Source organism: Centroberyx affinis, unplaced genomic scaffold, assembly GCF_046629955.1.
Source record: "Centroberyx affinis isolate AG114_WGS23_722 - 3 ecotype Tasmania unplaced genomic scaffold, CSIRO-AGI_Caff_v1 ptg001291l_1, whole genome shotgun sequence".
NCBI classification, from domain to species: domain Eukaryota; kingdom Metazoa; phylum Chordata; class Actinopteri; order Beryciformes; family Berycidae; genus Centroberyx; species Centroberyx affinis.
The window spans coordinates 63,915-337,401 of record NW_027279797.1 but is presented as its reverse complement, the minus strand read 5'-3'; the positions used below and the strand labels follow the sequence as shown (position 1 = coordinate 337,401).

Below are 273,487 nucleotides of genomic sequence, written 5' to 3'. Positions count from 1 at the left end.
ACGGCCAAGCATGATGTGTTAACACTGAGCGATCTGACAGTGTTGCCAGGCATAAAGAAAACAAAAGCAACACAAACTCAATGATGAAGTGCTCTGCAGAAATACTGTAACGTACCAGCGGGTTCATAATGACACCACATACAAACCCGACTACTTGTTTACCAATTACAGGCAGCTATGCTTGTTTACCAATTACAGCTGGCTTTAAAACAACACATCGTAATAGAGTCACCTTGGTCGTCTCTGTGTGTCGGTGGCTGGTGTTGTTGCTCTGTCACCGAGCCAATCAAGGGGGCTAATTAGGGCTCTTGTCAGTGGGCTAATTGCCATTGGCCGGGACCCCACAGGGCTGAGGGCTGTACCCTGTGGAACACCGCCATAACACCCCCCCACCCCCCCAACCCCCACTGAAGGAGCTAATTGGTTCACGGGTATGTTACATACACACACACACACACACACACAGACACACACACACACAGAGCCCCCCTACCGTCATCCCAACTTACTATAGGCAAGCACAGCAGGTGCGCAATCCTCAAGCTACATATAACCTACTGTATGTGTATATGCTGCTTGAAAATGACTGTTTTTTTTTTTTTTTTATTCTTCATTTTCACTTTGCACAGGTCTCGGCATCGCATGCTCCTCTAGATTCCCCATCGGAAAACAATCAGCTCAACTAAGAGTGGAAGTGTTTAATGTGGCAAAAGGATGCTTTTATAAAGGTCAAGGCAAACTTTGGTCAGGAAAATTGAAATGGCCTTAGTGTGTTTAGTTTCAAACATGCAACTGTTACAAATGCATACACTCAGTCTGAATATATGCAAAAACCACCTCCACCCCCTTGCATTTTCCTTACTACTAGACACAAACACACACACACACACACACACACACGCACACATACACAAGACACAACACTGCTCAATGTAATGCCTGCTTTAAAGCACAGCAAAAACTCTCACTGTAGTGTCACTTTACTTGTTCTGATTGCCACAGTATGCTCTTGAACCTTAAGGACACAACGCAGCAAGCATTTGATGGACGGCGATGTGCAGGAGGCCAATTTCAACATCAACCCAAATGAGCACATCATTTTCACAGTATGATATTTTGGCACTGTGAAAACTCGTAGTAAAAGAGCTTTAGAATATAAACTGTAACTCAGAAATATATTTATTTCCCGATTTCATAAAAAACGATGCAGGTAGCAGCTAAGAATGACTATGGACGTCACCTCAACTTTCAGTTTGGCACTGTTTACACAGGTTTTCGATGTCGGTGTATGCTGTTGTATCTAACGTCATCAAATGTTTTCTGCATACCTGAGCCATGTTACTTGACCTCTTGGAAAAAATGCCTACATACCCATCCCCTTAGAAAAATGACACTCAATGCCTGATAATGTCACACAAAGCCTTGTGTGATCATGAAAGGCAGGCAGCGATCACAATGGACCGGTGCAGTTGGACTGGATGGTATTGACCTGGAGCAAAATGCGTGATTATAAGCTGCTGAAATGGAACTTTAACATCTGAGTAAAATCTCAGCGCCGGCTGCGACGTCGGTTCAAGAGCTACTGCCTCAGGAAATAAAAACGTGCAATAAATCAGCCTGACCACTAAAGCCAAGGATCTGCAGTATGTGACACTGTGGTGATGTGGTTACGGCCTGATGAAAAAGAACTGTAGTAATCATATAATACATTTTAGAAGGACACTAGACAAATATCAAAGAAAAACTACAATAGAAATATTATAGGAATGCTATAATGATACCATAGGAGATGGAAAAACACCATAAAGTGCAATATGGTCACTATAAACTCACTGCTGAGTACCACAGACACACCATATGCCCCTACATGAATATTACAGGAACATTCGAGTGATTGTTCATGCGGTTGTGCGGTTAAGTCTGGTAAAAATGAATACTTTCTACAATGGTATTACATATCAGTCCTGCTTTTAGCGCCCCCCCCCCACCCCCCACCCCCCCTCCTATAGTCTAGCACATCTGTGCGTTGAGCCCAGCGCTCCTCAAATAGAAGGAGTCTCTTTGGGTGGCTTTTTGGGTTACTGGTGCCAGATAGGAAGTGATGCGAGCCTCTCATCCCTCTCTTCAGACCCAGGACAATACATGACAGACGTTCCCCGCCAGTGAGCTCATCCCCCCGCTGAAACCCAGAACCTGGCAACGCCTCGGACTGGAAAAGTCAACATAATGCCGGTTAAGACCCTTTCCCGATTTTGAGTGGCAACCAATTCCGCCGCTGCCAACAGAACTTTTGCGTTACCAAAGTTAAGTGTTGGGTTTATGATGATTTTTAATAGGCCTCTAATTTGGTGTTTTAGCTGCGAATTCGCACGTTTCGCCCTGTTGTGGGTGTGTGTGTGTGTGTGTGTGTGTGCATTCAGCTCTTCGGCTGTTTGCGCTATGTGCGTTCACACTTGTTTGTGTACCATGTGCGTGTCTCTGCGAGTCATTTTGTGTACTGATTGCTTCCCCTGGTTTCTGTTCTCATTCCAACTGGTATCAGCTGAAAGGCATCTTCTCCGTTATCAGCCCTCATTTTAATTGCAAATGCAGCAAGCGTGTTAGTGATTAAATGGAAAATTGCACATTAATTGATGAGACTAAAGATAAAGCAATTCCAATTACTGCACAGTATTTTAGGCGGCCTCTCAAGTTTCGCCATCCCTCGAGGAATGAGCCACCTAACGCCAGATTTGAGCAAGCAATCGTGCATCCATAAATACACACACACACGTGCGCGCAAACACACACACACACACACACACACACGCCGTACTTTGGCTGCTGAAGCGTAAATGTACATACAAAAACACACAGGAGCATTGCAAAAACACCAACAAACCAACAGACCTTTAATTCCAGCAGTCAAATTAAACACCCAATAAAACTTGCCTCATGAAACCAAAAGTACAATCGCTGACACAAATCGCTCCCAAACACATCTTAAAACAGCAGAGACTCATTGAACAACAACCCTCTCCGAACGCACAAAAGGTGTGCGGTTACACAATAAGTGGTAAAAATTCGTTCTGAGGACAAACGACATGTTTGTTCCTCAACAAAGGCCTTTGAATTATTACAGAGTTCATAATGCATATCAATTGGAAATTGCCCGTAGTCATGATCAAAATTCAAAAGCGAGCATAAAATGGAAAATGAGAAGTAGGCATAAAATTATTCCAAAAAACATCAAAGGGTTTTGTGCATTTGGATTGGAGGCAGTCATACTCTTTCATCGGCTTCTGTGCGGCAAGAAGCGCTTCTTTTCAGCATTCAATTTCCCGGCCCGTTCTCAGGCATAGAAATTGGCCTCCGCCGCATTGATTTAAAGTTAGTCGGTGGCGTTACCGCGGTTTCACCCCGCTGTACCCACTGGCATTGAAGTGAAAATCCATATCCGGTCACGTATGATGTGATCACCGCCTCTTGCCTCTCTTCACTTCAGCCACGGCCTGAGCCTTCCTCTCGTCTGCTTTGGTTTCAGTGTGAATTCGCTCGGAACCGTACGCGGGAAACGGGAATGCGTCCCACTACGAACCGGAGTGATCAGACAAAGGGAGGATGATCCCCTTTGTAAGTTAAGCGCTAAAGACAGCAGTGCAGTTCAGATCATGACCGGGCAGGGACTTTGCGCACGTGCGTTAAGTGTGAATGGCGTCGTGTGCGAATGAGAGCAGACTTGAGGTAGACAATCCGACCTTAGAAGGATGCGCCCCTCTCTCTCTCTCTCGTTGAATTATCAGCACTCCACTGACAGCGGCGAATGGAGGTGTCAGGGCAGAACAGATTCACACGAGTTGCGCGCAGATAATGAATTCAATCTCCACATGTAAACGCTGGAAATAGCCATGTTGGTGAGTCATCCGTTTGATGCGCCTGAGACTTTGAACGGCGGGCGCGTGTTGTTCTGATGTTTAGAGCGCTCTCGAACGGCTCTCTTCCCACCAAACCAAAAACAGGTGATGACTGGAGTCGAGGGGGATGTGGTAAGATGAGTGTTTACAGGCCCGCACACACACACACACACACACACACACACACAGAGAGAGGAACACGCTTCATCCTAACACTCAAAAACTCATAAGGGAATTCTCTAGAAGCCGTGAAGGGAAACATCTGTCATATAGGGTTATTATAGCCTCATAAAAGTGTAATTTTTAAGATTTGAAGCTGTCTTTTTTTGTGGTTTTCTATTTTCTTTTTATCATGTTTTTCACTTTATTCTTTATTTCATTGAGTTATGGTTTAAATTTGGGGATTTGAAGGGTCGTGACTTGATAGTGTCTGTTTAGGGGATACACAGACAGAGAATTGCCGGTGAATGGGGCATAGGATGTATCTCAGTATTGATAGCTCATCTTATCCCTGTGGATTGTCACTCCATTTGACTCTCATTAAGGCACTGATCAAAAGACTAAAGCTGAAAATGAATGATGTTGATTTTCTTTTTTTATTGATCACTAACCAAGCCCCTCTTGCGGCATTCACAATTCTTGCTGTTGGTATTTTCAAGAAACTGGTACAAGCCTCCTTTTAGCTTTTTAGTATATCAATGTTGACACAATTTCTTGTCAGTCTATTTACTTCCATTACCCACAGTAGTAAGAATGAATAACAAAATAGTTTCAAAGGACCGATATGCAATTGTCCCCAGGAGGCAATTTCCAATTTCTCAAACACCAAAAGAACAACAGCATGACGACTATGGGAATGTTCGACTTGACTGGTGATCAATAGGATCGGCTTCTAAAACTCCCGAAGCTTTCCTGAAATAAGATCCGGTGCACAGTCATAAAAACATGGACAGCGTAGCCCAGCTTTAGTGTCGAGGATTAATACAAATTCAGCCTCCAAACGTTGACACCGCGACAGATTGCAGCACTTTAACCCATTCCGATACCTGATCTGATTTCAAATGTAGAAGAAAAACGGCCGAGTCGCCTCCCTCTAGACGCGAGGAGCCGAAAAAGCTGTCATTTCGCAAATTTCCCCCATCGCGATCTCATTTAATCTGTCCCGTTTGAGTTTGTTGGTTAAGAGGTTGACCTGGAAATCCAATGAATAACATTTGGAAGTGGGTATGTCACCTTGGTCAGATATTATGCATCCCGATGCCCTGAGTCACCGGTACGAGAGAAAGATGAATAAATAAATCAGGTGTTTTTGAATATGCGCAGGATCTAATCATCGCCTCATTGTCAGCGCCTGATTTGCAATGCAAACACCGGGAGTGGAGGCCTTGATGGCGTCGAGTAAAATGGTGGAGGGAAGGGCAGAGTGGTAATGAGATTGGGGGGAAGGGGGGGGGGGGGGGGGGGAGCTTGGGAATGGGGGGGGGGGGGGGGGGGCACTGTGTACACATTTGTGGTCGGACTCTCGCGTACGGAAAACACACAGATCAGAGCACAAACACGCCACACGCGGGAACGGGCACGCATGCAAACACAAGCATGTATATTAATGCGCGAGTGCCGACGCCACGCGTGGCGATAGCGAGGCTTCGACCAGTGTCATCCTGAGGGCAACATGCACACACACACTTTCTCCCCCCCCCCCCCTCTCTCTCTCTCTCTCTCTGGCTCAAACACACAAATGCACACACACGCACACGCACACGCGAGTGCATACACAGCCGGAGGCGAAGAAAGTGCTCACCAGTGGTCCTAGGGCAACAAACCCCCCCAGGCTAAGACGAGCTCCGCACATAGCCAGGACCCCGGTCTGCGCTCCCAGACCACCTCATTAACCTGAGCGAGCAGGCCCTCCTCCTCCCCCTCCGCCCCGGCTTCCTCCGCAACACCTCCTCCATCGCTCCTCGCCGGGGCCCGCACTTACAATTCATGCTAGTATCATTTATTCATCCGCTCTTGTTGATTGGACTCATCCTCGGCCCCGGCCAGATAGACAGCGGGGGCGGGTTTGAAGCTCGGTGAAGGACGTCTCAAACATTGTTGTGGACGTCGTTATCTCCGGGTTCGGGCCGAGATCGCGGCGGAAAGCGCCGAGACGCGGCGGATTGATGTACAGTGCGTGTGGAAGTTTCTGTCTCGAGGGTCAAGAGAGAGAACTTGGACTTTGTACACGGTTTCAAGTCTCTACAGTGTTGGGGAAGTTACTCGACTTTGGCTTATGCCTTACAAATGTTGCAGTAAGTAAGGGATAACGGAACAAGATATTCTGTTGTTCGAATAAAAAAAACACACAACTCGGAAGTGACGACTTCTGCGGTCATTGCTTGGCCAAGCATGTTCTGTTTTTTGAGAGAACATCTTGCAGGGTGTTGTCCCACTAGGAATACCTGTCAGAGAATCCAACATCAGGACTGGTCATTCATCTACTCAGAGTAAAATACTACTTGTGTTTGTGATTCGGTTTAGAAAGTCAGTTAGGGAACAACTGTATGAACTCACAAAGTTAAACCTACACTTGGGAACGTTGCACTTTGGCAGCTCCAAATGGCAGCGAGAAGTAACTGTTTGAACAATGTGAACTTTAATACCCATTGATCCTATAATGTAACGTCAGTAAAACTGCACACAGCACACTCATGTTTACCAACTGGCCTGTGATGCTTTATACCAAAGGACACCAACGGGACAAGAGAGGAAAAGATCTAATGCTGGAGAGTCCAGCTTGCTCTTGATGGAACTGCTCACTTGCTGTTTAGGAGACATTTTGGATTTCACTCTTAAGTTTCAATTTGTAACTTCCTATGGGTGGAGAAGTGACTATACCAAACACCATCTCAATTAGTGGGGATGAGATATTCTTCTCTGTTGTAACTCCACTTTGGGATTTAGGCTGATAAAATGGGTGGATTTTTATGGAAATCTTGCCCATAATGCAGCTTTAATGTAGCCAATGTATTCATTGCAAAAAGTGACAAGGCAACTACATTATGTTGGAGTGACTTCAAAGATATGTATTGATTAATTTAAAAAAGAAATTATACATACCCTTCCGGCCACTCAATATTGAGTATTTAGTATAATAATCCAATAAGATGCATCATATTATGATTGTAAAAGTAACAACTGGCCCTGTGTTTTCAGAAAGCGTGCACTGCAAAGTATCACCAATTATATATGTGGGTGCATAGTTAATACAATTTTAAAATAACTATAGTTATCAAGAATATAACATGGATTCCTTTGCTTTTTCCTGTTCTTGCTCACTCAGTGGGCTGAGTTCACTCTGACTCATCCTTGTATTTTCCAATGACATTTTATACTTGGACTTAAAACTATAACCTTTCCAGTGTATTCTTTTATACTCAACTTCTTAATGAATGTCCTTCACATATTCAAATACACCCACAACCATAATGAAGACACAAGGATTTCCCCCGGGTATGACAGTGTGCAAGATTCATCACTTTCTTCCCTACTGCTGACAATGGCGTCAGTGGTCCAATCTGACTCCAATTCTTGTTTTCTTTGTATTTATGCAAATGATTGTTTGGATATTACAGATTCCGATTTGACTGTTTTCTGTCCTGCTTTTTAAAAATTAGATTAAAGTCTCAAGTAAAATGGATGTTGGTAAAACCACAGTGTAGTGAAAATTTTTGTAATTCCCCAAGGGCAGGCGGTTTGCATGCAAATAACCTTATTAGCATAGCTAAAAGCCCTTATTCTAATTAGGGTTTTTTTATTTGAAGAGGCTACACATATAAGGCAAAGATGAAAAAGATATTCAAATCGCAGATAACTTATTTTACAATGTTTAATCAACTACATCAGGTGAGACCTGATTTTTAACCTATTTTTTTTTTTTTTTTTACTTTACTACAGCACCGAGCTTAGCAAATTCAGTTCATATTCATGATGTCTCTTCTATATAATTTCAACTTTGTGACCTCTTCAATTAAATGGCTCCATGTCTATATGTCTAATATAGTGTCGCTCACCAACAGCTTTCACATTGTGATTTTTAGTCAAACTGAAAGTGGAGGAAAAATAAATCAAATTACATAATCTGTCAAAGAACTAACCAAACAAATGTGGTGTTTAATCACAAATTTGTTATTATTTTGACTTGGCACTTTGTTTCTGTATCCGGTGATATAATACTTAAATGTCAAGGCCCACTCACATCTAGAAGGATAACTATAAAGATAACTATAAACTATAATGACACATTCATTCACTAATTCACTTATATACCTTCTTTTATGTAACATCATAACATTTCATTTTCAGTATTGTAAGGTTTGAACCATTTGTTTGACTGAAGCATGCTTGCTGGTGCCGCATGTCAGTGGTATGGTTTCTGATATTGATTTCTTTGCAAGTTGATATGTTTGCTTGCTAGCTGCCATTGTTTGCTAATAGCATTACTATGGCTGTTCATTAGTAGCATGTTTGCTGGGATATTGATTGTTATGTGTCATGTTGGTCTGTCAGCTTACAGTTGTAGCATTCTATATGACAAAGTGTTTGGTAATAGCATGGTTGCTCTGGTTTGTTAGTAGCAAGGTATTGATTCTTTAGAACACAGTAACATTTAGATGGTGGTTGGTGCCGCCTGTCTGATGGTCCTGTAGATTTATGATGGCATAGCCTGGTTTCCTCTATAGTCACCATTTGCTAGTAATGTTATGTTTTTAGCAAGTTGAGTGCACCAGTTATTAAAATATTCCTCTGCCATAGGCCAAGCTGCAATACAGTTGCCACTGCATTGGATAATTTATAGGCATTGGATTGGATAATTAATGTTCCTGGAACACAGAAAGCAGGCCAACTAAAAATGTAAGGATGGGTATTAGATATGGAACAACAAAAAAAGAAACAATGCATACTTGTTGTTTGACAAAACTGATAACACGAGCTTAACTGTGACTGAGGTGTCTGATTGAATACTATATCACCTAATTAACACAATGGCAGTGTCTCTTTTATCAGTGCAAAAATCCCACTGACTTGCGCATCTTCTCACATGCAAAGTAAAATGCCGAAGCATCCGAGGACGCGCTCGTGAATGTGAAACAAGGTTCCCATTGGCTACAGCATAAATAAGCCAGTGTGGAGGTTTGTTTCCTCCCAGTAGGCTGCAGCACACTCCTCAATCCACCTACAGAAAAACAGGATCATAACAACACGAACATGTACACGCTGCGCACATGGCAAACATCACACATGGCGAGCAAATGGCTGTCAGACCTGCTTCAGTGAACTTATTTCTGTTTTAGCTCTGTCATGGATAAATTTACACAAACTGGCACTGCATCATTTCCTAAAAAAAACATACACACACACACACACACACACACACACACACACACTCCTGGGGAGAGGGTGGGTGGGGTGGTTGGAGAGTGCCAACATTGCGCTCCCCTCCACTAACAAAAATAGCACTGCAACAGCGTCTGTATGGAGCAAAAGGCTCAGTTGCAGAGAGAAAACCGCGGATGAGACGACATTTAGTAGATGTGGCTCTGGACTCACACTCATTAAGGCTGTAGTGTAGGTGTCGGAATCATCTAGGACGACCTAGCAGGTCTCCTTCGCCATCTGATCCGGACGATATGAGTACTTGTCATCAGCATATCTAGTCCGTACAGCTTCATTAATTAAGACTTGATTAATAGTGGCGCAGGTCACTTCCACAGAAATCAAACACTATAGCCACTTCATTTTCCAAGATGAACACAGTGGAAACGGAAGAGAGGTGAGTTACAGAGGAGAGGTGAACTATGGGATGGAGCAGAGCCTTGAAGCCTGCAGTGGAACTACTTGATGGACTTTGCTTTCAGGGCCGTACCCTTATCTAGCGAAAAGAGCAATTTTAGGGATTTGCCGATGGTTCAGTGCGGGGAAGTATGTACATAATCACATACACTCCCACATGTACTGTGTGATCCATTCAGTTGTGCTCAGCCAACTCCAAGAATAGCGGCGAAGGCATTTTGATGTTGAAAGGTGGCGCGAGGCCGAATGCCTGCGTCCTGCGGTTGACATACACACAGGAGAAGCATTTCCTCCGCTAAGCTGATAGCCATCAGAACATTGAAGGTAGAAAAATTCAGCCGAAATTGGAACGGCCGCGCTCACGGAGAGGAAATGTAATCTACAAGAGTTTCCCCCACCGAATCCTTTCCTCTCCTCTTCCCGCCTCTTCTCTCCCTCCCCGCCAGTCCTCTTCTTCCTCCGCTGTCATGTTTGCCGACACATACATTGTGCAGCTTATCTGCTATTGCATCTGCAAGGTTCTTTTTTTTAAATGGATACCTCCTTATCACAGCGCAAGTGAGTGCCATCCGTGTCACGCCGGATCAACTTTAGCTACTGGTGGGGCGACGTGACTGACAACTGAATGACAAGGGACGCAGGGTGGCTTATACCGAGGGGCCCGGGCTTAGGGAAAAGAGTCTCTTTAACATTTAAAGCTCCAAAACAACCAAATAGCTGATAAGGGGATAACTCATACACACCAGTCCAGCGTGTGTACCTGCTGTACAGTGTAGTGCATCATATTGACAAATTTGAACTAAAAGTGATATTTCCATGGCACACGTTGACCACATTTATCACTTTGACCAAGTATCTTCGGCTAACCCTGGTGGTGGAATATGTATTAAAGCAGGACTCTGCAAGATTTTTATATAAAAATAGAATATTCTTTTCACTAGTTTTCAAAATTCTCTGATGTGATTTACTACACAATTTAAGAGTAGGCTACAGAGAAAGCATCGTTGTTGGCACTTCTCAAGCTAGCTGTTATAAACCTTGGTCACTTTACAGTGGGAAGAAATAGCCAGTGGTGTGGTTTGTAATTTCTAGAAATTCACATTTTGTTTCACAAGTTAGTGGATGGAATTTGGTGTATTCATAGGTAATTATACACAGGCCCATGGCTAATATAGCTACTTAGCTATGTAGCTATCACCACAGCATAGGGTTTAAACTTGTACACAGGCATCCAACAGCAAATTAAATATGTGAGTAATATGAGTTAAAGATACAACACTAATGATTTCAGTGCCTGCCACGTGTGCCATAGTTCAGAATAGGCTTGTGGTAATCTGACTTCACCACAACAATCACCGCCATGCTGAATTTAAAAGTGATTCTTAACTGACATACTGCAGGTTGTGTGCGATGGAATGTAGTTACTGTGTTTCATGAATGACCCCCATAGTCAGTTATAGTTTGAAACCGAGGTTAGCTACATGTATTGGTAGCTTGCTGTCAAAATGTTCTTGTTTGCTAATAATGCAAGCAGCTATTCCGTCATGCTATTTCTGTAGCAATGACAAAGAGGCACACAAATTGAAACACGCTGCTTAAATGTCTCATTTTTATAAGAAAAATGAGACATTTAGGTCTCATGACATTTTAAATGCTTACCAGATACATTTTCTTTCATTTTTTTCTTTCAAGTAGCTTTAAAAAAAAAAGTGTTTATACTCCTTCAAATTGTGTATATACATGCGCAAAGTATCCCAGATAGCTCATGTCCCTCTTAATGTTTTACTTGGGATAAGCTGTTTATTATGCATCTAATTATCCCAATCATTAATATCCCTGTATATCTGAATAAGCAGAATTTTACTCTGGAAAGGCCTCCATATCCCAGATAATATTAGTATATCCCATATTCAGGTTTTTATAGTCTACATAGCCTGGTCATATTGGGTTATTGTAAACAGGATATGATGGTTAGTGTTTAATTTATGTGGCAACTTCCAAATGTTAACAGGATACTAGTGTTTCTGTCTGAATTCAGTTTTGGTTGAAGACATGATGATGTCAACAGACGCTACTCAGGTGACACAGAAGGGAATTCTGGGTTTTAATGTTTTAATGAGTAGTTACTTACCTCTCACCTCCAGAGAGGCCGTCAACATGCTAAACTTAGGGGTAATAGCTTTTAAATGACATTTCACTTTGCCTGAACATTTACATTTTCAATGCACATATCTCTAGGTCGAGTTCAGTGATGTTCATCCATCAAACCCGGCTGCACTGGGGACCTATATTCAGCACCATTTTCATACTTTCATTTTGAAAACGTAGTCCAAAAACTGTACCTCCAACACATTTACAAACAAGGAAAATGAGCCCCCAGGTAATATTGTTTTTTTGTGGGTCCTGGATGTAACTTTCCAACAAGTAATTGTGCATGTCTGCAATTATCTATAGCCTATTAAGAGCTGGGGAGAAAATCCTGAACGGCGGTGTTGGCAGCAGATCCCCAAGGCTGGCTAACTTTTGAGGTTGAATGCTCCTGAACTTCTGTGAAGTTGTGCATATGATGAAAATTGGAAATGTTCTACCAAAGTGAAAGTGAAATATCACTTTAAATGGACCCAGGCATCTGTAGAGGGTCCCATTGCACATCCCCCCCCCCCCCCTCCCACCCCTCCACACACACACATACACACACAAACTCACACTCAGTCTCCTTCACAATGAGATCAGCAGAAGGGAATATTTGAGGAGAGTGGTGGGGGATTAATGAGAAGGGGGATTAGCAGGTGGGTGGCTGTCTGTATGTGTGTGTGTGTGTGTGTGTGTGTGTGTTGGTAGAGTTAGCCACTTGAGTGTCAGCAGAGCTGTGGTGAGGGGTGTGTGCGGGGGGTGAGGCAGGCGGGGGGGTCGGTTTAAAAAGAGGTGCTATGGGCCTGAGACCAAGACAGAACTAGGGGGATGATTGCCCAGGCTGGCATGTACAACAAGTCTGAGCTGAGGAGCCCAGCCAAGGTAATGGTGGGTCAGACTCTTTTATCATGTGAAGGACTCAGTGGAGACAGGTGACATGTGGGAGCATGGCTAGGTAGGTTTGGATATGTTATTTGGCTGGGTTGCTCAATTATATACACTATGTATCTAGTAGGCAGTCTATATTCATCATGTTATTACACAGAATATCTGTATGTGACTGATCATAATATTACTCGGACAGCACCAAAAGCTATCTAATGTTGTTTAGGCTGTTAAAAAAACACCAACAGCTGTCCAATATTGTTTGCATACCACCAAAAACCATCCAACCATCTGATGCTGGTTGGATAGCATCATAAAACTGTAAAATACTGTGTATGTATCATCAAAAACTCCTGTTTAGATATGTTAGATACTGCCAAAAGCTGGCTAATGTTGTTTAGATACAATCAAAATCTGATACTGTTTGGATACCATCAAAAATTGTTAAATATTGTTTGGATGCCATAAAAAAAACTGCCTAATGCTGTTTGTATACCACCAAAACTATGTGATACTGTTTGGATATTGCCAAAAGCTCTCTAATGCTATTTAGATACAACCAAAAACTGCGTGATACTGTTTGGATACCATCAAAAAAACTGTGAAGTGCTGTTGCGGATACCATCACAAACAGTTTTTACAGATGAGCTCACATCAAAGACCATATTTCTATGCATGTAGATGCAGCAGATTTCGAACGTGAAAGCTATCTAGAGCAGAAATCAGGCGGAGGGGAAGAGGCAGACAATGAAGTGGGGCTGGAGTCGTCTGAAATGAGAAGACCAAATAATGAGGCCAACGCCGGTGGTGTTTGCTGCTCTTGGCTGGACGGCCTCTGTTTGTCTTAGTGTCGGGGGCAAAGAGAGCCGGCAGCCGAATGGAATTCTTGGAAACACCAAACAAACCCATATTAAATTTCCCCTGAAATGCTATGGGGAGAGGTGCGGAGCATGTGTGGCAGACAGACAGGGGAAGACAGACAGAGAGGGGAGGGAGAAAGAGAGAAAGAGAGAGAGAGAGAGAGAGGGTAGAAGAGATAGAGACATGGGAGAGAGGCAGAGGGAGAGAGAAAGGGACACTGTGAGGCAAATGGTGGGAGGGTAGAGAGATCAAAATAAAAGAGGAAGAGGGAGAGAAAAGGGATAGGAAAATGAGGAGAGAGAAAGAGAGAGAGAGAGAGAGAGAGAGAGAGAGAGATGCTCGCATAGCGCAGGAAGGACATGGGGGAAAAAAGCCGAGATGGAAATGGAGAGCGCAAGGTCACGCTGGAGGTAAGGCAGAGGCTGCGAAGAGTAAGGAAAGTGCGAGCGGCGGAGGTATGCGGACGCGTGAGCGAAGCATGGGAAAATGGCACGATCGGAGGAGAGGAAGACAGAGAAGTAAAGAGAGAGAGAGAGGGGACAGAGACAAGGAACACACAGACAGACCCCCACACACACACACACACACATATATATATAATGTGATCGAGGCGGTTTCGAGTGGAAAAAAGCCTCCCGCAAAAACCGAGCTGCAGGTGCATCAACAACAAGAATATGTGCACAGAGAGAGTGTGACAAAACCAGAGCTGCAGTACATGAGTCAGATCTAGATCTGCTTGTACTATAGCCGAGCATTCCCCCTCTCCACCCCCCCGCCCCCCCCCCCACCCCACCCTCTCTCTGTTGGATGAAGGGACATCTGGAGCGCATTAAAGCACTAAGGACATTGGATCTCCCCAGAGCGGCCTGCTGGATGGGTGGCCCACTGTAGCCCCCTTTCAGCAGCAGGCCCGGGCCTACCTGATTGATAGAGGGAGCCCCCCCCCCCCACACACACACACACACACACTTAACACTCACACACAGAGACAAATCCAACACGGTTGACATACAACACAGACCACACAATATTTGAAACATTGGCGATACTCATAACAAGGATTATATTCACCGGACACGTGTAGCTCTATCATTCACTTGCTGTGCTTAGGCCTATCACTCATACACTGGGTACTTGATATATGTAAAGCCACAATGAAACCACAGTGCATGCTTCACACTCTTACAATGTTACAACACACATTGCAAGTGGATTCGGAGTCGACGTGCACTGTAGAACGAGTTTGGACCAAATTAATCAATAAACAAACTGTGAAGTGTGTGTACATGTGTGGCTGGCATGTAAGTATACACTCTTGACATATGGAAGTAATATGGGAACAAGCACACAATTCCGTAGTTCACGGAAAAACATGCGATTGCATTGATGCCTCCGAGCATTTTCAAAGTGTTCCCCCGCCGCCCCGGACAGACGCACGCCGACGCTAATCAAAGCACATCTCGTTTTCTCCGAATTGTAACGTTTCATGATCGCACCAAATAGAAATTTCTGACATCATACGATTTTTTTGCGGCAGATGCTCCCCCCACCCCACCCCCCACCCCCCCGCGCGCGCGATGAGAAAATATAAACTTTTCCGAAAGGAAGAAAGTTCAAAAGAATCCGCTCATTTCCAGTAAATTGCTTCGCCTGATTTGCCATTTCAAATAAATTGCAGCGTTGGCCAAAATTTGCAATTCACAGGAAGTCGTCCCCCCAGCCACACAGAAGAGGTTAATCCATATTTCACGTTTGAATATAAGATGGAAGCGGAAAAAAAAAAAAAAGGGAAAGGAAGGGAAGATAGGTAACTCCGCGCCAGGAGATGAGGAGAGGAGGAGGGGGGGGGGTGGGGGGGGTGGGGGGGGGGGGGGGCTGGATGGGGGAGTGGAGAAAAGGCGAGAGAATGGGAAGAAACAGGCGTCATTTAGAGTAAATGGCATCCAAAAACCCTCTCCAATTATCTTTGCCTGCCATGCCAGTGAGACTGACTTAATTAAAATGACTTGAGAGGGAGGGGAGAGAGGAAGGAGCTGCCAGTGATTGAGGGGGCAGGCAGGCGACGTATCTGCACCGAAACACAAAGCTGAGGCATCGCGCAGGCTGTCGACCACTCTCCCTTTTCAATTCCCGACTTCAAAAGAGAATAAAGAAATAATAATAAAAAAAGAGAGGGGGCTCTCGCCATTCGGAGCCATGTAATTGCGCTATTTAAATCCAACATTTTTATCATCGTTAGAATATTCGCGCGGTGGGTGGGGGGGGGGGGGGGAGAGGAGTGTATGAAAATGGAGAATAAAACTCCTTTTTTTTTTTTTGCTCTTGTCTGAATTCCCCCTTGTATAATCCTCCTGCCTTTTTCTGAGAAACACCTCTAACAGTGACCTTTTCGCATGAGGTCTGTTTCTATGGAAACAACGTCCAGCCCCTCTGTGTTTGGTGTTTTTCTGTCATCGGTTGGCCAAAACTGGCTGGCCGACTTGTAAGTAAGAGGAGGAATGCATCACATTTAAACATTTGTCTTTTATTTCATGTTTCCACTCTTGTGCATCTAAAGGCCTGGAGAGCACCAGAGAGCCTTTGACTGTTGTCAGCGCATGTAAAAAGTCTAAACATTTGAATGTTTTCATTGTTTTGGCTCTGTACTTGTAACTTTGGATGTGAAATTATGCAGGCTCTCCAGCCTTTTTGCATTTCAATGCATACATATAAGATTTCTGCTGTGGACTATCTTCACTAGATTGCTCTGAAGCAGCATGGGGAACATGGTGGCTATGTGGCTGCAAGTCAACAAAGGGTCTGAGAGATTAAAGAAGCCTCAAACCATCATGGAGTCACCTACAGTTCACCTAAGGCACCTAAGTATATTCCAAATCATAATATATTCATTTTGGGAAAAGTCAGAACAGGAAGTTCATGATCCAATATCTGTAAAAATATAGAGGATCCAGTTATCTTTTTGTGAGGCTAAGTGCTACTTTTTTCCTAAAGGAATGGATATTCCAGTTTGAAACAAAACTCTTCATTTTCAGTTAGATTCTTGAGGTTTGAATTATACAAGAAAAGACTGCTTTTTACACTATCTGTAACCCTATCATTGTATGTTTTACTTCAGTGTTAACAGCAAGATAAATTACCAATTCATTTTAACATGTAAGACTCATGTTACCAAGGCCGGCATTAGGTTTGAATCAGTCTCTTACAAAAAAGGACTAACAGTAGGATAACTATACAAATATCACAGCAAAACTATGAGTCCTTATGAGAATATTCTAGTGATGCCATAGGAGATAAAACAACCATTAAGTGTGATACGATTCAAGTGGTGTGAATAGATGTTTTAAATACTAGTTTCTCATAGCCATTGCATATCACATCTAAAGTTATAAGAGTAAAGTACAGAGTCAATTTAAATATAAAAACTTGCTGTTACTTTCCAAATAGTTTCGGAGCTCAATGTCCTTTTAGTGCACATGGAAGTGCATTTAAATTCAGTTTGCAACAAAGTACATGCCAATGTCAATAAAAAGCCCCTTCTTCTCCATACACACACACACACACACACACATTCACACACCCCTCTGACACCTTGATCAGCCAATAGAACTGCTCATGTGTCACAGCTAACACCTGTTACTGTGCTATTGTCTTATTGCAATGCGTTGTGCTGTATATTCTCCGACACAAACTCATGCTGTTTTGTCAAATGGGGCTGTACAGAAGGTTGGTGGGCGCTATACTCTTAAGTTTATGTGTGAGAATATATAGAGGAGCTGATTGCCAACCGCTGTATGAATATACATATGTTGGCAAGAGTCGGTAAAGGCAGCTTGGATATGAATCACGGCGAGGAAAAAAAACCTAGAATTGAAATTAAAATTAACTTTTAAATGACCTTCCTGGTGCATTTGCATAAAAGTCAAGTGCTGTATTTTAAACTAGTCATTACAAAAACTTGACATTTTAGTAAGTAGAGAGAGAATGCAATTTTGCCTCGTAAAAAGAAACATTTTATGATTATATAGCTCCTCTGAAACAACAGGTTGATTTTTGAGGGCAAGGTGCTTAATGTGTACCAAAGTGGGACGGTCGGTTTTGTGATAAGTATTGCATTTGATTAGACACTGTTTAAGAGGTTTGGGGTCTGAAGGTGAGATGTAGAGAGAGAAGGAGTGTGTGTGTGTGTGTGTTTGTGTGTGAGAGAGAGAGAGAGAGAGAGAGAGAGGGGGGAGAGAGGAAGGAGGGTTGAGTTAGCATGACAACCGCTATTTTGATGGGGCCAAAGCCAAGTATCTCCACATATCCTCTTTCCCTCTCCTATTCATCCCCTTTCCTCCCATCTTTTCCATCTACAGAGCCCTCCTCCTCCTCCTCCTCCTCCTCCTCCTCGGCCCATTCCTCGCTCCTCTCCCTCCCCTCTGCCTTCCCCTCGCTCGCTCTCACCATTGCTCTCTCTTTCTTCTCCCCCCCCCCCCCGACTCACGTTCTCCTCTTTTCACTCGTCTCTACATTCTCCCTCCTCCTCCCCCCGCCCCCCCCCCTTTCCTTTTTCCCCTTCTCTCAATGTCTCGCCCTGTTTGGGGAGCTTCGCATTCCCCTGTGCTGAGCTTAGAGCATGGGAGAGAGACAGAGAGCGAGAGAGAAAGACAGAGAATTAATCATCTCAGTGTGGTTTGAATGTGTTAACTGTTGTTTGTTGGTTTTAGAAAAAATTACATTTCGCACACTGCTTTACCAATATTGCCTCTGGGAAACAGTCAATGCCGATAAAGTCATTGAACTGACAAAGAGATACCGATAGGGCGAGAGGATCGACTCTGTACCCTTAACCCCAGCACTCTGCTTCTCACTGGCCAGATTGTTCTCCCCACACACACACACACACACACACACACACACATACAGTCTCGGCTCCAGTTGCCAGGGAGACCGCCATACCAGGGCTCTGACCCAGGAGGTTTGGGACTGTTTTTCAACCCCCCCAAAGCAGCAGAGAGATGGCAGCTGTAGGACAGCTGTTCCTACCAGGCCCAAGCTTCAAAACCGCAACCATCACCCCACCATCAGGACGGCCTGGACGGCGTTTCAGGGGGAGAAAAACACCCCACAGCCCAGATGATTAAACGCATCCCGCCTAGCTAACTATAGATTCTTAGGGAACTGTCTGAGGAAACAAATACAGATTCGGCACGGTCCCACGGTGCAATACAGACCTGATTAATTAGCAGTTTATATTTGAGTGTGATCCCTCTGACTCCCTATCTCTTCATCAGCTGCTTTAATCTCTTCTGTGTAGAATACAAGGGCGTTGGTTTGCGAGTTAGTGTTAGCAGCTGAACTGTTAGCAAACATTGCTTATAACACTGACTGACTCACTTGAATTTGACTGTTGAAGACCAAGGTGCTTAAGTGACTGCACTGTGGTAAAATGAAGCTATTAGCCACAAGAGGCTGCGGTCGTCTACAGTGATTTTAGAATAGTTAACAGGTATTGTTATGTATAACGCAAAGTGGAAAGACAGTTACACACGACTGTATTGAAAACCCCCCCCCCCAAAAAAAAACGGACTCAATATAATAGCTCTTTAGTTCCTTTTTAATGTGACATTCTGTCCTTGTACATTTTTTATTGTGTGTTTTTATCAGTATGTGTTTTTAAGTGTCTATTTCTTGCATTTTGACCAATAGAATTTCCCTGCTGAGATAATTAACTATACCTTGATTTTGACCTATGGAGAGCTGTGGTCCTCGGTTTTGATTGAGGCATGTTTAACACCTGTGACTGCATTACAGTTAATTTAAATATTAATGTGCTAACCAAGAATCCCCACTCATACCATTTGTTGCTACGGGCAACCATTTTGTTTAGCTACTGTTCAAAAAATATATGGCATGGCAGAAGATATAGGCTTACATGTAATTATTTGATTATTGTTGCTTAAAATTAAAAAATTAAAAGTAATTTATTTTATAAAAGCACTAAGCCACTCGACGCAGTGCTCTGCTTGGTGCTTTGCTTCATGCTTAACAACACCTCTTAGGTGTAAACCACAGCTTGCTTAATTACAGCTAAGTGGCATTGTTAGACACCACACCAAGGTCTGTAACACAACATTGTGGTGCAAATGCAAATGTTCAAGAAATCTTTTATTTTTTAATCAATACCAATTAAATGTTATTTTTCCAACTAGTAATATAGTTCTTGAACAGTAGCTAGACAAAGTAACGGTATGAGTGGTGATTTTTGGTTAGTGCAATCATATTTATCTATGATCACTGTGAGTTTATCAAGTATTCCACAACAGTTTCTGATGTGCCTCAGCCAATCAGAACTGAGGACCGCAACTATCCATTTAATAACAGCAGTTTTACTGCCTGCCATACTGCTTATTCACTTTGAACGGATTTTCACTGCCCACAACAGATATGGCCTGAGGATACTTGGCCTGATTTCCACTGCAGGGCCTTACAGGCCATACTGAGGTTGCCTAGCTGTTTATATCACTCAATTTCCCTTGATACCATCTGTGTGATTCTTTTTGCATATTGTCTCCAAAAGAGATAATTACTTCCCATTTGGCCCTATTATGGGAAAGCAGCCATTGCAGAGCCTAAACTTCTGTATTGACTAAGAGCTATTAAAAAAGGGATAATTCCTGTTTATTTTTCATGTGATATTCAGATGGCCCTTTGGCCTGAAGGAGCCAGGTGAAACTCCAATGCATATTTTGGTTCTGTGGTAAACACAAACATCAGCTAAATCTAGCCTCTGCTAATGGTGAATGTGAGTCATATGACATGTTTCATAGCTCTTTGTCAAGTCACTGTAAATCTGTTTTGAAGCAACCAGAATAGTTTGTTTTGAGCAAGATGAGGTTGAGAAGATGTTCTCTCCAAAAGTTTGATGTTGCGATAGACCTTATGACTGTCCTCTTTCTTAAATGACTCTTAGGTCAAATAAGCTAAGCATTGGAATATCACATGACCGAATAAAATCAGTAATTATCCTAGGGAGGGAGTTGTTGTCGATTGAAATGCCTTTGCAAAAGGTCAAGTCAAATGTTTCTGACTTGACTATGACTGACTTCTATCCTTGGTGTCCAAACAATATATAAAAGTGTAATAGATTGATTCAAACAGATGATTGAGAAGAAGCCATACCCTTTCTACCAGTCACGCTCTCCCTCGTTCCCATAAACAAGCCAGCAGACACTTAACAGCCAGAGAATGAAGTGGGGTTGAGGTAGTAGTAGTAGTAGACCCACTTTACTTTACAGTATCCATTACCCCACTGACTCCGAATGCTGCTGCTCACAGGTGAACACATTGGTTTATTCAGCGTGTAATAGAATTTGGCAGGGCCCTCATCTACAGGAGCCAAAAAGGCCATTGAGCCGAAACCCACGGCAGACAAACCGTGGCAGCTTTAAGATGGCGCGGCAAATTAAAGTATGGGGCAACTGATCTCGCAACCGCAGAGCACACAATGTAACTATATTCCAATGGGGAGCGGAGCGATTTCTCCAAGATGGATGGCCACTTTCCCATGCATTTCAAGGGCAGACAGATCACTGTAGGATCATTGCTTCTGTGCAGGGTTGGTTGAGTGGTCTGAATGGGGAACTTTGTTATGTGTTTTATGGAAGGCTCATGCGAGAATGCACAGTCATGGACATACACATATGTGCAGAGGCACGCTAAAACCCTTGTAAGACTGGATAATTCTTAGGTTTTTATTATCAGTCATGGTCATTGAGACCAAAGAAAAAATGAGCTTGTCTTTACCCGCGCTTTACTCTGATTATTGTCCTTGGATTTAAGGCACTGGAGTCGCGCACTCTTACTCTTCATGCTACAATAATTAGAGACATCAAGCCAGCCGCCCCAAAACACAGCGATAACAGCTTTATCAGCTCCAAATTGTTTTGCGTTACGTTTGACCTGGTAGCCTAGTGGTGAGGTTGTCTGGCCTGCAACCCATATGCAGATTTATGCACTCTCCCGGTCACATAAGATTGCATGCTGGTGTCTACAAACCATTTATGCGCTTCCATCCATCCATGTTTGCACCCCTCTAAGTTTCTCCCTGCCTAAAGAACGTGTGAAAAAATGTGGGAGGACTTGGACTGGACTGTCCACTCACTTCTAAATATATATATATATACATACTCCTGTTACTTTGCCAGAGATTAAGTTGTTTGCCTTGAGACAGCTTGTCCGCAAGAGAAGTTCTTAGCAGCCTGAGACACATAAAAATAGCTATATTTCATGTTCAGCTGAACAACCAGAGCAATTATGCATGGTTATCAATGTGCCTATTTTTCCAATATAAATCACAATCTTTCAGCAGTATTCTCTTTCTCTATTCTTATCTGGAGGAAGGAGGTATAGTCTTAGAGAAGAATAGTGACCAGTTCTTTTTTTCATCAGGGTGACAGGAAAAGGAGCAAGCTAAGTCAGAAGAGTGGTGATTTGGCTCTTCCCCTCCATCTGTTTTGTTTTCCTTCCATCTCCCTCTTTTTGATGAGCTGTGTCTTCAGTCCCCCCTATAAAATCCCATTAGCTCTTAATGAAGTCGGGCTCCTAGCCTCTCGGCCTCACCTCATTTAGCACGATTGTCTGGCGGCCATTAGCATGGAGGCAATTACAGCCGCACGACAAGAGTAATTGGAAATGCCGACAGGGACCCTGAGAAATGGGAATAAATAAATATAAAAAAAAAATATTCAAACTAATAAGCTTCCATTCAGATGGCGGGGAGGGAGCCGCATGTGCCTAAGTTAAATCAACATAATTACAATTAGGGTTGGTAGGGTAAAGAGCCCGGGTGAGGGAGAAATGGATATGGACGGATTGGAGGATGACGGTTAAGGATATAGAGGTAGCGGGTGCAACGGAGGGAAAAGTGGGATCGCACAGTGAAGCTAATAATGAAGGGCATAAGCGTGAACCCAAAATCGCGTGACGGAAAGGTCACCGGGAGTACGTCGGCACGCGCCAATTTGTCTCCCTATCGCTTTTGAGGAAGTGCGATTTTTTCTATCCCGTTGCCAAAACAGAGCCTAAAATCTTTTAATTACCTCGGAAAATCCCCCTAAACCCGGGCCAGATTGCAGGCCCTAGACTTTGACAAATTCTTGACGAAGATGGTGTGATATTTACTTAGGCAAAGGAGGCTAAATGAGTTCCACGACGGTTTCCGCCGGAGTCCCTTATGGAATTTGAAATGGCAGCCTACACGATTTCATATCTGCTAAGAACGTAAGAAGCGCAAGTTGACTTTGAGCTAACACTTTCCATACTCGGATACGCATGCTACACCTACAGCAGAGAGACAACACTTTTTGTATGTCAGGAACAGCTACACCAAGGACAATTACTTACGGTTTATATACACGTCCACACAGAATCTTTTTGGTCACCTGGGTACAGCATCTTGGTTTAACTAAAATCACACAAAATGAGCACATAAACTTGGCAGGACTTAAATCACAACTGAGGCAGCCTGCTACTCTGAGTCTGGAGAGGAAAGGAAAATGAATTTCTCTCCATGAGCAAGGCTAAAAGAGGCCCTAAACGGTTTACTGCCAGCATTACACTAGCATCTCATTTGCAATAACATGCTGTGTTTGTGAGTTGAATCTCTGTGATGAATTACACTGGGTTAGATTATTTTACATGAATATGAAACCAATGAATAAATTGATATATTGTAAAAGCGTGCCTGAAAAAAAAAAAGATGTAATCACATTTGGGATGCATCAATAAAAATAAAGTTTAAATCTGAAATTGAGGCTTTTTACCTTGTGCTGTAGTACATTTTTATAAAATAAACATAAGAAAAAGGATGCAAGCTATGATTTGGATAGAGTCTAAACTGAGAGGCTATGCAGTATGTTGAACTGTGCTGGATGTGTTGTCTTGTCTTCTGAACTCTTGCTTATGTCCCTTTGAATGAATGGCATGTCAAGCGGAATATATAGTATAATGTTTAGTGGGCAGATTTACAAAAATAAAACTGTATGAAAATGTACAACATTGGATTAACGCCTCATTCGATAAAATGGGAAAGTCACCACTGAGCTTTAAAATGGACCACTTGAGAAGCCCGCGAGAGTCTGAAACTATTGAAACAACAGCAGGCCGCAGGATTGGTGCCAGATTGCCATGGCATCTCTCCTGTTAACCCCCCCCACCCACTCACCCTCTCTACCCCCCCCACCCTCAACCCACAACCCCTCTTGCCCCCTTCCTCCCTCCTAAGCTGAGTGACAGGTGGCAGAAACCCGATCGGCGCAGGCCTTCATCAAGGAAGCACTCCCATCTGAAACGGGCACGCTGCCCACTCGCCCACCCGAGGGCCACAGTGCAGGGGCTTCTGAGGTCGGATATGATGTGTGTGTATGTGTGTGTGTGTGTGTGAGTGTGCATAAACGAGGCCAGGGATGGGGGAGTTGGGCTACAATGGAAGCAGGGGCATGGGAGGGAGAGAGGGAGGGAGGGAGGGAGGGAGAGAGGGAGGGAGGAGGGGGGGGTATATAATGGACTTTTTGGCCGGAGAAATGAGCGGCAGCGCTGGCACCGGGTGTCCAGGGCCCAAACGGGAAACGGGAGGCCGGCTCCCACAATAGTCAGTAGGAGAGTCCCAGAGGTTCATCCACAATAGCAGGGCAAGCGGCTGCTGTCAACAATGACCTCCAAGGCCTCGCTGCTTCAGCTGAGGTGGCCCCACCCTTCAGCACTTCCCTTTTAGCGCTGCCACACAGGGATTATTATTATTAGGGATATGTATCTGGAACAAATGTGCGTTTTGTCATTGAAGTCCTGTCATTTGGCTTGGCTATTTAGCTTTGGCTACTGTGCTGCTCCGATATAAGACTGATTAATAGCAGTGTGTCTTAACTGACAAGAAGTAGAGAAGGCAGTGCTTTTGTTCCAACGTGCAAGTAGAGGAGATTAGAATAGGATATTGTCGCTGTCAGGTGAAAACCTCGCACCTCCACAATGTCGGCTTTTCAGGAAGTGAAAAAAACAGCCTTGTTGCATTTTTGACTTGATCTCTATCTCTATATTACACCTGGCATTAACATGCATCCTGACTGATCGGACTGTGATGGGAGAGCGCAAAAACACATAACACAATCTCTTCCTTTGTTTTGAAAAATAAGTATATATAGGACGTATTAGTGGAAGTGACGTGCATGACAATTTGCGAGGGAAAGAGAAATCCGATCCCAATGTGGATGCATGAGACACATTTTAACGGCAGGTGTAAATATAATCCAGCTAAAAGATATCTGGACACAATCCAGATAAGACACATGCTAATGCCAGGTGTAAATGGGGCCATTGGTTTTGAAAGGGTTTCATCTGCCCTATGAGTACCTATAGAGGACAATGTATTCCTCTAAAGAAACATGAAAATCATTAAAATTGGAGTTACAAGGTTTGCACATGACAACTGTGAATACAAGAGCAGTTGTCTCTTCGAGGTTTAAATGGAGTCACTCTATCACACTGTGCACGCAATGTTATTGAGGTTTTTACCATCACTCCTAATACTAATAATGTGAAAGCCATTGACTTGACTCTGCAGCACCTCTTCTTTATGGGGCAGAGACAACTAGATGTAGACAACTGCTTCTTCCCCTCACACACCGAATCAGAGTTGAAAACCTATTGGCTATCACCAGTGCAGTGGAGCAGCTTGGCGCGAAATTGGAAAACCAGAGAGCAGCACAGGCCTTTCCTTGTGCAATCCACTGTCCCCGGTCTTCATAATGAAAATGTTTATTTGTCTAAAACAGGTCTACGAGCAATCGCTCCACGGGCCGGCAATGAAAGAGGAACATAGCAAGCAATGCGAGGGGGGGGAGAGGGGGTCTCCAACTAGGAGGAGATTTGATTAGTGAAATCTCATTAAGTCTAACAAAATTATGCGTAAAACAATCCTTGGTGGGGATTCTTGGTGGAAGTTTTTAGGCGGGCAGAGGGAGTGCAGGAGTGGGGAACACTTAGGGGCTGAGAGGACATGGAGACTGGCAGCTCCACTAGCCTGCCCTGTGTGAAGGGAGAGGGAAATGGCTGCAATTAAAGAGGCCGCCCTCAATGTCTACCATATCCCATCATCCTAGCTCTTATCATGTCTACCCCCCTCTCCCCATAAAAGGAGATTTTATTTATATTTTAACCTTAACTACACTAGGTAGTCCCATTCAGATTTAGAATCCCATTTTCAAGAGACCTGCTGCCAAGAAAGCAGCATCATGCAGTGACAGAAGTTGCAGACAAAAAACAATAGGTAGCCTAGAGACTAGAGGAGTGGGCGAACGACTGGTAGGTTGCAAGTTTGAATCCCCGATCTAGAATCCAGATCCTCAGCAACACTGCCTCAAAAAGCATGTTTCAAAATCATTTTACATTCACCAGGAATGACCACGGCTTTTTCAATTCTTTACAGTAAATCAATCTGCAATTAGTTGCAAGCAGAGGGAGCAGACTGCATAAAAGTCCTTTTGCCTAATTCAGTTCAGACCATAGGGAGAGACAGCAATAACAATTCCTGAGCTCATAGACAGTAATTTCCACCTAATTTCTTCTATCATTGTCTCTGGAGTGTCACAGGTAGAAATGGATATGAGCAACAACAAATAATATCATCACAAAACTAATAAATAACTCTTTAAAGTTGTTTTGTACATCAAACACTGCATAATCATCATGCTACAATCTTAAACTGTTGGTAATCACAGTAGTTATGGTAATAGTAACTGGTGGTAGTGTAATTGTTTATACACACTAAAAACAAAAGGTTCTAAACAGTGAACAAAGCTGGTTCTCTGGCTCGTAACCATAGAGGAACCATTTTTGGAGCTCCATGGCACCCATAATTGAAGGTTCTTAATAGCACCATTGTCAAATGGTTCTTAAGAGAGCACCCATAGGGTCAGTCTACACAGTTAAACACTGGCTTTATTAGCCCCAAAACCACAGCAGTAGCCTACACGCTTCAAGTTGCCATTGCTACACTTTAACCTAACAATAAATTCTCTTGAAATCTTCTTCCTGTGGCAGCTAGTTAGCTAATGTTATTCACTATGTAATGCCCACCTTCTCTGAAGCTAATGCTAACGCTAATGTTAGCTTGATAACGTCAGAGAAGTTATTTTGCTAACATAAACGTAGGTACATGGACCTATGTTTGCAACTACGTTATATAGCCAACATTATCATGAAAATATTCTCTTGTCAAGCAAGTAAAACAATATCTGTGCTAATGGGTACTTACAGTAATTAGCTTAAAAGAAGAACACTCATTGAGTACGTGTTTATCTCCCTGTTTGCCTCAATTGCACCAGTGACTCAGCAGCAAATCCCACCTCACTAACTGTTTTTGCGGGAAGAACTGAAGAACCAGTCATGAACTTCCAATAAAACATGTGGGGACATTAATGGTTCTTTGTGTAATGGTGGGACTATGTATAGCACCACTATCCACTTCAAAGAGCCACTGAAGAACCACAACTTTTTCTGTGGGTATTGTTAGAAACCAGTATACTGCCTAACCCTTAGTCTCTGCACCCCACCAGGTATCATGAGCTCTCATCTTTCATTTGAGCCTATTTACATTCTCGTCAGATAAACTTAGCTTTCAGTTCCCATTCCCTCACCCATTCTTGCCTAAACCACATAATCTCCCTCAGCTTAATGTGGGGCCTCAAGGAATGACATGTATGGTCAGTCTTTGGGGTCCCTTTACCAACCCCTTTTTAACCCCGCTTTTTAATAAATAAAAATAAAAATCTCTACATAGCAAGAGTCGTGATTGCATTGAATTACAAACCAATCAAACAAATCCTTAACTGTCACAGAGGTGAACACACATACCTGCACCTCCCATCCTAAATTCCCATTCATTTTCATCCTGGTCCAGGATCCAAATAGAGTGTTTTTTTGGAAAGCGAATCCATCAGTCGTTTAAAAAACTATGAGAAACAAAAGGGCTATGGATTGAAGTCCCAGCAATAACCGAGCGCCAAATTAAAATTCCCATTTCGGGGTGGCAGAGATGTAGAGAAGATGCTTAAATGATTGAAATGATTGTTTGGTTTCGACCGACTAGAGTTGAACTGCAGCAGGGAATGGGAAATCATTAAACATGTACTCTGGCATGCCAACGTGTTTATAGCATGAATTATATTTGATTGTGTGCTCTTAAATTGAATCACAGACTGTTGCTGGCCTCTGAAGAAGCGGATTAGCTTTGCCAGATGTGTTGTTACTGAACGTCCATCAAGGCAAAATGAATGTTCTGTTCTGCGAAACACATACTTAAATACTGCACACAGCTTTGGTAATGACACATACACAACAAACGCATGCTTACAGGACCTGGCAAGGCGAGTTACAAGGTTTGCAGAAAGGTAACGGATCACTTACAGTTCCTTTGCCCACAGCAGCACAGCAGCTTTCAGTTAGGTTGTCTGCTCCGCGGCCCAGTATCCAGCTCCCCACACAAAGCCTGTGAACAGATGAAGACACTTTAGCTATGGTAAGCAAGTGTGCAAAGTTAAGTTTATCACTGAAAAGGGCATAGGAAAAGGACAATATGCAGAAAAGTAGGTGAAATAGGATGGGGTTTTCCGAGCATCGACAAAATATCGAAGACATAGGGAATCATTTTGACTTTACACTTACTGCATAAGCAGGGATGCAATAGAGGGGAAACCCTAAACTCAGTTGACCCACCTTCTTATTTGCAGAATCGTTAGCCACCTTTATAGTCTGATATAAATTCATAGTATATATCATAGTAAGAAGTATCAAACTGGTGTAAGTTATATGAGGACAGGGTCTTTTAAGGGAAAAAAGTATAAATTAATGCTTTTATGAAAATATAAGTGATTTTTGTTTCTATTGCTGGTCGTTTGCGTTACGATGATCACTGACTGGAGGTGGGAGTTGACCCAGCTTTTTGTTTACCACTACATCACTGCACACAAGAGGCATCTGATTATAATTTCCAGCGACATAGGTGAAAACAGGGAGTTCAGTGAGCCGCTGTGACTCAAATTCCTTTGAGCAATTCACTAGCCGGCCATCTCTGAGCCACGCCGAGCGTAGCGCCGGAGAGGAGTTATGGCGCACATGTAAAAGATTTAAGTTCAATCAAGCATTCAGGGCCGGACACCTGATCTTTCGCTTAAAGCTTCTCCAGAACAGTGGGAGTGTGGTAGGGCCTCACAGTGGGCCGCCTACCTCCAACGATCTGCTAACACAGAGGCTCTGAAGGGATGGTATTTATCCAGTCCTGCACGGCTCAGTGGGGACTACTGTGTGTGTGGTAGGTAGGTACGACTGGGGGCCCGGCGTGGACGGTAGGGGCGGGGGGCGGGGGGTTGGAATGAAAGCGGTGGAGATTGGTTGTAATAGTCCAAACTGGGGTCTTTTTCTAGGTTTTCTCAGTCTCCCTAAAGGTGAGACAAGTGGAAAACTTCTGTTGCCATCCCGCTGTTAAGCAAAACTTGAGCAAACTTTGGAAAGGTCGCAGAAAATAAACTGTGAATTGCGAGTGTTTACATCAGATGGGTTGAGGCAAACATGGAGCAACATCAGAAAACACATTCTCAAGAAAAAGCGTCTTTCAAGAACTGATTGGTATTGGACAAGTTGTTGTTGCTCTTTGGTGTTAGCGAATGCAGACCATATTTCATGCTTTCATCTAAAGACAAAAATAATACACTTGTCAATATTCTAATGCGCCAATGAATGGCTATACAACCATGATGTGTAGCTTATACATGGGAGCTACAGCACATATGACATTTCTTGGAGATTTCATGGACAGATGTTTTAAAGACAGCGTTTGATTGTGAATGTCATTATTTATTCAACAGATGTGTTTCCATCACTATTTAATAGTATCCTCTAATTTGATCCATCACAGTTCACATGAAATACTTGGATGGAAGTCCAGCTGTAGTATCGTTGGACCCTGAGTTTGTTTCAACAAGGCCCATTCTCATCACTTAAAATAGTTGGAGATCAAAACTCTGAAAGAAGATATGGCATGTTGATGATCGCAAAGGCAAACGTAAGAGAAAGTCTTTTCAAAGTCTTTAGGACGTAGCTTGAGTTTCCCTCCAAAACAGCCACCCCCAGACCATGGGAGATTTGGGTGAGAGCATTTCTTAGGTTTCTTTCAGCCACAAAGAAAACATTTTAGCCTCCCAGTAATCCTTCCAGAAGCCCTCCCTAAGCTCTGAGGGCCCTTCCTCCCTCGGCCTTTCCTCGGGCCTCGTCTGGGACCCTAGAGGAGCGTCTCTCCTGCCTCCTCTAAACTGGAACCCCCCCACCCCCCCCACCCCCTCTCCCGTCCCCCCAACATCTCTCCATGACCCCTCTGGGACCCGGCCGACCTTCCTGTTGACGTCAAAGTAAATTAGAGCGGGGCCGTGCAGCAAGGGGCTCCACCCAGGGGGCTGGAGGTCTAATCACCGTGTTCCTCACAAAACCCACAGAGGAAGCATTAGCATTCCTGACTCTGCAGACCACCACTCACACTGCAGCCTCCTCATATGTATTGTGTACACAACTACACAGATGCATATATATACATATATATATCTCACATGAATATATTATATGGGCCATGCCTCCAAACACAAAAAGGCAGCAGTGACGGTTGGTTCATTTTTGATTTTTCAAAGATTGCAGCAGGATGGATTCAACTAAGACATACACATACACACACATTCTCACATGCATTTGCACACATGTACGCACACGCACACTAGGTGCATCTATCCCCAGTCAATGAATTCTTCATTAAATCAAACAGTGGGAGGACGGGGCACTTGCCTTGCTCTCGGGTTACGTTTTGACTTTATTAATGCTGAAGGAATTGGACACGGCGAGTACGGCTCCCCAGACAAGTTGTTGTGCTCCTTGCGAGTTGACTATTTTATTGTCGCGCTGTGTACAACATTTGCTCATATCAATAATGGGATATGCTTGAATGCTTCAGGCAAACCCTAGGAGAGAATCCAGCCTCATTTGCCTCATTTGATTTTACTGTTCGCATTCGCGGCAAAAACAGGTTTGGAGAAGACATGGAGATGAATGAATATTCACAACTCACTCCCCAAAATTTCTCTCTAATCATATGGAGGCTCTGCACAGCGGAAAGACTCCAGATGGACATCTTTAAGATTCCCAAATCCTCCTCTTTTGGCTAGCAGGAGTTTTGGGGTCAAGGTGTGAAGGGAGGACCAAAAGACTCATTTCCCACAATCCCTCAGCAGCTATAGCCCCCCAGCTGTTCTAGGGCTTCCATAACAACAGCTGCGCAGAGGTTTAGTGCTTCACGTTGCTATGACAACAGCAGGATCAATTGGCATGCACAGACTCTCGGTGCTAATAGCAAAAGTGACATTATGCCATAATTTCATTTCCATAAAACACAGCCAGGTTTTTTACTGCACTAAGATTCAGGGGGACATAAAAGGAGGCAAATAATTAATTTTGCATAATAATGTGAGTGGCTCATGCACCCCAAACTCGCAGAAATCGCCCACGCAAATTGACAAACAACCAAGCGAGCTCACACCTCAGCATCATCCCTTAGCGTTGGAAATTAACTCAATAAAAACTGTCAATGTTTCCGGGCCCGCACAATAGAAGCTAAATAAGTTTTCATGCCGGGCAGCTGCGTGTACCACAGATCACTGTCCGGCAGGATGTGCAACAATTAGAAATATTCCTGTTCTCCTGACAAACAGGATATCGGGTCACTTGGCCACCTTCGCAGCGAGGAATCAGACACGATTCACACTATTGTACGGGGCAGAAAGGAACAAACCCGAGCTGTACTTAGAGGGTTTCCACACTCAGGACAATTGAACTACGCATCTTGGCTGACTTTCACTGCCATTTGCGAATCGCAGCTCGACTATTACTTGTCAAAGGACATGAAAATGAGACAGAGTAATGAGAAGAACCCTCAGACATAGTGGAAGTAAACGCAAAGGGCAGAGATGCATTACTAAACTCTTAATAGTTCATCTCCGACAACTCTGCATTGACTTGCACACTCGAAGGAGGCACTCGCTATTCATGCACATGTGGTGCGGGGCTATTTGCACGCGTTTAACGGGTTCCTCTAAGCTCGGTACTTGTGGCCACTATCTGGCCGGCCTAGCCTCGACTGTTTGGGGCTAACGGCTGCAGAATTCCAGGGAATTACGAGGGCTCAGGATGACAATGGCAGGTATTCCCACGGGGGTAACCGGAGCCGGCGTGGCGTCACCGCGGGTTTAAGCCCAACGTTTAACGAGCACGCAGCTGATATAGGCAGCTGTGGCAGACAAAACACTGCGCACACACATTTACCCTACACACACACACGCACACGTACAGTACAAACGTGTGGGAGCTTACTCACGCCAACACAGACACACATACAGACTTTAGCACTTTGCCAGCCTTCTCTACACACATACACACACATACTGACAGCCATATCTAACTTTCACTTTGTGTGTCTGCGACCAATCTGTTGGCTGATGTTTGACATTGATTATTCGTCCCTGTCTCACAGAACACGATAGCCCCTTACGATCAGCGGGGGGGGGGGAAGCCAAACAGGAATCCACCGCTAAAAATACCCCGATCGTGATGAGTCAGGACGGATAGAGCGCACACACAAAAAAAAAAGAAGAGCGTTCTCTTTTCCATCCTCCAGGCCAGGCGTTCAGTAACGACTTGGAAAAGAGGTCCCAGTCCCCCGAGCCACCAACGGATTCCTCATTTTAATGAACGGAGATGTATCAAGAGGAGAAACAGAATCGGGAAAAAAAAAGAGAATGCCTAAACCGAGACAGATGATGAGAAGAGCCGAATACATAAAGTGAATGAAAGTGCCATAACAAAAGAGAGCTTTTTATTGAACAGAGATGTGCGATGTTTTGAAGTGTTTAGTGACAGTGAGTGCTCAACTGAAAGTTTCCTTGAATGTATCTGTGTCTAATATATGATAAATATGTCAATAACCCATTTGGTCGTACCAACAGCCACAGCCATTTCTCATTCTGTCAACCTTTCAACGGCGATAAAATGCAGCATGATTTTATATATTGCATATTTCTCAGCGTCCGGTGCAGTTATTATATTCCAGCCCGACTTCCCAAATGCAATAAAAGTAAAGTAGCTCGCGAGCTACCGCACATAGCTTGTATCATCTGAACCATGCTCCTCAAACCCCTGTGGGCTCTGGTGAGACCGGACTCATATGCTCTTTCACTTACATAGAAGCAAATAGGAAGACCCGGCTTGTAGCCTTTTTTAGGGCCTCAGCAAGCCCTCTGCCCAAGCTCCAGATAAACTGTTTTCTTGTTTTTAACTGTACTACTCTTCCTTTTTTAATACTTTGTGCACTTCTTAAACGTTACGTCTCCCGTTCTTGTGTCCCTTTATGATAATGGAAACTCATGGTTATCTTGTGTATGTTATTGGCTGTCTTTTTCATGACTCTGAAATGTTTTCCATCCACATTCGTAAAGCACTTGAGGTTATATTGTGATATGGAATGTGCTATATAAATAAAATTCGCTTTTATTTGATTTGAAGATGCAACAAAGTGTCGACTTTGGGACACACACCAACCTTAGAGCCTGCACTGCAAAAAATATCTAGCTTTAGTCATTTAGTCTAGACGAGTATTCAGAATGTTGTTTTTCTCAAAACAAGTGAAAAAAGAACTAGTGACTAATAGTGGCAATACCTTGAAATAAGGCAGACCACTCCTCTAGTATCAACATAATGTCACTTGATTCAAGAAAATTCGCAAAACAAGTTGATTTGCAGTGGAAACAAGTCAAAGTATCACTCGTTTTAAGAAAAAACAAGATTTTTAGGACTCAACCCTAGACCAAATGACTCGTTAAGATGGATATTTCTTGCAGTGCGGCAAAATACATTGACTGCACAGCCGGTGAAACTGAATAGAAGTAGGTTAAACTTGGTCTGGTAGCCCAAAGGACATAAAACCGGCCTTTCTCTGGCTCCAGAGTAAACAAGCCCTGTTGGTCCAGGAGTGCGGCTGGCTGTCACGCTGGTAGACCATACCTGGTGGCTTTTAGACTGGTGAGAGGAAGCTCCAGTTCTTACTACCATGACTGACATAACATTCCCGATCCGGCTGAGGCTGCTGTTGTGATGTGTGTTAGGGAGGGGGGAATGTGCAGTAACAGCTATGGAGAAGTCAGTCAAACTCGCTCCTCTGGTAGAGATACTGTCTAAATTCCTGAAACAAGTGAAGCTGCATTGGAAACAAGTGGAATTACAAGTGGATTTTAAGACAGAAAATGGGAATACTTGACTTGCTATGATGGACATTTTTTGCAGTGTAAACTCTCAGTTATCAGTCATCCCCAGCCCAAGCCACAGCCCTACATGCAAACACAAACACATGCATGACTAAACACACACGTTCATGTGCATGCATATGTATAATGCATGTGCGCACGTCCACGCAGTCTGAGGTCCACAGGAAGGAAAAGACACTGAGTAATCATGAAATTCCTCCCCTTTCGCAGAGAAATTGCTGGTTAAACCCGACGCTTTCCGCCAGCCGTCTAGACCGTCTCATCTGACACACACTAAAGAAATCTCCCTGGTGGAACCCTCCCCTGTTTCTCTTAGGAAGCCAGAGAGACAGGCAGGCCGGTTTTATGTCCTTTGGGCTACAATTGACCAAATGCAGTAAAGATACACTTCAATAAATGTCCACCTTATCTGGTCCGTCTAAAATCTGGTTGAAACAAATAGATTTGCATTGGAAACGAGTTAAATTACCTCACCCCATTGGCAGATTTGGGACTCCACAATGAAATGTTGAAAGCGGGAGGGACTATTTGTTTGCCATGTGTGATATCTCAGACATTGCTGATTGGATTTTGATGAAATTTGGGAGAATGATGCATCTCACCACTGTGTTCCAACATTTTCAATATTACACATATGTCTACTGTTGCCTTGTTTGCACTTATTCTAAGAAAAATACAATACAAAACATTAATTTTGATACATTAGTATCGTTACCATAAACAAATGAGGAGGTTCGCAGCCTCTACCAGCCTCCGGGGGGGGGGGGGGGACAGGGACAGGAAGCAGGGGTTTGTGGGAAATGTGGTTTGAATTTTGGGAAACATCAGCACCGCTGGCATGAGATAGAGGCTATCAATTGTTTCAACCATGGTCTCATTTGTTTACGATAATTAAACCTAGGTATCACAATTAATTTGACAATGATGTATTGATGTTTAAAATTCTACACGTAGCACCTTTAATACTAGGCTTGTTAAGATGTTTTTTTGCCTGTTTTTTCAGTGCAGTTACAGATACTCATTTGCTGCCTCTGTGTGAAGCAGACAGGGGAGGCAGGGAAGAGGGAAACACAATGGACTTGGCAGAGAAAGGCCGAGGCAGAATAGACACAGTGAGGAATTCCCCGTCAGTGTCTCAAGTGGAGCTAACCTTGCTTTTTTCTTTCTGACTCTTCCCTCCTGTTGAGAGTGCAAAGGAAGAAAGTTAACCCTTCCACTGCCGTGCAGGATTCCTTCTTCAATTCTACAGCGTGCAGAGTTCTTTAAATTATTTTGTGAATGCATCGCATCCCTATGGAGTGAGCCCACAGAATTAAATGACGGCCAGGTGTACTCAGTAGTCTGTGCCATGCATTTCCACACATTATGAATGCACCACTTATTTCACAACTCCTCTTCAGCCCCATATCCAGGTAGTTAAATACAAAGTACTTTCTGTCCATTTCCCAGTACAGAAAATGGTGTCTTTAAATTGAGAGGTGTTCTGCCATCTGTATTAAATGTCTATGGCGGTTTATAAATACCACCGACCGCAGGGGAAAGAGGGACAGCAGCACGCCTGGAGAGAGAGAGAGAGAGAGAGAGAAAGAAAGAGAGAGAGAGAGAGAGAGCAATTCACACACACGTGCACAAACACGCTTGCAGGCACAAAGTCAAACTGTCGGACATGGACATACTCACATATAGAAAACACTCAGACTGTACTTTCTCAATAATTTGCTCTCTCTCTCCTCTCTTTCACACTCTAACACATACAAACACACACACAAACATACACACACACACACACAAGCATTTCAAAGTGGGTGTCAAGAGGCAGGTGCAAGTCATCCCTCATCTCTTGCCATGGTGCATCTCACCTTCATAGTCCCACTGCCAGCTCTCTCCCCAAGCCACTGCTCTCAGACAAGCGTCTTAGCCCCTCCCTTGACCTTTATCCCTTAAAGGAATACACCAAGGTTTTGGGAGACTGACCTGTTGGCCACCTTACCCGTTATGAGGAAACAGACACCAAAATTATCCATATGTCCCCGGGATATTGTTGGTTCCAGTGCTTCATGCTAACACTTTAGCATACACTATGTGGAGTCAGTACACCACTAGCATTATCTAAAAAATGTGAAAATAAGAAGAGGTAAATGGTGAGTAATTTTAAATGATTGGTAAAATTTACACAAAACCTGATAAAAAACAATATACTTTTTTTTAACTAGCACGGACTACTTTCCCTTTCCAGTAATGTGACTGTGCACAACTAAAATCTGTGCAATTTGTGGTTGCTCACCTGAAATAGAACCAAAGCCTGGCTACATCAGTTACATCGAGTTAATGATATTTCATTTTTAAAATGTATGAATCTCCAGTATAAAAAAAAACCCACAACTTTTTATTAGCAAAAGGCTGAATCCAATGCTACAGTGACTATCACTCAACATGGTGTATGCTAAAGTGTTAGCATGTAGCCTACTATCACTCAGCATAGTGTAGCCTATGCTAAAGCGTTAGCATGGAGCCTAGTATCACTCAATATAGTGTATGCTAAAGTGTTAGCATGGGGCCTATCACGCAACATAGTGTATGCTAAAGTGTTAGCATGGGGCCCATCACTCAATATAGTGTATGCTAAAGTGTTAGCATGGAGCCTATCTCTCAAAATAGTGTATGTTAAAGTGTTAGCATGGGGCCTATCACGCAACATAGTGTATGCTATCTAAACCAAAGCAAACACTCTACTGGGGACACATGGATTATTTTGGTGTCTATTCTCATCACTTACGGGGTAAGTTGACCAACGGGCCAGTCCCCCAAAAACTTTGTGTATTCCTTTAAGACTAAACAAACAAATCTGACCCCCGATCAGCGCTCTTGGGTTTCAATCTACCATTTACACCACAGTGACCCCGCAGCAATGCCAAACCGCTGCCAGCGTAGGGAAACGGGCATGTAGAATACCACAGGGGTACCGAGACCTTGACCGCCAGTTAGTGGACGTGGGGGGAGCTGGCATCGGCTGCCGGTGCAGAAAGGTTTCTCTCCTCACCCGGCGAGAGCCTTGTCATTATAGCGGCAGACGTGTTTCAGTACCACCTCCAAGCTGCCGTATTTACCCCCACGCTGGCTCGGCAGCTGTTTATAATTCACTTTTAGCACAGAGCCGTCATCACCCTTTGGAGATGAACCTTTATGAAGTTACAGAGTGGGAGGTGTGTGTATGTGTGTGTCTGTGTGTGTGCGTGCGTGTGCCTGCGTCAACCGGAGGCATGGTCTGTAATCAGCTACACTATTATGCTCAGCAAATGGATAATTTTTCACTCTTTTATTCAGAAAAAAAAGTGTATTTCCAAAGTGTGATCATGTAAGTCCTCTAAACTTTTATGCTCTGTCACCTCTTTTGCTGCGAACTTTTGCATTTGGACGGATATCAATGGGATTTTGAGAATTTTTCGGATTCTGTTATTTTTCTTATTTCAAAATTGTGTGAGCCGTATGAATGACGAATGAAACTATGGAGGCTTAGTGGGAACAAAATCCCCCTTAAATTGCCATCCTGTGTCTGTTAGGCATAGAGATGTAAATGAAAGCTTCACAGTGAGGATCTTGCTTGAAATTTTCTACCTCACAGTCACCAGGAAAAATGAAAAGCTGAGGAAATCCTCCCCTAAAATTGAACAAAACATCTCTATCTTATTCTATGGTGATTACTTTACCACAATCGTAATCAGTCATAATTGAAGGAATTACACTGAATTTAAGTGAAACAACAACTGTGACAACCATCGCTTTTTAGAATAATGGTTATTATCACACACTGGAACAAGACATTTTTTTCTGAACAACTTACTGAATAAAAAAAAAAAATATCTGGGCGCTGAAAATAGCTCATTATGTTTGTGTTTTACAGCCTTTTGGCGCAGCTTACCAAGGGTGTCACTGCCAATAACTCTGGAGGGCCAAAAAACTGTAACTGAAACATTTGGCTTCAAAGACGTTGTTCTTGTTATTTAGTGGTGAAAAAAGTAAGCAACCATGATGCTGCTGACAACTTTCAACTCTCACTCCCTGGTGAATGATGATTTAAATACTGCATGTTATGCAGTATGACCAACCCTGCATTTGGAAAGCCTTTTTTTTTTTTTTTTTTTTTTTAGAAATCACTACTATAGCTACTATGTAATAGAGAGAGGTTGATTTACTGACAAAAAAAAAGTGAAAAGTACTAAGCCATTAAATTGAATTTGGCTTACAAACCAGCCAAATCAGGGTTGGGAGAACCTTGTAAGAACATACATTCTGCATGACTGGACTGATTTCTCCCCAGAGAACAACAAGAACACCAAGAAACTGCAACATTTTTAAGACCTCTATTACTGAATTTAAGACTTAAAATACTAATACTAAAAAACTAATATTTTACTGTATTCACAACCTATTAACACTTTGTTTATACATCATATAATTTAAGACATTTTAAAGAGCCGCTATTACAGGAATTAATTTACAATTTATATACATATCTGATCAAAGATACATTTTGTTTTAGTGGTTAAAGTTTTGCATTGCATATGCATTTTCAAAAATCCATCCTTTTTCCCAGGCAGTTTCAGACTAACTAATCACAAGTGGACTTGGTCCTGATTGGCTCCCTCAGTAAAGAATTATTGAAGTTCGTCCAATCAGGCCAGTTTGTAGCATTTGAACTGGAAAGCCTCCACTTCATCAGGTTTACCTCATTTGAATTAGAGGAACTGCAGTTGTCGGCCAATCAGGGTTCAGTATTGTGACTGTTCTGCCTGTGCGGCCTCAGTCATCATCAAGACCATTATTCTTATCTGGAGCCATAGTAGATTTGAAAACAAAATCACGAAAACAGAATAATATGGGACCTTTAAGACTTTTTCCAGACCTATTGAAACCCTGCAACAACAATTTGAGGTATCTTCTAGCAGCACAGAGTGCACTTATTGTATCAACACTACACCGAATCAAAGCCTGCCTCCTTATGATTGAAGTGTTGCACATCTGTGATATGAATTGGCCATGATCTATGGAGCAGGATGCTGCCAAAGTCAAGTAGCATATCGGTCTTCTCATAATAGTCTCCATTATACCTCCATGTCTTCTTATGTCTTCTACACATAAGATACAGTCTGTTCCGTAAATCGAAGGCAAAATAGATTATAAGGTACATTACCTTACATGAGATAAATCATTTACCCAAAACAGAGCGGGAAAGTAAGCGAACCTCCGAAATGAACTTAAAAGAAGAACATTTGTGGATGCAGAGACACGGCGCTGATGTCGAAACATTCCTTCAACTGTAATGAATTTCTCTCCGCATCTCTCACTTTTCAGGAATGTCTTAAACAATACAGTCATTGAAAGTGCAAGGCTCTTATCGTGGCACATATCCTAACATGCTAATTACCCCACACACAGTTTGAGTTCATTTATTATGCATGAAATAATCTAATATGATGACTGTGATAATTATGCGCACACAGATAAGATAAAAGAGTGGTAACCAATTATGGCGAGGGAGTTGGAAAAAGTAATTATTCTTTGTAGTGGAAAGAAGTCTCGTTTCGAAAAGGGGGTTCTGTCTGCTCTTTTCATTCAGTTCACAGTGCTGCAATTAACATGGAGAATCATGTCTGCGCTCCCCGATAATGTTTTAGGGATATTTTCTTGATTAGGCACAGAGTAACACAGATATGCCTTGCTGTTTTAATTTTTGGGGGAGATTTGCATGAACCTATAGGCATTTTACTGAGCAAAAACAAACCAGTAACCAGTATAGAACCTGCACAGAAATGGAAATACAGCCAAAGAGGAATTACATCCTCAATGGGCAAACACATGACTGACAATAAATCTATTATGCTGCAGTATGGCGTTCCTTACAGCTGCCGAGGTAAACCGCTTTGTGCACGGATTCATTTACAAGCGTGCGTCTGTTATGATAATTGCGCGCGCTCGCTCCCCGAGCCTCTTCACACACATACACACACACACACACACCCCGCAAATCTGACACGTTTACATTACGACTTGAAAGGCGACGCGTTCTCGAAGCCTCGGGTCTCCTCGGCGGCGGCGGCGGCAAACGAGCGAGGACACTCGAGTCGCACGCGCGGCGGCGGAGTCATTAAATATTACCACTTCTAAAATCAGAACTGGCGTGTTGGTTAGGCCCGCGACGCCGCGCAAACACACTCGACACCGACGAGCTCTGCGTTCCCGCCACAAATCACGAGAGCGCGAGATTCGACAGTAGCTTCGTTTTTCTACGCCGGGTTTTTGGGCTCGAATTTTGCTACAAATCAAAGCTGCTCTGCGATGGAATGTGACAGCGATTAAATCCTGGGATACAGAGTTTAACAGGATAAACATCGCTTGTTGAGAAGTAAAGAAATGGCCCAGGGGTTAAAGTTGCTCTTGGAAGACAGGATGAGATTCCCGAGAGGAAATCGGGTCGCTGCGGCCTCCGAATAGTAACAGGATACAGCGGAGAAAACGGAATATACATAAGAATAGAGCGAAGGGGGGGTTATATATGAACACACGCAAACCGACAATTTCAACATGCTGAGTAGAAGAGAATGAATGAAAAGCATGAGGAAAAGGACGTACTGTGAGGGTGGAGAAAATAACAGCAGCAGAACATACTGAGGCAAAATGAATGAAGAACATGTGCGATATAAACAGATATTACCATGTGGATTGTCTTACTGACCTGACAATGCAACTATAACCACATTAAACTGACTCAGGAGTGTACAGGTCAACTTCACAGTCTTCGCAGATTGCTTGCGGAGGCTAAGGCTAAGCAGCGGGCTGGGAGGCTAAACATCATATTCAGACTGAAGAGACCAATCAACAAAGTGCATTGTTGTCCAGAATACAGAACACCGAAGCACATCGCCGTGATTGCCAGATTTCCAACTTCACACAGTGCAAGGCAACAGCATAATGGAGAGCACTGTCTTGGGAGGAGATATCTTTATGTAGGTGGTGATCCTGCAGTCATTTCAAACAAAAAAAAAAAGATAAACTGAACTGAACGAGGCCCAACACTGTTGCTTTAAACTTCAGGTTGACATCAGTGGTTTTCCTATGCGTATGTTTTGCCTCACACTCCCAAAGTCATAATGTTCTGAACGTAATGAAGTGCGGAGGGGAGAGAGCAATGACAATGAATGCGGCCAAGATGGCAATCATTGTATTCCATGCGTTTCACGCAGACAGCTGATGTTCATTAGAGTCAAGTTAGGTGACTGCAAAAATTACTTTTTTGCGGAGGGGTAATGAGTCACTTTGTTTGTTTGTGTCTTGCTTGCATTCAAGAACTTCAAATCCCAGGATTCCCTTGGACCTCCTCACATCAATGTGGCAAACAAGTTGATTTCTTTTTACTTCTAAAGCCCGACCTCTGTGGAAATTGCTGTAAGGCACTTACAGCCACGATATATTATCTACAAGCACAACAATATGAAAGAAATACAAGTCTTGGGGCCATTTTGGCTTGATCTTTGCTTTGAAATTGGACAGGATAGATAGAACTGACATTGAAAATGCAGTGGATGTCACAGAATGAAAGTGAACTTTGACATAGTTAAAAGAATAGAAAAGTGTAGGTATTGCAACAAATTCAACAGTATATCTGTAGAACTTATTATGTATTTACAATTGGCTTATGAATATATCACAAGTACAGTGTATCTGTGGTACTTTACTTGTGATGCATCATAAGCAAATTGTAAGCATATAATAAGCATATATGTTCTATTTGTATATCCTAACCACATCAGAAATTCACATGCATTAAAGACATGATTCACAATACATTCTGGTGGTTACTACCTATACATTTGTCACAGAAGGTGCATTTTGGTATATTATATCATGTTCTGATATATTATATCATGTTCTGGTATAATGTGCCTTTTTAGTGCCCTATAATGCACCACTAGCATCACTTCAAGTTAAGAGTTACTGTCTTAAGAGTTGAACTCAAAGAGGGCACGAGGCCTTCTATTGCAGCTCAGGGTGTCAGAAGGGTTAAGTTCCCTCGGGCCCTTAATCGTCTAATATGAACCTCGGGAATCCAGCAGCATTAAGGCCTCCTGGATGCCAAAAGCCTTATTGCATTATATTATGGGGATAAAACAGCATAGCACTCCTTCAAGTATTTTTAAAGTGTGAGAGTCTTAAAAACATGAAATACCGTAAAAGACGTAGCCTTCCCGGGGAAAATGAAATGCACTCCTACCAGAGCCTGCGCTGTCATAAAACCACGGCACTTTTACAGTAGGGGAATGGACTACATAAAGAAAGTAATTTGCGGCTAATAAGAACGATCACTAAAATGCATTAAGGCAAATTATTCTGTCCTTGCCACTGAACAATTCTTTTTAGTTTGTTGATAAGTGTTTCATCTGGCTTTCCGTAAACAAGCATCCACGGACGCCACGGACACAAACAGTGAGGTTTACAGATTGATTTGAACGGGAAGCAGCCCTTGACAGAGACTAATGTCAAAATAAAGGAGCGGTTATAGACTGGGTGAAAATATTGTCCTTCAAATCAATGGTGTCCTGGAGCGCAATAGGCTGAGACATTCAGAGGAGATGAGAGCGGCACAAAGAGCAACACACTCGAACGATATCTTTGGAGAGGATTTTGAAAAATGGAACCGCGCTCGAGTAAATATCCTCTCGGAGGTCACCACCATAATGGCTTTGCATTTCCATTCAAAGTGCAGCGGACTGCCGGTGTGGCCCTACCAATAATCAAAGTAGGGTGATTGCTAAAAAGCCGTCCACCACCATTTTGTCAAGGAGGCGGATTTCTCCCTCTCTGTGGCACCTTTTTCCGCTTGGCACCGTGCATCCTGGGCAGCCAAACCGTTTCCTGATGAGGCTTCTCTGTATAATAACGCAGGTGGAACTGTACCCAAGACTCAAAACAACTTCGGGAGGAGGTGAGAGATGTAATGTGGCCACAAAGAAGCCAAGTGTCACTTCACGACGACAGCATAACTGGAAATTAGCTTAATGTTCATGCAAATGGTTTCTGTTGATGTGTACTTGGCTGTAACACTTAACTCTTTGTCAGCTGTTACCTGCAGCATGCAAATGCTGAAGACAAGTTTTGAAGTAAAATAAGAAATATACATTGCAGTGAGATCTTAATAAAAAACATGAGAATTATAATTTTGCCAAAGTTGTCATGCTTCCGACATTCTCTAACATTTTGTTAGAGAAAGAGCCAACCACTTTCAGTGTGGATACTTGACATATAATGCAAGCTGTACATGCCATGTAGATAAATCATACGTGGAAACAGCCTAGATACTGTATGGAATACGCTGATGCACAGTGTAAAGTGGAGGCTAAGTGTTGATCAGTGTAGCAAAATAGCATTTATTCATTCCACACAGCAATACACCAACACTGTTGGCTGCCACAGCTCTTAACTAAGTTTTGAAGAGTATCACACTAGGGGAGATCTGGAGATTTTCAAGGAATAGCAGCGACACCATTTTGGCCCATGCATTTATTCATTTTAGAGGGAAGCACAAATATGCAGCCACACAGTGCTTGGTGGGATTTTCTCTGCTTTGATCTGCTGTTGAATTCAAATCAAATATTTTGAACCTCACCCAGCTCAGCTGTTACCAGGACTCTCAAATATAATAAATTCAGGATTTACTGGCAGGCTTCATATTTCTCTGTGTGAAGCTCTACTAATTTATTAGGATTATCTACATTCCACCAGAGATAAGAACCAAAGGCACAATGAGGTTCGGCGTCTTGTTAAAGGTCTTTAAATGCAGAATTTATAATAAGCTGTTGCTAATTTGATTTTGTGCTTGATCCTTGAATAATAACCATTGATGTCTAAAAATAATATTTTTAATTGTTTCTAGTGCAAAAAATAGTGACATCAAAAGTAATTTACACACATGCTTTATGCATACCGAACAAGTCGGAAAGTAGAAAAAAAATAGCCTACTTCCTACACATCTTTGAAATACATTTGACTCCCAGCAAACACTGTACCTGGATGTGCGTCCCGCTGCTGAAGCCTAAGCCTTATTTGACTACTCCACTCAATGCCATGACTTCGACTTAGTTTATGGAATGTGTCCCTGCTGGGTTTTCATTTCCTCTTTCTCAAAAAGGAATGCAATCAGAGTGCTGATGCTAAAATCATTACCTAATGACTAAAGCCTTTGTATGACTTCTTCCATGCTGCGGCATTCACTTTTATAGACCCGCATTCAGACAGACATCGCTGATTATTGCCTGGAGAAGAGCATCTCTAAAAGTTTGTTTCAGACTGTCTGAGGAGCCAATTGATTCAAATGTGCCGAGCCTGATCAATCGACCCATCAATCACATATGAATCATATATGAAAGAATTTTTAATGCCACATTGAGCTTGGTCCACACAAGGGCTGTGTCATTTTCAACACATCCATGCTGTGATATACATACCAACTAATGTCACTTGCATAAAATTCATTCAAAATTCAAGCTGTCAAATTAGGGCTGTGGCAAATACAGCAATATCATTATAATATACAGCAGGTTTGGGTATATAACTGCCATAATCACCTATGTTTTCACAATTTTATTAAGTGTTTGTTTTTTTGCAGGCAGCAGCATGTTAGCACAAGCATGTGGTCCATAATCTGAAGTGAAGTCATGAAAACGAAAAATGATTTGTCATTGTTTCCTTATCTATCTGCCAACCGTCTGCCAGGCTCTTTTGAGGATCTTTTTCAAGGCATGAGGGGCCGAACTGTTTATTAAATCTATTCCAAATAGGGGAGAATTATTTGACAGTGTTCAGCTGGTGCGGCAATATTGTAGTAAACCAATTACGTTACTTTCCGAATATGGTTTTCAAACTTATGTACCACTGCGGCCCTACGCCGAATGTATTTTCATGACATCTCTATGTCCTTTCAGAAGAAAAGCTTCGTGATGTCGACAATATACGGAGGATCGTTAAATTTGCCTGGCGCTCCTCTTGGAGCATAAATCAAGCCAATCCATCTCTCTCCGACCCGGGTCCCCGGTGGCTTACTTAGAGCCATGCCAACGCAGCACTGGCTGTGGAATGAGCAAGGGTAAGCATGCAAGGGCTGTCCTTAAGCTGAGCCGTCTGACGGTATAAACAGGCCTCTGCCTCCTCTTGAGAGCAATAGGGATCAACCGAGCTTAGTGGGCACGGCCTATGAGGGACCAAACAGGGCCAAAACATGCAACACACAACACAATTGTCTTAAGGATTGCTGCACTATTGAGCATGAGAAAACTGCCCTACATCACATTGCTCACGGGCCCGGAACAGGACCTTGATGCACTCCGCTGAGGATACCCGGCAGACTAAGGCCTTATGAATAATTCGGAACATTCCCTCTCTTTTCCAGGGTGATTTAAGAAAGCGAGGCCCTCAAAAACAATTAGAGATCGCACTATGTGACTGCCAAAAAGAGGGAGACTATAAAGTAAGGCCGATTAGTTGTACAAGACCCCAAAGAAACCTAGATGATCTTCCGAGCAAAAATGATGCATTTGTTACTTCGGCACCATGAAGGGTGGTATTAGAGGCAAAGGCAAAGGAAATGACAAGACATTTGCTTGTGGTTTAATTTCCTCAATTGCTTTATGGCCATACATAAATGCTTAAATTGGTTTGTAACATATGCTCTCCTCGCTCTGTTTACTTCCTTCATTTAGTGTGACTGAATCACTTTATTAGTGATTATCCCCCCAAAAGCTGCAGGAATGCACAGCATCACACCTCATCATGTAATTTACCCATATAGCAGGAATGGGAATATGCAAATAGTGTCGGAGTATTTCGCAGCCTCAAATATGCCCCTGGGCTGCTTGTCCAATGACACAAATCATCAATTAAGATCTCAGCAGGGTTTGGGGATAATCTAAATTGGCATTATCGCTATCTGGCAATATTTAGAACCGTGTGGGGTACACCGCAACGAAGAACAAACATCACTAAGGGTGATTGGTGGTGATGTGTTTCGACTGATGGTGAGCATGAATGTGTTTGTTTGTGTGTGTGTGTGTGTGTGTGTGTGCACTGTCTATGTTCATTCACAACTGAATCACTTTGAAACACTGACAAAGGTACATAATCATTTGAGCAGCGTCAAAAAAAAAAGGTAACCGGCCTTCGTTTGGTCTTTCAGCAGCGACTGACAACAACAACGGTGGCATTCAAAGCATTTGCATTCACTTTCACAGGAGGTGCAAGTTTAGTTCCCCAGGAGATTTCCGCTCAGTATTCCGCACCTGCCAAATGTGCTCGACGTCGGGAGCTAAAGTTGTCCAAATCGCCATTGTGATTTCTCAGGGAAGCAGATGATTAGTAAACAAATGGTTCGGGCATATTTAATTTAGCTAATGTACTCCCAACGCTCCGAGTAGTTTTCGCTGCGAGGGGGCCTCACATGTCGTCACACGTTGATAGAAAAAGGCAAAGTGCATGTAACATTTTACCTCAAACAGACTGCGACACAGAAAATGTGGATGGTGAAGCATTTCAGATCATTGTAACCATGGTGAAAGTTCAATTCAAGTTCGTTTTCCTGAGCTTTACATAATCCCACACCCTCCAATAACTTGTGATACATGACTTCATTTTCCAAATGTGGACATCTATGCCAAATCTATGTACAACTATGTATTAACTTAGGCATGTTTATTGGAGGTTACTATGAGTTCGAGGAGCAGAAATCCAATAGGGTGAAATAGCTGGCAGTGGCTGAATAGATGTGTCGACTTGGTTGGACTCACAGAAGTACCAAAAACAGGACAAACAGGACAAACGGCCCGCTAATCTGTGCCTTTTTAATTGCGAGATCATTAAAATCGAATTGAACAGGGCCCCAGTGTTCAAATACAGGCTTCCCAAGAGACACGGCTCCATCAAATCAGACTGACGGGCTTTTATGCCAATCAAACATCTCCTGTGAGTGAAATAGTCATTCGTGCAATTGTGGAATAAACCAGTCATCCGAAATAGAAAGTGGTAAGTGGCACACAAAGAGGGCCAGTGTTCGGTGTGGGGAGTTCTCGCAGGGCAGGGTAGGCTGAGAGTAAACATTAGACCTCACTGAGATGCAAATAGTTTGGACTTATTCTGCATTAGAAATACTTCAGCAGAAGATACAGGGAATCGACCAGGGACTAAACAGAGCTTTATTGCTATGCACTTACAGCCCCTTGTCTGTCCTTTTGCAATGCAGATAAGACAAAGTGAGAGAAATAGCTTACATTTATACATTAGACAATTTACTGAAATGAAAAACAAGTCATTAGTTTTGTATAAAATGCTATACTGTTTCAGTCTACTTTGTAAAATTGCTGTTCATGTAAACACTAAGTGAGAGTGAAGACAGCTGCCAGCTCCAAACAGTTCAAATGACAAATATAAAACTATGCACGGGGATGCAGAATAGCAAAAGCTTAAACTGTTTAAATATATGCTAAATTATATATATTTTTCCTTTCAAACTGATATTAGTAGTCTGGGCCTATTTGTTTATTTTTGTCACACACACACACACATACACACACACACACACACACATACACTCCTGTCCTGTTACTCAATTTATTATGAACAAAAAAGTCAATTAACTGAAGCCAAACCTTTAGTGTCTATAGTTATTTCAAATCATTACAACACTGGAGGTAAAACCGTCTTCACATTTCTACAAACCGCATCAACTTCGCCAATCAACCACAAAAGCCTTTTTTAATTAAGTAAACTAGTGCAGCTATTCGACTAAAATATCGCCCGGTAAGTTCAATAGGGGAAATATAATGAACACTAGCAGTAAAAAGGAAACAAACGCAAGCGTTTGCGCCGCTAATTCACACCGACAAATATGAATTGTATGTATTAATTCAGATACATAACCAGAATGCGGCTGTGGCATTCGGCCGCTAATTGACAAAGCCCATAAATAAAATGCCAGTTTCCTGTATGCGCTCATTCTCTCCGATCCAGCCGTTATTATTATTATTCTCAAAATTCTAGGCTTGCACAAAAGCATCCGCCGTAAAAAAACAAAAAAACAACGAAAAACAAAAACAAAACAATACATCCTAGATAGGCTACTTGCATCACAGACATTACCAACACATTTTTTTTTAATCCAAACGCCGCATCAAGACAAAAAAAAAAAAAAAAAAAAAAATCCAATGGTCTTTCAGTCCAGCACAAAAATGCATCTCCTCTCCTTTCCCTCTCTCTTTTTTCTCCCCCTCCTCTACACCCCCTCCCTCTCTCTCTCTCTCTCCCTCCCTCTCTCTCTCTCTCTCTCTCTCCCTCTCTCTCTCTCTCTTTCACTTTCTCCCTCTCCCTCTCTCTCTCTCTCTCTCACTCTGGCCTGGCTGTGCTGTCTGACTGTATGAATAATGTCCTGCCTTTTGTAATGAAGGGGGGGAAAAGGGGAAAAAAGGACGCTGGAGTGGTAAAGCCCTGCTCCCATGCACTGACATTGAAAATGAATGACAGCTTACCTGCATGCCAATCTTCATCAGACTGACACTGGGCTGACAGCACAGCCTATACTCCTCCACACAGCCGGTGACGTCAGCCATGCCAGGCCCCTCCCACCTCCATCTCCATCTCCTCGCCTCGCTTTCCCAGCACTGGGCTGGTGATGCCTTCAAGTGCCCATCGGAAGTATCGCGATCACGAATCGAGCTGCCAAAGAACGGTACCCCCCCCCCCCACCCCCGAACAAAGTTAATATAAATACCGATTTAAGTAAAAGTGGGGATTTTCTAATGCTGCGTTCAAGTCGTATGGGAATAACTGTTGGGATGACTTGACAGTGAGCTTAATGTTTTACAGCAAACCAAACAACCACAAATGAGAAGTTTGATGAAAGTAATTTTGCTGATTTTATTTGAAATGAATACCAGTATTTCCTTCCGTATTTCCTTGCCGGTGACATTAGAATTCAGAGAGTCAGAGAAATTGGGGTCCATCTTTTTCTACTTTTTCTTTCTACGCTTTATCTACCATCATTTCCATGTGACATGAATGCAGAATAAGATACCCAGATTGCTGAGAAGGTTGGGGGGGCCACATCTTCAGAGCAAAAATGGCAGAGCGCGGAAGCCGTATCAACATTCATTCATTCATTTATTCATTCATTCATTTTCTTTCACCTGTTGATTCCTGGTCAGGGTCACAGGGGACTGGAGCCTATCGCAGTAAGGCGGGGAAACACAGATAGACGGACACTCACATTCATACCCATGGGCAATTTAGAGTCTCCGGTCCATGTTACTTGCATGTCTTTGGATTGGGAAAGAAAGCCCATGCAAACACAGGGGGAAAGGGAAACATGCAAACTCCACATAGAAAAGAGCAGGGCCAGGAATTGAACATGGGTCCTTGTTGCTGTGAGGTGAAAGTGCAAACCAAGAAGTCACTGTGTCAACAACTGATGGTAAATATGTGTTCTCTGTAACATATTATTGTTTGGCATTCTGTGTAGTATTGCTGCATGTTCCTCTTTTCACACTTTAAATTGCTACAGCCTATTTGTTTTGAATAAATTAATTAAAACATAAGTTGCATATCTGATGTGCATTTTCTCCCCTTCATTCTGCAGCACAAAGTAGCCTAGCTCTGTCGCACTTGATTTCTTAAGTAAAACAACATCTACCAAAAACACTGCTGTGGGTTACAGGGTCCATTTTCTTATCGTTTCCAAACAAAAGCAACAAGTAATATTCATGACTTCCAAAGGCCGGAAGTAGGAGCTTAAGAGGAGCACTTGAAGGCAACATGTCTCCCTCCAGCAAGCAACATGCACAAGCAACACCACGAGTAGCAGCAAGCAGTGCTAGCGCGCGTGAGCACACGCACGCACGCACACACGCGCGCGCACACACACACACACACACACACACACACACACACACACACACACACCTTTTAAATGCGGATCTGGCCAGCCCCCTGTCGGTCCACATCGTTAATTACATCCTTCAAAATGACAGGTGCCCAAAGCATAACCAAAGTATAAACCACAGGAGATATTTTGACCAAAATATGCTTCTTTTTCGTCTGGACAGTGCCAATGAAAACATAGTAGGCCTAGCCTAATTCCCTAGATATATAATAGAATAGAATAGAATAGGTCGATGGATTTTACACATATTTAACATAAATCTGTGTCATTCAGCAAAACCCTGGCCTGTTATCGGTATTATTTTTTCAATTAATCATTCAGTTGCGTTGCACGCCGATTGTGATACTGTGTGAACTTCATTTCCCAGAATTCTCCTCGGGATTTAGCAAATGCCTCAGTATATAGCTATTTGCAGTCTGTGGTGATGCATGAGAGGAGGAAGCATAGAAAATACAAAACATAAACAAACATGGACCGTCTAAAATGTAGACCGTCTATCTCTATGGTCTTATTATTGTCTGTGTGCACCATGGTGTGCACTTCTTTCCCCCGCATTCTCCAAGATTTTTAGTAAGGATCCGTTTCATTGGCTAAGCTTGAGTTGGTGTATCCAATTGAATTGAAGTTTGCTGTTACCGAGCAGCGGAGCATGTTACTAGGAAGCAGGGAGATGCGACAAAAAAGCAAAGCTGTCCCTGATACTCTTTGATTTGAAAACGTCGGCAGAGTTCGTTACCATTTAGCAAATGACCGGGTGCAGTAACAATTTAGCTTTTCACCGGAAACGCATGTCGAACAGCAAAACTCATTTAGCCTATCAATAAGCATGCAAATGTAAGCTTAATAGTAGCTTGCTAGCACTAGCAGGGGCACCTAGCGCTGGATAACTAGCAACTAACTTAGCTAACTTATTATAATGTTGCTTAATGTCACCGACGTCAGTCGTAAATAATCTTTTATCCACTGAATTAAACTGTCCTATCTGTCTATATAAGTGAACCTTTGCTAAACAAGAATGGCCAGCAGCGTGTTGGGCGTCGGAACAGGCGTTTTCCTCATTGCTCTCGTCTGGATTTTGGCTCTAGTGTTTGGGATGATGCTTTTGAGAGCATCTGGTCCGGCAAAGTGAGTGTTAGCAGCAACCATACACCTGCACCACCCTGTGAGAAAATGTTTGCATAACTGAAGTAAAGAATAACCCCGATACGTGCCTTTCTCTCTTGTATGTAACGTCATGCCAACCTCTGTTCAAAACCCTGCTAGCTTAATGTTGCTTTGTTTGTCGGGAAAAGCACACATATCGTACACATGGCTTAAGACATGTTATTGTTAAGTCAATAGTCTTCTGGTAAATTTGGCATATAAATGACTCACCAAGTAGCACTTCATTACAATAAAATCTCAAATTTTAGATGGTTCACAGTGCCCGCTGCTGCCCACCGCGGTGTATTTTAGTGGAGGAAGATTGTGGGAATAACAGTCGAACCTATTCAAAAAGTTTGAATGTTATCGAAATAAGTGCTGCTTGGTGTTTTGAATACATGCCGAACTGAGAGTGGTTCCTTATGAATCGTAGACATCTTAAGCTATATCCTATCAGGTATGTGTCGTTTGGCGATATGCAAAGCAATATTTAACTGACAGATTTTTGAATGGAGTTCGGCGTGACTTTGTCTCAATACAAAAGATAATATATCGGGGCTAAATGAAGAATTGAGATGGAAATCTGTCAGACTTCATCCACTTAAGTTTATTTTCCCCCCTTAATCCCCCTAAAAAAAACAACAGCAAAAGTAACTGCACTGTCCCAGTCACTTTAATAACTGCGACTCTGTCAATGCTGCAATACTTGAACTCTATGCAGCAGTCAATTTATCCCTGCATCCTGGACTCTAGTAATACTATACTACCTGAATGATGGGCACCAGACACTTTATACTTACATCCTGTACTCCCATGCACCTTGCAGTCTCTGCTGATTAATACCTGAATACTGTGACCCTGTTATGCTGAAATACTTGAATTACTTTGCATCAGTCATCTATAGTCTCATCTTTATTCTTATGTCAATTGCACTGTGACACCAATAATAATATTTTGTTTCACTTATAAGGTGAAGTGACAAAGTTGAAATGAATTTAAACGTGGTGTCATTTAATTGACTGGGAAGTCAACTTGTTTAAAACAGGATAAAGAATACAATTGATTTGACTGGGACTTTCTAATGACAATGACCCAGATTGCCCTGCATTTACAGTAAGTCTTACCTAGAGGACATCAAATCAGAAGTGGAAAGCAAATGGTTGAGAGAGGCATGTTCTGATATTATCCTGTTAGTTTGAACTGTGTCTGTGTGTATGTGTGTGTGTATGTGTGTGTGCTGTGTCTCCCCAGGCTAGGGGTGGTCCCAGTATTCCTCCTGGCTCTCATCATCACTCTGGCGCTGGTGTTTTTCCCTCGCAGCTCAGAGACCCCCTCCCCTTTCAAAGAGATGGAGGTGAGCTCTATACACTGATCGAAAACAGACACACACACACACACACACACCCCATTGTATCAGTTAAAAGCCATGATCAGTGCTAGTATTTATATTGTACTGGTTGATACTGTCAGGACAGTATGCTGCTATTCAAATCGGATGTCCTGCCTAGCTGCATCCTCAGTAGGACAAGGGAAGAGATGTACTGTATGTTCCCTACAGTACTATATTGATACACTGATAGGTATTTTTGCTTGAATTTAAGAGCTATACATGTTTTTGAAATTGGAAAAATATGGTTTGAAAGGCGTCAACACGATGAATAGACATTTTATTATGTAAAGAGATAATGTAAGCTTTTACTGCAGTCAAATCCAAGAAAATGAAATAACATTCATTTCAACATTAAATCACACTATTTATTGTATTGCAAAACATTAAGCTTTGTGATATTATTGTCTTTTATTGTCTCTTATCGTGGCCGAAGTGTAATGAAGACAGTATCATATAATGGAGCTGTACTTCAGTAGAGGACGCAAGCAGGCCTGGAATTTTGTCATTTTTGGTGTAAGGCCATTTGGCTTCCATTACCACCAAATGTTTAGGGCGCAGAGACCAGACAGAGCGAAACTGAGGATTCAGAGCCCATGGATAAACAACTGACTAGCTGAATGGCCATCTCATGCCTAAATTTGTACTTCCAAAAATCCAAATACATTCAGTGGGGTATGATGTCTGCTCTCTTCATGCACAGTGAGAAAACAAAGATACCAAGAAAGGTACTAAAATAAATTATTCCCTTGTTTCATATTTACATGTCAGTAGTTACAGTTGAACAAACAAGTATCTTTATTGCAATAGAAGAAATATAGTCTGTAAATCTCAGTTAGGCAATTTATACCTTGTGTGTGCATGTGTGTATCATGTCATTCGGCCAATTTACAATACAGCACACAACTTTTCTTTTTCAATGTCAATTAAGCATTTTACAGTCAACAGTGTATCCTTCTCGATTGCGTAATATCCATCCTAATGTTAATTAAATAATTAACAATAGAGGGTACGTTCTCCTGTCATGTGACATCATTGTAAATCTTGCATATAAGCAGAAGATTATGGGAGTTATGTGAAAAATTCAGCTAGGATGTGGAGATTCATAGTTCAGACTATAATGTTTACAATAATAGAACTTTTACTTTGTTTTATGGATTACATCCTTCTCAAAAAAGAAGCCTGGACATTGTATCTGGGATGTTCTGATATTAACCAGGATACTGGCCCATGTACAGTAAACACATGATCTTGTTTGCCATTGGTTTTCAGTTCTGCGTAATATTATGCATGAAGTTATCCAGTCAAAACATGGCAGTAAGCTTTGATAACTCCAGGTCTTCTCATTTCTGGGGTGAAGATAAAACTGAATTGTGTCTTTCCATCATGAAAGATGTCAATGTTATTGATTGTTTGCAGACGGCATTGCTGTAGTAATTTATTTAAGGTAGTTATAAAAAGAAATGCACAAAATGCTCGGTTTCTGCAGACCAGTCAGGACATGGTGCAAAAGCTCTGCTTAGATCATATGTAGTTACAACTAGCTTGCTTTTCTTGCTATATTATTGGCAGGAGAACAGATAGGCAGAAATTGTGTTTATTCATGGGCACAGGTTATATTCAGGATAGGGGTATTAAAGGTGCATATCCCAAATAAAACCTAAACCGGGATATGAGCCAGTCTCCAGAATACTGTGCGCATGTAAACTTAGCCCCTGTGTGTGTGCGTACATGTATGCGCCCACATGCGCGTGCTTGTCGTAAAGGCCTGTTCTGCTTTATCTTAGTCCAACAGCAACACAGAACAAACACTCCCCCATGTTGCCTCCAGGTCGTGCCAATAAGCCAGCCAGATCTGCCAAGCAAGCTGCCACCCCATAGAAATAGCAGAGCAGAGCCCCGTCCTGGCCAGCTCACATTTTATAGCCTTTGTGCAGAGGGAGAAACCAGACCCGAAACACTTGAGAGGCAGGAAAATGGGACTTCCTGGGTTTCTCTGCAAGCCTTATGGGTAAAATCAACTCGTGCCTGCCTCAACGATTGAGGCCTGTCGTTAAAGAGACTATGTGTGAAATCAATTGTGCCGATGACAGTGTCTGATGCTAGCAAAAAGTGATAATCAGTGTTGCATATAGAAGCCCTACTGGCCTGCTTTGTACAGTCTGGGAGTTCTCAGGCTTGATTCCCTGTGGAAAATCCCTTCTATTCAACTGGCAAGTTATCTGTCTAAATGGGGAGGGCAAATGATAAAATATGTCAGTTAGAGAGGAGCTCACAGGGCTATAAAATGTAGCAATTATGAGGAGTCTTTTGACAATGGGTTATATTGAAACTTTCATCATTATGCATTCTTTTTCAAGGTCTTGTTTAATGTATTTTTCACCCACCACTGATTGATATTTATGCTGAAATCAATGTAAATAAAGAGGCCTTATACAGGACTAGCAACACTGAAATCTTGCGTATTAAAAGGCCAAGCCTATGTGATCACATATTTAAACAAAGGCAAACTTGAAGTACTGATTTATTTGGAGTAGTCAAACGCATTTTCAGAAAAACTATTGGTACAGTTTGAGTCTGAACTAGTAAGCAGAGGAATATAAGGCTGGCCCATAAAGCCTACAGATATTTAGCTTGGAGTTTTGCACAGTTAGTGTATTAACCAGATAGGGATTCCTGATTAGTAACTGTTTGGCATATTGTGTGCCTATGTGTGTTTGCCTATGCCAGTGCATGTTTGAGTTTGTACGCGTGCTTGTGTGCAAGTAACTTTGTGTAAGAAATGTCTAAGCTCTTGCTGTTAAACAAAAGTAAAATATCATAGTGCCAATTAGGCCAGTCCCAGACCGGGGGTGGGGGGTTGGGGCTTTACACCAGAGCACCCCCCCCCCACCCTCCCTCACCTCCCTGCCTGCCTGCTCCCACCCTTGCGCTCAATGCTACATTAATAAAACATGGACCCTGCGTTGGGCTCCTGCTTGCTGCGTAATTGCCAAATTAAAAAGTGAGATGTGTTAAATGCATCCATAAGAGACAGCGTACACCACCCCATCTCTCGTAGACACCAGTGCACAGACACACACACACACACACCGACTCACATTCCACGATGGTCCCTGTGAAAGCTCTGTCTTTAGTCAGCAGTAGGGCTGCTGCTTTTCTGGTAATATCAGGCTTAAGGGAGTTTTCTCGGTTTGTATTCTCTTATTCATGGATGGCTCATGATCTAAATATTAACACAGGCCCAGAGCTACCAGTGAAGTGTTGAGATTAAATCTATTGGAAGCAGCTCTGTAAACCCCAAACTTGTCTTAACTAAAACATAACCATTGCCAGTGTACAGGATCTGCTGTATGTGCTGTGCCTTGTCTCCATTCAATCTGTTAAACCTGACTCGGGTGAGCCAGAGTGTGGTAGGGTTTGTATCTCCACTGATTATCCATGTAGACAAAGAACAGTAGGATTTGAAAATTCAGAATCAACATTTAGTTTCAGCACTAGTGAGAGAACAGTGAAACAAACTCGAGTCAGTTGACACTTGAATAATTTTTCCTCTCCCAATTGATTATTTTGTGAGACATATCAGTTTATTGCTGCTAACCATTCAAACGCAATGCTGCACAAGTCTATTACATGATATACAGAAAACATTCCAATAAGAATCAATAACCATTAGTCCTCTATGCCTTATAAAATAAGCCATATGGTTTGAATGTTAAAGGAAATGCTTGAGTGAGGTTATGTCATCTGGGTTATAAACTGGACACCAGTCACAGATGCTGTATTGAATTAAACCTGTGACAAATTCTGGCATTGCAGAACCACCTCCCTCAATACTCTAGGTGCTTACACAACACTACACCTACACTTAGACTAAATGAAAATATTCATTTCACTGCAATAGTTGAGTAATGTAATGTCCGGAGGCAAATTACATTAAGTGTGCTTCTTTAAAGATGACTGTGGAAAATGTATTTCTACAGCTGTTTAGAACTCAAAATGTACAGTATATCTTTAAATTGGCTTTGACTCCCTTGTCAGTTTCAGAAAAGATGAAACAGTCAAAACAGTGGGCCTGCTGAATGCACCACAGACTTAGGCAATTTATCCTTTCAGTATTATCTAAAATTGAATCTAACTGAGCATCCTTGTTGCCAAATGTCCACTCTTTTCTCTAAGCCCAGTGTTGACAGCAGTCACCAGTTTGTTGCAAGGAAAACCCTGGCTAAAACGTAACCTTGGGCAATGTTGTCCATCAGTGGCCAATCACAAGCTGATGTTGCTTGTGTCTTATGTCTCAACTGGTGCTACAGCAGCTGGCTTAAATTCTTCAATGGAGAGTGAGTGGGCCATGTGATTGCTTGCTATCTGAAAACATGGGAAGACATTGTATTATAGTCACTGAGTGTCTTTTAAGGCACCCTGTCTGCATTCACCCTCATCATGTTGGTAAAATTGTTGGCATACTATTCATTAACTAGAGTGTGCTTGTCTGGTTAAGATCAGTTTGTATATGCATAGTCAAATGTTAGGAATGTAGATAGTTTAAGTAATCTCAACATATTTTTGGAGTCAGTTTGACTTCAATTTTCAAGGCAACAAGTGATTGTGGAATTTTTTGGTAGATTGTCTTTCCAAGGCCTTCAGAACAGCACTTGGTCCCACTCCAGCCCAGTAAAGCCTCTGTGAAAGCCCTCCCATGACATCTAGTGGCTGAAAGAGGAAATACTGAATTTATGAACAATCAGCCATGCTTTTCCCACTTGAAGCACTAACTGCTATTTACTCAGTACATATGCATTAGGGTGTAATTATTATTAATAGCCCTTAACTGAATGGGTTCACTGTTTTTCTCTACAGATAGTGGACAGATTCTTCATCGGCCGGTATGTGCTGCTGTCGCTGGTGAGTGCAGTCTTTCTGGTGGCGCTCTTCATGCTGCTACCCCAGCATTTCCTGGAGCCAGTCTATGCCAAGCCCTTAAGAACACACTAGAGCTGCCAGGGTCAAAGTTGGCACTGGGTTCGCATCGCTGATGTACACAACTTGAGACGAGCAGGGCCAACAAGGGCCCTCCCGCCCCCCTTCATCTGGAAGTGGACTGCAGAATGCATCCCAAACAAAAACAGTGGGAGCGCCAATGTTTTCTTCATGGCCAACTGTTTGTTCGTTGTTGATTGGGTTATGTACAGCCAACTGAAATGAAGGATCCAACATTGGCCAGCTTGTTTTAGCATTCACCAATACACAGGACTTGATGTTGCAATCATTTGTGCCATAATCCAAGGTAAACATTCACCTTGGATTATGGATATATTGGGTATATTTCTACTTTTTTTCATTGCACACATAAAAATTGAATAAACATTTTATATCTATCTTGAGAGTATTAGAGATATTTTAATTCATTCACACAAAATGACCTGGTCAACTAACATCAAAATGCCTACCTACTAACTAAACCCTGCCACTCTTATGAATAATCAAATACTTAATCCAGACTTTCCAAATTTACTCCAGATACACCTTGTGTTGCTGTCTCTTTTGCAGCTGTTTGAAACAGATAAATTGCATATGCGGCTCCTCAACTGATGATCATTTTTGGACTGATGAACACAGTCTTTGAATATCCTAGCAGGTAACCCCTTACAATAAGGGTACACTAAGTTAAGGGTTAGTGTTAACTTAGTGTACTGTTAATTAACAGTTAACTAATGTGTAATTTACTAATGGTGTTCATGTTAACTAAGGTATTAATTTATACATTATTTAATAGTATCAGAAGATGATTATTAAATAATGTATAAATTAATACCTTAGTTAACATGAACACATTAGTAAATGATTACCAGACACATTAGTTAACTGCTAATTAAGGGTTAGTTAATGCTTATTAAGCATTAACTAACCCTTAAGTAATGTACCCTTATTGTAAAGTGTTACCTACTAGCATAAGTATATGATAGTTCCTTTTTTTATGTAATAGTCAGATGGCTTTGTTTGTCTAAGAACCAGGCAAAACTAGAGTTTGGTTGTCTGATAATTGACACAAGAGCATGAGCAAAATTTCACTCTTGCTAATGCCAAATAAGTGGGAGTCAAAAGGGCCACAGTGGTATTCTAAGTTTTTATTTTATTTAAAAAATATATCTATCTTGTTTAACCTATAATGAAATATTGTTGTTGATTGAAGTTAAATAAGACATTAAAGTATTATGCAGCATGTTGTGAATGCCCTTACAACTCCTATTCGTTTTGCAGTAAGAATAACTATGTTTTCCCTATTTTCTTTTGTGGCAGTTATCAGAGAACCAAACTGTGTGTTCCTGGTCCATAGACTAATTTGAGGTCAGAAAATAATCTGAATATCATATAGAAAAGAAGTAAAAAGCCAAGCCCTTTAATTTTGCTCCCACGTCGCTCCCTTTAGGTTGGAGACCACTAACATTAGTGTGGTTTATTACCATTCCTCTGGTGAGTTTTCCCTGTCTTCATCTTGTCAGCCTGTTTGGGTGTTTACGCTGTCGACAACCCGGCTCGCGTCATGTGGATTGGCCTCCATGCCTTTGCACTTAATGGTAATTCCATTTTTTCTTCCAAAAAAAAAGGTGAAAATGGTAAATGAATGATAATCCTGTTAAATTTCCAACAAAAGAGCTAAGGGAAAAACTCTCCCGGGGACCTCCTGGAGATGTGATCTTTATGATCAGCTGTCAAGGATAAGAGCCACCCTTGGATATCTAGGAGCATTCCACTGAAATGCCAGCACATGCTAAGTCTTGAGCACTATTAAGAGACATTTCCATTTTGAGATTTACGTGTCTGCTAACCAGGCTTCCCCATGAACATTTGTGAGATTTTACCACATGGGTGTCACGGTACTTTTTGTCCTCAGTGCAGTATTTGGGAGGCTTAGAACTTATGTAGGTTCATCAGGAAACAGGCTGCTGGTAGATTCAACTGAAGGAGAACTATTAGCTACACATGTTGCAACTGATTTCATTACGGTTTGTAGAAGCAGTCACGCAAATTAGGATTTGGCACTCTGCAGGTGCCAAAGAAGCAGGCCTGTGCACCTGCTAAGTCCCTGTGTGCTTAGTAGACGTGATCAAATAGGGCTTCAACATATGACGTCTCCGTCTCCTTCACAGAACAGATGTTACATATGTAACCAATAGTTGTGGCCTGCTCAGTGCTCAGTGAAAATAACTGATGGGCAAAGTACCCATTGCGCCATTGTGTTCTATTATACACTGTGGTTACAAATTTTGCCAAGCATAAATCATATCCTCTGCTGTGGAAGTCATCCGTTCTTTGACAAACACTGCTGCACTGACATGGTTATGATGCTGATCCACGGGGTGTAAGTAAGCAGATGATTCCATAGAGAATAATGAGGTTTTGCAGTCTAGAGGCTCAATTATAAACACTTGCCCCCCTCCCGCCTCCATTTTAAAAGTGTGAAGCCCGAGGAGACGTGGAGTGGAATTCCAACCAGGATGATGAAAGAGAATCTAATGAATCAAAACCAATCCTATTAGTTCCGGCCCACATCTCCATACAGCGGTCCTTTTTCTGCACAACAATCCACCGCATGATTTCACACAAGCTGGGGAACTGGGGGGTTTCAGCAGGGTGGGATAGGGGATCTGAAACCTTTCAACCTGGAGGGACTTGTTGCCTGTAATTGACCGCATGATTACCGCAAAACATGATCTTAGCCCCCGCAGAAAGTGGCACTGGGAAACAAGTGTCTTCAAGTACAATGAAACTTTGGGATCGGGTTCGGTTGGCAAAGTCACAGCCTCACATTTGAAATTGAACAGTAACTTTTATCGTTCTGTAACTTTGACTTATCAACAAAGTGCCCCCTATTTTAGCCTTTTGAATGACGTTCTGCAACAGTTATTTATATCTTAAGGTCACCATGCAAAAGATGTTTATGTTTAGCAATATTCAAGTGCTGTCAATGCCTTGCTGTCTTGAAGTCTCTAAATTCAAGGCCTAAGTAATCCCAGAAGTCTGGGTCTGGAGGATCTGAGCATATTACTTTGCTCTCTCTCTTTCTCACTCTATCTCTCTGTTTCTCTATCTTTCTCTCTCTCCTCCCATCTCTCTCTCTCCATCCACTTTATCCCTTCCTCATTTTAATTTTTGCTACTAAACTCCCTCTCTGGGGAGTGGGAAAATGAGCAGAACAAAGCATGTGGGGGTTTGAGGATCATTTGGAACTTGGAGGCTAAGTCTTTGTGGAGCAGCCAGCTGGACATATAAAGAGATGGGGGCGGGTGAGATAGAGAAAGAGAGAGCAATGCAAGGGCAAAGAGGTGTGAGCAAAAAGCTCAGGGTGCTTGGTTTTGAAGCTGCAGAGGGGATGGGGTGTGCTCCTCTCTAGTAGATCCTGTATTGAGATCCAGTCAAGCAGAACTCCTGCCTTGCCGTTCACATCCTCACCCGCCTCTCTCTGTTTGTGATATGGATACTCGCCCCCCGCCCCCACCTCTCTCATTCTTACAACACGGAAAACCGGACAATCCATTAAAGATTATAGCTCCACAATCTCAACCGAACAAGAATGTGGTTCAGCTAATTTTTTATAAATCAGCTGGCAGTGTTCCAGTATACCTCCTTTGTCATTTTGTCTCAGTTTAAAAATTTGGGAAAATATGTTTTGATAAGAGCTTTGTGGGGTAAAGTTAAAAAACAATGAGATCATTCTAAACCCTTATAGGCTTGAATTAGATAAGGTTTTACCAGCCAACAAGTAGATTTCTGGCAAACGTGGAGACACCAAAGTTCCTTGGCTGGGTATTTCACCATAGCTTTGAAAGTTTGTTTTTTATGTTTATGGTGGGAGAAGGTGAAAATGAGCCGGGGTCTTGTTGCCCCAGCAACAAACAGTGTATTTTTGGGGCCAAGAAGAGTGGATTTTCTCAGCGCTGCCTGGTTGTGCTCCATTATGCGCCTTTGTGAGAAGCCAGAGGGTGCTGTCAGTGCAACACACACTAGGGGGACAAAATCCTAAATCCGAGACCCTGGTGTTGCCTCGGCCTTTTACCTCTCTCTCAGGAAGGAATTACCCTAAAGCTGCACCTCTTGGGGGGAAGTTGAAGGCCCGGTTTAGAGGTCAGGGTGCTCGCCAATGGCCCTTTTGCTGCGTGGACATGACGCCCCATTGCGGGCCGAATCATGGCCCTATGGGGGTTCCATTTTGACAGTGTTGAAGAAGTGATCAAATATCGGCCAGGCTTAGAAAGGCAATGGCTACACTGATCAAAGGCGATGTTCACAACTGTGGAACATGGGTGGCCACTGGCCACAGCGGTCCAAGGAGCATGCTCAGTCAGTGTATAGGCTGTGGTTGGCCTTGGCCTGTCTTTGATAGAGGTCAGCTGTTGGATGGATCTACCTTTTAGTACGTTTTGCACAGAATGGTTGGAAGTAATAGCAACAGTGATTTGATTTAAAATTATCCAATGATTTGATACATTAAAAAATTTGATGAAAATGTTAACTTAATAAAGATAATGGTGTTACTGTAGTATAAATACTTACTCGACGTTAAAATGTCTTGTCAAATATTTTGTTGCTCCACTCTTTGGTTATCTTGAGTATAACACTTTTTGGCAGTGATGAATAAAGAAGACTTAGTGTGTTTTTTTTTATCAAATAACTTTTTCATATGGCAAAGTTTCACTCTAATATTCAATTGAATGCAATAGTTATTTCAGTTGTGTTTGTCACCTCAATTCTCTCTATGTTTTTCGCTGTTACCCCTCATACTCACAAGGGAAGAATTGGGTTGAATGATACTCTAATCTTATTATAGTAGGATGATTGCATTGTAGAAGACAACCTGTTGGCTCTGATTTCATCTGCACTTGGGTGCCATCTTTTTTTTTTTTTTTTTTTTTAAATCACTAATTAACTAACTAACTAAGGGTATAAATGACTTGAGGTAACACAATTGCATGTATGGAGTAAAGTCCCATTTATTTTTATTTACATGGAGGTAATGTGGATCAAACACAGACCGGACCAGATCTGTTATCCTACATTTTGTGAGCCCACTCTAGTCAGAAGAACTGACTGTGTTTGGAAATTAAACCAGAACCTTTTGACAAGTACTTTTGTTTGCTTCTTATGGGCGAGCCAAGATGATGTATGAGACTCATACTGTGCAGACAGACAGCTACAAATTTGCTTGGCTAGTTGGCTAGTGGGGGGTTGGGTAGCGGAGGAGGAGGGGGGTGTAGGGGTTGGGTTGTCACATTAAAGGAAGACAGTGAATGAAAAAAAGAAGCCTTTGTACCCCCCCCCCCCTTTTTTTTTGTTGTTTTTTTTGTTTTGTTTTTAGCTGTTGCTCGTCAAAAGAAACAGCATTCTTCTGGTCTGATAATTTACATGTGAGCTCAATTGAAAAGTGTAAGTTTTTCTTCGCTCAACTTTCATTCAGATTTAATTTGGTCCTATTAATTATTCTCTGTGTACCGAAGGTGAATGTTCCCCAGCACAGACTTGGCCTTTCTTGGCATTGATGCTTTAGAGATTATCGTAGGGTGTGAGGCTTGTTTGGAAACACTCACTTCAAGGTATTCACATAAAAAGGAATTACAACCTCAGTTCTGCCGCATTTGATCAGTCAGACGGTAGACATTTGATTAATGGAACTGATCTGACTTGGGGGGAAAAACAGGCCTCTCTCTGTGTGTTACCTCCCCTTCATTTCACCCTTCTCTCTCCTCCCTCCTCCCCCTAGACTGAGCCTTGTTTTCTACCCCCCCCCCCCTCAATCCTATGCAGAACGAATGGCACAGATGTTGTTGGACAAGACAGTACCCCTCGGTTCCCTTCCCCACACTCTTTGCCCAGCATGAGGTCTGAAACTTGTTTTTTGATCATTGTTCCCCCCCCCAAAGTTTCCCTCCTTGGGAGAAAAAAAATACCCAAAGAGGAGGGAGACTGGGAGACCAAGAGGAGCCAAATTAAAGAGGGAGGGAAGCGGAGCACAAAACCCTGTTAAAAGAATATAAAGAAAAAAAAACATTCTTTATAACAATCTCCACATAACAAATTGTGCGTAGAACGGTTGTCAGGCAAGAGAGAGTCGTGGAGCTGCGCACTAGGGGGGCTCAGACTTTCCCCGAGGGTATGGATGGTCTAGCGCTGCAGTAGGTGTTCGGGTGTAGATCCGTCGCATCCAGGAAGTACAAGGCAGGACTTGTGAAGATGCGGGTCGGTGCGTGGCTGCTCTGGGCGTCCTGGTTCTACACCTGGGCAGAGTACTCGCTGCTCTGCAAGTGCCAGGACATCTGTCCGTCGGAGCCGGGGTCGGACAAGAGGTCAAAGAGCCGGGTCAAGGAGCACGTCCGTCACGGTTTGGGACACCAGCACACGCCTCATAAGAACAGGCCACACCGGAGAAAAGGTAAGCCCTTCCCTCACACAGCTTGAGGCGTCTTCGAGGCGGTGCGACCTGTGGCAGATGGGTTGATGTGTTTCATGGGGCGCCAGTGCAGTTAGGCGTAAAGGTAGTTAGCAATGTTCTGCTATTAACTTCTGGAGCGGCTCATTGTACAGCCATAGTCAAGATCAATCGCTAAGTCGAGTGCAGCTGAACAAAACTTTGGATTCATTTCTTTTGCCTGTGGAGGAAATTCTTGTCAAAACTAAATGAATTGTACATGCATAAAAATGAAATTGACTTATCTTTATTTTGGTAATACATTAAATTGGTTATTTGAAAAAAGATTTTTTCATCCATCCTGTATTAAAAAAACTTGAGAATGATGTTACTGTGAAAAGTTATGTAAGTCGTACTTATTAGAATGTTAAATGTCCTTTTGGCGACATTGGGAAGCTATCTGCCCGAAGCTATTATGAGAATCATAATAATGTTCCAACTGTGGAATGAAACATAAAAGTTTTTGATCAGTTAACAGACCACAGGATTGACTTACTAACTTACAAAAGTTTAATTGCGAGATGAAGAAGATAGTGCACTTCTGAAAGACAGATATAATAATAATATACAGTAATTATTTTAATTTAAATTTTTCTCAAAAGATTGATTCACCAAATAAGATGGAATACAAAAAAAATGATATATATATGCTGATGGAATGCAATGACAATTTGAAAAAGAAAAAGATAATTTCTTGTGACTTTATAAAAAAGGTACAATTTCAAATAGCTGTAGTTTTCAGTCTTTAATACTTTCAATTGATCACAACCATTAAAGAAAACAGAGGTGCAGCATGTACGAATATAGAAGAAAAATTTTGTTTAAACTATCTGAAAGCAGTCGTTCATGCTGACAGCGATTGTTTAACTAGGCCACACAATTCCTTTTCAATACACACTTGAATTACACTTAGAATTTACTCTTAAGTCACTTTTTATCGCATTCCTCACTATAGCTGACACATTCTTCCCTTTTCTTCCTCCATCCCGCCCTCTTTGCCTCGTTCCAACACTTCTTCTGACCTTTGGTCCGCGGCGTGAAAGAGGTTCATTCCCTCGGCACATCTCGGCCCACCACCATTCCCATGGGCTGTGTTTAGCCGGGACTCATCCTTCATCCTCTCTAAACCTTTTGTTGTTGACTGAAAGCTGGCCGATGCCGGGGCCATCTAGCCCAAGTTGTTGGATCAATATAAGCATCCATCACTTAGCCCCGGCCCTTTCTGGGCTCCACAATGAACAGTTCACTCAACAATACTTTATTTATGTGTGCTATTGGACGGAATGAACTCGCGGTAGTTCACTGTTTTTCTGGGCCGAGGATCTGGGATAATTGGGTTAAAACACTATTAGAAGCTTGAGTGTTTTCTCTCTCCTCCTCAGACTTAAACTCCATCATCATCAGCTGATATATAGAAAATAGAGTGGGAGACAATATGATAAACTTGTCATCTGGTATTTCTTCTCTACAAACTTCAAGTAAATTTCTTTCTTATTAAGTGGTTCTTATTACATGGTAGATGATTATCCCATAATCCATTAATTTTGGTAAGCCATTTCAAGAAACTGGTCTTATGTATCTTTCAGCTCATGTAAAATATACATAGGACAGAGACCATAACCTTAACAATATAAACTGAGCTGTGGCATGCTTACTAACAGTTGAAAATACTTTGTAGACTGATTAGATGAGGGAAAGATATATCATTTCCTTCTATTGTTTTGAAGCATGAGACTCTGAACTTCCTGCCTCCCAGCAGTGTGGACAGAGCTGCTGCCACAAACTGTCACTGAAAAACAACCTGGAAAAAAGAAGATGGGAACAGTGATGAATGTTTTTCTTTTTACGGCTTTTGCTTGCATGATTTTCTAAAAACTATTGAATATTGATACTTATCTTTCAAGGAAAATTCCACCCTCGGATACTCTCTTAGATCTCATCAATCTGTGATGTTCACTGCATTCCAGGAGCTATTTTGTGATGAATGTTATAATTTACATTTTTGGTGTACACACCAAAAACACACCACCCCATTGAGAATGCCTTTTGACAACCCCCACAGAATGGGCTGAACTTGTTGTGGGTTGGACCTGACCGGAGTAAAGTTAGTTTGATGTTGGGTGTTGGATTTTGATCATTTTGGCAAAAAAGTGAAATACTTACCAGAACAGAGAATATTGGTGGATCTTTGTGAGACACAGTTGCTTTTTCTTTTGTTAAACAAATAGCACTTCAGAGTTGTTTGGCTCATTTGGATGGAGACACTCAAAAAGGCTCTCAGTTTGCTTTCAAATCGCCAGGTTCACGTCTTAGATCCAAACTCCCATTGACATTACATTGTACTGAAAAGGGGGCCTGCCAAATTAGCATCCAAGGTAGGCTACATAAGCTGCTCATGTGACCTGACCCAGCCGGGCCTGGCAACTGGCTCTGGAGCAGATAAAAAAAAAGACTTTGCTATTGAAAATAGGCGGCATTCCTCTTTAATTTAGGGTGATAAGATTGATGTTATTTTTTTTTACATAAAAATCTTGCATAGTGCAGCTTTAAGTAAAAATTGACGTAATCTTACTAAGTACGGCGGTGTCGCCATCCTGTGGAATAACAATGACAGGAATCTATTTTCCATTCCCAGTCTCGAACCATCAAGTCTTCCATGTTTTCAAAAATATATATATATAAATAAAATTTAATAAAATTTGTAGGACTAGTTTGTTTTTTGTAGCCTTATTGCAAATTCATAAATGTTAAATTTAAATTTTTATCGAAGGCAAAAATTGACTAGCTGAATGACTAATATATAACTATGCTCTTTACTCTGATCAGAATCTGCGTCAAGCCAGACACAGACAGCTAATAATACCGGAAGCTTTGCTGTTTTGCCTTTAAAATAAAATAATAAAATAATAATTATTATTTTTTTGTACAACAAAAGAACAAATATTAGCTTGTACAGAATGACAAAATCGGATCAATCCTTCTGTTTAATCATCAGGTTAAAATACGTGTGACGAGTGAAACTGAATCTGTAAAATAAAGATAAAAAAGGATTTTATTCTGTCACGTTATTGTGTACGTTTTGCCAATGAGGCTTTTATTTTGAAAATCGAGACGACCAGAAGCTCCATTTCATTACGGTTAGTTTGACTTCGGTCAGTCACAGGAGAATACGAATTGAGTTGGCGCTGACTGTCAGAATGTAGACACACTTTTACTTTACATTTAGACCGGAATTTTCTTTTCAAGAAAAGTTGGAACTTGAACTCGTGGTCTTTTTGTTGTAGCATAAAACCTAAACGAGAAAGAAATCGCCCTCTAAATTGGCCATTCAGTTGAATTAAAATGCGTAAAAACGCTTTACATACGCTGCAATAACCAATTATCAGCTGGTCTGGAAAATATCCACGATGACCAGAAGCGTTTTCATGACAATATTGTTACCGGTTTTTGGAGTCCTTGTTAACTTGGCAGGTAAGTGTTACTTATCTTAGTATTTTAACAATATTTCTTTATCTAATCATGTTTCTCCTGTCAACTTTATTATTTTCAATCCAGCTTTGAGACAGTAAACACGCGACAAATAACCAGTGGCACAAAAATAACTATGCTAGGCTAATTCAATCAGTTTTAGCAGGATACATCATAGCAAAGTTATGTTATAATAGGAATAATATTGTCACACCATAGGAGATAAAAACTACCATAAACTAGCCTACTACCTAACTAATCTCACTAGTGAGTACTACAGGCACACAATAAGTCCCTATAGGAATATTAAAGGAATATTTTAGTGATACCATAGGAGATTTAAAAAACACCCTAAAGTACAATGAGGTCTCTAAACTCACCATTGAGTATCACAGTCCCCACAGGAATATTATAATGATTTTTTCATTTTTCATTAAAAATCAAACTTGATAGATAGGTTTTACTCAGCTATCACAACCTTTATCAAGGCATTTGTAACCTGTCTGTCATTAAATGTGGTTCCAATGTGATTTTGAGAAAACCACCATTTTTTCTGTACCAAAGATTTCCTATGACTTGTTGATTTGACTGTTGTAATGAAATGGCTAAGAAAGATGCAGTAGCTTGGCCCATTAGGTGTGGAAGTGATGGATTTACAAAGTCCAACACTGCATGACAGAATATTACTATTTCTGGCTATACAGCCCTACCTTCAGCACCACTGCACCATCTCCACTGCTGTTAAAACTCATAGGCTTTGGCCGATGCTGCACCATTTGCAATTAGGACATTTGACTTTCTTGCTCTAGCATGCTTGATTTGGCCAAGTGGGCCTCAGATTGTGAAAATAGGTAGTGAATACTCATCTGCTTTGGGTCTTAACTCCACTGGGTTGCCGCTCTCACTCAGATTGTGTGGTTTGATAATGATCAGACACAACAGCTTTGTTTAATTTGCAGATGTGGATGGCCTAATAAGCAGTAATGATCAGAGTGATAGGGTCAAGACAGCACCCTTGCTCTAAAAGAGATCACTGTGGACTGTAGAAAGGTGACAGCCAAACACACTGTTTTCATTGATGGGTCGTCTCTTGAAATTGTTCCAGTTTTAGATTCCTCAGTCTCCCTCAGATGGACTCTGAAGATCAAGTGTGTTCTCAAATGAGCACAGCAACAGCAGTACTCTCTGATGCATTTGAAGAACTGTTGTATAGTGAAGAGGCATCCTAAAAGCTTTGCTGTCTCCCATTTCATTCATTCCTTAGTGAGCATTAGGAGAGACAGTCTCACCCATGGTAGCGTTGTAGTGAATTCAGCTTTTTACCATCCTCAAGGTTGTCCAGTTCAGATAGAGTGCACTCTGAATGGCACTTATAGGCAAGTCAAGTCTAAATTGTTCCAAAGATTCAAAGTTCTTTTTTAATGTTTCCAAGTGTATTCAACAGTTGAAATGAATTAGAAATCATATCTTTCACCTGGTCAGTGTACTTCATAGAAAGAGCAGGTGGTCCTAATATTCAGTGCACTATATACATGATGTCTGTGTGTGTGATACATAGCAATAAAGAAAATAAAACACAGGCAATAACTTATCGCTAAGGTTTCATATGTTTTAGATGGCGTGTTAGGTGACTCCTTACTAACATACAGTAAAAACTGAAATAGAGAAATTAGATTTCTGTGCAAAACTCCAGTTCAGTTGTCAAAACACTGTTCTTGTTAATTACATAGGACATCCAAGATCAAAAGTCAAAATGATTCAATAAAGCATTCACTTGTAAGGATTCTAAAAAAGTAATTTAAGTGCAGTATAACTGTACATGTCTAGAAACATTGTGTTGTTATTCCGTATATTTTTTTATGCTGCCTAATACATTTCTGGGAACAAATTCCTTAACACAAGTTCAAATGTATTCCACGAGTTCTCAGCTGTAATAGCCGTTGGGTCGTTGTTGTTGTTTGCGTGCCAGTCTTTCTAAATTTACTTTTAGGATGAGGAGAGCATGTTAATTTACATTTCCTCCTGAATAAATAGCGCTCAGGAATACACTGAGCACTCCATGAGTATTTGGACAGTGACACACCGATGTTTTGGCTGCAGTCTCTTTTTACTTTAATGTGAAACGACACAATGACAATGAGGTTAAAGTGGCTATTGTTTGCTGTAATTTGAGGGTATTTCCGGCTATAGTGAATGGAAACAGCTCATGAAGTGCAACCCTTTTGTAGGTAGTCCCTCCCCATGTCAGGCAGCCAAAAATATTTGGCCGGGTTAAGATTATGTTCAAGTTATTTAAAAAAAAAAAAAAAAAAAAATGTGTGTGATGGCATCTGAAAGATTGCAACCCATAAACATCACCAGACGTTTGATATTTTCTCTTTCCGGACATTTTGCAGCCTTTTATCTCTGGCATATCTGGCAATATGGAGTACACAGTTGGGGTAGATGAGAATAATGTGTGTGTGTGTGAGAGAGAGAGAGAGAGAGAGAGAGAGAGAGACAGGGAGAGGGAGAGGGAGGTATCTGTAAAGGGCCAGTTCCCCCAAATCCTGTTAGCCTTAATGGCCTTTTTGACATTATCCGTTTGCAACTTTCCTGAGATTTGCCGACATTTTCCTGCTGTTTTAGTAGTCTTGAGTGATAAATTCTCAAGATCAAAGCGAATGCAATTATGGCATCGTGTTCCATCACTTGAGGTGGTTGAGAGAAAATTAAATACACCCACATTTTCCAATATCTATATTAAGCATCTGGACTTCAGAGGGGAACACAGTCGCTTTTGAATATATTTACAAGAGAATAACTGTCCAGAAAATTTCTTTCAACCCACTCACACAACGCAAATTGACGATGTTGATTGCATTTTACTTTAACTTAAGAAGCACAACCCTGAATAATAAGTACGCTTAAAACGACAGAAAATAAAACATCTGAAATGTAAAAGTTATGTTGTGGTGAAATTCGTCTTTGAGAGGGTCTTTTGTTCTGTTGCGGATGTGGTGTTGTTGGGGGAGTTCCAGTCTGCTTTTGTTGGGGATGACGTTCCTGAGACCCTCCAGCTTCCTCTCCTGTGCAGGAAGCCGATCACAGTTCCCCCCCCCGTTTCCTTGAGTGTGGTCATCCAGTACCATGGGAAATTCAAACAATGGCATTCCAGTGCCGCTGGCTGCAAATAGACATTGTTTGTTGGTAGCAGGGCTTAACGTTGTTTGTTGTGGGTGTTCTGTTGCCACTGAAATGAACCCAGAGGTGATGTGTTACCCGGTGCCAGGGGCTGCTGTTTGGGTGTGGCAGTAGAATAAGCTTAAATTCTTATATCACCAAAATTACAAGCAAGCAAAGGTCAGGAATGCAAAAATCATGCTTTAGTGCTCTTACAGTATTCCTGTAACCCTAGAATACCCAAGAATGTAAGAGCAAAGTGCAAGGATAAGATATGGAATGAGACCTAAGGAGAGAGACAGATGGGGCTTTTGGGATTTTTGTCTCTAACATTTTGAAGGAACTTAAAGACCCCATGAAATGACATATTTACTTCCTTGATTTGATGTCTTTCCTGTTGAAACAGGATGTTGGGGCGGGACACAATGCAGTGAGGGATCATTCAAAAGTCTAAACCAACGGAATATGAGTCAGGGAGAGAAATGCAGTTTTATTCGATGGGAGGGGTGCAGAGGGGCGGGATTGTTCAAGAATCTGATGGTTTTATTGGTTGGAATTTATATTTACGCCTACTAGTGCAGCATGAGTTCACCATTAAAGATACTCTGTTTTCCAGGAAGCATGCAAAAGTTAATTTAATGGGGTCTTTAACTGAAATTCAAATGCTTTCTCTGCATTTCTAAATCTGATTACGCTGAACCACAACCTAAGCACCATATAGAAATATCACCGCTTCTGCTCCCACACATACACCTGGACACTTGCCGATCTCCATAACATCTCTATATCCTCTTCAGGGTCCAGAGTGCGTGGCGAGGAGACGGTGCCTCGCATCGTCCACCACCCCTCCGACGTGGTGGTGAAGGTGGGCAGCCCCGCCACGCTGTCCTGCCGGGCGGACGGCAGCCCCGAGCCCGCCATCGAGTGGCTGCGCAACGGCCAGCCGCTGGAGACGGACAGGCGAGACGGCCAATCGCAGCCCATGGTTTTGTCGGAGGGGAGCCTGTTCTTCCTGAGCGTGTCGGGAGGCAGGCGGGGCCAGTCGCACGAGGGCGTCTACGCCTGCGTGGCGAGGAACAGCGCGGGCAAGGCCACCAGCCGCAATGCGTCGTTGTATATTGCAGGTAAGACTCCAAGTGAACTGTGTACATTGAGCGTTAAGTGATGTGATAAGGTGTGTGTTTACGTGTGTTACGTCACTTCCTTTGAGTGGATGAATACGCGCAGACAGAATATCATGTATTCCAACCAAAGAAATTAGTCGGTTTAAGTGTTTACATGACTATTAGCCTCTGATATTCTTCTGTTGAAGGGTTTATCAAAGGTTTATACCATGCCTTTCATACCGACATTTAATGCGTAATCTGTAGGGATGAGACAAAATATCGTCATTCAATATATCGCGATACAAAAAAGTGACAATACGTATCGTGGGGCAGAAAAATGAATCGTGATATTAGCTACATTTTATTCTGCTGTAGTAATCACAAATGAGATGGCTTGACCATCTCAATTTCATAAGCTCTCCATCCAAACATTTGACATTTTTAAATTGTTTAGATTCTAGCAAGCCATTGTCATCACTACAAAGATTTGTGGCTCAGAAATAAACATAATTCTGCACAGTCAGACTTTGTTGTCATTGAGCTTTTATTTATGACATCGTATCGTGGTTGTATTGAATCGTGAACCACATATCGCGGATCGAATCGTATCGTGAGTTAAGCATATCATCCCTAGTAATCTGCTAGTCATTTCCGCTTTTATTCTGATTATTCCCATAATTAAAGTAATATTAGGCTCCATATATACATGATGTTGAGAAACTTGACAATGCCAGTACGGGAGATTAGGCTTGACTGAACTAAACACACACATACATACAAACACGCACAGGGGACACACACATATACACAGACCTGTGAGATATGTGAGCTAATACCAAAGGACTTGATGCTATCTACTCCAGGGAGACCGTATCTACACTTCAGATCCCCTTATCTACAGGTCAGATCCCCTGCAGCTACTTCCTCCATCCCCCACACCTATAGGAAAGTGTCACACACACACATACACACACACACACACAGAAGGATGATGGAGATGTATGTGATGACAGAGACAGAAGGGTGCAGGGGTCCAATGTCAATGTTTGTCGGAGGGGAGGGGGTCAAACAGTGGCAGTAATTGACCTCCGACTCCCCCCGCTGTTTACTTATCAGGATCCCTATGCAGAGCTCCACATGCAGCAGCTACTCTTCCTGGAGTCTAACAGGACACAGAGCCTCAAAGCTGCAATGGGTAACAACAATGTGGTGACAGCATGGGGAAAAAGCACATTAGGACAGCAGAGAATGAGTTTCTGTCTGTAATCGCACCTAAAAATCTTGTGTTGTTTTCCGACATGCATATTTAATGGGGTGGAGAGAGTGGATTGTGTGAGAATTGTTTTGGTCAAGAATTAATGTAAATCTTGTTGTTTGCTGTCATTACCTGTCAGCTTTTGTATGAAAAGCTTAGTCACTCAGTTGGAGAGTGAAAAGATGTTTTCAATTTAGTGTTGGCTAATGGGCTTTAAAGGAAGGTTTACTGTCTGCCTTTGTAGCTGGTAATGAGTAAAGTCCACTCAGTTTTTACGGCTGTATACATACTGTGTGTGGTGTGCAGTGGTGTTTGGTTTAGGGACTGTAAAACATGTCACCATTGGGTGCATGTCTAGTGCTGTCAGAACTATATGTGTATATACAGTATGTAGGTATACTGATAATAATGACACAGCAACGTTTGTCTGTAAAATATCTGTCCATTTGACCTTGCATCAAATGGGGGTCTGTGGCAGAATGTGTGTCTATTTGGGGATCCAGAACATGAAAATGTTTGAGAATCTTGGCATTTGAATATTGTCAGGTTAATTTCTTTGTTTTTGTCTTCTGAGTGCAACCTGTCCAATACTAATCATTTCTGGAAAGGTTCTTTCAATTTTTTTCTGATGTGACTGCCTGTTCATTCACTTCAACCCAGCTGATGGAAACGCACCTAATTTCAAAAGCTGGCTCAAAATTCACTCGACAATTGAATGGAAACATCACTACTGATGGCATAGGAGCTTTCAATTCAATTAACTTCAAGGAGATTAAATTCAAGGAGAATTCAATTAACACTCAGTTCCTGTATCTGAATTTCATGTGGACTGGGTTCCCACACAGCAAATAAATGAAGCACTGCTGCTCAAGTGTCCTGGTCACTTCATGCACAGCCAGTATCGCATTTACACTAGAGTGGTGTGAGATTGAGCCCTCAAACCTTTGTTCCATGTTGTCATAGTGTTGCGGGAGGAGTTCAGCGTGCAGCCCAGCGATGTGGAGGTGGGGGAGGGGGAGGTGGCTGTGTTGAACTGTGGTCCTCCAGTGGGACACCCCGAACCTAACGTCACCTGGAGGAAGGACGGCCTCCCCATCAACAGCACTGACCACCACTACACTGTAAGACCCCCGAAACATGATAAAGTTTTAATATATTGTGTTATACTGCATATATAGTGATGTCTATTTAGTGTGTTGTCTACAATAAATTCATATAATGTAGATTTATGTCAGCCTAAAAAGGTGGGTAGACTCCAAATATAAAATGTGGGTAAACTGGGTTTAGATGGGCTTACTCTCCATTACATCCCTGTTTATACTATTAAACCAGGGGCACTTTGTCTATAGATCGTACTATATTACCTACAGACAAAGTGCCACAAGTTTAGTGGTTCAGAAAAATGACAAGTAATAAAGATCAAATTGGCAGCAGAAAACAGGCATGGAAACTCACGTATATACTGATCATGTGATTCATTTCAACTCCACCACAAAGCAGTGTCCTAAAGTTTTGTCCAAACCAGTATTAAAGATTGAACTGTTTTGAAATAAGCAAAACAGATATTAGATCATATACTACTGTATGTATTTTGTACTGATAAGTGAGTAAAACCATGCAAACATTAAAGAGTAGCTAAACCCCCCCAAACCCAATTCAGTGTAAAGCCTGACATCTGATGGTAGAAAGCATGCCACTGAAATTGCCATCTGCTATTGGCTGATCTTTGGTGCCAGGTGATGTCACCTTCTATCACCTGGCACCAAAAATCAGTTACTCTTTATCTTTTAAGTTGAAATGGAGGTTTTCCGAGTGCAGTGGTGTGACAGGACAAGTGCATTGCATATTTGCTTTGAATGTTTTAGATTTATTCCTCTGTAGACTTGTGTGTTTTCTACCTGCTCATTCTAGTGTGTTTGTGCTCTAGGAGCTGAGTGGGAAGCTCATCATCGCCCCTGCAGAGAGGAACCACTCTGGTGTTTATGTGTGTGTGGCTAGCAACACTGTGGGAGTGAGAGAGAGCAGGGCGGCTCGGCTGTCTGTGCTGGGTGAGACAACATTCCCATTAGTACTTGATACTAGTGTTCTCACAATACCAGAATTTTGAGTTGAGTTTTATTTGGTCCCATGGCAAACAAGAAAAATTATCAGCAGGTTTTGATGTTGGTTTGGTGTCTTTGTTGGATCTGTAATAGGGCTGAACGATTTAGAAAAAATATCTAATTGCGATTATTTTGACTGATATTGCAATTGCGGTATGATTTGCAATATTAGAGGGAATGATAATTTTTACATCGTTATTCTCATTTTCATTGAAAAACGTATTAAAATGATTATGGTGTGTTTTTTGCGGGGATCTGTACCAAACAAAGATGTTTTCTTAAGTCTGTAGAATATGACGTGTAGGCCAGGACATCTCTGCAGCACGACAATATTTAATTTAAAATTTTGACACACATTTAGCCTTTAACAAATGCACCTCCTGCGATTTGAAAATTGCAGTAGGCCATATTGCGATTTCGATAAAATTTTGATTCATTGTTCAGCCCTAATCTGTAAGTGAAATAGTTCAATATTTCAGTGCTGGTACCAGTATTCTCAACCAGTGTAGTTGGAGTGGGATCCAGTTCAAGATGTGGTGGACTGTTTGACACTGTTGAATTTTTTCAGCTGTTTGACTCCGACTCCGACTTCTTCTTCTTCCTTTTCCAGTCTACACATATACGCTCTCTGGAGGTGACATTGAAATGGAATGGAACGTTTCTAAATTTCAGTAGTCTTTTGTAGTGGTATTGAAGTAGTATTGCAATTTCAGTTATCTTAACAATGCTACTTGTTGCTGATATGACCATAACACCTCTGCTCAATAGATAAAAGCCTAACAGGTTGTTTTCCTTGTACTAGAGTTGCATATGGATGAAAATAAATTTTTAGGGGTTGTATCAACATCAGTATTGACTTTCAAAAACATTTATTAGTTGAATCCTATTATCAATTGGGCTAAAATACCATAACTACTGCAAACAACACAACAACCAGCTACCACAAAGACCAAAATGTCCAGTGCAGCTCTGAATCCCCCTTCCCTCCCACTGCAGCCAAGCCTGTTTTGGTGCTGAAGCCAGAGAACGTGTCTGTGAGAACGGGGGAGTCGGCCCAGTTCTACTGCCAGGCTAAAGGAGACCCTCCGCCTGCTGTGGTGTGGAGCAGAGAGCAGGGGCCACTGCCCAACGGCAGGTAACCATAGGAAAATACAATAACACTAGTTCCATTCATAGAGTCCACTTTATACCTCATTAATGTTGATTTATGATATATTTGTGGGTGCGTGCAATCATGGCATTTCTACAACTAGCAATTCCATGATGTGCATTGGTAAAAACAGTGTATTGCATGTACTATGTAAATGCATTTGTGGTAAAAAAAATACTGCGCCCTAATGATTTTTTTTCCCAGTTCCTCTAAGAAATTGAAACTAAAAATAAATGTCTGACTTCAGACATCTATTTGTATCATATACAACTTAAAAATGTTGTAAACTTAGCAGGGCAGAAAGAATTGAAAAAAAAAAATAGAAATTAAAAAAATAAAGAAGGCCTGGACAAAACCATGTAAGAACAAGTACTTGGTTGCACCAGCTTTGGGAGGGATCTTTGCCTCCCAACACTTCCAGTGGCACCTTTCTTCTAACAATGAGGCCAACTTGTGGCTTTCAAGTCTGAGTATAGGTGTTCAGTGCAGTTCATAATAGATCATGACTCAATGGACTATAGAAACATCCAGTATTTCCTCCTGAGCCATTTCTGTATGCTTCTTGATTTATTGTCTGAGGTCTCTGTACTGCTTCATTGCCCACAGCCTTCTATGAAGGCCCAGTTTTTGAACATTGGGTTGATCATTTTATTCCCAATGGCCATGATAATCACCCCATTTTAATATGGAAATGGTCACATTCGAGATATTTTAATTGAACTTTTGTTAAGGGTGACAGTAATTTTGCCCAGGGCTTTTTTATTTTCAACAACAATACCCAACTTTATAGCTTAATTATTTTTCTCCCTGACATTCTGAGTTGTAAATCAAACCAATTAAAGTGCCATGGCAAACAAAATGTCAATTTCAGTTATTTTAGAAGAGATGGCAAAAAATGAGAGGGACAGTAAATTTGACCAGTAATTGCTCTGTCTGTGTGTCTAGGTATCTTGTGGACCCAGACCAGACTCTCCAGATCCACTATGTGACAGCCCAGGATGCAGGGAAATATACCTGCACTGCTGTGAATGATGTGGGCGTGGTCACTGCCAGCGCACAGCTACTGGTCGAGGGTAAGACTAATCCCTGGAGCATTAAGGCCAAAACCAAGTCTGCTCTGTGAGAGAAAATTGACACATTGACACTTTCCCCATATATTTCTGCTCTTTACTTGTACAGATATGACCTTTATAACACATTTAACATTAAACCAGAGTTCCCTAAAATCTGCTGTACAATGCTCAGTTTTAATTGAAAGTGGAATCCTGACAGCCGACAGGGAAAAGTATATAATAAGGGGCTTAAAACATCCCATTTTTAAATAGCAATGTAATGGCACTGCCGTAACAAAAGGGCATATCGGGTTTGATTGTCAGTCTATTCAACCATGCTATGGCCTGAAGCATTAATCAGCAGATGAAGAATATTTGCATTATAATGCTTTTCCTATGAGCTTTGACAGTTCAGCCTGTATGTGTGAGCATTAACAAGCCTCACAAAACTAGAAACAAGAGAGCAAAGACTAAAGATGTGAACAAGTCTTGGAGCTGCACCACTGTCAGCGAACGAGAGACCAGAGATATTGAAGTAATAATCTGTGACATTTTCATATAAATAAATGTCCATTTTGCTACTCTCTATCATCAATTGATATTCAACCTACAGCCAGCCCATGAAAGCTTTTACATTTGCTGTTCTAAACACCCAGCGTCTGGTGGCTCTTTCCTGGGAAAATCCTCTGGCCCAGAGGAAATGATGCATTGCCTGTTTCCAGTTTGTTTGTAATAAATAGAAGAAGAACTGTGTAGTTAGCATGAGCAGCGATAGCCACCATGGCTGAACAGACAAAGAAAAGAGCGCCACCTACAGAAACTCAGACTGCATCAACAGAAAATCCAAGGAAAAGACACCACAGTACTGGACACACTGTTTGACTGACAGGTGACTTGTAGCAATTCAAGAGATAAAGCTTAATGCTTTAAGTCTTCGTTGTCTGGTTTTCATCCCTTGGCAGAGGTATTTTTTCTAAATACTGTCTAAAATCTTAAAGATAATGTGATTTCACTTCAGCGTATATTATCACTGCCAAGTTATTTTTTGGTAGAAATACATTTACCTTACCTTGATGGCTGTTTTAATGCTGCTTCTTGAGGCTTGCTAGATGGTAAATAGATCTTCACCATGCTTTGTTGTCAAAATAACTGTGCAGAGTCCAAGCAGGTAGTGGACTTGAAAGACCAAAAGACTTCAGGAGAGTAGTGCACACTCTTGACGGATTAACTGATCCATCTGAGCGATGTTGACCTTGCCTGCTTGTTTTCACTCTCTCATTCACTCACTGTAATATGAGTGAAATATGATGGTGGATGTGATGGTGGAGGTGAATGTGAGTGAAGACAAAAATGAGTAATATTCACTAGTCTGATCGGTATGTTGTCTAAAAGGGCTATACACTGTGTAAACAATGTGTACTATGGATAAAGCTTTTATCTGGTCAAGAAAGCAAACAGTGATCCAGCCTGAGGTGTGTTGAAGCAGGAGCTATTTATTCCAGCAATCAAATCAAGTCTCTATGAAGTACAGTAACTTTGGCAACCTGAGCCTAACCTTTTCCTGCAACTCTCCAGTAATGCAATCAAAACTAGACCCAACTAAACTGGTGCATAACAAAAGCCAGATACAATTAGGCTAAAATCTATGGAGAAGTCTTAAAGAAATGCACCTCCATTTCCCAGCAGTGCTTATTCCAGGATTCTGACCAGATGGTGCCGCAATTAGGCCAATTAGGCTGTTAGATATGACTTAAGATGTTAATTAAACTCCCACATCACTCAAAAACTTTTTCTTGAAGAAACTCCAATGGTAAAACAATGGCCATGATGACCATTTGGTGTGTAATTAGTTTTCACAAATCTTGTTTTATATGTCCATCATAAAAAAGTTAAACTATTCTTTTGTGTTTCCAGAGGCAGCAAGCACCAAGCAGAAAGACCTCCACAGAGAGCTGTCGGCCCTGCGAGTGGCTCTGGAAAATGTCACCATCATGGCCCCTGGATCCAACATGTCCCAAGTACAGTGGAAGGTATGGGAAAGCTGGTTGGTTGCACATGATGTAGGAGGAGGATTATATCAAAATTTTAATGTGTGGTCTTTGTTACTTGCCACAGAGTGTTGGATTCATATCACATTAGAGAGAAGTGAACTAATTAATAACCAACTACCAGCTGCAGAGCATGCATGCATTATTACAGGTGTAATGAGCCAACTGGTGCTTTCTCTCTGGCCAGCTCCAGTCCCTCCCAGCCCAGCCACATTACCTGGACGGTTTTGAGGTCCTCTACCGCTCTCTGCTGCCTGCCAGCTCCGACTGGGCAGCGAAGAAGGTGACACTGCCTAACTTCCAGACCCATGTCGGCCCCTTAAAGAGAGGCTACAAGTATGAGTTCAAAGTGCGCCCCTACGGCAGCAACTTGTATGGAAGGGAGAGCAACACCAGGCACCTGAGAGTTCCTGAGAGAGGTGAGAATTTGGTTTGTTTAGTATTTGGTTTGAGAGTGCTTGGCGTAAAGGGACCCATTGCTTTGTGGGTCTATACACATACAGTACAGTGGTGCTAAGGTGATACTAGCAAACTTTGCTGTCTTCCCACAGTGCCCAGTGCGTCGCCGCTGGCTGTCTCTATAACGGTGAGCCGTGAGTACAATAACACCGTCCACCTGAGTTGGGAGCCTCCTCCTCATGAGACCCACAACGGTATCATACAGGGCTACCAGGTAATACATACATACATACATACATACTGTATATACACTCTTATATCCCCAATGTTAGATAGAGAGTTGATTTTAAGATGTTACTCATCACATTTAATGCATGGCTAGAGATGAGAGGGACTTTTGACAAAGGCAGGAATAGAGTTGTAGCAGTCTAAGCAAGCAGAGATAAAAGCATCAATGACTTTTTCCAGATCATTTAAGGATAAAAACTGTGTTTCTCTGCCCAGGTGTGGTGTGTGGACTCAGCGGAGCAGCAGTATCAGAACTGGACAGTGGACAGCAGCCGACACAGCCTGGATATCTCTACTCTCAGCCCAGGGAAACAGTACTGGATCACTGTGGCAGCTGCCAACGGAGCTGGACTAGGAAAGCAGAGTGACCCACGTGGATTTGTCATAGGTGAGCAACCTGGCACTTTGGGATAGTTTAGTAATAAGTAATTTGTAACATCAGTATCAGAGCAGTGCATAGATAAAATGCAATCTGTGTCATCAGCGTAGGATATGACCACATCGAGAGAGTAAAGTAGCCTGACTCTGTTTCTCATTTTCTCATTATTCTACCCACTTCCTCCTCTACCATTCTCTCATAATTTCTCTCTCTCTCCTTCTTTCTCAACTTCTTCCTGTTTCCCTCTCAGAGCCCCAGAAGGGTGGGTCCCCCCAGTCAGACAATGAAAGTAGGGATCTATCCCAGGTCCTGGCCGTGCTGCGGGACCCGGTGTTGATCGGCAGCATCGGCGCCCTCCTGTGGTGCATCCTGATGGCTACAGCTGTCTGCCTCTTCAGACGCCACACCAGGACAGGCCACCTGGTGCCAGGCCATGGCAAGGCTAAAGGTGTGTGTAGAGGTAGCTTCTAATCATGATGTATTATAGTACTCTAATTAGATTCAAACGAATATCTCAGCTTCCCCTGCAGGGCTTCAGGGACTGCCACAGACTTGATTCAATCATTTCAAAACAACCAAAGAGCTGTTCTTCTCTATTTTTTCTTAGGTTTGCACAAACTAGCCAGTGAAGATCTCATCATAAAGCACAGGTAAAATGGAGAGAACCGGCACAGCTTTCTGATAAAAAAAACATTATGTAAAAGTAAAATGTAAAATGAAATGTCACTTCAGTCATAAGAAAATGTCAAGCCATTTAAAAATTGAATTTCATTGACAAAAAAAATCTGCTAAAGCTAAATCTGGTTTCTACTGATACTGTATATTAAATTTACATTGATCTCATGCAAACTCTTCAAACCCTGAGATTCACAAACCTTATATAATCATTATTTACAACAATACAGAGTAGTGATATTCTTTCAATGAACAACAAAAAGCAGACTGTGGTTACATGATGTGTTAAAACTGGCCAAATACTTGGTGAGGAAAAATAAAATAATTAATAATTGAAATTGGCCAGGTGTCCGTTTTAGTTGCTTTTGGGTTGATTGTCCCTCCAGTGACATGTGCTGCCTCTTCTACAGGATGGCAGCACCAGACTCCCCATGGATCTCTGGAGCATGGAGACCGGCCCATTGTAACGAGAAGTACCAGGGCTTATGGGCCCAAAATCGGGAACATCCAGGAATCAGGAGTGCCAGTGAGTATTGACCCAAACCTTTGCACAGATGAAGAGGGTAAAAATGACTGACTTTTCACTTAATTATTGACGGCGCTATTTCCACAGTGCCATGGTCATCAAGAGCCAAATTCAGGTCAGGTCAGTCAGTGGTGAGACACTTCACTTCACTCTTCTACGCCATCAAACTTAAAAACGGTTTACAGTACTTGAGAAAAGAGTTTTCTATAAATCATGGTTGTTCTTAATTGAGCAGTATCTAATCAATATAAGGAAGAAAAAGTTCTATTATAGTCAAAATTTGGCTTTTTTAAAACTATGCATCTTCACACCTTAGGTACAACTTTTCACACAACTCCCACAGTCCTCTTCACGAGTCTGTACTTGTTCCTCTTTGTTTCACTAGGCCTCCCCATCACAGCCAAGAAGGACCCCAGCTGCCTGGACTCGGCCGTCCCCATCGTGCCCGACAGCTGCGGCGTCTACGGCACATTTTACGTGGACCTGACGGGCAATGGCCTCAAGACCTTCAACAGCCCCGGCCGTTGTCCCAAGATGCCCCACGGTCCGTCCCATCAGCACGGAGATGAGACCATCCGGATATCCACCCAGCCTGTCGCAAAGAGCCCCGGAAGCCGCGAGGCTCTGCCGTGGAAACAGGCCGTACGCTGCCAGCCCAAGATGGGTGTGCTGAGGGAGTCATGGGAGAAGAGCCACAGCAAGCAAGGTGAACAGCAGTGGATGGCCGTGAATGTCATGTAAATACCACTACTGGAGTTTCTTCTCCTTATCTCCTAATCCTCCTTCTCTGTTTGTATCTCTGGCTTCTGCTACTTTGTTTTCCAATACAACAGAACTTCAACACATAGGGAAGCCTATGGTCATGGAATATCATGGAATATCTTTTATATCTTTTCCACATTGTTTCACAAATATATTGCATTAGATGGCAGTTTTCAGCTGTTTTTCGCTCCACAGAAAGTCCATCTGTAGTGGAAACCAGACTGTTTAGACATGGAGTTTTACATCAGGGCCACAGTGACAACTCTGACATTGACTTACAGGATGGTTATTTCAAAGGATCCACTGTCAGAAAGGAGTTAGGGGATCAAATGTTGGAGAATATATAGGATAACATGTGTCCTCCAACATTAGGATAACTCTTTCCTTTCCCCACAGAGTTGCATGCAGTGAGCAGTGTCCCCCTGGTGCCGAACAGGAACCAGGCCTGTCCAGCCAACGCCTACAAACAGAGACTCAGTCACCTACCACCGGGCCGACTTGGTACGGCACAATCTCAATACTGTCAGTACTTTTCACACACCAGCTCTTGTCTCAGCAATAGAAGGAAGACGGAGAGAGACGAGAGAGAACAGTGTGTACAAGTGGTTCCCAACCTTGAGTCTAAATATTTCAGGGGTGCTCAAGGAATTTTAGGCAAATCATATTAGAGAGAGACCAGGAATTCAAGATTAAATTATTAGCCCAATGTAATCCAGTCATTTCAGATGGTATCTGTAGTAGAATGACTATACCAGATGAAATTCTGCTCTTACCAACTTGAGCTGGGTTAAATGATAAGAAGTGTATGTGAAAGTTTTGCACACACACAATGACTCTGCCTGTTTATAATGGGTGACTTAGTGGGAGCCTTGAGGGAAAAAAGTACTGGGAAGCACTGATCTGTTTTTTGCCAGTGTTGGGCTTCTCACTTAGAACAGCCATAAATTACACATTACTCAGTGCTCATTTCAAAAGTAACATTATTACTTATTACTCCCTGGGAGTAATAAGTATATAGTACTTTTCTGTTGCACCCCCAAAACTGGTGATTGCAACCTACAAAAATCAGGAAACCTTAGTTTCCTCTCCTGTAAATGATTAGGGAAACCAAACAGCATTGATTTTGAATGTTCTTGTCATACTTTTGCTTGTAAAAAGTAGTGGGAACACTTATAGAGAAAGTCAACTTAATTTCTGCCATTTCTCATCCAAGCTAGCTCAGTGGAAGAGGATAACACAACAACTACTTATAGCTAAACAAACTGGGAAGTAGAGGTGTGATTTAGTTTTTGGATAATTCAACTGAAATATGATATTGTTAGGGGGTGACAAAAGTCACACTGAATAACACGTTACCTTCCCAACTTTGTGTACGATTATGCTGATGGTGGTGTGTATGTATTGTTATTCAACCTTTCCTATGTATCTGTTTGCCCAGGCGGACATCCAGACTATGTTAAAGTTGCCGGCTCTCCCCGTGTCCTGCATTATTCTGCATCACTTCACCTGGTGGACATGCTGCCCAGCCCGCCACCAATACCCATAGACGACACCACAGACACACACAGCCTCACCTCAGATGAAGGGTGAGACACACAGGGTGCACACACAGCTCGCACTGGGTGGTGGAAGTTGGAATTTGCAGTTACAACACAAATCTCCCAGCAACCACGTCTGGTGCCATCATGGTCCGGTGGAGAACAGTGCACAAATAATGACAACCAGGATAGAAAAAGAGATACACCTGAAAAAGATTGTGTGAATGTAGGTCAGTTCAGTAACTTTAAAAGTAGAAGTGAATAGTCTGATATAAATTTGTTTCCAAATTTATGACACAGTAAACTGTCTTGTCTTTAGCCCTAGTCTCTTTGGTCGTAGTACTCCAAAGCACTATATGAATTAACTGTGAATTAACCTAAACAAACAGTTACTTTTTGGCTTTGTTAGCTAGCAGAAAATTTTAATGTTAGCATGCGACTACTAGCCACTCCTGACGCTAGCTTCTACGGCAGACTATAGTGTACACCAGTGATTCTCTTTTTCATATCAAGGACCCCGTAATTTAGTCCACATCAGGGCCACGGACCCCCATTTGATGAGATTTTGTCTCTTGGACCCAAAACTGAGAATATTTTTAATGTTAGATATGATTTTGTCCAGAATCCCATGACTATCTGTATTATAGGTAGAGAGATAACAGTGAAACTATGATCAAAATAATAATTCTTCTACATTCTCCAATTGTGTTAACTTCTTGTAAATGAAATAATGCTTCATCAATTTGACTTGGACCCCCTGGAACCCCCTCAAGGACCCCTGGTGGTCCACGGACCCCACGTTGAGAACCACTGGTGTACACAACAGTGATAGTTAGCTGACCAGACTAGGGTTAGCTAGCTAACATGCTAACATTATCTGAACACAAAATCAGTCACATCTAACAGTGGTGAAATGATCAGTTTCTAGTCAAAAACAGCACAAAAATTAACCATGTCTGTTCACTTCTTTGGAGACAGACAAGTCTTACGTTTAGAAACACTATAAGCTATTCACAGCCACTGTTGCCCAAGAGCTGAGGACCTCCAATATGGCCTCCATATGTTACATCACCTGAAAACCCTCTACACACGCATGCACACACACTCACACCTCTTCATTCCATTGTAACTGTCCAGTGCTTCAGTTGCCCTGTCTTCCCATCCCTTCAATGCAGTTGAGTTTAACACCTGAAACAGGCAATGTGAGTAGGGCCACCTGTTTCCTTTGAGAAGATGAAAACAACAGAAAAAAACAGTTAAGTCTGAATAATCAAGCCAAAGGATGACGCTTACCAAGACACTTTCCTGCATTCACATCCTCTCTTGTCCTTCTCAAAACCTTACTGGTTAGAGATGACCTAAACTTCCTTCCTTTGAGTATGCTTTGCCACTACAGAGAGGCCAGAGGAATGAAAGAAAAACTAAGAGGGGAAATAGCCAGGATGGAAAAAAATCAATAAGGCTTGCAAAAAGATGATGTGTGACTCAAGGATAAACACAGGAAGAAAGGCTATCTCTTTTTTCCAAGACAGGAATGCTATTGCTTACAAGATTTCATGTAATGACTGGAGACAGGTGAGCTGAAAGCCTGTTGCTGCTCATTACCAACTAGAGAAATGAGAAACTGCCAAGAGAAGGGTGTCAGAAAGTGGAGAATTTTAGAAATGGTTTAGTTACTCCATTCACCAGCTACAGTTTGGTGGCAATTCACTTTCAGTTCAATCAATCCAGGAAATTGATTTTACTCGTTTTCAAAAACTGGATTTCTTTAATATAAAAAGGTTCTTTTATCCAATATGAGTATTTTGAGAATGAAAGCAGTTTACAATTTACATTCTGAAACAAATGAATTGAAAGTAAAAGTGAATCAACCCTTACAACCATTATATGGGCTGTAAATTCATAAATTGTAAAAATTCAGTTTCATTAACTCAATATAGCTGCTGTAGCCAGGTTAATTTTAAGAGCAGCACATCAGCATATTATTCAAGATTACTTACCATTTAGCTTCAGAGATGCTACAAGTTCTCATTTTCTCACTTTTGAGATAGTCACCTACTATCACTCAACATAGTGTATGCTAAAGTGTTAGCATGGAGCACTGGAGCCAATGATCTACCGGGGACACATGGATGATTTTGGTGTCTATGTTCTCATAATTTAGCAGGTAAGCTGACCAACAGGCCAGTCTCCCCAAAAACGTACTGGATTCCTTCAAAATAAAACGTCTTACATCCCTATCTCTCGCATCCCCCTCAGCTCCAGCCGTTCTACCAAGCTAACAGTGGACATGGGCTCTCTCCAGTCGGTGTGTGCTGCATCGGGCCACCGTGGGCACCCAGGACCCATCAACACGAACACCAGCTGCCCCTCCTACAGCCGCCTGTCCACCGCGTCCTACTGCATGTCATTGGACGAGGAGCAGGGTGGCACCCTGACATCGCAGGATGTCACCCAGTATCTGGAGCTCAGCCCTAAACCCGAGAGACACAGGTAAAGTTACAGTGGAGACCGGTGTTGAATGAGACTGGCATTGAGACAAGCTGGTTCTAGGTGACTAGCTGAGATCCTAGCAAAGGACTGAGGACTGACCACCCAGTTTTGTTCCACATCATTCTAGACCATCTATGTCTTAGAAGATAAATCAGTCAAGAGTAAAAGATTGTCTGACCTTCCAGATGTGGCCATTAACACTATTTGTTCTTCCCTTCCCATTTTGTCTCAGGCAGAGGCAACATAAGTATAAGTAGCTAGATTATGATACTGTAAATTAACAGTAATTAAAGAAGCTTCACCATGGCTGTTTGCCTCCACTTCAGCCCCATATGTTACACTGGTGCCATATAGTGACAGATTTCATACAAATCTGAAGTTGTTTTTATCAAGAACTACTACTTGTATAAATATAGATTTTACCTCAGGATGCTAACAGTAATTTGGTTTTTGTGTAATTTGGTCAAAATCAACTTCAAATGTTTTTTAAACAGAGATATCTGCAACTGCAGGCCATATCTTGTCATTTTTCCATTAATACCAATACATTGAAAGCAGTCTCCAAGCAAACTCCTCTAAATGACTTCATAGATTTGCTCCTCATAGCTAAACTCTAGCCATTGACCATGCCAACATACCCTCTCTCACCAGTGGCCTGCCAGAGCCTCGTCCCTCCCTGCCACACCCCTTCTCCCCCACCATGGGCTACATCTGCGGGCCGCTCCCCTCCGATCAGCTGGAGGACGCCGACGCCGCCAAGCGGGAGGCTCAGCCGACCGGCTCGCGACGGGCCCGCCTCCAGAGCACGCCCTCCTCCTGCTATAGCGAATGGGAGGGCTCGTTGTGGAACAGCTGGGGCTCGGTCATGGAGGACAACACGGCCAGCGCCCGGACCAGCCTCATCAGCTCGGTGGACAGCTCCTACATGAACGACAACGCCAACTACGCCCGCGTCCTGGCCGTGACGGCGGAGTCCACGAGCGGAGCCTCTTTCTCAGGTCAGCAGGGCAAGAATCTCTCCCGATTACTGATGCCAAGTGTATAAACCCAAGGGTCCTATTCAGGTTTCCTCCTCAGTCTGGAAGATCAGGGAAATCAAATTTGAGTCAGATCTCAAAAGTCACATCAAAATGACAAGTCTGACTGTAGCCATGTAGATCAACCAAAATCTTTAAATCTAGTCAAGAACTTAAGTCCTGTACAAAGTCTGGAACTTTGAAATAAAATGGGAAGTAGGAATGCTTGCTCTAAATTGAATAACCTGTTCGGCTCAGGGGTTTTTGGCAGAACAGGGAACTTTTTTTTTTTTCAAGAGGGTGTATACAGATTATACGCAAGAGGATGAGGGCCACGTGAAAAATTCATCTCAGAATTCTGAGAATAAAGAGAAAGAGATTTTCAGAATTCTGACTTTATTCTCAGAATTCTGACTTTAAACTCCCTCATCCTCTTCCGTAAGATTATTCAAAAGAACCAAAAAGAGACATGAATAGTAAGTGACTTCATGAAGAACTCAGGACCTCAAACAGTGGAGACCCTTGTGTTTACTGCATCTCTCCACTAGATGGTGCACTCAGTTCATCAGTTATTATTACTGTGTTGAAGCCCAGGCATCACGCAGCTCTCCCAGGACACAACTGTGACACAGAAAAACTGCCAAACTTAAACATCAGACTCATAATAAAGTTTTGAGTTTCTGTGTTTTTTTGTTTTTTCTCTAGCCTTTACAATTCTATGTCAGTGTTTAAAAAAAAAAAGCCAGACTCAGTGGACTCCTCTTAATTACAATTTGTACATCTCTCTAGCGTGCGTGTGTGTGTGTGTGTGTGCACTTAAGAGTGTGTGTGCTTGCATGTCTGAGTAGGTTCTCCATCTGTGTCCGTCCACGGTTGTGCATGTGTCTGTCGGTGCAATAGACAAAGACATTCGACATAATATCTAAGGTGGCACCAGGCAATTACTTAGGACCTTTCAGCAAATTGAACCGCCAGATGAGTCATCCTTTCTGCGGTGTCACCTCATCAGTCACTGCTCTCTCCCCCTCTGCATTCAACTTTACTCCGTTTGCTATATTCACTGTTTTCTACCCCTCCGTTTGTTTTTTTAAACACACAGCAGTGCACTTGCAACCCTATAAAAGAAATCATACTCTCTACACTTCATAATGCAATCTCACAGTGGGTGACATTAAACATTAATCTTATGAATCAGGGGCATTGCATCAGATGAAACTACAGTAGATCCTTACCCATCCGTGGGGAGTCAGAGCGGCTGTAATTTTCTTCAGGGTTTGGAGAATCATACATATTGTATTCAGGAATGAGGCCATTTGTCCATGTGACCTCATATTAAGTGGGCTTTAACGTAAGTGGGACCTTAAGGGTAATAGAGACGCCTCACCAGATTCTTTTTCCCTCAAGATTTGTTCAAGAACCCTATATTCCTGTCATATAGAAGCTACCTTTTCATCAGGAGAACGTTTAAAAAAGTTATTCAGTCGGTCTTTAGGACATTCTGAAGATTTTAGAGCTATTTTTGGCCACTTAAAATGCAGTCAAGTGTGGTAAGGAAAGCATTCTCTGATCTATTAACCTAACAACTTTACATTTGCCAATGCACAGGATCTGAGTTAACCATCCATTGCACTATCAACTAGGTTGAGTGCGCTGGCTTGGATGTGGGAAAATAGAGCAGGGTGGATTAATCATATGAAAACATAGTGGAACAGTTACAGGCTTTTTCCAGACCGGGATGCAGTGCAATATGCATTTTCACATTATCTGTATGCAGTATTTGAATTGGCAAGGCTTCTATAGCTTGTACATGGGATCCTAAATCCTACAATACAACCCTATTTCTCTAACAACTACATTTTCCAAGGTCTTTGAAATATATCAGTACCATTTTTTAGTAGTGTTTATTATGGATCCAGTAAACTTGGCAGAATCCAAAAATCGAGCGATGTCAAATGGCAATGTTTGCTTTAGTGCCTCAAACATATTAAAATAGGTCTTCAGTAACAGGCAGCTGCATCAAAAAGCCTTCTAAATTCACTTTTCCCAAGAGAGTCGACTTGAAAGGTGTTCCTGAAAGGTCTCCAAATGTTTACTTATTACACCGAAGGCAAAAAAAGGTTTCTTTTTTAATATAATCCCATCCACTCTCTTTTTTACCACGCATATCAACATGTCGTCCTCTTCCCCGTCTAGACTTCTCTCCGCCGGCCTCCCCCCTCAGCGCCTTGTTCCCTCCGTTCCGCGGAGAAGGCGACTCGTTCGGGGAGCCGGAGCCCATGCCAGCGTGGGACTGGAGCATGGCCTGGGTTGAAGAAATGGAGGCCCAGTACCGAGCCCAGTATCCCGGCAGGAACACCAACCCCTTCGACGCCTAGGGACCGGGCCAGAACAATTGCAGAAACACCTACAATTGCCAGAACAATTGCAGAAACACCTACAGAAACACCTCACAGCAACTCACAGGACTGTGAGACGAAGAGAAGGGACAGAAATGACACCACAACAGATTAATTTGCTTGAGAATGGTAGAATCAATTTTGACGTCCAAATATTTTAGGGTTTGAAGTTTCTAGAGATTTCCCAGTCATGAATAGATGAGTATCTGGGTTTGAGATATAATTGGAGCCAACTCCTTGATGTTTGGGACACCTCTGCTAAGTCTGGTTTTGTTTGTCTGTAATAGTTTTCCTTTCTTTACCTCAGGGCAGTCCAGCTACTATTTTGCATCCTTCAAACGGCTTTCGTCGAGTTTCAAAAGTCTCCTTCCCTTCTCTGCACGCTTTCCTCTCATTAGAGAAGAGGATAATGAGACACTTCCCTCGGGATGTTCTCACGCAGTGCGTTTTGAAAAGGCCAGAAAGACACAAAGACAGGATGCAAGACAGTGAGAAAGCAGTCATTAGGAAGAAGAAGAAATACTGTAGCGGAGCGTTCGTCAGAGCAAATGTTTGTTTCCTCTGTGTGTCGCAGGATTTTCCGAGGGCTGAAGTCCTACCAAATAGAGCATACCATAGCTACTTTGTACAGAGCATTTTATAGATCATTCAGTCATAATGAAGTGTAAATATGCAGCATATTCAACACGTTATTTAAAGAACTTTTTGAATGCATTCCAAACCAACCTCTGCCTTGTTATTTCTTTCATTCATTTGACATTTTAGGAAGTCTTTTGTATTGTTAAGATATTTTTTGTCTTTATAGACTGTCTGTCCATTTTTGAAACTTAGACAAAGTTCGAGTTAGTAAAAACTTAGGATATGTAGCAAAGTTGGGTTTTTTTTAGATTTCATTCTGGTGTGTTCACCATTAATTTGAACTAAGTGAAGGTTTAACCTTTGAGTAACTTGAATTTTAGTAAGAATTTGACAAAAAATGATTTTTAATGGCATTGCTGTGTGCATAGCTTAGTCCTTGCATGCATGCTGAATGTTGCTTAAATTCACTAATAAGTTGTTAAGTATTTACATGAAGTCCTACATTTTGTAACGATTTGCAATTTTTCTGTGAATTACAAATTTGTATAGTTTTGAATTCAAATGTTTGTATTAATTGCAATCAAGTTTAACAGTAAAGTTTTACAATTTGCAAGGATTTTACAGTTTTTGTATGAATTCGCTCAGTAGCCTAGTGTCCTAGCTGAGCTGAGGAATAATTGTCCCTGCCATATTAAATATTGTATGCAACAATATTTGACTATCTGAAGCTGAAATGATTCAGTGTTTTCCTTCGCGGCCTTGTTAATAATAAGAAAGCATCTCTCTAGTCATCATCTCTGACTGGATTAAGGTTCTACAGCAGTTAATGTCCCAAATGGAAAATTGTTTCGGACACCAAGAGTTACTCTATTGAATAAATCAGTGAGCAAACAAACCGGACATCATTGGCATCAAATATACAGTGTGTATCAAAAGTCTATACACCCTTTTCAGTGTTCTAGTTTGTATTGCGTTGAGCTCTGAAATGAAAAACTAATTTTAACAATGCATTACAAATGGGCAACTAAAACATCTTGGAGCACGCCCTTCAATTAATACTTAGCAGAAGCACCTTTTGCTTTTGAATTTTGATATGCACTGTACACACACACTTCAGAATTCAGTGTCTAACAGAGGTCTTCCATTTTACAATTTGCCCTTATCGCAGCGCCGCACTCCAGAAACCACTTTTTTGGCGCTTAGAGCTTTCATTCAGATGAGTGAAAAGTAGTAGCTTTGCTGTTTCAGTCTCAGTGGAAGTGGTCAGGCTGCAGGAGCTGCTGCTGGAGGATGGCTCTAAAGTATCTTCAGATTGCAGGCTGCTCCTCTGTGGCCAGCGGGGCAGATTTTGATTGACCCCTCGTGTTCTTCAAGGCTATGTGGACCGGCAAGGTGATGCTTGGCCCTCATCTGGTTGGGTAAATGAACCAAGGTAAGCAGTGCTGGTGTGCCTGATAATGGCTTCTAATCACAAACCTGTAGGAGAGAGGAATTAAACCCTCATCCAACCATATGGCTTTCTTAGCTCTTCTTGATGGCTGTCCAAACGGAAAAATAAGACTCCATGTTGTTTCTCCCTGTTTACAGACTCTACAGCAGATGCTTTCTACATGGACACCCAGCATTATCCACTTCTAGATACTTCAGTCAGTTTACCTGCGTCGTGTGAGTATTATGGATGAAGTTGTGCGGTCCACTCTCGACTCTTGTATCTTGGTTGCTGTGGTCTGCAAAGGAATGTGCAAATGAGACGAGGCATGGCGAGCTGACAAGTGCTTTGCTGTCTGTTCCATTTACAAGGTGCAAGGTACCAGAAACCAGTGGGTTTGAAAGCAAGTAGAGATGTGAAGCTGTAGCTTTTTCTATTTTCTACTGTTCTTTTTTTTCTGTTTTCAAAAGAGAAGCATGCTTTGTTTCTGTGCAAAAACATTTCAATCTCAGTCTCAAATAAGTCTCTCAGATCTTGCACAGAGGTCATCAGTTGTGGAAGGCCCTTTCCCAGCTGAGGAATCTGTACTGGTTTAAATCAGCAAACAGCAAACTCTGGGAGCTCTAAACAATATTTAGAAGAATAGAAACATAATTTCATACAGTCAAACAATAAGCGACAAGGGGTTGAAAAAAGGGAAGAAACATTAAGAAGAAAACAGCCGTATGAGCTTCAGTGTCCTAGATCAAGCCTTAGACTTTATTAAATTATTATATGTGCTGCATCACCAATCCATATGCAATGCAGCAATCCTAACAGCACTGGACTGTGTGTGTGTGTGTGTGTGTGTGTGTGTGTGTGTGTGTGTGTGTGTGTGTGTGTGTGTGTGTGTGTGTGTGTGTGCGCGTGTGTGCGTGTGTGTGTGTGCGTGTGCGTACTGGACTGCCAAAGGGATTATCCTTCATCTGGCTCGTTCACTAAGGCCATATGCTTCATACACAAAGCTCCCAGCTCCACTGTGCAACACATTCACACAACACACACTCTCTGACAGGCCTAGACCACACATTATAGAGCTGCACGTAATGTTGAATCACACTGGACTGTAGGTCTTCTTTTCATATGCACCACACACACACACACACACACACACACACACACACACACACACACACACACACACACAGACAAAGAACTGCCCTACAGGGATTTGTGCATCACAGAGTTTGGTCTATGCCAAAATACCAGCTTTATATAGTATGTCAGTAAACCAATGACCCATATTAAGACATGGCCTGAAACCACATGCACACACGCACACACACTTTATGTGTGTGTCTGATTTATGACCTTCCTGTAGTTACTTTACCAAATGGATAATTACTATTCAAAGAGGAGGCTGAGCAGCAGTCTGGCAGCAGTGTGTCAGTATTATCAACTGGCCTTCTGGCCTATGATATACATAACACAATATTTCTATCTATTCTGACAAAGCTTGACAGCATGCGACTTGACCCTGCTCATAAAACCAGACCCATTTTACCACTTGTACTTACAACTTGGTGCAGCTTTTGTGTGCATCTTTTCAGTGTTAAATCATTAACCAGTTTTGTAGAATTGTCTTTAAATCCGCAAATTGTCACAACTCAAACCCCCAGCCACTCAGTTCAATCCAATTCATTTATTGGCATGACTGTTTGTAAAATACAATGAAACTCTATTGATCCCTGTGGGGAAATGAGGTTAGTTTTGCAGCAGCAAAAGTAATAGGATTCAGCAAGGGAAAAAAAGAACAAATAGAATAAAAGCACACAAATAGAATATAAAATAATAAATGAGTAGCAAAACAATAGTAGTTCAGCCCTAGGGCTTGAACCACTAATGAGTGAAAAATATCAGAAACAATATTGGAAAAGCAGTATGCAAAATATTCATTTTCAAAGCCAAGACACCAAAGTGTACAGTCAAAGCATGTTGAGATGATCAATTATTTTTATCGACTCACACTGTCACTCCAGGAAGTGGGCTGTATCCATAGTAAAATGACAGTGTATCTGTCTGTCCAGGATCATTTCTAATATCATCAAGGCGGCTGTTCAAATGCCAGCAACGTTTTCCCATTGACTGACAGCAGCGGTTAACGGTGGTGCTGCATGTTAAAGTGGCAATCATTCAATTAACTGGAAATCAATGGCACCCATATGGGTGATCTGTTTCAATATTGCCATGTCCGTCAACACAGGGCTAGTTAACCCACCTCAATACACACACCCACACACATACACACACACACACACATGCAAACACTCTCTCTTACATCTCTACACTCTCTACACTTAGCCTTAATTTCTAGTGCATTACTACAGATGAAGTGGCAAATATTGTTGGTTGACAGGCCATTATCTTAAATTGGCATATGTAAATGTTCTCATAAAGTGAAATATTGACCGTTTCATAACATCGCCTCATTGTCTACTTTCTTTGCCAACAAATCTTTTATGTTCTATCCTACATAATGGCTTCATTTCGGATCCTCTATGTATGCATCACATCAGCCAAAAAGTCACAAGCATCCATCTCCCCTGTCGCGGGGCAAATTAACATGGAAATTGGCGTGTTGCATTTTTGGAATGGGGGGAACAGGGGTCTAAATGACGCCATCCCCTCCTTTTCATCCTCCCTTTTCTCCCTCTGTCTCTCCCTCCTTTCTCTCTCAGACCATCGCCTCTCTGGCTTCTGCCCTGGTGGGCGTTCCTGCCCTGACATTGGCCTAATGAATGAGTTAGGTGATTTATGGCTCGGGGAGAGGGAGAGAAAAGAAGGGAGGGATGGAGGGAGCGAAGGATGGAGGGAGGTGTAGGGGGCATGGAAAGGGTAGGGGGGGTGTTGGGTCACGCTGTAGAAGGTCAGTAGCGTAAATCTTCCCGGCGTTTTATCTGTTCTTTGCACTTGTTTGTTTTTTAATTCCGCAGGCTCGTCGGTGTTATAAGTCAAACGGCAGCTGAGATCCTGCTAATTGTGTTAATATGCAGTGTATTCTTTATGCTTACCCACAAGGAGATATTATGTGAAAATCATGCCAAGACAGAAAATGCTTAGATGGGAAAATATTGAAATGGGTTGGAGCATAACTCATTTTTTTTTTGCCTTTGGAGGGCTTTAAAGCAGCATAACCAGGATATTCACTTAAAGTTGAAATCACTGGAATTTCCATATTTCCTCTGAAACCCTATGATCATAGCAGAGATCTCAAAGACCTCAACTACATTTTGTTTCTGACCTCATACGACCCTGTTGGATTACTGCAGCTCTAGGAAATGAAAGTCCCAGAAAGCCCATTCAGTGAGTGTGTGATAAGTAGTTCTTAGTCCTTTGAGAAGAGAAAATGGAGCTTGTCAAAAACCATCCAATTTCTATCTTTCGGCCATAATCAATTGAATTAAACCGCAAGTGAATAGATGGTAATCATTTAGGAGCACATTGTCCCATTAATGAAATGAGTTGATGAAGTGAAGATAAGGCAGGGGTTCTTGGTTGTCTTTTGGATATAGTGAGGTCACTCCAGACTACCTAAACTTACAATACAAGCAAACAGCTTATCATACATCTATTGGCTCAAGTGTTTTGGCACTTTCCAGGAGAATCGCATCAATATCTCATTTTACAGTCACACAGCTTATCTACTCCTGCAGTCGCTGACTTATTAAATATCCCTTTTATAAATTGGTGCTGTGAGAGCGCACCGACCAAATTATAATTCCCTCTCTCTCTCTCTCTCTCTTGGGGGGAAAATCTCAAGGTCAAAGAATTGGACTTTGCTTCACCCACTTTCCATCAGTTTCACGAGCAAAGATTCCATATCTTTGTTTTCCACACATGCATGAACTTCCTTCACTTTTAATACATTCTAGGATTAGACTGATATATTAGTTTGCTGATATATGGGGACAATATCAGCCAATCGGTGTCGGCCACCTCTGATATGATGGATATGATGCAGTTTGTTTGATGCAATAGTAGAATTGATCAATACTACACTGGTTGTCTATGGGAAGCCCTTAACCTGAATTGATTCTAATTAAACATTTTGATATGTTTGAATTTTTTTTTTTGTGTCTTTTTTTGAGTTGTCCCCACAGACCCACCTAAGTGGGACAGCATGTTTTGGATAAAGTGGGACAGTCTTTTAGGTTTTTGCAATGCAGATGGGAAATTTACATTATGGGACCACCTGTACTTAAACTAGGCAAGGTTCTGGTTCTTGTAGTGCTGTAATTTTAAATCAGGCCTGAACCTTTAGCCAATCAGTAGCAAGATGGCCTAATGCAACTTGATATTACCCAGGTCCTCATTATACATGGATGTCAATTGGATAGGGCAAGGTGTGGCACTTGCCATACCTTAATCTAATCCAATTGATCTGAGTGATTTTATCTTTATAATGGAGAGCAAAGATTGAGAAAAAATTGCTAGAAATCAATTTGGAAGCCCTAAGTGATATCAGGAAAGCATTCAGAACTAATCTTTCCTCTAGGCTATTTGCATTATTAACATATTAACACATTAATAGTTTACCCTTGTGTTTTAATTCATATATATATATATATATATATATATATATACATATTTGGGGTAGCCTACAATCAGGACTTGAATTACAGTATAGAATTTATCAGTCCCACTTTATCTAACCTGTTGACCCGCTTTGGCAAATGCTGAATGAAATTTGGCTTTGGGCACACTGTACACAAATGAATGTCATGCCTCCTGTAAATATGATGACAACATGGATCCCTCTTATTTGGTTAGGCAACATGTTGAGGGATTCAGAAATATATGATGTGTTGGGCTGGTGTGTTGGATAGAGGCTGATAGATGTAACAGAAGTTAGAAATGCAAACCATGTCCCACTTATGCTGAATTCACCCTATAGCATCAGCTCTCAAAACCCAAGTTGGTCCAACCTTAATACATTCATCAGGTTCTTTCTACATTCTGCACTCCTTAACAAGGTTTTCTGTTTACACCCTCCTGTCAACTCTCTCTCTCTCTCTCTCTCTTCCTCTTTCATCCTTCTCTATTCAGGGTGCAGACTACAACAAAGCTGTGCAGCAGCATCTTATCATGCTGCTCTCTCAGTTCATCACAGGGCAACGGAAAAGAAACACACCCAAGGCTACTCCTGTGTGTGTGTGTGTTTTGAGCTGGTGAGTGAGTGAGTGAGTTTGTGTATGCCATGACACGGTGTGCATCTGTAGAGCACCACAGGGTAATGCATGCCTTGTCTCAGGTGGACAGCAGGAGGGGAGTGTGTGTGTGTTGCGCTTCCAGACTCGAAGGCCTCGGCAATTTCACGCTCCTCGGCGCGTACAGCACTCACCCAGGTGGAATGCACTGTGAAGTTGGAGGTAGAATGAGGCATTAAGAGAGAAAGAAGCAAACATAACTTCAGCTAAGCCGCATTTTTTTTTTTTTTTTTTTGGGTATTTAGGTTTGCCTGGAGAAAATAGTAGGGGTTTGAAGGCTTAAAGAAGTTTAGACGCTGAAAGTATTAAAAGTTGGTATTGAAAGTTTGTCTCAGGAGTTTTACTAGCATAAGAGTGCATACGGTTTGTTTTCAACCTCCATTTCATGGTTTACCGTTATTACTTTGTTGTTTACCTTGCGTTCATTGCTTTCGCTGTTGTTTTTTTGCTCCTTGGTAATGCGCTTTTTAATTGTGCTTTGAGAGAGTGCTATAAAAATATAGATTGTGATTATAGCTGCCGTTGTCTAGGAGAGTCTAATAGAACAGTAAGTGGGATGCAATTATTCAATTAGTGCTAGTGGAAAGCTTCCTGGAAAGAAATGAGCGCAGGCTTTAAGACATAGTTCAGCAAATGTATTTTATTGTACTTTTACAAAACAACAAGAGTACAAAAAAGTTAGTCCACAGAAGTAGTTTTTTTTCTTTTTTTTTTGGAAAGAGAATATGCAAATTTTATCGCACAATTGCAGCAAACAGTCCCTCAAATGAACAAGGGGAGGGGAGAGGGAGGAAGGAAGGGGGGGGGGGGTTACAATCAAACTTTTATAAAGCCTGTCTGTCTGTCTGCTGGCACACCAACGACATTTCTCTGCAGAAAAACCAAAGAAAAGGTAGAAAAAGAACGACATTCTTAGCGGACTACATGGGTGCAGGGATCCCAGCGGGGGGGTGGTGGGTGGGGGTGGGGGTTGGGGTGGGGTGGGGGGGGAAGCGCTCAGGCCGAGGAGTCCGTCCAGGAGCGAGAACCCCGCTCGTTTTGGCTTTTCCGACCGTCCCGCTCGACCGACGAACACACTTTGTGCTTCATATTTTCTGTTGTTTTGCCATGACAACAAGAGAGTGCAACAGCAGTTAATGCTTTTTTTTCCAAAAGTATACATTTTGACCCCAAAAAAAAAACTAAACAAAAAAAGAAGTTGGCACATTCAAGAAGACATGAGCTTTTTATAATAACGGACCTTTTGTTGTTGTTGTTGTTGTTTTTTTTTTACATTTGTGTATTTTTTTTATCGTCATAAATACAATATACGTCTCTTTCCCTGTATCCAGAGCCCACAAAAGAACAGTACAGAGATAGGTATTTACAAATAAGGAAGAGGAGCGAGAACTCGATAGCTCATAAATAATCATAGTAATACCAAAAAACAAGATGAGAAGTCCTTTGTTCTTTCACAGCGATGAAACGGAGTCCGGTATCCTGAAACCTAAAACTTTTTCTCTCCTTTTTTTGTTCAGGTCATTGCGTCCATGGTGCAAAGACGACGGAGGCATCGAAGGTACGCCGAGTTTCCACTTGTACACTTGTTTCCACTTGGTACCACTGGCGTCCTTATCTCATTTCCTGAAAAGAGAGGAAACAACCAAATGTCAATAAACATCCAAACCTACGAAAATAAATTCCAAAAAAACAGAACAGCTCAAGTACAAAACGATGAAACACTGGAAGCGCTTTATTTTGATAAGTAAGGCAGTTGTCAGCTCATTTCAGCCAACCGCCCTTAATCTAAACCAAGGACAGTAGGAGTATCTACCTGTCAACCAAAGATATTTTAGCGTTTACTCATCCTCATTTTGTTGTTCTTTCAGCACCACCTTGCTCCATATTCATATATTTGCTCACACCTGGGAACTGCAGGCATTGCTCAAAAGTACATGGATAGTAATTGTTGAAGGTTAGGCAGGATTTCTCACTTTTCCTGCTCAGATTTTCTAACCCTAACCCTGCCAGAAATTCAAACCCCTGATCTTCTGATCTTAAGCCAACTTCTCTAACAGTCAGTCCAGTCGTTTAGGATTTTACCTGTATTGAGACAGTAGGAAGGCTAAGAAATAAGTGTAAGTGCAATAGGATGGGGACAGACTGCAATAATTTCAGGCTGATTCTAGCCACGATTTGGCATTGCGACTGATTTAAAAGGTTGCACTGATTTTTGGGCCAATCACAAAATATTGAGTGAGGTTTCAGGACTTTAATGAGTGTCTCAATCCAGTCGGGAACATCACTATTATGTCAAACATGTTTGATTTTTACAACTCAAACCTGTAGGAGTGTTGAATTCCTCCTATAGCGTGAGCTGGTCAACCACGGAGAAGGAAGGAAGTAGGGAAAGAGAAATGCTCCACCTCCATGTTTGTTTTGGTTGTGTATTGTAGAAGCGTGAGAGTTTGTGCTTTTGCGAGATCGGGGGGGATTGTCATGCCGTGAGAACTCGAGTAATGTGTATTCCCCAAATCTAACAGGTCGTCAAGTGTGTCTTCCCCAAATCCAATTGGCTGTAAAGTGTGTGTTCCCTGGATCCAACTGGCCATCAAGTGGGTGTTCCTCTAAGATGCAAGAAGCCAGTGTCAGTCATTAAGTGTGTGATGTCCACTCTTTTCATAGTTGGTTCAGTCGTGTAATGCGTCCCCAGCCTAAGATTAGAGGTGGCCACATATGTAACGGGCCAGAGGATGACACCCCCGCGCCCCCCACCCCCGCCCCAGGACTGACCAAGTCAGTCAAGGGGGAAAGATAGCGGTCAGCGGCACCACAGGAAGAGGGGTAACCCAATCCAGGCTTCCTGTGGAAACACCCGGAACTTTATTGCCAAGGAGGTCGCGCTTTCATGTTCCTGGCGAGGCGCGAAAAGGGCAGGAAGGGTCACTTAGGGTCAGTTATGGGGAGGGGGGGTGAGGTGTTCCTTACTGCTCCACAGGGGGGTGACCTGCAGAGCACGGGAGACAAGGGAGCTCTGTGTGTGTGTGTGTGTGTGTGTGTGTGTGTTAAGAGTAAGTGAAAAGAGCAATTGTGTGCGTGTCCCTTTTACAAGTTGCTTTGCCACATTCCCATGTTAGATGTGTGTTCGGGTCAAAGTGGAGTGACCCGTGACAGGGCCATCCTTTCTCTTTTTCTCCCCGCAGATCTTTATGGCGAAGCCTCAAGTTACATCATTAAACTCGCAGGCTACAGCGCTCGAGAACAGCACATCAAAGCCGCTGCAGTATCCAGTTTCATTTATCACACGCCGTTTAAATCTGCCGTTTTGTCATAAGCCCACGCTCACGTTGCCTGACTTAATTCCATGTAATTTCCAGTATTATATACATCTATTAGATTACTCGTATTGTGCAACTTTCCTATGGGAACCACTATTGGTTGATTAAACCACCATACACCACTTCAACACCTTGCACTGTATGTGAGGTCCTCCTCTGTCTTATTTTGATGTTCCTCTGCAGACAAATTCTTGTATCCTTATTCCACTTGACGAATTAACAGATTCTGTGCTGATTCTGACTCCGTTAAAGCCTTTCCACAACTTTCCAGCCATCCTTTCGGCTCAGGATACTGCACTGTGTTGGTAAGGCGGCGTACCTACAGTCGCGCCGAGGGACGCCATGTCAAACACAGTGTTTGTGGCTGCTGCTCCGATAGCACGCGAACCCGCAGAGCTTTCCGTTCGCTTGGCGCGGCTTGTTCCGCCATAAAAGACATCGGCAGCTCCTCGCGGGGGGAGCCTGCGGGGGGTGCACTTAAAGGAGCGCTCACACGGCGAAGTGTGCCCTCAGAAGTGCACTCCGGAGGGGGAGAGAGCAGCGGGCGTGCGCGCTTAACATTGTTCCGTACTGCAAAGCCCATCCAGAGAGTAGACGGTAATGGCAGATCTGTATGCGTGCGTGTCTGCGAGTGGGGCTGGCTGCTGTGGGAATGGGGCAGCTTTTGCGTATGCGCCTGCACACACAAAGTTATGTGTGTTTTATGGAGCGGAAGAGATGATATGTAGATATTAGTAAATCACATGAACCTCTTGATGGCAGGACCGGTCGTCTCGCCACAAGTCTGCGTTCCCATGCTCGTAAATAGCCGCAGGCATGTATTATTTAAACCGTTTGAGGTCAAAAGAGACCATTTTCCAACCGTAAAGCCTTACTGACATTACAAGATCATTAGCGTCAATTAGCGGGCGGGTGCCGTATCCCACCTCGTTGTGTTTCCTGGCCGAGTTGAGCCCCCGGGAGCCCGTGGAGCCTCTGGATGAGGAGCTTCCTGTGGTGGAGCAGTTACTGGACATCTGACTCCTGGAGAGGTAACCGGCCTTTCCGCCGTACGGCATTAACTCTTCATCTGGTGGGAAGGATAGGGGAAAGAAGATAGGGTTACAATCGATGCCCTTTGGTGGACTGGTGAAAGGCAGCACACCATTGTATTGGGATGGGGGATGGGGTTAGATTAGATGAGAATTGTGAAGCTGAATGTTAATTTGGACAGATGTACCAACTGCAGAAATTCCATTTTAAACTGTCTCCTAAACCGCAGCGATCGAGCGCTCCGACCAGAGAAAGCTGGACTCGCCAATGATGGCTGAACCTCTTCACCCCCTCAACCCCCACCAGCCATTTTCATAAGAAGAAATTTAGCCTTAAAGTACATGCTACGCTTCAGCAGCGATGCTGCAATGTTAGAGGTTTGTTCATATTTCAGCTGGCTGAAGGAACAAGGGATGAACTGGCAACCTTTGATTTGATGGAGCATGGGGTATCTTTGACGATGGCTACCACAGGATAACTATATTTTACTCTATTTCTGTGGAACATGCAAGAGCTGCCTTTTCATCCCATTTCTACGGTGGCTGAGACATTGACGCATGTGGCAAATACAGAGCGCACTGTGACAAAGGAACACTACTTTAACCAAATGACAACAAAAACCCACAAGAGAAATGACTTAAATTGCAGTCGGACCACTGGGCGATAGTTTGATTTATTTATTTATTTATTTTTTTATTCACCCACGTTTCATGCTTTCATGCTGACAGCGATATTACAGCAAGGTTCCAAATTAGTGTTTGTTTTACTGCAATACATAAAACCATAGTTTACTAAAACAAGGTTTCTATGTTTAGGTTTAGCTAACTGTTACAAGTTAAAGTTGTGTGTGTGTGTGTGTGTGTGTGTGTGTGTGTGTGTGTGTGTGTGTGTGTGTGTGTGTGTGTGTGTGTGTGTGTGTGTGTGTATTATAGCATCTTCAACCTGCCAGGATCAGATTCAGGAGAGGAGGGCATTGGGGAAGAATCGCCCTAAGAAGCCACAAAGGAAACAAACAGTCAAGGTATAGGACATCTAATGGTATAAGCATGCTAGTGAAATGGCCATCTGTCATTGGCTGATCTTTGGTCCCAGGTCATCTCACCTCTATAGAGTACAACAGATGGTGACATTACCTGGCACCAGGCTTTACACAGATTTGGGTTTGGGGTTTATTTACTCTTTAAGCATGAAGTAACATGTATAGTCATGCTTGGCCTTTGATTCTGTTTTAATGCAGTGCTGATGGACTGACAGCTGCAGAGGCAGTGTCCAGTCCTTCAGCAAACATAAAGAAGAACTCCTGCTGCAGATTCAATATCAACTGTGCCAATGTGTGGGAAGGAGCCATGCGAAAAGAAAGAATAAGCAAGATATATACCTCACTTTCAACAGTGCAGGTACTTGTCTTTGTTGTTGTGACATTGGATTTACAATTTGGCCATGTCTTACAATATTTTTATTGGACTTTTTTCTAGTGGCAGCTGATGAATATTTCCATGTGGGAGAATGATTGCCATGTCCATAGTCCATGGTGGTCCAGGGCCCCGCTGTGCTTCAAGGAACCTCTTTGACTACCTCATTGGCAAAGAACGGTCCCTTGAGACGTTGATCGAGGACCTCACAGATGAAGATGTGAAAAATTCACTCCTTGAGGTAACAACTTCTTAATCTATGATCGCAGAAGCTGCACTATGTAACTTTTTCATGCAGAAAATAGAAGTTTTAACATTTTTATTTATATACAAGATAGGGATGGGACAATATCTAAAATATATGACAACAAAGTATGACTGTGTAGAATTATTTTTATTTCAGAGCCACAAATTTTTCTAGCAATGGCACTGACCTGCTAGAATGTATACAACAAGGTAAAAATGTCATTACAAAGTGCAAATACTATAATTTTTATGGATTTGGGGATTTTACACCTCCAACTCTCACATGTCACCTGTTTTTTCTTTGGAAAAAATATCCGACTGTCCAGGAAAACAGTTTTCTTAGCAAAGTCATAAAATCTACTTTTGAATCAGTACATATTCATCTACCAAAACTGCAGCCTCCAGAGGTGTTTTTACTTTACACTCATTGACATAAGTAGCAATACAATCTGGTACTGAGGTTTTAGATTGTTCCAGTATAATGAGATCACAAAGACCCTGAAATGTGGCAACATCTCACGCGGAGCACCAACGATTAAACTGGGAAATTAAATCATACACACACTCTACATGGATCTGTTTCTCATCTTTTTTCCTATTGCGGAACCGCTGTCTATAAGCCTCCGGAACCAACTTGTATGCTTTAAGACTGCAGCTTTAACTTTTACATATTCCTTTCTCTCCTCTGCACTTAAAGCAGCATAAGCTTCCTGCGCTTTACCTGTCAACACACACTGCAACATCAAGGTGTGCTCTTTGTCTGGCCAATCTCTGGAGTCAGCTATTCGCGCAAACAAAGAGAAAAAGTGTCTGGACCTGACTGAATTGAATTTTGGCAACAGCTGCATGTTCTTAAATATGTCAAAATGAGAAGCTAACAGCTGACAACGTTCCCTCTTTAATGAGATTGAGCCTAGACTGTTGCAAATCAGGTTTTGCCAACTCATTTCTTTGCTTCAGTTTTTCTAGTTCAACTTGCTGTTCCCTTTTAATTTTCTCATGTTCTAATTGTATCATTAAAAGTTCTTTGTGCTGTTCAAAACTTCAACCAGAAGATAATGCAGCTGGACTTATATAACAGGCTGGCCTATTTCCTGCACAGTAAGAACTCCAGACTGCATCAAGTTAGCCTTCAGAATGGCCTTCACACGCTCCTTCAATCGTTTACCACCAACCTCAACATCATAATATTCAGCAATCTTTAATAATTGATCTTTGGTGCAGTGCTCAAGCAGGCTTTCTGAGGGACACTGAATAAACTTCCAACTATTTTTGCCATAGCAATCCAATTACAAACCTAAGAAAAAACAAGTCAATTGTGCGCACCAACAAAGTTGCAGGTAACCACCACAAAGAACAATTTAAAGATCCCCTCTATCTGCCTAACTAAACACTAACTCAACTCTTAGTCTTCGTGCGGCTTCGTGGCGGGTTCTTATGTACCAGATATCCGCTGGGACAGTGAGGCTACACAATCTTTTCACCTCCTTTTCACCTCCTTTACACACGGACGTACTCCCGAGCCACACTCTAACCACTAACACCGCACAAAAACAACAAACTCAACGAAACTCCGAAGAGTAACGTTGCTATGCCTACCAAGGGAGAATAGCTACAGTGGATACCCCAACCAAGTTAATGCACACTAAACTGATAAAACACACACCTAACAGACTCCACTTACAAAGACCTTAAAGGAACTTTTCAAACCCAATCAACCAATGTTCTCTCCTATCCAAACAATCCACTCTTCACTCTTCAGGGAAAGGGAAAAGGTGACCAATATCGAACAGGGACCAAACAGGAAGGGCAAAAACTAACCAACAAATGCACATACTAAACTAAGAGTGAACCAATCCTAAGTAACCTCAACTAACCTTTAGAGCAGCCCCCACTTTGTCACGAACTGGCTCAGAATTGTGACAAAAATGGCAAAGCACATATGAAATGGCAGGCTAAATAAATTTAAACAAAACTTAATCAAATAAAAATGAGTATGTTCGTCAGTAGTATCAGTAGTGTAAGCAGCGCTTGGATGTGTGAGCTGTATGGTGTAGGAGTGTTGTAAATTAGGGAACACCACACAAGTTTAAAACAACTGTATGTAACCTCTGCCACAAGTTATATGAAAGTATGGAAGCAGTCATTCAGGTAGGCAAATACATTGTAGGCACAAAGAAGTGGTACTTGGCATCATTTTTATTTACATGGAATTCATTGCATACTTTTGCTCTTCGGTGGTGCTCATTATCATCTCTAAACCCATACAAAACTTTATTTTTGCCCTAATTTTAACATTTCTCTTTGACTTTCAGAGGACAATTCAGCGCCTTCCCTCGCCGACATCCTCATGTTGGGAACTAGGCTTAATGCACTCCCACCCCAGCCCAGCATCAATGTCCCACTTCCCAATCGCAAAGACCTGTGAAAACTCATTGCACTTACCTTTGGCAGCCAGTTATGAGAAGTTCAAAGAGGCCTTGCATTTTGGCATCATGAATTCTCCTGGGTTTGGCCAATACTAAATCCGTTATGTCGGCTATTCTAATCAATAATAATAATAATAATTTTAGGGCTCATTTACAGACCAGAGATGCGTTTTATTATTATGTAATTTTCCACAGCACTAGCCCAGTTGACTTGCATGCGTAGCCCCCTCTGTCTCTGTATTTCCTCAAACCGAGCTTGAAGAGCTGCATCTCCACAGGAAGCACCAAGGGGCGGCAGGGTGACCTCGAAGTGCTGCAGGGTTTCTGGCACCGCTCTAGTGCCACACTGTCTTCCGTGAAACCTAGGAGTCAAATAATACATTTCTTGTTTGAATCTTTCAATATAGTCCAAGTTTCCTATTTCAGTTTAAAGGGGGATATCATGAGTTCACCTGGATTTGGCCAATACTAAATCTGTTTAAAGCACTGACCTGAGTCCTGTTGAAAAGGTGTAACAGATGCATACCTGTGTGGGAAGTTGTACATGGCCTCTGGGTTCCCCGGCGGCCAGCAGGACTGGCGAACCGGTCGCATGGTGTGTGTGTTCCACATCCTCCTGCATTCTTCGAGGTCTCTGGTTAAGACATCCAAAAAAACGAAGCGAACCAAACACTGATGTGCATGGCTCCCGTTGAAGTGTTTCTTTTCCTTCAGGTCACTGAAGAGATCCATCCAAAATTGGGCCCTAAAGTTAAAAAGATAAATGTTACAATCTTCGACTAAAACCTTTCAATTAAGAATGACTGACAGTAAAAATGTTTTAAATGTCAATTACAGTGCTGTGAAAGTTTATTTTTGCACAATTTGTTGGGCTACAAAATTAGATTTTTTTTTTTGTCTGAGACCTTTCCAATGTTTTCTGTTTTCTATGACACTAAAGTAATAAGAAAATTCTATATCCTTTTTTATGAAGTTAGAAAATTGAAATAAATGAAAAACATTGTGTGCAAAAGTAAGTACACCTCTTCACCTCCTCTCTTAAATCATGTCACTGACAATCAACATTTAATATCTTATGCTGCTCAGATGTCATATTCAGGTTTGAACATTATTTGTCATTCAAAATTATAGTTATTCTGCCTGTTTATCCAATAAAAAATGATAACAGATCTTCAATCAGGGATTGAATCTCAGAAAACATGAGTATAGTGTGGAATGTTGGGTCCATTGGAGTCCACTGGGGTCCAGGTCTTCATGTTTCAAAGAAAAAAATAATTATCATGCTACCCTTACTATATCCGAAAATAAATAGGTGCACTTTCACTGGTTATCTTCTCAGATATTGGACAATATAGGTCAAATTCCAGTGAAAGTCCACCCAGAATTATATAATTATATCTTAGAATTATAATTAATACATTTATATATACGTATATTTTAAGTTTATGAGAAGAGATTACAAAAAACAGAACCTACCTTGTTTTTCTCAGTAAGGACCACCAGCTCTCCATTCTCTGATTGGAAGTTGAAGAGCCATAAATGAGGTTTGAGGCTCCGGCAAAATCATCAGAATCTCCTGACCTCAGTGCAGAGTGCACGGCAGCCATGACACCGTTCTCAGTGCCACAGTCTGTCTGAATGTGCATTGGAAGGGTTCCGCATTCAGCCACGCACTCCATGTAGTTTCTTGCAATAACCCACGGTTCATTGTTGGTGACGCCACACTTCAGCCACATGATCTTTCTGGAGAAATGGTCGATGCAGCCGTGGATTGCCAGACCATAAGGTTTTAGTTTATCATAGCCGTCCACCTGCCAGATGTGATTTGGCCCAGGAGAGTGGTAAACAAACCTCCGGGTAGACCGCTGCACCACTCCTCTGTCCGTCTCTGACAGAAGTTGCGTGGCTGTATCTCTTTTCATCGTGAGACCGTACCTTTGCTGTAACGTTTGAGACATTGTTCGATATCCAAAGTGTTGGCCCGGTCCTCTCAATTCTTCACTAATGGCTGAACGCACACTGGCTATCGGAGAGAAACTGGTCCTCCGTGTCAAACCTCTTAATTTGGAAGTAAATGTCTGCAAAAACATTGTAATATTGTGGTTTTCTCTGAAGAATTCCAGCATCATTTCAAATATGGTTCCCACTTCAAAGTATCTACAGCTGAGCTCCGCTTCTGAGAGATCATCTGATACTGGTCCATGTCCTTAAGGGAGAAATTATTATTAAGCAGTAGAAGAAAACAGTTTAAATTTGATTTAAAACTGTCTGCTTAAATTCTTAAATTAATAATAGCTACTTCAACTAATGCTTAATCAAAGCTAAATAAATGACAATAATGAATATTGTATAATAAAATCTTAGAAGTTAATGTGGACTATAGACATACTGTGGGGCTATTTGTCATTACATAATTGGACACACCTGATGAGAGCAGGTTCCAATAGATTGCTTTTCATTAAACGTAGACAAAATTCTAAGGTTATTGCCGCATTAAGCGCCAAATGATCCCAGATATCCCAAACTAATCCCACAGAATATATGTATAGTATAGTAGCCTAACAGCATTAACTCTTAACTTTTATCTTACAACTTCAATACACAGACTGTAAAAACAGATGGACGCAGTGAGTGTGATGTCACCCAGAGGTTTCTGAAGGGCTGTTTTGAAGCCAAAAGACTGGGTTTATGAGCGCCGCCATGTTGACATTTTTGGAGCCAGAGCAGCCAAAGCGAGGCTGAGGGTCGTCCACAGAGCCGCAGCGCCGCCTGCTATTGGTCCATAATCGGCGACCTGTCGATCACTGGACAGGCGACCTGTCAGTCACTCGGAATACAACCCAGTTTTATAAGTTATATCTCGTTAATGACGCAACTATTTTGAAAATCGCCATTTGGACACACATTAGAAGAAGTGAAATTAGCTACTGAGACCATAACCTCTTGTTGAAAAAATGTATTGACTTTATATTTTGAGTGAGAAGTTGGGTTGTGGTCCCATTGACTTGCATGGAGTTGGACCGGGTTTGGAGTCTTTTTGGAGCCGGCCCCTAGTGGATGTTAGAGGAATTGCCGCCTGCTGCTACTTTTGTATTGGCTTCAAAATTCACCCGTGGTTTCGGCCGCTTGCTTCAATATCAACGGTTTCCACTGCTTGATTGATCATAGCAAACATTTCCACAATTTGGTCAATCCTCTTATGAGATCCGACCGCAATTTAAGTCATTTCCGTTGTGGGTTTTTGTTGCGTGCGTTTGGTTAATGTAGTGTGTTCCTTTGTTCCAGTGCGTTGTTGTATTTGTTGTGCGTTTGGTTAATGTGTTCCTTTGCTGCAGTGCACTTTGCCTGTCTAGGCCGCCGTACATTTCACATTTCAACAAGGAGTGACATCGCATTTCACAAATTTGATTCTGCAAAACCTAAATCAAATTATGACTGAATTACGACGCTCTGCGGAAAACGGAAACTTCATCTTACTGTCGGTCTGTCTCGGTCCTGAGCCCTTCCTTTGGTGGCTGTGTTCCCTCTTCTCCAGGGAGGACAGAGCTCCAGCAGCCACATGGCCGGCCTCCACGCACCCGGGGGGGCCCTGCAACCTGCCGTCCTCCGGGGGCGGCTCCGGAGGCGGGGGCAGGTCTGAACAGAAAAGAGGCGGACCAAACGGTTGATGAGAAACCGCACACGGAAGAATGGGAATGATGTCAGCTGAGAGAGAAAGGTGAGGATGCGGAAACAGAAGGTTAGATGAAGGGGGAAAAAAAACGATAAAGCAAATATATATATATGTGTATTTGCAGATAAACGGTGAAGGTTACTGCAAAAGCCCTGATCCAAAGAGTGTTTCCAATGGCTCGAGAGCTTCCTTGGCTCAACTGTGTGTGCCTGAATCCATCCAAACTTCCTCACAAGATACACTTCCAGCATCCTTTGTGTTCTGTTGACTGTTACTGCCTTTTTCATCGGACGCATTCAGGCTATTTTTAGTCTCCGGATTCTTTTAGATAAGAGGCACATAAGAACAGTGAGAGTATTTTGTTGTCTGTTTTCCCATGCATAATTGACCCAAGAGACTAGTTATAGCATCGCTTTCCTTTACAAAACAAGGACATATTTAAATTAACAATGACTTTTTGACTTGAGCGTTATTGCTTGTTAAAATGATGGGCTTTCATTGAGTGATTCACGCGCAGTCGCATTCTGTTTAATTAGATTCAAGGTTACACAGTGCAGTGCAACTTCTGATGATTATCGGTTCCAATCTGTTTCGGAGATGACAACCTGCTAAACATAATGTACTGAAAAAATGTGTGCCGTACATTCAGGCAGGGACGCTGGCCTTACATCTTGCCATCATAAGAATTGTATATATGTGTATATGAGTCACAGTGGAGTTGCAGAATATCTGTGTGTACATGGTGAAATTCTGAGTTGCCCTTAGGTGTTCATTTATTTAGTAAATTAATAATTTTAGTCGACAAAGAAAAATGAAAAGTAACAGCAAATAACTTGCAAATAACTTACATTCTCTTTTCCAGTAGTTCTGCATGTCCAAAGACATTCAGGCTACAGAATACATTTGATAACTGAACAATGTTAGGCCTTGGTCTTGCGTAATTATGCTTTTACCTCTAATGGCAAATTCTTCTCAGTGTGTTCAACAGCTTTTTAAAACCCTTCTTGTCACGTCACTGAACAAATGTCAGTGATTAAAAATAGTGCTGCTTTTGTAAAAGCAAATTGGAGTGAACAATGAGACCTCGGTGTGATGAACTCCAGGAAGACGAGCACGGCAGAGAGCATGCACACCTTTGTGTAGGACGATCCGAGGAGCTCGAACACCACGGACTGACAAACACTCACCTCCTTGCATGTCTCTTCTGTACGCCGCACTCTTGGACGTCTTTTTTTTCACTCGTGATTTTTGGCTGGGGGGAGTGTATGTGTCTGCTGGGGAGGGACGGCCGTGCACTGTGTGAGGGGGGGGGGGGGGAATAACAATGCCATCAGAAACTGCATTTCTCAGTATTAACAAGAAATGGACACAGTGTGTGTGCTGGCTTTTGTAGCAGCTGTTCCATGCAAATGCAAATCAACACAATTCTACTGTGGATGTGCGTGTGTACAGCTGCCTTTCACGGTCTTATTTGTTGCTAATGTATATGTGTGTGTGTGTGTGTGTGTGAGTGCAGGCATATATGTGTGAGTAGGGCTAGGCAATAATTCAATATTGTGATGATATGGTGATTTTGGGATATAGTGACGCACAATTCTGCTGTCTAAATTGATGATAACAGGCAAATTGTACTTAACGACTCAAACAAAATGAGGTACAGTAGGAATATTATTTGAAAATGTCAGTTTGGTTTGACATCACACCTAACATTACCATTCGGTTCAATAGGATGCACATTCATTTGATTATTTAACATGTGATTTTTTTCACAGAGACTTTGCGTGCCACTTTACCGGGTGTAGTGGGGCCGGCGCCGTCTTCATGCAGGAGGCAGCGATGGGCAGGACTTTGGCACTGGAGCGTGCCAACCTCCGATGAGCCGTGATGCTGTTGGCCGGAGAGGTTGGGGTTGGACTGGGTGAGAGGTGGGCTCGGCGCCTGGGGAACTGGCACCGGACCGCAGGGTAACCTTCTGCTATGGGAGATGACAGCAACACGTTACTGGAGAGGGAAAAAATCACCGGAATCCAGGCTGATTTGTGCCAATGACGCATGGCTGTTTATGAATATGCGAAGAGGACTGCGGAGGATGTGTGACAGTTTGCAGCTAAGGTGTGAAGATACCTAGTTAAAGTCAGAGTTAGAGTCAAAGGTAAATTCTCACAGCAACACAACGTATAGTTCTATCTATTAATTACTATACTGCTAAAAATACAGAAGAGACAATGTGTTTCAAGAATGAAATCACCAAGGCTTGCATACAGTAGATGTGAATGGTAGGTGTGAATCTCTGCAGCAGGCTATGAAAATGACATATCAAACTGCGTCCCCCCCCCCCCCCAAACAAGCTTGTTCCTTTTGAAGCATGACTTCACTGTAGTGCCTGGGGCTCCTGTCCGTGCCGTACCGTGACAGCTGCTGCCCGTCCAGCTGGTTGAGGCGGGGCAGGTCGTGGGGGGCCCTGGTCTCCTCGTGGGGCGACGGGGTGAGCGTGGCGGTGGACTGGTGGCTGTAGGAGGTGGCCGGGGACGAGGCGTTGGCCCTGTGGGGGGGAGTGGGGCCGTCCTCGCAGCCCTCCATCAGGTAGGTCCTCTCCGGGAGGGGGGGGCACCACTCCTCGTCTGAGCTGCGGCGGGGAAGGGAGAACAGGAAAGAAAGAAAGAAAGGTTTAGAACAGAGAAAATTGGATGCTGTGTAATTTCAAAGAGTATGGTGGATTTTTTGTGTTTTTACCCTTTTGCAGTTCATTCTTTTCTCCTCTTTAGCTATCGTTTGTGTTTTTTATTCAGTGCTTACATTTTTATATATCTTGTAAAGCACACACAATTTTCTGTTACCTTGCCTACATCAGCTAAAAGCCTAATATGTAAAATATGAGTCTCATCTGTATGTGTGTGTGTGTGTGTGAAAGATACTGGTGAGGGCAGCCTGCTTGCTTGCTGATGCCTTAAAATCCTGCGTGTTACACAACTAGTCATGAGGCTACTCCAATATTAAAGCTGTTCTTTTGGGCTCAACTCAAGTTGGAGGGCATTGCCGCTGGCAAAACTGTAGGAGGTGAAGCTTCCGCTTAGGCGGGGCTGCTGCTAAGAGAGCGATAGTGAATGGTAGTTTTGTTTTCCGAGGGCTGAAAGAATCCCTGGTGAAGAGGAACACAGCTAATTGTGTTTTAAGGGTTGGGAAAACAGCTAAATCAGTAAAACAATTGACCAGGGCCAAGGTAATTGAGTTGTCAAAGCCAGAGGCGCAAGAACCGCGTTGGGCTCAATAGTTAATGTGCCTGTTAGAGGTGAGGGTAAAGACGTGATCATGTTCATTTATAGAGCTGTGTGTGTGTGTGTGTGTGTGTGTGAGAGAGAGACGTGGAGGGAGAGTCTGACTCACCCTATGTCCATGTCCTCGTGCTCTGGTGGCTGGTCGTCCTGGCCACACTGTTCCAGCTCCCCAGAGGAGGGAGGGGGGGGCAGGGGCTCCGTCCAGGTCAGAGACGGCGTCTTGACAGCCTTGCCCATCGCCTTCTGCTTGGGCTTACCTGCAAAAAACACACAGAGAAACACAATGGTTTACTTGAAGGTATCCATTGTATGTATATATGTATGTATTCATTTATTCATTTATTTTGTTAATTTGTTCGTTTTTTTTCTTTTTCTTTTTACTGTATTAATTGCGAGGGGTGGGGAGTTTAGATTCAGGGTGATGATTGATGGCGCTTCATTTCATCATTCATGTTACTTTAATTATTGCAGGAACACTCAGTTCTGAGACAGCAACAATTGGTATCCTTCAATTGTCACATAACATGCAATACCTATAAGAAAAACAACTGATTAAACAAGAGGTACTTGAGCTGCCTAATGTCCTGCCATAATCACCATGATACATTAAACATAACCAGTTATGCTAATTAGGTCATTAATTAAACTAAATAATGCATTAGTTAGGAAATATTTCAATGTCAACATACTTTCCCTCACATAACACATGGGCGGTATTAATGTGAACTCTGTATCTTGACGCATTAAGGAGTTATAGTAGTTTCTATTACAGTTTGTATTATTCCATATCATGTACTATGGGGGCGGGACATAAAAGAAGTTACTGGTTGTCTCCTCCTCACCATTGCAGCGGTCCGGCTGGGCGTACTGTGCCCCGGACGGCCCCGGCTGGGTGATCCAGTGTCCGTCGTCCTGGGGCTCGGCGCCGTGGGCCGGCGCCTGCGTCTGGCTGGTGAAAGGCATGATGGAGGTGGAGGCGTAGGGCGTGGCGGTGGTGTGCTGGGCGTAGCTGAAGCTGTGCAGGTCCTCGCTGGTGGGGTCGATGGTGCTGTAGATGGGACCCTCGGTGGAGCCCCCCATGCTGTACTTCTCCGTCTGATTCAGGTAGTTGGAGATACCCGCTTCTAGGATGGAGCGAGCGGGAGGGGATATTGTGAAAATTTTTTTTTAAATTATTATTACTTAGTGTTGTTTTCGCAAGGAATCCGTTAGCTCGGTTTCATCGAAATAAATGCTGCTGCTTATCGCTGTAGGCAGACAAAAACCTGCATCTCCAAACAAGCTTTTCAGGACTGAAGATTACTTTCTCATTGACGCCCAAGCATTTTTGAACTACTACAATGTGGATTCAAGGCCCTGCGGCTCATGAAACTCACTTAACAATGAATAACCAAGTGAATTTTCAATTGAAGTAAAAAAAAAAGACAAAGCTCTGCCGCAGCAGCTATTATCCTAGCATAAGATTACAAAATCAGAAATATGAACCATTCCTGAAACTGACTGAAGAACATATGTCCATTGATTAGTGACAGTATGCAGTGTCCTACCATTGTAGTATCTATCAGCTGTGTCGTGTTTGGAGGTGCAGCAGTTGACGGCCTCTTTACCGCTGTGGACTAGGTTGGTGGTGGGCCAAGAGTCCGCCAACCACGGGTAGTTGCCCATGTTGCCTCCCAGCACGCCAGGCCTGGAGAAACATATGGGCATTACTTTCAGATTCCAATGGAGAAACATCTAAATTAACCTTCACAAGAACATTCACACTTATCAATCCAGTCAGTCTATTGATAGCCAGGGTACATAGCACATAGTATAATATCAACATAGGGCATATTTACCTTCCATTGAGTCCCGATGCCTCTCCGTGTGGGAAACCAACTGCAGAAGACAACGAGAGAAGACGATGAGGAGGGTGTGCTGCAGTAAACTGACTCATGCATGTCACACTTCTGTGGCCTACTTAGCTTTCCTTTTTGGGGAAGGCATTGAGTATTCTCGCTTACAGGCACATGCGCATGAAATAACTACGATTGCAAGGATAATTCCCTTTTTGTTCAATCTAGACTATGCTTCTGTTATCTGGAATCGGGGCTTTTGATTCCCGTAGAATACGTTTTTCATTTCTCCTCACTGGAAGGAGTCCACGAGGTTTGATGTGGCTCCAGCATGTTGCAGAAGAGCCGATGCGATAGTGGAGAAAACGCCCCCAAACTGTGGATCTATCCTCCTCTAAACCAAGACACTCACACTGGTTATTGTTCTTTTTTACCTTGAGCATCGCTTGAGTGAATAGACTCAATGCGAACAACAGTACAAACCCATGTATAGTAGCATGAAGAGACGTAGAAGTATTGGATGAATGCTTGAGACTATCAAGAACTATTTTACCTGTATGAGAAAAGATTATACTGTAACTGCTGCCACTTGAGTAAGAAATGCGTGGCCATGGAAAGCCTCGCACCACAATCTCAGCACTCCTTCCAGTGACATCCATCATGATTCCTCCTTACCTGCCGGCGTGTAAGCGAAGGAGGCAGTGTAGTGGCTCAGCTCCTTCCTCTTTTTGCGTCGGCAGTAGATCCAGACGCTGAAGCCCATGAGGATGACCCAGCAGGCGCCGCCGATGCCCGCGATGAAGGCCGGCTGTTTGACCACGTCGGTGATCTGCTCGGCCAGACTCACGCTGCTCTCCTCGCCGCCGCCGCCGCCCTCGCCGCCGCCCCCGCCGCCTGGCATGAGGGGTTGTTCAGCTGGCAGCTCTGGGGGAAGGGAGGAGATAGTATGAGAATGAAGAACTGATAGAGTAGATGGAGGGATTAAGGGGAACTACTTGTGATTTTCCACTTTTTAAGCCATTCTCTTCATTGAGCCACTGTTGTATCCAGGCTACCATTGCAAAGCTTTACTGCTATGTTTTGTGATAGGGTTTCTGTAACTGAAAGGGCATTTGCATATGTTGGAGATCAGCAGGAATGAGAAAAATAAACCACCCAATAAAAAAAAAATTACCATGGATATAATAGTGTCCATATGGTAGAAAAAATGTAAGGAGTAAAAGATTACAGGCAGTCTTGATGTGTCTAGTGGAGAAATGATAGGGGATGATAGGGGTAAACAGTAAACATGCTTACATAATTTTATCCATATCAATTCAAGAAATTTGAAAGTTTTATTGCTAAGATATCTTGAGCGATGAAGCCATGAAACAGCAGCCCGGTTAATGTTTTTTGCAGTTTCAGCCCAAAAGAAAAATGCTCTTCTTCAGTAAATCAGCATCTTGGCCCGTTCACTGGACTCGTCATTTCTCTCGTTGGTGTTTTGAAAGGTTGGACTCACTGATGAGGACGGACACCGGCTGGCTGCGAGCTCCGACCCCGGCGCTGGTCACGGCCGCCACCTCCACCTGGTAGAGGACGCCGGGCATCAGGCCTTTCAGCACCGTGGACAGCACCTCGCCGTCCACCGTCTTGTTGATGTAGTAGCGCGTCTGGTTGTCGTTGGCGCTGCCCACACACCACACCTGATTGGATACACGGAGAGTCGGATTCGGGTTAGTAACGGCTTTTCATTCACCTCATCTGTGCACTTCTGTATTTTGTACATTCAGTGTAGGTGCACATTTTGAGGGGGAGGGTTCTCTATGTGATATTTGTGCGCTTGTTTTCTCTGTGATAAGTATTTTTATAGCAGGATTGTACTATTTTTGTAGGCGTTAAGCTATTACCGCCTTTCTATAAAGCACACCGAGTTTCCTTGTGTGTGAAATGTGTTAAAGTACAGATAAAGTTTGACTCGACTCAGGTTTGTTTACCTTGTACTCCTGGATGATGCCGTTCTGCATCTCGCTGGGTGGCGGCTCCCAGGAGACGCTGATGCTGGAGCTGTTGCTTAGCTTCACTGTAACCACTGTAACAGCTCTGGGAGGGGCACTGGGGACTTTAACAGGTGGGGAGAGAGCATATTGATAGTGAAAACACAGCACACTGAATGGCATAATAATAAGAATATTCATCATCATCATAATAATCATCAACAACAAAGTTTCAAAGCAATTTACAAATGAGTAAAAAAAACAAAAAAAAACCATCCAAAAACATAAAATCGACAGAAAAAGCAATAAAAGCAAGGTAAGAAACATAAAAGTAAACCGTAAAAAGGAGCTAAAGAAAATTAAAAAGGGTCATTACTTGAAGGCAAGTCTATAAAAATGAGTTGTAACAACTGATTTAAAAGATAATAGTGTTTTGGTCTGCCTAAGCTCCTAAGGCAAGTTGAGCCAAAGCTGCCATCTTGTTTTTAATCTAGACTTTGGCACAGTCAATATAGACCAGCCTGAGGACCTTCAGCTACAAAGATAGCAAACTGTAATGACTATGAAGCTGAATTTAATGAAAACAGGGATCAATATAATTGAACCAAAATTGAATGTGATCTAATTTGGTGTTGAAAATCGACCCCAAAATGACACTACTGAAATGCATGTGTACTAATGTAGTCTAATGAGTTGGCATTTTCAAAAACTGTACTGAGATGCTCTTTCAGAATAATTCCCGCTCCCCACAAATTCACCATCACCCCCTACCTTCTTCCGCGGTTCGAACCAGCAGCGTTCGGCTGTCTTTGCCCTGGAATTCGTCGAAATAGGGCCGGATCTTGATCTCGTACTCGGTCCCCTTGAGCAGGCTGGTGAGGACGGCGCTGCGCTCCGAGGGCGAGTTGATGTCCTGGAGGAGCCAGGTCCCCCCGCTGGGTCGGTAGAGGAGCCGGTAGCCCTGCACGTACGGGGACTGACGGTCCACCTTGACGGATTCAAGGAGGCATCGGGGGGGAAAACATGAGAAAAAAGAAGGGAAAGGAGAGATGGAGCATGAAACCATTGGGGTAGAGTAGAAGGAGAAGGAGGAAGCGTAGACAGAGATAGAGAAGGGGATGAGGATATTGAAGGAGAAAGAAATGACAGGCGAGCAAGAAGAGGAAGAGGGAGTTTTGCCCAAATCAGCGGGGATAGGAGAAGACAGAATGAAGCAGAAAGGGGCATTTGTCTCCTTCAGCATGGTAATAATGAAATCTGCGGGAGTTGTTACAAGACAGGATATACAGTTTGAAATCCTGGACCGGCTGGGAAGATGGGGGTGGGGAAAGTGAGCGAACAACACTCTCCCTTCGCTCAAGAACTACCGTCAGCATGCCCTTAAGCAAGGCGCTGAACCCCCAGCAACTGTGTCAATGTGAAGTAGGGCATTGCTAGAAAAGAGCACGGTCCTCACTCAACCTTCCCTAAATAAATAAAGGTTTAAAACAAAAAAAAAGTGCATCAGGAGATACTCACAGTCCAGGACACTTGTATGGAAGCTGTGCTTAGCGTGACGGGCTCTTGAAGCTGGACGGCCACCTCTCCCAGCTCCCTCTGCACCTGCCTGTGGTCCACGCCCTGACCTGTGGGACTCACATCTGGCGGAAACACACATATTCACTTAGCGCGTGATATAGTGTATTTCAGGGAGACGTGTCCCTTTTGAGGATACTTTTAGATATGAATCGAGTTTTCATTTGGCGCAAGGAGGGTACAGACTCGGGATCGGGTACTGACCTTGAGTTCGGACGGGCTCGGAGATGGGGCTCGGGTCGCTCAGGCCGTAGGCGTTGACGGCCCGGACGATGAACAGGTAGATGGTGTTGGGGAAGAGGCCGGTGATCGTATGCGTCTCCATCTTGACCAGGTCGGCAACCGTCTGCCATGTGCTGCCCGCTGATTGGCTAGAACAGGACGAAAGGATGAAATCGCCGTTACCGCGTGTAAAGTGTTTTCATTCTTTAGGGTTTGAGTTAGGGTTAGGTAAGAGAATGAATGATACTATTATAGGAAACTGGTTTGTACTGACAGGCATCATCTCAACGTTTGCTGCTGTACTTACACAGGTTTGTGTTACACAGTGTCGGTGCAGGCCATCATATCAACATCTGTTGAATATCAAAGTGTTTGCTGTGATCTTTGCGCAGGAGATATATTGCATTTGATGTAATTATTCATGTGACGGTTGTCCTTTCTGTAGAAGCCAACAACCCAAAGGCTGTGTGTCTTTTCAAGTTTCACATTGTGATGTGCATTAAGGTGCTGTGTTCAAGCGTGCTTTGCAATGCTGATTTGATGCGCTGCTACGCAATTAACCGACGGATGAAAGATCTCTAGGCAATAGAGGCGTCTATTTTTGGCTTCCCCCAGTATTTCCTACCGCAGTGCATTGCACCAACCCTGGTAAACAATAGCAGATGTGAGCAAAGTTGGCCAGTCGAGAAAAGTTGGTGCTCACTAGAAGATCTCTTGCAAATGATACGATTTGCTTTCTTGATGAATAATGTAATGAAGCTTGTAACAACGCACAGCTGCCAGCAGGAAAGGAGGGCATGTTCTCGGCCTTGTGACACTCCCCCAGATGCATTATCCCGCCACCCCCAACCCCGTTTCCTCTTTGTCCCTTCTCTTCCTTTTTCTCTGTGAATTTATTGTCACCTTGGTTGAGTAGCAGTCACAAAAGCCTCTCCAACCATTTGTTTGACACCTTTAGATTTCCCCCCAGGGTAGCGGGGGGGGGGGGGTTGCGGAAAACTGACTTTATTGCCGACCTGCGCAATTAGACCGAAGGGGAAAACGACCCCGCCGCTCATGAATACTCATCTCTAAATTCAAGGTAACTTTGTGGAGGCGATGCTGGGCGGAGGTTCACACACGCACACATACACCAAGGCTGTTGCCCCAATGAAGGACAACATTAATGCAGTCTCAGGAGAATGGGGAGGATGGTACGTCTATGTTCTTACGTTAAAAAGGCACTAAGAATCTATTATGCATTGCATAAACATACACACGCACACACACACACACACACACAGAGAGGCCACCCCCAACCCCGTACTCCTCCAAACAAACCTCAGCACCTCAGGCAAGGAAATGTTATTGCAAACATCCCATCGGTCCCCTCCAGCGGCTTTATAAGGAATCAGTTTGCGTTACTCAGAAACGCTCCACTACTGCCAAGGGCCAAGGTGTATGTGTGTGTGTGCGTGTGTGCGTGTGCGTGTGCACGCTTTATCGAATTGGATGGACACATTTCCACTGCTTATCTTCATCTGGAGCCCCATTTCCTCCTTCCTCATCCATCCCTCCCCTCCCCTCCATCCCTCCCTCCCTCCCCTCCATCCATCCATCCATCTATCCACCCATCCCGCTGCACCGAATCAACTTTTCCGGAAAGAAATAACAGATTTCTTCCCAGTAATCAATCTGAGGCGGATTCCATCTCAGGCAAAAAAAAAAAAAAGCTTAAGGATTCCTTGCCCGTTCCTACTGAGGTGCATTCAGATTCATGAGTATTTAAATTACCCACAAAGCACAACTGCTGTGTGTGTGTGTGTGTTTGCAGCCATGTATGCATGTGTGTGTGTGTGTGAGCGTCAGCCTTTTCCACTGCCAGTGGCACATGTTGCTGGTTGTGTTGTCAACAAGTGCAGATTCTGTGTCATTAGTCTGGGTTTCAGTGGAGAGTTTTAGTGTCCTATGATGCTCTAATTTCTGTTTTTTTTGCACGGCTCACCTGAAGGCCTCGATGATGTAGGAGGTGACGGCGGCTCCTCCCTCGTGGGCGTTGGGTTGCCAGGTCAGAGTGACGCTGTTCTTGGACACGTCCGTGACTATGGGTTTGTGCGGAGGGCCTGGCAACTGGAAGGGCTCCGCGGCCTGAGAAACCAACGAGTCCGCGCTCTCTGGAAGAAGAGAGGACGGTGTCATCAATGTCATTTAACCGCAATGTCAATGCTCACTGTCTCTTAACGTCCTCTATGTCATGCCGCTAATGTTGACCGAAGTCTTTGCATCATTGTTCCTGCAGGCTCGGTTCTAACAGACTTCCGCTATTGCCGGGCCTCATTTTTTTTTTCCCTTCTCACGACAACTCCTAGATCCTGATGACCGCCAATAACCGTCGCAACGCTCCAGCGCTAATAGTCAAATAACGACCTTAGATGTGATCGCAATAGCCTCTCGAGTCTTTACTCCCTCGTTTAATGCCGCTAATGAAATCTCTACAGCTTGAAATATGTTTATACACGACACACCTAATGGGTTGCACAGAGAGAGAGAGAGAAAGGACACGGGCCCGGACATCGCAAAGCATCGTGGTTTACGAGGAGATAGTGCCGTGACTTCACTGTTCCGTGAGCTTTATTTATCCGGGGAGGGGAGTCTTCTGATCGCGCCTCTTCTTTTCCAGCAAAACACCCGGCTTCACGTTCACACGGTTACACACAGTCACACTTGGAAGCTGCCCAGTAACAACCGCTGGAGCGATGGGGGGGGTTAAGTGCCTTGATTAGCCTCAGCTGCTTGTTTACTCTACGACTCGATGAGCAGTTGCACGGACTCGGGGAACGTTGCCTTCGTACTTGAACTTGAACTTATTCTTGATTTGTGATTTTTCTTTTGTATGTAGTCACATTATAGCTGATATTATGATAGATTTTTCAGCTACAGCTGTACAGTTATTTGTGTCTGATCATATATCATGATTTTAGCGTCAACATTTCACTTTCCAGCTGTGGTTGGAAATAGTCAAACTGTTGATAAAACATGCAAAAAGTGCAATGAAATCATTGAACATTATAATACTGATTAATAATCGTGAGATCTAGCAAAAATATTCAGGATTATCGTTTTAGCTGTAATCATGCAGGCCTATTTTCAGCACCGCAATGGGTATTCTTTTTTTTCATATCACCATGTTATTACATGCTGCCGCTTCACAGATTTGTAATCTGCATGTATTTAATGCATGCAGAGAGTATTTACCTTTGACTGTCAGCACTCCACTCCAACTCGTCTCTCCACTGGAGCTGGAGGCCAGGCAGGTGTAAACCCCAGAGTCCGTTTCCTGGCAACAACAAAGTGTGTATCGTTAGCGTTGGTGTGTGCGTGCGTGTGTGTGTGTGTCGTGATACTTTGTAAGTACAACGTACCCATTACCAGTGGATGAGACTAAATGTCATATCTTTCAAAACAGCATGCTATTCAGAATACTGAGTAGAGGGAAGTTGGCACAGCTGAAAACTGGCAGAACTGAGAGCCAGAAAATTCACACAATGCCGACCAGGTGATTCTTAGATGTAGTGTGTCACAGTCACCTGAGAGCAAGATTGGTATTTTAGTATTAGTTTGTACCATCTTGTAGCTCCCACTGACTGCAATAGTTAAATACTGCATGTAAAACACTCTCAAGAGCCATCACATTATATCTGCATTGGTATTCCATCATTACAAACAATCTTTTTGTACATGTAACTCCTACAGGCTTTATGGAAGAAACGTCTCAACTGAAGAGGGGTTACTAACAATTCAGACTGACTTTGCATGCAGCACACAGGTAGAAAATATATAATATCCAATATGAGCATTGAAAATGTTAGTCTCTAGAGTGTTGAACTTTGGATGCACAAGGAGCCAAAAGGTAAGTCAATTTCAGTTCATGCAGCAGATGGACTTCAGCTGCTGGGATCGGATGTGAAGTGACCAAATGTGTTTGCTTCCTCCATAAGACATTTGATCTTATAAATAATATTTACATTTCATTGAAATTCAGCCAAGGCTACAGTATATTCAACCAGGTCTGTTTATAATTCCTAACGCTAACATAGAAAACTGCTCCTCTGAGGCATCAGTTGTTGTCAAATGCATATGAATATTTCCACTTTCATTAAGCACGCCTCATCAAAAAGCACGCTTCAATTAACTGCTTCTACTTTGGTCATTTTGTCAGACCTGGTAAATCTCTTATTTTTTCATAAACGGTACTCTCAGCGGTGCTATTTGAAAGAAAACCAAAAGTCAAGCTGTTGGGCTGTCGGCTTTTATGTTCCTCGTCTGATTCCTACATGGCAGAGAGGGAGACTTAAAGGAGGGATCAAAGGACAGAATTTTAATGACCAGCTAGAGGTCTAGAAATTTCTGAGGCACCGACTGAGTTTTATACTCAACAGCTACTTAGCATTCTGGACGGGCCATGAGCAGATGTGATTAAGAGGTGTGTGATAAATGTGTGCATGCGTGTGTGTGTGTGTGCACATGTGAACACTGGCTATTAAATTTTTGGGGAGGCGAGCCAAAAGCTAGACGGGCTGTGAAATTGCTTACAACAGTGGGAGATGTTGGGGGTCTCTACACTGGGGGTTCTTTCAACGCGACACATCTTGCAGGAGCGTTGCTACCGGGATTCATATTCACATATTTTTCTGGTCTTTCTGCTCTTCCTTTTTTTACACATTGTCACATTTCTGCATGTTTGTGGGCGGCAGAGCGCACAGGGTTATCTGCAGGTTCCAGAAAGCCACATTTAAGACTTTTTAAGACCTTTTTTTTTAATGCTGCCTTTAATTGAATTTAACACCAATTTAAAAACCAAACTAAAGAAACAAAGCGGGCCAAACCAGACGTATTTCCAATTGAACACAGCTAATGAAACTTCTGAAAATATAAATAGGCAGCTTGAAATGTTTGTTTGCAAAGAAACCTGTCATTGCACGGTGAAAAAAACACGACCTCTACTAACTGTGTTAAGATTTCAATGCTTTTATATCTACATCATTCATATTAAGACCTTTTCAGACTTTTCTACCCACAGATGGGAGCAGAAAGCCTGAATGTTTGTATCTAAATTTTAATTGCACCTGTGAGGGCTGCCGGCAGTGTAAATACTCTTGTTGTGGCTTTTGTGTGTGTGTGTGTGTCTATACAGGTGTGTGTGGGAGTTTGTAAATGGGGGATTTTAATTACTTTTTTCGTCTGTTTTGTTGCGAGATGTTTCATGAAAGAACATCGAAAGTCTCTTTCTTTCCTACAACGCAGTCCATCATTTTACATGCACACCCAGTCGCCCCGCAAACACAATCTGCCTTCCCCTTATTCACTTATTCCACAAACACAACCCATATTACTCCCATTGAACGCCTTATACATTATGCAAGGGACGCGCGCGGCGAGCCCATCGTGACTAATGCCTCACTTAGGCCCATTCTCCTCTCCTGTATCTGTGGGCCAACTCATCAGTAACGCTGACAGAGGAATTACTCAAGCCTAAGTGGCTTGTCAGGGCGTCCTGCAGGACACGGGGACAGGTGACTCTCCGTCCCATGCGGCGTCCCCTCTTCCCTCCCGCGCTCTTTCTATAGGCCCTGACCTTGAATTGACCTGTGGGCCGGGCCGACCGTGCGTCTGTCTGAGGGGGTGAAAGCGGGTCCCCAGATGGTGGCGTTTGATCGGCGGATGGGGAATCGGCGCGGAGGGTGGGAGGGGGGTGTGTGTCTGTGGGGGGTAAACAGCCCGACACCTGACTATTAATCAAGGCCGGCAGCTCCGGGCGCTGCGCTAAACAGATTGCTGAAAAATGGATGAGGTGAGGAGGAGGAAGAACAGGAGGGAGGGAGGGAGGGAGGGAGGGAGGCAGGAAGAGAGAGGCTCCAGACTTAAAGTGCTAATTTGCGAGACTATTTTTTTTTTATTTGGTGATATCTATGGTGCTCAGCGCTCGTTGCTGTGGTGTTTCTGCACTGCACTTCCCAGAGGTCACCTGTCAATCAAACAGTGTGTCCAGTGCTGTGACTTTTGTCTTTTTCCTTGGAGTTTCTGTTGATGAAGTTTGAGTTTCTCTTTTCTTTGTCTGTTCAGCCACGGTGGCTATCAGTGCTCATGCTAACTACCCAGTTCTTCTTCTATTTATTAAAAAAAAAAAAAAATTCCCAGGAGAGACCTACCAGACACAGAGTGTTTAGAACAGCAAATGTAAAAGCTTTCATGAGCTGGATATAAGTTGAATCACTATTGTTCTATCAGTCGACGGACATTTATTCATCTGAAAATGTTGTGGATTATTACTTCAACTGGGATTCAAAGTCTCTGATTCCTCCATGTGTTTAAATTCCCTTTGAATTCTTTCTCTTGTGATGTTCCTGAGTCGGGGATTTACTACAGTGGGCTTGTTTTTATCTAATCCATATCTCCTTTCCCCATTTTTTTCCTCCCTGATCCCCTTCCTTTTTCCTCCATTCTCTCTATCCAGCTGGTTATTTCCCTCGTCACACTCCTCGCTCTCTGTTTGGGTCCCTCTGTTACCCAACTGCCCTTCTCCATTTCTTTTTTTTTGAACCATGCCATACTCTCCCCCCCCCCCCCCCCCCCCCCCAATGCCCCCCCATGCACACATCAAGCATTTAGCAAAATGGGCAACACACATCTAACTCCGCCCCGCCCCGGCCCCCGTCTGTCCGGGCCGTCTTGGCGTCGGTAGGGGAAAGTGGTAGTGTGTATAGTGTGTATCTGGCAGAGATCCCAGGGTAATGGCATCTCCTCATTGCCGGGGTAGGAGGAACAAACGGACCATCTGTCCCCCACCAGGGGCCCAGATGAAATCTACTTATTTATACTGATTATTTTGGGGTTAAACGTATTTTAGCGATGCTGAATTTTTTTTCACAGTGCAAAAGGGAGATTGTGCTTTACGTTACGTTTCATGTGCTTCATATTCTCTTTTGATATAAACTTTAGAGTTGATTAATGCCAGAGCTTGAATAAAGCAAAGTTATGGGATTTTTGGAAACCTATCCGATGTATCACTGATCCAAACCCCTCTTAGGGAATCTGGAGAACCAATATTTAGATCTAACTTTTTACTGGTATGTGCTTTTATATGTTATAATACGTAGATTAAATCTCCTAGTGCAAGTCAAAAACACATAAAAGTCCTTATTCTTCCTATTGTCACAACTTATGGAAGTAAATGGAGAGAAATAGCACTAACTGTTGAATAAGTGGTTATAATGTTGCATTCATGCGATACGGAAAATAAGGTAAATATGAGCTTCCTACTTGAAAGTATTGTTCACGTCAGCTGCAAGAAAACACTAGTTGGGGACTCGTGGTTTGAACTCTGATTTCTCCGACTTCCTGAATTCTAATGTCACCAACAAGTAAGAATCTGAAGTGTGAGGAATGACACATTCAATCTCAAGTAAAATGAACAAAATACCATGACAAAACTACTTGCTGTGTTTTTCATTTGTAGTTGACACTGCATTGTTTGCTTTGCTGTAAAACACGAAATCAAATGTATCATCGCTAAGTGCGTGTGTGGTAAGTGTGAAAAGGCTGATCAAGAGCAGCCTACACAGTCTACACAACACTTCAGTCATGGCATTTGATAAGCTTCAAATGCCTTTGAAAGCGTGAACGCTTCTAAGTCGGCGCTTTGAGCTGTCAGGTCGCTCGCACGGTTATTCCCATATGGCACGAATGCAGCATAAAATGCACTTTAGGCTTCTCGCTCTCGTCTCTTCCTCTCTCCATCCTCTCCCTCTCCTTTCGCTCGTCCTCCCGCTTCTCCGTCTGCCTCTCGCTCCGCCTCGCCGCCTCTCTTGCAATGATGTATCGAGGATTTAATTACAAGTCTCGGCGATCGTTAATCATTGAGAACCCACAATCAATTAATGCGTGAGGCTCCTCGAGGCCCGCCGATGCTGCGGTGACCTCAGGTGCTGCTTCCCACCCGGGGGGAATTCTGGGTAGAATAGATTTCATTAGCATGGAGTACGGCGGCGCTAACGACCGCTAATGGCCTCGTTCGCTCATTATCATGGCGCTCACGCTCCGCCGGTGCGGTTTTCGCTACGTTCTCTGCCTCTCCGCCCCTCGCAAAAGCTCATCATTTGAGTCAACCATAAAAATGTCCCCCCGTTTAAATGCTTCATACTTTCCCCGCAATTAAAACTGTGGCATTTCATCACGTGGAATGTGTGTGTCTTGTGTGACCCGCGTGGCGTTTGATGTGCAAATAGTGATAGATTTGTGAGTACATTTTGATGAGGCCTTCGGAGGATGTGCTGTGATGGAATGAGCAGTTGGCACAAGTATACAGTGAATTAAAGCCAGTTGAAGATCATCAGAGAGAAGCGATGAGTTGAGGAGGCAATATTACACAGGTACGACTGAATATGGTTTCATTTGCTGAGGAAATTGACCTTTGAGAATGGAAGAGTGAGAGCATCGGCAAATCGGTCCATATTTTACTTGGCTAATAGAGCTAAATTTCATACACTAATAACCATATTTGCAGAGGATATGAAGTGAAGAAAAAATAGAATGGCAGTCTTTTATTCAAATACCTGGAGGTTGGTGATTTGGAAGGTGCCGTTTTCCATCAAGCTGATTCGTCCGTCGCTCCCGAGGATCCGCTGGCCGTCCTTCTCCCATTGGACGCTGGGGAGGGGGTTGCCCATGATGTGGCACTGTAATTGGGCGGTGGAACCCGGGGCTAGAGTGTGATTGGCCGGTCCCTGACGGATGATGGGAGGGACGTGGTCCGAGGGTGCTGCGGGGAGAGAGAACAAAGTCAGATGAAACAGGTTTGAGCTAAAAGGCACAAACAAACTCCTCAGCTCACCAATTAAAGGATAATTCCGGTTATTTTCAACATGGGCCATATTTCCTAGTTTTTGCCATCATGCCGATCAATTCTGATCAAAATTTTGTCAATTACTTTACTGCAGAGCTATGTACCTTGCAGAGAGTACTGCTCTCCAATATGGGACAAAGGGAAACTATCTAACTAACTAACAATCAAACCGAAAAGCACCCAAAATATTATCCTTTAATACCAATGCACACACAGGATCGGGTCCTGTATGAATAATACACAACATCTGATGTAACTCTGCCTTGTGAGCACTATGTAGAAACCTATCTTGGATGTTAGAGGAAATAGGGGTGGATGAGAGAGTGGGTATCAAGTGGGCACCTCCCATCACAGATGTTTGGTTGAATTACCCACTCAGCAGTTCAGAAACCAAACTGTCCCAACAATCACAGGCTAAAGGGGAATATTAGCCTACATCTCACTCTCTGCATCAACTCCATACAGCCTGAATTTGATTTGTTTGGCCTGTTTCAGTGTTTTTCATTGCTGGTCATTTCTCAATTTTCTCATCACTACCCTGCAAGCTAGATTTACTTCCATCCACTAAGGTCAATAGTTTGGTCTTTGGGACAGAGTTTTTCTCTGGCCTCTAAAACAGCAGCATGGCCTGCAGTGTATATATGTCACTATAAGAGAACATCCACTCCCAGCGGCTCTCATGTCCACATCTCTCCGGTCCTGCCCCAGTTCACATGCAAATCGATGACATATTTTTCAGGAGGGATATGTTGATCTAGTTCATTTCTGTCAGAGCGACAGTCCATTTGGCAAGAAATTAAACAAGAGCTCAATAAATACAGTATTTATTATTTATTATACTTCAGTGTGTTGTTTCAGCAAACACCAAACCTTTGAGTAATCTTGTACTGTTTGAATTATGCTGTTGGAAGACAGCTGGGTGTCTTTTAACAATATCGCTTTCACTCTCACCAAATACATGTTTTAAGTTTTATAGAATAATGTCTAGACATCAAAATCTGTTCTATCTACCATGTGCGGTTGTTAGTTATTAGTTATTAATAAGACACTGATCAATCAAATAGTGGAATACTGAGTATTTCAAATTCAATATAACATACTGTATCGCTGTCGAAACAAGAGGGATGGCAGAGATTTTGACTGCATCAGCCAAGATACAAGAAGATAAACAGAATGAATGTCTTAGACAAATTAATGCTGACAGATCTTTGGCGAAACGCTGAGGGTGAATTCCCACCGGAGACTAAACTTTGCTAAATACTGCATGAATGTTTAACTTGTTTCATTTTATGAGACGTTTTCAGCTCAAGAAATGTAAAAAATGAATTTGAGAAATGAATACTGCATGCTGTGTTTACATTGGCTGCACCATTGGGCAGCACAACAGAGCAATTGGGAGTGGAGCAAATAGTTAAATCTTTTCCCCTCCTATGCACATGGTTGTCTGATGTGTATCTAACTGATGTCTGTCTAACTATGGGCTTGTGCACTTAGGCACATTTGATGGCTATACACAGCAAAATCATAGTAAACAAAAGTCCTATAGGGTTAGCATGCTTTCACTTGACCCTGGTGCACCCACAGCCATTTTGGCAGTCGTGTCGTTGCCAACCATAGACAACCATGACCGAGAAACTGAACTCATGCACTTATATGGCCCTGTTCCATGTCTGTATGTCTGTGTGTTAACTGTTAAATGTAAACACTGTGACATAAGTGCTGCCCACTAGCAGAGTTATGCTTAGTTTTGACAAGTCATATAACTTCAAGCACATTCGTAAATGGCAGTGGAAGGAGCTCAAGACTGTTTAAAAGTGTTAGTACTTGGTTTTCCCTTCAGTGATGGCAACCGATGCTCACACAGTGCTTAACATGTAGTGGCTGAGCAAAAAAATAATTAAGTATTCACTCACAACACCATTCAACTTTTGCCTACAGATGTTGAGCATATCACTTGCATGCTGCAGTGTAGCAGATCAGCTAAAGCTAAGTGAAAATGTCAATGCAGGAGATACATCTGAACAAAATCCCTGTTTACTCCCTGAATGGGAGGGGGGCAGAGAGGGAAGCATATGTTGCGGCAGGGTTATTTGCATAGCGCCATCACCACTTGTCCCTTTTGATTACATCAGATAAAGACTCCTGCTGTTTGCTCATTTGGGGGAAGGATCTTTTAATTTGGGACGGATTTGAAGGGTTTCCAGATTTATTTGGGTTCACATGTGGGGAAAAAGAGGGGGGAAAGTCAGATAGAATGTGAGAAATAATATATGAAATAAATAGAGCGCAGCTGAAAATCTGAAGGTTAAAGATTAGTGAGGCAATGGTCTATGGATTGCAAGGTGTTGCATTTGGATTACAAATACAGAACAGTTTGCGTGTGATAGCGACTACTAGCAGCTGCTTATCTAACTGAAGAGGACGAGTTAAAACACACGTACTGTATTAATGAATACACATGCTGAATGAAATAATGTTGAAATTTTGAAGAATTTTGCCTTTTTGTCTCTTAACTTTCTTCTCCATTCACTTTATGGAGAAAACATTTTACAATTTGCCCTTCAGCCTCCGAGAGAACAGCTTGTTCGCCTCATTAGCATTCATTATTGAAACCAATGGGCAAAGTTACCTGCATGCTAAGGATACTCACTGGTTTGACAAATGCTAATACACGATAACAAATTATTTTCCTGTTGATAAACGTTTGATAAAGTTTCTGTTGATAAAAGATAAAAAACACTACAAAAAATATTAATCTCAATAAATCATTTAGTCCAGTATCGAGTCTTGAAATCTTAAAGCGAAATCTTCCACATGAAGGTGAGACAATTTCACTTCTTTCCAATACAAATCAACTTGTTTCAAGGATTTTCTTGTACAAAGTGTCACATTCTGCATACAAGTATTATGATCTACCTTACTCTGCCTTGTTGCAAGATACTGACTCAGAAAATTCCTGAAAACTAGTGAAACTGCATTATAAAGAAGGGGAATTATCTCATCTAAGATTTTAATACTGAATTTGAGACTAAATGACTTGCCAAGATGGATATTTTTGCAGCGCATTGCGCAAAGTGCGTGATAAAGAACAATAACAGACATTCATAATATCAAAATGTCTTTTTATGAGGAAATATGGGAAAAAGTTGAACAGTGGGAAAGGACTTTGAGTTGTTGACAGCACTGGCAAAAAGCCCAGTGACAACAGACCACAGTATTTGAAGAGTCTTTGAACAACAAACACAGAAGCAGTCATGAAATATGAATGTAGTTGCTCAGAATGTTTTCTCCCCATAATTATTGTAACTAACAACAACCATTGTGCCTTTTTTTGGAATCACTGCACCTTTAATGCGATTATTGCGACTGTTTACCTGGCTTACTGTTTATTTCATTAACTCTAACAGATTACAGTCACCGTTTATTTTGTTGTAATCAGATTACTGTAATCCCATAATCCCCGACCCTGCCTATTTGTGTGTGTGTGTGTGTGTGTGTGTGTTTACACTCACCACTCTCCACCTCTAGCAGGGCTTTAGTCAGTATGCTGCCGGCCACGCTGATGGCCTGGCAGATGTAGTAGCCCGAGTCTTCGGCGTGGACGTCGGCGATGGTCAGCTCGCCGCTCAGCGACACCGAGAAGCGGCCCGCCTGGGACGGCTCCTGGATGGGGAACAGCAGGATCTGGAGAGGAGAACCACCATGCCAATCAGGCTTTTCATTCAGCTCGTTTATCGCTCATTCATGTTTTTATTTGCATAGCGCTGCGGTTATGTTATTATCCAATTTAGGTGATTTTCATATTTTAACTTCGGACAGACTTCAAGACATGGCCAATTTCTGTGCTGTTTTTGACTGTAAACTGATCATTTCAGTTTTGATTTGATTGATTTAGTGTTACTGATTTGAACACTAGCTAACATATATATAGCATTAGTAGTGGCTAGTAGTCGCATGTTAATATTAACATTGGTTGCTTTGCAAAAGTAGCGAACTAGCAAAGCAGAACACCAACTGTTTGTTCAGGTTAATGTATTATTTAATTCATTCATCTATTAATTGATTAAATATACATTCATTGATTTAAATGTTTTTTGTTTGTTCATATTCATGTGATATACAGTAGTCAAGTATTCATTTGTTCATTGAATAATGTTAACTTGTGAGTTGACACACAGTTGACTCATTTTAGCTTAATACACATTCATTCCCTCAGTCATTAATTAATTAATTCTTGTTCACTGCAGTCAAAGGGGAATGGAGGGAAAGTAGGACAAAACACAGAATGTGGGCACACACACACAGCACTCGCTTGCAGTCAACAGGGCTGATATGGAAAGGAACAAAGTCTGGAAAGGCCTACAGCGACAAAACAAGGGAAGTTATGTCAGAGCCATACTTGTGTTGCTCCACTGGCAGCTCCATGAGACTTTCAATTTTGCAGCCGCACAGCATCTAATCAGAAATGTAGCTCTCCTGAACATTCAAGGATAGGAGCTTTTATGAGCATTTCTCGCCATGTTCATTGAGAGGGAATGACTATTATGGGTTACTTATAAAAGATATATAAAAGATATTTGTGTGGATAATACTCTATTTGATATAACGCGAATAGAGAAAGAGAGAGAGAGGAATGATCGGCCATGGAAAGATGGAGGAATTATCAACTGAATGACAGCTGCCCCTTTGTGCAAGAAGTGGACACTTGGGTTGTACCTCTTTGTGGGTGTGTGTGTGTGTGTGTGTGTGTGTGTGTGTGAATGTACACGTGCATGCGTGTAGCAGAGTGTACATATGCATGCCTGTATGTGTTTATGTCTGTGTGTATTCGATTTTGTGTGTGTGTGCGTGTGCGTGTGTTATGTGTGTGTGTGTGTGTGTTCCCATGGTGCAGCAGGGTGGGGGGAGAGGTCGCCGGATTATCCTCACACCCAAAAGCACTCTCACCAAAATAAACACAACAAGAGATGGAGAGCGACAGAGAAAAAAAGATAAAAGAGGTGAAGAAAGGGGAAGAAAAAGGACGGCAAATTGACATTTTGAACATTGCTATCACTATTATTATTAAAGTTACTTAATGCATGTAGGTGTATTGAGATTTTGACCCATTTTTGTTAGTCATCCCTTTAGCTTTTTTTTTTTCATTATCATTACGGTGATTTATAAAGATGTCTTTTCAAATGTCAAGCAATTAAAGCCCACCGAGTTGAACTGAACAGAACCGGACTGAACCGAATTGAGCGGCGGAAACCAAGATGTTATCGAGCGGGGAGAGGCGTGGAGGAGGAGCGGGGGCGGGAGAGGACAGAGGTAAAGACGGAGCGAGGGAGGAAGAGAGAGTATATTGAACAGAGAGAGAGACGAATGGCGGGAGAGGAGGAGGAGGAGGAGGACAGAAGATGAGGGGTTGCCATCGGACCGATTTAAGACAAGACAAGTGCTCACTTACTAGGAAAGCTCTGACACCGCATGACATTATTTTAGCCAGTAACTAATATTCTGTGCTGTCAGTGTGAAAGACCCGGGTACTTTCTGGGTATCTGACTCCAAGGCAGCCACCTCCTCCTCCAAGCCTTTCCTCTCTTTATCACTCTCCTCCACTCCTGTTCTCGCTCTCTCCCACTCACATTCTCCAGGCCCCCCTCCAATCTCTCTCCTCTCCCTCTAATCTGTACCTGGGAGCCATGCTACGGGCACCCACGCACTCCCATCGGGCCTTTCAGCGCATTCCAACAGGCTGCAATGCTTATCACAGGCTCGGCTTTCACACACACACACACACACACACACACACACACACAGACAGACACTTATGCATGCCTAAACCCACACACACACACGCACTTCTGAAGACGCGCAGGCCTGTGCGGACTCACGCTTGGGTGAATAATACCAGTGTGTGGATGATGGGAAAATGTATGAGGTGTGTGTGTGTGTGTGTGTGTATGTGTCTGTGACTCACCCTGGCACTAAGCTACACAGCGATAAAGCAGAGTATGACAGCAACAACTTGCTACACTAATGCTAACCGAGTCAGGAATTTGACAGCTAGAAGAGATGCAGGCTTCTTCCAAATAACATATATAGGAACTTACAGAAAGGCTGAAAGTAGCATTGAGTGATATTATAACAAATTCAATGTAAGAGTAAGGTTTCTCAACACTAATAAGGAATATCTTTGAGGGGAAAGCTGTTAAAAATACATGAGGTTTATGTTAATAATTGAAGAGAGACGGTGAACCCTTGTATCTCAGGTGCTGGCTGAGTGCAATCCAATACGAAAGTAAACACAGAGCCTGCAACACGATTAATAATGAGCTACTTTATGGATTTCAGGAGGGAAGTCCTCTTTTCTCTCGCCGCCCCCCTCCACAGGGAGGTTAGAGGTCAGGTTCAGCTACAGAGCAGTAGACCTGGAGCCGGTAGGGATTCGGTGTCTTGCTCAAAGATGCATCAGTGGGCCACATGTTTGCCAACATGGGGCCTTGAACCCGGGTCACCCAGTTGAAGGCAGCCTCCTTAACTCAGGGGCCCCACTGTGGCCCTGATGTAAAAACGCCATGACTTTTTCCACTATCAGAGCGCTTCCATGACCTGAAAGTGTTACTCCCTCCTTGGTTTGTTCATGTTTGTTTTTCAGCTGTAAAGGGAAAAACAGTCTGGTTTCCACTACAGCTGAACACGCTGTGGATAAAACTAGCTGAAAACCACCATCTATAATGTGATGAAGGTGTGAAACAAGCTGGAAAATACATTCTTTATATTCCTGTGACCCATTTGTAAAATTCCACGATCGTCCCCGACTTCCCCAGAGGATTTATCAAATTCCCTGACCTCCCTCTGTGTGGAACACAACTCAGATTTCCATGATATTGCAGAAATCCCATGACCAGTGGGAACCCAGTTAACCACCAGGCCTCCCTGCCACACAAGCACTACGCTCCAATACGCCTGCTATCTAATACAAATTGACAACGAGATCCTGACGGACGCCCACGAGGGCAGAGGCACTGTCGTTCTGTATGAAACCCAAGGCATTTCAGAGCCGTGCTGACTTTAATACATGTCACAGGAAGCGCTTCTTACCTGGCTGCCTTCTTTCTGCCAGAAGACAGCTGGCGGCGGGTTTCCCTTGGTGCCGCAGAGGAAGGTTACGGTGCGACCCGGCGCTGTGATCTGGTCCCGTGGCCGAACCACGATCTGCGGGGGCACTGCAACGCAGAAAAAAAACACACAGAGTGAAGGCGTTGAAAATGTGTAGAAAAGGTAAGAAAGGCACACTCAGAAATGATGTCCTTCTGTTTGCTGTGTGTGTGTGTGGGTGTGTGTGAGTGTTGAGTAAGCTTAATACAGTGTGAATGTGCCAGCAGTGACACTGAACGCATTAAGCAGTGACAGGGCATGAGTGAGATGATAGCAGCAAATCACTGCTGACTCACACACACACACACACACACACACACCTGCATAAGACCAATGCACATGTCTGCAGTCAACGGTTTGCCAGTTCCAAACATTTACATAATTTAGGTTTGGTTTAGCTGAGCTGCTTACTCTCTCCTACAGACCATAACGTATCAGTGTTATTTTGACTGTCTGAACACATAAAGCTTAAAGGATTAACGGCGGCTGCTGCTGCTTTACAGTAAAGGCCACAAGTGGGAGAAACCTTAAATGGAAGCATGAATTTGAATATTTGGACATAGTTAATTAAGAGAAACATAAAGCAAGAGCATTTTTTCCTCTTAACATAGTCAATTAACATTCCTCAATGAACATAGTTAATATAGTTAATTGAGGGAAATGTAAGGCAAGAGCTGAGACAGCTGATAAAGTAATAAATGTCATATAATGTAATAATTTAAGTGTAATACAATGTCCTTCTAAATGGGTTAAATATTTAATAAAATCTTAAAATGTGTTCAGTCATTCAGTATCCCAGGTGCTTTCTGGCTGCTGAGTGAAATAAATCCCTAAAGTAACACAGAGCTTTAACAGAATAGCAAGCATTACGGCAGCATTCATGAGCCAGAGACACACATTGTGGGTCATGGCTGTGTACGCTTAGTTAGAAAATATGATTCTCATGGTGGCAAATCATCATCACTGATGATTCACTTCAAAACAAATGACAGATTCCCTGGGATGAGGGCCCAGGAAATTTCTCTGGTATGCTCCAGAAACAGCCAAAGGAACCAAAAGCAGTAAAGAAATGATAGCTAACAAGCTAACGTTAAAGCAGTAAAGAAAGCTTACACCTCAAAATTAGTATAGCATCTCCCTAAACCCCCCTAAAGCAACCAGAAGGAAGACTAGAAACCAAAGGAGACTCCCCATTAGCTCTAATGCTAATGCTGACATGTTCTGTCCTTTCCTACTGCAGCTGTAACGTTTCCTGTACTCTAACAATAACTATGATATTTTTAGCTTATCTTTTGTCATATATTTTGTTAGTATTTTTGTGAATGCATGAGCATTGACCCGCACACTAAAATGCTAACTGGCTAATCTAACTAGCTAACAAGTGCTTGATTGCATGTTGTGACGTAAGCATTATATTCTCCTGTTCTGGAGAGTTTTGTGTATTTGTGATGCAGAAAGGTGCACAGCAACTCTTTGGCATTTTCAAAAGTGCTAATATTAGCTTGTTAGCTATCATTTTACCTTTTTTTGACGTCACAACTATGCAACATAATTCCTGGCCTGTTAGCATTTTGTAACCGTGAATAAAGTCTGTTTTTTATGGCTGTGCCGTTGTCTAACAACTGAAACATAACACTTCAGTGAAACTCAAGATAAGTGATGATAGACTGATGATGGATAGTGGGATTAACACTGCTGGTGAAGGTGAAAACCCCTACCTGTATCCTCGCCCCACTCTGTTTATATCTATCAGCATGGAGCTACAAAGTGGATTCTCCGTAACCTTGATTTCTTTGACTTTGATTGATGAAGCATCCTATAGATGCTTATCGGTTACGCTAGGCCAGGCTAATCCATCTCATAAATTGTGGTGTGGCCTATCAACAAGCCCAGAGCCCACAGGAGCCTAAATCCAGGTTTGTGGGTCACCTTTTTGACCCTGAGCACCGGGCTAATCCGACTCTTTGAATAGAGATGGAGGGTAGGAGGGAAGGGGGTCACAAGTAAATGGTTGGCCTCCTCAGTTTCTCTCTGTTGTTACGCAGACGCACACACACACACGCACACGCACGCACACGCACACACCTCTTTGATTGCTATTGATTCTGTAGCAAGCGACTGGGCCTTCCTCCACAGGGGGGGTGTGAATGCATAATGATGCCCTCCACCAGCCCTAATTGATTTCTCATCTTCCCACCTGATCTCCTGCCTCTCTTTCATTTTCAGTCTCAATTAGCGTTGAGAGACAGACAGAGAGACAGAGAAAGCAAGGAGGGAGGAGAACCTTTGTACTGAGTAGAAAGGTGAGAAGAAATAGAGAAACGCTAGACCTGAGTCATGAAGATAAAGTTGAGTGAGTGAGAGAGAGAAGAGATGGGTGAGAGTGATAGAGGAAGAAGGGGGGAAAAAGACAGACAGGACCATGACACGGTGTGTTAATGTGAATCACAGATGTTGCCTCTTTAACTCCGGCCTCATTTCCTTTCAATTCATCAAGCCGCCAGGCTTCAAACGCAATGCAACTTTGCTTCAATTTATCAAGCCAAAGCAATTACGCTTTGCGAAATGCTTGCTGGCGTTAGTTAGTTAGAGGAGGCCAATTTCTCTTTCTTATCAAGCTTTGTTCCGAGAGTTAGAGTTTGAGTCTGTGCTTAAATAATGGGGGAAAAAAAGATTAGAAAAAAAAATAAACAGGTTGGTGGTTAAGTCCAAAAAGAAGGGAGAGTTAAATTTCCACTAGCCTGGACAAATTATTACTAGCCTAGTATAGATAATGTTATATGCAATATTAAATGTAATATTCAATTTTAACAATGTAGATCATACTTTATTATATGTATGCATGTTTGTGTTTTTTGTATATTTAATATTTTATTACTAGCTCAGTATAAGTAATGTAGCATCCAAATTTAACAAGGCAAATCATGCATTAAAATGAAATGCATACAAGAATTTTGGAAAATATCATCCTTATTCTTTTGTATTATTACACATTTTATTCAAGTGTCTCCAGCCCCAGACTCAGGGGGCTGTGCATCACGCAGTGATGGAAGCACTGTGATCAGACCTCTTTGGATGAGATAAGCAAGTAGTGCAAATGTATGTGCACTGGCATCAGCCGTACCCATTTGTCACCAAATGCTTTGGGAGTGAAAAAAATGCCAGGTTTGTCACTAATTGCTTTTAAGAAATAAAGTCGCCAGGGAGTCTGAAAAGTTGCTAAACCTAGTGGAGAATTCGGCAGGTTGGCAACACAGAAACAGAATCCAGGCAACTGACTGAGAAGCACTGACATTTCTCTGACACCTTATCTAAAAGTTGGTATAGATTGAGAATCTGCTGCCCGATCTCACTCGCCTTTTCTGGACTCGCCCACCCCCCCAAAAAAATCACTCGCCTCGTGTGAGCGGCTGAGCTTAATTTCATGCCCTGCATTCGCATTTCATCCCCTATCTTGGGAATTACCCTGCCCTTTCCTATCCTAAAGACCGCTTCCAGCATGGGCCCCTCTGCACAGCGGGGTGGGATCCACACGTCAACAGCGGGATAAATCACAGCTAAGGGGCCCTTGGCAGGGGTCGGCGGGGTCATGTCCCGGGATCAAACAGGCAGCCACCCGCTGACCCCAAAGGTCAAACCCCAAACACACGCCCAGTGTTTTGAATTGGAACCACGGGGCCGAAGACAGGCCGAAGCGGCTCCGAGCCCCTGCTTTTATTCCCCAGCTACCTCAAGGACAAGGTTCCTGTCAAAGCTGATGCAAGGCCTGAAATATTTAGGCAATGCGGCGTAATACCCACATCTTATATAATGCAACTCCAGGCTTGTGCACATAGAGATATGATGAAGCCACACACACAAACACGCCCCATCACGACACCAGGCTAAGCAGGCCATATGAGGAAAAACTTGTCAACACCTGAACATGTTCCCCTAGCACCTGACATAATGTCATGACATTGACCCAAATCCGGTGACAGTTAGGATTATTCAGTCTATTAAAAATGCCGTTTTTGGTTCTCTGCACAGCCCCGTCTGGAGAATAACAATGTTTGATTTGAGGAGGCAAGCCGGCACATTGCCTGAGGCTGTAATAAATAATTAGCGATAATGGGTGCACTCGGCGCGACACTGAGCTTTAGATTTAGGGCACAGAGAAACATTAGCATCCTCACATGGGATGAAAACGGGGTGATGGATTGTAACAGAGCAGCTGAAATATACATAACAAAATCAGCAAACAAAGCCAGCGTGTCACGGAAGCTATTTGCACAGCACATGTCTCGTAATTTAGCTTTCTGAGCTGCGGGGCTGTTAGGTGTGACAGCTTTTGTTGTTTAAAGTTTAGCAACTGTTTAAAGTGAAACAATTTTCTCCCCGAATCAGAAAGATCGGAAACATCGGCAGCGATCAAAAGTGACGGCACGTTCATTTCCCAGTTATATGAGATATATATCGCCGGGTCTAGACAGCTGATGGCACATGAACTGATAACTGCAGGAGGCCAAGTCAAGCTGGCAAGTTTGGGAACATCTAAATAAAGAATGAAAGAAACACTTGAGTTAGGAATTCAAAGGAGCCTGGAGAGGTTTTTTTTTTTATATATATATTACAGATATTGCGAGAGCTGGAGAACACACACACAAGGCTAACATGCCAAGAGAAAGGCAAAAATAGACAAGGACTCGCAGGTTATATTTCCACAGCTTTTGCGATAAGATTTGAGAGGCGGTCTGGTCAGAGTGTGAAGTGAAGTACTCTCACTCTTTGAATGTTTCAGTGTGTGTGTGTGTGTGTATGTGTGATGATGACGACCAACTGTTCTCCTAAGGACAGAAAGGTGAGAAAAATCCTCTAAAGTGAGAACATTTTCAGTGTTTACTTCTTTAAAAGGGGTTTTTTAGGGTTAGGACTTGGGTTTAGGGTTAAGATTAGAATTAGGGTTATGATTTATTATATTTTGGTTAAGGAAAGGGTTAACATTAAGGTTATGTTTAGAATTAAGATTAGCTTTGGGGTGGGGAGAGTGGAGTTTAGTTTTAGGGGTTAAGGAATGAACATAGTCAATGGAAGGTCCTCAGACTAAGTAAAATACAGACAATCGTGTGTGTGTGTGTGTGTGTGTGTGTATGTGTGTGTGTGTGTGTGTGTGTGTGCGCGCATGCTCCATTTTGACCGGCTTGGCCTACCACATACTGTGCTCCCACTAAGACAGATCAGAGTGAGATTTGTTCCACTTGCTGTTGTACGAACACAGCATGCCGTTCAATCACATCGCAGAGGCAGACAAAGTGCTTACAACAAAAGCATCTTAACCACACACACACACACACACACACACACACACACAAGCTGACTTGCTGACTTCCATCGACATACTCAAGCTATCACACACGGGGTGATCCTCTCCTACCCCACCCACTCTCATCCACTCTCTCTCTCTCACACACACACACACACACACGCACACACACACACACACACACACGCCCTCCCAGCAGGAGCTCCTGAGGGGCCGGGACGTGACAGGCAGCTGTCACCGTCCCACGCGGATGCAGACAGCACGTTTCACATGTGTACGCTCGAGTAAACACACTCTCACGCTGCTGCTGTTGCATGAGCCTTCACCGGGGGAATCTAATCTGCTTCATCCCTAAATGTAACACCCTCCCCACACACACACACACACACACACACACACACTTTTTGTTTTTCCTGTAGCTGTTTCCATGTTGAAACGATGATTGAAGAGGTGGTTATTTCCTAGGCGTAATGCATCACCGCTAGACCATAATTCAGTGGTGCTTTTATTTAATTTGGAGTGAGACGTTTGTTTCCAAAACTACAGCCTATGCAGCCAACATCAATACATGAATTGAAGGCCTGCTATAGCTTTAAACAGACAGGCCTACAAGGAGCTGTAGATGCAGTCCTGCAGTTCTTTGCCTTTTTAATGCTGAAGCCAGACACCAAGGTCTAACAATCTTATTGATGAACTTAACTCTTCTTACTGAGGGCTTGGAAATGTCACATTTAGAGTAGTATAATCATACAGACGGAGATAGTAATAGGGTAAGTGAGGTATAAATTGTATTTAAAATGCATTCATTGTTTCATAAGAGTTTTCCAAGTGCTTTGCAGAGCAACAAAGGACAGAGGAAAGAGTTGTCAATAACATTGTGTCTGGATTCAAACTGATATTTAAGTTGGGCTTGGCCTTTACACAGGTCACCCTCCAGCTCATCTGTACATATGTGAAGCAAAATGCCAGTAAACAAGAAAATTCTAAACCTTCATTGAGAAAGTGCGTTTCTCCTTCCCTCCTTCCCTGCCATTTTCCCTCTTCTTCTTTCCCTTTCTTTCTTCGTCCTTGCTCCCCCATTCCCTTGGGGGGGTTTGTACTCCAGAAACAGGGGGTTTGGCAGATTCATTTGGGGCAGTTGAACAAATTTTTGTCGCATGCCATGAAAGATTTCCCAACAAACCCGCCCATTGATTCCGGCGATTGGCCACTTCACACCTACCGATCCCATAATTGATGGCCATTTCCCAGTGATTGCACAGCAAAAAGCATCCATCTTAACAAGTCATTTAGTCTAGCGCTGACTCTACAAACCATGCTTTTCTTAAAGAAAGTCAAATCTGACAAGATGAGATACATTTCTGTTTCCAGTGGAGCAATCTGCCATTTTTCAAATACTGGCATCTGATGGAAGAACATTCTTGGAACAGGTCAAACAGCATTGGAAGCTTTATCTCGCCTCATTAGCAGACTTGTTTTGAGGGGGAAAAAAAAGGATTTTAAGACTCAATACTAGATAGATGGACTGTTTTTTGCAGTGGGGAGCATTGAGTGGTTGGCCTACTCACACATCTTGTGAACTACTTGCAAATTCACCCGACAAAAAATAGAACCGAACCGAGCAAGCTGTGATCTTTTCCCTCTGCCTTACTCACTCTCAGCCTCTGTCTCTCCATCCTCCGCTGTACTCAACTGTCTCTAAGGGGGCTTAAAATATATAGATGCCCTTTGTTGATGTGTGTCACAGCTTATTTCATCTCTCCCTATTGTCCCCCGCCTATGCATATGCTAATTGAGCGAAGCAGGGTAGGAAATGTTATGATGATGCTCTTGTCCTCCTTCAGAAACACCAACAAGCCCCTTTTAAAGATAGAAATGTACAGTGTGCGAGTCATGACCCATAGATAAACACAAAGGAAACACTTAGGCTCTCCTCACACACACACACACACACCACATATGAACTCAAGCTTCTCTGTTCTATCCTGGTTCGTTGGCTTACCTAAATTGTTCCCCTGAAACCCATCATTTATACTCCCTCCCCTCTCTTTATTCCATTTTTTTGTTGGTGTGACATTGGGAAAAAGAAAACACTCTGACAGTCTATTCCCCAGACACCTGTACGAAATTGCTACTCCTTTCCTCAATTACATGTTTCCCTTCCAAGAATGCCAATGAAAAAGCTCATACGCTGTAATACACGGCGCTGAAGAAACAGAGCAATATTTTCACTTCCACGGTAAGCGGGCTATTTTCGTAGCTTTTGGTATTTTTCTGTTTTACGAGAGACAGAAAAAGGATCTAATGTTGTTCTTTCAATCATAGCTTTTTTTTTTTTTTTCCCGGATTTTGACACATAAGGTCAGTCAATATGTGGCGAGATGATCTAACGCCAGAGTGACCTGGTGTTGGATGATGACAGCTTCCAAAGTAAGCTGTTCTTTGTCAGCCGAGCAGGAGGAAAACAAAAAAAAAAAAAGGTAGTTTATGAGAGTGTAAGTGTTTTTTTTTCCTTGGTAGTAAATTCAATTGCCACAGCATTAGTGGTAAATCAGCAAATGATTGTGTGACTATTATGTTCTTGTAACTCGTTTTACAGCATGAGGGTTGTACTGCGTTTAATCTGTCGTTGTTCCTCAGTGCATGGCAGTCTTAATGCTTTACGTATCCAAGAGTTTGTGTATACTAAATCTAAGATTATTGCGATTTATAGGAGCTCTTCCTCGATGAGCTAAATCACGACTGGGTTGCAGTAGTGGAAAATCAAAGGCGTTTCCCGAGGTACTTAAATACTTATTGACTTTCCTCCCAATTCACGCAGATGCCAATCAGGAGAAAAGCAGTAGCGGTGGTGGGGGTTATGCGTCCAACATGGCAACCCGAAAGTCTATATCATGATTGCTTGAAATCAGATCAGATCAATTGAAAGCTATCTCTCCCTCTCTCCCTCTCCCCCTCTCTCTCTCTCACACACACACCATGCAAAGATGAGATGAAATGGATTACTTACTGGATGGACCCGCTGGGATGGAGTGATGCAGAAAAGGGGTGGAAAAGAAAAGAAAAGAAAGATGAATGAGAATGAGATGATGAGGAAGAGACTTGATTTGTCATGAATGCAATGCAACCAATGGCTCTTGATGATAATGGCGATATCAGATGAAGTGTTACAACAATACTCATACCACTGAAATTAAAACCTGTGTGAATTACCTGAAAGGGACTGGATTGAAATGGCTTGCTTCTTAAATGGAGTGGAAGGAATAGCTAGACTGAATGATGCAGTGAATGTGGAAATCAAGGGGAAGAGAAGAGTTTGGGGTTCTGATTGGGAGAGAGATGTGCTTAAATAACATAGCCCCTGGTGATCTCAGTATGTGTGTGTGTGTGTGTGTGTGTGTGTGTGTGTTATCCCTATTAATATTGCAGCTGCAAACACCAACCCACACCGAACCGTCATCTTCCCAGCAGCTGCCACTAGGAATAAGCTCCTCATTTTGCTGTGAGATCCTATTAGTCAACTGTATGTGTATGTGTGTGTGTGTGTATGTCCATATGTGTGTGCACTTTTTCACAAATACATATTCCAATGTGAGTGTTTGTATGGGAGCGAGAGTGTGACTGGCAGTGCATGCATTTGGACATTATGTGGGCATACGTGCATTGACACAACATATGCATATGGCTATTACATGTATACGGCTATTGCTCTTCAAGTCAGAAATGTCTAAGTACAGCCTGTAAGACCCGCTCGCAGAATCAATTGTTACTGAGCAAAACCCTAAATATTCCATTTTATCATCAAAAATGACAGCTTTCTTATCCAAGTGCCTCTCTTCAAGGGACTGACTTAATTCTAATGCAATTTCAATGCTTTTTGATCTTGGCTCTCTCTCAGAGGGACGGCGAGTCTGGGCTTGAAAGGAACTTCAAATCCATTTTTCAGTTTTTTTTTTCCCTCCTTTATAGTCTCAGTCAACAGTATATTACCAGTAGCACAGCATGGGGAGAGTTTTAACTAGCCAAAATATCTGCCTGTCCATGTCTTTATGGAGATGCATGTAAGTTCACATTAATGGTATCTGGTACATTTTGGGGCTGGGAAATATATTTTGGATATGTTAGAGTATTTTAAAATAATAAGAGTCACGTCTTTGGCTGGCTCTTGCAGGTCTGAGTTTCCATTTGCAGTAGACATATTGACGTCTTTGTCCTCTACTCCTGCAGCACACAGAACTAAGCAGCCTCATTAGGAAATTAACTTGATGGTAAATCTTGCCCAAGAGCAATCAAATCTTATCCAAGACGAGGAACAAAATTAAAGGAGACGGCATGTAGGCAGGTGAGACGTGAGCTTTTTTCCAAAGATGTAATGTAATGCTCTGCGCTGCAAAAATGTCCATCTGTACAAGTAATTTCCTCATATATATACAGTATGTAGTGTTAGAAAACAAGTGAAAAATTTTGCCAGTGGTGAGATAATCCCATTGTTTCCACTGCAGTTTCACTTTCAGGATATTTCTATATCCTGAAACAAGGCAGAATAAAGCGCAACAAAATGACACTTTAGAAAATTCTTGAAACGAGTTGTTCCTCATTGGAAACAAGTGAAATTATCTTAGCCCTCCGGCATATTTTCTTCACTTGTTTCACAAAAGATAAGATTAAACGAGTTGCGAGGATGGATATTTTTGGCAGTGTGCAAATCTCACATCATAGCCTACTTAGGCTACTTCAAAGATTTATTTCCTTGACTACATATTTCCTTTTCATGTTACTTGTATTCGTTATAACAATTTGTTTGCATAAATAATCAACGCGAGATTATGACACCTACAGTATGACTGTACAGCCAAGCGGCGTTGTCAATAGATCTGCCTGGAATTTTAACTGCTTGGAAAGCAAACGGAAATTAAGCCATAAATCTCTGATGCATGTGTGTGTGTTTGTGTTGTGTATATCCCATGTCTTACCATGAACCTGCAGAGTACCGGAGGCCTCGGCTTTGCCCACGCTGTTCTCCGACACGCAGGTGTAAGTGCCCTCGTCCTCGGCCCTCACCTGGGTCAGACGGAGGCTGTTGTCACTGCGGATCTCAAATCTGGAAAGATTAACAGCCGGGAATTAGCTCTAAATACTATATATCACTGTATAACTCCAACTGAAGGATTAGCTAAAATCAAGGCTGTTTTTCTTGAAAAGCTGACATTTTGGCAATATGGGGTTTTCACCTGACAGCGGCGATATATAGGTTTGATTAAATCTCATTGATTTTTGTCTACACATTGAGAGATTTGCAAGAAAAGACAGCGAGATATTTTAAATTGCAAGCCAGCTACAATGTTAAGCCTCTGATCCCTTAACTAATAAAACGGGCCTACTGTATGTGCCCATGTACACTGGTGGAGGGAGAGTGAGTTGTCGTGTAGCGCTTTAGGCAGTGGACAAGAAATCCATTGGAGTCTCCCTGCGCAGATTTGAATCCTGCTGACAACAAGGGAACATTTTACCCAATTTCCCCACAGGGATCATTAAAGTTTCATCCAATCAACTCCAGAGAGAGAGAGAGAGAGAGACGGAGAGTATGCCTCTCACAAGACCACAGTTCTGCCCTTCAATACTACACCCAGGCAGCTATCATGACTGTAATCAAGTAGCATCCTGATACCACACCAAACAATGATGACAACCCCTTGTTGGTAGCACAGGAGGTACAGAAGCAGTCTAATGGCACAAACTGGCAAGCTAAACAGCTGTTCTACAAGTGTGTTTATCATTATGTTCTTTAATATTTGGATTATCAGATGGTTTCTGCCCCATATAGGCCATACATTTTGGTTCTTGTACTACTCTGTGATCCTTTGAATCCTTGGAAGTATTGTAAGCAGCGTTGGACTCGTCACGCATAAAGTGATGTAGTACTCATTATGCATTACTCATTTACATATGTAATGATATATTATCAAGTAATATCATTACTTTACTTTCATCACTTTTCTGTTAAACCCCCAAAACTGTCAATAGCATCCTCTCCTACCTTGAGAAATCAGGATAACTCAGTTTCCTCTCCTGTGAATGATTAGGGAAACCAAACAGTATTGATATCCAATGTGTTTGTCACACTTTCACTTGCTAAAATCGAAGTAGTGGCAAATTGTTTTTACCATTTAACTAGCTTAGTTTGGGAGAATGCTGACTAATTATGAGGAAAATGAATTGGAAGCTTGGGGTGGGATGTAGTTTTTTGTATTTAGTATTTTTTTTGATTGGTAGCTGTAATATTACTGAAATTGTAATTCGATGCACTGCTTGTTACTGTTGCTGAATTACACCTTAGCACTGATCGTAAGGCTTCAGTATCGTGATACTCGGGTAGTGCTGAAGCGCCATGCAGAGTGCATAGAGTGTGGTGTCTGTCTTACCTGCCCCGGGGCAACTCTCCCTCCTCTCTCCGCCAGCGGACGGTGGGAGTCGGGTCTCCGTGGACCTCGCAGAAGAAGTCCACCGTATCGTCTGCCAGCACCACCTGGTTCACCGGCTGTTTGGTGAACACCGGCCGCTCTGTAATCAGAGAGAGAGGGAGAGAGAGAGAGAGAGAGGGAGAGACAGAGAGAGAGAGAGAGAAGATTAGAGTCCCCTGTGATGCAACCTATTTCCAAATTGCAGTTTAACTTTTCACATTTGTCAGCACTTTGTAACACCTCCGGTATCACCAGTTTGAAAGAAAACATTACCTTTCATGAGACGGAACCATGTGGCCACATCCAGAAACCCATGGCCAAATTCCAACAAAAATTCTTTGACATGAAATCTCATATCACAGAATTTTTGTTGGAATCTCATCTTTAGCTTCTCAAATACTCATAACATGACATAATAAAAAAGACATAATATTTTATGTCACTTGCTTTTTCAGCGGGAAACCCTTAGACAAATCGATGCTAAAAGACAGGAAAGTGCATTACAGAGTGTGTGTCCAGATTTGGCCAAAGGTGTCCAGATTTGGCCACTGTTACGTTACCGTTAAATTATAGAGAGACAGAGAAGAAGGGGAGTGAAAGAAAGAAGGGAACGATGGAGGGAGAGATAACAGAAGAGAAGTAGGGGTTAGGGGAGGTGAACATGGTTTGGAAATTTGTGCGGAAAAGAGGATCTCCACTGCGTTGTGCGTCGCTCTCTATTTACGCTATGAAGTGTACAAATGGGAGGATCAATATAGGCTACAGGCATGTGCCCAGGGATGCAAATATGTATTGTAAGCTCCTCCAATGATCGGAATCTGATTTATAAATGGATATCGCATACAGAAATAAGTGCAGATGTGCATTATTGGCTATCAACTTGAGAGACAGAGAGAGAGAGAAAGAGAGAGAGAGAAAATAATCTGACGATGCATTTTTCAGGAACCATAAATCAAGTAATTAAGTGTCACATTCAGCCTGAATTTGACACATTGGCTCCATTCGGTTCCTGTTGGATTCAGGTGTAAGGAGCAAGCTCTACTCATGCGCCACAATGTGTTTGGTGGGACTGAAAAGGAAATATGAATGTTCTGTCTGTTTCCTTGGATCAATACAAGCTTTGAGACCCATTATGTTGCTGCTTTGCTGAGAGCGAAGAAGAGACCCAGAGAGAGGGAAAGAGACAAAGGTCAAGAAAGAGGAAAGGGCAGCGAGGAGGGAAACATTCATCTAGCAGTGCGATAACATTAGCCGTGGAGAGAAAGTGCAGCCCAAAAGACATAAAAGCAAATGCAGACCAAAAGAGACCGTGGAGAAAGACAGAAAGCAGAATACACATGAAATTTGGGAAGGATACTTTAAAAACCATTCCAAATGACTACATACCTGGATAAATTTGTAATCAGTAACTAAATCCACAGGATTATGAAAACTCATTTACTTTGTGATTACTTTGCCTCCAACATTCATAGAATCTTTCCAATGTATTCCAATTATACAATTTATGCTGTAATTTGAATCTTTATTATCATCTACAACCTCAACATTCATTATTTCAAGATATAACTGAAATCCATTGAATATGAAAGTGAATGAACAATTTCTTCCAATTGTCAAATTACAAGTTAGCCATGCAATTATTATATTATTTACATTTTCTGTAATATTTGTGCCTATAATCTCACTATCTAAATGCATTTTCCCCCTCAAACATGTGTTTGTGTAATTCAACAATTACCATGTTTTCAAAAGGATTTGTAATTTGATGACTGTGAAATCAGATTACTGTAATTCCCTTATGTGCCGTTCCCCAAACAGTATTCAAAAGATGACCACATTATAGTGAAAAAAAAAGAAAGAAAACAACTCACCAAACACCACTAGTTCAGCCGGGTCGCTGTCTTTCTCTCCCACCATGTTGGTACCAACACACACATACATGCCAGCATCACTCTTCCTGGTGTTGGAAATCATCAGCTTTCCTCCCCGGATCTGAAGATGCGGGAGGTGGGGGAAGCAGGGAGGAGAAGAGGGGAAGGAGACAGAAAAGCAGAGGAGGGAGAAAGGGACAGAAGAAAATGGATCAAAAGGGAAGGAGGGGGAGGAAGAGATGAGGTGAGGGAGGAGAGGGAAAGAAAGGAGATAAATGGGAAGAGGTGGGAAATGCGACATTCAGGCACGTTAGTCAGGACAGAAGCCACTCCGTCTTTCTCATTCTTTCTCATGACGGATGGCTCCTCTACTATTTCATATGCTGCTTGACACTGAGTCTAGCTCCAGATCATCGCCGTGGAAACATTTTCCACTGCTCATTTTGTAATAAGCAGCTGCACTGATTTATCATTTGAGACTCTAGTGTGTGTGTGCGTGTGTGTGTGCACACATGCATGCTTCCATATAAGTGTGCATGTATGGGTAATGTCATTACTAATTCTATTATCTTGTGAAGTTTTGTGTGGCCGAGAATTTCTAGCAGGCGGGGTTTATTGAGATGAACACCCTTTAAATAATTCAATCAAATGCCAATCAATGCAATTCCATCACAACAATGCTTTTCAATTATCGACAATGATGGAATTGAATTGATTCTTAATCAGGGGCTTCTTGTCAATAATCAAAACTCAATTGCCATTCCGTCAATGGCAAAACTAATTATTGATCAGTCACAAAATGAATGGAAGGCCACCTGACAAATGAAGGAGAGAAAGTAGCCGCATGCACCATCATGCACAAACCTAATCAGTTGTAAATTACTTTAGCAATGGCTGATTGATCATTTGCCCACACACACACACACACACTTTCATCTGCCAATGGAGCACGAGGGCATCAAAATACTGCACCTCACTACAAAAAATATCCATCTTAACAAGTCATTTAATCTAGAATTGAGCATCACAATGTAACTTTCCTTGAAATAAGTGAGAGAATCAGCAGTGAGGAGGAGCTTCACTTGTTTCCAATATAAACCAACTTGTTTCAACCTTTATTAGAATCAAGTGTCATTTTATTGATACTGGTGGAGTGATCCATGTATTCCGCCTTGTTTCAAGACACTGACATTTGTCTCCAGAAACTACGTAATGAACTTACAGTGATCCTCTCATCTCGGTCATTGACCCGGATGTTGTTTCTCTTCCAAGAGATGGTGGGCTCAGGATGGCCTCTGGGGGGGATACACTCCATGACAGCCGGCTCACCTGCTGCCACCACCACGTCACTAGGCGTCTGACGGAAGTCGTCTCTCAGAACTGGATAAGAAAGGGAGGGAGGAGAAAGAGAAAGACGTAAGACAAAGCATAAACCTCTTTGCTGATGACATTGTCCTTTATCTGACTATGCATACCTTAGAATCCAAGAATCCTGATACACTCCATTATACATCTTTGTAAGAGTCAGTAGGAAGTCAGCAGGGCTACACTAATTATAAGAACACTGTACAGTTCTTATAATTAGTGTAGCCCTGCTGACTTCCTACTGGTGTTTAGCCTTCAATACGAAACATGGCATGAATGCAAAACAGGTGCAACTCAAAAATCAGGATCATCTCTCACTGTTTGACTGAATTTAATGACACAAAGCCTCACAGGGCAATTCTAATGTGTGTGTGTGTGTGTGTGTGTGTGTGTGCGTGTGTGTGTGCGTCCCTAAGGTCTACATTGACTCTGTGTCTTGTGTGTGGCATCACAGCTCATCAATAATGAAGGCTCTCCTATCTGACACACAGAAAGCAGATGAATTATTCAGTCCAGCCCACACACACTCCCCTGGCAAATGCACACGCATAAATTCACTTGGAAATGTGATCAAGAAAACAAGTCACCATTCAAACAAAACATTTCAGATAAACCAACTACCTTAATGGTGGGAAGCCTATTTTGAATTTTGGACTCCAGAAAACGACTCTCTTTCTCTTTTGCTTTCTGCCAGTCTATTCATAATGCATGAGAGATTTGTCTCCGGTCAGTCACCCCCCCGCTCTCCTTCCAAATCCATCTCTCTGTAGCCAACAGCTTGTGGTTGATACCTGAAGGCATTGTTTTTTCTCTTCCATTTCAGTCTCTCGAGCTCTGTGACCTCTCAGATTACAGGTGTGGAGTAGGCTTTTTGTAGTCTAGGATGATGTCTTGACATACACCAGTCTACCTAGAGAGGCCAAAACCATGCTGGCCTGCAGGCTAGAAGTCTGGCCTAAGCCACTCCAGGGATTTACAAAGGGGAGCTAGTTACCTAAACCAATGAGATGGATGACTGTCTAACCTCCAGGCATTCCTATCTGGCTCAAATGTCCTCCAAAGAGCCTCCCACCCTCACTGATCTGAAAAATAGACCCTCCCAAAATTCCCTTTAACATCACGATCTCTCCCGGGCATTTGCTGAGAAACTTTCCAAAGTCTGAGTAGCATCTCTTTCAAAATAGTACATGTGGGCTATCAACTTTCTACCCTCAAAGATTCCACAAAGTCCGCTTTGAAGTTATGAGTGAATGTGAGATTTGGACATCAAGGAGTTGGTGGATGATTAATTGATGGTGGAGAATAGAGTGCTTGATTTGCATACATTATGGTGGTTTCATTGACGATATCAATAAGTAATATCAATATATTGGCATTCTCCTCATGTCCTCAATCGGCTTTCCTTAGTGTGCAAAGAACTGCAGGGCTGTCGAGGCTGTCATAAGGATGAGCAGAGAGAAATCAGAGTTATTCTTCCTCAAAAAGTGCAAGTCATGTCAGAAACTGCCGTCCTAATTTACACAGACAGCACTTCACGGACTTTTGAACGTAGCTGCTAAAAAAGCTGTCAAGTATTTCGCCTCGATCGTTGTCAAAGCACAAACTTCATTAAAATGCATTGTTTAGAATATTGGCAGACAAGTATTCTTGCTTGGGAAAAAATAGATGTAAAATATGATCTAAATATTAAATAGCGTGCCTATGTCTGCAAAAAGAACCGTCAACACATGATGGAGCTGACTTCATAACTGCACCATATAGGATATACTATATGCAACACTTTACCTCCACACAACTCACCAGTAATTACTCTTCTGCTGATTCAACCAAACAACTATTTCTCTATCTCCCCTTTCAAGTGAAATGGAATAAAAAAATAACTAGGAAATAACCCCCCCAGTAACACTTCAAAAACCCTGATTTATTGTCATATATTGTATTGGTCCTTTTGAAATGTGTCTTCAGTGGCATAAACAAGTGCCTTATATATCTGCACTGAGGTTTAGGGGAATACAGGATGGTTTTCAAAGGTCTGTTGGAAATACATATATACTCACTCACTTGAAATTTGAACCCTTGAGGACTAGAGGAGCATGGGAAGGGAATGCATGTTTGTTGTGGGGGTGGAACACAGGATGTAATATGAAAGTGGTGTGACGCTTCAGGTCGGTCTTTGGGCTTCCATGTTTAACTATCTGTCATGGGCTGGATGTTACTCACTCCTGTCGAAATGACAGTGTATATTCATGTATACCAGTAACTTGTGTGTGTCAGTGCATTTTTGACATTTGTCGATAACGATGGATCGTTTAATTTATCATGTGTACACGTATGCTTGTGCGTTTGCCTGTGTGTGGTCATCCGCGATGGTACGATTGTTTGAGTGGTCGTGCACCTGTGAACGTGCATGTGTATGTGTTTGTGCGTGGGTGGGTGTGTGCGTGTGTGTGTCCATGTAAGCCAGTTCACAGTAACTGAAAAACAGCGCCAATGTCGCTGTAATGTCACAGGCCAGCAGGGGAGGGTCACTGCCTCATCTGATTAATGACACGCCTCTCCTAATGACGGCACAGACAAGCCAACAAAGCCCCGGGACATTACCATTATCATCACCATCCATCCATCCATCCATCCATCCATCCATCCATACGAGCCCACTTACACTGGGACTTATGGGGACGCTTTCTTTGTCTGGATTACCGTAGGTCTGCGTGGAAAATATCACCCTATCGCTGTATCTCTGTCAGGCTCGATGCAGAGAAGGCCCATTTCTCTAGCTGTCAAGATAGCGTTGCGTCCTCTTGGAGCGAGGGTGCGTGTGGGTGTGTACGCGAGGTGATAAATCAGCTTGTTTTGTTTATAATCAAGGTCATGCGAGACGTGGTATATCGGTGTTTAAGGAGGGAATAGAATATTTTTCATTTCCTCATTAGGGAACGGACCCTGCGCTTGCCGTGGCCCTGATAAAATACAAGGGAGCTTTATAGGTCTGCGCAAATTCATTGTTGGACGGCGAACCATTAAGCTGTTTATCTGTGTCTCTTAGAGGGAGCTGTGCATACCGGATGAAACGGCCGCTTATGGCTGCGGTCAGACCCGTATCCTAATGGCCAATTAGTTACCCACGGAGCATTTGGGGCGCTCCAAATCCCACTGGCTTTCCAACCCTGGAATGATATGCCAAACCACACCCCTGACCTTATCTAAACCTGGCAAAGACATTTTCCCCGACCGCTATGCACAGGGAAATAGAAAAGCCCCGACTAAATTACTCAGGAACCTGCCCAGTCACGCAAAGAGAGGAGGAAAGCACGGTGGTTCCCTGCACCCGGGGTCTGAATTACCATGCCACGGGGTTAAAGGATGGCTGCAACGACCTGTCACACACCAATCTGAGAGCTTGGCTCTGGGGGCACCTGATCTTTCCCGTTCTGTTCCCCGAACTGGCCAGATTTGAGCGAAAAGAGGGTCCACAGAAGTTTATTAGGCACTGGCAATTACCCACGAGGCCCCTGGGGGCCCATATTAAGTGGGTGCACTTTGACCCCCTCTTTAAACCCCTTCTACAAAGCCAGAGTAATCCCCACCGCTGGGCCTGAATGGTGTGCTTTAGTCAGAGCACACACACACACACACACACACACAGAGTAACAGATAGGAGTACACACTGCTGAGCATATGTGAGGATGCATACATAGAGGCATACACACACCTCTTCTTCAGAGGCGTGAGGCAAACCTCTTGTCATCTAATGCAATATAACATATGACATTTGGGAGCTACCTTTATGAAAAGTGCCTTACAGTGCCACAAATGTACAGTATATATTTTCAATACAAGTGGGATTGGAGCCCCTAACCCTGGCCATTTAATACACATGCTGAGATAAACACAACCGCATCTAAGCCCGGAGAAAAATCTAATTCGGCTTCTCCAATGCTTTTATCTTTATTAGTTTTACTGTCTGTGTGAGATCGCTGTCAACCTGTGTCTCTCAATTACACTGTTTCCTCATGTACCCAAAGACAAACACATTAGTCACACAAAAGAAACAAATGACGCCGGCTCACACGTAGCATTTATCAGCTTGTGATGTACTGTGATGGATGTGTGTAGTGCAAATTACACTGAACCATATAATATTCAAAAACACCCTCAAGCTACAGGACTGTAGCCCAGAGTGTGTGTTGTTTGAAAGTGCCGTTTATCCGTGACCACTAGACATCTGTGATTTACCAGGCTTGCACGGTATCAGGACCCTGCTGTATATCAGGGCATCATTTTAGCTTTTGATTTGACATAATAAAACCTCGGGGGCAAGCTCTGGTTCACTTTTAATTAAATGGCTTTATCGCTGTCATTAAATGTTCCAAGGACTGCGTGTCTGTGTGTGTGTGTGTGTGTGACAGCACCCCCTCAAAAATAAATATTCAGATGGCAAAGAGAGAATGACGGATGGTCCCTTGGCTGGCAGAGCAAAAAAAAAGAGGGGGGGGGGGGGGGGGGGGGCATAGAGAGAAGGGGCCTCAGGTTGGAGATGTGTTGTGGGGGATTGAGCTGGTCGTCCGTCAATCCGTCGGCTTACGTCTTGTCCTGACATGAGGCAATCTGTTTCAGCGTGAATCACATGTGTGAATACATACGCACATACACACCGACGCTCTCGGCCTCTCTCCCGAGTACATACATTCTTCTTATCCCTTTATCAAGCCTGATTAGACACACAACACACACACACACACACCTTCTCCCTTCTCTCTAGTGTGTGCTCCCCTAGGCAATATCTGTCCGGGCCCTTGGGCCCAACGGGGGCCCCCGTCAGAAGCCACCTTCCATCAGCCACTCTCATTATCCAGAGTGGACCCCCTCCGATCCCTATCAACCATCAACCATTACACCATGATGAAACGGCCCGCACAGGATATTGGTGTGTGTGTGTGTGTTTTCAGTGGGGTTGGGAGGGTCTGACGAGGAGGAGCGTGGGGGTGGGTGGGGGGGTGCTCACAGTTGGAGACAGATGTCCAGGCCGCCTCTAAGCACCCCTACCCTCCCCATCCCACCCAAATACAAATACAGACACTCGCACAGATACGCGGCGTGGCAGCTGTAGCAGCAAATACAGCAAAACACTGTCTGCATGCAATACGAACAGGCCGGTCCAATATGTGGTGAGACTGGAGATTGTAAGCCCCCCTGCAGCGTACCGACACACACACACACACACACACACACACACCGACAGAAGCCCTTACCACTTCTTTATCCACACTTTCTGACAGCTGACCCAATATGTCGCCCCCCCAAAAAAACATCTTAGGTTTAAAGGGTAATTCCATTTTTTTCCATGGTGCTGTCATTTGGCTCTATGGCCTGAGAGTAGTTTACAGCCTTGAGTAAATGACATAACATGGTTTGGCTCTCTGGAAATGCCCGGCATGGCCAGCAGCAAAATTGAGCCGGCGCTAAAGCTAAATGAATGGGAGTCACAGGGGCAGAGCATTTCAATTACTCCTTCCACGAGTCCAGAAGGGTCACCTTCTTAGCCCAGGCGGTACTGCTGCCCTACCCTTCAACATAAAACACACACACACACACACACACAGTCACACACATATAACCTGTTCATCAATGCCCGATGCATTTTCCCTCAGATTTACTCCCTCCATTTTCTTTTGTCCGCGAGCGTGACGCCTGGTGCAGCAACACTCATTTAGGCCACTGTCGCTGCTGCTTAGCCCCGTCATCTGAGTCCATTTAGCAGCCACAACAGCTGCCCCAATCCCACCCCCACCCAAACCCCACCCATCAACCCCCCTGGACCCCCCCCCCCTAAATGCTGCCACCAAACCTGGGCTGATGGGTGAAAAGCAGCTGGTCCCACAAGCCGCGGTGACAAGAGCATGAAAAATCATTTCCTTGCATAGCAGCAAAAAAAAATGAGCCGCTGACCCTCCGGGTTGAGGTGAATGTTGAGCCAGACGGCTGGGCAAAAAAATAAAAAACAGGGGCTCCTTCCAGATCGGCAGAAGTGCTGATTTTTCTTCACCGTTCCGCATGAAATCAGCAGAAAACCTGAAACCCTTTCCGTCCGATCAATGAACGGATCGAGCATTAAAGATGTGTAAAATGAAAACAATGCAAATAATCAGTTTGATAGAGCGTTGCGGTGTTTGCCAAATTGAACCTTTAAGTCGAGACCATAAGCTGACAGAAAATCTCTATGGTACCAATTACCATTATGTCAAAGCCTTGGTATTTATCAGAGCAAACCTCAGGAAAACCCATTATTAGCAACTGGCCCTGATAACACTGAAATAATAACCACATAGCAAGTCCATGCATTGTGCTGCATTACAAGCAGATCATAAGATCATTAATAGCATAGATAAACCTTTCTTACAATATAATCATGAGACAAACATCAGAAAATTACAATTTAACATCATGTCATTGACAGTACAGTTGCATCTTTCATATCACGCTCTGATTGCAATTGCTATCACGCACTCGCAATGTGCTTATAATGCACTTACCATGCCTTTTAATGTGATATGAGCATCACCTCAAGTGAAATGTGACCCAAAATGAAATTAAGTAATAAAACATGAGGCCCGGCGCAACACTGGAAACCACTGTCAGAGGATGGGATGGGATGGGGTGGGGGAGACGGGGGAGAAGGGTGGGGGGTGCAGTGGTGAGAAAGAGATAGATGAGGTTATCTGTCAAGGTGCGATGTTTCACGGCATTTTAAGCGCTCATAAACGCCCGGGCCTGGCCCCTCCGCGGTGTCTTGTCACACACACACACACACACACAGACAGTGTTGCAAGGAGGGTGGTGCGGTGGAGGGTGTACTTGGCAGCGGTACAGCAGCCGACATGACCACGGGGCCCCCCCACATGCCGCGGTGGGACGGTAAAGGAGGCCCTCATTATCGGCGGCGCAGACACCGGAGGGAAAAAGGGGAGGGGGGGAGCCCGTGGGGAGGCGGAGGCTCTGTCCGTGTGTCTGTGTGTCTGTGTGTCTGTGTGTCTGTGTGTCTGTGTGTCTGCGTGTCTGTGTGTCTGCGTACCGTCCGATTCCAGTGGGGGTTAGTTTCTCCCACAGCTCCACTAAAGTGCTGGGGTCTTCTTGAAGAGGGCGAGAAGCAATAAATGCCAAGGTACAACCAAGCCTTAGATGGCAATGCGTGATCTTACTTTTACCCAGAAAGTTGATGTTGATGATGACAACAAGAACACTGGACATCAGCACTAGTTGGTTCCCTTGATCATTCACGGGACACTGAACTGAATTATCCTGATTTCTGATGGAAATGGAAAAGCAGTAAAGTAATAGTGTTATTTCTGAAATGAGTAGCCGGAGTAATTTATTACTTTTTTGAGTAATAAGCCTAACACTGTGTGTGCGCGTACGTGTCTAGAGAGCTATTATGGGCCTTGGCTAACCTTCCACCACCCCCCTGCTGAATCCTCAACCCCCCCCCCCCCACCATCACACACACACACACACACACACGCACACACACACACAAACAGAGCAGAACGAGCCTGAGGCATGCCAGGCCCGTTTGATTGAAACAGCCATATTTCAAGTCAAGAGGGGGGGGCTGTATTAAAATACTACTTGGCAGGCAAAATCTTCCCACAACAGCACCCCTCCACCATCACCACCACCCCAACTCCTATACCCGCCCCCACCCCCTCCTCCCCATCACCCTGGTACTGCAGAAAGCTGCGCAGGTCCGCTCCGTTTTCCACACTGGACTCACAAACACAGATACAATCAACACATACGCGTACGTGCCTGTACATACATCCGCACAAGCACACACACACGCACACACACACACACACACACAGGGGCGAACTCCTCCTCATTTGGAGTGCAAATCCTTCCAATCTCCCGGCATGGGGAGTGTTCACCTATGTCTGGCTCAGCGGCAGGTTCCCATCCCCATCCTGAGCTGGTGGTCCTGCTCCGGCTGTGCTCACCCACCCAGCAAGCTCGAGGTTAATCCACCGCAAACCTCCCGTGGCATGGTATGTGTGTGTGTGTGTGTATGTGTCCGTATGTGTGTTTTCTGCCAATTTTTCATCTATGTGTGTCCTCTCTCCCAAACCCTCGCCGACCAGCAGACTCAAACTCAGCAGAGTATGGACTCCGTAACTCTGGAGGAATTAAAGTGGCGTGGTGGCTACCGAGCGCCTCTCTATCCTGTTCTAGTCACGCTGACTCGCTCTCCGCTCGGATCCGTCTCCAAGAAAGAGAGGCGGTCATTCAATCAGTGTCTGCAAACATCCGCCCTGCTGAAGTGTCCTCGAGCAAGACACTGAATCCCTACCAGCTCCAGGGCTGCTGTTCTGTATCTGACCCTGACCCCTGACCTCCCTGTGAAGGGGGGACAGGAGAAACGAGAATTTCCAGACAGGAATCAATAATATCACATTATTAAAAAGCTGTCCTAAAGCTATATTAGTCGCTCTCTTTAGACTCTTTATGGGAAATGATGATAAACAGTGAAGGCTTGTGACCTCCGAGGAGGAACGACATCACAGATGGAGTACGGCCAAGGTGAGCGGCCGCTCAGTGTTTGATCCATGTAATCGATCAACTTAACGACTCAAGCTGCGTATTTATTGGCTTATTTCCTCTTATTATTCTGTTTAATTGTCCTTATCGCTGCTGCCACTATATCAAAAGACCGGATAAAGATATGAAGGGTTTCACTCCAAAACTCTGTATGTTGGATAATAACATTAAAGGACTTAACAACTTCAATAATAATCCAATGTGAGTTTTACTTCCATACCAGCAATAACTGTGTAGGGATAGGTGTCACTGTCTCGATTTCAATCATTTTGGAATGAAGCTCGTCATATATTCCCGATACAGATGCAATGAATTTGCCCTTCACAAGCCTTCACTTCAATGGAGACTGACAGATATCCTGTAGGGAGCATGAGAAAATGCATCCCGGAGCCCCGCATCTCTTTGTTACAAAAGCAAATGTATTCCTCTGTCATGGAGGCTATAATGTAAATGACAGAGATAGAGACATGGCGTGTCTCTTCAAATTACCCCAGTTAGTCATTAAATATTCAAACTATTTGACAATACTTCATTCAGCGTGAGTGGCTTCCCACTTAAAGCTGAATAAATTATCAGGTGAAGCCGTTCATGCCAAGAGCGTTTTTTTTTTGTTGTTGTTTTTTTTTGACAAAGGCAGACATTTTTGGGGGGTAATTTTAAAGGACATTTTCCCTTTAGCGGGGGAAATATGCTGCGCCTCAGAAACGGAGGAAGAAAGGAGATGAAAAGGCATTTTGATGGAGTTGTTTGGCAAAAACAAGCCAGCGGAGATTCAGAGGGAAAACAGTGTGGGCTAGGGAGGGATGGAGGAGGGGGAGGGGGAGGGGGAGGAGGGGGAGGGGGAGGGGGAGGGGTATTTGCAAACACGCACACTCACACGCACACTTGATCTGATTATAATTCAAGCAATATGTCCACCAATATGTGATGGGGATATGAGGTGTGGACAGTGGTGTGTGTGTGTGTGTGTGTGTGTGTGTGTGTGTGTGTCGCACCATAAGACAGCCTCCCCTCCTCCTCCCCTAAAAAACAGCCACATGGAGAACACAGACGAAGATGGGCGGTGTGAAGAGTGAAATAAATAGAGTAGAAGGGGAAGTATGTATACATGGCATTGCTGAGGAGCGCCGATGCCCCCACCACCCCCCTCCCTCCCTCCACCCATAACACCCACCCCGGGACCCCAACCCACCCCCCCCACAAAACAACAATACCATTACAGAGGTGGTCGAAGCTCCTGTGTGTGGTCAGCTAATAAAGCCATTGTCTGGGCCTGAAAAGAGGATTACTTTAATCTAGTAATGGCCGACGTCGTGCGGCCTATAGCAGCGGGGTAAGAGGGTCACCGAGGATTGCTGAGAAGCCCATTGTAAGGCGACCGGCGTCCGCCTCTACCCCCCCCCACCCCCCACCCCACCCCACCCTCCCCCGGCCCCGTATTGCCCCAAGCTGACCCTGTGGCCCAATCGGGCTACTGTAGTCAGTTCACCCATCTGGAAAACCTGAAACACCCCTTTAACCCGACCTTAAATGGAGAATAGGGGAACAGGGGCTATAGACAATGGGCACACACACACACCCCCCCCCCTCCTTCCTCAACCATTCTTTGCTGGCATTGAGCGCTTTTAAGTGTTCTGCTCCAGCAATGAGTAATTTCAAGTGAAATTTTAACAGGGTGATTTATAGAGCAGAGTCGCGCAGTGTGATGCTGAAATTACAAGGGGGTGGGGGGGGGGGTGGGGGGGGGGGGGGTGAGAGGAGGAGCGGGAGTTGTATTCACTCATTCGTTGCGCTGCTGGTACATTCGGCGGCATCGTTTTCAATTACTTCCTTCCGACTGAAGACTCCAAATAAACTCATTCCACGCTACGAGCGATCTGAAAAGGTGTTTGGTGTTTGCTTTGGCGCATATCATCAGAATGAATGTAGAGAAGAGAACTCTCCTGGAAACTCATAGGGAATTATATATAAAGAAAAACACGTTGGTTTAAGAACTATTGAATGGATTATAAAAAGGTTCATACCATCCCTTACATACCAAATGAAATCTCATACAGGATGGGCCGGTCTATTCCACAAGGCATTTTTTGTCTGATGTGGCTATTATTCTGATGATCATACTCCATGTAAAGGATTTTAGTGTAGGCGCTTACACTTCCATTTGTAAAAAATTCCCAGATGAAATGCCAAAATGAAGATAGATGCTTAAGAGCAGAATACAGTTGTGTGTGTACCATCACATGGGTTTTCTAAGCTGTTTTAGGTCCTGCCAATTTATTCAGCTGTGCGTCTTGCTGCTTGCACACACACACACACACACACACACACACACACACACACTCACACACTCACAACCAACCCTGTCGTTTTATGCATGTGTGCGGTTTCACTTTGAGGTCAGTAACTTTGACACTATCCACTTTCCCCCGCCTCTTGCTGCGTCCATCGCCGAGGCGGCCGAGAGGTGAAGAAGGTGAGCCGTCTCCTCTGACGCCGGCGCCGTCCTCCCGGAGACGAGACGAGCCGGTCCGCCCCGCGTCGGCCGCCCCGCCTCCAGCTGTCTCCGTCCGCTAACTCCACGTATGGCCGGTGCCCGACCGGTGCGGCGGTTCTCTCTCCCCTTGTCAAAACGGCTCGCGGGTGCGCTCCGCGTAGCCCGGAGCAGATGGCAGTCAGGCGTCGTGTCCCCGCCTCGTGCACCGGCACACGTTTTACCCCGGTGCCTATTAGTGTGCCATGCTCGTGACTACCCCCCCCCCACCCGCCCCTGTACGAGAATGGCAGAAAGAGAGGGGGGGTGGGAGTGTTGGGGATGGGGGAGGGGAGAGCAACAGTGCCAATTTTCCACCCTGTCAACAAACTCCAAAAACAGATGGATCTTGGAACAGAAATCCATTTAGCTCCACTTGAGTGACTTAAGCCCCCGTTCGCTGACCTTTTCTAACTCCGCGGCGCGAGCCCGTCTTAAGGCGAAATGAATCTCATACAAATACACACGGGTAGAAATCAATAAGCGTTTTCCACAGCTGTTTGGCCTCGCATTTACCATTTGCAGACAGGTCAAATATGCCTAAATCCCCTTGAAATACCTGGCGACTCGTATTACTTCGGTCGTACCGAATGCCCGTTGGCAAATGCTTCGATAAAATCGCTAAAAAAAAAAGGTTTCTGAGGGTTAGTTTTGAGTGAAGAACCGACTCTGAAACAGCCCCTCTGCTGTGACGAGGCAGGGAGTTGGAAACGTGAGACAGCTCAAACTGAGACAGAACAAACCAGCAGTCAGCAGTGATGTACAACCTAAAAGCATATTCAACCAGGCTGACATCAAAGGAGCGAGCGGTCCCTATTGTTAAACTGGCTCTCGTTCCCCAATAAGATGCTCTCGAGATGAGAATAATAGTCATCAACGTATCAGGGAAGAACATAAGCCTCTAATTTATATGCAGGGGGAGGTAGGGAGGGCGTGTCAATCAACCAAATGCTAATTTAACAAACGTTCATTTGAGAACAAGAGTGCTTTTCAACAGCTCTGACATTCTCTGCCATTACATTTTCCACCAATGCTCCTCACAAGATGCTGCGTCACAGTTGAAAATATTAGTTACGATCTCTCTCCTGATATATAATAATATCCATTGTCAAATTCAAGAGTGCTCCTCTGATTTAGCTCGGCGCGGAGGCCAGCTGTCTATCATGCTGGCAGGATGAGTTGTCCAAAATCTGTCTGGAATGAGTCGTCCAGTGACTAGAATGGACTGCCAAAAACCAGAATGAGTCGTCCAACACTCAGGATGTGTTGTCCAATGACTAGAATACATTTTCCAGCCACTGGAATGAGTTTCCAAATAACCAGACTGGGTTGTCCCACAACTAAAATGAGTTGTTCAACAACTACAATGTCCTATAAGTAGAATGATTTGCCCATTAACTAGAAAGTGCTGTCCACAGACAGAACAAGACTCCTTCGGCTGGTCTAACATTCACTACTTTCCTGCTCACCCTAACAACCAGATATGTCTCCCTCTGTTGCTTTTATGTCCGTTTGATCCGCTCTGTATTGATGCTCTGATTGTGTTTGATTGATGTGTTTGAACTGTGTATTGATCGCGCTGGCCTCTCCAGCTTACTGTCTGTCATGAATGATGCCTGAAATTCCCCAGATGTCTCCTGCTCCTCGTATGATTTGTATTGCATTGCTGATTTTTCCATGCATGTGTGCGTTCAGCTCTGCTCATCGTGTCTGTGCTGCTGTTGCCCCACTGTTTTCTTTGCCATTTATTAGCATCATTACCGTATCTGCTGTTTGTTTTGTGTTCAGTGACTAAAATGACTAAAATGTATTCTTAAGCAACATACCTCGATGAATAAATACATGCAAATATTCAAAAATACATATTGCCTTGATGCCTAAGATGAAAACCAATTAAATCAGACTTCACATTCACTTGCATTTACATGTAGTCACCAGCAACATCAGGGTAAAAACAATAGCCTACAAATAACATACATGGTAATAAACTTAGGAAACAACCAACTAGGACAGACATTTGGGGTTAGGGGAGAGGGCCTGGTGTGTCTGGCAGTGCAGTGCCTGTGATCAGTAGCTTAGAGAGATAATGGGGCGTGATTGGACACAACGGTCGGAGCAAGGGGCCTTTATTGTTCTCCACAGCCCCCGTGGCCCCTGCGCACTGTCGTTAAAGGGGGGGAGGAGGTTAAAGCTCTTCCTCACACCACCTGTTGTCATCTCCTCCTGCTCTCCCCCCCCTCCCCATCCTCCCACTATTGTCCCACTGACCCTTTATGACACACAGAAAGCACACACACACACACACACACACACGGGCTGGTCACTGGTCTCACTCCCCTTTAGTCTAGTCTAATTAATTCATGGCGATCCTCTGGAGGAGGGTTTGGCTGGTGGGCCCGGCTCAATGACCAGCAGACGGCCTTATCAACCAGAGGGGGTTAGCCGGAGGCCCCCGGCCTCACTTTGGCCATCTGATCCCCCTCTTTAAGACCAGGATGGCCCTCGGCTCTGTCTTCCACAAGGCTGGGACCTGCAATCCCATTAGTGAAGCATGGACACACCTCAGAGCTTAGACAGACAGACAGACAGACAGACAGACAGACAGAGAGACAGACAGACAGACAGACAGACAGACAGACACTGTACATGCATACATACTAAGATAAGAGAGGTTGTTGTCATCATGCAACTGAGAACCACTCTTCTGAGGAGTTCAGTATGAGAGGTGATCATGTCATCAACTCCTATTTGCTCAATATGTTGGTTGCAAGCACACAGACTGTTTCATGGTTAACTATAGGGCTATGATGAACCACGACGAGCCACATATCCTCATACACATGATTTTCCATACAAACAACTGATGGGTAAACAGCACAGATTTGCACAAGTGGGTGGGTGATAACTGGAAAATGAGACTTGTGACGGTAGCTTCCTTGACAAATGGATGTGAATTGACAAACTGCTTCAGACAGCTAGTGGAAAACATTGTGTTGGTCCTGTAGATGCACATGAAGAGGCAGGGCTGAGTGGGAAAATCAGGCCAGCAGGGTAGGCACTCATTCCCCACTCATAGATTCCCATCCCAAATTATTTTGTATTATTTATAAGCTTATCATGGTATCGGCTATGCCAACTCTGATATATCTGTCTGGTCCTGTTGTAAACAGACTGTAAAGGGTAGAATCGATAAGTTTGTAATTAAAGGTGCACCAATACCAATTTTTCAGACAACATGTACATGGGCCAATACGAGTACCAATCCAAGTACTACTCATTCATACATCTCCATGCTGTCTAGAATTGGCCTGTTACAAAACAATTACAGGAACAAGTGCATCAATTATGCTTATGAAATTATGCACTTGTGTAACAATCAAATTAAAACGTCAATAGTAATGATAAATGACTGTAATAAAATAGGAAATAGGCTACATAACATAGGCTAGAGGATATAGCTTGTCTTTCTTTTTATATTGGTCAAACAGCTTATTGACCGACTCTGAAAAACAGGTTCCTCAGATTAGGTTAACAGATAAAAACAGCCTATTCACAATAGGTTAACAGATAAAAACAGCTTATTCACAATAGGTTAACAGATAGAATCTGCTTATTCAAAATAGGTTAACAGATAAAAACAACTTATTCAGAACAGGTTAACTGTTAAAAACAGCTTATTCAGATCAGGTTAACTGTTAAAAACAACTTATTCAGAGCAGGTTAACTGTTAAAAACAGCTTATTCAGAGCAGGTTAACAGATACAGAACAGTGATAGGCCTAGTAAAACAGAATGGCATTTCGCCTGCAGAGCCAAGTCTCCTCCTCTAAACTATAGCTGCTCTAGTAATTTCACTAATAGAAGCGTTTCAGCATTTTAATGTCAGGAGACATTTCTCCTCCTGCCGGATAAGTTTTATATTGCGGCATGTCATTAAAGCATCCGTATCCGGACAGCTTCATATGGCGATCGGAGCACGAATAAGTGGGATCTGGATCGGCACCAAGTCCAATTCTACTATCGGTGCACCTCTACTTGTAATGTTAGCAGGTATAAAGACAGACTGACAGCAGCTCACTGGCCAGTTGCCTGAGCCTGCAGGTAGTCTGACAGGCTGCATGGATGTCTAGGTCAGTACTGCCGCTCCTTGCTCTACTGTGTATGACAGCATGCACCGCAGAGCTCTAGTCACCTCCATATGGCCCCAGACCATAGGGGTTAATAACAGGGAGAGAGGGCAACTGGAGGGGAGCTTGGCCTGTGAAAGGAAGTGGGTGGGGGTGGTGGGGACTTTATCTGCTTTATCAGACCCACCCAACCTCCCCTTCCCTCCCACCCTAACCCCCCCCTTAACACCAAACCCCAAATCCTCTCACCATTTCCACATCCAGAAACCCTGAAATCCATTTTTCTGGACGAGACTCTGGGTGATCACATATGACAGGTGTGTGTGTGTGTGTGTGTGTGTGTGTGTGTGAGAGAGAGAGTAGGGGGTGACAACTGGTGACGGTGACGTTCAGCTGTTTCTCACACACTGGCATCTAGGATTACCGTGGGTGAGAAAGTTGTTTGGACTACTGCCACACGCACTTACGCACATACACACACACACACACTCGCACACACACACACACTCGCACAGAGAAGACAGAGGAGGACAGGAGTTTCGTCAGCTCCTCACCTGTTCATTCTCTGAATTCCACAAGGCAGCTGCCATCTTGAACCTCCAAGGCCTGACCTCAAACCAACCTTCAAGGTTTTTACGGTGATGGGGGGGGGGGGGGTAGAGGTGCTTAAAAACCCTTAGAGTTGGTTTATTTGAAATGCCTCTGACCCCGCCCCCACCGCCTCCTCCCGAGCGTGAATATTCATGAGCCATCACGCCTGGCAGTAGAGACGTAGCAGGCGTAATAAAACCGTCAGAGGTATAAAACACTCGACAAAAGCAGCCAGGAGCCTTGGCAAGTCGCTCTGAATGTCAAATCCCCACCCAGGGGTGTCTGGCCTGTTAGGTCTATTGTGCTTGACTGACTTTTATGCATCTGACAAGAATTGCCCTCTTCTCCTGGCGCGGAACTTCGTAGGCCGCATTTTCAGGATCAAAGCATCTCCTTTTATCCGTGAAATCGGATAGGATTGGGGTGAAAAACACAAATTTGGGAAGGAAGCGTTTGGGGGAAAGTGTCGGGGGGAATCTGTTTTTAATGCAGCGTAATGGAACGTTTTGGATGAGAAAGCGCAAAGGAAGGGTTTTATAAGGCGTATTGCTGGATGACAGCTACACTTATACATAGATAAATTAATGCGAAGGAACACGGGAACAGTGTTTTTCCTTTGGTATTAATATTTTCTTTTGATGCTACATTCATGACAGGATGTATTTCTATGTGCCAAAGTAAATGATGATGTGATGTGATGATGTGCAAGTGTGTTTTTCTTTCATATTCAGTACTATGCAAAACCACTGGTGTCATGTTTGTCTAAATAAATGCAGATCTAGTGCTACCTGTCTGTCAGCTATTTCAGTCAAATCTGAGGAACTACTGGGGCGTGAAAAAAATGTCACGATTCATGCATCAAACACGTCATTAATATTAAGGGGAGAGTGTCGCTGAGGTAACTAAGCGTGACCCCGCTTGATGAGTTATTGAATGCCCAATTGTCAGGGTATGAATGCTTGCAAATGGATAATGGCCTTGGTAACAATTACCAATCCAAACACATGCGCACACAAATATGCATTACAACTACTCTAGTTTCCATCACTAAAAAAAAAACTACTTCTTTGAATACCTACAAAAGCCAGTACTTTATGTTTTACTTTTACATTTTATTTTCATATATGAGGTTGAGTACAAAGACATCTGTCATTCACAGTAAAACACAGTGGATTTTAGCTCCTGTAACTGATGCTGGCTTTGATGAAACTATAATAAAGGAAACTGATATTGACCCATCAAATTATTTGCAAGGACCATGCCAAGTAGAGTAATTTGTTCAACTGTGGGCTGATAATTTGGGCACAAAATCATAATTTCTTCCAAAAGCAGCTAACTACCGGAGTACTTGCTCATAAACTGCTCTTTTAATTTGACTTGAGAAATTTTCAAGTACTCTTACTCTACTTGAATAAGGTCAGTTCTCCTTCCACCTCTGGCACACACTTTGACTGAGACTTTAACTAAATTATGATGTCAAACACTGCAAAATAGCAAAGTCACTCCTGAAAAAACCTCTCCAATCAGGTGCGTTTGTTAGTACTGGTGCACGGCTCGTCGCTGAGCTTCTGCCCATTCATCCATACTGCGGCTCAGTGGCCCTTCATCACCCCGCCTGCCTCTCAGCCGGCAGCAGATGGGACCGCGAGGGGTTAAACCTCCTGAACCTACCAGCCGCCCCGCCGCGTTGGCTCCCGCCCCGATACCAAATATACACACAAACACACAACGTACGCGCGCGCCGCACCGCTCCCTCTCGCTTTCTCAGAGCGCTTCCAAGTCACCGGCTGGGGAGCAAAGTGACACCGTGCCACAAAGTGCCATCTTGTGCCTTTCGCTGATGCCGCGCTGAGCCCCCCCTGGCAGCACCAGGCGGGCTTATGTGCCTGCGGTCTTATCTCCGGCCCCGTTGGCGCCGTGCAGAGGGGGCTGGCAGGAGCTGGCGTTGGCTCGGCTTTGGCAGGAGCCGCTGTTTGTTCTATATAACCTCTCTCTCTCCGGAGGCAGCGCTCCAAAAGCTAGCAGAAAAAAAAAAGCGCGTGCTTGTGTGTCTGTGTGCAAATAGATGTAAAACACACACCCTTTTTTTTCTCGAGTAGCAACACGGATTGAGGATTCTTATCTGCGAGAGCAACTGCTGGGCACCGAGTTGTGTCCGTTTGTGTGTGTGTGTCTGTGTGTGTGTGTGTGTGTGTGTGTGAGCAGACTAGCTGCAGAGAATGTCACCTCCCCTCGGGCCACAGCATCAGCTAGGGAGGATAGCCGGACAGACAGAAAAACAGACAGACCGGCTGAGAGACACCGGCATCAAAGACAAGAGCCTCGGAATAGACTCACACAAGCCGAGGATAAAAAGGCGAAACCCTTCTGGCTGCAAACATGACCCAGCACAACCTTGCAGAGGCCTGGATTGAGATCCTGTTGATGCTGGCCTACGAGGGAGCTCAGAATCCCTTCTTATCTTCGCCGGCTGCCGGCAGTGTCCCGAGGGTGCCGGCAGTAATAATGGGAAGTGTATTTGGCTTGGGCGATAAACTGCAATCCAAATGTCGCAAATTAGGAAAAGCAGAGACATATTACGGGTAACTAAAAAAAAAAGCGAGAGCTCAAAAGTACTGCAGTGCAACAGAAACATGAGGAATTACTCCTCTGCACTATTTCACACTATTCACCTATTCTACCTGTTTGGCTTCCATACGCCCTATATCATAAACACCCCGCAGCTTCTGATGTAGTTAGCAAACAGAGCAAGGTGAAAGGTTGTTCTTCATTCTGTTTGAGGAGCGCTCTTAGTTAAGCTGACGGACGCTGCCCAGCTCCCGGCCGTTCAAATCCTTTCGAGAGAGAGAGAGAGGGAGAGAGAGAGAGAGAGAGAGATAGAATGATTTATGTGCTGTTTTTTCCGTGGAGGCAGTCAGGGGAAATTCGGCCTTATTAAGTTAGGGGCTGGAGCCTTTCAGGAAAACATGATGCCCACCCCTAAGGTGTTTGATGGCAGTCTAGAGTTTCACCGACTTTCGCTGGGAGTGGAGCTCGTTCTTTTCCTCGTTCAGCTGGTTTGCGTTAGCGCAATGAGAGATTCCTGAGATGGTTTCAGTTTTAAAAGGGTGGACGATATCGGGAGAGGCCCGGAGTGAGAGGGATCGGAGGAAACGTTTAAACTTTCACGGGCGTTTCTGCAGGAGCTGCTGGCTGTGTGCTGTCAAGAGCCATTTGGTCTAAAGTAGTATATAGGCAAAGGCAACCGAGGCAGGAGCTCATTTTGTGTTTAGCATTTTTATATTTGTGTTGCGTGGCTGTCAATATTGATACACTGATCAGTCCACAGACTTTCAATCCTTTCGCCCATAACATAAATAATTCAGCAGCATCCAACTAATACTCTATATTAAAAACAGAACGTTATTTTCTTGGTGTGACTTCAAAATGCCTCGAAGCAGCACCAAACTAACCCGCTACCATTCACTTCTCTTCATATAAACAGCCATGAATTCTTCAAATTGCTGCTGTCAAAACAGAGCTTGACTGTATAATGATGCTGTAAAGCAATAGGTGATGGCCTAATCTAATAGCAAAAATTTAATTGGCCCCATCCGCACTTCATTAGAGTGCAACCGATCACAAACGGCCCCGCTGTGGAAAAAAATGAAAAAAAATGAAAAAAAAAATCAGCGAGGCGTCTGTTGGAAAACCTTCTGACAGGAGTTTGTTGTATTTTAGGGGGGGAACATCTGCTAGTGAGAAGCTGCCAACTAGCAGTGGCCTTTCCTACTCCCCCACCCACCCACCACCCCCCCCCCCCTCCCTCCCAAGAAAGTTTTTCAGCTTTCCTGTCCAATGGCGACAGCTGTTATCTTTTTCGCTAGAGCTAGCTGTCATCCATCTACATTAACAGGACCGGTCGCGGAGGCATGGTCAGGAAAAAAAAAAAAACGACACAGAGGCCAGGCTCTCTGCGGCGGGGGGGGGGGGGGGGGGGAAGATAGGACCGGGATGTCGGAGGCTGGAGAGGAGGATGGGGGGGCCCTTCGGGGTGCGAGCTGCCAGGAGATCCGACACCAAGGTCAGGGGGGGGGTCGCGTCTCGAGTTAACTGGGCCGAGTGATGCCAGTGATAAGAGAGCAGAGACTTCTTTGGCGCTGCCTTTACACTCAAGAGTCCACTCCTCTTTTGTTCGAGTGCAGCTAACAATATTACCTGTTAAATGGATCTGTCCTTCATTTCATATTACTGGAACTGTACACTACACGGACACCATGATGTTTGACACCTGATACTTGGACAAGCACTGGATGATCACTGCTATCTTTTCCTTGCCTATGCACAGACTGATGTACTGCACTGGAAACCATCTTTTTGTCTCCATGCAAAAAAAACCAAACACTTGTTCTCTTTGTATTGTGTGTGAGGTCCTCTCCGACTATATATTTCATGTAACATTTGTCAAGTGTCTAATGTGGAAAAAGCACCTATGCACCGACTCAATTTCCTTTCATGTACTTGATAAATATATGTGATTCCTATGTGGGCATCATCGTGTCTCAAGTGTTTTTTTTCTCACTAATCATCATGAAAATAGGAACTCTTGATACCTTTTTGTCTTTAGTTGTCACATCCGATCCATCCCTCCCACTCACTCTTTCTCTGCATCGGCACTCCAAACCGCATGCAATTTCAGCCATTTGGTTCGTCTACTCCCTCACACACACACACACACACACACACACACACACACACCTGAGCGCTCAAGCCGAAATGCCTGCAAAAAAAAAAAAGCCACTTACTCGCCACCTCCAGCGACGCGTTGCGACTGACCGCCTCGCCCAGGTAGTTCCGCGCCACGCACACGTACACGCCCTCGTCGGGTTTGCTCCGCCTGCCGTGGACGATGCGCAGGAAGAAGAGGGAGCCGCTGGGCAGAAGCATGCGGTGGGACCGGGGGTCCTCGCGGTCCGTCTCGACGCGCTCGCCGTCCTTGTACCACTCCACCATCGGGGTCGGCCGCCCCTCGGCCTTGCAGTTGAGGGTGGCCGGCTCGCCCTTGGACACGATCAGATCGGACGGGTGCTCCACGATCCGGGGGGGAGCGTCCTCCAGCCTCGGCCGGGATCCTGGTAGGGAAGACAACAAGAGAGGGGAGGGGGGGGGGCAGAACGGGTTAATTACACTCTATAAAAAGATGTTGTTCCTCAGAGGTTCTTTGGCTGTCAACAAAGGGGAACCATTTCTGGTGCTCCTCATAACATTTTTTTTTAGAGTCTTATGTGGCAGCAACCGGACTAAAAATTGCAGAAGAAATGTTGCTTTGTCACATCAAGAAAGGGTATGATTATAGCCAACAAATCTCTCAACCTCAAGCTGTCTGGTGCTTTCAAGCGCACACAATGAACAATCAATGCAAAGCGGAAACAGAGTTAACAGTCTCCATTGTTGAGGGGCTGTGAAAGAGTAAAGATGCGGTGGATACAGATCTCGCATGGTGAGCTCAATGTAAAGGAGAGGAGAGCGTGAAGAGAGCATGTTTTTTGTGTGCTGCTCTAATATTAGAGGGAGATTTTAAAGTGGCACTATCCATTACCTGACAGTAAATGTTGTATTAAGTAAATTCCAAGCACCGGCACCAAAAACGGGAGGGTCAACTGTGAGAAAACGCGAAGGGGAACATGTTTGGATTGCTCAAAGACTGAGGATGCAAAGTAAACAGAGCGCTGTCGTGCTAGTGTAGGAAGAGAAAAGAGCTATAATAAGCACAGAACATCAAAAACCTCTTTTTTACATTCTAGCCAAGTGCACACAGGAGGCAAGTGGGCGGCACAACTTATAAAAACACATTCGCCTGCCTTTGCTCCGAAACCTCTCGAGTCGGGTCAACAGCTGCGGAAAAACACACAATTTTATCGGCAGCAACGCGGTTCCTGCGAAAGGAGCGCGTAGCGTAATTGCTCGACAGCTACATTCAGTATACGAATCAAGAGGACGTGTGAAATTACATGCTCTAAATTCAGCGTCTATCAAAAATCCCTCGCAATAGAGGAGAAGCGTGAGATAAATGGATGTGGTAGAGCCGTGTTAATCAGGAGCCCGTGGGAAAGTAGGTTGTTTGAACCAGTGAAATCGTCAGATATCTGAAATACCCAAGCAAAATATATATGTACAGTATAATACCTTTTTTTTCCATATGCTTTTTTGTTTGTCCAACAGGTGCTCTATGCATGGAGCAGGGTTGAGATAAATGATTCATCTGGATAAACGCAACGTATGGCCAACGCTCATTCAAGAGCAAGTGGACTGTCAAGGGTTTTTGTTCAGAAAAGGCTGAGTGAAAGACGGAAATAAATGAAGACAGAGAGACGGGAAGAGACGGAGACGGAGGCGAGGTAATTCCCGCGGGGTTTTTTTTGCCAAGCTTTGAAATTGCTTTTTTTTCTCTCCTCTCTCTATCTTTCCTCTCCCTCCTCCAATTTGAATGACAGTGTGTTGGCGGGACAATTATGCATGAATAGCAACAACACAAACTCAAGCACCACACCAGGCGAGTGAGTGAAATTTCCCCCCGGAGAGCATTTCAGTGAATGACACCGGGAGGCGCATCTCGCCAGTGTTTGTCAGAATAACAGAGTTTTGTTCCCGGTGTTGATTGTTGCAGCTTTCGTGATTTTGTATTTGCATGACTATTTATTTTTCTTTACACACACACACACAGTTGGAAGACGCCGCTGCTTTTGTCTTGCCTTCCCTCTCAGGTAATAAGCTAAGCCGTTTTGATACTGAGGATGGAGGATCGCACGGTTTCCCCTCCACAGGTGCGTGTGTGAGAAGGAGTTCAAAGGTTCAAACTTTCCTGATAACAGCTGATAAGGAAATGAGTAGAAGGAGAGGGGGGGGGGGGGGGCTTCATACCCAGCAGTCGAAATGCCTTCCCTCAAAGTGACAATTCATCAGGGGTTTGTGAGGATTAACAACTCCACTGAAGTGCTTTTCGTTGATGGGGGATATAGAGTACTGTCTGATGGCCCTGCTCTCAATGCAATTACATTCACAAAGATGGAGAAATGGGAAGCTGTGAATTGGAGGAAATGGTATATTGAGGCTTTGAAGTAACTTCTAGTAGAGAATTTAATAGCAGCTGGGTTTCATTTCACTTGAGCTCGGGCTTAGTTTTGTCTGACAGACGCTTTCAAGCCTTGAGCACACCGAACTGATCAGATAACCTTTATTTAAGATTACATTTCGCTGCCTTTCATGAGAAAAAAACACAGCCTATCTGCAATTTTGGTATTTCTTGCTTTTTCTTCCTTGAATTGAGTGTTTTCATTGTCTTGTGTTTACAGGCTGAATGAGTTTCATGACCCTTGGGCCCAGTTGAATAGTTTCAAATATACATCTTTGCTCAATTCCTCAAAAAATATGTGTACTCGATTATGTCATGAACTGAATTCAAATTAAGATGTTCAATGTTGTGAGTACACTGTATGAACTATGGGTTCCACAACTACAGATTTTTTGCTAGTTACTATTCAAAGTGACTAGCTGACTAGTTGCAGGAGGTACAGTTTGAACACTACATCACCACTGATGTGCTTGAAAGATTTCGAGCCAAAGCAACATGAAAAAATAACAAAACAAAATCAAATTGGACCTAAATCAACCATCGGGTACATTCAGCGCAAGTCTCCCTTCAGCACTGCAGTTCAGTTGGTTAAGAAATATTAAATTAAAAAAATAAATAAATAAATAAATAAAAAACTAGGACACTGAACTAATTTTTCACTTTTCTCTAAACAACTACCAACATATACATATGTTGAATACTACCTCTGCACTGTCTGTTTGTGCACTGACAATTTACCTACCACTACTTACTTACCTTACCATTCTATTCTATTTTGTGCACTATACTGACTGTGTATATTGAGCATTGAGTCTAGTGTGAATATTATGTATTGTATGTTTCGATTGTGTAATACTGTAACTGACTGTATAGGCCCTATAGTGTATATTTTGTTGAATATTGTCAATTGTGTATACTGTAAATGATGTGTATAGTGTAATATTGTATATTTTGTCTGATACTGTGAGAGGAAGCATGTTAGACTTCCAGTGCACTGGTTGCAAATTAAAGAATCCTGAATCCTGAATTAAGCAGTGCTGCACTTTTCATTATTTTTTTCTACAGTTATTTAATATTCATTCTATTCAAATTAGTTACACAATCACATATGCAGCAAAATATCAGTATCCAAAGACATTGCATGTTAAGTCCAGTTAAGTCCTTGAGCAACACAAAACAATTCATGGGCTGTCATTCAGTTGCCTATGGTTTCAACTGTGGCTCTTAAAAAGAAATACAATTCTGCTGTTGGTCACATATGGCAGAAATGGATCACAGCTAACTCAAATAAGTGTATTTAACATAGTTGATGGTTCTTTGTGGATTTACATTTAACGTACGTTTGTCAGGAACTCCCCAAAGTGCAAAATCTAATCTGTTCAAAAGAGTATGCACGATTTCCCTTGGAACTACCAAACAAAACATATGATATGGTAAATTCCTAAAAAAAAAACATAAATAAAAGGCAATATTCTTGCGAGGTCACTCTCCTGTGGAATAAAAAAAAAATGAAAACAGTCATCGTTTTGTTAAGTGCCTCTCTTCCCTCAAGGTCTCTGAGCCGTAGATAGTGGGGAGCATTCATCTAATAGCTTTTGGTGGCGTATGTATCATAGGCTGGCCGTGGGATTCGCAGGGTGGGGGGGCTGCGAGAGCTCAGCGGGACGGAGCCTTTAAGAGCTGACTCATAAATTTTACAGTCCAAGCTGGTCGGAACAAGCCATGTGGAAATGTTAAGCGCAGGCTTTTAAAGGGGAAGAGACCACCGGGTGAGGCCGAGCTAAATATCGTCGAGAGGACTTTAAAGCCAGTTTAAATATGATAATCCTATGACCCAAGGAAGTTTAGGCTCGATTAACTGAACTGTCATTACTGTCTTTTATAACTGGAGAAGTCCCGCCCCCTTAATCTGTGATGTCACACAGATCTACAGCTCAGTGGATGATTTTCTAAGCATGATGGGACGTCTTCTGAATCAATACCGATAGCACTACACTAATATCAAGCTCATTTGAATGTAAAACTAAAGGTAGTCATTGTACAAGCCTAAACAGCTGGACTCAGTTTTCTCATCTAGCTCCTGACTGTACATCAGTATAACAGTACAAAGTGATGGATGTTCATGTTGATAAATGGACTGCCATAGACCAGAGGAATATTTTAATTACTAAGCTAAGTAGCATTCCCCAAGGTAACCAGCTCAAAGGGATGGTAAATGCATGTTACAAATGAGGACGAGGCTGCAAAAGATGAACTAAAATAGGGTTAAATGGACAGCCGGAGTCTGGAGACTATGATTGGTTGCCGTGAGAATGGACAAAGTGTCTTATGGGAAGGTCTGGGCCTCTGAAGACCTATTAGCTCCTGCCTATGGTGTACTATGGCAGGACAGCAACAACCTTCAAAGCTGCATGTGAGCTAATGAAACCAGAGAGAAGTTGTAGGAGTTGAGCCTCTGAGAGCCCAATTCTGTTGGCAAGCATAGTCTGTGGGGAAAAGGTGAATTACAGCCTAAATTGCAATGTCATAACAAAATCAGGTGTTTGTTTACTTGATAGATTGACATGTGATTTCACATTTAAAACTCATAGCTGTCAATCCTTAGTGATTGAGCGCGAGTGTTGCAATATCTAGTCTTTAACTGTCAAAACAACGCAATATGCAGATCTGTTGATCAAGCCATTTGAATTTGAATTTAGCATAATTACATGGCGGTTAATGCAGCAGAAGAGAACACAGCAATGTTATTAATTCCACTCAGCATGAATCTTTCATGCTTACCTGGTGAACCCAACCTGACTGACTGAATCAAAATGGCTTGTGTGGTGCATTCTGCATATGGATTATATTCGAACACCAGGACGATTGCACACACAGAGTGAATTACTCAAACAAGTTCAAAGTCTTTTTAAGTGAGGAAAAAGGAGGAGGAGAAAAAAAAAGCCTGGAAGGGTGACAGAAAAATAGTGCGCGAGGCAAAAGCGCGCAAGAACAAATGAGAGAAACCGAACAAAAAAACAGCCATAGGGAGCACAAACTCCTGCTGCAAAGTCCTTTCTATAATGGAGGATGGGAAAGTGCTGAGGCAGAACTTTTCACATCTATTACGAGAACAAGTGGCTCGGTCTGTCCTGCTGATATAAAACAAGAACAGACGACCACTGCCAAAGAGCTACAGTGGCTTCCCAGCCCCCCTGCCAACTCCCCAGCCTTATTTCACCAGAAACCCCTGAGTGGGCTTTCATCCCAAAGCAGATTTACTTTGTCTGAAAAGGCAAAAACATCAGCACGTCACCCAATAACTCCCGCAAATCACTCAAGTACTCTTTTGACTCTTTTAACGAGAATGGAGGGCAATGAGCTATTTGCATGTGGGCTGCGGCCACAGCACAGCAAAACGTAAAGGAAAGCTGCTTTCTGGATATCAATTCTTGTGACTGTGAAGATCAAATTTAAAATGTCTCACATACTCAAAACAGAGATTTTTTTCTATTGGGAAACAGAATTGTATCCCTGAGATAAAAGTTGCTTTGTCTGACAATGCAACTTTGTCCAACGTGAAACCAGTTCCACTCCAAATCTCCAGGACCGGCTCCCTGCTAAGAGGTCACAGGTCAAATGAGTAACTGTCAACTTGTTTCAGGCATGTGAGTAGGGGTGTGCCAATGATGCTATAGTTGAACGCTGTAAGGTAAAGAAGTACATTGTCTTGTGTGGATCTTCTGAATAGGAATATGGAAGGTTATGTCTGTCCAATCACTGTTAAAAGTTTCATTTTCATTCTTATGTCATTTGCTGGTTGAAGACTATGGCAAAATGACAAGTTAATTTCAACAGACGTATAGTTTTATATGACAAGCTATCCAGTAGCCATAGCAACTTTGTAAGAGATACTGAAAAATTTGAGTTGTGTAAAGCAAGAGAGGAAAGGTGTCAGGAAACAGGCTGCTAATCCATTCTCTACGCCTCGTATTTGTCTCTGTATCTTTTCCAGAAAGAGCAGTCATGGCTGAGCCAAAGAAATGAAATAAAGATTGCATGTAACAAAATCAGCCACTATTCTCCCAATACTTACGGTGTAATGCTCGGATGTTGGTCTGACTTGTGAAAATGTATCCGTAAGGTGTCGTCACTTTGTCTGACTGTTTGTCCAGGGCCCAGTCTTGAGGTTAACACAAATCCTCACACCTACTTACCAACTGCCTCGCTATGGAAACTCCAGGTCGCTACCCATCCCCAAGCCAGCCCTATTGGCTCACAGAAGGTATACGTGTCATGACACATAAGATCAAGATCGTCAGAATATTCAGTTCTCTGTGGCCCCGCGGTGAAAGGGACATAAAACACGGATGGCGCCTTGGCTCTATCAAGTCTGCCATCGAGACAGGGTGAGAAATGTCTTTCATTTCAACATGAAGGACTTGAAAATAAATCTGAATACTGCAATATATCAAACGCCTGCACTCCTTATCATTCTGCGGTGGGTTGTAGGAAAAAAAAAAGATTAAGCCATGCTCTGGCTTAGCAGCTAAAATTAAGGCTAAGCTGAGCTAACCCCCCCCACACCGTGCTCAAGATAACCCCCTTCCCCGCCCAATCCCACTTAAAAAGAACTAGCTGCTAATGGCCATGGGTGGAAGAGTCTTTTTACACTGAGATTCCAGTACAACAGCAATAAAAGTGCCGGCCACTGGTGAATTGAAAGAGGTTTATAATCTTCACAGAAGGGACAGAGGAGAGGAGAGCGGGGCGAAAGATAACGATCAAAAGAAAATTCGCCAACTTTCCTATTCCCATTCCAATCCCTCCCTCATCTGCAATTCTTTTGAGCGGGGCGGCCTCCCTCTAACAGAATTTGTTGTTTTACGGCTTTGTTGCTTCCCCCTCCTTCCCTCGATTTTCACCAAAGCCGGGGAATTGATTTGCAAATGTGCATTCAAAGTTAAATTGGCAGCAGTGAGGGTGGCTGGCTGGAGAGCTTTCTCTGCAGCCTCCTACTCTTTGACCGTGTGGGGCCAACAAAATGAGGCGCTTGCATGAGAATACGAACTGCCAGCCATAAAGCGACGACCTCCTTAATTGAGCCTCTGTTGATGCTAAGCATCTAAATGGGCAGGGTCAACTCTCCAAAAGGAAATAGGGTGTTTTTATCGTGTCCCTCTTGGGGCCATCAACAGTTTCATGGGTAGGGGCTCAAGCCGCTTCTTTCTCCTCTCTTCTTTGAGTAGCGGGGATCATGGAAATTGGGAGCAAGAGACCAAACTCCCACAGCAGCTTAAAAAAAAAAATGCCCTTTCCACTAACAACTCTGTTTGACGCTCCCTCTGAGAACGGCCCCTTCCTCTGGCAGCTGCTGAAATGAGTTTTGGCTAGATGTTTGGGCAAATTGACAAGGCAGAAGCAGCTTGCTGTAGATAGAGAGCAAACAGTACTTTCTTTTCTGGTCCAACAGGAAAATACAGTTTAGCCTCACAGGCCGCTTTTTTTTTTTTTACAAAAAGTTCCTTCTGGTAAAACATGGTGGAGAGGCTTGGGGAGTCTATTAAGCTTTGATTTAGTTCCAAGTAAAGAAATGACTCTGGGGTACAACAAAAAGTCCTTTTACATGGAGATTTCAACTGTTTGCCTTCCAAACACTCTCCATCTGAATGTCCTTCTCTTGACGTTTCTGCAGCAATTTCCAGTTTGGTAAATCAATACCGCTGGCTTCTGCAAAACATCCATCAACAGATAATGTGGAGGCTATTTCAGCCAAGCTATTCTCATATTCAAATATCCAAAGAACTCATATGCAGTAACTAGAAAAGCACTCAAACCTCACAATCCCAAGAACTTACATGCAAACAGCCCAACATCCCTCAAGTTACCACAAATCCTGCCAAGAGTTGTCAGCTCCAGTTCCAGCAGTCCGCCAGTAACAAGCATTGATTTTCCCCGCTGACTCCACAGAGGGGTTTTGGGGAAGGGCTCTGAGAGAACGGGGAGCAGCGCTTGTATGTGGCTACTGGACGCTTACTCTTGACTCGATTTTGCTGTAAGTGCTCCATGTGATGAGAGCAAGAAGAGACAAGAGGAAATAGAGGGGAAAATATTGGGGAGAGGGAAGAAAGAGTAGACATCACCGCCCTTGGCGAAAACGATGCTTAACAAGTGACCAAAACATAGAAAAATCACATCTGGGAAAACCACTTCTCCATAGTGTGTTTCACAAGGGGCAGTAGGGTAAAGGCTTTGATTGGATGATTTGGGGCTTATCACTAATAATCAGTCCATGAAGTTCACCAGTGAGGAAGCAGTGTATTTTCTCGCCCACTCATGTCAAGGGAGAAATAGCACTACTGGTTGCGGGTGGCCCACCACAACTGGGGGGAAATGCCATTGGCTTCCTGTCCCACAGCAGCATATTTTAGGATTAGTTTCTACTAGATCTGTGTTCACTCACACATGCGTGAACACACACACACACACACACAGATGCACACGAGCCAACTGCTATCAGCTCATATCTGTCTGACCGCATAGATCACACATGTCACTCCAGGAGAGGAAAGGGTCGCGACTAGAAACTTCCTGAACATTCCTATGGGGCCAGACTGTAACTCAAAAGGAAAACAAGAGGGATACCATCCAAAAATAAAAAATATGGGAGTCATTTTTCATTCTCAGTGTGATTGATAGATGTCGGAATGAGGGTTGTCAATCTATTTCTGGGCTTGCTTACACTGTAATGCTTGTAGAGTAAAAAGTGAGCTGGATTTGGAGTCTTTTGGAGTCATTTGGAGCTCATTTTCCATCTAGAAGTCAAACCCTGAAATAATCTGAATGAGGACACCCATAATTTGGGTTTTAGGGGTCAATATTGAATGATGATGGGGGTTATAAGATATCAAACTACAGGCCAACAGTTTACTGGCATGCTGATCAGGCGTTCTCGTTCAGTTGAATGATTCAACCCAGCCTGCTTGTACTAAATATAAACTTTCATTGATCTTTATCAGGATGACACACTGCTGGCACTATGAGTCCAGATGGATAGTGTATATACTCTCTACTCGTGTATGAAATATGAAACACGTTAAAAACTAGGCTACCTACAACAAGATTGCTATAATCAGGGACAGTATGTATAAATGTAGTAGTAGAAGATTACTAATTTTTGAGAAATTTATGGGAAATTGAAACAAAAAATTCTACAAAAACACAGTTTAAGCTGATTTTGACACTTATGTATAATAAGACGTATAGTGGAGAAACTGCCCTGAGGGTGAAGTTTAAGAGGTGGATGCGGGTCCAGTTGCCCATCACTCCTCTAAATACGAACACTTCTTTTGACATTTAAGAGAAAACAAGTAGAGGAGGCACTCTAATTGCCTCCTCGCCCATGTCCCGTTCCTTTGATAGGCATTTCCCTTCCAAACATTAGGCCTACCCGTCAATCGTCAACCAGAGCTGCTGAGGCATTTTTTCCCCAGGAGCTACTAGAGAGAGAAAACAATTAGCCAAAGAGACACTCCGACTGCACCCCGCGAGTCACCTCTTGTGTATCAACACTCCTCTTTCAAAATAACAGGTATCCAGCAACTGTCACTTCTTCAAAAAGAGCCGCCCCTGTCACTTTTAAACACAGCCATTAAATCGGTGACAGTGGCTGTCAAAATCCCTCCGCCGCAACATCACCTTGATATACCGCCGCTGAGAAATGATCCATTATCAGTTGATTTTTTTTTTTTTTTCCCCGCGCCGAGCTTTCAAGTGCCAGACTCGCACAAATTTATCCAACCCCCCCCCCCCCCCCCCACCACCCACACACACACACACACACACACACCTAAAAGTCACAGCTACAGTGACAGCTACAACTACACTTGTGGGTGTGTTGGGGAGGGGGGCTTTCCTTTTGACTCTTTTGACAGCAGATTCTCGATTTTTTTTTTTTTTTTTTTTGTCACGCTTCAAACTGCACAACAGCCAAGTCCGTCCACAATAATAATAATAACGGGGTAAACAGGAAGATTTGACCGACTGCGTCCCGGCGGTCTCATTTGACGAAAGCCACACTCTGTTGTGAGGCGGGTGGTCAGGCTGCTGAAGACACGAAAAGAGGGGAGAGAAGCCCACAGCTTGATGCAAAAAAAAAAACCCAGTGTGAATAGTCTACAGCCATAGCGTTTCTACTTTGTGTATGCATCTGTTTCTGCATTACATAGGATAAGTGTCTGTAAACTAATATGACAACCTTATACTCCCACAAATTTATTTTGCATTCAGCTTTATAATCTATTCATGTGACTGATACACTCTCACTCCAAATAAAATGATTACAGGACCCTAAATGGCCCAGAACAAATGACCTACAGTGACTGTACCACAATGCCATTTATAATGTCTTATAAGCTTATAATGACTTATAGATTATGTTTATACACCTGTATGAAAACCCATCAGCTAGGACTTACTGCATGGATCATTATGATTTTATGATTGCCATGCGTAGAGCTTTACGAACCACTGTTCATGTGTTTTTGTCCACTTTAAATGAAAACCTTGCTCATAATGCTTTATAAGGCTTTAAATGATGTGTATAAGACCACACACCCATATAGACTTGAGTATATGATGCAATAAGATGTAAAGGGTGTGTGTGTGTGTGTAGGTCAGTTAGGTCAGTTCCCCTGTGCGCTCACACCTACACTGTATATATTTCTCAAGTACATACTGCATCGCTCTCTCTCTCTCTCTCACTCACTCACACACCCCCACACACACACACAGTCACAGCGAAACGTACACAAAGGGCCTCTTTGAAAGCTCTCAGTTGTACATGACATTATAGATGCGTCCCATTTTTGTGGGCAAAGAGGATGCAGGGAGGGAAGATTCCTCTCCGGAGAGGGAGTTGGCAGATTTTTTTTTAAAGCTGGAGTCGAGACTGCGGGGGCGTTTGACGGGGGAAGTTGTGACAGAGGGTGTGAATTCATGCGTATCACTTTTTATATCGCTTTAATCCTGCAGCGATGACAAAATACGCCGTATCCTCCAATCAGCAGCGCTTTAATTTGAACTGAAAGCAGACTGGTGCATAGGAATCCATCTCACACCAGTCCAAAGCACACAAATAGCCTCTGAAGAAACAATGTCCCGCACTCTATGACAAAGATCTTCATTATAACCGGACAACAGTGGCCCGTGGTTAGCCTCACTCCACATCTATTTCAGTTATGGTGACCGGCCATGGAGGGGAGGGAGGGGAGGAGGGGGGGGGGTCACCCTTCCCAAAACCACTGGAACTAATGTCGGGGGGCCATCCATCTGTCCGCGGCTCAGGCGGTATTGTGTCGGGGCCCCTCAGGCGGTCGCACTCGAGACCCTCGGAGGAGAGGGGAGAGCCTGACTCGTCCTGTCAAGCGCCCCCGCCGCTAAATACACTTCCTCCGCAGTTCAGTCGCCTTTCCTTTGACGCCCGACGGGAATTCTTTGATGCCCCCCGTCTCGTGTTTATTTTGGCCCTCGGAAAGCGGGAACGTGCAGGGGCAGATATTAGGCGTTACCGTTAAGAGAGGGGAGAGCGCAAAAAACCTTGGTTTTACAAGAACGCTGTGAAAATACCCCACGGTTACATTTGGGAAGGGAAAGTGATGGGGCATTTTTTATTTTTTTCCCAAATACTGCAGCTGAATGTACAAATAACTTATATAATGCATCGTAATGCGTCATCAAACAGTTATGTAATGAATATTTTGTGTGTTCTTGTGGGTGTACATAATAAGTGACTGTGCGGTGACAAGCAGCAGGAATTCAACTGGCATTTTTTGATAGCTGAATTCTTCTGTAGCTAATTTTAGCAGGCCAAGACCGAACAACAAAGCCGGAAATAGGCAACTAAGCTTCAAACGGCAATTTGGGTGCGCGATTAACGTCCTTGCCTGTACGATGACAGGAAGAGGATGTTTACCTCCTTGCCCTCCCTTTAGAGTGTTATTTTTCAGTCAGGGTAAATTAGGATTCGCCGGTACGTCGATGATTCCTGTGGGACACAGACGAATCCAATGTATCATGCCGGAGCACGCTGAGCTATTGACAGCCCGATTGATCTGTGAAGAACAGATGGGCGGACAGGTGGGAGAGGACTGAGCACACTCTATCTGTGTGTGTGTGTGTGTGTGTATATATCTGTGTTTGTTCTCTGAAATGACTACAAAGGTTTCTCTTTCTCCCTGCAGACATCTCCATGTTGTCAATAAGGAAACAGTAAAAAAAAAAACCCAGGCTACTGTATACTGGCCTGTTGCGGTGTAGTGAGTCATCCCTGTTACACTGTGACAAGTCATTCCCGTCACCGATGCGGTAATGCCTCAAAGACTGTGACTGTTAATTGACGCTTAGTAAGTACCACACACAAGCCTACGCTTCGCTGTTAACATTTAACTAGATCCAGGTTAACCCTTTGCAGTACGGAGGAGTTTCCTCCTATGTGCAGCCTTGAGGGTGAGAGATAACATTTTAACGTCAATATTCAATATCTTTGAATTAGACCATATTCATGCTAAAAGAAAAGCCGCATTTAGATCATAGGACACTAAAACTCTCCACTGAAACCCAGGATCATAATAATTAGGATAAATGATGCGGTAATTACATGGATCTCATCAAAGCGTCTCATTACAATCAATTCAGTTTACGGTCTTCCCATAGACAACCAGTGAAGCATTAATCAAATACAATAAATATGTAGCCTAATCAAACAAATTGCACCACATCCATCATATCGTATAGGTGGACAACACTAACTGAATGACATCAGCTTTTTTTGATAAAACACCAATATCCGTAACCTTAGTGTCCCATTAGCGGATGGTCTCAGGTTCAATCCCAGCAACAACCATGACACCCGTAAAAGTGAAACCCTACCTAGATAACCGCATCACCTAAACGCCTCAAACGACAACGTACAATCGCTAGTAACCAATGCAGGACTGGGGACAATGAACCAGTTCGGCAGTTCTGCTATTCTACACCCCACCACACCTCCCTCCCTCCCTCCCTCGAGGAAGTCGTGTTTGTGAGCGCAGACTGTAATTACAGTTGGTTTTTGGCGCGGGGGGCTATTTGATCTGGTTCCTGTTTGGGGACATTCATGAGAAAACACACAGCTGTTTTCAAGCCCCGACTTCCAGTCACTTCAAAAGGGAGCGGGGGGGGGGGGGCAAACACACGGCCCGTTGTGACGGTCATTCAGGAGGGGACCCGGGTGGACTGGCGGGGATGGAGTTGACTGACAATAACAGCGTAGACTGGAGTGTCACCTTACTGACAAAACAGTCTACGCGGCCCGGGCCCCTGCAACATGACTCTGGCTCCGGATGAAGGGGCTCGTCAGATGGGGAAAAGGACAGGAGGAGGACAGCAAGGATGGTTTCTGAATGGAGTTCATCATACGTTTATCTCACACTACGATGCGCGATATGGGGGTTCGCGATTCAATACGACCACGATACGATGTAATAAATAAAAGTTCAATGACAACCAAGTCTGACTGTGCAGAATTCTGTTTATTTCTGAGCCACAAATCTTTCTAGCGATGGCATTGTCTTGCTAGAATGTAAACAACAATTTAAAAATGTCATGACAAAGTGTAAATAATAGAATTTGGATGGAGAGCTTGAGAAACTGTGATGGTCAAGCATCTCATTTGTGATTACTACAGCAGAATACAACGTAGCTAATATCACGGTTCATTTTTCTGCCCCACGATATGTATTGTCACAGTTTTGTATTGCGATATACTGAATTTCGATATATCGTTCCATCCCTATAAAATTCCCTTCTGTCTTATTCTATGTCTTTTCCTCCTTGTTGTGTGGTCACAAGAATATTGTCAGGCCCCTGTGGCTCTGATGCTGGCACTCCTTACTACTGGCTGCTTGTACTGTGAGTGATCTGAGGCTTATTCTACTGCTGAAGTCACTGTAAGTCGCTCTGGATAAGAGTGTCAGAATGTTATGTAAATGTGGGTTTGAACTGTAATTTCAATAAATATGAAAATGACAGCAAAAGCGGCACAGGCTCTTTGAAAAGTCTCTGAATGACAAAAGATTTTGCTAAAGTGAAAATAAGGAGCTTTAATGCGGCCTTTGTAGTCCCAAAGGAGCATCTGGAGCCACTGAAGGAGCATTTTCACAGATGCTGAGTTCATCTGCTCCGGGTTCATAGCCAATGTTTACAGCCTTGTAAAAGAGAGCCTCAGCAGTAGGGCCGGGCCCAAGACACCACGCTGTCACAAACTATAACGTCCCACTTGTGCGGGAAAAAAATAGCTTTTGTTCATCACAGTGGGGGACGTTTCTTTGCAGAAGAAGACGGCACAGGTATGCTGACGAGGAGCCTGCTGGAAGCGACGTAACAGTTATCAGTCTTTGATTGAAAGTCTGCGACTCCGGCATTCAGTCTCATTTAACCGCCCATGTTTCATTAGGCATCATCCCAGCGGTGACTCAGTCTGGCAGCATTCATACCTAATGGCTCATGCTCTGCCTGTAGCGCTCCTCGCTCTCTCCCTCCCCGCAGTTTACTGTCACGAGAAAGTGAGAGGAATTCAAATGCGAGGTGCCCGCACTGCCTGTCCACACGCCTCTGATTAGATTGTCATTATCACAAAGTAATGAAACGGCATCCCTCCACCTAAGGACAACAAGCTGTTTTGAACACATGTATCTAAGGATGTAATGGAGGGTAGAGCAAATGAAACTGTTTTTTTATTTTTAGTTTACCCACATTTACATTTACTACATTGCTGCATGTATCACCACACAACTGAGGAGCCACACACAACCAAATCTATGGGGAAATCTACATCCAAACAGTTGGAAACAGAATTGTCTGACAGTCAACATATGACATTTGCTAGAGGCTTTTATCCAAAGTGCCCTTACAGTACGCCTGCATACATTTTTCAGCATGGGTGCCCGCAGTGGGAATCAAACCCCCAACCCTGACAATGTTAGTGCCATGCTCCATTCACTGAACCGCAGCACCACTTTCACCGCATATGCTTATTCTAATGCAAAACACACTGAATGGATCCTGCTGTTTCCTTCTCAAAATTGCACTGTAGAAAGGGTAACTCTTCACTTAATAGGCCTAATAATGGAGATGAATGAGCAGGCTAGAATCACGACAAAAGCAAGGCAGATTTTTTTTTAGGGGGGGGGACCAGATGCTGGTGTTGGTCCCAAAAGACATAAGCTGCATGTGGGATGCTGTGTTGTCTATTAGTGTCTTTTAAATTACAGCATCCAGGAGGCCTACGAATTTATAATGCCTGCGTACTGTCATATATAAAGCAGGGATTCCCAAACTTTTCCCCCTGCAAGGATCCACAAATAGATATATTAATTAGGCCAGATGCCCACATTTGACAAGGCTGTGTTCTAAGAAACCACATCTGAGATTATTTCTGTTGTTAGTTGGGGTTTAGTGTGCTGTAGGAGGGGAGGGGGCTAGTAAAACATAAAATTCTAACATCAAGTGAGTGAAATAACAGTGAAATTAATCCATTTCTGAGGGACCCCCTTCTAGGTTCCACCTCTCAAGGACCCCTGGGAGTCCCTGGGCCCCAGTTTGGGAACCACTGATAAGCATAAGCCCCATCTGTGCAAACATCAACCCCCCCAAAAAAATCAACCACACGTCATATTAAACTTACCATATGCCAAAGTTGTGAGCGCGAATAAAACCAGTAGGTCAACCAAAACCGGGCGGTACTCCATTATCCCCTCAGATGTTTCATAGGTGGGTAAGCTAGCTCACTGTCTTCAGAAGAAGCTCAGTTTGTGAGAGAGGCTGTCCAGCAGCAGCGATATATCCCAACGGAGGTATAGATGACTTCCAGTCTATCGGGTTAAATCTCCACAAACAGCATCAAACTCCACAGGCAGCATGCCAGCCGCTGCGGAATGACATTAGAAGTTGAAACATCCCATGCAGTAACTTTTTCCTTCGGTCCAAAGTCTGGGTCTAATTCCTCGGACGGTCCGTAAACGGCAAGCCGCAGGTGATGAGAGGAGAGGCGGCTGTGAGTGGCAGGGAGCGCCCGGTCAGTTCCCTTTCTCTTCCGTTTTTACGTTAATATCACAGAAAAGAAATATTCCTAACGGCTTCCTCTGATAATACTTCAGTCCCGGAGTAAAATAAGTCAATGCGCTCGGAGGAAAACTCCACTTCTCTGTATACAGACTCCCATATTTGCTTTCTGTACTGCCTTTCTCCCTCTCGCCTCCTCCTCAACTGGAAATGAATTACAAGCCCCATCACAAACAACGCGGTCCCGTAGCCAAAACACACTAGGGTTAAGTTAGACACAATAGGATAAAGGACGTCCGGTCAGGACTTTCAAAATAAAACTCTTATTAACCAACGTGTTGCAATGTTTTTTGTTAAATACCAAGATGAAAATAATGAATATATTTAAGCGGTAAACTGTAGCAATGAAAATACAGTTGAGTTCAACCCAGAGAGTTCTTTTCACAGCATATATTCATAGCCAAATAGGCCTATGGGAGGTTCTGTAACTAAAATGCAGAAAGAATAGGCAGACATGGGTTAAACTGGGCCTTTGCAAGATAGATGGCATCCTTCCAAGTTGTCTGGTATGTTTTTTGTGTTTTCAAATAATGAAATTGGGGGTTTTTTTCAGCCTTCAATTTCCCTGTCCATACATTAATATTTTATCAGGAAATACAATATAATATTTTTATAGTATCTACAGTCATACTAATTAGGCCTATTCCTTTTTTTTTTAGTTGACAGATTTTACACAATTTGTATAATGATTTTTAGTGTCTATTCTACAGCTACAGTTTTATTTTTAATCTAATGATTCCACAGTATTTTGATTTTTGTTACTCTGCAAACCGCAATACTTATTCATCTTTGTTTCAAGTGACAAATCCTATGCTTTTATTTTGAAGGAAAACTCGCCAAACCTCCGGTATTATCCTGGCTAACACTGGCTCGCTTGACAAACACAGCACTACTCTCTTAAAGGGCCAGTGCAGGCAAGTCGAGGGGAAAGGCAGATACAGGAGACTCCCCATTATCTCCAATTTTAAAATTCACAATTCCTGTCTCTTCCTACTGAAGCTGTTATAACATTTCCTGTATTCACACAATAAATACAACATATCTGCCTTATATCTGCATCACAGCTGTATGACATAATGGTGTTAGCATTATGAGACCCTGAATCAAGTCACTTTTTGTGGTTGTACAGTTGTCTCACAAAAGAAATAAAAAGATATGTTAACAAAATCACTAGGGTCATTTTATATTTCATTTAAACTCAGTCAGAATAGGTGATGACAGACTGTTGGAGGTGAAGGAAAGTGGCTGTCTTAGCATTACTAGTGAAAACCCCTTCTAGCCTTCAGGTTGGAACTCAAGTCTCTTTCTATTGATAGTCAGCAGAGTATCGACTATCTAGGATATAAAGTGTCACCAGTTGATGAATACAAGTTTATGTGATAGAACACATCTACTCGTCAGCTTTTTCCAGGCAAATGGTGTGAGAGATGTGACCTTTATGGGTTCTTTTTATTTATTTATTTTTTTGCCGCTCATTTTTAGCACACCAGTGTGGCTAATTGGGGTCACATGGCCAGTTGAGGTCATATTGGGCTGGAAAGTACCCTGCTCTGTCATATTGCAAAGTTTCCCATCTCTAGCAGGTAAACATCTCACAGGAAAATGGATGACTAGAGAAAATCATTATCATCATCATCATCATCCAAGACTAAAGTAAAAAGGTTTCAGCCTCTATAGAGCTTTAGGATCCTTGAATCATTTGAAGTGTGAATGTCATACATTGCCTGCATTATACAAAGTATAATCCTATACTGTATTTAACTGGGAATATAGGCTACCTTTAAACTTACAGTCTCTAAGAAATTTGAACTCTCTCTTGAATTGGCATCTCAAAGCCTCTGTAGTCCTACAGATTCTACTGGGATGAAATCCAATTAGATAAACAACCTTTTGTAGTTGAAGTCACACTATTCAATAAGGTGCAAATGTCAACATTTATCTCATAGCCTTTATCTAACCGCCGAGGCATAAATTATGTTGGCAGTAGTATGAATCCAAATGCAAATTTGTCTTACATGTCAAAGACCTTTGATCGAGCCGACTGTGGCGCTATGTATACAAATCAGGCAATACAAATGACTCACGCACCGAGGGAGCCAAACAAACCACACACACACCGCCGCAAAATGTCACAATTTATCTGAGCGCCGGCCGTGCCTGCACTTGATGCGAAGCGAAAAGCAATATTACATGTGCCAGGAGATATGGCAAACTGCAGCCGATGAGACCTGACACGCCGAGGAGCACCAGTCTGCATTGAAGCAACGAGGAGTGATTGGGTGAAGTGCTGTTGAGCTGAATAAATATTAGGGGTCAGACAGCCTCAGTAAACACACTGTTCCTGACATTTATAGAAATGCATTGGATGGCGTTATGTACCGAGACGAGAGTCAACACATGCCCTCGCACTTTTTCCAGCATCGCCTTTAACAGAAATAACACCACAATGCTGAAGTCACAAACCCGAAGATCGCAGAGTTTTGAGAATAAATATAATTTTTTTTGGTGGGGGGGGGGGGGGGGCGCAGAGAAAGGGCCACCCCTTAAACACCCCTGATACTCCTTTCATGTTTTATGCATGTACATGTTTAATTTAATTGCAGAAACTGATTAATTGAGTGGCGCCCTGTGATTGAATAAAACATGATGAGGCCCTTCACTAAATGCATTTCCGCTCGCCTGTGACTGATGCCGCTACTTTGGTGCCTCCGTCAAACATTTGGCGTAGCCGACAGTGAAATCAAGCAGTCCATGAATTTAGACTAATTATCCACATTAGGTATTGAATTACAACGACGGCCTATCAGCGTGGCTTCGGTGTGGTGTAGTGCACTTGCAGCTGAGCCATAGATCATAGAATTTCAAAATGTCAAATCAAGCATGGCCGATCTAGGATACTTGGAGGAGTTGATCTGGAGCGACGGGAGTTCGAGGTTTTGCCAGCAGAATGACAGGAACATCTGTGTGTGACAGCTTTACCAGCTAATGAATCCATTGACTGTGGTCTTGGTTTTACAACGCACCATGCTAACATGATTAATTACCGGAAGATCCACCGCTCACCAGCTCAAATTGGACATGAAACGGGCAAAGCTCAAGACGCGTCATCATATTCAGCATACAGTACTTTACGAAGCGCATCGGGCATCTGGGTTTTACTTCATAAATAAACTAATGACTGTAAGTGAATTGAATCCATAATGTATGCCTACTCTACATCATTCAGTTCTTTTGGCTGAGGCTGTCCCGCCACCGCCAGCCATTCCATTATCCCACACTGTGTTTAGAGCTGATTAAATGCCCACATCAAATGAAACGGCAATATCAAGTGTCCACATATTACTCAGAAATCAAACTGTGATTGCCATGGAGACCGACTGAGAAGCCCTGAATGGCACTTGGACTTATTACACACATCTCACTCTGAGTGTGGGTAACAAATAATTATGAAGGCAATTGGGGCGACGGCAAATATGTTATTAAGATAAGACGAGACGATCCCTTCGCTTGCCTGTCCGCCTTGTTGTTTACCACTTGTCTCATTTATGCCGTCTCCTCATGCAGGGGCTGCGGGATGATTGCTCTATCATTTCTGAGCCGTCGAGGAAAATGAACGTCTAGCGCTGATCGCCGCAAAGCGTTTTTTCCCAGCGTGGCCTCATCAAAACACGAGCCCGCGACGCCGTAACACACAAAGCAGCTTCCAGTAGCTCCGTAAAAAGCGATTTCAAAAAAAAAAAAAAAAAAAGCAATATCTCTATTCACTAGATCCTTTTTCCACTTTTTTTTTTTTAAGCATGCACAGGGCAAACCTGCATCACCGCCGAGTTCATGAACAGCCAAACACCCGACATCGCCCCGTCCAGGGACGCCTACAGATGTGACTCGTTTTCTAAGGCCCGGGATAATACGCGACCTTGGAGATGTTCATTAAAAGAGAAAAGGGCACAGTTCGCTTCTCTTCTTTGTGGGTTGAATTGGCGTCTAATTTGGTAGGTGGCGTACGGATGATTAGTGGTGTTTCTGCGCCCTCCCAAAGGACGAGCCCCGACGATCCAGCGGTACACACGACCAAATGTGCTTTCTCTGGCACATTCAGTACTGTAACATGCTGTGACGCCTTTTCAGTGAGGCTAATAATAAGGCTGTTTTTTTTAGATTGGTAGTTCGCCAGGAACGGTAAATACTGCATGTCAAGGTAGTGCCATTGCGTTGACCTCGTTTGCGCAGCCTCGGGCGCACGAACATGACATTATAGAAAACAGCAGAAAGCAGTGTTAAATAGAAAGAGCAAGATTTTATGAATGACAAACACTGATTGGGTGAGTTAAGCTTACGTTCGGCTAATAACTGGGCACAGGAGCTCAGGAGTTGAGGTGTAATTCAACCGTGACCCTTGTTCCACAGGAGCTGAATACATGTAAATTCATGGTGTGAAGTGGCAATCTGCATGGAGCTGTAGCCAAACCTCGTAATCACATGGCCTCAGTGACAAATCTAACTGGGGGATGGTGAACAAGATTTTTTAGCAGCACATGAAATGACGTACTGGACTGCCCAGAAAGAACGCATCACTTCCTTCCTGAGTATAAAGCACCTTTCACATATATGAACTACAGTGATGTGAACCCTGATATTCCTGTGTCCATAGTAAGATGCATTCAAGAGGTAAATTTCCGCTGTTCTCAATTACAGCTGATGAAGTTAGGGGGGATAAAAAAAACGTCCCACAGCGACTATGGATGCCCAGGGGCGGTTGATGTCAGAGATTAGCTGTGAGTGAATTCGCATGTGAAGTATGCAAACTATTACTAAGTGAGATATTGCCTTATAGCAGCGCAAACCTTGAGCTCTGATTTACACCTCCTCTCCCGCACACATTCTCACACTGCTGGCCTCAAACGGGTTCATTTTTAAAGCCACCTTTAAAAATACCGGCATGGGCATGACCATGATGGAATGCTTTATTCTGTGGTTATATAGCCACCGCGGCACTGTTGCCAAGGCTCCAAGCAGAAAATAACAGCACATTAAGATAGTATCAACAGTAAGCACCCGGTGCTGTTTGCGAGTCACAGGCGAACCCGGTGCATTCGTTCCTCATATCTGATGGTGCGGCGGAGCATGGATAATAACTCATTAGGACTATTGCTTCTGATCTGGCTCGGCTGACCTAGTCCTGGTGAAAATGCAGCCACTGTTTCCCTGAAACACTATTACATGTATCACCTGTATCTATACCCAGGCATTTGAAACTATGCCAGGTTTCCCCCCCCCATTACTCGTAATGAGACCCCTATATGTCTGCACCTCTTCTGACCCACAACTGGTAATGGGCAGGACGGGCCCTTTAAGAGGCTCCACCGAACGGATTCCATTATAGATTAATTGATTAAGAGGGTGGCGCAGCGAGATGACAATATATCTCTTTATTGATCTGCCTTTCGATGGGATTGGCTGTTACCCGACCTCCCCGAGGGACGGAGGGAGAAAAAGAGGAAGAAAATAAGAGGGGGAAGGAGGGATCGCTACTAAGGGGGCAACTCATTTCCTGTTTCTCTCGGGCTGGATTCGGTCCCGCGAGTCGAGTATAAGGGCAAAAATGAGCGATCCAACCGGGCCTGGATCCAGGCCAGAGCTCTCTCTCTCTCTCTCTGGTACACATATATCATCTCCATTCTCTGGGTTTTCCACCTCCCTCTTTCTCTCTCTCTCTCTCCTGCGCGCTCTTTTTCTCTGAGACCTCTTTGTCTTTGCTGCTTTTCCATAATGAGAGGCCCCTATTAATTTTGAGGCTGTGAAGCGAGACGCGCCCTCTGTTCCCCCCCCCACGCTCTCTGCGCATCGAGGAATTGAAAGGGGGCGGATGGAGAGGAAGCGGGGCTGGGGGCCTCACCGTCTGTTTGCCACCACACATCATGACGAGAAGGGCAGATTGGAGTGTCAAAGGCGACATTAACCTCTTGTCTATCTAGGGGGGGGGGTTTAACCATTCAACTGGTTTCATATACTGATTGTATTTTGTAATGAGTGGGGATTAGCTTTGGCACGCAGACCTCGAGTGCTGTAAATAACTCTCCGAAGACAGTAGTCGAGTGGGCTGCCAATAATGGAAAAACGGTTACAAAAGGGGATTGGATTCGGTGATAAAAATGGTTATTTGGCTGTCTAATGTCTGCATTTTGTCTGCATTTTTATTACTTTGCTGTCTCGTGCGTTTGTCAGATGATGAGGGAAAATGAAGGGAACTTAAATTCGATTGCCACCGGGCAACCATAAGCTCCCAGAAGAGCTTCAATGCACCTTGGCATAGATTCCAGCGCCTGGAAGTATATTGGGAGGATAAAACTCCATATTTCCACAGAAAAAAAGCCTCCAATTTTTGCTGTGTTGATGGTTGTGTAAGACACCGTTTCTGGCACAGATGGCATATACATAGTTTTCGTGCTCATCCAACAATTGAGTGACCTTTGGAGGGGCACACTGCCATCCCATCAGGAGAGAAACGCTGCACCTCTGAATGAAGGTGACTGCTCAGAATGGCTTTGTATTCACAGGTGTTCGCCTCCTTCTCCAAGCTCTTGACTGCACCTGAGAGCGAAAAATGCACCTCAGCTTCTGTCAATATATAGTATATCCCCATTTACAGAGGTGTCCCCTTTATTTTGGACACTACCTTTTTTCAATTGCAGCTGTAGATTCTTCAGTTACAGCTGTAGATTCGTACTTAAGAGGATAAGATCCACGTTTTTTTTTTAATCACACATACTAATTACTAACATTTCCCTCAGTATTTAAACTGTTTCTATCACCCATGCCCTCTCTCCATCATGCTTATACTCACAAGGCCAGAATACCACACCATTACCGCAACATCGCAGCATTTACCGTAGTCCCGACCCGAAATGTTCACCGTCTTGTCGGGTCCCATGTGGGCGTCGGGACAGGTGGGTCAGAGCACACAACCGGCTGCCACACACAGCGCTGCCCCTGTAATTCAGCCTCCTCTACCTACCCAACCCCGCCGAGCTCCCGCCCCGTTCGTTTCCTCGGAGATGAAATGACTCTTCCAATTCTCCCAGTCTGCACCGGGGCTCTGGGGATGGGGAGGGTGGCGGCAGCAATTACGGCCCTCCCTCCAACAAACACACACACACACACACACACTCTGACAAAAGCTGCCGGAGAGAGCCTCAACAAAATTGTCTCTGCTCCACATACAGGCTCCCCCGACTCCCTTCCCGAGCTCACCTGGCGTTAACAGGCAGCCGCGGCCTTTCATACAAGCTATTATGGTGTGTGGCAGGAGCCATTCAGGCCTAGCCGCTAGTTGCCCTACCCAAAGATGCCCTATTTTCACTCTCGCTCTGTAAGAATACTGGGAAGAGGGAGAGAAAACACAGAGATCAGCTGACACATCCCCCCCCCCCCCCCCACTCTCCTACGCGACACGCAAACATGTTTACGCATCGAAATCCTCGTCATCGTGAATGACAAAGGAACGACCTTTTAAAGAATTCATGACATGCAAAATATAAAATGTGTGTGTGTGTTTTTTTTCTCCTCCCTATCAGGGGAAATCTTCCGGTACGGGCTCGCTCGATTTTCCCGGGACGCGACGAGAAAGCCGCGTGAAATAAAATATGAAGATAGCATCCCTGCGATCGAAATCTGAAAGGAGATTGCGGGCCCGATATAATTCCGCCTCTCACACCGTCGTTTCATCACATCCACCTTCCTGGGAGCAATTATCACAACGCTATGTTTCGGCCGCTGATTGAGAAAGAAAGTGCCAGAAGCTTTGCATCGAATCTGACCCCGTCTCGCCCGACTCCTGCTGAGAGGTAAGCTAATATTCTGTTATTACTTCTGCTGTATTTGATGCAAAATAGCCCATTATATTTCCTGGGACGGAGCTGTTGTGTCTGGCAAATTGGAAGGGAGGGGGGGGGAAAGTAATTACAGTGTGAATTTATACAGCCATCTCATTTGTAAGTATTGAAAATGGATCTAATAAAGCAAATTTCCCACTCGCAGTAGAAATTTGCTCGTTTTAATAGGAGCGGGGAAATAAATAGTAGGGGACTGACTGCGCGTACAATGCAGCAGTCACAAAGCAGAGGTCTGCACGTGTTACCGGTGGCTGCACGGGCAAATTAAATCGCGCTTTTAGCCACACCTTAAAGTGACAAGGTGAAATAAAAGGGGGGTGAATTGCTGTTCATGGATGCATATCTGAAATCAGCAGTAAAGCCCCTCTTGTTGCAGCTGGTCACGGTTCTCGCTTTTTACATGTGACAAGAGTAAACTTTTTTTTAAGCCAGTGCCTTTCTTTTGATATAGCTGAAATGAAATGATCTCCTTCCCACATTCAGGACAGCAGAGTCATTCCCTATATCTTTCCTGGCATCCTGACAACCCGTCCCTTAAGGGAACGCTTCACCTTCCCCTTTCCCCCCCCCCAGAAGGGGAAGGTGAAGCGCTCCTGCTCCTGTCTTGCAAAAAAAATAAAATAAAACAAAACAGCTTTTGTTGGGTGGCTCTTAATTCTGCATGGTATTTCTCCATTATTGATAATAAGATCATGGGAATATGGTTGCTTCTGCTGTCTGGGCATTGTTGTTTTGACCCTTACAGTCCTAATGGCTGCTTGTAATATGCCAGCAATACAGGAATTAAACACATTTTCTGAAGTCAAAGGTGGTAATAAACAGTCAACTCCAAAATAATCTACTTCTTTAAATCTATACTTTTTTTTTTTTTTATTTCAGTCAAACCCCATGGCCACAAGTATAAGGGGTTAGATTACTTTCATATTCACAGGAGTTTGGAAGCACCTGGAACCAGCTTTTAGGAAATTTACATCAAAAATAAATGTGATAAACATTTTGCAGAACCACACTGCGATATCTGTGCTCTGTAACAAGTTTACAGGTACCAGCACACTTTGTAAATGTATTATTATATGTACTCATGTTAAGAGTGTATATTGTGGGTATCTTTGCCATGATTGTACTGAGGCACATGTTACCATGACACGCCTATTTAGAGGGCTCACAACTGTGTTATAGGTCTGTCAGATAGGACACGGTTTGCTCTGTGCTCACTGCTTGTACAGCGCAAGACGTTTGGGGAAGCGGGGAGAAGAGCCATTCCCAGCTTGTTATCTTGCTACTGTTGTCACTTCCGCGATTGCTTGCAATGTACCTGTCCCGGGATCAAAAGAAAACCCCTGGCACTGGCTCTGGTAGTCAGGAGAAGAAAAGCAGCCAGCCCAAAAAACAGGGTGTGGGTGCATGAGATCCATAATAACCACTTTACACTGAGCGGCATGCAGCTAGTGGTGTAGATGTAGAATATGTCTAGGCAACTGAAAATGTAATATTCAGTGGTTATAGATAGCTAATCTCTCCTGCATTTTTAAACACAGCTGCTATGCCCACTTAGTTAGAAACATGCTTTCAGGAGAGAGACTTTCTACCGAGGTCCCGATACAACTTCAAACCTGTGTTGTATAATTCGATTAAATCTGATACTGCTAGAATACATTTTTCCACCATTTTCGGTTCTATTGGACACCCGAGGGCTTCATGGTTTCATGGTTTCATGCGTGGCGAAAAAGGTCAAAGCCATCGGAAATAAGGGGTTTTAGAGTGCAGTGGTGAAGTTACAACAATCTAATAGCTTCAGTACAGTCTCTGTCATAACCAAGGTTTGGAAAGTCTGGAAAAGCATGCAAAATGTGTATATGGAAATTCTAAGAAAATAGTGATTAAAAGTATGGGATACAATATGTTTCCAAATTGTTTTTTAATTAGGTTATATACTATATATAAGCGAGACAAACCCCATTTCCACAGAGATTAAACAGTAATGGTCGGTCAATTTACTGTAAATGATACGGTCTACTTGGACTGTTTTCTCAGCACATATGATATTAACTGTTCCAGTGGAAGCGACTGCACCCGACCTATAGTAAACGTTTTCTATGAGAGCATTTTCTTAAAAAGTCTGGAAAATGAGGTCTGGAAAAGTCTTGGAGAATGGAGAATGTGCAAGAACCCTGAAAAACAACCGATAAGATAGATTGAATAGGTTGTTCTGCTTTGCTTTGTTTTTGTCTCACTGCTAATTGCGTTACCTTATCTTTCCACTGTGGTGTAGAGAGATTATTTTGCAACTTCATTAGCCGAAGTCAACCCTGTGGAACCTTGAGCTTCACGCACTTTCATAACAGATCCATAAATTGAACAAACAACAGTGCTGAAACTGCACAGGCTTTGCCACGGTGCTCCGTTGCACTAACCATCAATGCAGGCGCTGGGATTTTCTCCCCAGTCCTACAGAAGTTTCACCACAGTTCCAATTTGAATAACCCCTACAGGTCCCTCAAGGAGCTTTCTCTCTTTACAAGGCACTCGATTCCATGCCTCTCGGCGCTTTCCCTCACAACTTCCCCCCGCCGTCTGATGAGCGATGTAAAGAGTCCACTGAAAGCGGCACTGGCTTCTCTCCTCAACCCTCTTCACGAGCCTGTCAGGGTTAAGCCTCAATACCTCAAGGGGAAAATGTGAGATGATGGGTGAGAGCCAAGCCGAAACACTTCCACAGGTTGGAGAGGGGCGCGAAGCATTCCACAAGGCTTAGTTACCGCTGGGAAAGATGACCTGGGCCCAGAGGGACGGTGATCGATGTCACGGAGAGCGAGGTACCACTGAGTAAACCTACCTTGACAGTCTGCGTCAACAGTGCGAGAATGGAGAGACCGTATAATATGTCAACCGGTCTGAAGAGATTTTTGGGGCTGAGAATCGGCCACGTATTCATGAGGCTGCTGTGAAGGTTCCCTTTTAGTGTTTATTGATTTTGTATTTGTTTTAACCTCCTATTCCTACTTTGTTCTTCCACTGTTTTTATTGCGTAAGGACACCCAGGTCTCAGCGGGCATCCTTTTAAAGGTTAAATAAATAAAAAGTAACGATTAAGGTTCGGATGATTAAATTTGAAGGATGCTTTAACTCCGGTGAGTACATCAGGTGTTGTTCGGGATGTGTAATTGCAATTGCGGTTGGTATGACAGTGGCGGAGTGCGGTGAGTCACACAAAGGCAGAGGCACAAAGGTGCACCCACACGTCCATGACACACACACACACACACACACACACACACATAGACTGTCTTATCCTTTTCATCACCGCCTCACCTCGGCCTCTTTCCTTTCCTTCCCATCAGCAATTCTTTTTTTTCCTCCATCATTGTTAGAGATGGCTTTATCCCAGTGAATGCAAGGACATTTGCTCGGCTGTGGGCTAGGCAGCGGCGCACTGGAAGAAAGCCATGGCAGATGATTTCGGCTTTCTGCCTGTGACTTGGGGGGGGGGGGGGGGGGGAGAGAAATCAAAATCCCTTGTTCGCTCAAAATTATTGGCGGATTACCTTCCTCCCGCTGCGGCAACGCTGTCAGGACTAAACCCACCCAACACGCCTTCATGACCTGTGTGAGTGACGAGTGGGACTGCACACACATTTGCGTTTGCGAATTGCGTTGCTATTTTTTTTTTTTTATTATTTGATCCGTCCATCTAATCTGAGTGTGTGTACGCCCCCCCTTCCCCTCCCACCATGCTTCATCATCATCATCATCTCTTCCTGCCTTTGTCTCCCACGCTCTCTAATCACGACAGGACGGCCAGGGTCCCGGAGAGAGAACAGGTTCCCACTTTAATGTCTCCTTGCCTTACTCCCTTCCTCTCGGCTCAGGTTTCTCCCCCCGCCCCTGCCCCCCCCTGATTTACAACGTCCCTCGTGGCCAGCGGGGAGGAAAGACAGAGAGCTGGAAGCAGGGGAAGGGAAGGGGGATTCATTGTTCTCTCTCTCTCTCTCTCTGTCCTCAGTCTCTCTTTATTTATGATACCTCCAGCATGACCAGGGACATGTTGTGACCCCAGGGGGAGAGCGTGCAGCCCACAAGACACCGGTGACCGCCGACTCCCAAGGCAGACTTAGCTGAGCGCTGTGGCTTTTCGGCTGATCACAAGACAATAGCCCCCCTGCCCATCACTCTGAGGGAGTCAGCTGGGTTGAAGTTTGGGTGAATGGGGGGCTATCACGGGATCGCACGCAAGGCTGGACCACGAGGGGGGTGAATAATGGTTATATTTGGGAGCGCGGATGGGGGGAGTGGGAGGGTTAACGCATTAAGTGTAACAATGAGTGTTGCCGGCATCATCTGACATCGTCCCTCGGGGAGGTGTCACATGTTTTGTATTGTTGTCTGATGTCGCTGATGGAAAACAGGAACCCTGATGCTTCCATAATGCAAGACGGACGATTGAGTCGAAGGGCGCGGATCTACATGAAAGTAGCGGGAGGAGAAAAAAGGGATCGCTCTGATATGTATGACCATCTGTTTGGACCCTGTTTGTGAGATAAATTTTTCCTCAGCTCATCACGTTTGTCTATTCAGGCTACGCTTTGAATAGTTTCACTGGATGTATAGGTCAGTATTTTAGTATCGGGTTTTACGTGCCTCACAGTTCCTTTTGACTCCAATACATTTCAAAACAAATCATCTCTATCTCAACAGACTATTTTGTGCACACACTGACAAGGTCGAAATGGTAAAACTGGCCTCATACCAATGTTTTTTAAACATTTTGGTCTATGTTCATACCCAATTTCCAGGAACAATATCTCAATACAGTATCTGACACAAGAGCAACAACATCATTCTCACAATGTTACAAACACAGACAAGAGTTTTAGATGCAACTTGGAGACACATAATTCAAGTCCATTACAATTCAGTGTTTCTGGTTTGGCAACAAATCAAATTTACTAAGCAACTGCAAGGGACAAACCAAAGCTAAGGACCATTCACGATGAACAACTGCCTTTTGATAGGTAGGCCCACCATGCTGAGAAACGCAGAGTCAGCAGTGTCCTCATGTCAGGACACGAACCTTCAAAAAGCTTCTACAGGTAATGACCTATTTGCAGTTGTTAAACAGACTGTGCGTAATAGGTTGTCGAGGCACTAAGTGGTCTACACACCTGTTTTGCTCATCTTCAGAGCAGGTGTACGGGCCAGAGGGGGGCGAAGGTCAGACTCTGTCGGGAAAGAGTTCGTAGAGGTGAGCGGTTGTTGTGGCGAGGCATCGGAAGCGGCTGAGAACAGCGTCCTCAATAAAAGCAACAACTGATATGAATCAACCGTACAGCTGTCCACTCCGACTGCTGTTGCACATTATCTTCACCCCATTACCTCTTCTTAAGTCCTATGGCAATAGTCAAGACAGAGTGTTGAACTGTTGAAGTTGCCAGAAGTAAGCTATTTCCTCTACTGTGTCTGCACTACAGAGGGCAGGCAGAGTTCATCACCATATAGACAGACATTGTGCATGTAGGCCCTATAAATCATCCACATGCATATTAAAGGACTAAGTTCCAGCTTTTCAAACTTATACTAGTTATTTTTACCTTTTGAAAGATAATTGGGTCCCTGTTTAATTTAAACATTCAGTGTGCAAGCCAGCATGTCAAAGTCCCCCGCCTGGGGGTTAAGAGTACTGACCTGCTTTAGAAAGGGCATGCATTGTCTATACATCCAGCTCTTTTTTAACAGGTATAAGGAACCTCTCTCAGTTCGAAAATCTGCATGTTGGATTCCACAAATTGGACTTCTCAGGGAGCGGAAATATACTGAGCAGGTTTTTCGGAATCAAAATGAATACAGAAGAGCCTCAGGACATTTTCAAGTCTGGAGATGGATATACAGTGAGAATGTTAAGAATTTTGATTAGGATACGTCCAATTAAATCTCGCTTCATTCTGATGCACGCCCTCACACAAGATCATGATGAGGAAGGTTTTTATGGGAGCTATTACAAGTTTCTTAAAAGTTCATCATGACTTCCGAACTTTGTGAACATCCGGCTGTTACAGCAGGGTTTTCAACTGCTACATCTCTGCGTCCTTCAAAACGCCAGTCTTTGAATCACTCTGTTATCATGTCATATGTCAAATCTGTGCGGTCGCAAACAACACGAAGGCTTCAATCAAAGTAGACATTAGAAAAGCCATTGCCTGAAAAAAATAATGGTACACTTGAAATACCAGCATGCATCAAGAGACTTCAAAGCACAAAACATAAATGTAGAGAGGACTTGTACGCGGTGCTCTTTTTTGCGAGAAAACACACTAATGGAAGGGAAAGCAGCCCTCGGCACGTAGCTCTACTTCCAATGAGCGACGGCAGGGTCAGTGTCATTAACAGCATATGGATACGCAGCCAAATGGATGCACATTAAGTACAAGTACAGTGGAAGAGTTTGACATGAGCGAGCGTGAACCCGAGCAAGGAGAGGTTTCGAAAGCACTGCGCTCCCCGCCGCTATTGTCTCATCTTCACACTGCACCAGACTGAGAGGGAAAACGGGGAGGCGAATCGTCGAGCGAGTCACGAGAGCATCGGTGGCGCGGAGGCCAAGTTGTGTGGGCGCAGCGGAGTGCAAATGAACCTTCAGTCTCTCTGTGCTTCATCAGATGGCCTCCGCGAGAGAAGCGATGCATCTCGAGAGTTGTTTTTCCACCATAGTATTCTTTTGAAAACCCATGGAGTGGTGGGAGTTGAACAAGCTGACCTGGCACAGGAGCAATGTGGAGTGAAGAGAAACTATTCCGTGAATGTTGCGGTGTATATTTTTCCCGTAAAAACCTCCATGTCTGTACTGTTTTTTTTTTTCCCAGATCATGGTTGTCAATAACGTATTGCTGAAGAGCTGCGTTTATACAGTGGATTTCTGATATTTCCCGAAAAACATTCACATCCTGTGAATACAATGATGGACATTGTGAATTGTCATTTTATGGTTTTGTAGGTATGCTGACTAGGCAGAGGGACAACGTGCTTGGGTGTAACTTAAGAGGTGTGAAAAAAAGGGTGCCTCGGGGGATTTGCCGGGTGAAGGACTGTAACATTCAGCTGGCTGATCTCTTTGACCTCGTGTCATTTCACGCTAAAAACCTCAAGTCCGCTTACTCCACATCCTCCGTGGCACCAGCTGCCCACTGCCCATCACAGCCAATTTCATACTCCCACTAACGCTGTTCATTCACACCGGTGGCACGGAGGAACGCCGTGAATTATTCCAAACATTTTGCAGACACCTAGCCTGGTGTGGCGATGACAAAAACCCAAGCACGAGTTTACACATTAACTCTTGATCCGGAATAACACCGCAGCTTGTCATGCACATGGCTTGTGTGGCAATCGGATAGACAGGAGAGACAGATGTGCACTTATGCAAACACAGTAATAATAACACATGCATTACACACATGTGGGTTCACACTTTGACAAACACCTCCAGCCAAACACAAAGGCCCTAGTTAGATCTACACACAACAGCGGAGCAAAAAGCACATAGTGAATACAGATATCACAAGCCAGACAGTGCGAATGGAAGTATGATGCCTTGTGTCATGTCTTAAGATAAATCACTGTCTCTTTCACTGGAGCAACTCATATTGATTTATGACAGCGCACCCACTCATTTGACACACTCGCTGTCAGTCATCAGCTCCTCGCTGCAACAAAGCCAACAGCTCACAGTGAAAGAAACCATGAAACCTATTGAGAGTTTCTGGTATCACACCTCATTACACATGGGAAGGTACTGTTTACAATTGGGAAAAAAAATAAATCATTTATTTTCTGGTAGTATTTTGTCAAAAAAGGAGAATGCTTAGCACAGTAGGCTGTATTTTCAACATTGAGAGTTGACAAATGGCCACTGGTCAGTGAAATCTAATCTTGATCCTTTGACTAGAGCGGAGTTTTTGAGAATTTGGAGAACTTGGTATAGATAGTACTCACTGCAAAGACTGTGCATGTATTCAGCAGATTTGAGACAAAACAGCCAATCAAATGATTAGTACTGGCAGTGTTAGTGTACAGCTGACTCGTAATGCAAACACAACAGCTAACACAGTTGCTGTCAAATACTGTCAAAACTGACTATGACGACGCAAAGCTCCTGCTGCTAATGGCAGGCATCATTAGCTTTGTGGAGCATCATCAGTCTTTGGGCTTTTTTTCATCCGAACTGAACCGTGATATTGTGATGGTCAGCTCGTTAATTCACAGAGTCTCACGCCAGAGAAAACATCCCAGCTATGAAATTGGCCAATTATCCACCAGTGTTTTCTTTCTGGACAGGCGAAGCGGAGCTGGCTTGCCAACAAATCATTAGGAAAACACTGGCCGCGTCTCCAGAGCTGGGTTCCATCTTGCCATTGAAAGCGAGGCCGGGTGGGGAAACTCAAACCAAAGCACTGAATATGGCATCCTGGATTACAAACCTTGAGATTCCTCCAAAAACATCAAATGTTGTAGAACAATGGGGTAACAGTAATGCAAAATAACAACAGCTGTCTTATTGAAAAGGCATAGCAGCTGGATTGAAGGTTATATTCATGTTATTGAAGGTAAGAAGTCTATTTTGGCTAATGTTGGCAAGCATCCACTAACATTACTGCTCCGCATGGTTACATATAGCTAGCAATACTTAAGCTTAAGCTTAAGCTTACTTAAACTTTACAGATAAACTAGCATTGATGTTACATTTCTTTTGTGCAAACTTTTTACGTTGTAGTACCACAAATTTTAAGAGGAACCTAATACTATACTAGCTACTACATAATACTATACCTGTACTAAATTATCAGGTTGGAAGAGGTGGGAGTTTTTGGATAATTCAACTGATACTTAAAGGGGGTGGAGTATAGGTGAAGTACAAAAGGTAACTGTAATAGAATTACTGACATGTAAATAGCAATTTGTTTCACTTGTTGTTATTTTAAAAAGCAGCACTATTCCTGTAACATACTGTTACTTACTAGTACCACCTAATACTGGTTATTATTGAGTTATCACTGAGCAAAAAAGTCCTGACAGTTGGGTTTGGATGACAGAGAAACGACTGGTACCAAAGCAGAAGATCGGGACTATAATTACACAGGTTGACATCTGTGTAGGCGTCATCATCTTATAGCTATTGTCTATTTAATCCAATAGCCTGTGAAAAGGGTTAGAAAAGGAATTTCACTGTGTAAAAACATCCAAGAAGTTCAGTCAGTTTAAACATTAACAGTAAGGAGTCAGTGGATAATGGATAAGGAATTCAATTGACGGGTAAAAAGTGTGTCACACTTAGATATATCATAGATAGATATTATCAATTAGGTGAATACTAATTGCTATGATTATATTACTATGATGTATATTATGAATTTACATGATATACATAGATTTATGTCATCCCTGAAAAGGTGGACTGTTCAATAAATCAAAAGGTGGGTAAACTGAGTTAAGGCTGGCTTACCCTCCACTACATCTCTCCATATTAGAGAAAATAAGTTATTGCTGAGCTATTTTAGATATGCCTTTCATACTACCAGCTGTGGAGGCTTTATAATATTCATTTCCCCTGTGATGTAGGACCTGAGAACGCAGAATGAGAACAGAGTTATAATAAAATGTCTAAATAAACAAAGGTGTTGGTATTCATTCATTCATTCATTGGTATTCAATCCGGGCAAGAATGTAGCCAAGATAAGACCTCTTGTGCCGCGTTGCACACAGGTCATGAAAGCCTTTTCTTTAAAAGGGAAATCCACAACTGCTATAATCGAACCAATGGACTTGAGCATATGATTTATTGAACCAAGTCCCAATATGAAAAGATACAAAGGCAAAAGACTGGGTTCATGCGTGCCAGCCAGTTGGCCCTTTTGAACTTCCACATCGCGCATCTAATACATCTGCAGCACACTGAAATAAATTCCATTAATTACAGCCTCACCTTCCACATAGCCTCCAGTACTAGCAGAGTGCTGCGTTAAAGCCACGAGGAGCGTGCTCCTGACTGAGCCTCGCTACTCTCAGCCCAATTAAATGAAGCTCATAAATAACATAAACAATGGTGTACTCCCTTCAGGCGCTGTAGTAATCAGCCTAAAGACGCCAGCACACAGAGGAAAGAGCACACACACACACACACACTCACAGAAATACATACATAGACAGGTAGAGTACACAACCGCTTTATGTGAATAAATGATGAAGATAAAACAATAACATGGAAAACATTTACAATTAATTGCACACATATGCAAGCACACAAGCTGATGCTCACTGGCTTGCATGTGAACCCCGAACCCTTCACTTATCAGCACTATGTGTCAAAAAGTGACATACTGTGTCTTATCTCACCCACCACTTGAAGAAAATTCATCTCATGTGATACATAAATTCCAAAAAATAACTGATACAGGCACACGCACACAAACTTCCTTAAAAAACAGAGCACATGCGTAATTTCCAGCAGTATAATTGTAAAATTCAATACTAAATAACTAAATATCTATCCCACAGTCCTCACTAATTGACTAGGGGCTAAATATATTCTATCCCCCGAATAGTTAATGAGACATTTGGGATTTAAGATCTCTGGAGCCTGTATAGAGTGGCTAGCTCTTTTCGTTTTTTTTTTTTCTTTTTCTGTTTGACTCTTTCTTGCCAATGCTGGAACACACGCATACCTAATGCTTACTCACAACTCACCCCAAACATGCTGCATATTGAAACCTTGTACTTTCAGACCGTTCCCTGGATAAATTGGCTGAGGCTTATGCATACAGATTGCAGTTATTTTAATTGGCTGTTGTTTTCCAGCAAGATTATGAGGGATTTCTATGAAAATAGATGATGAGCGGGACACAAACACACACACACACACACACACATTCTTGACAGCAGCAAAGGGAATGCGCCTGTGGCCACAGTACTCAGTGTAATTGTCAAACACTGAGCCCCAGATGGCCCTCCGCGGCCCTGGGCCCTGTACTCTCACATCAGTGGCACGTAAACACACTCACATCATTCACTCCTGACTCATTAGATACAGCCTCCCTTTTATGATTTCCTTGGCTGCTTAATTCCCTACGCGCCTCACTTTAAATCTGTGTATGACTGTGATTAAATTTTAATATACTGCCTCGACTATGACCTTGAGGCAGAGTCTGTCCCTAGTCAACTTTAAAAAGGGAAATTAGCAAAAATGTATTGTTAATTATAGATAAACTGAGAGTGGGGTGCATTCTTTGGAGAGGCTGTGTGTGTCTAGGTGTTGATGCTGGGGACATACAATGTCTTGTCAAACTTTATCTATGTACAGTATCTATCTATCTATCTATCTATCTATCTTTCCATCTATGTCTGTCTATGACGTGCAGATGTATTTGGACAGGGACTCATTGTGAGATGTTATGGCTCTGTAATCTCATTACATTTGGTTGACATTTAATGATATAATTAGTATGAATTAAAAGTGCTAAGCTTTTATTCCCAGTCATGTTGGATGAACAGTTAAATTGTCATATTTATTTATTTTTCTCCCATTGTGTCTCATTTCAGAGTATGTATTTGGAGAGATTATATTTGAAAAAGCAGTCTTTTTTGTGATGTAGCGTCACCTAATATTTCTAGAATTCATGGCTCTAAATTCCTCTGAGCCAGTATGAAGCTTAAAGCTTAAAAGGGTATAACTGAACGATCTTCAACAACAGACAAGTTATCCAACATGGATGACTTATGCAGTTGCTTCTCCCTGTTAATTGCTCCATGAAGTTCAATAATCATAACTCCCATTAAGGGCAATCACAGCTAAATGGTCCTGCATTAAGACATTCTGCAATTGCAGTGCAAGGTCACGTTGCACACATTGAGCCAATGCTGCATCGCTGGACAACAATTATGACCCATCAACAGTAAACATATCGCACATTCATTGCAGATGCTGAATAGAAGACAATGTAAGCTCTTTTGTTACAGATGGTGTATACAGAAGAGTAATAAGAGCAAGTTGCGTGTGTGTATGTGTTGCAAGGTCTTGTTGAAAATGGGCTGTGTTTGTCGAGAATAAAGTGTGTGTGCGTGTGTGTGTGTGTGCAACCTGCATGTCTGCATGTAACCCCTTGACTCCCTACTCTTGCCTACACACACACACACACACACACACACACACACACACACGTGCCAGCATGCAGGGGCTGGAGCCTCTTGAGCTCCCGTGAGGAGAATCTATTGATCAGAAAGGAATCTCCCTAATTAAGCCTGAACTGAGTAGGCTGGAGAACGAGTGCGGCGAGGGGGGGAGGAAGCCGAGGGAAGGCAGAAAGGAAAAGACAGAAAAGCAAAGGAGGAGAGGAGCATGTGAAGAGGCAGGTTGACTTGTTGCTCCGCGATGGATGGGGGACACGACAGCGGAGACGTGGTAAACAACAAAGGGAAGCGGAGAAGCTAGGGGAGGGGAGGGCATGACGGCTGAGAACACATGGAGAAAAGCGAGAGCGAGAGCATGAATGGAGGTAGGACAAAAAGTAGACGGTAAGAGCAGGGAGAGAGGAAGGAAAGACAGAAATGAGCTGGAAGTGCGTGTGCGACTTTACCGCACCACCTCGCAAGCTGATCAAATCCCAGAATTCATCGCTCTCGTTTAAGGAAGAGCGAGGAAACAAAGGCTGCGCGTGATTTGATTCCAATCACCCCTTCAGGCCTTCCAATGCTCCGGGGATTCAATTAAAAGATGCAATTATCTCTTTCACAACACCCCCCCGCACCTCCCCTTTGTTTTCCCCCTCCAACTAGCTAGACCAGTGATTTAAGAGAGAGAAAGTAGCTGGGGGTTTGACGGTTACTCTGTGTCATCTCACTGCTACAGTGCACATAGCGTATGCCATTAGGTGGACGCTTTTATCCAAAACACCTTGCAGTGCCATGAGTGCATTTTTAGTATGGGTACTGCTTTAGCACGGGTACCACCATGCTTTAGAAATGGGAACTAAACTCCATTTAAAGCTGCACTAGTTGATATTTTTATGTAAAAATACACCCATCTTATCAGCCTAAATCACAAAGTGGGACTGCAACAGAGAAGAGGGCCCCATCCCTAGTAGTTCAGACCCCATAGATTTGCTCTATTTGCCCAAATTCATTTCTGGTGTCAGGTATGGTCACTGGTAGGAATTCTTCTCAAAAATACTAAATCTTCAAGAAAACTGGACTCGTCAATAGTGGTTGAACCTGCAAAAAGAGCTGCATAGCTTACTAGCATCACGTTACATGATTTCTGGGTAATGAAGTCCTTCAAACTTTCAAAAAATTCAAACCGTTATCTCCCGCTGCCACTTGGGGCCGCCAAAGTGCGAAGTTGCCTAGTTCAGCTTTAAGGAATTCACATTGTTGTTGTTATTATTCTTATGGTATAGGATAGCCCAATCATTAATTAGGAATATCAACAACATTCTTTCAAGAAACCAGCAAACCCAGCCTCTAATCAGTGATGTTTTACTAATGTGAAGCCTGGAGCTGCTCCAATGGTAATAAATCAGAGAATAGAGTTTACTGGGGGGAAGCAGGGTGTCTTTCAGCCTGATAACCCAGGTTCAACCCCTGTGTCGGAAAACACAGGGATAGTATGCCTGTGTTAGTAGATTTTGGGGGTTTTGCGTGTCAAAGTCATGGATAAATAGTTCCACTGTTAAAACATATTTTAATTGCATGAGTCATTTAACTAGCCTGGGTGCAGTCCTGTTAATTGCTCGTTTTCGGTTTCACTCACATGTTAAACCAGGCATTAATTGCCCTCTTTTTTTTTTTCACTTGAATTTGTCGACCACATGACAAGTTGAATTTCAGCATGCATAGGAGTGGCACAGCTGCCTTTGGTGCTGCTTTCCTGAATTCATTATTGCCTGGGCCACTGCTGCTTACATCAGTCTAGATTGTTCCTAACCAACCGAACCACAGCAGTGAAGAGTTGTTTTATGCGGGTACACGTAAGCGCAGACAACCAGTGCCCAGCTCATAAATTGGTAAGTCTTATCAAGTGTTCAGTGTTCATGCAGCCTCCTCTGAGGAAACCAATCGTCCAATCGTGAAATTCAAATGGTTCTGATTCCATTAGGCAGCGTTTCGGTCTGCATGCACTCGATTCTGCCGCCGCTGTCATATGGCATATAACAGCAAGGGATTGTGCGTTTTTCAATTTCTGTCATCAGAAACTGTTTTATAGCTCATTGTACAAAATGTATGGATAAAGAAAAAGCTGGATAATTAACAAAATAGATGTCCAACAAAAAACGTCAAGTGCAGTGGGGGGGCCCATTGTGGAGACGGGATTGAGTCGTTCATAGACGGGGCTCGAGGCGCAGCGGGTGTCACATATGGGAAGGGGTGGCACTGAGCATAACGCACAGTGTCGAGCTCATCAAGCGTCCCACTCTCACACAACCTGTATTCTCCGACTGAATCTAACAGAGCCGTGCGAAGCGCTCGGCGGCGCCATCGGAGAGCTGTCTCGTGAAGCTCTTCCCCCAGCGCCGCCTCCGCTCGTGTCGGGTCTAAAATCGCGCGGGCACGTTGCCTGAAGTGGCGGGGGAACGACGAAGGCTGGTGCTGTAAAAAAAAAAAAAAACGTGTTAATTACGTGGGAGTCGAAGTAAGCTTTTTCGAGTAGCGCTCGTCTGGCGATGCGCGAAGCTGAAGAGACGAGAGCGAGGCACGAAAGGCCACCGACGTGAGCGTAAACAAAACTATAAAAGCCCTCGTAGTCGTTATCTCGTCTGATGTTTAATGCTTTTTGTTTTTTGCTTTTTTTTTTCCCCCCTCCCCGCCGCTTGTCTTCGGATGAGCCACTCTGACGCGAACTCTGCAATTCAATTCACACGTGCAGAAACATATCGTACTGGCTGAATGTAGAGTGGTGTGCAACAGCGAGCAGCGGGGCTCTCAGAACATCAATTTTCAAGATGCCATTGCCAGAAGTAATTGATTATTTTATCAAGTTAAAACATGCCGTTTCTTCATGTGCCAAATGTAGTGTAGCACGTACAGTGCAGCAACGGCCCTTCAGCACACAGTGGTCTTTCTTTCATCTTTTGAGCGTAATGAACATTGTGGTTGATAACAGCTTTCAAAGTCCCAGTATGTGAATTATTAAAGCCGATAAGCAAAGGTGCCACACCATATTTTGGATTTTTATTTTTCAAACAGTCAAAGGTTCAAGATCTTTTTTTTTTTTTTTTTTTTTTTTTACTTACTAGCAAATAAACATGTTTTTAAGGGGAGGGTGCTCTCATTTTAAGTGGCATACGGGTGTTATGAAATGTTTCTCTTCTAATTATGTTCATCTGTCTCCTCACATGAACCCCTGCTGCTTACAGCCCATTTCCATGTTAGTGTTTTGTTATTGTGTTGTGTTTACAGCTCAGCTCCAATTGGCTACAGTTCACAAGTGCATCTAAAACAGCATCCAGTCAGCCCAAGTTCTTCAGCTTAAATGGGTATTCCATCATTTCTAATCACCATCATTTCTGTTATCTGTATTTTTCTGGCATTGAGTGTGTTGACACCCAAACACACACACACACACGCAGACACTCCCAGTTCAACTTCAATGCACATGTCATGCTTTGACTGGCTTTTTTATGGGATTATAGCAGCAATTGTTAGGTTGCCTGCTTGTTAGCTAATGCTGTGGAACGGTGCGTCTTGCGTTTTCAAAGCTTCCTGTCCGACTGCAGCTGTGCTGCTGCACTCATCATTGTTGCCAGTGTAAGGCGGCGAACACACTGACCAAAAGAAGCTGAAACAGTTGGGCATGTTCCCTCTGTTGTAATCAGCCGTTGGTTTGGACTTATCTTTCTGTGTGCACACAGGTAGAGAAGATGAAAGGCATTGTGGGAGAGAAATGAAAGGAAAAGGCTGCAGTTAGATAGGAAAACATACAAGCATGCTCACAAAGACGCACTGCTGTAGACATGTATGGAAAACAGTAATTTGTGTACAGAGGCGCCACTGGCTGTGCTACAGTGAACCTGTGTTCTTACTGCGCGAGTGTGTGTATGTGTGTGTGTGTATGTGTTTAATACAGGAGACTAAAATAGGGGGACCTAAGGAACTGTCTTCCCTCCAGCCTTCATGCAACATTGATTGCTTCTATTGATTGTGTCTGTCCTTCAACATGAGGGAGACGACACACATAAAACACCCCAACACACATACGCCTCCGACACACACACACACACACACCTCATAACACAACACCCGTGTATGACAGCCATGTCGCAGGCTCATAGAACCAAATAAATGAAGCCAAAGCTCTCCTCTGTCTTAGACGCACATCTCTCCCTCCTTCTCTCCCTCTCCCTCCATTTCTCCACCCTCCCTCTCCCCCTCCCAGGTAACATTGTGTACCGAGGTCACGTAACAAAGAGTCATGGCTTCCTTGGTTTAATTTGTGCGAGGACAAGGTGGAAATCTCTTCAGTTTCAATCGCCTCAGCCGTCTGCCTGCTTCCCAGCAATGAAAGGCGGGCGGATGACCTTGTAAGGCCAGCGACCAAGAGAGAAGGCATTAATATTTCATTCTTACAGAGCCGCCTCTTCTCCTCTTCTCCGTCTGTCTCTCTCTCCTGAAGGGGATAAACTGTGGCGGAGGGATGGATCAGACAACTGCGGGCTACTGAGACTTTACCAAGGTGTGTGTGTGTGTTGTGTGTGTGTGTGTGTGTGTATCTCTTTGCTGTTTTGTTAGAGTTGGATAAGAACGAATAAACTATTTTCTAACAAAAAGAATGGCTAAAATAAGCATGTGCACTATTGCAGGTGCACATATCAGCACATTTGCAAATATACACACTTCCCTATGATCAGCTGTGACATAAAAAAATAGCAATCATATCAATCATAATAATTGTCTTAATAAATGTATCATAATATATAAGAACTGATATTATCTGTTGCTATATTCTACTGTAATATTAATCCAATGCAAAAAATGAGACAGTATAGTGCCTTGATATATCTGTCTAGCCCTAGTGTATATGTTCATGCATGTCGGCAGATGCACACACACACACACACACACACACACACACACACACACACACACACACACACACACAAAGCCGCCATATGTGCATGCATGCCATAATATACACAAAGCTGCCATTTGTGTCATTCAATTACAAAAAACAGGTTGTAATTGTATTTAATTGAAATTTAGGCTATAAAACCCGTAGCTATGCCAAATTACTCCCCACAAAGCTGCCCTCAGGGGCCATTGGAGATATGTATGGTAATACGCTACAGGCATGTCAGAAATGACCTTTGGGAAGGAATTAGATTTAGCTGCAACCTGGGTTAGAAATTAACATATCCAGATGTAGCTGCCTTGATTTGATTTCATTGCCTTAATTGGATTTCATCCGCCGTGCAGCGATAGCCATAAAACCAGGAGCCCGGACTTCACAGCGCTTGCCTGTGGACCACCATGGCAGCGCTGGGATAATATCAAACCAATATACGTTGGGAATGTTAATGAAGAGAACAGTTGCCGCACGAGGCCCGCTGGTGCGCTTGCCAATTATATAGCATTATGGCAAGTGTGGTGAGGCTTCTTCAGAATTGTAATTCCTCTATTTAGACACTCAAGGACTCGCGGCTGGCAGATTGCGGTGCAGCCTGAAGTGGTTGGCCTTTTCATTTCCAGCTTACATAAGAAATGCCTCCCAGTCATCTGATTATCCGCTGCACGCAGATTGCATGTAGTAGTTATGTGTTACATGTTTGTTACATGTGTTGCTCTCACACAGCATTCTGCATCAAATGTCAAAATGTATGTATGGGTCAAATGGGGAATGTTGGCAATTATGCTCTGTCACATGTTGTGTATGAAGGACGGATGACTGGATGGATCTACAAGTTGATTGTTTCTCTTTATACCAAACTGGAGCCATTAGAGAAGGCTTCAAATACTGTACATATGTGCCTGCACACCTATCAGAGACCATGTGGTTCTCAAAGTGGGGTCCTGGGACCCCCAGAGGTCCTTATAGGAGTTCCACAGGGTCCCCTGCAAAATGAGGAATAGTTTAATTTCACTATAATTTAATTCACTAGACATTATCCCAAGTAGAGAATGTGTGTGATAGTGGTTATTCTAATCATAGGTTTCACACACCATTATTATCTCCCTCGGTGCAGTGTACTACAACACTAAATGAACAACAAATATTTTCCTATATGGGTCCCTGGGAGCCATATCAAATGGCCCTAATGCATGTCTATGGGGTTCGTAACATGAAAAAATTGAGAAACCCTGTAATAGACCATGCATCTTCTGTCTACTCATATATACAATCCTCACACACAAAGAGTACACCTCTGCAAACAATAGTGTATATTTGTTTGAACTTAATTACCTACATACAGAAAGGTCTTCTTGCTCTCTCTCTCTCTCTCTCTCTCTCTCTCTGTCTCTCTCTCCCTCACACACACACACACACACATGAAACGGCCATCTCGCAATAGAACCTCACATACACCGTTTTTCACTTCAAGGCCCAGCAGGTAGCTTTTCATTTACTTCCCCTTGACCGTGGCTAAAAACCATCGGCCCGCTGCCTGCGGAGCCTCTCTCCAATCATTACCATGTTAATATCTGCAAAATACTCTTTTGCAACAGAAACAAGGGAGCTCCAGACAGCAGGGCACGCAGGGTTATAGGACCAGGAGAGGTCTTCTTTAAACCCCATCCAAAAAAAAAAATTGGAAGGCAAAAATAGAGGTGGAAAAATAAACGCAGAGAGGGAGCTGCGGGGTCGACCCAGAGAGCGCTGCTGCTCTTAATTCCGGATGATTTCCTCCGGTTTTTCCAGAGTCCGCATAGGGACCCGCTGATGGAGATAGCAACCCCTGCTAGCGTCATTAGCCTTCTCCAGCTGCTTGGGTGACATTTTGCACCTCATCCGACCCCCGGCGTCCCTCCGAACGGCCGTAGCTCCCAGTCCACCCCCAACAGACCCACAGTAATTTAGTCCAATCTTAGCTTCGCAGTTCAGACCCTTCTGATGCTTAATGGAGGTCTCCTTCAAACAGAGACATCAATAAGTTAGCTCTGTGTGTGTGTGTATGTGTGTGGGTGGGTGTGTGTGTGCGCACATAGACTTGTTTTCTTTACTTTCCCTCTTTTACCTCCCACACCCTCCCACTTCCATCACCTCCACCACCACCAATATGGCCGCCGTGAACAAAGAGAAGGTCTTCCATTAGCGAAATTGGCCAATTTGGCTGCTGCAGCAGCCGGAGGTGGCTTCATACAAGTGGCCTTTCATGAATAACAAATTAGCTGTTACCTGGTGACTGCAGGTCCAACAAGTAGTGCTGTGGACCGGAGAAGAAGAACAAAAGCTACACTTTTGAAATATCATCAATTCATTATTAGTAGAAAGCTGCGTTTTAATTTTTCTGATATGTACTCACAAGAATGTATTTAGCGCACACCATATATACTATACATATCTGTTGGCATTCAGAATTCTTGATGTTATAGCCAGGGATGTAATGGAGGGTAAACCATGTAGTATCAAACTGATGTACTGTATATGAACATAGGGTCTTCTAAGGAAAAACGCATAAATGAATGCTTTTAAATAACAGGTGTGTTACTCCAGTGTTTGAAAAATATCTGAAAATGCAGCCTCAAAAACACCAGCAGCGGTCTTATATTGTCAGTCCTGTCAAAAGCTCAATAAATAGTCAATAATGGAACAGCAGTTGAAGGGTGACAGTGTTTGAACAGAGGGCACCATACTGAAAATACAGATTTATCCTGAAAAATGGGGTGATTTCATTCACTATCTCGGAGCAAAGGGGGGAATTATGTGTATGTGTGTGTGGACCTGTGTGTGTATGTGTATATGTGTATGTGCGTGTGTGTATTTCTACTGTGGCCCGCTGATGAGCTGCCGCCGAAAAGCATGACCTTCCCCCACCTCTCCTTTAGCCATAATGTACAAAAGGCATTAACCCTTCGTTCTCCTTCAAACAAACCACAATCAAAGCCTGCGGGGAGCCTGGTGTCTGTATTTATGGCGGTGGCACTGTGGTTCATTTCAATTCAATGCAGCTCTGATAAGCAACTGTTGATAGCCAGGCCACGGTCATTCTCTGCCCTTTTTCCTAATAGCGGCCTATCAGGCAGGCAGATAACAAATAACAGAATAGCACCTCCAAATGCCTCATTCCATACAAAGGAATTACAGCAAGCCATTGGGGATTTGCCAAATGATAATACTCACAAAAGTCCTGAACTAGATATTTATGCAGTAAGATATTTTAAACTGGGCTTGTCCCCATCTGTTTGCATCATTTCTTATTTGTTGTAACTGACCTTGTCATTTGTTTCTATGATTGTTCAAAGATGCTTCCTGCCAAATATGACAATTATTGTCAATTATATTGATATTCTATCAGTTCATACCATGTCTTTATTCAACGTAAGGAGGTTAATCTGTTAGGAAAGGCCACTGAGCATTACAATAAGACCTCCAATCGATCAGTGCCATATACAGAAATAGATGCAGCTCCTGTTGTCCGTTCCTAATGCGTTTCACTTCTGTGCTCACAGATACTTTACTGTAGCTTGTTCCAACCGCATCGTTAGCATTTTGGGTATGCGAGTCCCAAAGAGACTGTCATCAGCTGCCCCAGTCAGAAGTAATGTAACTCTAGAGCCAAGCCCGCAGTCATCCCTGCCAATCAGAAGTAATGTATTAACATGAGAATCGACCCTTGGCTCTGCTGGCTTGATCCATGATGGCGGTGCGCCAGTGAATGATGGTCTACAGGCCAATTTCGAAACACACGATTATTTAATCGAGACACTGAAACAGAAAACCCCTAATTGGATCAAATCTATCTATCAGTGTACTGTAATTATCTATCTAATCTCCATTCCACTACTGTTCTCTTCCTTCCCCACCATAAATCTTGATTTTACGCACATGTAGCCATCTCGTTCACGATGCACATCCGGCCTCATGCTTCAGAGAGAGTTTTGTTACTGTATTGACCGCTGGCCGAACAGATATCAGTCATTTTGAAACTAGCAACCACTCTCATTCCCTGAGTCCCTGACATCCGGAGCTGCTTTGACATTCAGGCAATCTGTATAGAAATGATTGGGGGGAGCTGGTGGCACGTTTGTGGGCCGCATGGAAAGGACACCTATAAACCGCCACCCATCCAACACGCCATTTGTACCATTTCTACGCTGACACACAACCTGCTGAATTTAATGAGGGAGTGTAGAAGAGGGGGGGGGGGGGGGATGAGATGGATGATGGAGGGAGAAAGAACAGGAGGTAGTGGAGAGAGAGATTTGGATTGATCGCCTCAATGGGAGATCAATCTCTATGATCAACCTTCCGGATGATCAATCAGTCTTCGTAAAGGAAGATGAGCGCTGGAATGCAGGAAGGCAATGAGAATAAAGCCGTCTAGACTACAGGTGATTAGAATTCAGCGTGAGGCAATTACAGCCATTTTCCAATCAGCGCAAGTCATTTCGTTCTATATGTGGTGATGGTGTGTCTTCGCATTCATTCATTAGCCTGTAGGTAAAGGATGTGTCCCTGCCGTCCACCCAGTGCATGCTGGGATATGCTCCAGCCTCTCTGAAGAAGGACAAGCTGGTACAGAAAATGACTGAATGAATAGATTATTGGTTCAAATGCCAGATATTTCTTGCAGGTAGACTGTGCCATATGTATAATCTGATCTGATCTAACAATGCAGCTGAACTTTCAATGTGTTCGAACAGTAAAAACATTTAAGAAAACATTTTACAAAAGAGTTCACACTCAAAATAAGGTCGTGCGTTGTTTGAAGAATACATGATGTGCTATGAATAGCAATCTCTTGCTTTAGCGGATGAGGCACAGTGTACCAGACAAACAAATATGTATTCAATATTTACTTCACTCAGCTGCTCAATCAACTGTGAACAACTTAGATTTTAATCTTAATATATTAAATAAATATATTAATAACTGCTGTGACAAAAAACGTTTTGTTGTCTGGTACACTGTAGCTGTGTCAACCTATTAATATATGGATATTATGCTCACTTATCATTATGAATGTCTTTTGACGTGATTGAATGCGCCGTTTTCAGTGGGGGTGAAGGGGTATCGGGAATGAGGATTGGGAATGCTTGTACTTCTTTTTTTTTTTCTTTTTTCTTTTTTTACTTGTGTTTGGTTGTATTGATTTTGTTTCATTCTGTTTTTGCCTGTTTTGGAGTTTCTGTGATTTTTTCCTTTTATTTCCCACTGTCCAGGTCTTGCATTAACTGTTAAAAATGACAAAATATCATAAAAAACTTGTGATCAGGTGACAGATCACTGATTCATCTGTATGGTGTTTCTGTATGCATTTTAATATCTGATGGCCTGGTAACTGAAATGCACGTCATTCTAATAGATTCACATGATAAGAGCATATTTTAGGAAACTTTTCTTATGTCTTTCTTATGTTTCTTATTATGCATGATCTCACCAGTGTAGTTTTGGTCTCACTGCTAATGGTGGTCATGCTGTTTAACCCACAGTGAGACACAGTTCAGCCTGTGGCTCTATTAGCTTCTTATCTAATCTTATCTATCTTTAACGTCCACAGCCAACCCTTCCTCTTGCCCAAATACAATGTTACTGTGTTACTAGACCACCTACCATATGAACACACAACTGGGTGCAATTAAAATTCTTTAAGATCGTGTGTTGGGATAAGATTTATAAATTGCGGAACTGGAAATCACTCATCAATTTTCAGAAATTACATGACTAAATTAAACTTGATTCAAGAAAACAACTTGCATTGGAAACAATTGAAATTATGTGACGCCATTGGCAGATTTTTTTTCACTTGTCTCAGTGACTCAATACTACTAGATGAAATGGCTTGTTAAGATGGATTTGCTTTGCTGTGTGGCCCGATGTAATTACAATTCATTTCCTGACATGAATGGAAATGGAGCTGAATTGACCCCTTACACAGTCATAACTGGGACCCAGACAGGAATGAAGAAAAGGGACGTCTGAAAAGTAGAGTGCCCGATTGGGGTGGGGGATGGGGTGGGGGTAGGGGGTGGGTGACCCCTGTTTGCACTATCCCATATTGCATATAGGGCACGCCTCGCCTTGTCAGACGAGGCCTATCATTTCCTTTAAAGGAGTCAAAGCGCGGTGCAGCATGGCCGCGGACCCCGGCCAGATGGACCGACACATGGCCTTAGCATTGTCATTCAGATGCGGCGTGCGACACGTCTCTCTTAATAAAGCACAAGTGCATAAATTCAGCAGCTTTAAAGAGGCGGTATGGAAATTTGGCGTGCGTTGTCATCTGTTACCGTGCGATTTGGGGTTTCAACATGGCTCTCCTCAACTTTATGGCTTATTTTCCAAAAGGAGGATGTCGAGTATCAAAGCATATCTTCGTTATACCTGCAAATTTCGACGAATTTGCGAAGTCTATCCCCCACAACCCTTGAAGAAACACACATTCCGGACAAACTAAAATGTAACTCTGACTTCTCCTTTAAAGTCTTTCTTCAAAAGCTTTCATTTCTATCAAAGTGCAGCTCTTGCTTGAGCACCCAACTGCATCTCTGTGTCTCAGCAGCCATCCACTCAGCTGTATTCTGAGCACGCAACCCTTCCCGTCCGCTGGAGCGGTGTTTCAGCAGCAAAGCCTGTGAAGCCGGGCTGAAAGACCGGCACACACACTGTATGCAGTAGGTGATTTGAGGGAGAATTGTGCTGTTGTTGGCACGCATTATTAAATACTTCACCGTTGTTAACTATAGAACTATGGCTTAGGGAAAACAGGAGGGAAAACAACAATTTGCCCGACTACCTTCCCCATTGACTCTGAATCGAACTGCCGACTGGCTGTATGCACACACACCAGCACACACACACACACACACGAGCCTTGAATTATGTGTTTGAACTGTAAGCAGCAGGGCTGGACCTTTATCCCTATGATCTCCCTCTCAACTCTTTCCACCATTGCAAACATAAATGCTGGCAAAGCATACAGCGGCCTATCCAAACCGAGGACCATAATGGCCATTTCAATTGCATGGGATTCAGAGGAACCAGCCACATATTTGATGTGTGTCCATGATAAAGAAGGAATTATACATACTGCTTGGCTTACGTTCTGGGACGGCTACTGCATTTTCTAGCCAAGTAGTAGTGTTTCCATGGAACTCACACGGCTGGATTAGACTGGATTTGGCTTTAAATTCTCATTCCTTATCTGCCTGACACCTTGGATCTACAGTAGTATTTGGCCCGTAGACGCATAGACCCCATGTCATAATCTGAGTGCTGTCATAGGCTAACTTCACACCAGGCATTAACACACGTCATGTATCTGGACTGTGTCTAGTTATCATGCAGCGTAAACTGTGTCTCCAATACACACAATGAATTTGTGTTTCTCTTTCCCTTGCCAGTTGTCACGCATGTCACTTCCTCTCCTAATATTTACATTCTTTATAACTGACAATAAATATTTCATCTCACTTGTTACCCATCCACAACTATCCTGACAATCTATTTCTGACAAGCATGTTACCATACAAGCTGCCTGCTGCCTGTTTTATTTGCATGCCTTCCTGGTTGGATCCACATGCTCAAGATTATTTCTGTTTCCATGGATCCTGTATGTGGATTGAAGACACATTGCAGTCACACTTTGTTGTTAATGTGGCCAAATGTGTCTTTGACCAGGTTTTGGGTGCATTTACACCTGGATTTTAGGCATTTTTGTGCTATCTGATTAGAATCTGATGACCCAGGAACCATGTTAAGGTGTAAATGGCATCATTAACAAGCGTCATTAACAAACATGCCAAATAAAATCCATCTGGTTGTCAGCAACTAAGAAGCAATCTAATCAGGCTGTCCAAAAGGCCAATGCTGTCTTTTCAAAGAACAGGTTGTCCACTGTGGATGACAAATTTCAATATTCAGAATTCTACAACAAATGTCATGTAGAACAAGTTTTATTCCTCCCAGGTGCCTATGAATGTTGATTATGACATTGTTATAATTGGTTGAAACCAAGAGTGAAAACATCCGAATCTGACATTTTGAAACTTTCAAGTGTGCAGCCCCGATAATTGCAGCCTCTCATCGCTGAACTCCAAGCCCTGCATGTGTTTCAGACTGAAGTTGCCTACTGTACTTTAAAGAGGAGCATAATTTGTTTTAGTTTGAGCTATCACTCATTTTCTTAGAGTATGTGTGAATCGGTGAATGGTATGTCTGGCCATGATCTCACATTGAAATATGTATTTTCCTTTCAAACACGATTTGCAGGAATCCAATAATGAATTAATTGCCTGCCTTTCAAATGCATTACTGTTCTCTCCCTAACTGCAAGTGATCACAGTTATACTGGGTTTGTTTGTAATCAGATTTATATAATCTGTTAATCCTGTATTATATGTACACTGTAAAAAACGATATATGTATTAACGCATAATTTAGTCTAGTATTGAGCCTTAAAACCTTCATTTTTCTTTTTTGTATTGGCAAAAAAGCAGAATTATCTCATCCGGTTGGCAGAATTTTTCAAATGTATTAAGAAAAAAAAGATTTTAAGACTGAATATGACTCAATAGTTTGCAAAAAGGATATTTTTTGCAGTGTGCTTGTGTGTGTATCACTGACTGTGTTTGTGATAGGCACAAGGGGAAAAATAATCTGAGGATGGAAGAAAAATAAAATCCCTTTATTTGCCAACAGCTGGCACTATGGATATGTGTGTGTAGGTGTGTGTGTGTGTGTGTGTGTGTGTGTGCATAGAGCAGTGTTAGGGCATAGAGAGAAAGGTATGGAGGGGCAATTAGAGGCATTGTAGGAACATGGGGATCCATAAAGTGTAGAAGAGCTGCAACGGGGTCTATTCATGCGTGGGTTTCCAGAGAGAGAGAGAGGGACAAAAATGGATTTCACGAGCGCACCCACAAATCCTCCGGCGTGCGTGCGCCTCCGTACGGGCGTAAATCCAGGGGACGAGCTTTCTCCCTGACCTCAGCAGCGACGCCAACCCCCGCAATCACCCTCCTGCGAACGAGGCCAGCGCCATCTCATCTCATCTCCGGCTCGCTCGCTCTCCTTCTCCTTCACCTTCCATCTCTCCGCACAATCTGACTTTACAAGACCGGCTCCACCGTCGAGGCGCTCTCAGAAGAGCTGCGTCGGCACTACCTGTGGCTGGGGATTTCCAAAGTAATTATCGGGGCATGGGGCCGGGTGTATTGAAGAGGGATGGGGACAAGGAGAGAGGAGAAGATAGTGTGGCTGGGTGTGGAGGAGGAGGAGGAGGGCAGTATAGCTAGAGAAACGGAATGAGATTCTGGTCTACACACAAGGTGTCTGCATGTCCTGAAACCATCTTAAAATGCCTCGAATTATGTGTCACCTATGCTCAAGGCCTGTTGCATAAGTCTTGAATTCCCTTTAAAAGGTCTTCAATCACGACAGACGAGACAAGGCCCAGTCACACAGCTTTATATTCTGATGAGAAAAGAGCGTTTCTTTCATTTGCAAAATTGCTCTTAAACTTCATTATAACTGGCATCAAAAAGGTCTTCAAAAGTCTTAATTTTAACTTGATGAAACTTGCAGACACCCCGGACAGTGGGAACGAGGGGAACAGATGACAGGAGGACTGGAGGACGAGGGGAGAGAGCGTGGGAGGACGAGATGGCGAGAAAAGCAACGGCAGCTGCGAAAGAGTTCAGCATATGGCGGATGCAGAAATTAGGAGAAAGAGATATTAAGGAAAGATATATATACTGTATATATATAAATATGTATATATATATTTCCAGCCAACAAAAAAAAGCGAGCAAGTGTGCGCGGCTTCTGGGAACGACGAAAAAAAAACAACTCCGACGCTCTCGGCGCTCCCCTCGCCTCGCCGATCGATTCCAACGGCTTCTCAATTTTGCCGTGCAATGAGTTCTCAATAAAACCGGTGAATGGGCATTACAACCCCAAACCCCCCCAACTCCCTTCTCCCTCCCGTTACTGAATTCAATTCCACAGACAACTCCAGCCTCTCCCATAATGGATTCTCTGTTTCATAGGCTTTGGCTTGTGTTCCTATGGCGCTTGGTTAATATTTCAGCCCGCTGTCTCTCTTCCCCACACAGCCCACTTTGTTGTATTGATTTATTTGCGCGTCCCCCTACACACCACCTCCACCGCGGGAAGACGATCTATTATGGAATTTAATACCTTTTCGAGGAGCTCATTTTATCCTTTTTTCCCCCCCTTATTTTTATTTTTTTTTCCCCATAAAACGATCCGAGGGCGTTGGGAGGAAATAGGCAGTGGGATGAGTGGCCGGACTTCAGAAAAGGTGATGTCATTTTAATCAACAACAAACAGGAAGCGCGTCGTCATGTCGCGGTCGATGGTGAAAAGCCTCCCAACCATATGTAGACGAGAAGTGACTCAAACAGAAGCTGAATTAGCAGCCGTATGGAACACAGACAATGGCTGAAAAAGAGGGTTTCCGTTTCCTGCTCTGTGGGGGGGGGGGGCTGAGGTCGAGTGTGTGTGTGTGTGTGTGTGTGTGAGGGGAGTGGGATGGTGGAGATGCGCAGATGTGGAGGAGGAAGCCTGAACTTTCTCCCCGAACCCAGGACACACGGCTGCTATCCTTCCTGTGTCCTGCATCCTACACCTAACACCTGGTCAATTCATTAGACTGGCGTGCTGGTGGCTTTCTCTCACTCTCTGCACACACACACACACACACACACACATGGTGAGTCTCCCTGCAGCGCAAACACTGTAGACTGAAGATGAGTGGATTGCATTTGAATGAGGAGTCCAATGGAACCCAGTGGGAAGGCTATTCTGTTAAAGAGCGGGATGGCGTGATGGAAAATCATTTACACCAGTCCACTTGCTGGTGCCCATCATGCTTTTCATAGAAACTGGCATCGAGCGAGGCTGTTCCGGCCCTCCTTTCTGTGTACTGTATTCCAACAAGATAGTGAGAGCTCATCGACAGAGAGCGAGTACACAGGCTGGATGAGATGGGACAAAGGACAAAATAACTGAATACAAAGTGAATGTAGTGAAGGAGAGAGAGAGAGAGAGAGAGAGAGAGCGAGAGAGAGAGAGAGAGAGAGAGAGAGAAGATAGAGCTACTTTGAATACTTTCCACACACACTGTTCTTTAGTGATATCAAATTATTCCAGCCATGTGGTTCAGTAACACCCAGAGTTAAAATTTGACAGATTGTACTAATCTAATTACAAAAAAGGAAACTCCAGTTTGTCACAGCTATTGCAAAACAGTAATCAAATTACAGCGAAAACAGGGTATTACTGAAACCTGTCTGCGGAGAAAGTGATAAATAGATTTGCAATTAGGACAATTAAATTGTAAAATTATAGACTCTAAAATGATTTTCCACATCTTGACATAATGGTTGATGATGGTTGTAGATAATAATTACGTTTTGCAAATTACGATCTCTGTAAATTAGCTTAAAATAGATTAACTGCATATTGTATGGATTCAAACTTTTGGAGTCAAACTAAATGTAGTCAAATTATGTTCCTGAGTTTGAGAATTCCAGTAGATTACTATTTCTGATTGCAATTTCCAGCAGGTAATCAGTAATCTGTAACAGATAGCATTTTGAAAGTGACCGTACCAATCCTGGCAATAAGAACAATTTACAAAGGATAAAAAGAAACTGTGTAACTGTGAAAAGTAGCTTAGAAGTATCTAGATAATTTACAAGCTGTACAAATGCAATGTGCAGTTTCATCAATAAAAAGACTAAAGTTCCCCACACCAAACTCTACAATTAGAGTGATTTTGTAACACTTTTAGGCAATCATTCCGAAGGGAACCGCTCCACTTCATTCAGCACTTGAACAGACATGCTGTGCAGAATGAATAGGTCCAATCCGTGACTCAGATACATTATTTAACCGGCAGTCATAATTTGTGAGTCAATTACGCTGGCGGGTCAGTGTGGGACTGCTTCATAGCGTATACTTATCGATGCAATGGAAGGTAATTACACACAACGTGGGATATCTTCTTTTCATTTGTTCTTTTTAAAAAGTTAAATTAACAAGAACAAAAAGAGGTGGGAAATGGGCACGTTTTGCAGTGGTCAAAGAAAGCCCGACCATAGGAAGCGCACCTGTTCTCAGCAGGTCTCTCTTATACACACACACACACACACTGATATGAAAACTCTCGGACACAATGAAATAATGATAAAATAGAAACTTTGACAAAACCAAATGAAGGCCTTATGTTTACTGTGATGGATTCTCTTGTTCTGTGGAAGTTGTTTTTCATACAGAATGAACGGCAGCAAATGGGAGGAAAACGCGCCCTGATATCTCAAACTATGCTGACTGTTTGCAGACACCAGCAGGAAGAATGTAAAAGAGATTTAGTCCACATTAGAGCCACAGACCCCTACTTGATGAGAATTTGTCTCTTGAACCCAAATCTGAGAATATTCTTATTGTCAGATATGATTTTGTCCAGAATTCCATGACTATCTAGAGATAACAGTGAAACTATGATCAAAACAGTCATTCTTCTACATTCTCTCATTGTGTTAACTTCTTGTGAATTAAATAATGGTGAAGTTTAACGATTCATCAATTTGCTTGGGACCCCCTGGAACCCCCTCAAGGACCCCTGGTGGTCCCCTGACCCCACGTTGAGAACCACTGACCTAGACCATTGGCACAAACCTTAGAAAAACAACAGTAACCCTTTAACTCTTACCCTAACCTAAACTTACTGCTAATTCTAATCTTAACCCTAAACCCTAGTCCTTGAAGGATTTTCCTCCTCTTTCTATCCTCTTGAGGACGTTTGGCAGAAGTACAAGAGCACACAGCCTGTCCACAGTACAGCAGACATAAATCACGCCCCATTGGCAGTAGCATATATCAGAAGTATATTGCCTGGGCATCGATCGCCTCTCAGACAAGATTGTGATGAGGATTGCGGACAGGGGTAAAATGAATTCCTGCCTCCGTCGGCTGCTCTCGATATCCCCAGCTACCCAAGCAGTGAGGGAGAAAATTCTTTCCCTTCTCTGCCCATGTCTTCTTTAATCCATTTGGGGTTGACTGGTCACTTCTTTCTTCTTCCGCCAGAGATTGTGAATGGGACAATTGTACGCAAGAGCTGGACCCAGTGTGAATTCTGGCTGGACCGCTAAGCTATTAAAAGTGGGTCCGACCACTGGCATCGTCAAGAGTTACATTTTAATGGTTCATTACTGTAGCCTGACCTGGAAACAGCTATTTTCACAGTGGTGATGGGGCTTATGGTGCTGCAAGTTCGAATGAATCTTGCTCTCACAATTTATCCAAGGAAATGCGTCATGTTCACATTTTTTTGTTCCTTCTCCATCTTTCTGCAGCCAATGATGTTACGAAAACACAAGACTGGAATAATTTAACATCCCTAAAAACTGCATGAGTGTGAATGATGGAGTGAGAGAAAGATAAATTATTAAAAAAAAGTGTTTTGGCTCTAACAGCTCTGTTCATGTGCTAAACAAGTGAAGGAGCCATGGTGTTTTGGGAGACTCACATTTAAAAAGACTCGCATTGACTCAAACCAATGTCCTGCTAACAATACAGCAGATTGACCTGGGTCGAATGGCTCTCTGAGGGTTTACAGTCAGGCATCCACTCACATCGCTTGAGCGCATAAACAAAGGGACGCAAGAATACTCCCAAAAGCACAGAAAATCCATTTGTCCATCATGAAACGCACACGCAAGCCCATAATACACACCCACACAGGTTTGTGTACACGCATACGCACCCACACACACGCCCAGAGGTGCACGCATATACTCGCGCACGCACGCACTCACAGACACCGGGTTCCAGATCAATGCCAGAGGAGAATCAATAGGGAGAAGACGGAGAAAAAAAAACGCTTGAGGAAAAGAGATATATTTAGTAAGGTAAAAGACCTACTAGTGGGACGGCTCTGAGCGAGAGAGGGCAAGAGGAAATGAGAGAGAGAGGGGGAGAGGGAGGGAGGGAGAAGGAGAGATTTGATGGAGTTAATTGATTAACTGAGGTTCAGGAAGGGGACACTGCTGGAACACACCCAGTCTCCCTGAGCTCCTCATTGAAGCCAGATGCTGCTCACCTATGGCAATTACCTGCACATCTGATCTCCATCTCCATGTCCCACAACACCAAAACAAACCATATGTACGCTCTTACAAGCCAACAAGCTGCCAGCTCTCTTTGTCTTGTCTATTTCCTGTCAGCTGGACCCTCACTTAAGCAGCCGAGACTCTAGGTGAATCTCAAATCCGAGAATGCCAAGTCGATACTCGGCATCCTCGTCGAGAAAGTTCTTCCCAAGTTGTCTTGGAGAGAACAAACCTCTCAAGAACGTGAGTAGAGAGACGCATCTTGACAGTTTGAGACGGGCTGTGTGCTTGACGTTGTGCGATCAATTAAGACGCACAGCTGTTCATTTCCCCATCTGTTTCAGCCGTCTCTGTACTATATAGACTGTAGCACTGTTTGGACATGATGGGACATTCTCGCAATGAATCTTGGGGCTTCGTTCTCATTTTGGGATCTTTATTTGTCCTCCGTCCTTGTGTTCTTTTGCTTTGGAGTCTTACTTCAGTCATCAGATATTACGTGAAAATCGCTATAGGGGATACAAGAACGCATAAGTACGCAAATTTAGAAAGACCAAACATTAGCATTTTCTGAATCCTCTCCACCTGCAGATACAGTTTCATAGCAATGGAGCATAGTTTGGATTTCTTTTCCCGTGTTGCAGCTATTTGCGCCTTGTTTTTCATGATGAACTGAATGAACTGGTAAGCAGTTTAAAGGAAACTGAAGGAAAAAGGTAGAAACATTTTGTCCCCACCATGTGACAAAAAGTGTAACTCAAAATGTCAAGGTATCCTTTTCAAGATCCTTCTCTTTTAGAATTTCATTTAATCTGAAATATTTAACTACGTTCACACTGCAAATGATTAAGAATGACAATATTTCTAAAAAACGATATTATCTACAGTGATCAGGCTCAAGGCTAATGGGAATTTAACGAGTTTGTCTATTCAAACCACAGCTATTATGTCTTGTCCTTCAGTCTTATAGGCTGCTATTATAGTGTGCATAAAACATAAATGGGTCTATATATTGTTAGAAAAAGAGAGAGGGGTGAGCCCACACACAGATACTTATACATACAGATCTCCACAAGGAAAGGCAGAGCGGGCACGCCCACACACACACACATATCCATAAGGGATGGAGAGGGGGCGTTTCAGAGTGCCAGGGAGAGTGATGGATGAAGGTATGTCTGAGGGCAGGACGGCCCGACAGAGAGGGTGTTTTTGGATCAGTGACGCCCCCTCACCTGTCACAACCGCCCAACAAAACCCACCAATCAGGGGGCAGATTAATGAGAAACCACCATTTGACACCCAGGTATGAGTGTGTGGACGACGCGTACATACTATAAACTTGTCAAATTACTGTAAAACTGCACAACAACACACAAAGGCATAGACATACTTAGTTGAACTGAGATGGCAGCCCAGGCTTTAGGTAGGTTAACATGACAATGGGTCAAAGCCCTAACCTTCAGCATTTCTTGCCCATGAGAAAGTAGATAGTATACGAGTGCTACCATGCCAGTGATGTGATCTGGGAACTAGCTTCACCCAAAGGTAACTCTGTAAGGTAGAGCTTGCTAACAACTAACAACAATGCCAGGAAAGATCTCTGTCGCCCTCCAGTGGTGGAAAGTGAACACAGCACACATTCAACATCTGCCTATGGGGCGTCAAATCAGTAAACCCCAAGCTATGGCAAAGTCCTTATATCTGATATTATTTTCCACCAAAAACCTACAGACCCACTGATATAGGCTGAAGTTATGGGGATAAGTGGAGTTATGACTGATTAGTATTTGGTCAGTGTGAGAAATTAGTAGACCTAGGAAACCAAATTTAAAGCTTAAAGGGAAATTGGTCCTTGGAAGCCATATATATATATATATATATATATTTTTTTTTTTTAAGATATAGCTCCCAAAGAAATTTCTAGCGATTTTTACTTGACTTTTACTCTCTATTATAATTACAAAAACTACAAGATCAAATTTGGATTTAGATTTGGAAGTTCCACCCCTTGCCATACCCAACTGACTTATGATTATGATTTTGAGGAGAGTAAGATAAGATAGCACTTTATTGATCCCCTTGGGGAAATTCTGTTAAATGGTGCACATAAAATTGTTATCACCATTTAAGGCCTCACCATTGCTTTTACATGTTATACATAACTTAATAGATTCATTAGTACACCATACATAACAACTATATGCTGGGTCAAAAGGTCAACGTTAATATGACTTCCCTCATGGCTGTGTTGGGCCCCACACTGCAATATGTTGCTGCCATCTAGTGTTCACTACCGGTATTGCAGGGACAGGATGGCCTCTTTGGTTCTTATTCCCATGGGAATTCTCAAGGGACCTTCTTCCCTCTGTTTACTCAGTATTCAAGAATGTGCCATGTAGCTGTTGTAAGGCTTTTGTTCAGGCATTATGGATGTGGTGTTATGAATATGTTAATTGAAGTTAATTGTAACCGTTGTGCACTGAAAATATTCAGACTATTGGTAACAGGTTATTTGACTAAGAGGCTCTCAAATCAGTAACCTGGAGAATGTTTTCACAAGTTCCAAATTGAGATTAATATGTTAATAATCTAAGAAACACTCAATAGGGGGCAGTTGTTATATGCCTACTTAGATTACTTTAAGGCAAATCAAATGTTTTGCCAACAATGTGAGTCATGACCCTGAGCTATGCCCATTAGGCCACAAGAGGGAACCATAGGTCTAAATATTGACTCTTCTCATACCTTCACCTACAGAGAACAGCCATCTGTGCAGTGGAGTTGGCCAATGTTGTATCAGTAATATCTAAATAATATTTCTAAACTTAGTACTTTTAAAATATGGTGGAGTGCCACCTAATTTTTCAAAAATGATTTTCCTATGTCCTTGGTGTTTTGCATACACAATACTTGGAAAATACATATTTATGGGTGAAAATAACTGTTACAGCACCTATAAAAACTTTGGGGGATATGAGTACATTATCTGGATCAGACCTTTTAGAACTACTATGAAATAAAGCAGTGTGTCTCATTTATTGTGTTCAATGAGTCCACAAAGTCAGTTAAAGTCACTCTGATTTCATGTCGCATATCTTGATGGCATCAAAGATTACAGTCTTGGTTCTCTGGTTTCTAGGTATGGGAGAAAGTTGTTTTTGGATATGAGACCATCTATGTGAAGAGTTAATTTCCAATACTCACTAACTCATTACCTGAAGTTCATCATTCACTTTCTCTAATATACAACAAATCCCATCTGTAAATAATTGATCTATTTAATCTATTACCAGCATTACCATCATAGGATTTAAATTGTGTATTACCATTTAAAAAGCACAGTGATTTGTTTTCATTCCATGCCATCAATCGTTTTAAAAGAACAGGTGTCACTTTTTTTTCCAAATGGTATATATCTCAATTTAGAGTGAAACTGCGTTGTTGCTGTGATCCACTGGAGGTCGCCCTTGTTCTTGTACATGTATCTCACTAGTATCTCTGATCTTTTATCAATGTTCCAGTAGAGCTGGAAAATCACAAGGCTTCCCTGGTTCTGCAAGAATTTTGACTGTTCATTTGCAATATGGAGACTTTCCATAAAGGCCTTAAGTACATTTGATGCACACTGTTTGCCCTGCCGGCACAAGTTCCTGCACATCCTGTTCTGTTCTGGACTCGGATGCACATTGTTTTTTGCACATCCTGCACATTGCCAATGCCCTTGAGCTGGACTATGTGTGAATCGAGTAACTGCAAACACAGAGGATGCTGCTTATTGTCTTTGCATTGCTTATTCCTCTTTTATATCTCGCCTTCATTTATTGATGTTTTACTTTGATTCCGCTGCTGCCACGATGCAATCTCCCTACGGGCATCATGAAAGTTTTATTTCATCTCATGTAAAAACAATAGCGTTCTGGGTCCGCTCTCCGTATCAAACACAAATCAAGCACTTGCCAGCCTACGGGATGCAAAAACACTGTCTTGTCTCTCGATATCATAATAGCTCTCTGCCTTTGATGAACCACTGTCAGAGACGCCCTTTGCCCCTGACATTTGCTTTCATGTGCTGGGGCTTTTTTTTTTCTTTTTTGACTGGCAGAGCTCTTTCAAATGCAAAGCTCCAGGAATGGGGTGAGAAAGGGGGGATATGAAAGGATAGAAAGTGGGATGGAGAGATGCTTCCTCTCCCCTGTCACATGCCCAACACCCCCCAGCTCCTCCTGCTCACCAGGTAGGGAGGTGGCTGCTAATTGGCGGGGTAAATGCTGCGGCACGCATCCTAATTGTGCTTCCCACCCTGGAGGAGAAGCTGTGGAGAGACGGGACAGTCGGCTGACGTGACTCACTATTCCTCTCCTCTCCTCTCCTCTCCTTTCCTCTCCTCTCCCTCCCTCCCTCCGTCCCTCCCATTCCCCCATATTCCCGAAACATGCTCCATGAGGTCATTTTTGGACGTACAAAGAGACAAACAATCCACTAATTAACTGCAAAAATTATCGATCTTAATAAGTCATTTAGTCTAGTATAGAGTGTTAAAATAAGATCCAAGTTGAAACATCAGCTTGGTTCAAGTGCTATTACTTTGTCTTCCTTATTTCAAGATTTCATTGATTTTTAAGGAAAGGGGTGAAACTGCTTTGAAATGATTTCGCTCCCACTGACTTTTTCACCTGTTTAAAGGAAAACAGGACTTAAAGGACTTTTATTTGCAGTCTATATACATCACAAAAAAAAAAAAAAAAAAAAAAAAAATTCAATAGTTAAATACTTCACTAAAATAATTTTGGGAGTTTTACAGCTGATTTATAAACTGAAATTACTTGTAAAAATGGATATTGAGTTTTAAATAAATGACATCTTGATCTATGATTTTTTCCACATTTACAAATAAATTAGTAAATAGATAGATAGATAATAATGTACTGTAATGTACTGTAATACTGTGTAATAATGTATAATAGATAGATAATATAGTACTAAAACATATTTTCAAAGCAAAATGTGACATAGGAACTATCGACTCTGCATTCAAGGATCAAATAATATTTGTTTCCCTCTTTTTTGTTTTGTTTTTGGCCTTTGGTCCGTTCCCTTTCATGTTTGTTTGTGGATCCATTGTCCAAAAGCCTTGGCAATCACACACAAGCATCTCTTTGTACATAGAAAACACAGTTTCATCCCCTGCCCTTGATTGGCCTGTACTGTGTATTAGTTAAGGATGAGCCAGGTTCACTTCCAAATGGTTTCGATAATGTACAATTTACATTTTTACTTGAGATAAATCCATCCTCAACGATGACATGAATGATTTGGCAGGCAAAAGTCTTCAAATAAGCAAATAACTTGTTCTCCAAATGGTGGAAATCTAATTTTGAAACGAAACTCTCCAGCTCCTGCTCAGATAGCGTTTTGTTTTTCCCTTTGTTCTTCGATCTACAATTTAAAAAATGCAGTCAGAGGCCAGGACTGGTGTGTGTTTGCGCTGGTTGGAGGTGACGTCACGCTGCGGTGACTCACAGCGCACGCCGCTTCTTCTTCTCTGCCAGCTACCGTCGTCAAGGTGAACGCAGCTGCTGCACAAGGTCAGGTGTTGTGATATCAGGCTATGACATCACTCCTGTCAGGACGTGAGGATATACCACACTCAGAGGGGTGAGGTCAGCTTTAAATAGACCGGCTGTTTGCCTTTTTTTCTACCCATTTCATTTGAATATAAGATCATAGTCAAGATTTATCAAGAATATGCTGAAGAACTTTGCACTATCCCTGTCCAAACTGACAGCAGTTCAATCTTCTCCTTTAAAAGTGAACATGTAGCCTTTTCTTGTAACCATTCATTTTAAATAGTATGATCTCATACTGTGAGTAAGTCTTTGGCATTGATTTACTACTATACTGGAAAAACTGGCAGTGCATGCAGTTAAAATATCCTCACCTTGCATTTTAATACATGTATAGAAGCCATGTATGATTTAGATCTCTAGGCTTGTACAGTGCATGTAATGTGGGATTATATGATTTGTACTCTATTTTCATTAGGGGAATATATAAATGATGTTAGTAATGACTTGTTACAAATACAAACAGGCACACACACACACATACAAAGCCCATACAAGAGGCCAGCTGTTGCAGTAACAGTAGGCTTAGCTGAAAGGTCGGGTGGCATTGATGGGTATAAATAAGTTATGAAGCTAATAGGACCAGTGGGACAGACAGATGTAAACAAAATGACCTGCCTGTCGACTGTGTGTGTGTGTGTGTGTGTGTGTGTGTGTGTGTGTGTGTGTGTGTGTGTGTGTGTGCGTGTGTGAACACGTGTATGTTTATTGTAGTATATGAATACCTTTGCTAGGCCTTGCCCTTATATTTTAATATTTTCACCTATACTGAAAATAAACGTTTATGTCCATATAGAGCTGTAGAGTATATAAGTGTTAACGTTTAAGACACATTTCTAATTCAATTCAGAACAATATGTTGAGAGTTAGGTTATGTTCTAAAAGTTATTTTTTGTATTATAATGTACCCTGTAAAGTATAGCATGAAGCTATACTTAATTTCGCCTCATTTTTCTTTGTGTCTTCCAGGCTTTTAAATGTATCCAGAATATTCAATAAATCAAAAATGGTTGTGTTGTGTGGGTGTATAACACTAAATAATAAAAAAAAAAACCCTATTACCTCAGGCCTCTTGTGTGAGAAAAAGACATGTAATATGAACCAAAACACGTGTCACACCACAAGAAGCAAACTTTCAAACGCATGATTTCAAGGGACTCTCTGGCTTTCCCTTTATTGGATGTGACCCACCTGTTGCAATAATGTACATAATAAATGAACATAAGAATAAGGTCATAACAGGTGAGCGGTTATTCCCAGTACTCATTTTAACATTCATGATAAGGTGTTCAAACCAGTGGCTACAGCTTTATAATAAAAAATTCAACTTTCAGCCGGTATCACTAATGGCAGACAATTAGCATGTATAGGCACACTGATTGTGTAGCAATAGCTTTGTGTTTGCATGGATTATAGTTAAGCTTGTGCATCGAGCGAACATGTGAGAAAATAAGCATGTTAAATTGCTCTAATGAGAGTATCTAAATGTGTGTGAGGTGTGTGCATACATAGTAGAAGGAGATGTTTGTGTATTCATGAGCCTAGTGCCCACCTGAATGAGTCAGTTTATGCTAAGGCCTTATTTTAGCCTATTTAATGCACTAAGATGCCATTATGAACTGAATGAATGAATGAATGAATGAATGAATGAATGATGTATTGCTCCTTAGGGAATTTGAATAGCACCAATAAACAGCATAGAGAGTATAGGTTTAGTATAGGTAGTAGTGTAGGTTCATGTTCTGCTTCTGCTCAACACTCCATTAACACTGCTAAATACATGTTACTGTACAGCCATTTGGTGCACTGGAATAAGCGCTCTGCAAGGAAAGATTGGGTCACTGCTGCTCACACACATACACATTCACACACACACACACACACACACACTCACCATTGTGTCCTCGCCCCGGCATTATGTGAGCAGTAGTAGAGCAGCAGGGACAAGGCAACGCTCAAATAACTGTCAATCTTCAGCGGCGCCTGCTGTGCTGGGCAGCAAGACCCCGATTAGTGCTAATGAAGACCTGCAGGAAGCGTGTGCATGTGTGTGTGTGTATAGGTTATAGTTAGAGCCCATATACCAAGCACACAAATGCGAAGACGAGCATGTCGAACAGCTCTAATGAGACTAATTGCATGTGAAATGTGTGCATACATAGTGATGTGGGGGTTTCGCATGCTCTAGCACCCACCTGTAAGAGTCTCTCCATATTAAACTCTTGCATTAGTCCAGATGCAGTGCAGTAAGATGCTGGTATGAACCGGCTTTTATTATGCAAACTCCCCACAGTGATTTGAAAGTCTGCAGAGAAAGACCGGGAGTCATCTGCAACCCCTAACCTTTGCTCTTTACCCTCCTCCACCTGTAAATGGACATCCAGTATTACCAGTCACTCCCCTGCTGCCTTCCCAGTCTGTTACCATGGCGACATGCCCTTAACCCTCTGCCAGCCTTCCCCCCCTGGCGTCAGTGCTCCCCCCCCCCCCCCACGGGTCTCTGTTGCTCTCAGCCTGGGAAATCAGCCTAATAAATAGCTTTATGCTAATCAGACGGGTGAACGGCGAGTTGAGCTGCCAATCTTAATACACTTATTAAAGTGCCTGAAAATGTCAGTCTCCCCTGTTGCCCTGTGGCCCTCGCACTCTCTTTTCACTCCATTCTGTCTATTTGTCATGCTCTCTCTTCCATTCTCTTGTTTTGGCACGATCTTTCATCCTCTCTCTCTCTGTGTCTCTTTCTCTCAGCCGATGTCTCGCATGATGTTTTGTTATGCTCTGTTGGTATGTTAGGCCAGGGGTTCCCCTAACATTTTCATGTCAAAAGTCCCCAAATAGATTCACAGGTTTTGTCTAATTGACCCACATCGGTGAAGATTGATTTTGGTTGGATATGATCTGGTGCAAAACTGGATAATTGTGTATTAGGATTAGTCTGATAGATCAGTTTGCTGAAATGTCAGGTTGATATTGGCCAATTTATTAAAAATCGGATATCAGTGGCATCCACCTCCGATAAGATGGATATGATGCAGTTTCATATTTATTGTATCAATGGTTGTCTATGGGAAGCCGTTAACCTGAATTGATTCTAATGTGACATTTTAATGAGATTCAACAAAAGTATGTTTTATACTACAACTTCCACAGCTACTACTACTACTACTAATAATACTTTATTTTTTTTATTATCCTGGGTTTTAATGGAGAGTTTTAGTGTTCTTTCAAAGGCTTTTTGATCTTGCAAGGAAACACTTGGTCAAATTTAAAGATATTGAGTATCAGCACAAAATATAGACAGAATATGGGTAGCCTCAATCTAAAAATATCAGTGTCAGGCCTTCAAAATCCCATATCAGCCCTGTATATATTGTAGTTGGGGAGATTACAGCATTGAGGTTGTCCTTATTAATTAAAACTGCTTCTCATTTTGCCCCTCAAACCCTCTCTAGGACCTCTTTCGGGTCACTCGGCCTTACTTTGGGAAACACTGTGTTTGGCTGCTTTTTAAAATGTCTCTGCTGTCCCTTCGGTCAAGCGTAATGTCGCTGTCTGAAATTGGAGCCTCCATGGCTTCCGCTTCTGGGGAGAATTACACGGTATCAATCCACGATGAAGCCGCACGGTCCACCTGGTCCCCTTCACCTCCTTCACCTCCTTCACGCTTGTCTATCTCTGCGCTCTGCTCTTCTATTATCTGTGGTGCCGGGGCGTGAGCGTGTTTACTGACCCCTTCTGTAAAATACAACCCCACATCATTGTTGGAGCCGGGCTGACAGTCCCCGCTGTCGTCATCCTCTGTCTGCATGCTCGCCTCTCTTATCTCCGTCTGACTCACTCTTTCCCTCCCTTTTCGTATCCCTCTGGGCTTCCACCTGTTTTCTCCCCGTTCACTTTTCACTATCTCTTTCTCAGGCGTTTCTCTCACCCTCGGCCATCCATCATTCAAACACGGGCGTGAGCGAGGACATGACACGTCGTGGCCATTTTTCAGCCGTCTCTTCACCTCTCTTGGTCTGTCAGTCAGGGTTTTTAGGAAAGTGTAATTCCCCCCAGTGGCACTACAGAATGGGTTCACACAGCCAGCAGCGGTATCGGCAGCAGCGGTTTGGCATTGCATACCAAATCAGGTGTATCAATGAGTCGGCACTGTAGCCTTGAAGAAACACTACAGGTTTTTGGGAGATTGGCCCATTGGTCAGCTTACCTGTGATGAGAACATAGACACCAAAATCAATCATGGATGCCCAGTAAATCATTCATTCCAGTGCTCCATGCTAACACTTTAGCATACACTATGTTGAGTGATAGTAGGCATTATCTAAATTTAGAAGACTGACCTTTTAGTAATAAAAAGTTGTTAGTGGTTATTACATGGCCTGTACATTTATAAATTGTAAAAATTAAATATCATTAACTCAGAGTAGCTGATGTAGCCAGGTTAATTTTTGGAACTATTTCAGATAAGTAGCCACGTATTCATCCGCTGCGCAGTGATATTTAGCTGCACACAGTCTCCCATCACCCACCACCTTCACTTTCTATGGAAACAGGGAAAGTAGTCCCTGCTAGTTGAAAACAGTATTTTGTGTAAAACAGATTTTTCTCCAATTGCTAATTGACACAACCTGCCAGAATTAACCGCATATTATTTAAGATGACTTACCATTTATCTTTAAAGCTGCAACAAGTTCTCATTTTCTCACTTTTGAAATAAAGCTAGCAGCCTAATATCACTCAACATAGTGTATGCTAAAGAGCATTGGAGCCAATGATCTACCAGGGACACATTGGATGATTTTGGTGTCTCATCACAGGTAAGTTGACCAATGGGCCAATCTCCCAAAAATGTGGTGTATTGCTTTAATATGGCCACTACTGCTACTGTCAGCCCAACCAAGGGTCAATACACCATGACCTATCCTTCAGATGCAAACTTTTTCTCAACCTCTGATTGATATTCAAACATGATATTTAACTTATGTAAAGCATTTTTCCATGTTGTTTCATGAACTGTTAACAAATGATATGGGCTGCCACAGGTGTCCATAGCTAGATCCCTTGCTTTCATTTTGAGTGCCTAAAGGTTATAGAAGCTGGCTTGTGGCAGGAAGGTTGTTGGTAACTCTCTCTGTTTTGTCAGTAGTCTATAGGAATGAAGGCAATGCAAACAGCCTGACATTCTTGTAATCTGTTTTTGTCCACTACATTGATGAATGATTTCTTTGTTTCCATAGACACCATAATAATAATATGTTATTTAATATTTTCTTATGCCATCTTCTTGGGTATATTGAAATCTACTTCAGTGTTTACCATTTAGTGTTCATTTGTTTTTATCATGAATGCAGTTAAGTCAAATCAAATTTAATTCAAGTGACATTTATTCCACAGTCAGTTTAATTAGCATTCCACCCTAACTGAAACTTTATGTGGTCATATAACTGACTAACCGTAGGTGGCTGCAGCCTACACAGGTAACACTATAAATGTCATAATTAGAATATTCTGCCAACATTATGTACAGAACTTAATTACATTTATTAATGGCAATTAACATTTAACTTCAGTCACGTCTGAGTCAGTGGCTTTGGAGACAGACAGACAGATGGAGGAGAATAAATGGAAAAGGAGGAGAAGTGAATATTTACTGGAGTCAATTCACTTTCTACGCTGTTGATTTCTGTGTGTCTGCGTGTGTGTGTGTGTGTGTGTGTGTGTGTGAATGGGCGAATGGGTGTCAGGGCGGGTAGAGACTGACTGTATTGATTAATTAGTGTTTACTTGGTAATTACCTAGTGATTGCAGCTACAGCCCATGGGTAGCATCCCCTTGACACACACACACACACACACACACACACACACACACACATTTACAGTCTCGGCTAATGAATCAATATTGGCATGTGGCATGACAGACACACTAGAGCATAGATTGAGCTCATGCATCACATAATAATGAACAAATCATGCCATGGATGAGTTATTACACCAGAGGAAATGCTGCATGTCATTTTCATATTCATCCAGTATGGGGAGAGTAAGGATTATTTGGTAATTATACAAAACGGTAACTATTAAAGGGCCAATCGTTCTTTCTGTTTTGATTTATTTAGCCTTTATTTATCCAGGTTAGGAATCAAGGATTGGAATCAAGGATATAAGCCAAGACAGCAGTCGATAAATAGACGCAACAAGGAAAAAAAAAATGAATCTATCATTATGTAAGTCCTATCATCTGCTTTGCCCTCACTAAGAGAAACCAGTTGCTTATGCCTCAGATTGCTGCAGAGGGCCAGAGATCACGAAGCCTTTCATATCCATCTCTGTCTGAGCTTTTGAAGAACAGTCAGCAGGAATGACTCTCGGGACCTCGGACGAATACCGAGGTAAATTAAAGTGTAAGCCTCGCCAAAAAATCAAAATGTTAGGCTTGAGATATATATATTTTTTTATTCTTTTCAAAACGATTGGTGGACCCGTCTGCAGATGCTGCGTTTGATTTTCATAGTCCCGTGAGGGACCGCAAAACTTTATGAGAGAATAAAAAAAGCAAAGGAAAGGCCAGCATAAAAAAAAGAAAAAAGTAAACCATCATCTGTGGCTTTGTTGAGCATTTTTATTGTTTATGGTATGAATTACGTGCAACTCAACCAAGTCCTACTCCTCAAATGTCTGTGTATGTTTACCCATAACAGATATGCAGAAAACATTACAAGGAACACAAGGTGCACATATTGGTTTATGGTAGATTGCATGACGCAAAGCCACCATGATCTGTGCTGTTCCCAGTGTTTTTGTATGTGTTAGTATTCATAGGCATGCATGACCAATTGTGTTGACACTGCAGGGTTGTCATTGCATGTTTCTTTCAGAATATAATTGGCAATGGGATTGCGGTGTGAAATGGAAATGGATTGTGGTGACAGCTATATGTATTTGTGTGTGTGTGTGTGTGTTGAGTGAGAAACAGAGAGAGAGAGATTTGTCATGCTTACAATGATGGCATATGTGATATTGCTTGTGTGCACATTTGGATATTGACATTGACTTGTTCAAGTATCGCCATGCATGCGTGTGTGTGTGACTGTGTGTGTGTGTGTGTGTGTGTGTTCTCAATGACTTGTAGCCAACCAACAATACAACCACTTGTACAACCACCAATATAATCAATTATATTTTCACAAAGGCATTGATTTATGCTTTGGTCCCTTAAAGGACCCTTCTTCATATAATTTACATCAGTTTGATACTACTTACTATGATACTATGAATTGAGTTCATAAAGATTTATATCAGCCTAAAAAAGTGGGTAAACTGTTTACCACTGAGTTCCCCCTCCACTGCATCCCTGCTGTGCTTAACTTGAGAATTTGAATTGTAGGGAACTGAATACTTTCTCTCCACTACATTTCAAAGCAGACACCCTTCAGTATGTTTTGTCAAACATATGCAGATACTGAAATAGCCTATGCATACACAATTTGTTATTAGTCTACATAATGATGCAACTTCTGACTTCGAGCAAGCAATCTTTTACTTTTGATACTTATATTACATATGAAACCAGTCAATAATTTTGAATGGAGGACGCTGTAATTTAGCTAGAATCCTTTTCCAACGGGGTATTTCCACTTTTACTCTGTACTGTTCTGAGTTGTGGATGACACTGGGTGACGCCCATTTATTACTAATAGCACTAATTGGAATAACAATGGCGGGAGGCAGATGCCATGAACAAAAGGATTGTGTCATCACACTGCTGTGTGTGTGTGGACTGACTCAATAGAGCGAGGCAGCTACCTCAGTTAAGATGTTGTGCGGGTTAGGGGGTTTTGAGAGGGGTTAAGGGTCACGACCTCTCCTGCTGACCCCTGAGTCATCAGCACACTTAACCCTCATTTTCATTGACCTGCGCCTTGTATGTGGGCTCCCAGATGAATGGTGCAGCCAGCCTCCTTAATATACTGAACTGGGAGTTGTTTGGAATAGTAATTGTGGATAATGTGTGGATGCATTGATTGAAGAAAAAGCTCAATCGTTGTTTGCACTTTGCAGGCAAGTGATGTGTGATTTAAAGGTGCCATGTGTGGCATTTTAAAATCAAAAAATCATTACCACATTCATTTTCAGACAGTATAATCACTTTTTGTCAGCTTCTACAGGCCTCTACACTGCATTTTACATTGGCAGGAAACTGCTCGATGGCACAAAGGGAGATTGCTCTACGGCACAAAACAGATAGAGGGCGCTGTTCTTCCAGCACATATGGATCTAACACTTTCAGAGTTACTTGCAATGGACGGATGGATCGTGGAAGGAGGGAAAAGCCGATGGAAAAATCACTTCCAACATGTTTATCCTCTTCAGTAAAGACAAAGAGAAAACCTTTGACCAAAAGGAAGCAACAATGTCGCATAGTGTCATTGTTTACGGTAATTTTACCAAAATATCAGAATGAATATGACAATAATAAAAAGAGAGTGAAAGAAAAATGCTGACAAACCGCAGTTCATTTGCTAACATTGAAGAAATGATTATAAAGTGCAAAGTGAGACAAAGAGATTGGGAGAGTTAGACAGACACACACACACACAGTCTGCCTCTGTCTCATCTCAAACACAATTTAACCATCTCTGAAGCATAATTCTCATTCCCTCCAACAACTCTTGTCAACTTCACACCCCAGTAACAAAACTGCATTATCATTCTCGCAAACTCCACGTCTTATTACAACTCTCCCTCCCACAAACACAGGCCGGATACTGAACGAGCCACGTAGACCATTATAATTCCAGGGAGTTATTTTCTCCCCCCGATCCAAGCTTTTCGCAAATACATGACACTAATCCCCGCCCCGGCCCGCCCCAAACGCACCTCGCGAGTAAATCTAACCATCTTCATCGCTATCCAATCTGCCTCCGCTCCGCCGCCTCGAGAAATCCTCGCCGCGATCGAGGAAGTTGTCCAAGCCGGCATTAGCATATGCAGAACTCTCTCCTGCGTACAAAGTGGCATCTCTTGCCCTTCTCTCTCCCCTCCTTCCCCTTCAGTGTTCATCATCGCCGCAGATGCTGCCTAATTTCCATTCCCATTTGGTTATGTACATAATTCTGCATATCATCTCAGACGCAGGGGGCTGAGCACGGAAGGCGCGGCGGAAAATATCCGTCAGAGCGAGTCATTTGAGTCTTAAAATCTTATTTTGCTTAAAACAAATGAAACAATCTCCCGGAAGGCTGCAGTAATCTAATTTGTTTCCATTGCAAATCGACTTGTTTCAATATTTTTCTTGCGCCAACTGATATTTTCTTGAGTGATCTGCCTTATTACAAGTTATTGTCACTTGGTGAAACTACATTGGAAACTTGGAAAATAGAATTATCTCATCACACTGACCGATTTTTCCACTTGTTTGAAGGAAAACAATATTTATGACTCAATCCTAGACCAAATTACTCATTAAGATGAATATTTTTACAGTGTCCAAATCCACAATTCATTTGCATATGTAATCTTTTGACAAAATCACATAGATTCTTAAAGAGGTGGACGCACAAGTGGAAAAAATAAGCTTTTGGCAACTTTCATAACTCCTCGTAACTTTACTTACTTAACTTCCACGGCCTCGGAACACGCGTGACACTTGATGATTTGACTGCCACATTTGTCAGTCAATCAGTCCGAGGCAGTGGAGCGATGGCAGTGTTTGAACAGAGCGCACCACACTATCGCTACAGATTGGGGCTTTAAAGTGAAATAGTCGGGACGAGCTTATCAGGGATTCAGCAGGCCCGGCGTTTGATGGAAACCGCGATGAGGAGGCTCAAGTCGATAGAGTCTGAAATACGTGGAGATGATCTGACAGTAATTGGTCGCCTAGCTGGACTGCCGAGCCCTTGCAGAGCCGCAGAAGCCCACCCCCCCCACCCCCCGATGTTATTCATACCCCTCTGGAAGAGATCGAGGAGGTTTGTTAATGGGAAAGATGGGCGGGACAGATGGAGGGATAAGGTGAAGGAGGACAGGATGGATCGAGAAGGATAGAGAGGGAGGAGAACGAGAAGAAGAATACGCAGCGACCCCAGATCTTTCATTAACAAGGTGCTGTCATATACATCCACACATACAACTCAGAGGTTCTTCATAGTTTTTTTTGTTTGTTTTCTTTCGGAGATGAAATCCCAAATGTATTCACACAACGTGGCAATATTGTTTATGTAACATTCATGCCAATAAAGCGAGGCGAATTGAATTGAAATTGAATCGAGGCAGAAAGCGGATGGGGGGGGGGGGGGGGGGGAGTGTGAGAAAGTGAGAGACAGAGGCAGGATGAAGGATATGGGGATGAATAATGGAGAGAGATGGGAATAAAATGAGATGGAGGTGTAGCATAGGGGATGAAAGAGGTAGGAGAGACTGACAGATGGAAGAAAAGATTCCTGGAAGAGACAGCATGACGTCATCTGCAGCGGAGGGTAAACCCGCCCGGACTCCCTTCACCCACCTTTTTATCTGAAGAAGAAGAAGAGTTTACACCATGTCGATGAAGTAGAATCAAACTAATTTTATTTCTAGGTAGAAAGAGTGTCTACGTTATTGATTCTATCGGTGCTCCTGCTGTGAAGAGCAACAGGTCTGACTGCAGACTTCAGTAGAGAAACTCCACCCCTCTTAACTGTGATCGTATTTGTGACAAACAAACCCAAAGAAAACCTAATTAACATTGAATTCAAAAAATGTTTTATGGCCATATTGGCTTTGCAAGGGCATTACTGCTACTCTCTGCTATACACAAATAATGCACAATATTTACCAAAACTACTGAACCATCTAGGCTACATGTTCAGCTGTGCCAACAAGGCTGCATTTCACCACATGAGACAGAAGCTGTAAATGTGTAAATGTAATTAAACTTTAATTTTGGCAGACGACCAATGACCTGTTTGAATATTCTGGACCATGTCATGCTCATAGTTTACACCAGAGTTGCGCTATCGGGCTGTTTTCATTCACATCACGCAGGATAGAGAGGCTGTTAATTCATTTCCTCTTCATTTTCCACCTCTACTTTTCACTTGTCAACATCAACAATGCAACTTTCTGCTCTCCTTTGTTTCAGCCCAGTCAACACTGGCTGTGCATGAAACAAGCTTTAGCTGAATGGATAAGCTCCCAGAAAGCCTGTACATTGACTGAGTGAGAGCTTGTAGGTCCCAAAGAATCGATCACTGCCATAGACCGCTCACTGATCCAGGCCATTGATTCATAATGCATCTGATAATCTACAATGCAAATATACAGTCGTGTTGAGGACGGGGTGTCACAAAAACGAGCCCCATGAGCTTCACGGGACAATTGGCAGGCGTGTGGGTTGAAAAGTCCTGACCCTCCTCTGCCAGAATAATAGGTCTCTCTTGGCTGAATGCCACCGGCGTGGGGGGGGGAATCAAATGCCTCCACCTCCTGAGCTTCCGCCATAGTTTTGGTCTGGCCAGACGCCACTGGGTCCTCCCCCGGTCATCACGCATTCTCTTTCTAGCTACACTACAAAGTCCCAGCCGCGGCCACACCGCGAGCTGCCGGCGCCAGCAGACTGAGAAAAGGTCACATTTAATGATCCAGGCGTCACGCTGGAGCTGGAGGTAGCTTTTGACAGGACGGTACGGGGGAGGAGAGGTGAAGCTGTGTGTGTGTGTGTGTGAGTGTGTGTGCCTGGTGATATTGAATCAGCGTGTATTCTCGTTCATTTGTGCGCCGTGTCTTAAATGTGATGTGTGTGTGTGAGAAAACCCACAGCCTCGCTTGGCTAATGGTTGTGCTTTTGGCGGTGGCGGAGTCAAGCCGAGGGGAGACTGAAGGGAGACAACTAGTGGTTCCCGGTGCTTTGGCCCGCGCTATGAATAAAGATGTTTGGCTTCCCAAACGCTCCCTAGAAATCTATTAATAATGCATTCCAACCAGCCAGCGATTCCCGGTGAATAAATGAGGAATAGAGCGTGCGCTAGCGGGGGGGGGGAAGCAGCGCAGACTGTGGTTAAAGTCTTTGTATCTCTTTCTCTCTCTTCCCCTTCACTTCCTCGCCCTCTTCCTCTTCCCTTCTTTACCTTTTATACCTGTAGTAGGTCCAGAGCCCTCTGCAGGCGCCGGCTGGATTCACACACCCTCCAGATTGACAGTGTTGTTAGAACCTCACAGCCAGCACCCTTACCAGACACCACAGGGTGCGCCGGCACAGGAAGGACGGGCCCTCCTCTCAAAGCTCCTAGTGGGCATCGGCGTGCCACGCTGATTGCCTTCCCTCTGTAGTTCTGAGTGGTTTTTGTTTTTTTTGTTTTTTAATTCGCCGTGTCTCCAGCAGTGTGCAAAATGAACGGGCTTGATTGTACGAAACGCCGATTTGCAATGATAAAGATTCCGCAGGCAGTTTCGCTTTTGCACGAATCAAATCTGCCGCGGGTATCGAGGGGGGATTACACTTTTACCGGATTTGCATATTGAAATGTTTGGAGATAATTAGTGTGGAAATGCACACACACACTGCATTAATGACTCCCTGCCAGATTTATTGGTGAAAAGAGCAAAGGGGAGCCTACTTGACCCCTGATGAAGGGACAAATAGACACATTAGCACACAGAGATTAGGATCCGTACACACACATACAATTACACCAGCAGCAGCCACTGCAATCCCCACTTGCCTACATGCATACATACATACATGCATGTATACACACACACACACACACACACATACCAACTCCCAATTAGGACACATGGCTAAGACGGCTAGAGTTTAATCACAAATTCACTCATTTTGTACTCGCACACACTCCAATACGTGGCTAAATAATGGAGCTAGCAAGGGATGCAATCATAAAATAATAAAATAAAATGAGCAATGCCTAATGAAGACCTGTCGATATTCTCTTTGGTTCATGATCTTAAGGGTTTTTAGTGTTTTTACTCTTTGTTTTTCTCTCTTTATGTAATTTCTGTGTTTTAAGACGATTAAGAAGATTTTAATGTGGAAGCTGCTCGCACCTGCATTTCCTTCCAAAAGATTATAATGAAGTACTTGACTTGAACGTTTATTGAATTTAGTCAGTCTAATGAAGCCTTTTACATCTTTATTCCAATTTCTGGCATGAGTCCCATGCTCTTTTATGAATATTTTTGATATTGATTCACAAGCCAAACATCTTCTCCAAAGCTTTGTTTCTGGCAAATGCACCTGTTCCCCGAAGAGCGTCTGTCTTAACACCTACTGACCCCAGCACAGCTTCTGCAGTCTGTTATGGATTATGAATGTATTTTCATAGTCAGGAGCTGGATCCAAAGCACAAATGAATGTTTGAGGTTAGGAAGCGTGGGTGGGAAGGTGAGGTCTATTAGGGCTGTCACTTTTTTCGCCATATTCAAAATTATTTTCAGTCTCACAACTGCAGTTTAAATGGGAAGCAATCTTCATTAAATCTCTGCAGGAAGGTGTTTTCTTTTATCTGCTTTCATCAGAAATCCCTAAAGAAGCTGGATTTATTCAGACAACGGCGTCAACAGAGAAAACAGAAAGAGAGAGACAAAGGAAGAGAGAGAGGGAACTATTGACAGAACTAATGGATAAACTTGCCAGTCCCCGGTAGTCCACCACAGCGCTGTGTTTTCAGTGAATTGGCCATTATTTCCCAGATTGGTTATCGGGCCGCATTGATTTTCGCATTGAGCCTCCCTCTGAGCACTGGGGCCGGCCCACGCAAGCTGTCCGCCCACTGGCCCTGCTATTGAGCTTCTCGCCTGGATACGCACGGTTTGCAACCCCCCCCCACCCCCCACCCCCGACTGATGAATCAGCACATAATGGCTAGCGCAAATACGTCTCAATCATGGAAAAAGACGCCAAGCGGCGATCTGAGGGATTGGGGGGGGGGGATCGATTCAAATCGAGACAACGACAACAAAGGAGTCCTTTGCCGAAAAAGACTCCGCTTACTCTTTAAGGTTCATAAGTAACGTGACGGACCTTTTCTTTGTTTTTCGGGAAACAGCGATATTGATCTGTGCGGCGTGTGGAAATTTAGATAGCAGCTTTTTTGCCTTTCAGTGTCTCCACGAGTCTCGATCCATATCCCCCAGTCCCCCAGACCGCTTTACAACGGAAAAAGTGGTTTAAGGAATCTCAGTGCTATACTTTGTCTCATCTCATTGATCATTGATTAGTACGGCTATTGTAATATATGAGCTAAATCCCCCCCCCCCCCTCCTTTATAGACTCCCTGAATGTATTGAGCCCCACTGGCGGTGGGGAGGCGATTCAGAGCCGGGAAGCTCTAGGGAAAGATGGATCCCAGGGAATATGAAGTGGAGTGACCGAGAGGCACGTCTGTCTATCAGCCTGTCTATCAGTCTGTATCGGAGCGGACAAGATAACACCAAGATAGATTCTTCTCAATAGATTCATTGTTTCTCCTCGCCTCCGCTGCTCACTTGCTCATCGGGCTCCTATGGATTTTGGGAGAGAACAGCGCGCTCAATCTGCACTCCATTAGGGCTTGGGGATGAGAGGGGGATGAGAAATTGAGAGAGAGTGAAGGGAATGAAAGAGAAGCTATGAACTCAGCAGTATTGATACAGGCAGCAACTACTGTGATAAGCCGCTTATCGAAAGCAAATTTGCCCCTCACGCCCGTGCCCACCCATCAAAAGGCAAAACCCTACTCCTCTCTGCAACAATACACACCAATTACCTACGTATGTACACACACACACATACACACACACACATACACACACGCACACACACAGAGTGTACACAGTAGCCCTCTTGCTGACTCTTAACCATCAATCTATGGAGACAAGCTGGGAAGCTGCTGGATATTTTAGAAACTGGCTTGGAAATGAAAAACCGCCATTAGTCAGACTGTCAGAAATGTGGAAGGAAGGAAGGAAGGAAGGAAAGGAGGGAGGGAGGAAGGAAGGAAGGAAGGAAGGAAGGAAGGAAGGAAGAAAGAAAGAAAGAAAGAAAGAAAAACAATGCTAGGACAAGAAGCATCAGAAGCATCAGGAAAGGAGGGAGGGAGGGAGGAAGGAAGGAAGGAAGGAAGGAAGGAAGGAAGGAAGGAAGAAAGGAAGGAAGGAAGAAAGAAAGAAAGAAAAACAATGCTAGGACAAGAAGCATCAGTTTCCAGCAGCATTCCCATTTCTCCCTGGTAGCCTTCAGAATATGTGACAATTCCAAACCACCCAGCATGTATATACTGAATATATTACATACACCTGCCCATGGTGTGTGTGTGTGTGTGTGTGTGTGTGTGTGTGTGTGTGTGTGTGTGTGTGCGTGCGTGCACATGGCCGAACACAGCTTTCATTGGTATGCACTGACATGCAGACAAAGCTAGGGTGCTCATTAGAGAAGACATCAAGGTGATCCCTTGACTTAACTCCACCCTATACACATGCATACACACACACACACACACTTGGTTATATACATTCACTCTATACCCCTGCCATTACCGCGCAGCACAGCAGGGACATCCCATTACACCATGTTAATAAGCCTGCGCAGACACAGGCACTAAAAAAAATCTAAATTCCTTCCACATCCCAAACACACAGATTCTCTCGAAATACACCTCGAGCCAGCAGAGGCGACTCCTCAAAGGCAGAGACTGAGCGATACGGTTGACGGGGGAGAAGGAAGAGAAAAGCCCAGTGGCAGAAGTTAAGGAGATGTGACAGCTCCGGTCCGTCCCGTCTGACAGCAGACAGCTTCATTTAACAGAGCGAGCAGAGTGCCGCTCGAAGCTTCTGCAGCGTAGACCCAGTTATTGTCTCTCTGTCACGTTTCACTCTCAACCCACGAAACATTCTGACAGCCTTTTGATCCAAATGTGCAGGGATCAACCACTTACATTTCCTGCTTTTTTTTGTGGGGGGGGGGGGGGTTTACGCTTACATTTAGCTGACAGACACTCCTACCCAGAGGGACTTACAATACATAAGCAGGTAGGGGTTCAGTGTCTTGCTCAAGGATACTCTGTTGATGGACACAATGGGCTGATGAAGAAGTCTCTTGAACCAAGAGGTCACCCTGCTGCCCATTTAAAAGTTTTTCACTGAATTCATTCCTACTTCAAAGATCAATTCGGCTCTCTTAACTGCCAATTCAAGAGACTTTGGTCTTCCTTAAAATACTGGAGCATCATCTATTTAAAGAGTTTTTAACTAGTCATACCGTACAATTCGTAGCTCTCCTGATGAGTCCTTGGACTTTCACCACACATGCTTTTATCCGGTCTGACTGAGATCGGATCTTACAATTTAAAACAAAACACCTAGCCGTCGTAAACCATCCCGTCTGATTTCAAACACCCATTCATCACAAGTCACGTCACCAGAGATTTACTCTCCTGACAAACTCCTTCCACTTTCCCTTTCAACTCCCTCTCCCCGGCTCAGTCTCGCATTACCATCACAAAAGACTCCCGCCTGGTAAGTGTTTCGGTGTTTTTTTTCATTCAAGAAAAGGCATGTGTCCTCTCGCATCGGTCCATCAAAGAAACACATTTGGACGGAAAGCAAAGCCGAAGGAGTGGAGGGAAGGGGAAGGGAAGGGGAAGGGAAGGGAGGGGGGGAAGAGGATGCAGAAGAAGCGATCCCGTCCGCTTACCGTTGAAGCCGGTGAAGTTGCCCCAGTCGAGCAGCGAGCTGTTGAAGGAGGGCAGCGAGACGTTGAAGAACAGATCGGTGCCGTTGGACGGGTTGCGGATGGTGTCGGTGAACAGGTTCATCTGCAGCAGGGTCTTGATCAGATAGCGCAGCATCTTGCCGCACAGAGGGACCTGCACTCCCTCTATGTGTCTCTGTCTCTCCCTCTCTCGCTCTCTGTCCTTTTAAAAGTGGGAGTCTGTTCACTGCTGACTCTATCTCCCTTGCCTCCTCACTTGGTGGCTGTGTTTAAGTGAGCGGTGCGTTTTAATAGACGTCCTCTCGGTCCCAAGTTGGATTCAAACACACGTCAAAACATGCGGAGAGTTTTTGAAAACGAGTAAAAAATGATGTGAACCCCCGAGGCTTGAGCAGGTAAAACTCGCAGAAATCTTGCAGAAAAAGTCAAAAGAAAGCAGGCTTAATTGAGTCATTGGTTGTGGATGTCAGCTCGGGCTTTGGGGGGGGGCCCTGTCTGTCGTTCCTTCCCAGCATCGGATTGTTCCTTCCTCCCTGTTTCTTTTGTTCTGGGATCACATAACTTCACACGCCCGTCTGCCACCATACAAAAAAACACCCTCTCGCCGGTGTGAAAGAATCCAGCAATGTGATGATGACCCCTTCGGATTTGCTGCTCTCCTCTCTCCAACCCCTCCCTCTGGCTCCTCCTGTGTCCCTCCCTCCCTCTCCTCCCTCTCCTCCTCTCTCTCTCTCTCTCTCTCTCTCTCTCTCTCTCTCTGTGTGTGTGATGGGGTCCCGGGGGGTCCAGAGGAGAGAGAGAGAGCAGGTGCTGTTGGCAATAAATGTTTAATTATTAGATTAATAATCATCCCAGGAGGCTCCGAGTTGGGGCGGCGGGGAAGAGGGGGAGAATATACTTACTGTCACTGTCTTAACCATACACTACACATGCACACAAAGGCGGTCCCATATACATGAAGGCGCACTCATATGTGTTAGACAAACAAACATGGACCAGGCTGCACTCCTGCTGTTTGCTTGTGTCAAAAGTAGATCGTTCAACTCAAGTTGGCAATATCTGATGGCTCCTGCCTGAAGCCATTTGCTTTTCCTACTGTCACACTTTCCCGAAACGCATCGCATGGTGAAGTCTTCATGAAGAGAACTTAGATAAGAGGGGGGAATTTGCCTAGTGCTCCATCTTCCCTTTTCTAGCCATGCAAACTGGGGTTGCATCAGAAAAGATCAGTAGATTTGTCTCTGTCTGGGAAAATTGCAGTTAAGTGCTTGACTGACTGTTAAAAGTCATAGGCCGCTGGTTGGTGCCATGGAAATAGAGGAAATGCTTGATGTTTTTGCAAACTAGATTTTTCTGTCATTGGAACTTGAAATTTGATACTTTCATATACATTTCTTGAAATTCCACTTAGAAAAGACTACTTTGCATATATATCTTTGACTGAAAAACCTCAAGTAAATGTAGTTTGAACGAATTTTGTAGCATGTGAAATGTGCAAAGTTAAGGTGGGGGTTCATTTCACATGCTTATATTTTGGATTCATGCATGAAGTGTGTGCATGTCTGTGTGTGTGTGTGTGTGTGTGTGCGTGCGTGCGTGTGAAGGAAATTTACCCACATGCCTTCAATAATCCTCAAGTATGCTTGTGATAACGCATAGTCCGCATATCATCATTGCCATGCACGTGCGTTCGCGTCCGAAGAGTCGCATGTGGCGCCGGGATGCCCCCCCCCCCCCCCCCCCCCCCCCCCTGCTGACAGCCTCAGTGTGACTCCTATTAGCGCCGCCCGGCCCCCATCAGGGCCCTGTCCTCCCGCTCCGTCACCGTGACAATGGGGGCCATCCCGGCGACAAAGTTGCCGTGACGACCCCAAGTCCCGCACCCCTTACTCCCGGGGTCCCTTTTCCGGTCCCCCCCCTCATTTCGGGGGGTCTTCTATTCATGGGGGGGTGTCTGTGCCAGATATTTTCCACACATACGGCGCTAATGGGCGTACAATATGGGAACGGTATGGAAGGAGGGGCGAGGGGTGCGATGTGAGATCGATAGCCACTCAAAGGCCGGACTGTGTGGGTTATCTTGTCTGCCCGTTCCAGCCATTCCACATGGATAGGCTTTGAAGTGCTTGAAGATTGCGAAAGCCACACATGGTGTCAGTTCCACAGTGTAAATGCTCTATACGGTGCTTATAGACGGACAAACCTCTCTCCTGTTAAAGACGGCGTGACTGCAGCACTAAGGCGCAATGTACTTCTTCATTGACTCACAAAACACACACACAGTAATTCCTCAATCAATCTCCTCAAGAGCAGACTTTCCGCCTGCACAGCCAGGTCTCTAGCAGGGTGATTAACAGCCAGAGAGAGAAACATTCAGCAGCACACTCCCCCCCATTTGGAATCAGGCTAGATGGTGTGGGAAGGGTGTGTGTGTGTAGAACAGGCCAGACACAGCTAGATATGGACGGATACAATGTTTCTCCCTTTGTTTCCAGTTTTTACATGTGGGTCACTGCAGCAGTATATGAGGCACAGTGGGGACCAGGGACTGAATCAGACACTACTGACTTCTGCAAGCTGCCAATGCTATATTTGTCGGAAATACAGACTTTTGTTTGTGGAATGAAACTATATAGTCTAAACAATGAGCCAGCAAATAACACACAGCCATAATGGGCTTACACAAAGTGAACAAAGAAAATATCTGAGGTGTAACACCGCTGTGGCTCTTTTTGCTGCAGGGAAACAATGAATATTCATAACACTGCTGTCACCTGATAATAGTATATCAGGCAAAAAAAACCTAGAAATCAACAAATCATAACTTGCATATGCTGGTAATGTTGCAATTATCGTCAACATCAAATTGCCTTTTTTATTTCTGTCATAAACTAGCCATAATGAGGCAGTGGTGAAGTGCCACTACAAAGATATGTGCAGTTAGCAGGGAATGATTGCATGCTCCCTGGTTTCTCTCCTCAGCCACTCGTAATTCTCAATAATGAGTCTCCTTGGCCATGTAATCTGCCATCATAAGGATCATGTTCTTGGTGAATACATTGTCACTTCTGCTGTGTAAACACTGTGCATTTGAACTGCGGTCCAGGCTTTATGGCCGTTTCGTCTTCTTCAGGCAAAGTTTCCTCACAAGTGGTGTCTCAAGTTGTTTGTACCAGCTTGCATGTGAACATGCATATTGTTGTGTACTTGACATGCCGATGCAATCAAAAGTGTTTTTTAATTACACTTCACTTATAGTAGGGGTTCAAACTGTGAGGAAAACACTTGTCTGGTCCTCTTTCTCCCCTTCCTTTTGTTCTTCATCTTCACTGCAAAGAATAGCCATCTCAAAAATGTATTTAAAATAATGATAGTGGTAGCGGTACTAGTAGTAGTAATTGTAGAAATAGCAGCAGTACTAGTAGTAGTGGTAGTAGTAGTAGTAGTAGTAGTAGTAAAAGTAGTGGTACTAATAGTAATAGTAGTAGCAACAGTAGCAGTAGTGGTAGTAGAAATAGTAGTTGTAGTAGTAGCAATGCATCATCTGCAGATCAAGCTCTTGAAAAAAATGACAGTTTTTTTTTATCTTTAATAATGTTGTGTTTATTGAGAAATTAATTTGCAACACTTTGGCCATAGTTTAGAACAGCTTGTACCGCCAGTGCACTTTATGATTTATTTTCTCATTTTGTTTTGTTTAGACTGGTTGTTTGCAACTTATTGCTGGTCTCTTTTTTTGTCCTTTGTTGGTCTGTGCTTTGTCTGGTGTTTTGGGAACATAATAGTTTCCACTCCATGACTGTGCAAATCAATTCCCTCGCAGTCTTGTCAGTGACATGGGAACCTCTATTTGAAGCATGCAAACCAAATTACATGCAAATCCATCAAACGGGGGGATGATGGTGGCACATTGAATGTTTTGCCATTCATTCTGATGTTAATGCAAAGATGGATGCAGATAGTCTCATTAATGTCAACATTTCGGTGGATAGATGTCTTTGGTGCTATGAAACTTGTTACGAGTTTCACACACTTTTATCATTCCCATACAGGTCTTGACCAATGAAAACTTGAAATAAAATTTGAAATATTTCCATCTCAGCTTGAAACCTAGAATCAATGCTTGTGTCTATATTCTGTTATTTGATCACATGTGCACCTCTGATAGAGATAAAGGACGTTATCATATGGTACAAAAACTTGCCACCTATCATTATGTGTGGGACAAAAAATGTTAATCATCAAGGGGTAACTAGCAGAAAAAGTAAGTGAATATTTTTCATTCAATATCAAGCTAGATCTCATAAGAAACAGGATCTAGAAAAACTGGAAAAAATGTTTTTCACACATTGAAATTGCAATTAGCTGGACTGACAACATAATAATAGGTTTGTTCATCATTTAACACAGGGAAACTGAACATCACATACACAGTATATGTGGATAGGAGGTTGAGAGCCAAGTGTTTACAATGTTTTCTCATCTACCTCCCTGGCTTGAGAACATCATCACAATCGAACTCTCATTACCCACTCCTTTCCCACAGTGCCTCTGACAATTAGTCTGACTCAATTAAATGAGAAGCACACAGCCCAAATCAGGCTATTGACAAAAGCTTGCATGTTGAAAAGCTGGCAGACAAGACTATTGAAGAATAGCCTGATTTTCTTTTTTTTTTTTTTGCCCGACTTCATTTACCAATTTTAATGAAGCGCTGTGGCTTATAGAGATGAGTTTTGTCTGCATTGCTGATAGAGCTAAGCAGTCCTACATACTTTTTCAAACCTTCCTTTGTCCAGGGCCTGCATGCACTTACCCAGCACTGCTTTGGTTTGCATACATACATTTATGCATATTCACGCCTTGGAGCTGCCCAGTACAATCAGAGTCTTCTGTTAGCTACTGAACAGCTCCAGTGGTGCAGTTTCAAGGTTGACTGCCTTGCTCAAGGGCACCTCACCAGTAGTTGTTGATGAAGGAGAGACATATTATTCACTCATGTTCCTGCTGCTCTATCCTTTAGGCTACCACCACCACTGACTACCGTTGAACTTTGCATAGACTTTTACTGTGCCTCATACTAACCATACATTCGCTTACATTTGATTAGAAAATGTTCAGAGAAGCTAATTTATGAAAATTCTTTGATTTTTCTTTTGTGTCCAATTAGGATATTAAATTTTGAGAGCGCTGTAGCGGGAGAAAGCAGAGTTCTGTCATGTCAGGATTTCACAGTGGAGCTTCATTTATTGATCGCCCAGGGACATTAACATTCCAAGGATATCTCAATGCTTAAAATCTTTGAAACTGCATCTTTAATGAAGGCGCCGTGTCATTAAATGCTCCAGCTATGACCATTTCGCATTCATTAAACTTGAATTAGAACAAACTCCACGCTCCATGCATGTTTCATGAATCTCGCAGTGTTTTTTGGAACATTTTTCTCAAGAACATTTTCTTTCTAAAAAATTAAGAACATGTCCATGCATCAGGCTCGCTGTTCCTCTCTTTGTGCCAGTGGATATCCATGTCTCCACTCTTAGCCAAGGACGTCTTGGATAGCTTTACCTTTTGTTCGTCAAGAAAAGGCAATGAGGGGTAGGAGTGCACTACACAGACAGATGTATCTCCATGTAATGTCCAAAGAAAACTATGGCATGTGTGCATCCCAAGCAGCAGCTCATTGTCACGTCAGCTGCTTTGCCTGTCAGCATAATGACAGGGTTTGAAGCCTACTCCCCTGAATGAGTGTCAGCTGAGATGAGGTGTGGTTAACGTCTGACTTCTCCTGAACAGCGAGAAGATGGACCTCTGCCAGCACCTGCAGTCAGACGGGCATCTGAACGGTAGTGATGTGCCACGAGACGCCACACGCAACCGGGGTGGAACATCTGTGGCCAGGTCTGCTTGTGTGCCCTGCTGGGGTCTGCTGCTGCAGTTTGCCCCCCCTGGGAACCTCTGGGCTGGGGCAAAGACAGCCGGATCCATCCCCATCCCCGCTCTCCCAGCTGGATAGAGTAGGGCCAAGGCAGGCAAGCAGCCAGATCCAGGGATCCAACCAGGCTGCAGGTGTACAGTACCACCCCCACTACCCAGTCCTTGCCCCCCCTCCCACAGATAGACCCACAACTGCCACTGGGGAAGGAGGTGGCAGTAATTGGGGGTCTTTTTTGGCAACAAACAACATGTGCCACTGACCCTGGACCGACGAGCAGTTGGCACGGCCCATCATTAGAGCTGGGCGCCCGCCACTGCCCATATGCCAAAGTGGCATAATTGGTGCTTCCGTCCTATACTTTTAGTGTGTGGGCCAGAGGGACAAGCCCCCTGAGCAAAATGGCCGCTGTCGCCCTCTGGGGCGCTGTGTCCAATCACGCCTCACAAGCTAGCTCCCCAGGAAACCCGGCGGCTGGTTTCCTCATTTCCTCCAGTTGCCTCCTAGCTTACTCAACTTGAAAGCTAACTTCAAAGCATCTGGAGTGCCAGCTATCATAGCTGAAGCCTGGAAGACCGGTGCCCTTCAAGGGCAAAAGGAATCCTTAAGAGGCATCTATGTCTATCTCTTCACATCGACAGTCATATAGCAAACAGGGTAACTGGGACTGACAGGGCCAATATGCTTTAGTCAGGGGATTAGCTGATCTCCAGAGGCCTAAGTTACACATGGCGCCACGAGGGGAGGAAGTTAAACAAAGCGCTCGCTGCACCCCACAGCCCGACTAGCTAAACCCTAAGCAAACTCTGGGTAATTGCACAACAAAGGCACAATTAGCCACGACCCCATGGATATTAAGTAGGAAAAGATGGGCCTGTCATTTATCCCCATCACACATTTGCATCTCATGAATTCCCCTCCACACACCTTTTCATATCAATTTTGTTCTATTCTTATTTTCATGAAAATGCGTTTCCAGATGAATGCAGATAAATGCAAAGTACTCATTTAAATATGCATTAGAATTATAACCGGGCCCCACCTCCCCAAATCAAAGGTGGTAATCTTGCAAAGCCCTGGATCATGTCTGCCTCCCTTGGGTTAGGGTCCTCCAGTCCCACGGCGAAGCACTGACATTTTCAAGTACTTCTCGAAGACTGACCCTTTGCACCCGTCTGCAGCGAGGCTTTGATGTGACTTGCCTGGAAAAAGACCTCACGCCATTCAGCTGGATTGGTTCGCGTTCTCACAATCAGTGCATGGGGACCTTCGAAACACTGGAGTTCATTCCAATCAGCGCTAGAGAGAGAAAATATTGCAGTGCAAGAGTGAAGAGGGCTGCGTCATATTGATTGGAACTAAAAAAGATGAGTTATTTGGCAGCCTTGATATCTGACGGAGGAGAGAACTTTGAGCTTGATTGCTTTCCTGCTGTGCTGTGCGCGGCGGACAGCAAACTTCAAAGAGGCCACCCATTCCAGGTGGACGCTGGCTGGGGAAAAATCAATGGCAAGCGCCAATCACAGCTTAATAACTGGTTTAAAACCAAGATACACCTGCAGAGATTTAGCCGTCTTTGCTGTCATTCTCCATCCTGTGCTATCTGACAAATCTGAAATTACATGAAAATGAAAATTTAATTTAATTTAAAGGCTAGATAAATGGCCTGATATTGAGCAAAAGAAAACAAATTGGTTAATAAAGAACGTTAAGAAGATCCAAGCAAAACTTAAAGACAAAGTCAAACACACTAACATGGGTGTCAATTGGGTATCTTTGCTCTCTATTATAATGGCAAATTATAATGGAGAGCAAAGATCAAGAGCAAAATTAGCCAAAATCTATTTGGAAGCCATATCTTTAAAAAAAAACTAAAAACTAAAATACATCAGGGGAGCATTCAGTGTGTCTAATAATTTATCACATTGACCATTTATCTTGTCAGTCATCATTAATTGCTCCACTTTTCCCCCAGAAATGTAGTCAATATAAGTGGATTTGGAAGTTTTTGTGACAAATGATATTAGATGCATGGAGTTTGCCATAGCTTAGGGTTTAGTGCATTGAGCCTATGCGCACCAAGAAGGAAGAAGACCATTTTAGCAAGTAAAACAAGGTAACAAGTAGATGTGTGTACACTAAGAATGAAGCCCTATGTATGCATGCATGCCCATTGAGGTACGTCTTGCCTAAAATACCCGCAGATGCTGCTAAAACAACTGCATCGCGCACCAGCGGCTACAGCCACGCCCCATCCCTAACTGCCAGTGCAGGCCAGCCAGCTGGGTCCCCCTCCACCTCCTCCTGCTTTCCCCCTCTCTGTAGGGCTGATGAGCCAGGCGCAGTAACAGGTAGACTCCCCAGGTGCTGGGACCTCCTCCCGGCCCGCTAAGCTATTGCACACTGGCCCGACAAAGCTGAGCTTAATTAGTCAAGAGGGGGGCTACCATTGGCCAATAATGAGCCGTGGTGAGAGTAATGTCGTAGCATAGAAGGATGTGGAGGTGGGGTTCCAGGGGTCATTTTTGTTTTTGGTGCTGAATTATGGATTTTAACCATCTGGCTGTGCAGGAGGGGTGGGGAGAGGGAAATGATCTGCCTGACGGACGCCTTTAACAAAGATGTGGAGAGAGAAGGGCGTGTCTGAGATCACAAGCTGAATTACGGCAACCGTGACTGGGCTATTGTGTGGCGTGATGGGTTGGCTATTCACAGCTGGGGCAGCCCAAATTGTTCTTTTATACTCTTTTATTCCCCTTTATTGGAGCCAGAGGGGCTTGGGAAATGATTAACAGACAACACAACAAGATGGACCCATTGTCAACCTTTCCCTCTCAATTTAGTCTCCATCCATTTATTTTCACCACTGTCGCCGTGATGCAAATGCACAGACCATGCTTGGTTAACTACGCCATCAACGGTCAGGCCCCAGAAAATTGGTTGGAATAACACAGCGGGTGCAGCATGCTTGCCAAAAGTGAATGGCTCGTTTTTGCTTTTATTTTCACAGAAAACTTCATATGATGCGATCGCTAACAGAAACCAGGACTTTTTTTCTGGCAAGAAGAAGTTTGTCTACAGCTTTATATAGCAATTTCATCCTCAAAACTCCTTCAGCAACTTCAGTTCCTCTGTGGAAAACTTAAAGCCCTACTTCACCTCCACAATCATCTCAGATAACACTGTGACATATGCCCATACAACCCAGAACAACAAGGCTGCATGAGCCAGCCAAATCTCCCACCATGCCCCATGCTCAACCCCCTCCTCCCCTCGCTTTGCCTCTGTGTTATGCTTCCTCCATCTGGTGTCCATTTTGCAGCCCACCTCTTCTGGCCCTCGGGGGGGGGGGGGGGAGGGGGGGCAGGAGCAAGAGAAACCAGGGCCAGCTTAACAAAACCTCTCAAAGGGCACCAGTCCCCTGCCTCCTGCCTCTCCATAAACCCAACTAGATGGAGTTTTCATGGCAATTAGGGCAGAGAGATGAGTGGCTCTCTTCCAGCCACCCACTGGCCTTCCTCTGCCACCGGTACCAACCCCCTCAGATCTTTCACACTGAAGCCATTAGCTCGGCTGGCCCGCTGGCAAGGACTAATTGTTGGCCTCTCAGGAAATGACAGCGGTCCTAATGGTGATGCAGTCATTTGGAGGCTCCTGAGATCAGAGACAGTAGGTTTACAGTGACCGGAGGTGTTCAGGTGCCACCAGACACACTTTTATTAGATGTCGTCACTGGATGTTTGCGCCGCTGAACACTTTGATCTTGTCTTCACTGGTTTGGAATAACCCAGTTCTGGCCAATATCAAGTTCCAGTCTCAGGGTGCGATCACACCTACAGTTTGTTTTCTTTGGTTTGCTTGGAAGAGAACCAAGACCTGCATTTTTCAGATGTCTTGGTGCGGTTATTTGGTGCCACCTGAGTTCCAATGGCATTGTTCATACCAAAAACTGAACTAAAAGAGTAAAGCTCTTGGAGCATTGAGATGCAACTGCGACTGGAAGCGCAGTGTCAATTGTTTGGATGAGCGGTTCTCGAGAAAGCTGCAAGCAGCAATAGCGGAGGCCAAGCAATCAGCCCGTTCCGAACAGGCATGTTTTGAACGGGCACTGCACTAGTATTTTAAAAATGGCCAAAAAATGTCGTACATGTCGATGGCATTCATTTGAAATATATTTTGGACATTAGGAATACTTTTCTTCCTGAGCTGATGGCAACATTTATCTGCAAGTATATTCAAATATACTTTGGCATCTCAAAATATATTTTGGATGAATGTCATCTACATGTACAAATACATTTTTGGCCATTTTTTTTTTTTATATTTTGAAACATGCTGTATACTGTACATACTGTGATCTCTTGGAAGTGTGGTGTAGGATGTGTCATCATGACCCACTAAAAAAGTGATAGCTAACACAGTGATTTCTTTTTAACCAGTGTACATCCACAGTTATCACAGTAGGGGTTCCGTCTAGAAATACAGCTGTGGGTTTAGAAGAGCTTCTTTAAAGAGCTGCTTCTAGCCTAGAAATCATTACTTAACCCAGTGGCATAGAAACTATGTTTCAGCAGTGTTGCGCTTGTAAGTTCTGCCATTTTTTATTAATGAAAGCATGGTGCTGTACAAGAAGCTCATATACTTTATATACTGTATATATACTGTTGAATTGCCCAGTTAAAGGAACTGGTAAAGCAGAACATTTGTACCCCCAACACTCACTTTAGGGAATTTCAATTACAAGGTCTTCAGTTTTTTACTCCTCAAGGTCAAGACACACACACACACACACACACACACACGACTGAAGGCATTTGATACACTTATTATAACACAAAGAGATGAGGATGTCCCCTCTTTAGTGACTCTGCCCCAAAAACACCCCACCCTCAACCCCTCAACCCCCCACACACTTCCACACAAAGCCAACTCTCTCCGGCACAATGCGGAGCACATAATCTAATTAAGTCACAGAGCATTTCATTGAGATCATTATGAGAGCCTTGTTAAGATTTGATGCTCGATCAACTCTCAAGCTACAGTGTGATGGTGACCTCCTCCCGGTGTACTGGTAGATGTGTATTGCGGATATTGGTAGCACTGTACAGCAGGGCCTCAACACAGGTGCAGCGCATATTTTTATTCTGTGGAAATGTCACATAAATTCTTGTTTCATCACAAAATTAGGACGGGCATACGCATAGTACATGTACTATAACATAAATGCTGGGCAAGGCCAAGAAAAAAATGCAGTGTTAAGGCATTTTGATTGAATTTTAGTGTCGTGTCTGACCTTCAGTTTGTTTCAATTTGTCTAAAATCACAAGGAGCACACCTGTCCAATCTACCAGAGAACTGCTATGGTATATTATCTGAATGCATTGTATGGTACAGTATGTACTAGTCGAGTGGTTTCTTTGTCTGGCCCCAAACAAGTTCTATCAAATGCCATTAAGAGCTATATATCATTTTTGTCCCTTTTATTTCACTGTTCATTCTTTTTCAGCATGAAAATAGCAACGCTATAACAGCAACAACACAAACACCACTTACCAGAGAAGCCTTTTTGATTCATCCAATCACAGCAGGTCTTTTCCAAACAGACAAAAATCCCATATTGATGTGGAATGACTCATCGGTGAAACCCACATGTTAAATTGCTCAATTGCTTTTGTTTCCCAGAGAAAAGACAAATGGGTTGTTTGTATTTTTTCCTGACACTACTAGGATTTGAGTGGTCTTGGCATTTGAACAGAATCTTAAGGCAGACCTGAGCTCAGTCCACTCAGGCCCACTGGTATATGAGCATATGAGCCCATTAATCTGCAGTGTGCTCCATAGGTATTTAGACAGCAACACTGATGTTTTAGCGTCTAACTATTATGAGCAACTAGGGCAGTTCTTTCTCCCAACTGATCTTTCTATTGAACCCTATGGGAAAATGAATGGATGAAACACACACTCGGCACTCTATTTGCTAAACTAAAAGCTGAATACTGAAACTAAACTATAAACTGAATCCATAACCCAAGCGATGTGAATCGCACTATAGTTTTGATGATATAAATTCAAGATTAGCCAATATAAATTCAAGATTAGCCAATATAAATTCAAGATTAGCCAATATGACTTGCTTTTAGGGTTCTTGCGTAAAATCACTATCACAACACTGAATGTACAAAATATTCCTGATATTGAGTTGCAGCCACCTTTGCACAATCCACATTTCAGTTTTCTCAAAGTTTAAAAATCCTCCTCTAACTCGTCTACTTCTCTTTACCTTTATCTCCTCCTTTGTGGTTGGTACAGATTTAATAAGGGAAATCAATACGAGATAATGGCTTTCACCTGGATTCACCTCATCAGAGCACTTCATGAAAAGAGCAAGTTTCCCTAATATTTTATACATTCGGTGCAGTTCGCCCAGGCAAATTAAAAAAGTTCCTCTCAACAAAAGAAATCAGTTCTGGTGGAAGAAAAGGTCTCTCTAACCTTAACAATTATATTATCTCTCTTAACAATACAAGCTATACCAGCATCCCATATTTGCTCATCCATACAAAGCACATATATGTATTTGTGTATTCCAAGCCATGAGTGATTACTGTTCATTGGAAGGGGCAGCCCTTTAATTAGCCAGGGGGTCTCTGGGGAGCCATTACCACGGGGGAATCTTGCCCCTCTTTATTAGCCCATTTTAATATTGGCTAAGAAAAGAGATACATGGGGTGGGGCAATTTGGTTTCCTCAGAAGGGGCACTTTTATCCCACCATAGGGCCCACCAGTCCCTGTGAATATGCATGCTGGGATGTGGGCTGCGGGGTGGTCCGGGGGTGCGGGGGACATGTGACAGGGGGTGATGGACGACCCGGCCCGGGCGTCATCTGGGGTCCCTCACACCGGAACAAAAGGGGCTACGAGTTCCATAGGACTTAATGAAGAGGACGTTGTGATGTAGCACCGGGAAATGGGAGGTGACAGATATGCTTCTAATGGAAAGGAGCTGAAGGGTTTCTAAAGTCTGAAAGTACTGTTTGTCCAATATTTGGATAAGGAAGACGTGCACAAAAAAGCTTTACTAAGGTAAAAGCTTGAAGCCCAAATTTGGTCTTTTTCATTTATTTCGCTGCACATACCACACTGAAGGCTGTATGAATTGGAACTTGTAGCCCATATATTTTATAATGAGCAGAGATTGTGAAATGTAAAAATTCAAAGACACACAAATATTTAATTTAATATTGTGACACTTTATTGATCCCTATCGTTCAGAAATCCTCTTTTCTCTGGCCTTCCTTCATCCACAGGGAGGTCAAAGGTCAGGCTCAGCTACAGAACAGCGCAACTGGAGCTGGTAGGGATTCAGTGTCTTGCTCAAGGACACTTCAGCAGGGAGGATGCCTGCCGACATCGGGATCTGAACTCTTGTCCTCCAGTCGAAAGATGTCATTAAACAGTAAAGTCATCATTCTACTACTAACAAATGATCACATTAGAATAAACTGTGACGGTGTGACTTAGAGAATACACACTGGTTCTTCCAAAAATGAAGACATTCCTATCAAAGTCACCCAGATTCTATATCCTATACCAAAGTTACAGTAGGGTGAGCCCATCAAAGTACAGCCGGTAATTCCAGCCAAGGACAAACTTGATCTCTTCTAATCTCATCGCTACACCTCCGTGAAAGCCACTTTAATTAAAAGTCAGAGAGGAAAAAGAGGCCATTTCACTCTGGAACTCTCTTACCTTGTTTTTCTTTCTCTCTCCTTCACTCAACATTCATACATTTTTACCATTTTCTCCCCGACTCAGCTGCTCAGTTAAAACGATGTCACATCAAGAGGTGCGTCTCAGGAATCGACTAATTACCAGCCCTGATGAATGTATTTTACCCGTCTTGTTTGGGAACGGGGGGGATTAAGGAATAGAAAAGGCATATGTTGTCAAGCGCTGACCTTGGAGAGACCTGAGATGCATCCTTCGACGCTGAAGTGGTTTCAGGAGTGTATCAAGCCTCTCAGATACACAGTAACGCCTCCCAAATGCAATTATAGCAGGGGGGGGGATTACGTCTCCTACTCCACACTGGGATAAACACAAATTGGCCATAGTGTGTGTGTGTGTTTTTTGTGCATGTGGAAGTGGGAGGGGATGTTATTGGCAGCTGGTCCCCCCTCGAGGGCTCTGTTTTGGGGCTGTTTCATCATGCGGGCCTGGCATGGTTTCTGGGTTTAAGCAGCCTGGCATACGCGGTTTAAGGATTGTAGAAGTCTGTTGTTGTCGAAAGGACTTCCATATTCTGTTTTGAGTGCTGACATTCAGCGTGTTTCTGATGTTTATGAGATGCGACTTCAAACAGTCGCGCTACAGCAGAGTGCAGAGATGTTGCGCTACCTCTACACAGAGTAGAACAAAACACAATGATGTTTTTTTCATCCTTTGGCTCCCGTTAGTGGAATGGATGCTGGAATGAAAATGAAAAATATTTAACTTTATAATGAGTTTTTCTTTTCTTTTTATCATTATCAGACTTCCCTCCAACTCTGAAAAACTATTAATATTGTAGATGTCACCCGGGATGTGACTGACTCAACATCCTCAAAAAGTCACAAATCAAATATCTCAATATAATGTAGAAATACAGGCCTGGTTATGCATTATTAGATTAGAAAGAAAAGGCCATTCTGAATTCTTAAGAAGAGAGTTGGCTTTACCTTTCCCTATTAAATAAGAAAACACTGCTTTGTGCTAAATATACTTATAATCTATGATGTAAGTTTCAGTTCATATAGTAGATATTTGTATCATGTATACACCCTCAAAGAAGTATACATGCTATCGTTTGATTAATATTTAAATTCTCGTTTTGGGTCTTTGTAAGGATGTAGACCGGACACGTGATTCTCCTCCTCTAAGTTTGATGAATACCAGACCTTGCCATCTAATAGTTAAGATCTGCCATTAAACAGAATTCACAACTCAATCAAAGCTAGAGCACAAAGGTTGTAATCTGTGATTTCTCTAAGAGACAAAACTTTCATCTGGTTCATTTATAATGAATTGAAGTGTGACTTTGTGAGCTTTTATGTCCAAATGAGTTCTAATTCATTGTAGTGGAAATAGGTATGAGCAGAAAATGAGCTCCTATGGGTCACCCTAGGCCCTGCCACTTACAAAGTTGGTTTCTTAATGAGTCTCAATTGAGCAGTTCCAGATATTGTCTATGGATGTGAATTAATATAACAGATAGATTCAGTATAAACTGCTAACTGATAGTAAGGATTCAAGTAACAAATTTCAATTACTTTCATTACTTATTTTTTTGAAGTCACTAATTTTAGTTTTACTCAAGTATGTTTTGACTTAGACTAATTATTGCACTTAGCGACATTTAAATCTTAATAAAGAGTACAAATCTTGCAGGCTCATGTAGGCTCTCCGCATCACATCAGAAACGTGTCAATTGTAATTGCATCTGCATCAAGCCTGTGACAGCATGTGGAGGTAACGTTAATGAATTTACTCAAATGTATCCATGATAGTAGCTTAGTTAACATTAGCCAAAAAGCCATCTCCAGCTACACTATTAGTGGTTTGCATTTGTCTGGTTGTTGCTAGCAAGTTCGCTAGCCTCGCTAGCTAGTTAGTTAGCCTAGCTAACAGCAAACAAAACATCGGTGTATGATTTTTTGAATAATGGGAAGGTTTCAAATTTCACTTTTTTTGTTTGTTTTTATGTTATCACAGGTCAAATAATGACATGATTTTCTGAATTTTATTTTGATAATATCAAGTTGTGGGATGAGAGATTCATGCTTTCCGTAGCGCAGCACATAACCTGCCAAACACATCCGTAAATTACTGTTGATTCATGCTTTACTTTGTTAATGCAATTTATTTTGTTACTTTTTTTCATCAAATTAAAGAACCAAGTTTGAACCATTTTTTTTTTTTAAGTAACTATGATTTTCATACCAGTAATTTCACATCTACTTGAGTAATATTTCAGTAGTAATAACAGTAGTTGTACTTGAGCAGGATATATTTGTAGTGTTTACACATCTGACTGGTAGCACCTATAAAGCCTGCTCCCCAAAGAGAAAGGTGCTCTCTCTCTCTCCTTTCCCTTTCCCTTCCCCAACCGCAGAAGGGACACATGTGCGGCTGCATTTGGGGGGGCATTAGTGGGGGCGGGGGGGGGGGGGCAGTGCGGGGGCATTACTGCTCCATGCTAATCAAAGGCGGAGGATAGAGCGGGAGGGAAGGAGGGATATAAAGGGACTCGGTGGGGTGCCAAAGCAGCCCCCTCTGCACCCAATGCCTTTTAATTAGGCTCACAGCAGGGACGCCGCACCGACACACGCGTCGCTCATCACTCACACACAGATGCATACACATGCACCTACTCATATGAACTGACACTCGCACACCTTTTTCTGCTTCATTATTCCGGTGTATAGGTCATCTCCATTTTCGTTCAAATCTTGTGCTTAGAGCTGTCTGCTGTCCCAGCAGTTGTCAGGGGAGCGGTGAGGTTGTGCTGAGATGTTCTGTGACTCTTTGCCTCAGAGTAATCTTGTCTGTCATGGGCTTTTTGTCTAACAAAGGGATTATAGGTGCCATATTTGTTCAGGGGCATCAATTCACTAAAGCTCCCTAAGGTTTGGCAAAGTCATTGCATCTAATATCATTTGCCGCCAAAATGACTACATTTACGGGGACAAAATGACTGACAATGGCTGATCCATTTTGTATTTGTTTGTATTGTTTAATATTTTTATTAAATTGATTGATTTGATAAAATATTAGATGTTTTTAGACAGTTTTTGCTTGATCTTTGTTTTCCATTATAATGATAAAAACTGGCATATCAAAGTTGAACTCACTTGAGTATTAATTCCTAATGAGGCAAAGTTGGGCCATTTGGGCTATATTTGTTCTCTGTTTGTCTGTGGAGACTCAAAATTCCAAAACAAACGAAGTGGAAATTTCTCATTTGAAAAACTGAAGATGATTGACCCCAGGAGGTTTCCCCTGCCTTTATCAAACAGATGCGTAGTTTCAAACTTTTTTTAGAACTAAAACTTAAGTTTTAATATCTCAGTTGATTAGACTTATTGACATGGTAGCTCGCCATCTGCCTGGACTCCTGTGAACGCTGACATTTGGTCAACGACCTTTAACCTTGCAGGAAAATGTCATGACACCAAAAGTCCGCCTGACACAAAAGACCCCGAAACACCTCAAGCTTTGGGTAGAAACAGCAAAACTGATCGCACAGTGCTGGATTCAAATGTACTGTGAAGAAAGTTGATAGTCATCTTCATCCCTCTCCCTCCTGGTAGTAAAATCATATGGGGATCATCAGCAAGCACCAATAAGATTGGAGGCTGGGACTATACACTGGTTTTCTAGAGGCCTTTATTGTGGTTATCAATCAAGGCTGCAAGAAGTGAGAAGACAGCGAGTGGTCTGATTTTTACATGCCAGGTGCACTTAAATGACACATGTGAGGAGTGCTGACAGTGAATTACTATGCAGGAGGGGGGATTTTCAAGGGAGAGACATGAAGGTCAAAACTGGCACACGCTTATCCATCTCATTTCAATCACATTAGGGAGGGATCGAGTGTGAATTTGCTGGATATCATGAGAACTTTTCTTTTACATGGTGCTGTGTCTGAGAATTGTGTGTTATGGTACCACTTTTAAGGGTACATGATATAGGGCTTAGGGCTTTTATTTCAAGTGATTTGAAAATATATAATGTCTAGGTTAGGTTGCATGCCTCCTTCCTATATACCCCTATATGTAATTATAGTATATTCAGCAAAGGCATTAGTCAGCATCATTCAAGACCATGGCAAACATATTCTGTGATTGGACCTATTAAAAATTGCAGGGGTGGGTGGCGGAGTCTTGGTATCTGAGCTGTCAAAGCCTGTTAATATATTGCTTTTATGCATTTTAAATAATCAGTCTAGAGCTTTATTGTCCTTTGTCTGTACTTTGAAAGCATTAAACAACAGCCCACCTCAACCCATCTAACAGAAAGAAATGCCAACTTTTGATTTGAATTTATAAGAAACTTCTTTTCTTTTTCACTGTGGAGATTTTCCTGAATTGGATGCATGATGGCGATTTCCCCACTCTGCTTTGCCTCCGCCTTCACACCGAGAACCAACTGTGAGGGATGATGACATTTCATACAGACATAAAACACACCTTTTGATGGCTTTGAAATGTTTCACAGCACTATAGTTCACTTCAAAATACTTAAAGGGAGCGGTCGGGGGTTCGTTTGTGATTTGGTTATTGTCAGGTTCCTCTGACAGGAGTTTTGTGATCAAGTCGGACGGGCTGTTTTGGGAAGTGCCGAAGGAAGGAAGGAAGGTTAAATGCTTTTGTTTCATCTGTGCAATGAATCTTTCACGTCATTTTTTGAGTTATTATATCTATCTATATATGAAAACTATTGACACTATTGATATAACTGGCCTTTTATTAAAAATCAGATAGCAGTCTGTCAGTGTCGTCTACCTCTGATATGATGGATATGATGCAGTTTGTTTCATTACAAATTTATTGTGTAATTGATCAATACTACACTGGTTGTCAGTGCGAAGGCCTTAACCTGAACTGACTCGAATACAACATTTTGATTGTATGTATTACAATACTATCATCCTGGGTTTCAGTGGAGAGTGTTAGTGTCACACTGTGGTCTGAATGCTGTTTCAGAGGCTTTTCCACCCTGACAAGAAAAAACATTATGGGCAAACAGCTTCAATCCAAATTTTGTGGGATCGTCCAGCAAAAACCTTCAAAAAAAAGTCCAATGCTAACTGTTACCCAGTTAGCATTGGACGCTATGACAAGATCACAATCACAAAAAAACCCTTTTCAGCACTAATAGATAAAGCATTGATACACTGTACTCCACTGATAAACCTTTCCCTCATCTCTGACCTGGTAGCGGCCAATTATCCTATCTTCCACAGTGGACTGTAAGCAGCGAGAGGTGACCACACTAGTCAGGTCAGCTGCAGAGGCTAATGGTGTATTGAGCTGCGGACAGGCCCCGGGTCAAGAGGCCTTCGGTGGTTCAGCTGCTCCGCACCTGGGGTCCGACGGGATGGGGATGGGGAAGAAGTTGGGGGGGGCGGGGGGGAGTGGTGGATCTCAGCACCCCTCTCCACACCGAAGAGGTGCCTTCATCCCTCATCAAGCCCTCCTCTCCAACCTCCAACACCTCATGAATCACGACAGCCAGCCCCCCCCCCCCCTCACCATGGGGCCGCGCATCAAGAGACAACGATGACCATTAGGACTCCTTCATTCATTTATGTCAACTGTTTTCCTTTGTCTTTCTCTGACGCCTGACAACCGGGGAATTGCATAAAGCCAACATGGTCCGTCTCAAATGAGTGGAATTGCTGAGTGCGCGGATACCCGATTTGTGAAAGAGCATAACCAAAGTTCTTTTTACAGATAAGTCCTTTCAGTCTTACCATTTGTATTAATTCTCCATAAAATGTCAAGCATGATAAAAATCAGTGTTCTCTTGCAAAAGTTATATAGGTTACAATATTTTTTGCAATAGATATGACACCACTAAAACAAAAGATTAGCACTATGTAATTTACGATTTTCATTTGTGGTGACATAGTAAACTAAATCATCACCAACCAATTATTTGCATCTTGATTTAACATTCATGAGATGTTAATGAGCTGAGAAATATCCCTAATTCAAAAAGCTGTCTGTGATATTTAGATGTAATTGGGTAATGGCACCCAGCTGGTGACCATTTTTGGGTGGCATAAAAACTTTCAGCTGCACTGGTTTAAACACTGCTCACTTTCTTGCATTGTGAAAAATTGCTTCAGAAACTATGTAGCATCTGCAGAAAAAGCTTGATTTTGGAAGAATTGGGGCGTTTGGTACTTTTTGATCAAGGGGGATAACATTATGTAGATCAGACATGAGAATTTAAACCCAATTCACATAATACCCACCTAAAAAGTACATGGAAGGAATGCTGTAATTTCCAATTTCTCTCTAGAAAATACCACAAAGCAGAAAATGATTGATGTACGAGACTTCTTGAGACTTTTGAAGTATCCAGAAGACAAAGAGCAACCCTTGACCCATCCATGGGGCATGCATCCTCAATCCACACTCCTCTTTGTAAGTGCTTGAACTTGGATTCCCTCACTCCTTGGCCTCCATCCCCCACCTCCCTCCTTCCTTCAGAGGCAGGCAGGCGTGACATGGCTTTGGCCCTGACCCTGGGCCCTACCTGGATGTTTTGTTTGGAGCGGGTGGAGATCAGATGTTTTTGGTCATTACACCGCCTCTCATTAGGTCGCCCGTCTCGTCCAAATAAACCTAATGAGACAGTGTTTAATGTCCAAAGTCCCCCCGCCTGCCCCTGGTATAAGGAGTGTGTGTGTGTGTGTGTGTGTTGGGGCGTGGCGGGCCAAATTACCCCGGCGTCTCGTTCGGGGATGGCACCTGGGCCCCCTTGTCGCTTGGGGGAGGTTAGCTCAGGGTAGGGGAATCCACCGGGGGGAGGGCGGGGGTGGAGGTGGAGGGGTGGGAAGGCGAGGCGAGGCTGGGCCCAGCTGGAGGAAGTTAAAGAGCTAAATGCTGATTGGGGTGGCGTGGATGTGGGGATATGAGGGGTTTTGAGGGAGAGTCAGCGGGGGACTCGCGGGGGCTCTTTTGTTTGAGGACATGCGGGAGAATCCAGCGTGAGTCTCCTGTCTAAATGCCCGGAGTGGAGGTGAATACATTTGGTGTTTGCTGTGATTGTCACTTGTGTGTTTAACTATCCATACAACAGAAGAGACTCAATGCTAGCCTTCTAAAAGGAGAACAAATGTATTATCACTGAGATGCTAAGTAAGTTGTAACAAAGCAATAAGCCTGTAAACAGTGACAACAAAGACATTCATTCCCTCTATATTGTGTCTATGTCTGATTCACATATGTGCTAAAGGTTAAAATCCCTGCAATGGCAGTACTGATGAGTGAAACCTTGGACTAACTGACTTCTGACCAACTTTAACTGACTGACTTCTTCCTTTTTTCAGACTTCTCCGTCCATTTTGAAACCTAGAGGTGTTTTCCACATCTGCTGAAAGGGAAGGGAGGCAGAGAGATGAGTTTCCTGAGTGCTCCCTTCCAGCCCGGTGTGCTTTAGCGGACACGACTGCTGCAATCAGCACCGGTGAAGGAGTCCACCTAATGGTCATTTCACAGCTATGTGGTAATGAGCCGATCGGCGCACTCAGTTGATGGGAATGAGATGACACGGAATTTGATGGAGGATGTGAAAAGCCTTCTGTAATACTGATGGCTCATTCCCACAGACTTCGTGAAAAGCAGCGGGGAGAAAGTCTAAAAGACTGAACATGGATCGGCAATTATGGTATTTTAAACTGCCTAATCGTATTCTATTTTTTTTTACAACTTTTTGCACTTTTTATAATGTCAGATGCATTTTCAATGGGGTGATATTGGAGCACATTGGGTGGCGAGGCCAAAAGAAAGCTTACAGATGACGTTGGGGTATGTGAAGTTCAATCAATCAATCAATCACTCAATCATTCATTCAATCAATCAAACTAACAAACAATCAATCAAACAATCTAGTAAGCAATCACATTTCCAGAGCACATTGCATGCGAGGAGCAGCTCAATGTGTGTTACATACAATAGTTTAAACAGTAGGAAAAGTGGAAATATTCTCATATTGGACATACACAGTACAGTATTACATGCATGCTCCTGCTCCATTATAAGACTGACAAGAATGATGTTAACAGTTGTTTCTCCTTTCTCATTTATCCTCTGATCCTTATGAGGATATTGTGGGGATATATGAGGATATTGGCAATAAGTGACAACTCCATAAGTCATTCATACCTTGGTTTGATAACTCTGAACTTTTAATCATTTAGCCATCAATGTATTTCATGCTGCCTGACTTCAGAGCCAAGTGTAGCTTGGACTGAATCTTAATGGAGACACACTGAAATGCAAAAACGCTGAGACTAACACCTGAAAATGAATATGAAATGCGATGATGTTTAGCCATTTCTAAATATTGCATTCCTGTAGAAGCTGTTATGGTTATGCTGGACAGCTGCAGTCTTCTAGAAAGCATTCCACATTAAGACTTGAATACACATGAAAACTGGCTGCTGTATCAAATGTATATAATTTGAATCTGTCAGATTACTTTTGCTACCCTGAAATGTAGTGGGCCATTTACAAAACGGGCCTGCAGTTGCTTACCTGATCATCTGATACGGGAGAAAACACCATTAAATTTAAGTTGACAGTCTGCACTTTAACTTCATAATCATTGTGTCATTTCACATCTAGAGTAATGAGAGTTTGGAGCCATAAGTAGGACGGCACTCAGATACGCTTATGAATACACTTGAGGGCATTCCTGGCACTGTCATCAGTGCTGAGGCTCATGGGTAACAGATGAGGCCCAATCAAAGATGAGCATGAAGACATAAAAATAAATCCATCACCCAACTGAAGGAGAAAATTACTCTATAGCTTATAGCTTTCAGGCAACACTAAGGTTGATTTTAGACCTCCATTAATGTGAGCCCAGATTCCAATTTATTTAAAGAAAAAAAAAAAAAGTAGTGCGTTTTCAGGTGTGTATTCATCAGTGTTGGTATTTTTTCTCTATGTATCTGTGATAGCCATTAGCCATTATAAATACTGAATATATGACAAGCATAGCCTTCTGCTCTCAGGTGAATGAGAATGTAATGGTGAGGGAAATGAATAGGTAATTTCAAATAAGCAGTCTTGAGCATGTAATCAAAAACACCGATTCCCTATTAAATTAACCAGGACAACCCCTGTATAATAGCTTACATACTTTACTAAGAGAAAATACGCACATCTTTTAGTAATCTATTACAGTTTGAAAAAGCAATAATGATAAGCCCCAGCTTATGATCACAACCATTCTCTAATTACAAAGAAAGCTATCCTCAAACCTTGAATTCATGAGGCGTCAGAAATGCCTCAGGCACTGAAAGGTGAAGCCCATGTCCTGAACATGTGCAAATAAAGGCCCATCTCATTAACTTTAAGTTATGTCTGTACATGTGCACAGAATATAATGTCTGTCTCTTGATGGTACGTAGATTAACACAGATCCTCACTATTTTGTTCAGATGTGCTTTCAGGAATATTAAAACACAAATGAGGCCATAAAAGACTTGACCTTAATGCTTATGAATGTGCCAGTGGAAAATCCAGAGGAAGAACACTTTTCTAACATCTTAAACATGACTCAATGAGATTTCAGCTAGTAAGCACTAAGTAATTGCAGTCCTGAGAGCAATCTAAAACACGTCACTGTGCACTAAGCTTTGGTATGAAATGCATTAAAGCTTTTTTAATGCAGACTCCAGATCCGAGACGAGGCTGTGGACATGTGGTTGCAAAGGTGGAACAAAATTATTCAATTAATACACACATTAAAGGACTACATCGACTTTTTGAGAGTTTGTCCTGTTGATCACTTTACCCAATATGTGACGAGAGAATTGATACCAAAATCATCTCGGTGTCTCTGGTACTGTAGATAGTTCTGTCTGGTACGCACGCAATCATAGGCAACTAGCATTATCCTAAAAGTGAGAAAATTAGAACTTGTAGCAGCTCTGAAGGCTGGATGGTAATTTTAATTAAATGCATCTAAACCTGCCAGTCTTGTTTAGGGGATTGGCAAAATAGACATAAAATTTGACAAAAAGAAGGCACTTTCAATGGCAGAAGATCTCTTCTTACTTGTTTGGTTTACGCAGAAAGTGAGTGACATAAGCCAGCTAAAGAAAAGTTTGTAATGGACCTTACTAATGATGAAGATTGCTATTTTGTTTTCAGACGAATCTACAGGCCATAGAATAAAATAATACTAATACCAATTTTGGATTATTAAAAGGTAAAGCGTCATACTTAGGATAATGTGAATCGCCTACAATTACCTAACATACTGTATGAGCCAAACTCCCAAAAAGTCGATGTAGTCTGTCACTGTAAAACGTTACAAAGCATTTCTGGCATATTTCCCCTCTTTCTGACAGCAGCTCTTGACAACTCATTGACAACCACAGTATTTAAAGGTTAGACCGCCCAAGCCTTTCCTGTCCTTGACCTTTATTGGACAGCCAGTGTATGGACCTCGTCAAAAACAGGATCTTACTGTCCCTCTGGCCAGGTCAGGACCCCACTGACCACAGACACACTGAAGGCCTAATACTGGACAGATGGCAGAGCGGGCTGGATTGACTTGTAGTCCCTGAAGGAAGCCAATCAAACACCGCCACAGAAAAGATGAACTGAACAATGACACAATCCATCAATCGGGCCATCAAGTGACCAATTATATACTGACCATCCAATAAAATGTCTCTTTCATCCCCCAGTGCTGACAGCCTCCTTTTGGACTTTGCCCCTTTGATGCAGTAAAGGGGAACAACAGTAATGGATATCTAGACTCCAGTGGTGACTGGTATCATCCTTGGCTTGAGCTGAAATTACTTAAGTTACTTTACAGAACCTACCTTAGACCTGTGTTTATAATTTTGCCTCTGATTTAATTCATTTTAAGTGTTGTGATTTAGTTTAACTAATTCAGATCTACTAATTGTTGAATAGCTTTATTGATTTGGGAGAGAAACATCAAATGTGTGATAACCCTAATCTTAATACTGACCATTTTTTGGGCTTTTTTTTTTTCCTCAGGCTTTTTTTTTTTTTTTCTTACCTCAGATAAACTGAAGTAGTGGGGCAAAGCGGTGTGAAGAGGGCATTAAACGGCTGTTTACAATGAGAAGGTTGCATTCAGTGACCATTTGTCTTTCTTGGTTTTATTGTCCTTGAAGGGCAATTAATCACACAGCCGATCATGCAATAACATACATGCAAAGACATGAGACTACACAATCTGTGTATTAAAACCAACATACTATTATACTACTAGGTAGATTAGTATAACTAAGCAGATAATTATTATTAAAAATAAATACAATATACATATTATAGCAGTAAATATTTCCTATGGGTAAATCTGTACTTTTCTCAGTTGTGGTTGAAAAATTCCAATCAGTGTCTCTCCATAAATCTTTAAAACATACCGACAGCATGCACATCATTCAGCACTTTATGGTCTTTATATGAAAAATTGAATCACATTAGGAAATCTGAATTCATACTCATACAATAAATGCTGTCTCCAGGATAGTGACTTGCATAATATGTGAATCATTTGATTTCTAATGTCTTTATTTCATCTTGCAACCTTTAAACATAGTAAAAAGTCTGAATAAAATTGAATTACTGTAATAGATTTCACAGACAAATTTTATTTACACAGGCCTATATATGATTCATCAGCTCCAAAACTACATGCATAACAAATCAACAGCCTCAACCACCAATCAGTCTTGTTATGTAGTGAGTGAAATACGTATGTCACATGTCTTTTCATTGTTCATTTGCATTTCAGTTATTTCAAAGGGAATTATCACTCTAAGGGCTGGTTGTACCAATTTAAATAATTTAAATGAAAATTAAGTTTGAGGTTAAAAACAAGACCAAGCAGGATTCTAACTTTGAGGCAGTGCAGTTTATGTCAGCCTGAAAAAAATACCTCATGTTGTCATGCATGTTTTGATATAAATTCCCTTTTATACTGAACAAAAATATAAACGCAACACTTTTGTTTTTGCTCCCATTTTTGAAATAAAAGATCTAAGACTTTTTCGATGCACACAAAAGGCTTATTTCTCTCAAATTTTGTTCACAAATTTGTTTAAATCCGTGTTAGTGAGCACTTCTCCTTTGCCAAGATAATCCATCCACCTGACAGGTGTGGCATATCAAGATGCT

At 43.1% G+C, this 273,487-nt stretch overlaps 3 protein-coding genes across 3 annotated transcripts; 2 read left to right on the top strand and 1 right to left on the bottom strand.

Moving 5' to 3' along the window:
- Positions 1-50,633: 50,633 nt before the first annotated feature.
- Positions 50,634-57,872, top strand: tmem218 (transmembrane protein 218). Its single transcript, XM_071525396.1, has 3 exons — positions 50,634-51,089; positions 52,359-52,461; positions 57,355-57,872. The coding sequence occupies exons 1-3, from the start codon at positions 50,980-50,982 to the stop codon at positions 57,487-57,489; spliced, it is 348 nt and encodes a 115-aa protein (XP_071381497.1). The 5' UTR covers positions 50,634-50,979; the 3' UTR covers positions 57,490-57,872.
- A 5,851-nt stretch (positions 57,873-63,723) lies between these two features.
- On the top strand, positions 63,724-91,031 carry robo4 (roundabout, axon guidance receptor, homolog 4 (Drosophila)). Its single transcript, XM_071525395.1, has 19 exons — positions 63,724-63,922; positions 71,386-71,712; positions 73,913-74,070; positions 74,877-74,997; positions 76,048-76,186; positions 77,147-77,274; positions 79,168-79,283; positions 79,489-79,720; positions 79,853-79,974; positions 80,205-80,376; positions 80,618-80,815; positions 80,975-81,017; positions 81,453-81,568; positions 81,954-82,274; positions 82,727-82,831; positions 83,769-83,916; positions 86,128-86,361; positions 87,013-87,359; positions 89,571-91,031. The coding sequence occupies exons 1-19, from the start codon at positions 63,724-63,726 to the stop codon at positions 89,750-89,752; spliced, it is 3,408 nt and encodes a 1,135-aa protein (XP_071381496.1). The 3' UTR covers positions 89,753-91,031.
- A 7,313-nt stretch (positions 91,032-98,344) lies between these two features.
- On the bottom strand, positions 98,345-247,747 carry robo3 (roundabout, axon guidance receptor, homolog 3 (Drosophila)). Its single transcript, XM_071525397.1, has 27 exons — positions 247,594-247,747; positions 169,666-169,992; positions 148,900-149,057; positions 147,678-147,798; positions 145,768-145,906; positions 144,319-144,446; positions 133,987-134,111; positions 130,413-130,584; positions 126,611-126,816; positions 121,254-121,335; positions 120,004-120,172; positions 118,002-118,168; positions 117,741-117,862; positions 116,994-117,210; positions 116,223-116,347; positions 115,748-115,931; positions 114,922-115,170; positions 114,250-114,289; positions 113,959-114,098; positions 113,236-113,535; positions 112,521-112,668; positions 111,544-111,762; positions 110,930-111,108; positions 110,324-110,431; positions 108,941-109,099; positions 101,271-101,413; positions 98,345-98,650 (listed from the first exon to the last, which is right to left on the bottom strand). The coding sequence occupies exons 1-27, from the start codon at positions 247,745-247,747 to the stop codon at positions 98,639-98,641; spliced, it is 4,293 nt and encodes a 1,430-aa protein (XP_071381498.1). The 3' UTR covers positions 98,345-98,638.
- Between the last annotated feature and the right edge of the window lie 25,740 nt (positions 247,748-273,487).

Excerpts from the sequence above, each read along its gene's own strand:
- robo3 (XM_071525397.1), bottom strand. The coding sequence starts at position 247,747 with ATGCTGCGCTATCTGATCAAGACCCTGCTGCAGATGAACCTGTTCACC. Across the intron at positions 149,058-169,665 it reads CGCGTCGCTGGAGGTGGCGA|TTCTGAGAGACGACTTCCGT; the intron begins GTAAGTGGCTTT and ends TTTCTTATCCAG. Across the intron at positions 101,414-108,940 it reads AGGACCGAGACAGACCGACA|ATGAAGAGTTAATGCCGTAC; the intron begins GTAAGATGAAGT and ends CCTTCCCACCAG.
- robo4 (XM_071525395.1), top strand. The coding sequence starts at position 63,724 with ATGCGGGTCGGTGCGTGGCTGCTCTGGGCGTCCTGGTTCTACACCTGG. Across the intron at positions 79,721-79,852 it reads CCTGAGAGTTCCTGAGAGAG|TGCCCAGTGCGTCGCCGCTG; the intron begins GTGAGAATTTGG and ends GTCTTCCCACAG. Across the intron at positions 80,377-80,617 it reads CCCACGTGGATTTGTCATAG|AGCCCCAGAAGGGTGGGTCC; the intron begins GTGAGCAACCTG and ends TTTCCCTCTCAG.
- tmem218 (XM_071525396.1), top strand. The coding sequence starts at position 50,980 with ATGGCCAGCAGCGTGTTGGGCGTCGGAACAGGCGTTTTCCTCATTGCT. Across the intron at positions 51,090-52,358 it reads AGAGCATCTGGTCCGGCAAA|GCTAGGGGTGGTCCCAGTAT; the intron begins GTGAGTGTTAGC and ends GTGTCTCCCCAG. Across the intron at positions 52,462-57,354 it reads CCCCTTTCAAAGAGATGGAG|ATAGTGGACAGATTCTTCAT; the intron begins GTGAGCTCTATA and ends TTTTCTCTACAG.